Below are 288,358 nucleotides of genomic sequence, written 5' to 3'. Positions count from 1 at the left end.
TGGCTGTACATAGCAACCGCCTTTCAAAGAGTACAGCACGGAAGAGGAAGGAAAAAATGCATTCTTTTCCTTTACGGTGACTTTGCAGTGAAGAAACCTACAAACACTACACAAGCCAGATGATCAAGGTCAGCACCGAGTGGCGAGTCACCTTGAGAGACGTTCTGATGCGAGGAGAAGGGCGCTTTCCTCAGCGGTCTTCCTCCCCCAAACCATAACCTGAGTCTAATCCTGAGAAAAGCATCAAACTAATGCCAACAGAGTGGCATTCCACAGAACACCTGACCAGTAATCCTCAAAACTGCCAAGGTCAGGGCTTCCCCTACTGGCTCAGTAGTAAAGAATCCGCCTGCCAATGCAGGAGACATAGGTCTGATCCCTGATCCGGGAAGATCCCACATGCCACGGAGCAACTAAGCCTGAGCTCCAGAGCCTGCGACCATACCTGCTGAGCCCACGCGCTGCAGCTACTGAAGCCCACACACCCTAAAGCCCGGGCTCCACAATAAGAGAAGCCACTGCAATGAGAAGTCCGAGCCCTGCAGTGAGAGAGAAGCCCCCACTCGCTTCAACTGGAGAAAAGGTCACGTAGCAACGAAGACCCAGCACAGCCAAAAATAACTAAATAAATAAAAATTATGGAAAAAAACAAAAACGGTCGAGATCATAAACAAAGTCTGAAAAAACTGTCACGACTACAAGAAGCCTATAGAGACATGACAACTAAATGTAATGTGGAACCTTAGATGGGATCCTGGAACAGAAAAAGGGCATTAGGGAAAAACTGAGAAAATACAAAGTATGGACTTCAGTTATTATTAATGCATCAATTGTGGTTGTTCAGTCACTCGGTCATGTCCAACTCTTTGCTGCCCCATGGCCTGCAGCACACCAGGCTCCCCTGTCCTTCAGAATCTCCTGGAGTTTACTCAAACTCATGTCCATTGAATAGGTGATGCCATCCAACCATCTCATCCTCTGTTGTCCCCTTCTCCTCCTGCCTTCAATCTTTCCCAGCATCAGGGTCTTTTCCAGTGAGTCAGCTCCTTGCATTAGGTGGTCAAAGTATTAGAGCTTCAGCCTCAGCATCAGTACCTCCAATAAATATTCAGGATTGATTTCCTTTAGGATGGACTGGTTTGATCTCCTTGCAGTCCAAGGGACTCTCAAGAGTCTTCTCTAGCACCACAGTTCAAAAGCATCAATTCTTTGGAGGTCAGCCTTCTTTATGGTCCAACTCTCATATCCATACATGACTACTGGAAAAACCATAGCTTTGACTAGATGGACCTTCATCAGCAAAGTGATGCCTCTGCCTTTTAATATGCTGTTTAGGTTTCTCATAGCTTTTCTTCCAAGGAGCAAGCGTCTTTTAATTTCATGGCTGCAGTCTCTGTCTGCAGTGATTTTGGAGCCCAAGAAAATAAAGTCTGTCACTGTTTCCCCATCTATTTGCCATGAAGTGATGGGACCCAATGCCATGATTTTTTAATGCATCAGTAGGGGTTGATTAATTATGACAAATGTGCCATTTAATAACAGGAAAAACTAGGTATGGGGTATGAAGAAACTGTCTGTACTACGTTTGCAATAATCCCATAGATCTTAAATGTTCTAAGATAACGTTGTTTTTTTTTAAAAATGGGTAACTTGAACAATCAATAACCTCAGATACACAGATGACACCATCCTTATGGCAGAAAGCAAAGAAGAACTAAAGAGCTTCTTGATGAAAGTGAAAGAGGAGAGTGAAAAAGTTGGCTTAAAACTCAACATTCACAAAACTAAGATCAAGGCGTCCGGTCCCATCATTTCATGGCAAATAGATGGGGAAATAATGGAAACAGTGAGAAACTTTATTTTTTCGAGCTCCAAAATCACTGCAGATGGTGACTGTAGCCATGAAATTAAAAGACGCTTGCTCCTTGGAAGAAAAGCTATGACCAACCTAGATAGCATATTAAAAAGCAGAGACATTCCTTTGCCAACAAAGGTCCATCTAGTCAAAGCTATGGTTTTTCCAGTAGTCATGTATGGATGTGAGAGTTGGACTATAAAGAAAGCTGAGCACCAAAGAATTGATGCTTTTGAATTGCGGTGTTGGCAAAGACTCCTGAGAGTCCCTTGGACTGCAAGGAGATCAAACCAGTCAATCCTAAAGGAGATCAGTCCTGAATATTCATTGGAAGGACTCGTGTTGAAGCTGAAACTCCAATACTTTGGCCACCTGATTCGAAGAACCGACTCACTGGAAAAGACCTTGATGCTGGGAAAGATTGAAGGCAGGAGAAGGGGACGACAGAGGGTGAGATGGTTGGATGGAATCACTGATTCAATGGACATGAGTTTCAGTAGGCTCTGGGAGTTGGTGATGGACAGGGAAGCCTGGCGTGCTGCAGTGCATGGGGTTGCAGGAAGTCAAACACGACTGAGCAATGGAACTGAACTGAACTTAAAAAAGGGCTGCCTTACCAAAACTCCCTACTTACACTTCATACCTAAGGCAGCTATCTCATCAGGGCAAAGGGAGTTTTGGCTTGGAACATCCATGGAGTGGGCAAGGGTATACAGGGAGGTGATGCCACCTAAGGATCCTGATCTCCAAAAGACTGTGAACCAAGTACCGACTGAGTCAGGCATTGAAACACCACTATTGATCTTAAGGTAAAGTCCCTTGAGGAACCCTCAAACCACATGCAGATTTGAGGCCACTGCCCACATTGCCCTGGGGATGTAGATTTAACCTACATCTCAGACACAACTGTGACAATGAGAATCTTAATAGTTAGGATACCTTAGTTAAGCTGTAACTAAGGAACTCTCAACGTGACTGGCTTACACAATAGGAATTTTTGAAACTTCGTTTATTTATTTATTTTTGGCTGTGCTGGGTCTTCAATGGCCAGCGGGGCTACTTTCCCGTTGCGGCGCTCGAGCTGCTCACTGTGGCAGCTTCCCCTGCTGCGGAGGACAGGCTCTGGGTGCACCCAGAGGTTCCAGCAGCTGCAGCACATGGTCTCAGCAGCTGCAACTCCTGGGCTCTAGAAGACAGGCTCAGTAGTTGTGGTTGCACGGGCTTAGTTTTTCTGAAGCATGTGGGATGTTCCCGGGTCATGAACTGAACCCATGTCTCCTGCATTGGCAGGCAGACTGTCTACCACTGAGGCACCAGGGCAGCAGGGAAGCCCCAGGAATGTTTCTTTATTTCACATAACAAGTGCCAATATACTATTGTAATACTTCACTCTGCCAACTTCAGTGCCTCAGCCATTCCTTAGCTAACTTTTCTGGCACTCTGGTTACCCTAATTTCAGGCATCACGTGGTGAAGCAACAACATCTGGCAAAAGAGACTGACCGCCTCTTCAAATGTGACTCTTTGAAGAGTACTGCTCAGGTACTTTGTAGAATGTCCCTGAATGTGAGTTTGTCTGATGCTTTCTTATGATTAGACTGGAGATTTTTGATTTGGGGGAAGAATATCACTGAAGTGCAAGTATGACTCTTTTAAGGAGCAAGGAAGCTTCCCCTAGCAACTCACTAGCCAGCCCCTTCCTAAACTAAGCACCGGGAATAATGAAATTACCGTAATCAGTTCAGACCAATCAGGACACAACCCTGAGTCATCAGGAAGGATATATACCAAACCAAGGGTGTACAAATGACTACTGAAGGGGTCAGCACCAGTGTGTGCTTTAGGTAAAAACCCTGAAAGGCAGAACCTTTACTTTAAAGAGACTACACTAACATGAATAAACATTAAAACAAGTCTAGTTTAAAAAGGAAGATACTTTTAATTGTCAATTTACTTGTTTCTCCAACATTATCACCATCCAGAAGGATTTTAGATCATTTACACACGATAAATCTATCTTCTCAGCTCCTGAGGGAGTAGCAGGAATAAAGGAAACACCTCTAAAAGACAAATTTCATCTATAGCTCATCTAGATACCTAGGGCAACATTTCCCAAACTAGTGTGCTTTGCTACATTCTTCTGTACCATGGTAACAAGTTGGCCATGAAAATAGTAATCGGTGATCAAATTAACTGATAGAGACTAAGTTAAACAAAATTAAACAGGCTTCTTTACTAACACATCTCTCAGAGCCTTTATATGCTAGCAGGATTATAAATTTGAAGAGGAGAATATACTACTTACACTGTTTAACATTTTCCTCCAAAAAGAAGGTTTTGCTTTTTTGTCCTGACCATCTATGAACAATTTCTAGGAGAGTATTCTGTTTAACACCACCTTGAGAAATACTGCTGTAAGGGGAAAACAAAGACTCAAGAATATAGTTTATTATTATTAGACAGTTGGGGGGGGGCGGAAATCAGCAAAAAATAAGTATACTGAAGAAGGCAGGAAGCAAATCCACAGAATTCAATGATAAAGAAACAAGAAAGGAGATAGTTCCCAAAATGTTAGAGACAATCAATTATTGAGAAATTGAACAGAATAAGAATAAAAATGCTTTTTGATTTGACCAGGAAGACTGCCATTTGTGACCTTGAAGAAAATAGGTCACATTGCATAGGTCATAAGTTAATAATATAGCACTTACCTCAAGTGCTTCAGAAAAGAGGAGGAAAGAAGGATGGTATACAGAATGAAAAAAATTAGGATGGGGATGAAAAAAGAAATGCATGAAACATTTATAGACCACCAACAACTAGAGTTTATCAGTGAAAGTAAAAACAAAGACATTGGTTGATTGGGAGAATGGAGTATATGGAAGAATACAAAAAATTTTAGAACAGCGAACACCTATACGCGGTTGAAGGTAAAAATGAAAACCTACTGAAAGAAACTGATAATCACAGTCCAGTAGATGGAAGAAATGGAATCCAGAGTATAAATCACTAGAAAAGATTTATCTTTCTTTCCAGATTGTAGAGAATTTGAATAGTAATACCTAACCATTCAAGTCTGAAGATCTCCTTTAATACTCCAAAATTTCATGGATATCTGTTTATTCCACCCCAGAGAACTTTTCAGTCTACAGAGTTCAGTATGTAGTATAAGTTTGCTGATCTGTTGCTCCTCTCAGAAGCTATGTTATGGTGAAAGTGTAGGCTACTGAAAAGCACTTACCTCAAGTGCTTCTGTGGGCCTCAATCTTCATGAAATAAGAAACAAAGTAGAGGCTGGTGACAGTAAGGAAATTGGGAGCTCAGGAGATTTTAATTTATAATGATTAACTATAAATAATTGGCATACAAAATAAAAACTCATAATGAGAACTCAGACACACACAAAAACACTGTGATGATTACCAAAAGAGGGTCCAGAAAGAAAGGTATCTATTATACTTATCCCACCCAGAAATTTTCACAGGTCTGGTATATCAACAAAAATTGCATAGGTCATAAGTTAATAATATAGTTCCCAATATGCTGGTGAGAACAAAGACTACTCAGCATTGGTCTAGTTACAGTCTAGCTTTAAACTTTCACAATTAAAACTTAGTGTGGCTTTCCAACACTAACCTTAAAAGTTAAGCATACAAAATTGTATTTTTATTTCCTTTCAAGATCAATTAGGACAATGACATGAGATTCTGTTGCTTAGAATGTTATTTTTAGAGTCTATCTTTTGGGTTAATTTCACTAACAATTCAAACTGAGTACATAATTTTGTATTATCTATGTCCAAGTCACAAGTGTGGCTCATACATATATGGCTCCACAGCCCACTTATAAAAATATTTTTATCACAAAAAAAGGCAGTAATTCTTATTCTTTAACTGCTTAATACATAGCCCTGTAGAGATTTACAAGAAGTTAGACTGCTTAAAAAATATATGGTGATCGCCATAAGTAGAAGGGTTAGAGGAAGCCACATTCTTTAAATAAAGAAATTAATAATGATCAGTGCGCATAGAATAAAGGATAGGGCAACAATACTCACACCAAATCCGGCAGTCTCTAACCCTGTGTATCTGTAGACGTAAGGCGGCCGGCCACATAGACGGGCCAGATCATCACGACTGCCAGCTCATCAGCCCGGCTTGGGGAAAAGGCGGCATCCACGGAGAGGCCACCCTTGAGAACCAAACACTTACAGTTTCGTCTGGAAGGGACCGCAAAATGTGGCCGTGGCGAACCAGTTAAAGTCTGACAGAAACATGGTTGTGAGCGGCAAGGGGAGCCTCCAAGGCAGCGACTCTGGAAGGCAGAGGCGGCCACGGCCGCGCGAACACCCCCGCCACGGAGCTGAAGGAAACTATGGGGGCTGGCGGAGGCGGCTTCGTGCTTACCTTGTCATCTTCGCATCTCTTCCCCAGGCCCTCCCGGGCCTGCAGCCGGCTGCTAAGGCGGCCGTAATCGGCCTCCTTCTGGTCAATCTGTTTCTTGTGCGAGTCCACCAAGAGCAGGAGGTCCGAATTGCGCTTCTCCAGGCGCCCGCGGGCCACCTCGGTGCGCTGGACCTGGCCCTGCAGCTCCGCCACCTCCTCCTGCAGCAGGACGTGGCGTGAGGAGATGCTCCAGTAATTGAAGGCGAGCACCGCGATCACCACCAGCAGGACCGCCAGAACCAGGGAGGGCAGGCGGCCGGCCCGCCGGTTCGCCCCGAAGCCCACCATGGGGCCGAAGCAGGCCGCGCCCCGAGCCTCGGAGCCGACACCTGCGGGCAGACGCTCAGGCCGCGGCTGAGGAGTTGCCCGGGGGACGCGGCCCCAGGGCCGGCCGACGCGGGAAGCCGGCGGACGCGCCCGCCCGCGAGCCGGAGAAGGGGGCGGGGCCGCCAGCCGCAGGCCCCTCCCCGCCCCCCCCTTCAAAGCCGGCCGAGGCGCGTTCCCTAGGCTTTCCTTCAGACCCTGCACCAGCGGGGCGGAACCCGGAGAACCCGGCGCCCGCACCGCAGGCCGGACACCTCAGGGTTAGGAGGCGGGGAAATAAGCCGGAAAGGGGTGGGCTTAATTCTGGCCCCGCCCATCGGCTGGTCCGGGTCGCCAAGGGAGCCATTTCCTAGTTTCCGTCGACGCCTCCTCTTCTCGCGAGAAACTGGACATCTCTCGCTGCTCGCTCTGTTGTCTCGCGAGGGTTCTCTCTGGGTGGACGTGTGTGGTCATTTTGGCTGTCTGGACGAGCTCTTGTACCTGAACCGGAATCACTTCGGCTTTTACCTGGTCAGTACCCTTGACCCACGGTCTAGGCCCTCTGAGGTTTCGGTTTTTAGGACGTCTGAGGCTGCGACCGCTATGTAGGGAAAACTTAGGTGAGCTGCGGGCAGAAGGGGAGACAAGAAGGATCTTGTACTTCCTTCAGTAGATTTTCTCGCTTGTGCCGTCGTTGTGAAGAGAAAACAAGCACCAAAAGAAAACGACCGTGAAATAGCAGTGTCCCAGATATTACGCAGATAAGCAAGAACTAGAGCTAAGCTTCATAACTGAAAGGGGTGGTGCCAGCCTGGTTTCCAAGGTTACTGCTTTCACACTGAGGGAAAGAGCTTCAGAAAGGGTGAGCTTTTAGAAACTGTTCCTAAACTCTCTGCTACATTTGCCTCGAGCTAGGCTTCCAAGTAGAAAGTCCACAAGCTGCCCGCAATGAATAATAACACAGTCTGTTACTGATGGCAAGCACATTCTACGAGAGAAATAATAGCTCTTTTACAAATTGCTTCTGCATGCTTTGTTGTTGTTTAGTCGCCAATTCGTGTCCCATTCTTTGGGACCCCATGGACTGTAGCCCTCCAGGTTCTTCTGTCCATGGAATTTTCCAGGCAAGAATATTAGGAGTGGGTTGCCATCTCCTGCAGGGAACCTTCCTGACCCAGGGATTGAACCAGTGTCCCCTGCTTTGGCAGACAGGTGGTGTACCATTTGAGTCACAAGGGAAACCGTTTTCCTTGTTATCCTCTCAGCAGCACAGTTTTAGGGATGAGGAATCGAAAACACAGAGATGGCCCAGAAACTTTCTCAAAGTCCCGTATCTTGAGCCAGAATTAGGCTTGAATTCGGGTCATTGGTGTCTAACATCATTGCTCTTTGCGTTATAATAGGCTTCCAGGCTAACTGTTGCTATATGTTCAGCTTTAATTAAAGTGATGCAGAAAAATCCCCTACTTCTTTTTGTTTTTTCTGCATATTTACTTTGCCCTTGCATGAAAGTTTTAAAAGTTATTGACTCTATCCTGTTTAAGGAGAATGTGGTGCTGATTTATTTTTTTCAGACCTCAGGTTCAAGATCATACATGCACATAAAACCCTCCAAATGCAAAAACTTTGGTATTTTCATTGAGGTCAGAGTGATACGATTCTGAGGCAGGAAGACTTGTCATAGAATAATTATTCTGTGCTTCTTACCCATTTAAAAAATAAAGTTACCTGCCTAATAGTCCTAGAGTAGCCTGGAAATATTATCGAAACCTTTAAGAGTGATGATTTCTCTCCCACAGATACAAAAAATAAAAACACCAAAATTATTAATATTTACTTCACATCAAGCTTGAGTCATTTGCCCTGGTTTCGTAAGATCCAAGAAAGGACAACCTCGAAGGACAACCAGACTTTGGCAAAAAAAAAAAAGCAAGACAAAAATGGGAAATCCTTGATTATAATGGATTCACCTATCCTTTCCTCGATTTCATATTGGCCTTGCTTTGCTTAGCCTACCAATTGAAAATTAATCTGTAAAGTGATGTTAGCTGCTTAACATGTTACTCTTTCTTTATAGAAACTTTTCATTTTTATATGAGATTCTGGCATGTAAAAGTATGTTATTACTGTCACATTCACATACATTTTTTCATCAGGTGCTTAACTCTTTGCTAGATATGGAAGTAACTTGCCCAGAGTCATACATCTAGTAAGTGGCAGGGCAGAAGCTGGAAAACCAATCCTCTTTCCACCCTTCCCCCATGGAAAAAAACTTTTTTTTAATCTGCTTTGATGGTTACCTCTTCAAGCTCTTCTCCCTATTTAGTTCAGTTCAGTTCAGTTCAGTTGCTCAGTCGTGGCTGACTCTCTGCGACCCCATGAATCGCAGCACGCCAGGCCTCCCTGTCCATCACTAACTCCCGGAGTTTACTCAAACTCATGTCCATCGAGTTAGTAATGCCATCCAGCCATCTCATCCTCTGTTGTCCCCTTCTCCTCCTGCCCCCAATCCCTCCCAGCATCAGGGTCTTTTCCAATGAGTCAACTCTTCGCATGAGGTGGCCAAAGTATTGAAGTTTCAGCTTCAGCATCAGTCCTTCCAATGAACACCCAGGACTGATCTGCTTTAGGATGGACTGGTTGGATCTCCTTGCAGTCCAAGGGACTCTCAAGAGTCTTCTCCAACACCACAGTTCAAAAGCATCAATTTTTCATGCTCAGCTTTCTTCACAGTCCAACTCTCACATCCATACATGACCACTGGAAAAACCATAGCCTTGACTAGACGGACCTTTGTTGGCAAAGTAATGTCTCTGCTTTTTAATATGCTATCTAGTTTGGTCATAACTTTTCTTCCAAGTAGTAAGCGTCTTTTAATTTCATGGCTGCAATCACCATCTGCAGTGATTTTGGAGCCCAAAAATAAAGTCAGACACTGTTTCCACTGTCTCCCCATCTATTTCCATGAAGTGATGGGAACAGATGCCATGATCTTAGTTTTCTGAATGTTGAGCTTTAAGCCAACTTTTTCACTCTCCTCTTTCACTTTCATCAAGAGGCTTTTTAGTTCCTCTTCACTTTCTGCCAGAAGGGTGGTGTCATCTGCATATCTGAGGTTTTTGATATTTCTCCCGGCAATCTTGATTCTAGCTGTGCGTCATCCAGCCCAGCATTTCTCATGATGTACTCTGCATATAAGTTAAATAAGCACAGTGACAATATACAGCCTTGACATACTCCTTTTCCTATTTGGAACCAGTCTGTTGTTCCCTGTCCAGTTCTAACTATTGCTTCCTGACCTGCATATAGGTTTCTCAAAGAGGCAGATCAGGTGGTCTGGTATCCCCATCTCTTTCAGAATTTTCCACAATTTATTGTGATCCACACAGTCAAAGGCTTTGGCATAGTCAATAAAGCAGAAATAGATGTTTTTCTGGAACTCTCTTGCTTTTTCGATGATCCAGTGGATGTTGGCAATTTGATCTCTGCTTCTTCTGCCTTTTCTAAAACCAGCTTGAACATCTGGAAGTTCACGGTTCATGTATTGCTGAAGCCTGGCTTGGAGAATTTTGAGCATTACTGTACTAGCGTGTGAGATGAGTGCAATTGTGCAGTAGTTTGAACATTTTTTGACATTGCCTTTCTCAGGGATGGGAATGAAAACCGACCTTTTCCAGTCCTGTGGCTACTGCTGAGTTTTCCAAATTTGTTGGCATATTGAGTGCAGCACTTTCACAGCATCATCTTTTAGGATTTGAAATAGCTCAACTGGAATTCCATCACCTCCACTAGCTTTGTTTGTAGTGATGCTTTCTAAGGCCCACTTGACTTCACATTCCAGGATGTCTGGCTTTGGGTGAGTGGTCACACTGTTGTGATTATCTGGGTAAAGAGCCCAAACCAGATGTCATCAAGACAGTGTATAAGTGCTGTATTGAGGGGTTTCCAGGTGGCTCCATGATAGAAATCCCTGTGCAATGCAGGAGATGTAGGTTGAATCCCTGGGCCAGGCAGATGCCCTGAAGAAGAAAATGGCAACCCAGTCCAATATTCTTGCCTGGAGAATTCCATGGACAGAGGAGTCTGGCAGGCTACAGTCCATGGGGGTTACAAAAGAATACATCTGACAAAGTGGCTTTGTTACGGGAACCGCTTGGCTCCCAGAAGGAAGGAAGGCTATTTCATGTTCTCTCTTTTCCCTTGTCTCACGGTCAAGCCATTCAGCTTCAAAAGTAGGAGCTTCCCTAAAACTAGAGCTCTCGAGTCAGGAGTCATTACATTTCTCCAAATAAGCTCATAAAGTTAGTCCTGTAAAGGCTTCTGTGTACTTTTTGGATCCTCTAGATAATCTCGACCACAACTGGGACTGTTTGAAATTCTGCCGAGACTGAGGCAGCCCCTCCTAGAAGGGTGCCCTGATTTTCAGCCTGTTCAGATGGGAGACCCAGATACAGGGGCAAAGTAAAAGGACAGGAGGCAGCTGAAGTTTTTACACCCAAGTCTGCACCCTTAGGACACAAGTCTGGCATTTCTCACAGAGCACCACATAGGGCACTTCTGCCCATTTCTCTTGTTTTCTACAGAACTGGTCTAGTTGTAAAACAGTATCATAATTAAGACCTTTGAACCGGCCAGTGTCCCCCATCTTCCAAAGGATACTGTGGCCATTCAGTATCACAGAAGAAGATCAGGCATGTGTTTTTCAATTCTGGGGATCAAACTTGGCCCCGTTTTTTTTTAAATACATTTTAAAGGAGTGGTTCTAGAACTGTTAGCTCCCATCTGTAAGAGAGAACAAAGCGGCACCCACAGGCATGGCTTCTGTCCACTGTAGGCGTCCCGCCCTGCTCTAGATGGGGGTGTAGACAGACTCCACCGAAGCCTTCCTTGCCTGGCTGGACTTGGTCTGCCCCTTACGGACGCAGGTGCTGTACTCCTCCCTCCCAGTTCTGCCACCAAGGCGAGGTGGAGATGCACCGGGGTAGACCTGATGGCATCCCAGATTAATTTCTAGTTCCTTACCACAAAGACCTTTGTTTGATTCATCCTTTTCTCTGATGCCACCCGGGGTGAAGCAGCGTAGCTTTCCGGTCCCAAGCCGGGACTTCTAGGGGAGGCATCCGTCTTACGTATGTCTGTGCACATTGCCCAGTGCAGTCCTGACCGCAGGAGAGGTGGTGAGTCGTAAAGGGATGAGCAGCAGCCACGATGTCCCTTCTGAGCGTCACTACGCCAGTATAAGCGATAGCAAAAGAGATGGTGAGGGGCTGGCATGAGGAAAAAAGTGATTTTGTCCTCGAGTTACTAGGGCCATTCCTTCCAGTTCACTCCCACAGATTCCACAGAAGGAATATCTAAGGAGTTGGGACAAAAGCCACTGGAGAGCTTCCTCTGGTCCACTAAGAGCTACCGTTACCAAAGGAAGAAGCCCGCTGTACTTCCTAAGCGTTAACCTGAGAGATTCTCTTGGAGCTAGAGCTCCATCTAGCTTCTGACTCCCAGCAAGGCTCGGCACTTCCTGACTACCAGTTCAAGTTTGGGATCTAAGTAACAGTACACAGTAACAGCACAGATCACAAGTCCCTTGAAAGTCTGTGATCCGACAGATTAGGTTAGCAGTTCTGAGTCTTTTAGTAAAGGAAAAGAGAAGAAAAAGTGTAAGGAAGCAGAAACAAACTTTTATAAATAGGGTCCTCATAATGTTTATCTCATACGGTCATTGTGTGAATTAAATGAGTTAATACAGCAGTGCTTAGAACAGGCACTTAGCAAACATTCAATAAATGTAGCTACTACTGTGCTCACTTTGGCAACACACATACTAAAATTGGAACAATGCAGAGATTAGCCTGGCCCGTGCAAGGATGGCATGCAAACTCGTGAAGCACTCCATAATGTTTGTAGAGACGTGGATGGACCTGGAGACAGAATGAAGTAGGAGAAACACAAGCACTGTATATTAACGCGCATGTGAGGGGTCTAGGAAAATGGTGCAGATGAGCTTGTTTGCAAAGCAGAAGTAGAGACACAGATGTAGAGAACAAATGTATGGCTATCACAAGGGAAAGGCGGGGTGGGAGCAGTCAGGAGGTTGGGGTTGACGTACACTGTTGGCAGTGGGTGTAAGACAGATAACTCGTGAGAACATACGGTAGAGCGCAGTGGACTCTCCTGGCTGCTCTGTGGTGACTCGAATGCAGGGAAGTCAAAAGAGGGGACATGTGTGTGTGTGCAGCTGATTAACTTGCTGTACAGTGGGAACTAACACCATCTTGTAAAGCAGCTATAACCCAATAGAAATTAATAAAAATGATGTCGCTGCTACTGTTGCCATTACTGCAGCAGTGGTTTTCAGTTTGTGGTGGGGGCAGGAATGAATCTGTCTGTTCCCCAACCTTTGTCTACATATTGAATAAATAATTTCTGCATAATCTCACCACTTTTTTTAAAAAAGTCTGAGGTGCTATGGTTATGAATAAAATAAAAACTTATTTAAAATTACTAGTGGTTTATAACCTTTTCCATTATATATATTTTTAATCAGTGAACACTAAACATACAATTACTATCACATGAGTATAAACTATCTGTACAGTTTCTGACATCATAAAAGACGTTCTTAGAGTCAGAATATTGGTAAACTCAAATCTAAAGGGCTGTAGTTTTAGTAAGACTGCACCCAGCATCTATCAGCCTCTCCAGCCTTATTTTTTCCCTGTATCCTATTCCCTAGCTCCAACGATATCCTGTTTTTCAGGCTATATCATCTCTCTGACCCTTTGTTTGAGTATTTCATATTGGAACGTTTCCCCAACTTATTTTCTTCTTTCATTACCATTTATTGATGAATTTCTCCATTATTAATAATAGTAATACAAATCTCTCAGATACCCATATGATCACAATTATATCATTACTATAATTGTTGATCGAGAAAATATTCACTTGAAAATTTTATTATGAAGTGAGTAATCTGTTGATTCACAACATTGCATTAGTTTGAGGTATACAGCAATGTGATTCAGTTATATTTTTCAGATTATATTGTTACAGATTATTATAAGATATTGAATGTAATTCCCTGTGTTACACAGTAAATCCTTGTTGCTTATCTCTTTGATGTATAGAAGTTTGTATCTATTAATCCCATGCTTCTAATTTGTTTCTCCTTCCCTGTCCCTTTGTTAACCATAAATTTGCTTTCTGTGTCTATGAGTCTGTCTGTTTTGTGTGTAGATTCATTTGTATTACTTTTTAGATTCCATGTGTAAATGGCATCACATAGCATTTGTCTCTGTCTGACTGACTTCACTATAATGTTCCCTAGGTCCATCCGTGTTGCTGCAAATGGCAGTATTTCATGTTTATGCTGAGTAATATTCCATTGTGTATATGCACATATATACATACCACGGGCTTCCCAGGTGGTGCTAATAGTAAAGAACTCGCTTGCCAGTGCAGGAGACAGAAGAGACACGGGTTTAATCCCCAGATTTGGAAGATCCCCTGGAGGAGGGCATGGCAACCCATTCCATATTCTCGCCTGGAGAATGCCATGGACAGAGGAGCCTGGCAGGCTCCAGTCCATGGGGTTGCAAAGAATCGGACATGATTTACCTGGTGTCTGGAACAGTGACCAGGGTGGACAATGTCCGCTTGTCTGGCTTGCTTCGGCCCAGCAGCGGCAGAGGGCCACTGTTGGCCTGGCATGTGTGCTAAGTCCCGTCTGACTCTCTGTGACCCCATGGACTGTAGCCCTCTAGGCTCCTCTGTCCATGGGATTCTCCAGGCAAGAATACTGGAGTGGGTTGCCACGCTGTCCTCTGGGGAATCTTCCCGACCCAAGGATCTAACCCCATGTCTCTTGTATCTTCTGCAGCAGCAGGTGGGTTCTTTACCACTAGCGCCACCTGGGAGGCCCAGCAGAACTTGTCAAAGCCCGGAGCAAGGGGCCTGGGTAGAAGCACCGCACTGGCTGGCTGGGTCCTTGGGTTTGCTGAGAAAAGGGAAGAATGCAGTCTGTTCCTTCTTGTAGAGCCTTTATAATTCAACATTTAATTGAAGGATAACACACACAGAAAAATGCACCTACGTGTACAGCTTAATGAACTTTCATGAGATGAAGAAGCCCGTGGAACCAGCGTCCTGGTCAAGACACAGAGTGTTACCAGCATCCCAGAACCTCCCCCGCCATGCCCCTTGCAGTCATCCACCTCCACACCCCCCATGAGAGTAACTACTACCCTGACTTCTAAAACCACAGGTTACATCTGCCTGTTCTTCATACGTGTTGATCCTGTGAATCACACAGTATGTGTCTTTTAAGGCTATGTTTCTTTCTTCACCAGTAGTGGGTTCATCCTCGCTGGTGTGTGGTACACTCCTTGTTCAGTCGCTCAGTCGTGTCTGACTCTTTGTGACCCCATGGACCGCAGCAGACCAGGCTTCCCTGTCCTTCACTATCTCCCGGAGTTTACTCAAACTCACGTCCATCGAGTCGGTGATGCCCTCCAACCTTCTCATCCTCTGTCGTCCCCTTCTCTTGTTGCCTTCAATCATTCCCAGCATCAGGGTCTTTTCAAATGAGTCAGCTCTTCGCATCAGATGGCCAGAGTGTTGGAGCTTCAACTTCAGCATCAGTCCTTCCAGTGAATATTCAGAGTTGATTTCCTTTAGATACACTCATTACCACACTGCTTTTATCCCAAACTATTGTTGACAGATGTCAGAATTCTTTGCGGCATAGGGTTTTTACAAATGGTGCCGTGGAGAACACTTTAGTGTGTGTGTTTCGGGCACACACATCCTGATGCTGTTTGGCACATACCTCCAATTGTAGAAAATAACTTGCTCAGCTTTAGTAGATACTGCTAAGCAGCTTCCAAAGTGGTTGTGATACTGACCAGGGTTCTTGGCCTTCCCCAGTCAACAGAAATTGATGAGGCCAGGCCAAGACATTCAGGCGACGCTTTATTGGGGTTTCTGTGGTTGCAGGAGGGAGCGAAGACAAGTAACAGGTCCCGTTGCTCACTCCCTGAGGCCGGGTGAGCTGGTGCCTCGCATGGGGTGAGGGTGTGGGTGTGTCCAGTGTTTTGCCCACCTCTTTATGATGTTTAGTGCAGGGGGCATGTGAAGTGCCCTTCTTTTGCTCCCGACACACAATTTTTGCTCCCAGCTCTTTAGAAGTAGCAGTTGGGTTTTTGGTCTTTTTTCGATGTTTTGCCCAGAATTTACCCCAGCTGTGCATGCACGCAGTTGTTTTTAGTCCCACGTAGTTTATTTGCTTGTTGTTTGAGGAGACGTTTGTCTGGGCACAAGCACTCCAGCACTCCAGCGCAGGGCCCCAGGCCCCTGCCTGTCTAGGTTTTACCAACCGACATTCCCGCCAGGGGCATGTGAGTTCCTGGTTGCTCCATATCCTCTTCAACACTTGGTGTTGCCTGCCTTTTTCATTCCAGCCTTTCCATTGGCATCAAATGGTGACGTTAATTTGCATTGCCCTGATGAGTAATGCAAATGAGTGCCTTTTTGTATGTTTTATTGCCCATTTGGGTATCCTTTCTGGGAAAGAGATGGTTCACATTTTTTGTCTGGGCAGGTTCTTAACTGAGCAGGCTCATAGAAGCCTTGACTCCCTCCAAAGAGACAGTCTACCACGTGCATGCCACATTCTCCTCTGGGGACAACCAGCCCCTCTCTGGAATGGGAGGTCCTTTGGTTCTGGAGGCTAACAAGCCGGGTTTGAATCCCAGTTCTGCCTCTGACCGGTGCAATGACTCTGGGCTTGGTCTTGCCATGGATTAGATGGCAGTAATCATATCTACCTCACAGAGAACTCCATGAGTCCTGCAAATTACCCAACACACGGGGGTTCAGAAAGTAGGGGTTGGAGTTACATTGATTCAGCAAATCTTTTGAGGACATTTAAAATTATTGTATAGGGATTTCCCTGGGGGTCCAGTGGTTCCAGTGAAGGGGGTGCAGGTTCAATCCCCACTCAAGGAACTAAGATCCCACATGCCACATGGCATGGCCAATAAAATAAAATAAGATTATGGTACAGAAGAAGCTTCCCTGGTGGCTCAGATGGTAAAGAACCCACCTGCAATGCAGGAGACCTGGGTTGGGAAGATCCCCTGGAGACGAGAATGGCTATCCACTCCAGTATTCTTGCCTGGAGAATTCCATGGACAGAGGAGCCTGGCGGGCTACGGCCCATAGGGTCGCACAGAGTCGGACACAACTGAGCGACTAACACATTTTCAAGGTACAGAAGAAATATTTAATGATATTAAAAGAAGTTTGGGATGTATCATTAAAGGAACATTACTAGTAAGAAAATAGTAGTCTCAGCATATTCTCCTTTTTAAAGACAGTAAGAGAAAGAACTAGAAGGAAACACATCTTCATATTCATCATGGTTATCTCCACTGACAAGATTGTGGGTGATTTTAATTTTCTTTTTTATGCTTTCCTTAATATGCTAAAAATTATGCAATAAACAGGTATCAATCTGTAACTTGAGGAAAAACAAACAAGAAAAGTTATGTTTCCCAAAAAAGGCTATTTCCTTTAAAAAGAAGATCATCCCAAAGTAAAACAGAGTTGTACTCTTGGAGAAATAATCTTGGTGACAAATCTCCTGAATGCCAGACTTGCTCTATCAACATGTGGACATTTCTTTTTGCAGTAGAAAGAATTCATCAGTTAATATTTTCTGAATGCTTATTATATGCCAGACTCTCTGTGCTAAGAAATTTATGTGTGGAATCATCTGTACTTTATACAAGAAGCGAGTGAGGCTCAGAGAGAGGGAGGGACTTTCCCAGGGTCACACAGCTGGTGTGTGGAGGGGTCAAGCTTCAGACAGGTGACTCCTGAGTCCCTCTCAGGTCACCGCTGGGCTGTGGGCACGCTCCCCGCCCCGCCGCCCCCACGGGTCCACCACCACCTCGGGCACCTTCTTTCTCGGGGATGGAGTCATGAAGCAGATGCAGTCCTCTGCAGGGAGAGTTTGGGACTGGCTCCCACTCTGATTGCCTGGAACTCATTACTTCAAAGCCTGCAGTGCCTGCCAATGCTACAGACTTTCCAAAGGAGGACAAGGACACCCCCTGCTGCCGAAAGCCCAAGGAAGCTGGCTGCATGGCTCAAGCAAGCCCAGCCGTTCCAAAAATAATCTAGAGTGAGTGGAAGGGAATTCAGCCAGCCCGGAGGCCTCCCAGCCCCTCGCCACTCCCCTCTTACCTCTGAAGCCTGTTTCCAGAGCAGACTGGATGGCTACCATAAATCACGAGGTAAATAAATGTGCACAAAGCTGCTCTGTTCCCTTTTTAATTAAGAGCGTTTCTGAAGGCTTGGTGTTTTGGTTTTGTTCACCTCGACTGCGAGTCATGGAGTCCCTGCGTCATGCCTGTCAGTAACAGGACGTAGAACAGAGGTCTCCGAGGTGCCCTTTTGGAGGGGGCTGGGGTGAGGCAGGGGTACTCTATGGTCTGCCCTCTCCAGCTCCATCTAAGGTCATGACAGCCTTTTCTTTGCAGAGAGGAATGAAATAAGTCCTCTGGGTCCTTTTACCCAAAGAGCACAGACAGAGGAACAGATGAGAGCCCACTGCTCCCCGGAAGGGGCAGAGTCAGCATCAGGACCACCGCCCAACCCGCCCAGGGCTGCTCCTGGCGCTGCTCTGGGATGACTGCTGTTTGCAGCATGTTTCCCCCCGACACTATCCCCTCATGTCTCAGTTTCTAAAGAGAAATTCCGGACACTTCAAGAGCTTTGCTCGTGCCCTTGCCCTGGCCCGGAATGTCCTCCCTGCCTCTCTCTGGAAGGCCTTTCCGGTCCTCAGAACGGGTTCAGGGTCTCCTGCCCCCACGAAGCATCACCAGGCTCATGCTGCCTGGTGCCGGGCTGCCTTCCACCGAAGCGTTCTGTGAGCCTCTGGTCTCGGTCTGCAGGTGCAGTTGGCTGGATGTTCTACTTGCCTCTGAATCCTGCTTTTCTCTCCCAGGGAGACCCCCGAGTGCCTAGAGGGCACGATCACACTTTAGAACTCTTCCACCGGCCTGAAGTGCTTACCACAGCCCGAGCACACAGCACAGACCAAGAGTACTCATGAGAAAGGGGAGAGATGAGTCAGTGCCACGTGCAATCACAGAGGAATCAACAGACTGGATTTTCTGTCTACATATGACTTCCGTTATTTAGATCTGGGTCCTAGAAAGTAGAGACTTCATGTTTTCTTCTCTATATCCCCTTCTCACCACTGCTGTCGACACAGTGTCTTACACAGATTTTTGGTGAATGAATACATACTGTAAATTTAAACATAGATAGTCTCAAAGCTCCAGAAAATTATGCTCCAAAAGTAATTCTATAAATTGACTTCTTATACTCTGGAAAGAGGTGTCAATGTGTCAGCAAAATTTAGGGCTAGATAGCCACACTGTGTTGGCCTCCAAGGCACAGCCCATGTCTTCCTCATAGAATTATACCGTATGCCTAGCATAGCGTCTGGCACAAAAGTGAGAGTTGATAGGTGTTTGTTGAACGACTGACTGCAGAACGGATGAAAATAGAATTCAAGAGCAGTGTCCATAGTGAAGGTTCTGTATAAGCTTGATTTCCCACAGTTCTTTTTATCTACAGAGTAGAACCCAATGGAATTCCAAATCACCAATGTGTTGTTTTCAACTCTAACCTCCCAGATAGAAGATCATGTACACCCCATTGCCATTTTCATGAATTCAAGATTTTATAAAATCTCTAACAAACAAAACATAAAAAATACTGCCTTGGAAGGTGTTGCTGCTGTTCAGTCACATGGTCGTATCCAACTCTTTGTGACCCCCTGGACCACAGCACGCCAGGCCTCCCTGTTCATCACCAACTCCCGGAGTTTACGCAAACTCACGTCCATCAAGTCAGTGATGCCATCAAACCATCTCATCCTCTGGCGTCCCCTTCTCCTCCCGCCCTCAATCTTTCCCAGCATCAGGGTCTTTTCAGAGTTGGCTCTTTGCATCAGGTGGCCAAAATATTGGAGCTTCAGCTTCAGCACCAGTCCTTCCAAAGAATATTCAGGGTTGATTTCCTTTAGAATTGATTGGTTTGATCTCCTTGCAGTCCAAGGGACTCTCAGGAGTCTCCAGCCAGTTCAAAAGCATCAGTTCTTCTCAGCGCTCAGCCTTCTTTATGGTCCGCCTCTCGCATCCACTACTGAAAAACCCTAGCTTTGACTAGATGGACCTCTGTCAGCAACGTGATGCAGAGACGTATTTAAGCTTACAGTGGGCGCTTTAACAGCTGCAGGAACAACAGGCTGTGAGGGCACAGAGGAGACAAGAGTCGGGCCTGTGGGCTGAGTCAGGGTGTGGGGAGGCTCAGGCGAGGTTGGTCTCCACACCCTGGTTGAAGACACAGGGGCTTAACACAGCTGCTTAGGCAGGTTAAGCCTGTGTCTGCCTGCTGGACTGAGAGAGCCCGCCTGGGCCTGGCAGGCCTGGGCGGCCTGGCCTCTTAGCCAAACAGCCAATGCACCAGCTAAGGCCCTCATGTCTGTGGTTCCCTGAGGTCCCTGAGTTGGGGGTGGGGGGTTAGCACCTCAGCCAGTCAGCAAAGTGACCTCTACAAGAGAGAGCCATTTGGAATCATGTGGGAACAATGGCCAGACACCTGTGATAACTGACCTCAGTTCACATCTGGAGGGTGAATGGAGTTTACCCAAACCCAAGGGAATGAGACACCCCACAAGTGTCTGTTAGCCTTCACCCCATCATTGCTCTATAGGCGGCAGGTGCAAGCTCAATATTGTTTTGCAAATAAATTGTAGCCAGGAGACCCAAATCTGAGGGTCCCTGCCTTTCCTTTATTTATTTATGGTTTTAATATAGATTTCAGTGGATCTGGGTAAATCCTATAATAACGTTACTTTCCTAGCCTGGATACAGATGAGTGCAGTTAGAAATCCTGCCCTGTACAATGCATGCTGGGAGCGTGCCGAGCACTTGAATGCCACGGGCCAAGCACGCTGGGAGGGAGAGAAGGCCAAGAACCACACCCTGCAGGTTCATTCCTTCAGAGGCAGGGGCCAAACAGAGTGTGCAGTACATGCCTATCGACTGCTGTCAAAGAGATGCCCTCAATATACCATCCAGGGACCATCCAGTCATGGAATCAATGATGGCAGCTACACTTGCACAGAGGAGACCACTGTGGGCCAGGCTCTGTGCCAGGCCACTTACCCTCATTGGTTTATGACCACTGGTGCTGCTTCACAGAGAAGACAATCCCATTATAAACAAGGAAACGGGGGCTCTGAGCGATCAAAGAAGTTATCTAAAGTCCCATAAATAGGAAGCGGCAGTGCACAAATTCAAAAGCAAGTCTAAGTTCATGCCTACCTGATCGATATCTGCTTATCTACATCTACGCATCACGGGTCCATCCCACCTCCTATCCATCCATTCATCTACCTGTCCATCACCTATCCCGTGGTGTTAATAGGAGTCACATCCTCAGAGTCTCAGAAACAGCAATGACCTTCTCCCTCTTCCCCACAAAGTGACTCTGGGGTCAGAGTTCAAACATGTTTCTTTGTGGACTGATCCCTGAACTCAGGCTTCTCAGGACCTCCGGTTAACTCACTGCTGAGTGGTCTAGGTGCTCTGTTGCCTAGCAAGGTCTTACTCTAGAAGTGAGGTAGGATGGGCCCCAACCAGTTAGCCACCCTCCTGTGACTTTCTGTGAGAGCTCTCTTTTCCCTTTAAAGAATAACAAACCATCAAATCCACAAATATCATTCCCCAGCATGGAATATATGGAGGCGGGGGGTGGACAATCAGTTCCTAGCAGAATCTGACATACTCAAAGCCCCAACACAAATATGTCTCATCCATGCCTGTCACAGATGACTGAAATTCTACTGTTAGAAAGTCGTTCCTCTGCTTTACCCAAGCAATCCAATTCTGCAAATATAAACTTCAGATATGTTTAAAAAGTGGAGGGCATAGTAACGGCATGTAGCAGCACTATTTATAATATAAACAATTTAAAAACAACTTAAGAGAGGATGATTAAATACACGGAAGACTGGTTAAACAGAGGAATAGCTAAACTGTGTTAAATCCATACCATCCATCCATACCATCCATAGGTAACATGTAACAATTAAAAGAATGAGCCTATTCTATACACAATGAAACAATCTCCCAAAGGTGTAAAATGAACAAGGCAAGATGAAGAATTCCATGTTGAATAACACCCATACAATTGGTCAGTTCAAATGCGAGGAGACCAGCTCTGGAAGGATGGAGACGTTTGGTATCAGCGGTGACTGCAGAGAGGGAAATCGGGTGCATGGGGGCCTGAACACGAACAGTGGCTGTCACACTGCTTTTTGTGAATGCCGCCCATGAGGTGGTCCTGATGGAATAAGGGCTCTGCAACCTTGACTAGCACAACACGTATTATGTAATAGAAAATGAAATTTAAATTTAAACATATGTTAGGAAGGTAGGAATGAGGTCATTATGATAAAATAAGTTGTTCCTTGTACTTCTGAGGATTTGAGTCATTTTTTTTTTTTTTCATTCATTCAGGAAATACTGATTTAGTCCCAACCATGTGGGGTATGCTGAGTACACAGAGGTGAGTAGAAGAGATCTTACTCCTATGTGGGAGGCATGTATGCCTGGGAGTGTACATATCATCAGCTAACACTAGCTGAGTGCCTGCTGGGAGCCCAGGGTCCAAGCAACAGGCATTGTGGCCCAGAGCACAGTTTCGGGGCTGACCGACCGTCTGGATGCTAAGCCTACCTCTACACTTAAAAGGGCATCGATAACCCTCTGTGCCTATTTTCTCATCTGTAAACAGGGACTAATAACAGTTTGTTCCTCATTGAGTTGTGGTGAGGATGAAATTAGCTGACACTTGTGAGGTTCTTAGAACAATTCCTGGCTGGGCTCACCGTGCCAGCGTCCTGTGTGTTTATTACTCCCCGCCCAGCCCAGCATGCTACAGATACAGCGGGAATGAGACAGCCCCAGCCCACACGCAGAGGGTTTACCATCCCTGGAGGTAGACATTGAACACTTAGTTACCATTGTGTCTGTCTCCCAGGGAGAGACAGAAAAATAAATAGGTAACTATCACCCCACGTGCTGAGCACTCCTGGGCCATAGGACTGCAGGTGGAGGAGGAAAAACGCTGAGCCTAAAGGCAGAGTCGGAGAAGCAGAAGCTGGGAAGGGTGCTCCAGGCCAGGGCACAGCTGAGCAAAGGCAGGCAGGCCCGCGGAGGGAAAGGAGTGTGTGATGCAAGGGAGGGGGAGCTGGGAGCAGGGAGGGCAGGCAGAGGCCGGCTCAGGAAGGATCCAGGTTCACCCCCAGAGCAACGGGAACCCACAGAGGCTTTCAGCAACCCGGTAAGACTCGCCCTTTATGAAGCCAGCACTGTCTGCAGGCAGCAGATGGCCCGCACGGCGGGCAAAGTTGGAAGCAGGCGACGAGAGAGGCCGCCAGGTCAGAGAGAGGAGCATCTAGAAAGTCTCCCTCCCAGAAGAGAAGCTTGCAGGGGAGAGGCTGCTTAACCCGTCGTGTGCCTGCCGGCCAGCCCGCGCTCCACAGAGGTTACTCCTGTGAAGAGGAGGCGAGGGATCGCCCACAAAAGGGAGAGGCTCTGTGTCCCTTCAGTTCTGCCAGGACGGGCCTCTGGGTCTCCTTCTCTCCCTGCTGTATCTCCAGCACTGAGAGCAGGGCCTGGCACATAGACGCACCCAGCACGGGCTCGCTGTCGGGAGGCCAGCAGAGCGCACAGGACGTTCGAGGGCCACCAAGATGACGCAGCCAGGGAGGCAGGAGACGAGCCACGCAGCTCAGCAGCCAGACACGCAGGACTTCAAGGAGCGATCTGTGGCCACGGAGTTCAAGGAGCGTAAAACCTTAAGAATCCAGCTTCCAATGCAGGGGACGCCGGTTTGATCCCTGGTCAGGGAACTAAGATCCCACAAGCTGCGGGGCAAATAAGCCCAAACGCTGCAGTTACTGAGCCTGCGCTCTAGAGCCCGTGCACCCCAGCTGGAGGAGGCTGTCGCTGAAACTAGAGGCCTGCTTGCCATAACAGAGTCCCCGCACAGCCAGAAAGAAAACAGGGAGGATACAGTCCAGTAAGCATCCATCAGATTTTGTAACCACTACCATGACGATGCTGTCACAGCTCTGTCAGCCTAGAAGCTCAGGGAGCATCACATACATACGTACACAGATTATATTTAGGACCCGACCTTGAGGGGCACATACAGCGTAGAAGACACAGCTCATTTCCTTGATGTTCACAGGCTAGTGAGGAAGATCTTGTTATTCACAGCAAAGGCAGTTCACAGTATTACAAAACTCCATTTCTGGTTTCGGTAGCTCTCCCCTGGATCACTTCCCTAGAGTCCTATAACTTGATAATGAAAGCATGGAATAAATAGGTTTACAGACCTTGTCTTCACTCATTAATTCTTGAGGTGGGAGTTCCTCAGTGTTTGCCAAGAGAGTTGCTTAAATACAACTGCAAATTTGCAAAATAGATGTTGTCATAAGGAAGAAGGCATCCTAGCTGTATAAATATTTCATAAAAATTTTTCATTACAATAGAGACAAAAGATTGGGGAAATGCTGGCAGTTATGATTAGTATTGTCTAATAGGTCAGATACGAGTACAACAAGTATCAACACTTTGAACCAAAGTCTGCGGTGGTCCCTTTTACTTCTTCCTCCTAAACGATTCAGTGCCAAAGGCATCAGGTGGAGCAGAGAGGTGGGCGTTCACGGTGGGGAGGGAAGGCAGGAGGCCAAGGAGACCCACAAGGAGACCCACAGCCCCAGGGACAAGGAGGACTCATTCAGGGAGGGTGGCCCGGCCTGTGGTGTCACCAGCTGACCAGGGTAAGGGGCGGGTTCCTCAGAGGGCTGAGGAATGGTAGCCTGGCGTGTGGTATCAGAGGGTAAGGAGTGTCTCTGCATATATGTGTGTACACAGGCTAATGTATATTCCTTAGCTTTGCCTGGGAGCAGCAACATCTCAGTAGGAATGAGCACATCTACTGTCCAGATCTTGGATTCTAAATACCGTTTTCCATTAAAATGTGGGACTTCCCTTGTGGCTCAGTAGCTAAGAATCTGCCTCCCAATCCTGGGGACACAGGTTTGATCCCCCGTCTGGGAAGATTCCACATGCTATGGAGCAACTAAGCCCCTGCACACCACTGCTGAAACCCATGCATGGTGCAGCCAGCAAGTCACAGTTACTGAAGCCCATGTGCCTGCAGCCTGTGCTCTCCAACCAGAGAAGCCACTGCAGAGAAGCCGGTGCACTGCAGCCAGAGAGGACCCCTGCTCTCCGCAACTAGAGAAAGGCCACACGCCACAATGAAGACACGACACGGCCAAAAATAAATAAACATAGCAATGTGCACAGGTCAGAATGGGACCTTTGGAAGGAGGTCACCATTATCCTCATTACCTCCACCATGGTTTCAGTTCAGTTGCTCAGTCGTGTCCAACTCTTTGCGACCCCATGGACTACAGCACGCCAGGCCTCCCTGTCCATCACCAGCTCCTGGAGTCTACTCAAACTCATGTCCATCGAGTCAGTGACACCATCCAACCATCTCATCCTCTGTTGTCCCCTTCTCCTCCCACCTTCAATCTTTCCCAGCATCAGGGTCTTTTCAAATCAGTCAGCTCTTCGCATGAGGTGGCCAAAGTATTGAAGTTTCAGCTTCAGCATCAGTCCTTCCAATGAACACTCATGTCTGATTTCCTTTAGGATGGACTGGTTAGATCTCCTTGCAGTTCAAGGGACTCTCAAGAGTCTTCTCCAACACCACAGTTCAAAAGCATCAATTCTTCTGCACTCAGCTTTCTTTATAGTCCAACTCTCACATCCATACGTGACTACTAGAAAAACCATAGCTTTGACTATACAGACCTTTGCTGGCGAAGTGATATCTCTGCTTTTTAATATGCTGTCTAGATTTATCGTAGCTTTTCTTCCAAGAAGCAAGCATCTTTTAATTTCATGACTTCAGTCACCATTGGCAGTGATTCTGCAGCCCTAGAATATAAAATCTACTATTGTTTCCACTTTTTCCCCATGGTCAATTTCTATTGCCTGAGGAAGGCCAAGAACTCTAGTTGGTAACATAGACATGGGGGTATGGGGGAATGGGGATTTAGTGCTTAATGGGGATGGATTTTAAGACAGGGATGAAGAAAAAGATCTGGAAGAGGATGGTGGGGATGGTTGTACAATGTGTGTGTGTGTGTGTGTGTGTGTGTACTCAATGTCACTGAACTGCACACTTAAAACTGGTTAAGATGGTGTGTTTCGTGTTATGCATGTATTTTCCCACAATAAAAATTTTTAATTAAAAAAGGAAACCAATTGTTAAGTTACATTCACTTTAAATGTTTAGTTTCAAACTGTTGGTGGGAAAAGTGACAGCAGCATTTATGCGTGTCTTGAATTAAATATCAAATAGTCTCTAACTCAGGCTTCCTGTTCCAACACCATAGAAAGAATCTTATCTTGGAAAGGAAGGTTTCTGTGTTTGTTTCACATGGCCAAACATTAACTTTATGACTCTGTGAAAATTTGGGAAAACTCTTTCTGCCAAACCTGACTGTGAATGTCCATTCTTAGAGAGTCTTAGAAGATTGGAGAGCCTTGTTCTTCAAAGCAAATCTGCTGGTAGTTACTAAGCCAAATAAAGCAATCCAGTGGCAGAACTCCAAGGTGTGACGGTGCTGTGGGCAGGAAAGGCAAGCCCGTCTGTTTCAGAGTTTGCTTGGCCTGAAAAACTAGAGCACGCATGTTTGCTTATTGAGTTCAGAGCTTCTGCAGTGCTCGGTCACACCAAATTCCTGTAGCCACGAAATAGGACACAGGGGACCCACAGGCAGTTTACACACATGATACTACAAACAGCGAGTATGGAGTCACATGGTTTCACGGAGGAGCCCTAGGGATAACCCAGGAAGGTACTTTAATGTCTGGCTGCACTCCACCACACAGCTCCACCAATGGCATGACTACAAGCCTACTTCAAGGTCACCAGTCGCTAGCTTTAGGAGCAGAGGGCTCCATGCATGTCCCCTGCTTGGGAAAGGACTGGCTGAGTGATAATGACCTGACACTGCCCGCACCCATGGAAGATATGCTGAGCTAAACAGCCAAGCTCTTCGATTCACTGGGGCTCAGCCTCTTCATGTCAAGCCCCAGATATGCCAGGACAGACACTGCTTTAGAGCCTTCCAATGCTATGATTTTCTCCTTGTTTTGTTTGGCCACCCCGCACGGCATGTGGGATCTTAGTTCCCTGACCAGGGATCGAACCTGTGCTCCCAGCTTTGCGAGCAGAGTCTCAATCGCAGGACCACCAGGAAGTCCCCCAGTGCTTTGATTTTCATAATCTGTAACTACCTAGGCAGTAATTCGTGAGTTGATAGTGGTATGACTATCAGGTTTTTTTTTAATTCCTTTGTTAAGAGTATGTGTGTGTTTCTTTAATTGAGAGTAAAATTAACTTGAATTGGTCATTACATAGAATGACTCGTCTCAGAAGTATACTTTAGTCCAGAATTATACTCATGCTGCCCTGAAGGAGGTATGCCATCTGACAGTGTAAATGCAAGGAGACAAACATATAACAGAGCCCTACTGCAAAAGTAAACACGATGGGACAAATATAACGTATGTCCTTTAAACTTAATCCTTTTTTTCTTAAACTTAATCCTCTTATGCCAGGTCTAATATAAGACAGTTTGGTTTAAAGGACATGTGTACATATGGGTTATATTTCAGAAGATGAGTAATTGATCTAAATCCAAACAAAAACAAGCTGGGTTCCAACAGGATCATTTACACACATCTGTAGATGCATGAGCAATGGGCTCCCCCACGGCTCAGTGGTGAAGAAGGCCTGCAGTGCAGGAGCCACAGGGGCCTGGGGTTAGATCCTTGGGTCGGGAGGATCCCCTGGAGAAGGGGATGGCAACCTTCTCCAATATGCTCGCCTGCAGAATCCCACGGACAGAGGAACCTGGTGGGCTACAGTCGCAAAGAGTTGGACACGACAGAAGCACATTGGCAAGTACTTCACAGACAGCTATGCCGAGGTGGTTAGATGGATGCTATGGGATGGCTCAACCAGTTGTTTCAAAGGGCGTTTCAGCGCATCCAGGAACAGCTGAGACTCGGCCTGTGTCTGTACTGCCTGAGGGCGGGTTCACAGGCTGAAAGCACGACCTGCGACACTCCCACCCCGCTCTGCTTTCTGGTTGAGATCCTCTGAGATTTCCTTTTCTGAGTATTCGTGGCCACCAAATGTCTGGGATTCGATCCCAGTTGTAAAAGCTCTCTATTACCATTGCATGAAACCAGGCACTATTCCCCGTCCCATCAGTGGGCACAGGAGCCTTGGCAGTGTTAGTTTAGAGGTCACTATTGGCCCAGAGTATGGTTTAGAAGCCATGATTGGCTCCAGGAGTTGGTGATGGACAGGGAAGCCTGGTGTGCTGAGTCCATGGGGTCACAAAGAGTCCCACACGACTGAGGGACTGGACTGAACTGACTGATTGGACCAGAGTGCTTCCCAGGTGGCAGAGTTGGTAAAGAACCTGCCTGTCAATGCAGGACGCATGGGTTCAATCCCTGTGTTGGGAAGATCTCCTGGAGCAGGAAATGGCAACCCACTCCAGTATTCTCGCCCAGAGAATCCCATCAACAGAGGAGCCTAGTGGGCTACAATCCATGGGTTCGCGAAGAGTCGGACACAACTGAGCGACTGAGCACTCACAGCTGGCCCAGATGAAAGCCAGAGCTCCATTAGCAGTCTCTGGGTCGACGCGGAGGGAGGCCCCTGGGCGCCCTTGGAGGGAAGTGCGCAGTCGGAGCCCAGACAATCACGGGGAGAATGCTGCAAGCCTCCGGGGGCCACCCTAAGGCAGCGTCTGCCCTCGGCCACAAGGGTGGCGGCTGGAGCCTTCGGTGGTGTTTCCATGGGAACGCTGTGGGGTGTGCTCGTCTATTTCTATGGAATCTGTCACCATGGCACCTACTCGATCTGAAAAACACGGGCTAAAAACAGAACATACAAGAAAGCGGGGAGTCACCTCCCTGCAGTCCCCTTCTCCCGCAGTTGCTGTGGTACCTTAAGATTGCTCAGTGGACTTTTCGCTTCCCGGTTTCCATGCTGGAGATGGCCTTTAAAAGATAAAAGGCTTGCCTGTCGGCATCTGCGTCGTCTTGGGGGTAATGTGTCCCGAGGCTCCAAGAAGTTTGCTCTCTGCTCGCTGCAGACGTGAAATCCCTGAGGAGGAGGTAGCCCACCCAGGAAGTCCTCTGGGGCTTGTTCAGGTCTTGGGGGATGGGGAGGGGGGGTAGGTGCCGCCAGTTCACACGGGTGAGCCAGGAAAGGACTGTGTTCACTCCCACAACAAGGGTCAGGCACTCTCCTGACAGCCTCTTTGGGGAGCGACCCACAAGGCCACAGAGCTCCGCGGAAGGTCTTCCCTAATTCAAGGTCACCCCTTGTCTAAGTCGCTTCAGTCATGTCCAGCTCTTTATGACCCCATGGACTGTAGCCCGCCAGGCTCCTCTGTCCATTGGATTCTCCAGGCGAGAACACCGGAGTGGGTTGCGGGGCCCTCCTCCAGGGGATCTCCCCCGCCCAGGAATCGAACCCATGTCTATTATGTCTATGGCCGGCCAGTTCTTCACCACTAGCGCCACCTGAGAAGCCCCTTCACAGCCGAGCGTTCATTCCAGGCTCTGGATTCAGACAGAACCTGAGTTCAGATTCCAACTCAGTCACCTGCCAGCCACGTGAGATCCGTGGTCACCCTCCCAGAGGTCAGTGTCCTCGTCCGTAGAGTGGGGTGAGAAGGCCCGGGGACAAGCGGCTCGCTCTGCCCTTGGCTCTCAGGCTCGCCCTGGCTTGACCCACCGAGGAACTGCTGACTGCAGAGCCGCGGGAGGGCGGGGTGTACCGAGGAGGACCGCGCCGGCCTCGGGACAGGGATGCTCAGCCCCGCCCCCGTTTCCCGCCCTCGGTCCTGGGGTCGCCAGCGGAGCCCGGTTCACGAGCCGCCGTCTCCAGACTCCCGCGGTGTCCGCGGGCACAGCCCGTGTAGCCGAGAACGGGCTCCTGCTCCGAAGCAGGCGTCCCCGCGCGGAAGGTCGTCACCCTGCGGACTGCTGACCCAGGACAGCGGACTTCTCCGGGGCGGGAGGAAATTCCAGCGAGGTGCCCTCCAGGCTCCACCAACGCCGCAGCCGCGGAGAGACGCAGGCCCGGCCTCCGCTCCCCTCCCGCCCCCGCCCGCCAGTGGCGCGCAGTGACTCTCTACCCGGAGTCACACGGGGGCCTCTTCTTGTCTAATCTCCGCGACGAACGTTTTCAGGAGTCAGTAGTGGCTAATGAGAAAAGGGTCAGCCTTTATCGTAGAAGGAAGGGCCCACTCCCTGGGCTCGCTGGCGTGCGCCGCAGTTAGGCCCCGGCTCACGGAGGCCGGGCCCCTCAGGCTGGCACCGCACCCCGCAGACCCCCGGGGCCGCTTCCCCCGCAAAGGCTCCAGTCCTCGCAGCTCCCCCTGAGAACACTGTTCTCCCCCGACAGGTCTGGGGCCTCGCTCTCATCCACAGCTTCCTCCACCCAAAAGCAGTTTCCCAGAACCATGGCGCCTCCCTGCCAAATTCCACATGTCAGGAGCACCCAAGAGCTCCCCTGGGGAGTCTTGTGCTTCCAAGGAACCGGTCCCTCCTCCAAGGCCCTGGGGAGGGAACATGTGACCTAAGCTAAGCCAGCCTCATAATCCCATGTCTCGAGTTCATGTGACCCAGCTTGGTCCAATCAGAATGGCTCCTGGGGCGCTTGCTGAGGAAGAGAAGCGGGGTAAGGTATGGACGCGGCGTGTGGACCGCGCCTCCGGTCCCCCGACTGTCACAAGCAAAGCCGGCCTGAGGGTACAGCCTATGTGCTTAGCGCTCAGTCGTGTCAGACTCTGCCACCCCGCGGACTGTAGCCCGCCAGGCTCTTCTGTCCATGCGATTCTCCAGGCAAGAGGACAGGAGTGGGCAGCCATGCCCTCCTCCAGGGGATCTTCCCAACCCAGGGATCAAAACCAGGTCCCTTTACTCTGAGCCACTAGGGAAGCCCACAGATACAACCTACAGATGAACAATTTCTATTTGTCAGCCATACCTGAATAAAGAGGGAAACGTAAAATGGATCAAGTATTCACTTGCACATTTTAAATAAGTGTGGGGGAGCCAGCCTGTAGGTGAAACTGGCGCAGTAACCAAGGAGAAGCTCTGCGGCCACCACCACGGTCGCAAGCACCCAGGCGTCCCGCCTGGCCCTGCCTCTGAGTGTCTTAGTTTTCCGAGTCAATCCATTTCATTTGTGTTTAAACCAATTTCAGTTGGATTTTCTATAACATGAGGAGTAAAAAAAAAATTCCTGGAACATTACTTTCTCCCTGTTAGTTTCAGACCCTTCGCCTCATTCAGAGCTCAGTTCCAAAGTTAGGTCTTGAAGGAAGTTCACCTAATTCTATTTCATCCTTTCTCTCCAGCCCCTGTGCACTGTTTATGAAGTATTGACCATATATATGCTCCTAACTATAAGATCCTTTGAGATTGGTAGCGTCTCCACTTTTCCAAAGAGGACACTGAGGTCCAAAAAGGTGTGAAATCATTTTCTCTGAGGCAACACATTCAATAATGGATAATAAGAGCAGGACCAGAAATGGTATCAACTCTGTATGGTCTATAAACTATTAATAAGTTCTGGTTTCTTTTTCTAAACAGTCAATTCTTCAACACCCCAGTTGGATTACAAAGTTCTTAAGTCCAAAACTATTTTCCCTTCCATTGTAGCCACTTGCAATGTGTTTGTTACCAGATGGTCAGGGAGCCTCCCGCAGCCTGGAACACACTTGGCTCAGGGGCCTGACAATACCCGGAGGTCTGCTGAGTACTTTAAGAAGCACCGGGCACTGAGCTAAGGGCTTGACATATGTAATCTCATTTTTAAAAAGTGGTTCATTGTATTTACGTTATTCTTGGACCCACGGGCAAGTGGCCTTTGGCCAAGGCCTGTGAGTGGAACCTGTTTGGATTGGAATAGAGTCTCCATTCCGAGGGACACACACAGAGGCCGAGGCAGAAAGGCCAAGGACTCTGGCGTCGACTTCTGGTTCTACTTCTTGTGATCTGAGTGGTGTTAGGCAAGTTACTTTGAGTTTTGGGCTTCTGTTTTCTCACTTGTCAAATGAAGATATAACCCCCACGCCTTTCTGGGTTGTTGGAATGTTAAACCACGTCAAACACCCAGCACAATAGTTGGCACAGTTTTGCTTTTTCCCCTGTTACGGTTCTTCTCGCTGAGCACTAACAGCCATGTGCCCCATCCCACCCCCACCCCAGCTCTTTGGATGGCGCCAACCCCACCCAGGAGCCAAAGAGATAAAGAAATTCAAGAGAACACTGGCCTCCGGGGTGTGGGGGGGAAGTTTCCATCCCATTCTTTGCCAAACATAGATTTGCTGCTAGAAAGCCAGGGCACGCCCAGGAATGGCTATAGCCCAGGCTGCTTCGTTTCATTGCGAATTCATTGTGGTTAGATTATTATGAAGGCTTTTTCCTTTTGTCTCTGCCTAGTGAGCCACGAACAGTTCCAGTTCTGCCTTATTAAAGAAAGGAAAGGGGGTTTGCTGGGAGGCTCCGTGCACATTTCAGTGAAGACGTGCGATCGTTCTTCGGAGCAGCCAAGCTCCCCTTCGATGTGGAGTGTCATCACACAACCAGTGTCTACTCGCTCAGGGCTGCTTGTCTGCCAAGGTAGCTGTTACACCTCTCTAGGTAAACTCGATGGAGCAGTGCCTCTCTGGGGCTTAGCTGAGGGCCAGGAAGAGATTCCTTTACATTTTATCCCCTCTTCTCATCTCCTCTTTTACCCAAAGAATATGGGTAGGCCAGCATTTTTTATTCACCCAAGAATGCCTCTTCTCATGTTGAATAGTTAGTTCCTTCCACTGGAAGCAGTGCAGTTCCTATTTATGGGAAGCAGTGCTCTCAGAGTGCAGATGTTTGCGACACCTGTGTCGGTACCCTGGCGTGCACGCAAAGGTCTGGCTCCATAGCTTTCCTCTTAATGAGGCTCAGTGTGAAAGCCTGAGAAACTTTGCTGTTGTTCAGTCACTAGGTCGTGTCTGATTCTTTGTGACTGCATGGACTACAGCACGCCAGGCCTCCCTGTCCTTCACCAACACCCAGAGTTTGACCAAACTCATGTCCATCGAATCGGTGATGCCATCCAACCATCTCATCCTCTGTTGCTCCCTTCTCCTCCCGCCTTCAATCTTTCCCAGCATCAGGGTCTTTTCTAATGAGTCGGTTCCCTGCATCAGGTGGCCAAAGTATTGGAGCTTTAGTGTCAATCAACTCTTCCAAAGAATATTCAGGGTTGCTTTCCTTTAGGATTGACTGGCTTAAGCTCCTTGCTTCCCAAGGGACTCTCAAGAGTCTTCCCCAGCACCCCAGTTTAAAAACAATTCTTCAGCACTCAGCCTTCTTTATAGTCCAACTCTCACATCTATACGTGACCACTGAGAACCTTAGGTAGCAATTAAGAACATGGGTTTTAGACTCAGGTATATGGACTAACTCTGAGCTCCAACTCTACCGCCTACTAACTGTGCTCCTCGGGCAGAGTGTTCAGCCTCTCTGGGTCTCAGTATCATCACCTGTACAAAGGGAGTGTGAAACAGTCAAATGACTTGGAGCTCATGTGGTTGTTTTAAGGGTGAAATGAAATAACACACATTTAGCAATAATTGGCATATCGGATAGGAAACATTCACTACATGATAACTCTTCAAAAAGCCTTAGGACCCTGCGAAAAATGACAAACTTACATCACAGCCAGTGTTAGGGTCCCTGCTTGTATTTCCTATTGGTGCGGGTTTTGAAAAGTCTACAGATCAGCAACCAGACCTGACGGTATTATGAGCCGTGTGATTGCTGCCAGGACTCTCCTCTGAACCTTGACAGCGGGACCGCCAGGAGAGGGCAGCAAAAGAGAGCCAGAGACGAACTCTGCAGCTCTTAGAATGACGATGCTTACAAGTCAGGGGCATTTACTTGGCATGTCCAGGCCGGTACTAATTTCAAAAGGTACTAAGTCTGGTAGATGCAGTCTGGCAATATTGATCACATGCTGAGTGAGTGTATATTAGTCCTGCGGGTGGTGGCTGTCTATCTGACTCCTGGTTTTCATAGATGATTTACTTTAGGCAATCACACAAGCATGGCTCTATTGTAGAAAACAACAAAACTTAATTGCAATGGAGATATTAGGTGATAGTATAAACCAAGGGTTGGCAAATTTTTTGGTATAACCTGTGAGTTAAGAATGATTTTTGTATTTTTCAGTTCAGTTCAGTCGCTCGGTCATGTCCAACTCTTTGCAACCCCATGCACTGCAGCACACCAGGCCTCCCTGTCCATCACCAGCTCCCGGACCTTGCTCAAACTCATGTCCTTTGAGTCGGTGATGCCATGCAACCATCTCATCTTCTGTCACCCCCTTCTCCTCTTGCCTTAAATCTTTCTCAACATCTCCCAATGTTTATATTTTCAAAGGTTGTTAAAAAGAAAGAGGGGGGAGGGGAAATAATAACAAAATGATAGTTAATTTTATGGGTCAACTTGGGCAGTCACAGGGTACCCAGGTATTGGGTTAAACATTATCTCTGGGTGTGCCTGTGAGGGCATTTCCAGATGAGATTAGTGTTTGAACTGACAGACTGAGTGAAGCAGACTGGCTTCCCCAGTGTGAAAGAGCATCACCCAATCCACTGAAGGCCTGAAAAGAGGGAAAAGGCAGAGGAAGGCAGACTCTGCTCCCTGCCCAACTGTCTGCACTGGGACTGTGGTCTTCTCTTGACCTCTGACGAGCACTTACACCATCAGTGTTCCTGGTTCTCAAGCCTTCAGACTTGGGCTGGAACCACACCACGGCTTTCCTGGGCCTCCAGCTAACTGATAGCAGACTGGTGATGCTCAGCCTCCATAATCCCACGAGTCAATTCCACGTGTCTATACGTGTGTATATCCCCTAGAGAAGGAAATGGCAACCCACTCCAGTGTTCTTGCCTGGAGTATTCCATGGACAGAGAAGCCCAGCGGGCTACAGTCCATGGGGTCGCAAGACTCAGACACTACTGAGCAACTAAACCACCACATACACATGTATAGATATCCTATTGGTTTTGTTTCTCTGCAGAACCATGACTAATACAGAAATGTATATGTTGCCCAAAACCTACAATATTTACTATCATCCTGTACATAAAAGTTTGTTGAGCCCTCATCAAGCCTACTCAGCACATGGTCTGAATATAATTCAAAATCATGGTCCATCAAAATGCAAATCCTCATATATTGCTGATGTGTTAACAAAAGTCACCAGTCTACTATTCTTACTTAGGAAACACAGTTTATCTGGGTCAGAGAAACCCTCAGGACCAGAACAAAACCAGGACAAAACAGGATAGGAGAGTGACAGGCTGATCCAACTTATGAATATAGATGCCAAAACCCCAAACAGAATATCAGCAAACTAAATCCAGCAGGGTACCAAAATAGTTAATACGTCACGACCAAGGTAGGGTTATGCCAGAAGCGTAAGTTTGGTCTAGTATTAGAAAAGGTTAATAGAATTCATCACATTACCAGACTGAAGACAAAACACTTGCCACCTCAATAAAATTAGAAAAAAGAAATAGTATTTATCATCCATTAAACATGCTTAGAACTCAGTTACTTTGAACTAGAACTTGACAAAGAACATTTAGCAAGAAAAGACAAGAAGGACAAAACACTTACATCGTACTTAATGGTGTAATAGTGAAAGCACTCCCTTTAAGAACTGAGACAAGGCCCAAGAGGTCCCATTAACACCACATTATACCAGCCTGTGTAGCAAAACAAGAAGAAGAGAGCAAGTGGAAATTGTAAGGATTGGACTGGAAGGGAAAAAACTTGCTGGTCTTGTGATTATCAGCATGGAAAACCCAACATTATTTGGAAATAAATTATTAAAATTAGAGAGTTCAAGAAGTTTTCTAGGTATTAATACAAAATCACCATGGAAAGTAAATTGTATTTCTATTTACCAGTAACTGCTAAAAACGTAATTTTAAAAGATAACCCCTGTAATAGCACGCTGTGTGCTGTGCTCAGTCGCCCACTCATGTCTGACTCTATGCAACCCCAGGGACTAGCCCGCCAGGCTCCGCTGTCCACGGGATTCTCCAGGCAGGAATACTGGAGTGTGTTGCCACGCACTTCTCCAGGGGATCTTCCTGACGAACTTATGTCTCCTGAATCCCAGGCGGATTCTTCCTGACCCAGGAATTGAACCCAGCTCTCCCACATTGCAGACGGATTCTTTACCATCTGAGCTACCAGGGAAGCCCAAGAATACTGGAGTGGGTAGCCCATCCCGTCTCCAGGGGAACTTTCTGACCCAGGAATCAAACCAGGGTCCCCTGCACTGCAGACGGATTCTTTACCAGCTGAGCCACCAGGGAAGCCCATAATAGCATGAATAAATATCAGATATCCAGGAGTAATCCAACAAAACATGTGAAAGTCTTTTCCAGGGAAAAACTTTACTGCAAGTTTTTATAAAAAGACAAACAAATGTTCATGAAAGGAAGATTTGATCCTGAATACATTATCTCTCGCCAAACTGATGTACATATTCTAGGCAATTCCAATCAGAATCCTAACAAGATTTTTTAAAAAGAAACTCAACAAGCTGATTATTTGGAAGAGCAAAGATCCAAGAAACGCCAAGTCACATTTAAAGAAGAACAACAGACAAGTGTGTGTGTGTGTGTGTGTGTGTGTGTGTGTGTGTGCGCGCGCGCATTTCCTTTCCCAGATATCAAAACATATTCTACTACCATAGTAACTAAGATTGGGCAAACTCCCAAAACCCAACAACAACAACAACCAAAAAGTCCAATTAAAAAATGGGCAAATGACTTGAATAGACACTTCCCCAAAGAAGATACACAAATGGTAGTGAGTACATGAAAAGATACTCAATATCACTGATCATTACAGCAATGCAAATAAAACCACAGTGAGACAACACTTCATACCTAATAGGATGGCTATTATTTTTTAAAAAAGAAAAAGAAAACACCAGAAAATAATAAGCATTGACAAAGACATGGAGAAACTGGAACCCATGTTCCTTGCTGGTGGGAATGTAAAATGGTGTAACTTCTGTGAAAAGAGTATAATAGTTTCTCAAAAAATTAGACATTGAACTACTGACTATGTTCCCCAAGAAAATGAAAAGCAGAAACTTAAACAGATATTTGTGGACCTATGTTTACAGCAACTTTACTCACAATAGCCAAAAGGTGGAAGCAAACCAAACGTCTATCAATTGATGATGTTGTTGTTCAGTCACTAAGTGGTGTCTGACTCTTTGCAACCCCTTGGACTGTAGCACCCCAGGCTTCCCTGTCCTTCACTATCTCCCACAGCTCACTCATACTCATGTCCATTGAGTCGGTGATGCCATCCAACCATCTCATCCTCTGTCACCCTCTGCTCCTCCTGCCTTCAATCTTTCCTAGCATCAGGGTCTTTTTCTATGAGTTGGCTCTTCGCATCAGGAGGCCAAAGTATTGGAGCTTCAGCTTCAGCATCAGTCCTTCCAAAGACTATTCAGGGTTGATTTATTTTAGGATTGACTGACTTGATCTTGCTGACCAAGGGACTCCCAGGAGTCTTCTCCAGCACCACAATTCAAAAGCATCAATTCTTCAGAGATCAGCCTTCTTTATGATTCAACTCTCACATCCATACATGACTACTGGAAAAACCATAGCTTTAACTATATGGACCTTAGCTGGCAAAGTGATATCTCTACTTTTTAATATGCTGTCTAGGTTTGTCATAGCTTTTCTTCCAAGGAGTAATTTTGTGACTGCAGTTACCATCCACAATGATTTTGAACCCAAAAAAATAACATCTGCCGCTGTTTCCACTTTTTTTCCATCTATTTGCCATAAGGTGACGGGACTGGATGCCATGATCTTAGTTTTTTGAATACTGAGTTTTAAGCCAGCCTTTTCACTCTCCTCTTTCACCTTCATCAAGAGGCTGTTTAGTTGCTCTTCACTTCCTGAGTAAGAAATATGTGGTGCACACATGATGCTTCCCCAAGGGCTCAGCAGGTGAAGAATCTGCCTGCAGTGTAAGACGCAGGAGACATGAGTTTGATCCCCGGGTCGGGAAGATCCCTTGGCAGAGGAAAATGGCAATCCACTCCAATATCCTCGCCTGGAAAATCCCATGGATAGAGGAGTCTGGTGGACTCCAGTCCAAAGGATAACAAAGAGTTGGAGACAACTGAGTGACTACTCATGCATATAATGTAACATTATTGAGCTTTAAAAAGAAATTCTCATAGGTGCTGCAATATAAGTGAACCTTGAAGACATTATGCCAAGTGCAATAAGCCAGACACAAAAGGAGAAATACGATGTAATGATACCACTTATATGAAGTACCTGGAATAGTCAAATCTGTAAAGGCAGAAGTAGAATGGTGCGCGGAGTTCCCTGATGGTCGGGTGGCTAAGAATCTGTGCTCCCAGTGAAGACGGCCCAGGTTGAACCCCTGGGTCAGGGAACTAGATACCACATGCTGCAACTACAGATTCTGCATGCCGCAACTAAAAAGAAACCTGTGTGCTGCAATGGAGATGAAAGACCCCGCATGTCACAACTAAGACCCGACATAGCTAAATAAATAATAAATACTTAAAAATTTTATTTAAAGTAGAATAGTGGTTTGTAGGGTCTAGAGGGAGGGAAGAATGAGGTGTTATTATTTAAAAGGACAGGGTTTCACTTGGAATGCTGAAAAAGTTCTGAAGATGGATGGTGGCGATGGTTATGCAACAATGTGAATGTACTTAATGCCACTGAAGTGTACTCTTAAACATAGTTAAGATGGTAAATTTTATGTTATGTATATTTGACCACAATAAAAAAGATTGAGTGATGGTAGAGCAGGAATAAACAAACTTATCAGTAAGGTAGTACAGACTGTGTGTGTGTACGCTCAGTCATGTCTGACTCTTTTGTAACCACAGGGACTGTAGCCCGCCAGGCTCTTCTGTCCATGGAGAGTCTCCAGGCAAGAATACTGGAGCGAGTTGCCATTTCCTTCTCCATGGGATCTTCCTAACGAACCTAGGCCTCCCGTGTCTCCTGGACTCTTCACCGATGGGCCGTGGGGGAAGCCCTCTGACAGCACGCTCAGGCCTGGTCTGCACACTGGTCTCCCTCTCGGAACTCCTTGTCACGGGCCCACGGTCAGCACAGAGATGGAGAGCAAGCATTTAGAAACTTTCATAGCAATCTTACAAAGTGAGTTCATGCCTATTGAATGTAGTAATAAATAACTGAGGCCTTTATTTTATGCATATTTTTAATTTTATCTTTTAGTAATTAATTTTTATTATATCTACAAAAGTACTGATCTGCAATGGATTAAAGGAAACAGGAGTTCAGTTCAGCAGGGGGAAACACTTGTATTAGAGCTTGCTATCTGACAGAAGATGCTGCAGGTAAGTGAGGGGAGAAATAAAAATGGAAGTCAATCATCCTACAACAGTCACAGGAATCAAATCCAGGTAGACTAAATGCTTAAACACGAAAAATTCAATATAAATTAAATATAAAGGACAAAATGAGAAAATTTTTAGAACACATAAAAAAGAATTATTTTTATGACCTCAAGTTGGGAAAATTTTCTTTAACAAGGTACATTTGACAAGAAAATTAAAAACTTCCATTGAAAAGTCGCCATAAATGCAGAGACAATCCCAAATTGCAAGTAAACATCTGAGTATCTGAAAACCACGTTGTGGGACTTCCCTGGTACAGAGGGAAAGAATCCCACAGCCAGTGCCAGGGACATGGGTCTGATCGCTGGTGTGGGAAGATCACTCCTGCTGAGGAGCAAGGAAGCCCATGGGCCACACCTACTGAGCCCGTGAGATGCAGCTTCTGAAGCCCGCACGCCTGGAGCCCATTCTCCACGATGAGAGAAGCTCCCGCAGTGAGAAGCCTGCTCACCGCAGCTAGAGAAAGGCTGGGTGCACCAACGAAGGCCCAGCACAGATAAAAACAAATCAATTTTTGAAAAAGCAGATGATCCTTATTTTAAAAAAAACTAATACAGGGTTGTAATTCAGACTATATAAGTAGTTCTTATATATCAACAGAAAAATACCAATAGCTCATTAGAAAATAGAGGGAAAGACCTAAACAGGCATTTCACAGTAGAGGTAAAAAAAAAACAGGTCCGTAAACATGAGAAGATTCTTCAACAGTTATCAAATAAATGCAAATTATAACTGTAATGAGATGCAGGCCATACCTATTGGAATGACAAAAATTAAAGCTGACAAGAACGAGATCAACCAAAACACTATCATCAATTGCTAGTGGAAATGTAGATGGTTATAATGACTTTGGGAAGATAATTAGCAATATCCAGTAGAGCTGGAGTAGAGCAGAGGATGTGAGCACGTTTGAACATAGATTCCACTCAGGTATGTACTCTGAAGAGCAGAATAAATGCATGCAACATGGGCTAATAATATACTGGATGGTTACATAGCAGTGAAGAGTGAACTGCAGCTACTTGCATCAACAGAACTGAACCTCAAAAGTATAATGTTGAATAAAAGAAGCCACAGAAGAATATATATTATATTCTTAAACATAGCATTAAAAATAGGTATCTGTATTCTGCCGAATCAAACGCTACACTGCTTAGAGATTTAATTGTGTTTGTGTGTGTGCATGTGAGTGTGTGTGTGTTTGCAGAAAAACTCTAAAGAAAAGCCTGGGATGATGAACACAGAACTCTGTAGCTTCCCTCTGACAGAGGACAGGTGACCGGGGAGGAGCGTTCAGAGGTTTCTAAGAAACCGACAGGGTTCTACGTCTTACCTTCCGTGGTGAGGATGCAGGTGTTCCTTTTTCTATTCTTAAGCTGACCATACAGTTTATGTGATTTATTTCACTATTTTTAAAAAATCAAAAGAAAGGATAAAAACTTCTCCGTGCTGGCTAAGAATGGGTCAAAATGAGAACAAGGGTTGAATCCCCCGAGGCTGAAGGCAAAGGCGAAGCAGGGTGCGAGGTCCTAACAGGAAAGTGCAAATCAAGAGCCTGTGCAGAGACCTCCCCCTCAACACTGATTTTTGTCTCCCCAGAACTTTCTGCCTTTCAGAAACTACCTTTCCCCCATCTTGGAGGGGCTGTCATTCCTGTGACATCACCAGTCACATCAACTGTGGGCCTCAGGCACACACAATTAACTGGGACTCAGGCCAGCTAATTAGAGTATTTCTACTTGTCTGGCCTCAGCAGCTAATTACAGGGATTAGCAGAGGTCGCAAGCCAGCCCCAATCAGAGCCATTCCTGCCCTTCTGTTGGAACAACCAAGAAAGAAGTGGTTCTACTACACGTGAATGGACGCATGGTCAGCCTAGGCCCCTGTGAAAATCAGCTTGAAAATAGAGCTCTGCAGAGAGCAAAGCAGAAAGGAGGACAGCGCTCAGTTGCTCAGTAGCGTCCGACTCTGTGACCCCTTGGTCTGTAGCCCACCAGGCTCCTCAGTCCGTGAGATTCTCCAGACAAGAACACTGGACTGGGTTGCCGTTCCCTTCTCCAGGGGATCTTCCAGTCCCAGGAATCAAACCGGGGTCTCCTGCCTTGCAGGCAGATTCTTCACCATCTGAGATACCAGGGAAGCCCATAAGGGGGACTAGAGAATCACAGCAGGGCAAAGAGAGGGGAGGAAGAGAGAGACAAAGGCCTCACTGAGAGTCTGGATCTCCGCTGTTCCTGATTCCCATTAAGTAGACAGTTGCAGATCCAAGCACAATCAAATGGGTCCTAAGTAGCATAGAATTTTGTACCAGGAGCAGGATTTTGGAAATTGGCTGTATTGAAGTGGAGGGCAGGGCAGTGTGAAGCCTCCCCCTGACCAGGACGTCAGCTGCATCTGTAAAGTGGAGCAAAATCGACAAACTCTCTCCAGGTGAATCTGGTGAGGTTGGAAGTTTAGAGGGCCTGTTTTCTTCCTTTTCTTAAAGTCAGGTTACAGGAGTGTGTTGGCCATTTCTTCAGCCTTCAGTGAGGTTCTGTAAGAAAAGATACGCTGAGCCTCAGCTGGGCCTTTCTGAAAGTGGGGAAAGGGAAACCAAGGCCTCTTTCTGCTTGGGGCCAGTAATTCAACTGAGCTGAGGGTCAGAAAATAATTTCTTTTAGGATTGCAACAGTCAGGTTCCTGCCCTAGGCTGAGGCTGGTGCAAGCACAGGCTGGAGAAGGAAAACGCAGAGGGGGATGGGAGAGGAGCCCTGGGGGGCTTCTCCCTCCAGCAGCCCTGCGGGCACTCTCTGCCCATGGGAAGCGCCTTGGGCCCCAGCGGCCCAGCCTGAGGGCATGGGGCCTCCCCAGCCCAGCCCAGTGTGTCCAGGGCAGAGGCCGAGCGGACGAAGTTGGAAGGAAAGCTGGGAGGGGGCAGGGCACAGAGATGGCTGTCAGGAGACGGACGTGGTGAGGTCAGGGTCCCGATTCCAGAGGGCGGCCCGTCTGGGTTCTGGCTCTGGGTGGCAGCTCATGAAATCATTAGGACACTAACTTCCCAGCGATTATCTAAGAGCTTAGAGAGTCATACTGCCAGAGACATCTCAGTCTTGCAAACTGCGGCACAGGATTGCTCAACTGCCGGGGCCAGACCCAGACTTCTGGACTGACGTCCTCAGACAGTGAGTGGCCTGCTAGAGTCTACAGTTTCCAGAAAGGACATTCTCTCTGATGCACCAAGGAGGGCCATGGACGCGGGGGAGTCTCCCGGCGACGGAGCCCCAGGCGGCCCTGGGGGACGGAGGAGCTCATCCTTCCGGAGATACGCTGTGGCTCCCTGCCGGTTCTCTTCTGCAGGGCGTCAGGGGACTGACTGCAGGGTGCCGGGTCCCCTTCTCCCCTTTACTAAAAGCAGGTGGTTTTTATTCCAGGTATCTTACTTTCCTCTGCTATTAAATGCCGGGGATGTTTAAAATGATCCTTTAGCTGTCAGTTAACAGACTGTGAAGAGCAGCACTCAGACCTGATCCAGAAGATTGCTGGCTAGGCTCCACGACCGGCACGGGGTGGGGTGCATTTCTGAAATTGCTTGCATGGGAAGAGGGTGTGGATGGATGCTGGCAAGTCAAGGAGCGGAGCCGAGTGGACATCTGTTACTCCTTCTGCCCTGTAACGGGCTGGATTATGCCTCTGCGTGTGTGTGCCTACTCGCTCAGGCACGCCCGACTCTGTGAGGCCCCGTGACTCTATGAGTCCTCTGTGAGGACTGTGGCCTGCCAGGCTCCTCTGTCCATGGAATCCTCCAGGCAAGAATGCCAGAGTGGATTGCACGCCCTCCTCCAGGGAATTATGCCTCTACTCCTCTCCAAAGATTGTTCAAGTCCTAACAACCAGTACTTGCAAATGTGATCCTATTTGGAAAAAGGATCTTTACAGATGTAATTAAGCAAAGGATCTCAAGATGAGATCATTATGGATTAATCCACTGGGTCCTGAATCCAATGACAGGTGTCCTTATAAGAGGAGACAAAAGAGACAGAACAGGAGAATCACAGAAGGGATGGTCATGTGGAGATGGAGGCAGGGACTGGAGTGATGCAGCTGGAAGCCAAGGATGGCCTGGAGCCGAAGGGGAGGGCCCCCCAGGCGGCTCAGTGGTAAAGAACCCTCCGCCAGGGCAGGAGATGCCAGTCTGCCCCTGGGTCGGGAGGTCCCCTGGAGGACGGAAGGGCAACCCACTCCAGGATTCTTTCCTGGAGAATCCCGTGGACAGAGGAGCCTGGGGGGCTACAGTCCAGGGGTCACAAGAGAGTCAGACACGACCTAGGGAGTAAAGAACAGCAAAGGAGCTGGAAGAGGAGGGGAGGAATTACGCCCTGAAGCTTCAGGAGGACTGTGGCCCTGCTGGTGCCTTGATTTGGAGCTTCTGCCCTTCAGGACTGTGAGAGGGTACATTTCTGTTGTTTTTAGCCACCCCGTCTTGTGGTGAATTGTCACAGCAGCTGGAACAGACTAACACGAGCCCAGACACGTTTGAGACTGTCCCTGGCTTGGTGGGGCTGTCAATCACCATCTCAGACCTAGGTGACCAACCAAAACACCCCAACGCCATGATCAAAGTGTTTGGTTTGAGGACGGTCACTGCAATGGACTGAATGTTTCTGTGTCCCCCAAATTCATATATTGAAATCCTAACCCTAATATGTTGCTCTGAGAAGGCAGGGCCTCAGGGAGGTGATTCGGGCATGAGAGTGGAGGCCTCATGAATCAGTCAGCGCTCTGATAAGACCCTAGAGAACTCTCCTTCCCCTTCCATCATGTGAGGACATAGCGATAAGACAGCCATTTACAAACTGAGACTCATCAGACACCAAATCTGCCAGCGCCTTGATCTTGGACTTCCCCGTCTCCAGAACTGTGAGAAGTAAATGTTTACTGTTTAAGCCACCTCGTCTGTGCTATTTTTGTTTTAGTGGATCCAACAGACTAAGACAGTCCCAGGAGAGAGCTGGCTCGTAAAAGAGCCAACAGAGAAGGAAGCAGACGTAGGGATATAAGGGAGAGACGGGCCTTGAGGATGTCTGCTTCGGACCTACAAAGAGCCATGTTTAAATACAGATCCAAATAAATAAATAAATACAGATCTCCCTCCAGACTTCTGAGTTAGTACATTCATCTCTTTTTTGCAGAAGTCAGTCTGAGTTGGAGTTGTCACTTGCAAACCTCCCGGGTCCCGACACGCACACTCTGTCAGGTATCGGGTCCCAACAGAGGTTCTGAGCCACGGAGGAGACCAGGCTCGGAGCAGAAGCGGGAGAGGTCCTGGTGGTGACAGGGTAAGGCTTCTCCGGGTCTGGCTCTCGGGGTCTGGGCCACTGGACCTGCCTCGGCCCACAGAGTTGGACAGACAGCCAGTCGCCTCACTGGACACACTCAGCGGATGACCAGAGACCACAGAGAGGCTCGGCATTGCAGAGAGTGTATTTGGAAGCAAGCACATTTCAAGTACAGTAAGTAACATTGCATTGTATTCGTAACAAACAAGGCCATCTTCTGCAAAACATGAAGCTTTGCTTCTGCTCGACCACAGCATCAGTGAGTTACAACCAGCTCTTCTGGGACACGGCAGGTTCCCTGGCCAACCTCCCTCGCCTTCCGGCAGCACTGTGTCCAGCCTCAGGTGCTCCCGGCTGAGGAAAGCAGGGCTGTTGGCAGAAACTCGAATTCACCTCAAATCAATACGCAGCTACCCGCACGGGGACCCCAGTCCCTACCCTGGGCCTTGAGTCCCGCTGTATGTGAACCCAGAGCCAAATGCAATCACACGCGAGTGCGGGACCCCGGAGTCAAGAGGAAGCAGCTGGGAGGAGGGCCCGTGGCGCGTCCCTCTGCTTGACCCCCGGAGTGTGTCAGTCAGGGGTACCGTCGTGTCCTGCATCAGCTGGGTGTGCGGTTTCTGAACGTCTGATTATTAAAGCCAAACGATGCTTCTATTTACAAATCAGACACACCCGGAAGAGTTGTTACAAGGCACCTTCACTTAATGCATTGGGCTTTGCGAGTAAGAGTTAAAAGTTTCTGACAAAATGGTGGGTTGGGACTTCCCCGATGGTCCAGCAGTTGGGAAGCTGCTGCCAGTGCAGGGGTGTGGGTTTGCTCCCTGAATGGGGAAGTGAGAGTGCCATGCCTCGGGGTAACCAGTCACAGTGGCTGAGTCCAGGGGCCTCACCGAGAAAGAAGCCTGCTCGCCGCCACAGAAGATCCGGAGAGCCACAGCTACGACGGGATGCAGCCATAAATGAATTCATTAATTAACAGCAACAACAGAAAAGATGGGTTTCTTTGGCCATTTATAGAGCACCTTCTGTGTGCTGGCAACACCCTTAAGCCTCAGAACCGCTAGTGTGGAGAGAGGTGCGTGACACTGTGAAGACAGGACCAGGCAGCTATGGTCTGCAGGTGCCTACGACCAGAGATTTGGCAGCTGGAGATTAGCCCCAGGCGAGAGGGAGCAGGGGCACCGCAGCCACTCTCGGTCCCAGCGTTTAGGGAGCGCTGAGGAGCAGGGGGAGGCTCTGAGCAGACGGCCCTGGCAGGATGACCCAGGGGGCCCTGCTCAGAGCCTCCCCCCAAACTCTTGGATGAAGCTCACACTCCTTCAGTTCATCACAGCACCCTTCCCAATCCACGTCTTGTCTACCTTCCCAGCTCCTCTCCACGTTCACTCCCCATGTGCCAGCCACTTGGGGTGCTGCAGTCCCGCCTCGGACACACCTCTGCTCCCAAAAAAGAGGGCGTCAGAGCAGGGAGGAAAAGCGCCGTCCGGACCTGGAGTACGGCTGTCTCTAGTGACTTCAGTCTGGGCACCGATCCTGAGAAGAGAAGGCAGATTGCAATGGGTGATGGAGGGCTGACTAGCCAGCCAGGCAGCACAGATAGATGATTCTTTCAAGAAGGTTGGCCACGACTGGAGAGAGAAAGGGAGACTGAAGAGGGTGGTTAGAAATCTGGCATCAAGAACGGGGTATTTTTCAGGTTGGAGGGACTGAACACGTACTGATGAGAAGTCTGGGTGGAGAAGAGGCTGAGGATGGGAGAGAAACGACTGGAGGCTCCAGGGCACAAGGGGAAGCAGCCGTGGGCCAGGGTACGGCCTTCACTTGGCACCAGGGGAGGAGAGGAAGAGCAGGAGATGCACTGGTGGTTGAGCAGGAGGACTTTGAGAGAGTTTCTTGGGACCTTAATTCTGTTCAGTTTTATCAATGGACAAGATGGGTTCTCCGTCAATGGCAATGACAGAGAAAGGGAAGTTCAGAAGGGTTGGGGGCTGCCCTGGTGACTCAGTGGTGAAGAATCTGCCTACCAGTGCAGCAGACTCGGGATCGACCCCTGGGTTGGGAGGCGCCCGCGTGCTCGCGGCAGCCGAGTCCATCCATGGGTCATGACTACTGAGCCTGTGACCTGGGGCCCGGGAGCCATGACTACCAGGCCACGTGCTGTGGCCACTGAAGCCTGAGCGCCCCAGAGCCTGTGCTCCACAATCAGAGAAGCCGCCTCAATGAAAAGCCCTCACACCACAGCTGGAGAGTACTCCCCCTTGCCGAAACTAGAGAAAAGCCTGAGTAGCAACAAAGACCCAGAACAACCAAAAAATGAATAAATAAATAAATGTAAAAGATTATTTTTAAAAAGAAGAAGCATTGATGGGGGGCTTCCCTGGTGGTCCAGGGGCTAAGGATCAAAGCTGCCGGTGCAGGGGGCCTGGGTTTGATCCCTGGCCAGGGAACTAGAGCCCACGTGCTGCAGCTCAGCCACCACACTGCAATGACCCAAGAGCCCAAGGATCCCGAGCACTGTGGCTAAGACCTGCCTGGCACCAGCCAAATAAATACACAATAAACAAATCCTAAAAAGGAGCAGGGTTAATGAAAGAGGAACAGTCAGGAGGAGATGCCAGTGGCAACGGACAGGGAAGGACCTAGGGATATCTAGAAGGGTTTCCTTGAGCCCCAGGGAGGCGACGGCCCAGAAAGTCATGATTGAGCAATTCCACAGGCAGCAGTCAGCACCCCGTGAAGGAGCACGGCAGAAACGTCCTAGGAGTGGGGTTCGGCTGGGTGGAGGGGCAAGGGGACGAGTGGTTAGAGAGTGATGCAGGCTAGAGACAGCGGATAACCACCATAGTCAAACAAGCTGACCCCTGAAGTAACAACAGTCATCGGTTCAGGTGTTTAGCAGGGGGGTCAAGGTCTCTTCCGTGTAAACCAGATGCTCTTCAACAAGAAAGGGCCTGGCGGCAAACAGAGTAATGATGGAAAAGCAGGATTTTTAGACTCAGACAGATGTGGGTCTTTACTATTTCCCTCTCTGAGTTCAACTTTTTTGTCTATGAAGTATAAATCCTTTATATTAATCCTTTGCAGAGCTTGCTAACCCTAAACACAATGTTTAGTGAAAGTCGCTCAGCTGTGTCCATCTGTTTGTGACCCCATGGACTATACAGTCCATGGAATTCTCCAGGCCAGAATACTGGAGTGGGTAGCTTTTCCCTTCTCCAGGGGATCTTCCCAACCCAGGGATCGAACCCAGGTCTCCCGCATCGCGGGTGGATTCTTTACCAGCTGAGCCACAGGGGAAGCCCTGAATAGTTCTGTTAGGTTGTAAACTCCAGTAGCTGCCTTACTGTTTACTGTTCCAACTTCTGCTTCTCGTAGGTGCCTGGCACACAGTAGGCCCTTAACAGATACAAATTTCCTTCTTCATCCCTTAGGCAAAAGTCATCATAGCACCTTCTCTGGCCCTGGAGTAAGCTCCCCTGAGACAACCGGCCTTTGCTTCCTTGACCTGTCCAATCTCAATTACTTGCAGTAATGAGAATGGAATGTTGACTCACACTTCCTTTTATCAAGCCGAGTTGCTCCTTAACTTGGACTTCAGGGACGCATACATCACGACGGTTGAACTCTCAGACCACAGAGGTTCAGGACTTGTACCCCAAATAATATGGAGCTTTTCCCAAAGGAGCAGAGGGTGATCATTTTGTGCTGATAGTGACACTTATGGGGGCTTCCCTGACAGTTTAGCAGGTAAAGAATCTGCCTGCAATACAGGAGCCTCAGGAGACGCAGGTTCGATCCCTGGGCCTGGAAGATCCCCTGGAGAAGGGGATACAACCCACTCCAGTATTCTTGCCTGGAGAACCCCATGGACAGAGGAGCCTTGTGGGCTACAGTTCATGGGGTCACAAAGAGTCGGCCATGATTGAGCACATACACACACACAATACTTACTGAAAGCTTACTGTGTGCCAGGCATTGTTCTAAATACTTTACATGTATTACCACATTTAATCCACACAACACTCCCTGGATAAGGGTTATTATCATCGTACAGAAAAGAAAGCACAGGTAGATTGAGCACTTTGTCCAAAGACTCATGGCTATTGAGTGGCCAAAACAGCAGTCAGACACGTACTCGATGGAGATCAGAGCCTAACGGCTATGCTTGTCATGAGTCCACACAAAGGACTCAGCTTAGGGTTCCAGAGAACTGTGCCCAGGTTTCTTCAAAATCACCGCAGGACCAAGGGAAGTCATTTAGCTTCTTGGCTAGTTGTTTCTCCAAGGGAGCGCAGGAAGTAGACCCCAGTTACCTGACTTCACGCAGCTGCTGGAAGAATAAAATGAATTCACGTGGGTTCAAGAAACGCTGTGCAAGCTATAAACTGTGGCATGAAGGAAATATCGCCTTAAGGCAGGCTGGGAAATCCTTAAAACCAAAATAAGAAAATGCACTGAAAAAAATTTTTTAATGCAAATACCATCTAGCAATTTGGCAGATTGCCTGGAAAGGCTGCAAAATCTGTTCAGGAGAAAGGTACGTTTGGTTTTGTTCAGCTGTCATCCTCAGATGAAAGAGGAGATTAACTGAAATTAAGAGAAAGCTGGCATACCTGTGTGCCTGGCATGTGCGTGCATGAACACACACATGTACACACACTCACAGGCTCTCAATAGAAGAGAACCACCATTATCAAGAGCAGGAGCAGCAGCGATCTGCAGTGTCTATGGGGAGCGGGCACAGAAGCTGGGGCGTGGGGTGGGGAAGGCAGAAGCTGGCAGTGTGAGCGGGGACCGCGGTGAGCCAGCAGCTCCGGCTCCAGCGGCCCTGTTGCCGCGGAGCCGGCGTCTCAGGACTCTCAGGGTCACGTGTGACATTCTTCCATTTTCTAAAGATGCTCGGATTTACAAATAAAACACGCCACGGGCCTGCAGCTGATGTCCTGGGATCAAGCCCTGCAGCTAGAGGTCACATCTGACAGCTTGAGATGTTTCACTCTGTACAAGCCTCAGTCTGGCCTTCAGCCAACACCTCCCCACCCCCGGGGGCCCCTGCCTCTTCCTTCTGCCCCTATTCACCCCACACTCAGGGAAGCCTGCCTTCCCTCTGCTCTCTGCTCTCGGAGCGCACCTTCCCTTCCTTTTCACTTGTACCCAGTTATCCTGAAAATAGCTTCCCTCCTCTGCCTGCCAATCAATGCCAACGTTCTTCTTTCTGCCAACATTATCTCAACCTCCTACCTGCCCCCAACACGTGACCGTTCTTGCCGGCCAAGTAAGGTGGGCTACAGCAGGATCTCGATTGTCCAGAGAAGGGGGGTACAGGTGATGCTACAGGGGGACAGTCAACAGTCACAGGCTCTGTCTTTGGGGTTTGGTACGAAGCCCAGCACAGGGTCACCTGCGCCATGTGGTCCTGGCCCCCGAGGAGACCCCGCCAAGGGGCACGGCTGGGATAAGGCTCTGGCTCCAGCCGAGCAGAGGGGACAGCCTGGCTCCCGCCTGGCTGTTTGCTTTCCCAAAGGTCCCCGCCCGCGTCCCGCAGGTGCCCAGGAAACCAGCCTGCTGACTGCCGTCTGCTGTGCCCCCGGCCAGCAGTGACCTCTGCAGGCTTCCGTTTCTGACTGTGGGTCCTCCCGGCCCTGACCTGGCCGGGGGGAAGACAGGGGGAGCCAGGCTCACCCCCAGGTCCGTCAGGCATCAGGAGCAGCCCGCTGGGAGTGGCGGAGCCCAGCTTTTCAGAGAACAGATTGGGGTCTCCCCAGGGGACTTTCAGGGAACTCTCTGCCCTGCTAATTGGCTTTGCCTGGGGCAGGCCCTGCAGACTCGGCTCCCAGTGGCGGGCGGTGGGCGTGTGGACGTCGCCTGGGGCAGCGGGGCTGTCCTGTGTCCCGCGCCCTCCTGACCTCTTGTTTGCTTGGCGCAGTCGGACGAGGGCTCCCAACAGTTCCTCTCTTTGTTTCCTCCAACTTGCAAACTGTATGCTTCCCTCAGAAAAGGCACAAAGGCCCCCTTTCTTCAGCTTGCCCATGCCACCGGGCTGCTCTGCAGGGCTGGGGTCGGAAGCCCAGTCCAGCCCCAGCACAGACCACCGATGAGCAGCCTCTGCTCGGGGCTGGGCGCCCCCAGTGGCCCCCCAGGCCGGCAGCCAGCCCCGGTTCTTAAAGTCTCAGAACCTGCAGTTGCTGGGTGGGTGCTGCAGGCTTGGGTCCAGTTCCCCCGCAGGAGTTAGCCTGCCCTCCCTGGAAACAGGGAGACACAATGCAGGAGCTCCAAGGAGCTTTGAAAAATTCTGATGCCCCAGAAATCCTTATTTCTTTAAATGAAATATAATTGATATACCATATTGTGTTAGTTTTAGGTATACTGCAGAATGATTCAGTTATTTTTTTTTCAGATGATTTTCCATTACAGTTACTACAAGATACTGACTATAGTTCCCTGCGCTATACCGTAAACCCGTATCGCTCACCTATTTTATGTACGGGAGTCTGTATCTGTTAATCCCATACTCCTAATTCACTGTCTCCTCCTTTCCCCTTTGGTAACCAGAATTTTGTTTTCTGTGTCTGTGAGTCTGTTTCTGTTTTGTATATAGATTCATTTGTATTATTTTTTTGGACTCCACATACAAGTGATATCGTAGTATTTGTCTTCCTCACTTACTTCATGGTCTTATTTACTTCACTGTCTGACTTACTTCACTTAGTATGATAATCTATAGGTCCATCCACATTGCTGAAAAACGGTAATATTTCAGTCCTTTTATGGCTGAGTGACATTCGATTGTATATATGTGCCCTATCTTCTTAAACAAATTGTCTGTTGATGGCCCCAGAAATTCTGATGTAATTGATCTGGGAGTGCAAGATGGGCACCAAGGATTTTCAAAACCACCAGGTCTAACGTGCGGCCGGCTTGGAGAATCACCATCCATGCTTTCCAGACGTCAGTGAGCTCAAGAATCACCAGGGACCCTGTGAAAATGCAGGCTCTGATCCAGAGTCTGGATCGGGGCTGAGGGTCCGAATTTCTATCAAGCTCCCAGGAGATGCGATTGCTTCTGGTCCATGAACCTCATGGAATAGCCTGGACCACATGGAATATCCTGGAATAGCCTGGACAGAATATCCTGGACCACACGGAATAGCCTGGACCTTGAGGAATAGCCTGGACCACGGGGAATAGCCTGGACCGGGGGGAATAGCCTGGACCGTGGGGAATATCCTGGACCACAGGGAATAGCCTGGACCGTGGGGAATATCCTGGACCGCGGGGAATAGCCTGGACCACAGGGAATAGCCTGGACTGCGGGGAATATCCTGGACCGCGGGGAATAGCCTGGACCGTGGGGAATAGCCTGGACCGCGGGGAATAGCCTGGACCACGGGGAATAGCCTGGACCGTGGGGAATATCCTGGACCACGGGGAATAGCCTGGACCACGGGGAATAGCCTGGACCACGGGGAATAGCCTGGACTGCGGGGAATAGCCTGGACCGCGGGGAATAGCCTGGACCGCGGGGAATAGCCTGGACCACGGGGAATAGCCTGGACCGTGGGGAATAGCCTGGACCGCGGGGAATAGCCTGGACCGCGGGGAATATCCTGGACCGCGGGGAATAGCCTAGGCTGCGGTTGGGTCTGCATGCTGCCACCCCCACTTGGAGGCCTTGGTGAGTTTCTCTCCAGGCCTCCGTTTCGCTGTCACTCATCTTGGTCAGCTGCTGTGAGGACTGAGAGAGTAGGCCTGAAGCACAGAACCGCACCGTGCACTCAGAAAGTGTGCTGCAGACGTCGGCTCCTGCGGTTTTCCACTAGAGGCCTTCTGCAAGGGAAGGACTGGATCTCCTTCTTCCGATCTGCCCCTCTCCTACTTCAAAGCCATCAGGACTTCTCTTTTGCCCCAGGATGAAGCCCAAACACCACACAAGGCCCCTCCCCAAGTGGCCCTGGCCCACACCCGTGGCTTCACTTCCCCTGCCTTTCAGGAGTCTCAGCGCCCCGGCCTCCAGCCACAGGTCACACAGCCAAGCCCACTGCAGCGCTTCTCTTCCAGATGCAGGCCTGGCCCCTCTGCCGCCCTCTCCTAGGCACAGGTATGAGGCCCTCCACAGACCGTCCCAGCTCCCGAGTACAGGTGGGGGCCCCCCTGTGTCCCCCAGACACCATGCTTTTCCTCACCAAACCCTCACCCTTAGGTGCTGTCAGTAGCAAAAAGTTTTAAAATATCATTTTTTTTTTCAAGTGGACCATTTTCAAAGACTTTTTTGAATTTGTTACAATGCCGTTTCTGTTTTATGTTTTGTTTTTTTGGCCATGAGGCGTGTGGGTACTTAGTTCCTGGATCAGGAATCAAACCCACATCTCCTGCATTGGAAGTTGAAGTCTTAACCACTGGACCACCAGAGAAGTCCCAGTGGTGATTTAAATACTTGTCTCTCGCCTCTAGTGGTTGAAAGTTCAGGGAGGGCTGAGCTCACTGCTGCGTTCAATAATATTGGAATGAGAAGGAATGAGTGAATGAAGAGTTTAAAGGAAAGGTCTCTTTTACTGTAGAGTCAGAAACCCTGTGTCGTGCAGCCCCATCCATCCAGGGTGTGATCTCCGACCAGCTCTGCAAAGCTGATCTTTGCATACATAACCAAGCTATCCACGCTCCCCCCAATCCAGCCCCAACTTACCTACCTCAGCCCTGGTCCAGGTTGCCCTGTTTGATATCCTAGTTCTAGAGAATGCAATAAAGGAAATCAAAGGTGTTGTTCAATCAGCCGTAGGTCACAGTGGAGATCCCGTCTATGATGTTAAAGGTTATCAGACAAAAGCCAATGGAAACAACCTGTGTCCAACAATAGACGAATGGGGAAGAACAAGTGGCATCAACATACAACAGAATTCTACTCCGACACAAAAAGAAATGAAATTCTGACACGGGCCACAGTGTGGACGAAGCTTGAATGCATCGTGCTACATGAAATAAGCCAATCACAAAAGGACTTGCTCTTGTCTAATTCTGCTTATATGAGACACCTAGAATTGGCAAATTCTTAGAGACAGTAGAATAGTAGATACCTGGGGCTGGGGCAGAGAAGAACAGGGAGATACTGTCCAGTGGATACAGAGCTTGTATTCAGGATGATGAGAACATCTGGGGAGACATCCCTGATGGTCCAGTGGTTAAGGCTTTGCTTTTGAAGCAGAGGGTGCAGGTTTGATCCCTGGCTGGGAAGCCAAGATCCCACATGCCTCATGGTGAAAAATCAAAAAATAAAACAAGCAGTATTGAAACAAATTCAACACAGACTTTAAAAATGATCCACAACAACAAAAAAGAAAACATTCTGGGGACTTTCTTGGTGGTCCAATGGCTAAGACTCTGCACTTCCAATGCAGGACACCTGGGTTCAATTCCCGGTCAGGAAACCAGATTCCACATGCTACAACTAAGACCCTGCACAGACAAATAAAATCAACACTTAACAAAAATAAAAATGTTCTGGAAAGGATAGTGGTGAAGAAGTGACAAAGTTCCATAATAGTTTTTTCAGTAGTTGTGTTTGGATGTGAGAGTTGGACTAAAAAGAAAGCTGAGTGCCAAAGAATTGATGCTTTTCAACTGTGGTGTTGGAGAAGACTCTTGAGAGTCTCTTGGACTGCAAGGAGATCCAACCAGTCCATCCTAAAGATCAGTCCTGGGTGTTCATTGGAAGGACTGATGCTGAAGCTGAAACTCCAATACTTTGGTCACCTGATGCGAAGAACTGACTCCTTGGAAAAGACCCTGATGCTGGGAAAGATTGAGGGCAGGAGGAGAAGGGGACGATGGAGGATGAGATGGTTAGACAGCATCACTGACTCAATGGACATGAGTCTGGACAAATTCTGGGAGATAGGGAAGGACAGGGAAGCCTGGCGTGCTGAAGTTCATAGGGTCACAAAGAGTCAGACACAACTTAGTGACTGAACAACAACAAAAGCGGTGAAGGTTGAACAACATTATGAATAAGGTTATTACCAATGCATTTTACACTGAAGAACTGCTAACAAGGTAAATTTTAGATTATGTCTTTTTTACCATAGGCACACACAAACCACTGGAGACGTTATCTGTGGCAACAGCCTAGCCTGCACCCCAAAGGGGATGGTGTTCACAGAGAAGCAGAGACTCAGGGCCAGAAACACGTCCTGGCCTTTCCATTTTCCTGGTGGCTTCAGGCTGCCATACAGAGCCCCGGAAGGTTAAACTGTGTGGACGACCAGAGGGGCGAGGAATGCCAGATATCTGCAGCTCGCTTTTCAGTGGGTGAGATCCAGGCAAAACTGCTAAAGGAGAGAAATATTACAGTATTCAGAGCATGCTTTGGAAAAGAAGCAATTGCTTGTGTCAAAAGAATTTAGAAGTATAATCAGCTATTGTTTGCAACTGCTTAGCTAAAAGAGGCCCTCTCAAAAAAAAAAAAAAAAAATTTAAACCTAGGTGACTATTGTATGCCAGGTAATTGTAGCTATTTAAAAGTTAATGGCAAAAAAAAAAAAAAAAAAGTTAAGAAAAGGGAAGGCAACTGAAGGGATTCAGTGGGGGATCAAAATTGGAATTTAAGATGCTTTTCCAAAAGAGACACTTCAACCTGAATGAGATGTGAAGCTTCCAGAAACGGTTGCCTTTGAGAGAGGCAAGGCTGAGGGATTAGGCCTCTGGTTGGAAGCAAGATTTCTGCAAATCATTGAAGAGAGATCAAAGCCATTTTCTTCTTTAGTTCCATCAAGCTGGAGTCTCCAGGCCCTGCCTGGAAGGAGAAATTAGCAGCCAGCATCCTCAGCACCAAGGGCTTCCCTGGTGGCTCAGCTGGTAAAGAATCTGCCCGCACTGCAAGAGACCTGGGTTCGATCCCTGGGTTGGGAAGATCCCCTGGAGAAGAGATAGGGTACCCACTTCAGTATTCTGGCCTGGAGAATCACAAAGAGCAGAATACTACCAAGCAACTTTCACTTTCACTTTCATCCTCAGCATCATTTTGCTTGTTTTCACACCAACACAAGAAAGTTTAAGTCAGGGCAGGAAAAATGCAGGGGTTTGTGTGCTGGGTCCATAAAGGTAGCTGGGAAGGACCTGGATTCTGGTTTCCTGTTCAGACGGGGTGTCCATCCAGGCCTCCGCCTTTCCAGGGGTCACACACCTTCCCCGTTCGGCAAAGTGCGCTTGCACCGCTGACCTTCTCCAGTCTGCTCCCGTCTCTCCAAGGGAAGTGAGGGAGGCAGATTATTGAGCATTACAACCTGACCCGACACGGAGGGGAGAAGCGTCCACAGCGCGGCAGCCGCATGAAGGCAGCCAGGCCTTAGAGCCCCCGAGGGTCCCGGGGGGCACCGAGCTACAGCTTTCATCTTTCCCCCATCTTCAGACCTCAAATCAAGCTTCGTTTGCTCCAGATGTCACCCTGAGCCCCCCAGACCAAGCCAGCACCCCTGTTATAAATTCTCAAAGCTGCCAAGCTTTTCCTTCAAAGCACACATTATTTTAGTGAATTCTAAATCCACAAAATTATTTGATCGACTAACTCTTCCACCAGACATTAGGCTGCATGAGAGCAGTAAATGTGCCCATTTTGCTTACCCATGTCCCCATACCTAACAAAGCGACTGGCACATCTCATAGCAGATGCTCAGGAAATACTTGTTGAATGAATGAATCGAGGGAACCAGAGGTGATGGGAAGGGACTTCTGAAATATTTCCTTGAGGTCCTGAGAATTAAACTTGCTCAGTGTTTACTCCATGTTATCCCACAGTTATGTTAATAATAGATACCATTTCCAACCATACCAGTAATTATAGTAACCATTTACTGAGTTCCTGCTGTATGCCATGTACACGGTTTATGTAATTCAGGGGTTTGTCTCATGTGATGCAGACAGCTGTGCCTGAAGTGAACACTATTATTATTCCCATACCAAGGAGGAGAAAACGGAAGCTCTGAGGGGTTGGCCAAGTGTCTTGCCTGTGGCCATACAGACAGCAAGTGCTAGAGCAGGGATTTGACTGTTGCTGGGTCCTTTATGTATAAAACTGCATTTCAGCCTCATGGAAACTCCCGGGGGGAACTGAGGCTCAGAGAGGTTAAAAAACCCGCATGAATTTTCACAGCCAGGAAGTCACGGTCAGGCTCCAAATCAGGCTCTGATTCCAAAAGACTGCTCTCTTCAAGGCTCAATGACAATTTGATTTTTGGAAAGTGATTAAATGAAGTTCAGGTGACTGAGCCAGCAGGGTGAATCAAAATGAGAAATCCGATTCCACCGAACAGAAGCTAGGACTTCCTGCTGAAAGGGCGGGCGCCCCACTCCAGCTCGGCGTCCGCCGCACATTCCCGCCTGCCTCTGTCTCAGGAAATTACCTCTCCTCGGAGTTCCCCGTCCTGCAGCCGCCACCTCCGACTGAGATGTGTGTGCAGGACCGAAGCCTGGGGCGGGGGAGGGTTTCCTGTGGCCTCCCTGTCCCGGGTCTCCCCGCCTTCCCGGGGCCCGCGCCGCTGGAAGCTCCTGGAAGGCTCGGGAAGCACCCTTGCCCCCGTCTCGGGAGCAGAGCGGCTCTTGAGGCCTCGCTGCCGCAGAGCCGCGGAAATCACGGCGCTGTGGGAACCGGCCGGCCGGGCCTCCGCCGGCTCCGCTGAGCTACAGCGCGAGGGGCCAGTGGCTTTCCGAGCGTTCAGAAGCACATTTCTCAGCCGCAAGTAATGCCATTGTCACGGGAGCGCTTCCTGTTTTGCACAAATCACCCGTATTAAAACCAGAAAGAGGCAAGAGGCTGGCACCCATGGTGCCTGCTGTTGTTTGGGAAACGCTGGCCCCGGGGGTGGTCTCAGGCCGGCAGAGGCCATGAAGGGCCCCGGGCCCCCCTTCTCCCCGCTGCCCTCCACCCCGAGCCTCACTGCACACCCCCGGCGGGTCCTGGGGCTCCGCTCTTTCCCCGCGCTCTGCACAGCGTCCAGCCCACAGTCCCCGGGTGGTAGTTCGGTCACATCACCTGTTTGCTCCAGACGCTTCAGTGGCCGCTCCACAGACCACGGAGGACATTCTGAAGCCCTGGCCCGCAGCCAGAGCCCTCCTCAGTGACCGTGACCCCATTTACACAGACTCCGCTTCTGGGGCTGAAACCAGGGTGGAACTAACGCAAGGTGTAAAAGGGCACCAGATGACTCAGGAACTAAGTACTGATTTTTTCAAAAATAAAAAAATGATGCAAAAAATCCACGATGAGCAAAATACGAAAACTTCACATGAAGATGCAAATGTTAAAATTTCACCTGCACTTTCCCGCTCACCTCACTGCCGGCTCCTGGTTTCCCTCCTCCTGGTCTCCCTCCGCTCCGCTCCTCCAGCTCCTCTCAGTCTGCTTGGCTTTTTCACAGCAGGTGGTTCAGATGATAAAGAGTCTGCCTGCAATGCGGGAGACCTGGGTTTGATCCCTGGGTCAGGAAGATCCCCTGAAGGAGGAAATGGCAACCCACTCCAGTATTCTTGCCTGGAGAATCCCATGGACAGAGGAACCTGGCGGCTACAGTCCATGGGGTCACCAAGAGCCGGACGTGACTTAGCACACCTGCCGGGCCAACAGTGGCCCTCTGCTGCTGCTGGGCCCAAGCAAGCTGGACAAGTGGACATTGCCCACCCTGGCCGCTATTCCAGGCACCAGTAACACGTTCACTTTGATCACCATCTGATGTTCCATTCAGTTTATTTCTCTCCAGTTATTGCACCAGAATCTAAGCTTCCTAAGAGCAGGGCCTGATATTTGTTTGTTCATGGCTGAGTTCCAGAGCCTGGTATGTGGCACAGACCAAACTCACATTGGTACAATTGAATCACTTCAGTCTAACTCTCATGTACATCCTCACTACATAAAGCAGGTAAATGAAGTTTTTATTTAGGATGAAACAATGATATACATTCAAATTTATATAATTACTGAGAAAGGCAGTCAGAGGAAATATTTAGTTTGCTTGAACATAAAAATTTGAAAACTGGTATTATGGATACTTGTGGGCATCAGATAGCACCTTGCAGTATCTTTATTTCACTTTATATTTGCATTTTCTGTGATTATACAAACTCAGGAGAATCTAGATTCATTAAGATGAGCAGTAGCTATCTGTAACTATTTAAAAAAGACACCCAACCACTAAATGGGTGAATTATATGTCCAATAAGCTGTTAAACAAACCGAAACAAAATAGTTCTTCTTGCAAGTCTTATTTAGATAAATGGAGCTTTGTTAAAAGAAATAGAAGGAGACGCTTCATCACAACCTGGACAAAAAATCTATCAACCTGAATGAAAGCTTTACATATTGATATTATCATTAAAAAATTTTAATTATAATTTAAAATACACTTCAAAATAGAAATTTGAATATTGAAACATTACACTGTACACTCAAAACTAACATAATATTATATGTCAGTTATATCTAAATTAAAAAAAAAAGAATCCTGTCTTGCACCATAAATTCCCAGTCTTAGTACGGTGCCTGGCACACAATTCATCCTCAGGCCGTGTTTTTTTTGTTTGTTTTGCTTTAATTTGACTGACTGAACACTGGTCTCAATTTGATTTGGTAAGTCTTCAGTATCCGTTTTTAAGCTCTCTGATAAAAAGTTTTAAAAAATGCAATTTTTATGACTTAGAGTCATAAGTAAAAATAATAATAGCTAACATGAATTAAACTCTCTGTTGTGCATGTATTTGGATTTCCTCATTCAGCTATTACAACTCTGAGCAGGAAAGTGATATTTTTATCAGCCCCATTTGACTGAAGAAGAAACTGAGGCTGCCAAGGAACAGAAAAGAATTGTTACTGTGTGTGCTGAGAGCTGGCACTCCCGTTAGACAGACTCCAGAGTCAGCTTGGCCGTGATCTGAGCCGCTGGGTGAAGAAAGGCCAGGACTGAGTCAGGTGGCACACGACGGGGCGTGAGTGGCCCACAGCACAGGTGCAGAGCAAGCGAGAGAGGAGTCGGGGAGCCCAGAGGACCCGTGTGCCCCGCCGGTGAGACACTCTCACACGGGGCATCACGGGAGCGCCTGGTGACTCTGACAAGAGGCTCAAGCAGGTTTCTCAGCTGCGGCACCACTGGCAACGCGGCTACACAATTCTGTGTCGCAGGCGGCTGTCCCGGGCCCTGCAGGACGTTCTGTAGCAGCCATGGCCTCCGCGCGCTAGACTCCCCCCGCCCCAGGTAGTGACAACCAAAAATGTTTCCAGACATTGACACGTGTCTCCTGGGGGAACAAGGGCTCCTGGCTGAGAACGCCTGCTTTGAGGCTGGTGGGGGCAGAAGGCATTGCAGTAAGTAGAGGAGAGAATGGGAGGGGGTGGGGGCTGCAGGTGGTGGGCAGGGCCAGGGAGACGCTTGCTGCTTTAAAACTCTATCTACACATGTATGGGATATAGCTGTGTCTATATCAACGTATGCATTCGTGAACGCTAAGTCACTTCAGTCATGTCCGACTCTGTGTGACCCTATGGACCATAGACCGCCAGGTTCCTCTGTCCATGGGATTCTTAAGGCAAGAATACTAGAGTGGGCTGCCATGCCCTCCTCCAGGGATCTTCCCAACCCAGAGATCGAACTCGCATCTCTTAAGTCTCCTGCATGGGCAGGTGGATTCCTTACCACTAGTGCCACCTGGGAAGTCCCATATTAATGGATGTATAAATATACACTCATACACACACACACACATATATACATATATAAGAAAGTTTGAACTCGCCATGTGTGTATGTATGTATATATATTTCTGTATATACATATGCATATATATATATATATATATATAGGCTGATGGCATGGATCCAGGAGAGTAAAAATTCTTGTGGATGAAGGAGAGACACAGAGAGAAATAGTAGATGTGATTTTCTGGGACAAGCATAAAAGGAATAGGATCCACATCACAAGTTGCAGGGTTTGCCTTGGAGAGGAGCAGAGGTGCTCCAGCGCTCAGAGCAGACGGGGCCTGCTGCCCAAGCAGCGTAGGAAGGTGTGTGCATTTGGGGGGGCAGGAGGAGGGGCCCCATCCGCTGGGGCGGACAGAGGATGAGGGGAAGCAGCTACAGGAAGGCGGGGAGCGTGCTGGGCGCAGTGTGAGCCTGTCTGCAGTCTGAGGCCAGTAATCGGAGATGAAGCCAGGCTGCGTGGTGTCAGGATTTTCTGCAGAAGTCGTCCGTGGGGGACAGCACAGAGCGGGCGAGCACGGGAGTGGGGTGGTTCTCCCTCCACCGCAGGGAAGGCTGCGGGTGTCTGTGCACCTTCAGACCAGAGCGCGGGCACGCAGCGGCTTCTCTGCCCAGCCACAGATAAGTGGTTTATTTTGACTTGAATGCGTCAATGAGCCAACTTTACGATTCACGTGGCATTTGGAACCTCCCTAAGATGTTAGGATGTTACTGCCTTGCCAGAGGGTGGGTGGTTTTCAACATCCTGGTGGAAATGTCGTATCATTGTGACATGTGATATGAACATCAGAAATATTGACTTTCAGGGGATCCCAGGGTGACAGCTGACCAAGCTACTGCCAAGAGGCAGCCTAACCTCTAACGAGGTTCTCAAATGTGCGTGTGCGTTGGAATCTCTGCGAGGGCTTTAAATTAGATGGCTGGGGACTTCCCTGGTGGTCCAGAGGTTAAGACTCCACGTTCCCTGTGCAGGGGACCCAGGTTCAATCCCTGGTCAGGGAACCAGATCCCACATGCTGCAATCGAAGATCCTGTGTCCCACAACTAAGACTGGGGTAGCCAAATAAACAGTTAAATAGATATTAAAAAACCCACAGGTTCCTGGGCCCACCTCCAGAGTTCCTGATTCCGTAGGCCCAGGGAGCATGCATTTCTGAGCTTCCAGCGCATGTGGATGCTGCTGGTGCTAGCACCACACTTTGTACCCACTGGACTTCCCTGTGGCTCAGCGGCCAGGAAGCCACCTGCCAAGGCAGGAGATGCGGGCTCAACCCCTGTGTTGTAAAGATTCCCCTGGAGAAGGAAATGGCAGTCCACTCCAGTGTTCTTGCCTGGAGAATCCCAAGGAGCCTACAGTCCCGAGGGTTGCAAAGAGTCAGACACAACTGAGCACGCACACACACATACTAGTGGAAGAAGACAGGCATTGGTGTTAAATCTTTGCATTTGAATCCTGGCCGCATCCAGCTATGGAAGCCTGGGCAGGTTACGTCACTGCTCACTTATCAAATGGGAACCGTGCTACATACACTGAGAGCTTGTTTTGAAAACCAGAGAGAAGTCATGTCAAGGCCAAGGCTCCAAGTCGGCCCTTGGGAAAGGCAAGCGGCAGCTTTTTTTAAAATCAGCATTCTGACACACCTCCACAACACATCAGACACCCAAGACAAGCAGAGATGGCCTCAGGAGTCGTGAGAAGGTGACTGAATCTGTAATCTCTCCACCCTCTCTTCCTCCTCTTCTGAACATCCAGGCACCAAAATAACCCCAAACACCCACCAATGCACTCCCAGGCATGACATTTCCAAGTGGAGGAGATAACTGATCACTTTCACATTCTGTAATATTTTAAGTACATTATCTTTAAAATCTAGGTCAGGTGGGAAATGAACTCAGGCTGATAGAATGCGAGAGCTGAAAAGAGACCTCTAGGCCGTCTCCTTTCCAGGTGAAGGTGAGGAACCGAGCCCCTTCAAGAGGAGTGCGACTCTGCGGGTGCGGACGGGAGCCGGTGGCCTGGGCTCGTCTCCGCGGCCTGAGCCGGCCACCCCACCCCACCGCCCAAACGCCGTGCTTTCATGAACAAAACTGCAAGTCCCTCGGGGTGGGGGTGGGGGGTGACCCAGACCTTCTGTGTCTGGATGATGCTCGTCCTACGGCAGTGGTTACACCAGCCACGGGGGACAGATCAGAATCTCTAAGGAAGAAGGGAGAGTCTTACTCTTGTCAGGGAAGGATGTGTGTTAAAGTAAATTTGGAAACGCTGACGCCACACCCCGCCACCTCCCTTCTCAGTTCATTTTTTTCTCTTCTGTAGGTCAGAAGGTAGATCAGTTCCTTTGCCTTAATTCCATGCTTGGGGCTGTGTTGATCTTTGTTGCTGTGCGGGCTCTCTAGATGTGGTTCTCTGTGGCATGTGAGCTGTTAGTTCCCCAACCAGGGATCGAACCCATGTCCCCTGCATCGGAAGGTGGGTTCTTAGCCACTGGACCGCTAGGGAAGCCCCCGACTCCCCATTTGCTTTCATTCTCCTCTCACATTACACCCCACGTGCAGAAGGCACTTGTGTTGGGCCCACGACAGAGCAGACGGCTTTTACTTTTATTAAACTTATAAAGATGAATAAGCCAAAAACCTGTTTGCATTAAATCTTGTCTTATTCCATTTTCTCTGATCCCAAACAGCCAGTCTTTTCAGAAACCTGTTATTTGCCAAGCATTCCTGAATGGCTGCTGTGGTTACGGAGACGGCTCTGTGCCGGCCGTCAGCGGGCTCGTGCCGAGGACACCTGGCACCCGGGGCCGCCGCAGGCTGGGAGCGTCCCTGCCCTGTAGAATGTCCACGCTGCCTTCTGAATAATTACGTCTTTTCAGCAAGAGGACAGGCAGAGTCAGGGTAAGACAGGCTGGAGTTGGCTCTTTCAAGCTTACAGGAACTGATTGATCAGTTTTCAGGGGTCTTGTGTGCCAGTGGTTAAACACAGCCGTTATTAAAATTAAATTATATATATCTACCACTATTTCTGTATCCCCCCTGGAGAAGGAAATGGCAACCCACTCCAGTATTCTTGCCTGGAAAATCCCATGGACTGAGGATCCTGGTAGGCTACAGTCCATGGGGTCTCAAAGAGTCAGACACGACTGAGCGACTTCAGTTTTCAGTTTCATTTCTGCATCCATTCATCTGTCGGTGGACATCTAGGTTGCTTCCGTGTCCTAGCTATTGTAAGGACTGCTGCAGTGAACACTGGGAGGGGATCCAGGAGGGAGGGGACGTGTATACCTGTGGCTGATTTGTGTTGGTGTGCAGCAGAGGCTGACACACCACGGTAGACAGTTGTCCTGCAGTAATTGCATTTTGTTCTATACGCCTCAATATTGTACAGTTATAATCTTTAAAAGATAAACTACAGAAACTTAAAATTAAACAAATTATATCAAAGACAAAGGTGATACACAGTCAAAATTCATCACTTCCTAATCGTTTTATGATGAAAACATCTACAGGTGTAAGGCTTTTTTTTTTTAGGTTAGCACATGAAACCAGAAATTGTGTGAGTTAACCTTGGAGAGTGTTTCATGAGTAGCATGCTCTCTGCCAGTCCAGAAATGTGTCCGAATTTTGGAGGATGAGCTCAATAAAGCAGTCACTTGACCTTCCCTTCCCAGTGGGCCAGCTGGTTTCCCGGAAGGAGCAAGGAGGGAGTCTGCCGGGTAAGCAGAGCTGTCCTCAGACCCGTCCCCAGGCTGAAGCTGTAAGCCGTGATCCTGGTGGCTGAAGAATTCAGACATGAGCCAGAGGGAGTGCCCACCCCGGCAGAGCCCTCAGGGTGGAGACCCAGAGCAGACAAGGACCTCAGGGGAGCTGTGATGAGTCTCCAGGCACTTCTGAGAAAGCCCAGAGCCCTGATGAAGCACAGCCTGTGCCGCTGACTGGCGGTCCCAGGAGGAATGGAGCGAGGGCTCAATCTTCAGTTTCCAACAATGTGCTGTCCACTGCTTCAGCGGGCTCCTTGTGCAGTTTAACTAGAAAGCATGATGAAGACCTCACTATCTCAAAATGTGCTCACCACCCGCCTACCATCAACCTGTAATGGATTATATTCACAGGTGCGTAGAAAGAACACAGGCCTCCCAGGCAGCACTAGTGGTGAAGAACCCACCTACTTCCCCGGTGGCTCAGACGGGAAAGCGTCTGCCTGCAGTGCGGGAGACCCAGGCTCGACCCCTGGGTCGGGAAGATCCTCTGGAGAAGGAAATGGCAACCCACTCCAGTACTCTTGCCTGGAAAATCCCATGGACGGAGGAGCGTAGTAGGCTACAGTCCACTGGGTCGCAAAGAGTTGGACGTGACTGAGCAACTGAGCGAGCGAGTGAACCAATACAGGAGACGTAAGAGATGTAGGTTCAATCCCTGGATCAGGAAGATCCCCTGGAGGAGAGTGTGGCAACCCACTCCAGTGTTCTTCCCTGGAGAATCCCATGGACAGAGGAGCCTGGCGGGCTACAGTCCATGGGGTCGCAAAGAGTTGGACATGACTGAAGCAGCGTAGCACGCACCAGCTTATCAAGCATCTGAAATCCCTGTCATTTCTCTGAGTTAAGACATTATCTCCGGTGGTACCGGTGAGACTCTTGTGGGGACGGCCTGAGTGGAGAGGAAGGACAGCCGTGCCTGTGGATACAGTGGCTCAGGTCAGGGTGTCAGGCCAGCAAGATGTTAGTTTGGGAGGCAGAGCTGGATCCTGCATCTGTGGGCCACTGGGACATGAGGTTTGGGTTGCAGAGGCAGTGACAGTTATAGGTTGTGAAGATAAGAGGGTGTGGGACTTGCTTGGTGGTCAAGTGGCTAAGACTCTGCGCTCCCAACTGCAGGGCCCAGGTTCAATCCCTGGTCAGGGAACTGGATCCTGCAGGACAGACTGAAGAACTAGTGCAGCCGAATAGAAAATGAATAGGTGAATATTAAGAGAAAAAGAGAAGGGGATGTGCCTGGGGGAAACGTGGGCCCAAATGAGAAGCTGGGGAGGGCAGAGTGAATCAGTGGGCGGGGGAGGGGGGTCCCACTGATGAGATCCAGAAAGGAAATGGCCCAGCATGTGAGGAAATATCGGGGCGCATTTGCTCCCCTCCCCACCGGCCCCGTCCCTTCAGCCCTCATTTTCTCCCATCTCCACACCTGCCCTCCCCACTCTACGAATAATTGCCAGGCTTTGTTCTTTGCCTTTGTTCTCCAGCTGTTGCCATATTTCTGAACTGAATAAAGCCTCCTTTTGAAATCCACGAAAGAAACTGATTGAACCGTGTGTATTTTTGATGAGAGGCTTGATTTCATTAGGAACCAAAAAGATACTCCCTGGAGAAAGAGAGTGTGGAGCGCGTCTAACAGTCCATTTCCTTCATGTGGAGAGAGGAGCCACGAGCCTTGCCTTGTCCTGGGGAGGGGAGGTTAGGTGTGCTCTGGTGAGCTCAGCCCCGGGACCTGAGAAGCAGCCCCACCTCCTCCTCTCCCCGCCCCCTGCAGGGACCAGCATTTCCCACCAGGGTTTCTTGGAGGCTCCTCGGGCATGGATTGCTTAGGAAGGCAGGACCACCAAGGAATGACATCTGCTGTGGCTGCCGAGAAGAGTGAGAACATGTACTGCGTGCTTTCAGGGCCAAGGCCACCCGGACAGGACTGGGGGGGTCTCGTGGGGCCATCGGGGAGGAGAGGGGGAGGGGGAAGGGGGGAGGGGGGAGGGGAGGGGGAGGGGGGAGGGAGGCGGGGAAGGTGGCTTGAGTTTTGTGCGAGGAGAGGTGACCAGAGACGGAGGCTCAGAGTGAGTGGGTTTCATTCACTACAACTTGTGGGGGACGCTTTTACATCATTAAACATCCTTTATATCATGCCCTGATGACAGCCCAGTCTCGTGAGATCACGGCTTGAGCTCTCACTACCAGCCTGAAGAAATTCCAAAGCACTGTCAACTGTGTCTGTAAGCTTCCAAATGGCTCTTTCCAAATGGTAGCCCACATCTTTGGGATCCTGGTCATGGGCTGTTGTTGCTATTTTTTTTGATTGTAGTAAAGGGGGCTCAGCAGTAAAGAATCCACCTGCCCCAGGAGAAGTGGGTTCGATCCCTGGGTCGGGAAGATCCCCTGGAGAAGGAAATGGCAACCCACTCCAGGATTCAGGCCTGGGAAATTCCATGGACAGAGGAGCCTGGCTACAGTCCCTAGGGTCGCAAAAGAGTCAGTGACTAAACAACAACAACAAAATATTCATTACACAAACTTTACCATTCTTAACGTTTATAATTTCAGTGGCATTAAGTATATGCAGTGTTGTACAACCTGTCTACTTCCAGAACTCGTCATCACTCCAGATGAAAACTTTGTAGTTATTAAGGAGCACTCCACATACACACTGCTAAATATAAAAAAGTAAACAACAAGGACCTAATGTATAGTGTAGGGAACTCTGCTCAACGTCTTGTAATAATCTATCCTGGAAAGAACCTGAGAAAGAATAGATATGTGTGTATAACCAAATCACTTTGCTCTACACTTGAAACTAACACAGCGTTGTAAATCAGCTACACGTCACTAGCAACAGCAAAAGCACTTCCATTCCCCTCCTCATAGCACCTGGCCAACACTAATCTGCTTTCTGTCTCTACCGATGAGCCTCTTCTGGCTACTTCACAGAAATGGAAACACACACTGCGGCCTTGCGTGTCTGGCTTCTTTCACGCGGCATCCTACGGCAAGGTCGCTCCTGTTGTAGCATGTCCTTCATTCCTTTTTGTGGCTGAGTAATAGTCCATTGTACAGAGAGAGCACATTTTGTTTACGGGCAGTTGCTGCTTTAAATTTCATCTACCCAAATGCAAAGCTTGGCCTCTTTCTGCATTTCCAAACAACCCCACTCACAGTCTCCTCGTGGGACTAATGCCGGTTCACAGTGTTCTGCAAGGGTTAAGTCATGCACAGTACATAAAGTGACCAAAGGCACCCAGGAATTAGGGCTCAATAACATGTTATTAATATGATCATCATGACCGTGTGAATTCCTCTAACTTCTTTTCTGTTGTATCCATCCATTTGTTTTACAAAATACCTTAAATGCAATCAGGGCTTCACAGCATCACAGCGAAGATGCCTGGGTTAGGTACTTGCAAGGACTGCGTAGAATGCATGCCCTAGTGGTGCCCAACCTGAGTGCCATGAAGCCAGGGGGTCTCTGCTGTAGAGTTTCAGCCAGGAGTTCCTGAGCTGTACCTGCTGCAAGCATTCTCCAGCACTCAGTGACCACTCACTCTCCCGAACATGTAGGCCTGGCTGTTTCTCAAATGTGTGTAGTTGTTGGAATGAACAAAAGGTTCAGTTCAGTTCAGTTCAGTCACTCAGTTGTGTTTGATTCTTTGCGACCACATGGACTGCAGCACGCCAGGCCTCCCTGTCCATCACCGACTCCCAGAGTTTACTCAAACTCATGTCCATTGAGTTGGTGATGCCATCCAACCACCTCATCCTCTGTCATCCCCTTCCCCTCCTGCCTTCAATCTTTCCCAGCATCAGAGTCTTTTCAAATGAGTCAGTTCTTTGCATCAGGTGGCCAAAATATTGGAGTTTTGGCTTCAGCATCAGTCTTTCCAATGAATATTCAGGACTGATTTCCTTTAGGATGGGCTGGTTGGATCTCGTTGCAGTCCAGGGGATTCTCAAGAGTCTTCTTCAACACCACAGCTCAAAGGCATCAATTCTTTGGCGCTCAGCTTTCTTTATAGTCCAACTCTCATATCCATACATGACCACTGGAAAAACCATAGCCTTGACTAGACAGACATTTGTTGGGAAAGTAATGTCTCTGCTTTTTAATATGCTGTCTAGGTTGGTCATAACTTTTCTTCCAAGGAGCAAGCGTCTTTTAATTTCATGTCTGCAATAACCATCTCCAGTGATTTTGGAGCCCCCCAAAATAAAGTCAGCCACTGTTTCCATTGTTTCCCCATCTATTTTCCATGAAGTGATGGGACTGGATGCCTTGATCTTAGTTTTCTGAATGTTGAGTTTTAAGCCAGCTTTTTCACTCTCCTCTTTCACTTTCATCAAGAGGCTGAACAAAAGGTAAGTCATGCAAAAGCCTTTTCTCATCCTGTGTTCTGACCTAGCAATATTTAGCACACCACTCACTTCATGTGGTAGTGTTCGTAGTGGAGAAGATTAGAAACCGCTAACAGACAGCAAAACTAAAAAAGAAGCCAAACTGTTTCATCTCAGTATGGAAATCGAAGCATTAGAAGAGTTTATTGAACACGTGCAGTGAGTTTGGTACTATCCTAAGCACCACGACGAGGGAGTAGGGATGTGAATTCACAGAAGGCGGTTTCTGTAGCTGAGAAATTACTGGATCCGGAGAGATTAGACCCATGGGCCAGTGTAATCGTAGAGTGTGTCCACACCAGGACTTCCCTAGTGGTCCAGTGGTTGAGCCTGCTTCGCAATGTAGGGGACATTGGTTCGATCCCTGGTGCTGGAAGATTCTACACGCAATGGAGCAACTAAGCATGTGTGCCAGAACTCCTGAGCCTGGCTGCTGCAGCAAGAGGAGCTGCCGCAGTGAGAAGACCCCGAACTGCACCTGGAGTAGCTCCCACTGGCCACAGCTAGAGAAAGTCCTCGGGCAGCAGCAAGACCCCACTGCAGCCAAAGTTAGCTAAATAATTAAATAAAATTATTTTTAAAAATGTGTCCACATGAAAGTGATCATTAAATTAGTCATATGGATAATAAATGAAATCAATGGACAGAAGTCCTCAGGAAAGCTTCAAGGAAGAGTCTATCTTGAAGGATAGCAAGTTAGAAAAGGGCAGGGAACTTGAGGCGGGGGACTCCAGGCAGGTAGAGGCAGGAATGAATGAGGGCCGCAGGATGATGGCTATCAACTTGCTTGGAGGCCAGAGTGTAGGTCTCCCGCATTGCAGGCGGATTCCTTTCCAGCTGAGCCACAAGGGAAGCCCTTACTTCGGGAGACACGGTAGTCGGTCAGAGGACAGAGCACTGGCGTTGCAAGGGTGCCTGAGGGGGCCAAAGCCACTCGAGCTTCAGCGCAGAAGAGGGCTGAATGAAAGCTGTGTCCAAGGAAACAGCCTGGCTCAGGCCAGAGAGCCTGGAGTCCGGGGACCCGAGGGCATTTATTCCATACTGCAGCCGCTGCAGGGACCCCACCAAGGACGAAACAGAGGTCTAAACTGAGAGTGGTCTCTCACGACAGAAGCTGGGTGTCTTTATCTGCTGCCCTGGACATGCAAATCTGAATTGTCCAGGCAGGCTGTGGACCTTTGCCAAGTTGACAGAACTTTTTTTCACGATTTCCAGGTTCAGGAAAAGGCCTCTGCCCTCTGGAAATGGACAAGTGGACTGGAAATTTACCAAGCCGGTTTAACAGATGTCTTCCCACGCTCAGTACTCCTTAAAGCAAAAGCCCAACATTCAGAAAACTAAGATCATGGCATCTGGCCCCATCACTTCACGGCAAATAGATGGGGAAACAGTGGGTGACTTTATTTTTCTGGGCTTCAGAATCACTGTGGATGGTGATTGCAGCCATAAGATTAAAAGACGCTTGCTCCTTGGAAGGAAAGTTATCACCAACCTAGACAGCATATTAAAAAGCAGAGACATTACTTTGCCAACAAAGGTCCATCTAGTCAAGGCTATGGTTTTTCCAGTGGTCATGTATGGATGTGAGAATTGGACTATAAGGAAAGCTGAGTGCCAAAGAATTGATGCTTTTGAACTGTGGTGTTGGAGAAGACTCTTGAGAGTCCCTTGGACTGCAAGAAGATCCAACCAGTCCATCCTAAAGGAAATCAGCCCTGGGTGTTCATTGGAAGGACTGATGTTGAGGCGGAAACTCCAATACTTTGGCCACCTGATGTGAAGAGTTGACTCATTTGAAAAGACCCTGATGCTGGGAGGGATTGGGGGCAGGAGGGGAAGGGGACGACAGAGGATGAGATGGTTGGATGGCATCACCGACTCGATGGACATGGGTTTGGGTAAACTCTGGGAGTTGGGGATGGACAGGGAGGCCTGGTGTGCTGTGCTTCATGGGGTTGCAAAGAGTTGGACATGAGTAAGCGACTGAACTGAACTTTGTGTCATAAAGTCCACATTGGCCCCACCTTCCTCCCAGGCTTGTTGAGGGCAAAGGGTAGAAGACCAAGATGCTGGGTTGCTTAGCGAAGCCAAAGTCATTGTGGAATTACACCAGAGGATGGAGCCACCAGCGCTCGCCTGGACCAGTCCCTGCCAGCTCGCCCTCCGTGACCCGGGAGGATGGGTGCACAGCCCCAGCGCGTACACTTCCTGGGATTCTGTGAGAGCAGCCTGGCTCCGGCAGGAGGGCACGGGCACCTCTCCCAGGATCTCCCTCATGCCTGCTGTCCCCGAGGGCTGGCCTGGGCGATTCCCCAGCGACAGCAGACGTGGTCTCGGGGCTGAGTCACGCGCCCCACCACCCGCGGACTCTGCAATCAACAGCCCTGCCAGCGGCTCCCTGTCTCCTGATTAGGACAGACCTCCCCGAGCCCAGTCAGAGCCACCGCCCGACCTTCAGGACCTCCTCGTCACCCTCGGGACAGACAAGCAGTCAGAGCTGATGGTCCAAGGAACCTGGGAGGCAAGGTTTCGGAAAGTCAAGGCAGGCGGTGGCTCAGGAGACAGGCAGCATCTGAGCGGAGGGCCGAGGCTTGGGGAGGATGGCGCGGTCCCCCGCCGGCTCCCGCCCCTCGGCATCTGCAGCCACGGGAACCGGGGTCCAGAGAGAGGGAGAGGTCTTTCCCGGGACCCACGGCTCGGAAGAAACCAGTCTAGTTCCCGATGTGCGAGGTTCCCTACCCCAAGTGAGTTCAGAAGGCGCTGGACTTAGAGCTTCCCTCTCCACGCAGCGAGTGCGGCCGCAGCGGGGAGGGAGGAAGAGCCCCTGGGGGCCCCGTCTCCACGGCCCCCTGCACCCCCACGGGGACTTCCGGCATCACTGATCAGTGGGCATGAGCAGGCGAGCAGAGTCCCCGGGTTACGCCTGTCGCCCCGCGATGGGGTGTCATTCACCCGGGAGCGGGGGCGGCCCTGGAGAGGAGGGGTTCGGAGGGCGGGGGTCCCAGAGTGCACCTGGCCTTGGATGAGGAGCCCCCGCCTGGGTGTGCGCCCGCATGCGCGTGTCTGTATTCACAGGGCTGGGCTCTGGGGCCTGAGGTCCGCTGTGACCACGGCATCCCTGCTGGGGGTGACCCTGCAGAGCGGGCCTGTCGGCCTCCCCCACCCCGCGGCCCTCTCCTGCGCGCTGGAGGCGCGGCCTGCCTCGGAGGGGCCCTGCCCCAGGCCCCCGCGTGCCCCGAGGCGCTGCCTGCGGTCACAGCGGGGACACAAGCCCCTGGGGCTCCAGCCCGGCTGGTTTTCTCTGCGAGCAGCAGGGTCACCGCGGCTCCTAGGGACCCGCAAGGGTGCTGGGGTTGTGGGCTTGTTGTGGAAGGAGACGCCCCCAAAAGGGAAGAAATGCACCCCAAAAGCAGTGGGCTGGGGCTCAGAAGGAGACCAGACTGTCATTTTATGAAGTGCCTGCCCACCCCACGGGGTTGCCAAGAGTCGGACACGACTGAGCGACTGAACTGAACCGAACCCCACCCAAGTCAGTCGGAACACAACCCTCAGATTGTGTTCCTGCACTTTCCCCAGATCTTTCACTCTGAATTCCTCGTGGGCAGGGTCCCTCTTTTCCGTTTTGCTGGAGCCCTGGCGCTAGGAGCAGCACTCGGCACACAGGCACAACTCCCAGTTGTTACTAGCAGCTCCCCACGGGCCTGGCCTCCCAGGCCCCTCATTTGCCCAGCTCCTCCTCATCCTTGGAAGCCACTCGGCGGCCCCTTCTCCCCAGGTCGCCCCCTCGGACCACTGGGCTGGGTCAGAGCTGTCGGGAGGCATGGCCCTCAATGTCCCGCTGTGACTGACGGTACATGTCTCCCCACACTGGGCAGGGGGCATCTGCAGGCCAGCGCAGATCAATAAACACTTTCTGAATGGACGAAGATGATTTTGTAAGCAATGTTCTAGGCACAGATCAGATGAATGAGACACTGACCAAGTCCCTTGAACTTCTTTGGGGCTTAACCTTCTTGACCCGTGACAGGGAATCAGGTAACAAGACCGACTTGCATTAACACTGTCGAAAATTGCTAGAGCCCCTCAGCGCCTCTGACTTTCAAAGGTGGGTCCCAGAAATGGCAGCCGCCTCTTGGTACAGCCCTGCGCTGGACCCTGGGACCAATCCTGCCCTGGTCATGGGGAATTGAAGGAAGCCTAGGTTTTTGACTTGTTTAAAAAATGTTTACTGAGGAGGATTTCCCTGGTGATCCAGTGGTTAAAAAACCACTTTGCAACGCAGGGGACATGGGCTCAATCCCTGGTTGGGGAACGAAGCTCTCACAGGCCACGGAGAACTAAGCCCGAGAGCTGCAGCTTCTGAACCTGCACTGCACATCTGGGGGGTCCCCACGGCCCCGGGAGCGGTCCCCACGCACCCTGCAGACCCCGCGCGGCAGCTAACTCCCAGCGCCGACAAGTAGATGCTTAACAACGTTTACTGAGTTTTATGAACTGAGTGTTTGTGCCCTACCTCACCTCCGGATTCATAAGTTGGAGACAGTGCTGTGGGGAAATAATCAAGAGGGTGGGCCCCTGGTCTGATGGGATTAGTGTCCTCACGAGAAGAGAGCGTTCCCTCTCTCCAGCACGTGGGACACAGCAGAAAGCGGCCACTACAAGCCGGGAGGAGAGCCCTCATCCAAACCCAGACCTGCTGGCACCCTGATCTCAGACTTCCAGCTTCAGGATGGCGAGAAAACAGACGCCTGGGTTTTTTGGCCGTACCGCATGGCAGCTGGCTCTCAGTTCCCCAACCAAGGACTGAGCCAGTGGCCCCTGCGCTGGAAGGAAGCATGGGCTGAGCCACCCCCTGGACTGCCAGGGGGACCCCAGAAGAGAAATGCCTATTGTTTAAGCCATCTAGAGCGGTGCTCTGCTACGACAGCCTGGGCTGACTGAGATTCTGAGTGCCTTGCCCTCATGGGCCCCACAGTCTGATGGGAATCTGAACCATTACAAAGTAATGACCCATCAGAGCTGTGGACACGCTCTATGGGGCTTCAGGGATAGGCAGTTCGCTCTGTGGGGAAGAGGAGAAAGGTGGGCAGGTGTCACAGGAGCGGCCTTTGACCTGGCCCGCGGAGAGGACGGGGAGGTCAAGAAGGCACGTCGGTGTGGGGAGACACAGAGGAGTGAGACCTTGTGACCTGCCCAGGAGAAAGGTCAACTCATACCTCTCTCAACTTTTAAAAACCACGCCCTCACCTCCCCAACAGACACAGAATCTCAGGCCCTCCCTACATAATACTTGATAGAAAAAATGAAATATTTTGAGTACAGAACAGAGCAAAGCTGGTTGGAAAGCATTGCTTGGCTTTCAATCTGAGCTTCCCCACTCTCACCCCCAATTCCAAGGTAACTCCAGCAATGCCCTTCTCTTCCACCGCACTGGAAATCGGCCCGTGGATTTGCAGGGAGGGGGATGAAGGCGGGTTTAAACGGGGGAGCAGCAGGGCGCGGTGCGGGAGGAGCCCTTGGCGGCAGGTAGGACAGACTGGAGCAGACAGCAGCCGGGGTCCTGCAGCTGTCTCAGGAGCTGAACGCTGGGGCTGCGGTGAGGGACGAAGGGCGGGCGCTGGGCTCGGCCCTGAGGGGTGAGGAGCGCGGGGGTCGGTGGGCTCACCCAGCACGTGTCATCAGCTCACTGTGCGCCCGCAGACCGCGCTGAGCCGCGGGGACACACACAGACAGCAGAGGGGCGCTCCCGGCCTCCGTGGAGTGTGCGCTCCAGGGGGGAGACGGGCCGCAAACAAGCAAGTGTATGAACACGATCACGTTAGACAGGGGCTCACGCGAGGGAGACCACAGAGAGGGTGAGGAGATGCAGAGTGAGGCGGCGGGGTGGGGTGGAGGAAGCCGCGGGGGTCGTGGAAGTGATTTAAGGAGTGACAGCTGAGCTGCACCCTGAATGGGAGCCAGTCAGGGGAGACCTGGAGACAGGTAGGAACACATATTCCTCACACATTCAAACGGAACACACGCACAGACAAACATGGCTGGCATCCCCATTCTTAAGACGACATAAAAGCAAGGAGGCATTTCCGCTCCTCGGGACGGAACGTCCAGGAACGTGTGGTATGTAACGTCCAGGGACGTGTGGTATGTAACGTCCAGGAACGTGTGGTATGTAGTACCGCTCCTTCCACGCTTGCTTGCGCACAGTAGGGTATCTGGGTGGGGCCTGGACGCTCACTGTTCCCCGGTCTTTCACACTTTGCTCTGTACGTGTGAGGCAGACCACAAGCCTGCGTGTGGTGAAGGTGTGAATGTGCTCAGAGTGGCCCACAAAGAAGGCTCTCTCCCCTGTTCTGCTCCTAACATGGAGGTTTGGTCGAAAGCGGGGATGGGCGTGTAAGGCCTGCAGCTCTTTTCCAATAAGCACAACCCGTCCTTCTAACCGACCCACTGAAGGCCTGTGCTGGGGACAAAGACACCTCTACTGAACACGGACTTCCCTGAGTTCCCCCAAGTATGTTAGAAATAAAAAACATAGGCGAAGAACACTAGGAGAAGACATTCCAAAATAGTAGCGGAGGCTACCCTTGGATGGCTGGATACAAGGTTATTTCCCCCCATTTCTTTATCACTTCTCTGTACTCCCCAGTGTTCTTCACAGAACATGCTTTACTTTGAAGACCAAACACCAAAACCCCCAAATGTCGAAAACCCCAGAACTTCAGCGTGGCCCAGTTCTTGCTTATTTGGGGCTGTCACACCCTCCAGGGTGTAGGCGACCTCCTTTCCTAACAACTGCTACACAAATCCTAGCTGTCGAGGTCAGTCTAGTGTTTTCAAAAAGAGGCGTCTGTTTGTGGCAGAAAGGCAGACTGACCAGTTCAGGGAATGAATGGATGAAAAGGATTGTCAGAGAAAAGGACTCAGAGGAAGAGACCCACGGGGCTGGCCGGGGAGGGCTGGGTGGGAGGTGGGAGACAGGGCAAGCTGTTTCATTCTCCCTACTGCGGCCTCGCCATAAAAAATTAGGTTCTAAAACACTTGTTTTCATGTTCAGGATAAAAGCAGACAACCAAGTCCCTTGAAAGTAAATGTAGGTCAACGTTATTAAATTCAGTTTTCAAGGGGAACTGAATTTAATTGCTCATTAGCATATCCTTCAAAGTAGCTTTTATTGACATTGATATTACCTTTAAAATTAATTAAAACAAAATAGCTTACTGTTTCAAGGCTTGCCAATGTTTACTGTAACCAGAAAGACACTAGAAACAGGCTCCGTTTGGCAGGATGTTATGAAAAAGAAATTTATTTTACTCTGCCATCCATGATTTCCCAGCTCCTGGGGGGGTTGCCCTGGTCCCTCACCTAGCACGTGACTTCCTCCCTGCCTGCAGCCTTGGCTCCGGGCATTTGCAAAAGCCTCAGGCTGCCTTGTTGTCTCTCTTTGTTTTTGCCTCAATGTTGCCTTTCCCTGGAATGCCTCCTCCATCCCTTGCCTCCTCATCTTTCAGTGTTAACCCAAGTGTCAGACCTCCTACCCCTCCCAGTAGGTTTGAACAATTGCCTGGTTTCGCCTCCATCAGGTTCTAAACCTAAAAAGGCTGACTGCTGAAGAATTGATGCTTTCAAACTGTGTGCTGGAGAAGACTCTTGAGACTGCCTTGGACAGCAAGGAGATCAAACCAATCCATATTAAAGGAAATCAACCTTGGAAGGACTGATGCTGAAGCTCCAGTACTTTGGCACCGGAAGAACTGACTCATTGGAAAAGACTCTGATGCTGGGAAATACTGAAGGCAGGGAGAGAAGGGGACGACAGAGGATGAAATGGTTGGGTGGCATCATCGACTCAATGGACGTGACTTTGGGTGGACTCTGGGAGTTGGGGATGGACAGGGAGGCCTGGCGTGCTGCAGTCCATGGGTCGCAAAGAGTCGGACACGACCCAGCGACCAAGCACAGCACAGCAGTCACGTTTATTTTCTTCCGACTGGATTACCAGTATTCCTTGGACATTTTCTGGTTTCTCCTGAAAGGTCTTATGAAAAGTAGAACAAGCAGGAATCAAGAAGATCTGGGTTCAAATGTGGATTCCTTCACTTTACGGTTGTATGCTTTTGGGCAACTGATTTAATCTCTCTGCCTCTATTTCCCCAGCTGGCTGTAAACTGGCTTTCAAGTCTCAACGTGCTATGGGCAGAGACGGAGTCCCCAGTTTCCCTAGGGTTCGTCGCACCTTCTCAAACAGGGCCCTTGCTGTTGCTGCTGTTCAGTCGCTCAGTCGTGTCCGACTCTTTGCGACCCCATGGACTGCAGCATGCTAGGCTCCCCTGTCCATCACTATCTCCCAGAGCTTACTCAAACTCACGTCCATAGAGTTGGTGATGCCATCCAACCATGTCATCCTCTGTCGTCCCCTTCTCCTCCCGCCCTCAATCTTTCCCAGCATCAGGGTCTTTTCCAGTGAGTTGGCTCTTTGCATCAGGGGACCAACGTATTTCCTATCAAAACGTCCCTCAGCGGCTTCTGGGGTCATGCTGGGCACCCCCATCGTCTAGCCAGGCACCATGGCCTCTTGCTGATGCCCTGGGTCTGGATCCCACCTGTGGCCAGAGCGGTTTGGTCAGTCGTCTGGATGACTTGGGAGGGAAGTCGCCTTGCCCCGTCCACAGTTCACCATTAGAGGAGTGCCAAAGCCGTCCGCTTCTGGCCCCAAACGGGAAAGTGTTTCTGGTAAAACGAATCCTCTCGCGTCAGCCTCCACCCTGTAGGGTTCAAGGAGGACATCACTGGGGGCTGAGCCAGAAAACGCCTCAAGGCTCCAGCCAGACCAATGTCAGAACTGCTCAGCTTCTCAGATGACCTTGATGTTCTTGTCAGGGAAATCTCTTTGTGCCTGGCTGGGCTGCTGCTTCTCCTGGGATCTGCACTCCCAAAGGCTCTTTAGCTGGCCCTGAAAACAGTCCTCTGATGAGACGATACAGCCCATTAACTTTGATTTGGGTGAGACCGTCCCCCCTCCCCCGGCCCCATGACAAGTCCCAGGGTCAAGAATAAAACCAATGACTCAACTCAACTTTCTTTTGCACTGAAGAACATGTTCAGCTCATAGAACTCGGCTTCCACTGACACACAGAGCTGAGTTCCTCCTGGATTTCCTTCCACGTTGACCTGGTTCTTCTCACTCGAGACGGCAATCACGAACGGGGGCAATATCCCCACATGTAGCCTTCTCAGAAAATATACACCAGTGGCTTCTGGGATTTTCCCAAGTGCAGGTGTGTGAGGGTCAGGCAGTGTCTGTGGCATCCACTTCCCCTCGAAGGCGGCAGCCGTGTCGGCCGCTGTGAATAGCGCAGGGCTCGCCTGCCCACAGGTTGCGGCTGTTTGCCAGCCCCGCACAGCTGGGCCGCGGGACTCAAAGTCATGCTCCCGTCTGGTTTCACCTGGCTTGTCCTGGGAGAAGGGGGTACACCCTTAGTCCAGTTTAGTACTACCACATCTTGCTGTTACCATTCCCCGGCGTGAATCACTATGCAAATACAGTCATAATAGCTGCACAATCCCACATCATAAAAATACGATTTATTTAACTAGTCTATTGTTAAGCAAATACGTCATTTTCAAAGGATTTGCTCTTATAAAAATTGCATCTATCATATTTGCACGGGAATCTCTGAACCATTCAATATGAAATGTACACAGGAATCAGGAAACAGTGACAAAGGTGACCCTGCCTGGGTAGGAGGCCATAATCCTCAACCGAAGGAAGCTGAGAGGTTCCTGCGCTTCTGACAGCTGAGTTGGATTAGAACTTGGTGTGACCTCGATGCCACAGCCCTCCATCAGTTTCCCAAAACATTGTATGGCCTAAAGGGAATTTTTCTGACCAGCATCTAAATGGAGTGCCTGAAAACTAAGGAGGAGCCATGTCTTCTGGAATTGATTCCTCAGGTCATCCTGGGAGGATGACGGAGTCAGGATAGAGGAGTCATCACATACCCAGGCTCACTTCCTTTCTTAATATTCCTTGATATTTTAGGTGTCTTGTTATTTAAATATGTTTAATGAAACAAAATAAACTTCAATCCATTGCATCAGACGGAATGACATCAACCCCAAAATGACTGGCAGGCAATTTCATCACAGAGTAACCTTGGGATATTTCTAAGGCTTATTTCTGGTCCCCACCTTGTACCATTCAAATGCATCCTTAATTTCTCCAGAGGAGATAGTTTATTTGCAATCACAATGTCACCCCCTTGCACATTACTTCACTTGGTTCTTGGAACAATACTATGAAGTACAAACAACTATTTTTATTATTTCAGTTTTACAGAGGCAGAAGCTCAGGCTCAAGGATGTTAAATGGTTTCTGGGCCACGTCCCAGGCTCCAGGGAGGCCTCTGGCTAAGTCTGCCCCTTGTCACTAGTCCTTGGGGTCTGGGATCTCAGCCTCCCTCCCCGCCCTCACCAATGCCCATGTTGAGTGCTCAGGAATCTTCTTCCTGTGCCGTGGGCTCTGTCATCCAAAAGGAGGAAGATTCCTTTGAGCAAAATGACTGGAGAGAAGAAAAGGAGAGAAACTAGCTGGCTTGGGACCAAAGAGAGGCCGTGGGGCTGTGAGCGTTAAGAGGAGTGGAAACTGCGCCTGGGCCAGCCTCCCGGAGCCCCCGGAGCTCAGAGAAGGCCCACCGCCCGGCGTGGTCTGAAGCAGGCCTCTGTGACTGCTGGGGTCCTGTGCTGGGTTTTGCTTTCTGCTCCTTCCACGACGTTGTTTCATGTTTTCTCTCCAAGGGCAATGTCAGCCACTGCAGTTGGTCTACAGTCACAGCTGAGTTATTTGCCGACATTTTACCTCATTACCCAATAATACATATTACTCAATAATCTGAATTTTGATGTTTCTTGGAAAATTGGAAGGTGAAGCTGAGGCTGGCGAGCATGCTTGTGTGGCAGCAACTGGCCGCGGCTGAGGAGTGACCGTCACCTTGAACGAGGTGTGGGTCCTCCCTCCGGTCCCCCCCACCCCAACTTTATCTCTCTAGCTTATGTTAAGCATTTGTGTTGGGAACCTTTGAAGAAACGAATATGATCCTCAGATACCATAAGCACTTAAAAGCGAACAAATCTATCATGTCTGTTGAAAAACAGGCCCAGGTTTCTCATCCTCTTTCTTCCCTTTAAATATTTATCTAGCTGCACAGGACCTTGGTTGCGGCCTGTGGGATCTAGTTCCCTGACCAGGGATGGAACCTGGTCCCCCACGTGGGGAGCTTGGAGTCTTAGCCACTGGACCACCAGGGAAGCTCCTCTCTTCCCTCCCGATCAGACCCTAACCACGCAGTTGCTAGGATGCTGTCGTGAGGGCAGGGACCTCAGCTTTGGGATTCAAGAGAGGGTTTGAGTCCAGGCTCTGCATTCATTGGCTCTGTGACACCAGGGAAGAAAAAGTCAGGGTCTAGATGTATGCAACAAACCACAGAACCACAGGAGGCTCGGCCCGCCGTCTGGAGTGCACACAGGGGGCGCGGGTAGGGAGGCTGAATCTCAGAGAAGCTCGGAGGCGACCCCACAGCGCCAGAGGGTGTGAGAACAGGGCGGTTAACTGAGCCTGCATGTGGAACACCAGGTCTTGCCCATCTCACCCCATCCCTCAGGCGAGGTCTCTAGCACCCAGGAAAGGAGTCAGACTCCACTCTCAAAAAACAAGGACCTCCCTGGTGGTTCAGTGGTTGGGAATCTGCCTGCTCACGCAGGAGACACAGGTTCGATCCCCGGTCCGGGAAGATCCCGCAGGCCTGAGGGCAACAAACTGCAGCACAGCCACCGAGTCTACGCTCCGGAGCCAGTGCTCAGCCCGCGCTCGCGGCAACTGGAGAAGGTCCACACACAGCAACAGAGACCAGCGCTGCCGTAAGTCAGTACGTGACAGACATTAACAGAAAGAGTGTCTACAGAGTGGGGAGTCAGCACAACCTAGCACTCAGGACTCCCGGGCACTGAGCCTTCCCTCCAGTCAGCCAGCCCGAACACACAGAACTCCTGGTCATGTTCCTGGGCTTCATTTCTAATTTTAATTAAAGATGGACAATGAAGAGTCTCTGGGCATTTCAAGAGAAGACTTACAATAAAAGAGAGAGACTAAAGTAAACAGGGGAAAAAACCCCAGGCCTGGAGGAAATAGTTATTTTGAGGAAGAGAACCCAAAGTAAAAGCAAACTAAATGAAAATGGTCCAATTAATATATTCAGAAAGACTCAAGAAGCGATTTTGTCCATAAAAGAAGAATAGGATGCTCTGACAAAGGACACAAGATAAGCTCTTCTAAGTTAAAAACAAGACAGAGTTATAAAAGGATCAACAAAAAATTTGGAAGATAAAAAAATTACAGCACTCTGTCTGAAAGTAGAACCAAAAAGCAAAGAAATTTTTAAAAAGTAGAAAATAAGGTGTAGAAAATAGAGAGGTTCTAGCATCCAATTAATAGTAGACATAGAAAGAGAGAGCAAAGAGTACAAAGGAAGAGGACAGTATCAGAGAAATGCCATGAGAGTTTTGCAGCATTGAAGGTCACACAGCTCCAGACCTTGCGTCCATTGAGGGGTAAATGCAGAGTTTGAAAAAAAGACCCACCCAGTCACATAATCTGATTTTAAATACCAAAGATAAAGAGAGCAATTAAAAAAACTTGCAATTTTAAAAAAAGGTCATTGATAGAGGAGTGAAAATAATAATGGAAATAAACTAGACTTCTCATCAGCGGCACTGACGGTTAGAAGGTGAGAGCGTGGGGGATCCCTGCTGGTCCAGGGGTGTGACTCCACGCTTCCACATCGAGGGTCTGGGTTCAGTCCCTGGTTGGGGAACTAGGGTTCCATAAGCCACACAGCTGAGGGCAAAAAGGAAAAAGAGGCAAGAGTGTGATGCCTTCAGTAACTTGGAAGAAAATGATTTTCAACCTACAGTGTTGTCCTCAGCCAAACTGGCATCCAAGTGTGAGTGTAGAATAACGATCTTTTGGGACAAACAGGGCCCAGAAAATTGACCCCTCGTACACCATTTCTTAGGAAGTTACAGGAAAATGTGCTGCAGGAAAAGAAAGGTATCATCTAAGAAAAGGGGGAATGTGGATCTTGGAAAGCCTGGAAAACCATGGAGGCAACCATGGAGGAAAATCCCATCCCATCAGCCATGCTGTCTGCTGCAGGAGGAGATCCGGCCTCAGAGGGGAGGGCTTAAAAGCTCAACAGGATACCTGCTTGGATGAAATCACTGGGGGAAAATGAGCCATGGTAAAGACAAATGTAACGAGATAAAAGAGAGGCAAATAGAAAAATCAAGGGAAAAAACTGCATCTTAAAAGCAAGAGCGAGCTTCATAAACATTTTGCTTCTTCAGAGAACAATATGTACTGAGTCACAATGTAAATGCTATTAAGTGATTTTAATTTTTTAGGATCAGTTTGTGGGAGAGTTAGTTATAATTAAGAGTAGAACGTATGTGTTCTTATCCTTAAAATTGCAAATGGTAGAAAGTTGGGAGGCAAATGTAGAAGCAAAGTGTAGAGATGCTGCAACCGTCTTCTTGGAAAGTGAGTAGTCAGGAGACTGTTAACAGTCTTGTTAACTGTTAACCCTTGTTAATGGACCGGGAAGTGAAGTGAAGTGACGTGAGGTCGCTCAGTCGTGTCCGACTCTTTGAGACCCCATGAACTGTAGCCTACCAGGCTCTTCAGTCCATGGGATTTTCCAGGAAAGAGTTGTCTTCTCTAGGGAATCTTCCCGACCCAGGGATCGAACCCAGGTCTCCCGCATTGTAGGCAGACGCTTTATCATCTGAGCCACCAGGCGTGCCCCACTGGTATTTCCTGTCCCCAGTGGAACAGGAAATAAAGGCCTAACACTAACACAGGTAACCTATAAAAAAACAAAGGAGTCACACAACTGTATAAAGAGAAGGGGGATCCTGCTGAAAATTACCTAAATCTCTATTTATCGTAAGGAAAAAAATAATATATGAAACCAATCATAGTGACACAAGCATATCATTTACAGATATAGAGATAACTCCAGAAGAAATATCTAAAAGAGCTAAGATGGTTGTTTCCAAGGGATGGAACTGGGAGAAAGAGATTGGGTGGGGCAAGGTATTTTCTTGTTCTTGTCTACCCGGCCTCCCTCCACGTTGCTTTCCCACTCACCATGCTGCGTGTTCCCAACCCCTCCCTCTCACCTCCAGCTTCCTGACTCAGACTTGTCTATTTATCCACGTAAAACCAAATTTTTGTTTGTTGTTTTACAAGTCAACTGGTGCAAAAGGCCTAATCTGATCCAATGCCGCCACAAACAGCTAATCCCAAACTGGAGTCTTCCAGCCATCACACCAAACGGTCCATTTTTCACAGCTCACGTGGGGCTTCCAGAGATCTTCTGAGCTCGGCAGAAGGAAAGGAAGGCCGTGCAACAGAGTGAGGATGGCATGGGGACGGGTGGGGCTGAGGATGGGGACTCCGACTCTGGACGTCTGGCATGGAGGAAAACGTGCACTACCTTTATTTGCTTTGCTTTCCTTTTTTAATAGGAAGTATAGCTGCTTTGGGTTCCCCAGGTGGCTCAGTGGTAAGGAATCCCTCTGCCAGTGCAGGACATGCAGGTTCGATCCCTGCATTGGGAAGATCCCCTGGAGGAGGAAACGGCAACCCGCTCCAGTATTCTTGTGTGGAAAATTCCATGGACAGGGGAGCCTGGCGGGCTGCAGTCCATGTGGTCACAAAGAGTCAGATTGGACTGAGCATGCACACATACACACGCACAGTGGCTTTACAATGTCGTGCTGTTTCGGCTGTACAGTGAACTGAACCAGCTGTTAAGTATATACACGTGTATCCCCTTCCTCTTGGACCTCCCTTCCACCCCCCACCCCCAATTCCACCCATCCAGGTCACCGCTGAGTGCCAGGCTGAGAGCCCTGTAGGCTCCCATGAGCGATGTTTTACATAAGGCAGTGCACACTAGTTTCTTTATTACTGTGTAACAGATGAACACAAAGCAGCAGCAGTTATTCTCTCATGGTTCTGCAGGTCAGCACTTGCCAGGTCACATGGCTTAGGGTCTCACAAGGCTGAAATCAAGGTGCAGGCCAAGCTGGGCTTCTGCTCGGGGGCTCCAGCAAAACACCTCCTTCGGAGTTCATTCACGCCATGGGCAGAGCTCAGGTCCTTGCAGTCCTAGGGCTGAGGGCCTGCTTTTCTTGGTCGTGGTTGGCAAGGGCCGCTATCAGCTCTGGGAGGCAGGCTCAAGGCAGGGCCTTTTCGGTGCCCGTCTCCATCCTGAAGCCAGCATCGGGGTATCTATTGGCACTGACGCCTTCCCATGCTTTGAATCTTGTCTCTTCTGCTACCAGCCAGAGAACACTCCCAGCACTTCCGTGCTCACACGACTAGGTTAGGCCCACCCTGCCCCCTCTCCCAAGTTAAAGTCAACTGATTAGTAACCGTAACTGCATCTGTGAAACCCTTTCTTGCCACGTGACATACCATAACCACAGGAGTCACACCTGAGGACAGGGGGCAATTTCACCTCACTACTCAGAGAGTGGCTACTACTTCTATATGTCATGTGTTCTCTGATAAAAATAACACAAAAGTACAAAGAGGAAGTTTTTAAAAAAAAACATGCCCCAAATCTCACTTCCTAGAAACAGCCATCAACATTTGGAATAAATTATCTCAACGGGTCAGTGTGCTCAGAAATGGAGGAGAAAGAACAACAGACAACAGCAGGATTTTATTCTGCAAATTACTTTTAAGTAAAATGATGAAAGTTAATTTTCTAGAAAAAGAAACTGAAATAAAATTGAAAGAATTGCTGAACTTCAGCTAAATTGTGGTACAGTTTCTGTACCACAAACATTCTTGAAGTATCCCCTTGAAAGATAAGAAACACTAATATAAAAATCACCAAGAAGTTGGAATCATGTTTGCTTAAAAGTCTGCAGTTCATGCATTCCATTTTTTAGAGTGACTATTTCCTTGCCATTACAGATGAGTGAACTTACATACTTATAAGTTCTCCTACTGCCTTTTGTCCCCAAATCCACATTTTTGTTAGATATATAGTTATTTTTACACTGTAAGAGTTTGGAAAATTTACATTTTTCTCTTAACCTTCAACCCCATAGCTGTTGAAACAACTCCACATTTAAAACCATTCAAAACTCATCTTGAGCAGTTTTTCTCTATCCTCAGTTCTTGATTTGTTTTGATTCATTTTTCAGTTAACTGGGTTTAAGTATAAAGAACTTTCAAGAATGTGCAAACCCTGAGTTTTACATGTGCAAGAATGACTGCCAATAGCCTTTATACTTAAAGGACGACTTGGCAGAACATAAAATTCATGAGTCACATCTTTACGCTCTTGACTTTTGCAGACTTGCTTTGTTGTCATTTAATAGGTGTTGCTTTTGATTTTTTATCTGATATGTGCAATCACTGATCACTTGGTGACACAATGTGAGCTGTCTACATGCTGATTCAATTCTTCCTTCCAGTTAGGTTTCTTCTATTGCTCCATTTATTCTGAGTGCTTCTCCAGGCAAGCCAATTAGTCATAGATTGGGTCTCCATTGTTTATTTTCTGTAACTATCAAGTTTCTGAATAATGTAAAACATTTCTCTGTCCTTTTTCATATTGTTCTACTGTGCTTTTACTTGTTCATTTTATTTTTGGTTGATTCTAAAGTAGCTCTCCACTCTTTTCTGTCTTAAGTTCTGACACTTGGTTTTATCCTCTTTTGTTGCTATATAATTTCTTATTTGTACCTCAGAACCTCCTCTTTGGGACTTCTAAAAAATTCTATAGTTTCTCCAATGAGATGGAGAATTACTTGCTAAAGAATAGCATGGGACGGTAAAGAATCTGCCTGCAATGTGGGAGACGCAGGTTTGATCCCTGTGTTGGGAAGATTCCCAGAGAAGGAAATGGTTACCCATTCCAGTATTCTTGCCTGGGAAATTGTGTGGATGGAGTAGCCTGGTGGGCTACAGTCCATGGGGTCACAAAGAGTTGGACATGACCGAGTGACTGGTTTAGTCTCTAAGTCGTGTCCGACTCTTGCAATCCCATGGACTGTAGACTGTCAGGCTCCTCTGTCCATGGGATTCTCCAGGCAAGAATACTGGAGTGGGTTGCCATTTCCTTCTCCAGGGGATCTTCCCGACCCAGGAATCGAACCCGGGTCTCCTGCATTGCAGGCAGATGATTTACCAACTGAGCTATGAGGGAAGCCTAACCGAGTGACTAACACTTCTCAATAGCATGGGAAGAGGTGGAAGAAGGCCACAGAGCCACTTGGTAGCTTTACTTTGGTGTGATTCCAAGTCTGTTCATTTCCTGTCCATGAAGAATGTCTCTTTGGTTCTCAGGTTTGGGTGCTGTAGAGGTTCCCCTCAGCAGGGCCCTCCCCGTCTAGACTCTTGGCAACGATCTAGCAAGTTCCTCTCCATCGCCTTCACCTTCTGGCCTCCAGGAGATTTCTTTGGCTTGAGGGCCAGGTCACATATAATAGAAATAAGCAAATGTCACCCTGGTTTCTCCTTAATGTTGACCTTCTAGGCTATCATCCTGTTTTTGTTTCTATAAGAACACTACCTGTTTATTCTGGGGCCCATGGATCTTGTTGAAAGAAAAGAAAGAAAGTGAAGTTGCTCAGTTGTGTCTGACTCTTTGCGACCCCATGGACTATAGCCTACCAGGTTCCTCCGTCCATTGGATCTTGTTACTCAAATCTAAATTTCAGTCATTTGGGTACCACTTCTCAATTTTTGCCTCATCTGCATATCACCTCTGTTACAATAAACGTTCTTCTTTGAACCAATTCCCAATTCTTACTTATTTAAAATGGAAACATATCATTATCATGAATGAAAAGCCAGTATCACTGGCTGTAAATAGGAAGTAACTATTGTAAGGCAATGAAAACACAACAAAGACAGTAAGTTCTAGCTAGATACACTTGTCTGAGGTCTGTATTTTTCAGTTAGGAAGAGAGACTAATATAAATGAGAAATAAGTTAAAGGCCATTGGGCACCAAACCAAGACTGTCTTCTTGATGTAATCACAAATGAAACCTAGCTCTAAATGAATCACTTTTCATTACGCTATTTGATATAATTAAATGACTCTCATGTATCACCTAAACTTACCTCCTGTTACCCCAGAAGATCCCCCTCGCCTTCAGGAAATCCCACTCCAATTCAAAGATCAATGATTTGGTCCCTTGGGAGTATGACACCAACATCTAAGAAAATGTGTTTCCGGCTCAAGGCTGGAGGCAGGGTACGTTGGTGCTCCACACTTCACCAATTTCAGTGCAGAATTTTACAGTGTTTGGCAGGCACACTTCACGGTTTGTGGTTTGAGGTTTTGAGAGTTTCCTCGTTTCATTAAAAGTGGGGCTTTTTCTGTGTTTTTGCTTTGCTTTGCTGTTCGTTGCTTCCGGATTTTGGGGGGGTGGGTGAGCAGGAAGGGAGTGAAATGTCTTGGCTAACTTTAACTGGATCTGTTTGTGACCTGCATGTCTCTACGGCCTCTCCCAGCAGTGCACAGGTTGGCACAGGTCCACACAGTCAGATCTCAGACCCGATCCTCAGATTCAGTCAAGGGCTCCATAGTGGCCTCATTTGGAGGGTTCCTAAGCTTTGTAGGTTCAGTATGGGACACCCGGAAGTAGAACGAGAAACTGTCTAAACGCCTTCCCCCATCACAGGATTTCCTTCCTAGCTGTGAACTCCAGGTGTGTGTGGCTTCCCAACCTCCTTGCTGAGAACAGCGGCAACACATCCATTCCAGCGGTGGGCTGCTGACTTCTGAGAGTGTGCACGTCACACCACCTGACTCTGTCCGCCTCTGCACCTACAGAGAGCCCCTTAAATGTTCTGAGTCCACATCACACAGGGAGGTTCTGACGGAGCCAAAACAGAATCAGGATGATGACAACGTCATTTTTTGTTTTTGTAAAGAGGTTCTTCCCAGGTGGTGCAGTGGCCCATGCAGGAGGTCCAAGAGATGTGGGTTTGATCCCTGGGTTGGGAAGATTCCCTGGAGAAGGAAATTGCAACCCACTCTAGTGTTCTTGCCTGGAAACGTCCATGGACAGAGGAGCCTGGCGGGCTACAGCCCATGGGGTCACAAAGGGTGTGAGGTGGTGAGATTGGAGATTCCCAGGTCTTACAAAGTCAAAGATGACGAGCTTGCAGCTTATTCTGTGTGAACAACGGGCTCACTAGGTCTTGAGGGCTGACACAAGCCAGGCCCTTCACTGCCACTGCGCTTCAGTCCTCCCCAGAGCCCTGTCTAAGGGTAAGAGGGCCACACGGCAGGATGCCATGGACACAGGCCCACGAGACAATGGGCTGAGCGGGGAGACCCATTCCAGCACCGAGTACCAGCAAGCCTGGTAGAAGGCCATTCCTAGGGGGAACAATCCTATTTTCAAGCTTATTCCTCTATCACTCTTCTCAGCCTTGGCAGAAACTTGACTTTCTCCTGGATACCCTGTCCTTCCCCGCCCTGTCATGGACAGACCTGCTTTCCCTATTTGTCCATCTCTCAGGGCAGGAGGGAGAGCTACATCCAGCTACATCCACTCTCTCATACCTCTTCAACATGCTTCCTCCTCTGACTCCAACCATCCGCTCACGTATGTGTGCATGCTTAGTCACTCAGTTGTGTTCAACTCTTTGCGACCCTATGGATTGTAGCCCACCAGGCTCCTCTGTCTATGGGATATTTCCAGGCAAGAATACTGGAGTGGGCTGCCATTTCCTCCTCTAGGGCATCTTCCCGACCCAGGGACTGAACCCAAGTCTCCTGTGTCTCCTGCTCTGGCAGGTGGAGGATTCCTTCCCACTGAGCCACCTGTGAAGCCTCTCTCATCACTGCCTCATCAGTTAAACCCTGCCCACCCACTTTATTTGGCATTTTCAACCACTGATTTTTAATTTTCCCTCCTACGCTATCTAGCATCATCACTACCTCTGAAAACTTGCCATTGTTTCCAAACTTCAACTTGTTCTTACTTACCATCCTCTACGTTAGAGTTGCACATTGCAAAATTGGTTCTACGTTATAATCACTTGGGAGCTTATAAAAAACTAATAGTAAAGTCCAGGCTCTGCTTCAGACCAACGAATTCATACTTTTCAGGGATGGAAATACATATATATGTTTTAAGTATCCCAGCTGACTCCAGTGTGCAGCCAAGGTTGGCAAGTGCTGTCTCACTCATCTCTGCTCCGGCTCCTGGACTCCACGCCATGCTCCCAGGTGAGCAGTTCAGGGCTGGCTTCACTGCCCTCTCACCAGCTTGTGAGTGACCCCAGGGTCACTCTTCTCAACCAGGTCATTGCCCAGCTGCTCATCTCCAAATCCTGCCTGAGCCCCTGGGCTAGTCAGCAATCACCCAAGCGGTCCCACAGTATCTGTTTTCTACAGAGACTGTTCCAAACTGTTTCCACGACCCTTAAATCCCTAATCCATCTCATCCCATCTCCCCTACCCCTCAGCACAGCACTGGACTGTCTGAATTGTCTGTCTGAAATTGTTGCTACATGTGTGCACATTTGTATAGTTTTTAGCTGTTTACAGGTGGGATCAGCTCATAGAGCCTCTTCCTGCTTTACTGCGATTATATCCACAATTAGCTAGCCTTTTTATACCTACTTTTTATTTTTAAAAATTTATTTATTTTTAATTGAAAGATAACTGCTTTATAGAATTTTGCTGTTTTCTGCCAAACATCAACACGAATCAGCCACAGTGTTCCTACTCTTTGGAGGCGGGTTTCCTGCTTTCTCTCATTCACTCACTTAGCAAACATTCACAGAAATCCTCTGTTGGGCCTCAGCCAATGTGAGACGCCAGGGACGCTGAGATGAGAGCACCGAGGCGCCCTCAAGTCCACAAGCTGGTCCAGGCCTGCCTCTAGCCCTGCTTCCCTCTGCCTGCCACAGTGAAGGACGTGACACCGCCTCCCATCAAAGGAGAACCTCAGAGAGCTCAGGCTCCAAACCCCGTCCACTTCCAGAGAGTTTTTCTTTATTGGTTCTCCAGCCTCTCCTCCATGACCATCCTACCACCATCCAAACATGTTCCAGTACTTTTCATCTTACAATACAACTGAATAGAAAATTAACTATAGAATATCATAGTCATAACTGCTGTAAGCAACGTCTATCAAAAGATGCTAAAATCAGTGGGCAGAGGTTTAAAGAGAAATTGGATATTTGCATAGTCTAAAAGTATCTCACTCACCCTCCCAATATTTATTAATTACAATGGGAAAAGAATAACTTTAGAGAAATCTTGCAAACATCACCCTTAACCAAGTGTTCAAGGGTGAAATCCCAAGTAATAAGAATATAAAGTTCTTGTACCCCTGATTGGTCTTCCTTGGTGTTTCAGATGGTAAAGAATCTGGCAGCAATGCAGGAAACTCAAGTTTGATCCCTGGGTACCCCTGATATGATGAATTGACACAGCATGTCCACCTCTGTGGTATTCTTGCCAAAAATGTGCAACCTCAATTCAACTATAAACAAAATATCAGATAAACCCAAATGGAAGGACATACTACAAAAATATGTAACCAGTACTTTTCAAAAGAGTCACGGTCATGAAAGGCAAGAAAAGACTAGAGAGTCCCTTGGACACCAAGGAGATCCAACCAGTCCGTCCTAAAGGAAATCAGTCCTGAATGTTCATTGGAAGGACTGATGCTGAAGCTGAAACTCCAATACTTTGGCCACCTGATGGGAAGAACTGACTCATTTGAAAAGACCCTGATGCTGGGAAAGATTGAAGGCGGGAGGAGAAGGGGACGACAGAGAATGAGATGGTTGGATGACTCAATGGACATGAGTCTGAGTAAGCTCCGTGCGTTGGTGATGGACAGGGAGGCCTGGCGTGCTGCAGTCCATGGGGTCGCTAAAAGAGTCGGACACGACCGAGCGACTGAACTGAACTGAACAGATTGGAGAAGACTGAAGAGCCAGGACCACTAAATGTAATGGGTTGGATTCTGGCACACTGAAATTTAAATATCACATAATCTTCCTATGTCATGGCAGTCCCTTCTTATTTTAATTCTTTTTCAATCATTAAAAAATATGGAAACCATTTTTATGAAAAAAGTGAAATCTGTAGAGTCTATAGTGTATTTAACAATATGGTACCAATGTTAATTTCTCAGTTTTGATGACTGAATTATAGTACGTAATGTATTAACCTCAGGGAAAGCTAGGTGGAGGGTATGTGGAAACTGTCATATATATATATATATATATATATATATATATATATATACACATATTTTTTTTTTTTTTGCAAAGAAATGAAAGTGAAAGTCACTCCATGGAATTCTCCAGGCCAGAATACTGGAGTGCTGTTCCCTTTTCCAGGGGATCTTCCAAACCCAGGGATCAAACCCAGGTCTCCTGCACTGCAGGCCCCCAAGAATAATTGGAGTGGGTTGCCAATCCCTTCTCCAGTGGATCTTCCCAACAAGTGACTTGCAATTTAAAAATTATTTAAAAATAAAAAGTTTAAAAAAACGAATAAACTCCCTGGATACCCCCAGGTAGGGTCTTCCTTCTTTATTTCCCTTCAGAAGCAAATTCCTTGAAAAACATGTTCATGCATAGTTTCCACTCCTTCGCCTCCCATTTGCTTTACCAAAACTGCTTAGGAAATTGTCACCAGTGGTACTCAAGCCGGCAAATTTATGAAATCTTTCCCAGATTTCATCTTGTGTGATCGCTCAGGGCATGGAACCCACCTGACCACTCCTTCCTTCTTGAAACACCTTGGCTTCCAAGACAGAAAACTTTCTGGGTTTTCCTTCTGCACTTCTGACTCATGCTTTTCAATGTCAGTGTTGACATTCCTAGACTTCAGTCCTGGGCTCCTCTTCTCTTCCCTTCACAGTCTCTCCCTACTTAATCTTATTGACGCCTCTGGCCTCAAATACCATCTACAGGCCAGTGATTCCTAAATTTCTACCTCTACCCTAGACCTCTCTGCGGAGATCCAGACTCATACAGCCACATAACAACGTACTACAGGCACTGAATGTCTCAAAATTAAACTTTTTAAAATTAGAATTCTTTATTTTTTAAATTGTGGTAAAATACACCTAACATAAAATTAACCATGAAGGTGTACAGTTCAGTTGCATTAAATACATTCACATTGTTGTGTAACCATCCCCACCACCCATCTCCAGAACTCTTTTCATCTTACAAAACTGAAGCTCTGTACCCATTCAACAATAACTTCCTATTCCTCTCACCCCAGCCTGGTAACCACTAGTCTACTTTCTGTCTCAGTACCTCAGATAAGTGGAATCATACAGTATTTGTTCTTTTGTGACTGGCTTATTTCACACAGCACAGTGTCTTCAGGGTTCATACATGTCGTAGCGTCTATCAGTATTTCCCTTTTCTTTACTAATTTTTATTTTCAGGATGGTTGCTTTCAAAATTAAACTCAATATTTTCTCTGATATGTGCCCTTCCTTTAATTCACCCCCTCATTACACAGTACCACCTTCCTCTCCCATCCATGCAGCTGTACCTGCTAGAAACTTTGATGTCATTTCAGACAACCTTTCTATCTTCGTCCATGAAATCAATCTGTCATGAAGTCTAAGATATGTATCTGTACACCTTCCCTTTCTTTTCCCTACCTACAGCACCTGCTATCATCTTTTACCCCAACTACTGTGATAACTTCCTAACTGGTCTCCCTGTATCCCCCCTGCTCCCTCCAGCCCATTCTCCAAATACTAACTGCACAATACCTTGTAGAAATACTTCCCCAACTCTATCATTCCCCCTTTTGACTTCACATAGGAAAAACTCCCAAATTATCAATAGGCTTGCCACAAACTTTACCATCAAGTCTCTTTCTACCTGCCTCACCTCATCTCTTGCTTACTGTGTTAAGTAAGCCCCATTTGCTTTCTCTCAAGCTCTAGAGTACAACTGGCTCTTTGTCAGTCTCAGGACTTTGCCTTTGCATCTTCCTAGAATTCTCTCCCTGCAGCAATTCCCTTGTGAAATTGTCAGGGTAGGCTGGCTTCTGCTTTGGTAGCAAACAACCCCAACATCTCAATAGGTGATGCCTAAAAAGATTTCCTTATTGCTCACAGCTCAGTCTGATGGAGGTCAGGATGGCTCTTCTTCAAGTGGAGACTCAGGGGCTCTGCTGCTGCTGCTGCTAAGTCGCTTCAGTCGTGTCCGACTCTATGTAACCCCATAGACGGCAGCCCACCAGGCTCCCCCATCCCTGGGATTCTCCAGACAAGAACACTGGAGTGGGTTGCCATTTCCTTCTTCAATGCATGAAAGTGAAAAGTGAAAGTGAAGTCGCTCAGTTGTGTCCAACTCCTAGCGTTCCCATGGACTGCAGCCTACCGGGCTCCTCCGTCCATGGGATTTTCCAGGCAAGGGTACTGGAGTGGGTTGCCACTGCCTTTTCTCCAGGGGTTCAGGGCTGGTCTAAATTGTGGAATGCCCACAATTTAGTAGCTGAGGAGAATGGATGTCTATATATGGGGCCAACACTGGAATGGCACACATCATATCTGCCCACATCCCATTGGCCAGATCATAGTCACATGACCCTAGCCTAACTGCAAAGGGAAAAAATATACTTTCCCTGTCTGTCCAGGAAGAGGAAACGAGGTTGCTGAGCATCAGGCCAGTTTCTGCCACATCCTGGTTAAAATCTACTCATCTTTAAAGAATCAGTTTAAAAGATACTTCCTTATACAGGCCTCCAAGCTCCTCTAACCTAAATAGGTCCCCCCCCTAATATACTCTATTGTAGCACTCTATAATTATCTTTTATAGCATGAGAGAGTTGGAAAGTTTACATTCCTTTATGTGATTATTTAATACTCCTTTCAATTTTGAGACTATATGCTCTATAAGAGCAAAGATTGCATCTGTTTGGCTCCCCCTGTGTCTCTAGCATTCATCACAGAACTTGGTTCATAACTGGCATGAAAGTTGCTGAGTGAACAAATGAACAATAGCACACAGTCATTTCCTGGCTCCAAACAGCATACTACTTGTGGAAGCGAAAGACAAGTAAGTAGACAGTCCTGGTTTAGTGGGAGGAATGCTCCATGTAGGTAAGCCCAGGAACTGAGGCTCTCCCAAACGAGCTGTGGAGGCGTCTTGGTTTCTTTTCGATGGCACTCTAAGCCAGGAGTCTGCAAACTATGCCCTGCAGGTCAAATCTGATTTCCTATCTGTTTTTTTTTTTAATGGCCCAAGAGCCAAGAACTGTTTTTATATTTTTAGATGTTTGAAAAGAATTAAAAGAATACATAATCATGTGAAAATTATGTTAATTACAGTGTCCATAAAGTTTTATTGGAACACAGTCACATCCATTAGTGTGCTTGTTTATGGCTGCTTTCACACTGAAATCGCAGAGGTGAATAGCTGTGAAAGAGACTGTGGCCTGCAAAGGCTAAAAATAACTATTTACTATTTGACTCTTTATAGAAAAAGTTTGCTGACCTCCTAATCTAATTCCTTCTTGGTTTAAAAGTTCACTTCTATGTGAATCATATCTAAGTGTCCATCTTTAATTCCCTCCTTTGCCCATTCTCACACCCACGGCCAGAAATCCCTGTAAGTTCTAACCTTGCGACAGTATTCTTACTGTGCCACATTTCTCCTCCTCCCTCAGGCCATCTTCTTACTATGACCATAGCTAACGTCCAAGAGAAGAGCTTTGACATCAGAAATACTCTTTGAGGCTCCTCATCCTGTCCTAAACAAAATCTGCACTGCTTAGTATTGTAGTCAAGATTCTCCATTATCTTTCCAAGGCTTATCTTTTCAGCTATGTTCCTAACATCATATCTTCACTCAGCATTAGCAATCATAACCCACCCTTGTCTTCTCTACTTCCAAGCCTAGCTCACAGTTACTATCTCTGTACGAAATACCTGCACCTGGTACTTCTATTTCATCCATCCTTTACATCGGTTATCTAAAGTGCCTCAGTGACCTAAAAGCCCCTCAGCTCCTCTCTGAGAAGAATTATTGGCATCTGTGCAATTCTCTAGGTTTGTACAACTGTTTTATTTAAAAGCCTGCTTCAGAGTTTCCTGTGTATACACACAGATTGTTTCTCATGTTCTACTGAAAGCTGCTAAGGGGCAGGACTTGTATTCTATTTCATTAATTTCTGTAGTCTTTTGGTGCCTGAAAAGAAAAAGTGTAAGTCGCTCAGTCCTAATGGGGACTCTGTGCAACCCCACGGCTGTGGCCCGCCAGGCTCCTCTGTCCATGACACTCCCCAGGCAAGAATACTGGAGTGGGTTGCCATGCCCTTCTCCAGGGGGATCTTCCTGATCCAGGGAATGAACCCAGGTCTCCTGCATTGCAGACAAATTCTTTACCATCTGAACCAGCACAAAATGAAAATGTTTATCCACTGCAAAAGTCCTCAAGGAAAGCTGGGATTGTGAATTTCTGAAATGTCTAAGAACTACCTGTACTCAAGCAGGAACTCCACTTAACTATGTTCAGAACTCACTAGGACGAGCAATATCTTTTAGAGACACACCGTCGTCCAGCGGGCATACACCTGGGAATGCTCGGGGCCTTCAGGTTCGAAAACCTGCAAACACGTGCGTGAGAGGCGCTTTCTTCCAGGCTCCTCCTCTGTCCGTGGTGATTGGCGGACCAAACCGTCCAATCAACCTTCCCCGCCTCTTTCAGCAACAGCCAATCACAGGCCCCGGGAGCCTCCCGACTACTAGACTGTTTACTAACAGATCGGAGCTGGGGAATAAGGGGCGTGGCCGTCCTGGGAATGTCGGGGACGGGAAGGTTCTGACCGCGCGTGCGCAGCGGCGGGGGTGGGCGGAGCAAAAGCCGGCCTCACCAATCGGATCGCTCGTGCTCCTCCCTCGCCTGCCGCCCGCCGAGCAACAACAGTTCGAGCAGCGGGGCGGGGCGCTTCGCCCCGCGTCAGAAAGCGCTGCCCAACTGGGCCTGGCGCTGGCGGCGGCGCGCGCCCCGCGCCCAATCGGCGACGGCGACTCGCAAGGCCGCCGACCCTGCTGGCTGTGGGCGGGGCGGCTCCGGGGGAGGCGGGGAGCGGGGCGGAGTGGCTGCGCGGTACTAGCGGCGCCCGCCGAGGAAGGCGGCGGGAGCGGGAAAGCGGCTCGCCCCGGCGTCCGGGCTGCCGAGCGGCCGCGCCCCGGCTCCAGTGGCCGCGGCGGAGCTGAGGGGCCGGGCGCCCTGGAGCAGCCCGCGGGCTCGGGCGAGCGGAAGATGGAGGAGAAGGGTGGCAGCGGCGGGGACGCCGGCGGAGAGCAGCTCCGCGTCGTCAAGCACGAGCTGCGGACGGGTGAGCGGCCCGCCCCCTGCCGGCCGGGCTCGGCGCGGGGCCCGGCGCTGGGGTGCGCGGGGCGGGGGTCCCGGGCGCGGGGAGCCCGGCGGGCGGGGGTCCCGGGGGTCCCCGGCGGCTGGCCTGAAGTTTTCCGGGAGTGAGCGGCGGGCCGGGCTGGGGCCGCCGCACTGACAGACCCAGGTGTGTTCGCGCCCCGTCCCGCCCGGGGACGCACCTGCCCCTCACCCTTCTGTGAGGCGCGCGTTCCTCGCTGTGGGGGGAGCGACGCTTAGCTCGGAGCCCTGCTTCCCCGCTCTCGCATCCCTGGAGGGGCCCCGAGGTGCCGGCGTCCTGGGCACGGGGAAGGGGCGGCTGTCCCCCGGCCGTGTGGAGTCCAGCCGCGGAGCTGCAGGCGCTGAGGGCTTTACGTGCTATCACGGTGAACTGCTGTACTTGGCCTTGAATCTCTTTCAGAGGTCTTTTGAGGAGGCTCAGTAAATTCAAAGCTCCGGGTAAAAGCGACTAACTAGCCCCCTTACGGCGCTCACGCGCTGATTTTGGGGTCTTTCCAGTCGACTCAGGCTTTATACTTGTTACTTTATTCCTTGTGGGTCCGGGTGGTTCTTTATGGGAAATGCTTCTTCCGACTCACCAATATAGATTGGGTTTATATTTGTGGAGTCCTGTCCCCTGTTAGAGATCCTTTATCATTTCTGAACAGATAATACATTTTAACAAGTTGTTCATTATTTACTATTAAATATTTCTGTGAATGTTTGTTAAGAATTTCGATGCAGCTTCTTTGGCATCTTGGGATATTCTTTTATTGTGTAGGGACAAAGCTTATGTAGCAGGTTTCAGGTGTATGCCTAGCACACCTTGTTATAATTTTGAACAGATTGCAAAGTTATATCTGTCACTTGTTCTTTAAGTTTTTGTTATTGCTGGTTAGCATTCCATTGAGCTCCAGTGTGGTGACTTAAGAGGGATGTCAAATACATGCTTACTTATTTCTACATTAACATTAGCTTAAAACAGTTTTTTTTGGGGGGGTCATTATGAGTTTGTTATGTATCTTGAACCAGTTACTCCATAATTTTTTGGAGTTCCTAATGTAACTTGTGTGGGCTTGTTTGGTTTGTTTTTCTTCTCTCAGTTTAATAGACAACTGATGTTTTCAAAGGGCTATTCAATAATTTATTCCATAAACATTTCTTTTGTATTAGTGTCTGATTTGTGCCAGGCTCGGTGTCAGGTGCTTTCTGGTGTGGAGATTTTGAATTTCTTTTTCTTTTCTTATGTAACGATTCACTGATTCACACATGTAGACTCGTGCCGTCCTGCAAAAGCTGCTTGAAGTCCTGTGTCCTCAGCCACTGACTGTGGTGCAATAAGCAGCTTTTTGCTGAATGACCAAGGAGCAACCTACTTGATTAGTAGTCAACCAACTGCTCAGTTTCTGGGTTTTGCAAACAGTGCTAGTTTTGTAGAAAACAATGAGTACTGCTTTATTTTCCCTTCTCTACTAACTGTGTGAATCATCAGCTTCAAGTTTGCATTTTTAGAATTTTTTTTTGATGGATGGTGAGATTATACTGAATTCATTAGTACTGTTAACTGTCAAAGGAATGGAACAGTCACTTTGATTTATTGCTCAACATTGAAACAACTGACCGGATACACTGGTCAAAAACCCTTAAAATACAACTTGAGAGATTCAGTCATCTTCAGCCAGCTGGGCCCCTGTCAGCATATGCTGCTGTGAAAGGTGTCGCAGTAACTTGATCTGAGGTGGTCCCTTGCTTCTCAAGATGTGGACAAGCATAGAGTCTTTTTTTTTTTTTTAAGCATAGAGTCTTAACAGGTCAGCAGTTAGTGATTCCTCAATTGTGCTCAACACTGTACTGTCTTCTGTAGGATGAACAAAAAGGCAATACAAGTTACATGGAAAGACATGGAAAGTGTTCCAGTGGTGTAGACCGAGTAGCATAGCATATACCTGGATGTGCAGTTGGAAGGGAAAATCTGTGCACTCAGTCGTGCCGACTCTTTGGGACCCCATGGACTGTAGCCCACCAGGCTCCTCTGTCCATGGGTTTTTCCACGCAAGAATACTGAGAGTAGGTTGCCATTTCCTCCTCCAGGGGATCTTCCTGACCCAGGGATCAAACTCAAGTCTCCAGGGACTCCTGCATTGCAGGCAGATTCTAGACTTTGTTCTAAATCTGAGCTCTGCCAGTTGCTGGCTGTGTAGACTTGGGCAGGTCACTTCACTCTTTTAGACTCACTTCTCTCACCTACAGAGTATGAAAATTGAAGGAGACTCTGTTGGAAAAGTGCTAAGCAGTTTGCTTGGCGCATAATAGGCTCTCAGGAGCAGTTGGTTCCTGTCGGTCCAGAGGTCAGCCAATAGCAGCGTCTTCTCTTAGAGAGTGCAGGTCACCCCCGAGTCAGAGTCCTGTTTGGAGCTTGCCCCGTGCTGTGCTGCTCGGCTGGCATCTCTTTCTGGGCGTGTCTTGCCTGTGTAAACCCCCGCGACCCCCACTGCTTAGCAGTCTGTGTGTGTCTCTTCAGCAACATTTAACACACAGCTGTAACAATTTGTCTGTGCTGGACTGTGAGGTGCTACCACGTCCTTTATCCATTTTCAGCCCCTGGCATGTAGTAAGTACTCAAATGTTGGGTGAATTCACTGAATGCATGAAAATCCAGGACAAAATCTAAGTTTATTGTAGTCCCAGTGTCTTGTAGATGTCAGGTGGTTGATTAATGGATGCCAGTGACCATGAAAGCTAAAAATGAAGAGAAAGGGATTGATTAGATGAGTTAAATGCACATTTCTTGACACTGTTTTCTAGGCTAAATGGTACTAATGACACACAAAAAATGAGAAAATATCTTGCCCTCTGCTGGTCGGGGAGGAGGAAGTGTAAACCGGTCATTAGGATATATTGCCATGCTACAATAAGAGAAGGTTGTACATAGTATAAAGAGAGCAAAGAAGAAGTTTAGGGCTTTTGGGTTTAAATAATCAAATCTAACTGCCGAACAACAGCAGCAAAATATAGGAATTATTATTGGAAGGATATTGGGTTATCTCATTTATTCCATATTTCATTACCTCTATGTACTGAGTTTCACATTATATACTGGGGTTACAGGACACGTGTGGTCTTCCCCCTGAAATGACAGGGTTGCGTCAGACATCACTGGAAGCGGGGACTGATGTTGTCTCTGTTGTCTCCATCTAGAATCTTTGCTTGTCTCTATATAATGGCCTCCTTCAGTGCCGTTCACCTATTTCCACATGGAAAGGAACACAGCTGTTGACAGACCCTAAGTTTTAGGTCTTACAGCTCTAGGTACTGGAGAGACACTGCCTTTTTTTTTTATCAGCTTCAGGTATACAAATCTTAGGGAAGGACTTTATTAGCCTGGCTTTGGTCAGCTGCCTACTTTTGGATTGTTCAGCTAAGGCGAGGGAATGGCGTCCTGTTCTGCTAGCTTGACAGCTACTCGGGTGAACATATGGATGGGGGTGAGACTAAACTCTTACAAGAGGAAGGATGGGGGTACACATTTCCTTAGATGTCCATCACTGGGAGAGAGAGCCTAACGCTGAGGACAGAGTCGGGAAAGGGGCATTAGTTATCTGTTGCTGTGCAGTAAATGATCCCAAACTTAGTGACTTAAAGCACCATGACTCCCGTGGCTCAGGAGTTCAGGAGTTGCTTAGCCTGGTGGTGTTGACTCAGGGTCTCTCTTGATGTTGTAGTCAAGGTTTTGGCCAGGACCGCGTTCACCTGAAGACTTGTCTGGGGCAGGAGATGCCCTTTCAAGCCAGCTCACCTGTGTGTTGTGGGCAGGACGCTTCAGGTCCGTGCTCTGTGGCCCTCTCGGCGCGGCTGCCTGAGTGTCCTGCCGACGTGCCAGCCGGCTCCCCTGGGGCAGGGGATCGAAGGGAAAGAGCAGCGTGGAAGCTTCAGGGTCTTTTTTGTTGTTGTTTTTGTTAAACAGCTTTTTTTGAGATACAATTTACATACTATGAAGTCCATTTGTTTTTAGTGTACAATTCAATCTTTTAAAGTATATTTATAGTTATACAACCATCACCACAATCTAATTTTAGAACTTTCCATCACTCTAAAAAGAAACTTCTTACCCATTTTTATCGGTCACTCCACATTCTCACCACCCATTCCCCAGTCCTGGGCATCTGCTAATTCTGCTTTTTTGTCTGTGTATTTGCCTAGGGACATTTTATATTATGGAACTTCATAAAGTGGGATCTCTTTTAAAAAAATGTGTGTCTGCTTATATTTGGCTGTGTTGGATCTTCGTGGCTGCTCTGTCTTTCCTCTGGTTGCGGAGAGCATGGGCTTCTCTTGCAGTGCCTTCTCTTGTTGCAGAGCTCTGCTTCTGGGGCAGGCAGGAGCGCGGGCTCTAAAGCACAGGCTCAGGAGTTGTGGCGAATGGGCTTGTTGCCTCGTGGCATATGGGATCTTCCTGGACCAGGGATTGAGCCATGTCCTCTGCGTTGGCAGGTGGAGTCTTAACCACTGGACCACCAGGGAAGCCCAGTGTGTGATCTTTTATGACTGGTTTCTTTCACTAAACGTGATGCTTTCAAGATTCATCAGTTTCTAGCATGTGTCAGCACTTCATTTTTTAAATTGACAGGTGATATTCCATTGTATGGATATACTGTGTTTTGTTTGTCCATCCATCACTTGATTGACATTTGTGTTGTTCCGACCTGTTGGCCCCATTGTGAATAATGCTGCTATGTACATTTACGAACAAATTTTTGTGTGGGACCTGTGTTTTCATTTTTCTTGGGTAGATATTAGGAGTAAACTTACTGGATCATGTGGTAAGTCTGTGTTAAACTTTTAAGTTTTTCAATGTGGCTGCATTGCTCTCTTGCCCCACTAGCAATGTACAAAGGTTCCAGTTTCTCCACATCCTCGCCATCGCTTGTTTGTCTGTTTGCTTACAGCCATTCTCGTGAGTATGAAGTAGTATCTCCCTGTAGTTTTGATTTGTGTTTCCTAATGACTAATGATTTTGGGCATTGTTTCATATGCTTATGAGTGTTTTGTATATGTTTGGAGAGATGTCTGTCCAGATCCTTTGCCCATTTTTAAATTGGTTAATTTATTATTGAGATACGAATTCTTTATGTTTTGTAGATATAGATCCCTTATTAGTATAGTTTGAAATATTTTCTCCCAGTTTATAGGAGAAAATTATCTTTTTTTTTTTGGTGATAACCTTAGAAGTAGTACAGTCTCTTAATTTTGGTGAAATCCAACTTTTTTACTTTGTTTCTTATGCTTTTGGTGTTGTATCTAAGAAATCATTGACTAATTCAAGGTTACAGAGGGTTATATGATTTTAGTTATTACATTTAGATTTTTGATCTATTTCTTGAAAGGCTGTTCTTTTCCATTTTATTTTCTCGGCACTGTTGTCAAAAATTAATCAACTGTCGATGTATGGATTTCTTTTTAGACTCTCCATTCAGTTCCGATGATTTTTTGTGTCTGTTCTTATGCCATTACCACGCTGTCTTGACTGCTGTAACTTTTTGCTAAGTTTTGAAATCGAAAATGGTCAGTTTTCCAACCTTGTTCTTTTTCAGAATTATTTCAGCTATTTTGGGTCCCTTGAGTTTCCATATGAATTTTAGAATTAGCTTGTCAGTTTCCATAAAGAAGCCAACAGTAATTCTGGTAGGGATTGCCTGGAATCTGTAGATCAATTTTGGGAGTATTGCCACCTTAGCATGTTAAATCTTGTGATCCATGAACATGAAATGTTTTTCCATTCATTTAGATCTTCTTTCATTTTTTTTTAAACAACATTTTGTAGTTTTCAGAGTGTATATTTACACTTCTTTTGTTAAATTTATTCCCGCATACTTTATTCTTTTTGGTGCTACTGTAAAAATTATTTTCTTAGTTTAATTTTTGGATTGTTCACTGAAAACATACAGAGATACACCTTACTTTTATTCATCTTGTATTCTGCAACCTTGGTAAACTAGTATATTAGCTTTAGTCTTTCACCATTAAGTATGAAGTTAGCTGTGGGATTTTCATAGATACTTTTTGTCAGATTGAGGAAATTCTCTTCTTTTCCTAGTTTGGGTGTGTTTTTCCTCTTTCCCAAGGTAATTTGAAAAAAAAATTTTTTTTAATGAATTTTTATTGGAGTATAGTTGCTTTGCAGCGTTGTGTGTTTGGGTATTTTTAATCATGAAAAGGCATCCTTTTTTGCATTCATGGAGATAATCATGTGTTTTTATTTTGTTTTATTGATAAGATGTATTATATTAATTTTGGGGTGTTAAGCCAACCTTGTATTCCTGGGATAAATCTCACTTGGGTAATGTGTATAATTCTTTTTATATACCACACTGGATTCAGTTTGCTAGTGTTTTGTAGAGGATTTTTGTGTCTATATTCACAAGAGGTATTTGTCTGTGTATGCGTGCGTGAGAGAGAGCGAGCGAGCGCGCGATATCTCTTTCTGGTTTCCCCAGAATGTGTCTGATCGATTTCTGCCACCAGTTAAAGATTTTTACCTATTTGGTTGCTGTCATTCATACTTAGAGCCTTCTAAGTAAAGGCTAAGAGAGGTCGAGGAAAGGTGTTCTGTGGAATTTCTGTGGAAATCTTGGTCTAGACAAAAGTCAGGAGTGGTGATTTACTTTAAAAGATAGTTCTGTTTTGCCAGAGGACTTATGATTGAATCCCATTGAAAAATAATTCTCTGATGCTCTTTAAATATGATTCCATTTATAATGATTTAATTTATACTTAGCTTTTTAGGAACATAGTGATTATCTACAACAAGATACTTTAAAAAATTTGACAGTCTTGGTTATCTGTGAGAACAGTGCGGCTCCTCTTTCTGAGTTATCTGTGTGTAGATATGTATTGTGTTTGTGTGTCCGTATGTTTTTTATAGTACTTTTCCCTTCGTTTTTTTTTTTTTAGTTTCCTCACCTTAAGAAGGGTAGGCATAACTTGTGCTCTATCTTTAGCTTTATAGGGATACAATGGGAAGGTCAAAAGTGTAAATAGGATATTGATAGTACCCTAACTTAATTCCCTGGAGCCTAGACCTTAAAAGAAAATCTGTTCTTAAGTTTCTATCACGAGTTTTAGAGATTAAGAAAATGATCTATTTGGGCAAAGGAAGTGGAATCTCAGCCCTTAAGTCTGGGGGGATTCCAGTGTATTTTGTATTTGCGGTCCATAGTCAGGGAAAACCTTCTTAGGTGGCAAGTCAGCTGTTGTATAAGACCTACCATTAACCTCTATACTGCAGAACAAGAAAGAATCTTGAAACCTCAGATTCCTGGAGACACAGGTGATCTGGTGGGCAGGATTGAATTCCTCCCCTGAAAAAGAAGCTGATGTTTGGCCAAAATTCCTCTGGGGGAGATCTGGCATAGTAACATCATGTGTTTACTGAAGCTTCACAATTAAACATGCATTTGAGAGATGGCAATCCCAAAATGGAGTGGGAGGGAGGGGTTGTCACGGCTTTCTTCTTTGATCTCCTGGAATGATTTTCAGACCTTGGTGCACCTCAAAGGTAGGAGCACTCCTACATTGCTCTTGTTTTTCAGGGAAGATGAATTGAGTCTAAAATAGAACCTTGCCCTCATTATGTTTGTCTGTTGCAGCGCCCCTCTGGGTTCAGCTCTAGCTGTTCTTCCGAAAATCAAGGAAGTTCTCTGGACGTTATGCTTCCTAAAGTTGTGAGTGAGCTGGCTGTCTCACTATTTTTTTTTTCTAAATACTCAGTAGGCATCCTGCCCTGTGGCAGCAGGAGAATAGGGAGGTAAAGTTTCCAGATTTCAGCCCAGGACTCGGTATTGCAATTTTTAGATTTCACACTCAGGTTTTGGTGTAGGTGTGCCTCTTTTTATATAATTAGTGTGTTCCTGACAAAAAAATTGTGGAAATAATATTTTTATTTTTATATATCAAATTCTTTGGAAGATAGGTGAACTTAGTACTTAAAATAATTCTGATTAACTCTTGAAATTAAAGAAGAAACTTTTGAGTTTTCCATTTGTGGCTTTACTGTTCCATGTAAATTTGGTCTTAGGATGTTATTTTTCTGACACCATCACTACGATGTGTAAATTTCCAGTAGCTGCAAGCAAGTAAAATTGATGGAGTCTTGTGTGGTAGACTGAATTAATACACCTCCTCCCCCTAAGATGTCCATGTCTAACCTGTGAATATGTTCCTCACATGACAGAGACCTTGCCGACTTAAGGATGGGGAATTATCACATGGGCGCAGTGTAATCATAGGTCCTTGTGAGAGGGAAGTAGGTGGATCTGAGAGAAGGTGTTACGAGAGTGGAAACAGACGGGGAGAAGGAGGTGCAACAGTGGCAGCAGAAATTGGAGCGAAGCCGCTGCTGGAGAGAGGCCGCGAGCTGGGGAACGCAGCGGGCCCTCGACTGTAGAGGACAGACAGGCCCCCGGCGAGTCCGCCGGGGTGCAGCTCTCTGTCACTTGACTGCTTTGTGGAACCCAGCTTGAGACTTCTGAGCTCTAGAACTGTAATAAGACACATTTATGTTGTTCATAAGCCATGAAGTTTATGTAATCTTTTACATCAGCAATAGGAAACCAACACATCTTGCTTAAGACCGGATGAACCAAGAGAGAATTTTGCCCCAGGCTTGGGTAACTGAACAGGATGACAGTGTGAAGCAGTCAGTCATTTAAACAACCATTCAGTAGAAACTGGTAACAAATGTCTACTTCTTAGAAGAAATAGGATGGTGTCCCCTCTAGGGAATCCCCAAGAAGACATTCCTTTCTGATCTTAGTACTGGGCCTGGCTGAGCTGCTGTGACCAGCACTTCTGGTTCTCATAGGAACGCTGTGAAGTGGACCCCCGGGGCAGGCCTCTATGATCAGTTGGTGGCTAGAAAGCTTCACATCTCAGGGCCATACCACATACAACTGTGACCTGGCGTGCATCTTGAGGCCTCTTCCTGGCGTCATCTGCCCTCAATCTTCCTTCCTTACGCTTTAGTTAATTTCAATAATTTGTTCTAAGTCTTTTCTGGACCAAAGCAGGAATTAGGTAAATATCTAATTAAATAAATGCATGTATATACAAACCATGAGAAATATGGACAGTGTGGAAAGACGTTTGACTTTCTCTCCAGTATTTTGTTTCTTAAATCTTTGTCATGTGGTGTTAATGCTATTTTTATCTTTCTCCTAAGAAGGAAAAATTAGGTCTCTGATTAATTAATGGCATTTTAGAGTTTTTAAAAAGTATGTAGTGAGAAATCAGTAAAATTGAGGCATACTTTAAAAAGCAAATTTTATTGGCAAAATGATGGAGGTCATACACAGGGCTCTCTTTTCTACATTAGTGGAATATACCATCAGTAATGGGAAAATTCAGGCCACTGAAGCAGTTTGTCCTCTAACCACATCAATACTGGATTGGAATGACATGTTTTTCCTACAGAAAAAACTATTTAAAACCTGTAATAAGAAAATGTTGTACTTCATATTTAAATGAATGATGTTGCACTGAAAGGATGTGAACACTGAATCTTAGCAGTTGATTTGCATTAACCCTTTCCCCGTGAATGTGCCCCTGTTTTTCCTTGATATCAGTGTCCTTCGTTTGTAAGGAAACATCATAATCAGGGCTAGAGTAGGACAGATCTAATGGGTACACACAAACACATAACTTTGATGTAATTTTGTCATGTACAAATTGGGCAAAACAGCCACAGTTTTATTCATCCATTAAGGACTTGTTGATTCCTGTGTGTCTGGCACCATAACAGATGCTGGATTTTTGCAGGGAACAAATTAGACACGGCTCCTCCCCTCGTTGAGCCACATCTAAGAGAAAGACCTTCCCTTTATAACCATACAGTTGACCATAGGATTGCAGTTGTGATAAGTCATGAAGTCATGCAGATGCTGTGAGAGAGCCTGAGGGTGGCTGGCCTCCAAGGAGAGGGGAGCGTCTGTGTGGCGGGAGTGTCCGGCCAGCCCTGCTGTCGTGGGGTGCCACGCAGGGGGCGGGCGGTGAGGCGTTCCTGCCAAAGGAAGTGGCAGATGGTCCTGGAGCGGGAGGGCTCGCAGTCCAGGTGCCGGACGGAAGGCCTTTGTGGCCCGATCTTGTGTCCAAGCAAGAGAGCCGCAGGAAATGGGCTGAGAAGGTAGCCGGGCCCATGGGTGGGCTGTGTGGGTTGTGATAAGGCATTCAGACATCACCCTGAGTGCAGGGTGAAGCTGCTGGAGGATTTTTTAGAGATTAGTTTTGCACTGTTTAAAAAATGGCTTCCTCGTGTGAGGTGCATGGTAGGAAAGAGTGTCTGAGGGGAGACTGGTTTGGAGGCTCTTGCAGAAGTTCAGATGCAAATATAAGTTGGGATTGGGTAACAGTTAGAAATTAAGAATTGTGAATATATTTGAGATATATTTAGTGGAATATATCAGCGGAACTTGGTGTGGTAGCGATATGAGATTTTGGGGCTGGAACAAACATATGTTTGAAGGTACCGTTTGTTCAGATGGTGTGTTAATTTTCAGTTGCTGCATGACAAATCACCACAAACTTAGTGGCTTGTAATAGCACTCGTTGATTAGCTTACAGTTTGGTAGGTTAGAATTCTCCACGGCATGGCTAACGTCAAGTTGGTAGGCAGGTGGGACTTCCCGGTGGTGCAGTGGTTAAAGCTCCGCCTTCTCATGCAGGGGGCGCAGCTCCAGTCCCTGGTTCAGGGGCTGAGATCCTGCATGCCTCGCTGCCAAAAATACCAAAACAGAACAGAAGCAACAGTGTAACGAGTTCAGTAAAGACTTCAGAAATGGTCCACATCAGAAATCATAAAAGAAAAAGATGGTAGCCAGCCAGCATTCTTGTCTGGAGGCTGTGGGAAGAAATCCACTTTGAAGCTGGTTGCCGTGGTCAGCAGACTTTCCTCCCGAGGTCTTCAGTCTGCCGTCGCAGTGTCCTCAGCGGCGTCAGTGGGGCCTCTGTCAGCTGCAGGGGCCGTCTGCACCTGCTCACCCGGCCCCCCACCTTCAGGCCTCAGAGCTGGTGATGTGCTTCCTGGCTTCGGCGCTCTGACGTCCAGATCTTCTGTCATCTCTAGGCTTCGTGGAATTAGGTCAGACCTACTTGAACAGTCTTCCCATTGTGAGATCAATGATTTGGGACCTTAATTATGTGAGGAACAAAACCCCTGTGTCCCTAGAGTGGCGTCTCCTCATGCTCAGTCACTCAAGGGGAGGGACCGCACAAAGGGCCCCAGAGGCTGCGTTAGACAGAGGCCACGTTAGATGGAGGTTAGAATTCTTCCTTAGAGCTCACAGAAGGTGAACCAGGGGTGATGCCCGTGGGGTGGGCAGAAAGGGTAGAACCAGAGGTGTACAGATGAAAGTCTGAGCTGCCTCTGACATACTCTAACAGACACATGTGGTGATAGCAGCCGTGGGTAATGAAAGCTTGCAGTGTGCTGCTGAACTGGTGCTTTTATCAACTCATTTAGTTCACGCAGTAACCTTATGAAGTCAGTACCATTTCTATTATTCCAGTTTTACAGATGGGGAAACTGAGTCTTAGGTCACCGACTTGCTCAGGATTACCCAGGAAGTAAATAGAAGAATTAGTTTTGAAACCTGAGTGGTCTGGCCCCCCAGGCTCACCTAAACTGTCATGCTTTCATTCATCAGTGGGATGTGGGCCTGGAGCTCAGCGAAGGTGTCTGGGCAGCAGGTGAAAATTCTAGCGTCATTGGCATGTAGATGGCTTTGGAAGCCCAGTTGTGGATGAGATCATCTCAGGAAAGCTTGTAGAATGGAGAGAAGACGGGAACTCAGAACTGAGCCTCGAAGAACTCTAGACTTTAGACGACAGGTAAGAAAGGAGTAGCTAAGGAGTGCAAAGGAGGACCAGCCCGGAGCGGGTGGGGGTGGGAGAGACCTCAGAGAGCTGTGGTACTGGGGAAGGCAAGGAGACAAAGTGCTTCAAGGGGCGTGTTGGAGCTGGCTGAGCAGCTGATGACCTTATCAGGAGCAGTTTTAGTGGAGATTTGAGGGGGAGGCCAGATTGCAATGGGCTGAGGAGTGGATGCAAGTGAATACTTCCAAAAAAAGTTTTTTTTTTTTTTTTTACATGTACAACACTGCTTTATTTATTGATTTAATTTGTATTTGGCAGTGCTGGTCGGGCTTTCCCCAGTTGTGGCCCCTAGAGCACGGGCTCAGCTGTGAGGCACAGGCTTCATTTCTCCGCCGCACGTGGGCTCTGCCCGGGCCAGGATCGCACCTGTGTTCCTTGCATTGGCAGGCGGGTTCTTATCCACTGTGCCGCCAGGGGATTAAAGAGAGAGACTTATCCACAGAGACTTAGCCAGAGGGGAACGTGGGGTTCCACAGGGCAGGAGCAGCCATTTTTTATTTTAAGAGGAGTGATGCTAGAACACGTTTAGTGTGAATCCATTATGGGGACAGAGGGGGAGAAAGAGAGAGAACTATTGAAAATACACAGAAAGAGAGGGTAACTGAAGGCGTGATAAGAGAAGGCCCATCGCTTCTTTTTTTCTGGAAAAAATTTTTCTTTCTTTGGCGGTGCTGGGTCTCAGTCGCAGCACATGGGGCCTTTCGTTTCCCTATGTGGGCTCTAGTTCCCTGACCGGGGATCGACCCTGGGCTCCCTGCACTGGAAGCACAGAGTCTTAGCCACTGAACTGCCAGGAAGCCCCGTTGCTGCTTCTGTTATGATGAGTAGTGGGAATGGATACAGATTCTTTTATAGATTTGGTGGCAGGAAGATATAGAAGTTTCCACTCCATACTTTTTTTTTTTTTCCCTTTTATGAATTGTGAAGAAAGGCAGTTCTTTATTCAAGAAGAGAAAAATAGTTTTATAGTTTTAAAAACTGTTTTTCTGGTCTTTAAAAATTCTCATATATGAAAAAACATACAAAAAAGTAGACAGAGTTCACATGCTCTAAGACGAAAGTTTATAGGAGAATGTTGTAGAAGGACATACAGAAAGAGGTTTTTGGATACAGCCACTGCAGTGCTTCTGTACTTTCCACAGAGGTCATTCCCTGAACGTGTTTTCTGGATCATGCCAAAATTCTTCGTAGGCATAATGTTCTTTTTCTTCTTTTTGAAGTGTTATATTTAGTTCCGTTCTTCTAAGTTAAATTTATTTGGTACATGTATTGGGGGGAAAAGGCTGTTTGTTACTGCTTTATAAGCATTTGTTTTCTTATTGACTCAGTTTTCACATTGGCTCCATCATGTAATTCCAGAATCAGTTGGATAAGTAAACACTGCTGTTTTAGACACTGGAAGCACAGTGAGTCTTAAGGGTAAGTGACCCCGGCAATAAGAGAAAAGTGGGCAGCATTGTTTTAAAGTACACAGATATTAAATATAACTTTGTTCTGCTTCCAGCAGAATGTTGTCCAGAGAGATGGTTTGAGGCCCAACCACAAACCTAAACAGCTTCAGAACAGCTCACCACCTGGCAGCTGAAAGGAACCTGGTGTGCTGGCCGTTCGGCTTAGTCGCCAGCTCTCACGTCGTCCCCAGAATCAGACTACTTGACTGCAGACGCGGGGTCAAGGTGTTTAGGTTTCAGAGTTATGTACATGTCAGACACCCCCAGAATTAGAGTTTATCTGGTAAACTGTTGTATAAATAATTTATTTCCCCTTGACAAAAAGAAAAAAAAAAGAACTGAAATAGCAGAGAACGAGTTTTTTCTCACTGCATACAATTGTCACCTTTTGACTGAAGCTAAATTAGTCCAAGAAGCTTATGTTTTTGCAGCGTTGAGTAAGAGAAGGCAAGGTTTTACAAGAAAAGTTATTTTACAACTTTGTTGGTCTGGTTGCAGTAAAATAGTTGCTAAATCTGTACTTCTCAGTTGGTAGATCAAGAACAGATCCAGGCGTATTAAATAAGGATGACTGAGTCCTGTGGAGCTCTCACACCTCTGTTTGAGATCTTCCACTTCCTCTGAGAACTTGCCCCATTTTCCCCTCTTTCCCTGGTCCGCAGGCTCCTCTTCCCACAAACATAGTTGAACCGTCTCATTGGGGGAAAAAATTCCTCTGTGGCCCTCTAGTTTTTGCTATCTTTCCCTTTCCCACCAGATGTTGAAAGAGCAGTTTATACCAGCTGTTGCTGTGGCTTTATCTCCTGTTCAGTCTTTGATGCCCCCAGAAGCGTGCTCTCTGCAGTTACTCATGTCCCCCCGGTTTCCTAATCTGGGGAAAGCCTCCGTTTAATCCTCCTTGGCCCTGTTAGGGCTGTCGGCGCGCGAGCGTGGGCTCTGTGTGGCCTTGCTCTCCCCGGTCCCGCCCGTCCCTGACCGCCTCACTGCCCTCTCCCCCTGGCCTCCACGCCTCTGCTTGTCCCTTAAATATTGGTAATCTGCTGTCAGCCCTCTTTCCTCTAACTCTGCACAGTCTTTCTGGGAAATCAAGTATCACAGCTTAAACTACCATTCAAGTCTCTCCTGCTTGGATCTCTTTCTGGGGTTCCTTACCAGTTACTCCCAACTGCCCGCCGAGCAGGAGACAGCTGGGCAGCCCTCGGGGCCCACTCATGCTCAGCTCGAAGGCTGCGTCGTCCTCCAGCTGTCCATGGTTTATTAGGGACGTTTCCCACCTGCCCGGACCCCACCTAGAAGCATCCTGGTCGTCCTCTGCTGGGGGCCTCCCTCCCACCAGTTCCTTCCCTCAGTGTGTCAGCTCCATCTCTAAAAGAGCGCCTTCCTTTCTGGCTCACTGTTGCCACTGCTGGGATCTTAGTTCAGTGTCTGACCGCATGACGGTGGCTGTCGTTTACCGAGCTTTCTGTGTTGGGTCCTTTGCTGAGCGTCTTGCTTGTCTCACTTGGTTCTCACACCCTGTGTGTGGTTGGGATCGTGTCTGACCTCTGGGCCTCTCGCTCCCATTGTCTGCCCCTCGCTGGAGTCCGGTGTGGCGCTGACAGTTCTTGTGGGCCTCAACGCCCTTCAAGTTGGTGGCGTCTAATTTCAGGCACGGGTGCTGTGCATTTTCACTTTCTGACCCAGGCTTCTGACTCCTGCCTCATGTTTCAGCAGCCTGGTGGGAGCTGGCTCAGTGAGCTTGCAGACCCCAGAGGTGAGAGGCAGAGCGGCCCTCGCCAGAGTGGGCGGAGCCAATCTCATAGGCGGCTCTGCAAGGTCGGGAGTCCAGCGTGTCTCTGGGACTCAGACTTCTCTGCTTCTTCCCGTCTCCTGTCCATTTTCCCTTTCCAGCTGCCTGCCCTGCTGTGCTCAGGCTCAGCTCCACATGCAGACGCAGCAGTCTTTGCTTCTCAAAGCTGGGTGAGATCAGCCCCCGGTATGAGTTCCTTACTCTTTCTTTATGGTTCAGGTTCAGCCTCTCTTGCACACCCTCGGTAGGTGTTCAGAATCCAAGTCAAGGCCCCCGTGAGTAGAGAGACTCAAACGGGACCCCGAGTGCAGGAGCCTGAGAGTGTCGCGGCCCTGGAGCCCCCGAGTCCTTGGGACAGGCGGGAGGAGAGCAGCCTGCGCGGCCGGAGCTCGCGCGGTGGTCCCTCTCAGACTGGTTCCCGTCCTCCTCAGACTGTCCCTGGAACAGAAGCTAGACACACTCGCAGTGTGGTCTCATCAGGGAGAGGACTCTCAGGCAGGTAGCCCGGGACCTGGCTAGTGTGCGGCCGCGGGGGCAGGGCCAGGGGCCCTGGGGGCTGGGCCGGGGGCCCCGGGGGGCCGTGAGGGGTTGGAGCGGCTGTGGCAGAGCAGTAAGGCTAGAGGGGAGAATTCACTGCCGTGGGCGCTCCGGTCACAACTCAGGACTTATCCTGGCAGCCTCTTCCTAACATACTGCTGGGATGGTTCTAGAAGTTTGGACGTGACTGTGACCTACAAGAAGGAGGTAAATAAGCAGGAACTGCCTTGGCAGTGTGAGATCAGAAGTCTCAGGGAAGAGAGTGTTGGAGTGGATTTATTCTATGAGGCTGGAGAACACACTTTTTGACTTTTGGATCCTTAGAAGGGTCCAAACAAAGCGTCTCATTCTCTCAGGTAATTCAGAATGCCCAGGTGAAAGGAGACTGCCTGAGCGTGATAGGAGTGGCCTCCTCGGACCGGTTTCCTTGTATCCATGGAAATGGGGGGCTCCGGAAGAACACGGGCCATGCGGAGTCACAGTCAGTTCACAGGGCGAGGTGGGTGTAATTACCACTGGGGGCCAGAGTGGGCATTCAGGGTGCCCTGGCTCACCCAGCCCTGGGTGCTGGCGTACAGGTGATGGGGCGGAGTGATGGACCGCCCGCCAGGACGTTATTGGCCTTGTATGATTTAGACCGTCGTCTCTGAGGGAGCTTTCACCTTCGGTTGCCTTGCCCTGTTGGACAGTGGCTGCTGCAGACACCTCTTTAGTTTTGTTCACTGGGTGGGAAGCAGCAAGAACCATCCCAGTAAAGCCCTCGAGTTCAGACTAAACTCTCCCCTGCCACCGTTAGGTAGTAGCTGTGTTAGCTCCTTCTCGAAGACTCCATGACCCATTTATTTATTCTCCAGCTTCACTGGGATATAATTGACGCACAACACGGTGTAAGTTTCAGGTGCACAGTGACGACTCCATCTGTGTGTCTTCATTCAGTGACCGATTTAACGCAACAGGAGGCATCTGAGCGTCCCTCTGTCAGCGGCCCCTGAAGCATCACTGCATACCGTCTTCCAGCTCTTCTGTTCCGGCCTTGACTGCCTTCACTGGACAGGGTCTGCCTCAGCGCGCTCCCTTTTCCTCTAGTATGCATCGCTTCCTTTGGGCTCCAGGCCTTCTCCAGGGTCCACCCTGTGGGAGATACAAGTAGGAGGGCCCCAAGGCTGGTTCAGCCGGAAGTTAGTGCTCCCCGAGGGCGGCCCTGACCGAAGAGGGCAGGACCCCGCGGAGAAAGGCTTCTCCCGGCTTTGCACGCACGGGACTCAGAGCTTTCCGGTCTTCCAGGTCTTGGCGCCATGGAGCTTAGTCTCCTGGCGGTGGTGAGCGTGGTTGAGAGACCCCCGTCTACAGCGTGCCGGGAGCGCGCCCGGCCCTGTGAGAGACCCCTGTCTACAGCGTGCCGGGAGCGCGCCCGGCCCTGTGGCGGACCCCCCCCCCCCCCCCTCCGTACAGCGTGCCGGGAGCGCGCCCGGCCCTGTGAGAGACCCCCGTCTACAGCGTGCCGGGAGCGCGCCCGGCCCTGTGAGAGACCCCCGTCTACAGCGTGCCGGGAGCGCGCCCGGCCCTGTGAGAGACCCCCGTCTACAGGGTGCCGGGAGCGCGCCCGGCCCTGTGAGAGACCCCCGTCTACAGCGTGCCGGGCGCGCGCCCGGCCCTGTGAGAGACCCCCGTCTACAGCGTGCCGGGCGCGCGCCCGGCCCTGTGAGAGACCCCCGTCTACAGCGTGCCGGGAGCGCTCCCCCCTCTGCAGTGAGTCCCTCTTTTCCCTGTGCCTCAATCTGGGGGCGCTCCCCTCACGGTCTGTTATGGAAAGTGTTTCGTTTTTGCTTCTCTGAGTTCAGTCACCTCTTGTTGCCTTTGGTCCTTTTTTGGTTGTTTGCTCATTTCTGTTCTTTTTGTATTTCTGCTTTAGTACTTTTTTTTTTTTTAATCCTCATATCTCAAATACTTGTGTGAAGATTTTAAATTCAGTTCGGAGTGTTGTGTTACTGTTTTCTTTAGCTTTGTGGCTTTTCTTTTGGAGGGGGACGGGTTCGTCAGTGGCAATGCTTTTATTAGCAGTTTCTGATTTTTTTTAAACAGTAGTGTTCAGTGTCCAAGACTTGCTTTTTGCGATTTTGCATATCTGTTCATCCCTTCTTAGAGGATTCCATAGTGCCCTCCTCTGTGCTTGTTGGGAGGTGCTGGGGGCGGGGAGGGTGCGTCCTGTTCTCTGGTGGGACCTTCGCCTTCCCTCCCCTCGCCTGTTTCCCTAGACTGCCCGTGTCCGAGGGGCCTCCCCTTCTCCAGCTGGTTTGCCCTCAGGAGCTGTGCGCGCCTGATTTCTGTCGGATCCACTGGCTCTCAAGCCTCTTTCCGAGCCGGCCCTTTAAAGTGCCAAGTCCTGACCTTATCCGTGGACCTTTTCTGGGGATGATTTTGCTTTGTCTACCCCCTGCTCTTTTCCAGTGGCTCTCAAGTGTCCCTCCCTATCTCTAAACCTGCAGACTTTCTGTGGGGTTGATGGGAACTCTGTTGGATTTCGCCTGTTTTTCGGTCACAGGTCATTGGAAGCCTGTAGAATTCTGTCTCCTGGTACTGCTCCAGGCGTGGGTCATGTGTGGTTTCACTTCGTCTTTGTTGATTTTATGGTGTTGTGTATTTGTTTGTTTATTTTTTATTGTGGACCTGTTTTTAAAGTCCTTATTGAATTTGTTTTGTGTTTTGGGGTTCTGACTGCCAGACCTGCAGGCTCCTAGCTCCACAGCCGAGGATCAAACCCACACTGCTTGCACTGGAAGGCCACATCTTAGCCGCTGCACCGCGAGGGAGCGCCCTGTTTTGTCTTTTTTGTTTGTTTATCTTTGGGGGTGAATGAGAAAATTTGAAATCTGGTGCCTTCATTGTCCCCTTAACCCAGAAGTTTTTCTGTTCTTTACAGACTCAGCTCAGGCTTTACCACCTCTCCTGTTTGAAGTTTCCCATCTTCCATGTTCTGTATTTGCTACTTCCTTGTGTGCCTAGCCTTTTACCTCTCTAATTGCATGCGTTTTATTGCATTGTAATTATATACTTGTCTCCCCTCCACCATCAGATTGTGACCTTCTCTTCACAGCAAACCTTGTATTTCTTTTTTGTGATACATAGTGGCACCCACTAATTGGATTAATTTACTTAAAACAGAATAGAAGCACACTCAGTGGATGAAAGTCAGCTCTATCCACTGTGAATAATGTGAATATTTTTGGATCATAGTGAACTTCACTTTTAAAAGAAGATAAGTAAAAAAATATGAATAATGATCAGGTTTATATTATAATCAGTTCAGTCGCCCAGTCGTGTCCGACTCTTTGTGACCCCATGGACTACAGAATGCCAGGCCTCCCTGTCCATCACCAACTTCCAGAGCTTGCTCAAACTCATGTCCATGGAGTCAGTGATACCATCCTACCTTCTCATCCTCTGTCGTCATAATACTAATGTTTAAGATAATAAGATTACCACTTTTTCCCACAGAGCTTAGAATGTTAATTGATTGACTTTTGAAAATAGAAATATCTTTAATAAATACTTTTTCTAATATTGCTAAGTAGTTAAAAGTCTGGAATCTGAAATGATTGATGGTTTCTTTTTTTAAAAAAGAATCTGTCTGTGACAAGATCCTGCAAAATTACTGGGTTTTAAAATTTTTAAATTTTTTTTAAATTATGAAACTATGATAATACATTACAGGAGACTTGGAAAATACAGAACAAGATTCCATATAGTTCAACTATATATTACAATTATTTCTTTAAGTATATAAATTAAGATTTTTAGTTGGAGTTTCAATATCAAACTCTCAAAAATTAGTTGAATGAATATACAAAGAAGTAGAAGAATATAGTTGACCCAGAATTACAGTTTTTAATGGATCATTTTAATGTTCAAGTGACTTTCTACCTTTTTGCTATACAAGATGTGTTTAGGTGCCATGTGGCTGAAATTCCACATACCAGTGGAGAAGACAAAATTGGATTCTTAAGGGCACAGTGCTGAGTTACCTGATTGAGTTTGGAAATAGGAGTGTCAAAATTCATCTTCTGCTCAGTTTTTGCTGGTTTTTAGCACCATGTAAAGATCTTGCTTTTGCTTTTTTTTAAAAAAAATTATTTATTTTTAATTGAGGGATAATTTCTCTGTGCTTTTTTTGAATTGGTTTTGAAATAAAGAATTTGACAATCTGGGTGTACATCCTTAAGAAAACTAGGTATGTGAAAATGAAGACTGTTTACCTAATATTTAGTAAGTATTCTGTTGATACAAATTTGTTCTTTTTTCCTGCCCAACTGTAAACATTTTTATAACGAGGGCTATTTCTTCTGAGACCAAGAGACCCACTTAACCCATTTGTTCTGCATTTGGTATTATGGGCCATGATTATTAGATACAAAAATCAAGTAAGATTTTGAAGATTAAAAAAGAGATCTGTAGGACTGCATTGTAGGAATCCCAAACAACCCCTATCTCATTCAGAATTCTGTATAGAGAGGTATTGTTGTAAACAGGCATTAGTCAACATAGTACTGCGTTAGTTCACTCATGTACAGGTCAGAAGGGAAATTTGCCTCTGTAAATGAGTTTGTTCAGAAAATGGATTTGTTTTTTATATTCTGAAGCGAAAAAGGAAAAAAGACAAAGGGAACATAATGGATAGTCATCTGATATTTGTGTGCTATAAGGAATAGTATCCTTTTCAGTGTTATAATCGCAAGATCATTTACTTTAGTTTTTCTAATTGTGTGATAATTTTTGAATTGTGTAGTCTGTGTTTTGACTATGTATTTGCTCTTTTCAAAAGAAATGCTATGCAAGCTACATGGCACTAGAACTGTGGAGTAATTTCTTTGGCAACATTTTGGTTTCAGGTGGACATCACAAGAAGACATTTGACCCTACTGTTCTTAGCAATGTTCCCTGTAAGCCATTCAAAAGATTGTGAGCAGAGATACGGAGAACAAACCAGTGGTTCCCAGTGGAAAGAGGGACGGGGAGGGACAGGAGATGGGTATGGGCTTAAGAGGTACAAACTGCTGTGTATAAAATAAATAAACTGCAAGGATGTATTGTACAGCACAGGGAAAATATTGATAGTATTTTGTAGTAACTGTACATGGAGTATAATCTAGAAAATTTTTGAATGACTGTGTTGTGCACTCAAAATTAAATCAATTATGCCTTAATTAAAACATGTAAATAAATATCCATCTCATTAAAAAATCTTTTTAAAGACTTGTGAGCAGACCACCGTGATCCTGAGGGCGGCCCTGAGACTCCCTCTGCTTGGCTCAGCTGTGACCCTGCCCGCGGGGGTGTGAGCTCAGGCGGGCGCTCACCCGCGCGTCCTGCGAACCGCCGGCGGCCTGCGTGGCGGCGCTGCTGTTCTGTGTGCCGCAGATTCAGGGGAGACCAAGACTAGAGGCTCTGCGCTAGTTCACACGTCTTGCCAGTGGCAAAACTGGGGGTGAACCTAGATATTTGCACTCCAGAAACTGCCCTGCCTAAATCTTTGTTTCTTTATGACTGATTTTTCACCCTGCCTGAGAAGAATGTGCCTTGATGTAGTCGTTTCTTTATTTCCCATTGGGGGAGTGTAAGGACAAGAGCAATGACCGTGAGGGTGGCAGCCGAGGAAGAGAAGTGAACGCTTTGTTGTTTTCAGGAATTGTCAGATTCTTTAGTTGCAAAAGAGGCCAGTTTTAAAAGCATGGGTCTTTTTCTGGTGTGTGTGGAGAGCAGACACCCATGAACCTACCCGCTAGTGCTATCTGATCTTATTATTTTGTGATATTGCATTTATATCTGTTTTTCTTTTTTTAAAATGTATGTATTATTTGTTTATTTACCTGCTTAGCTGTGCCAGGTCTTAGTTGAGGCATGAGGGATCTTCTTCCTTGTGGCGTGAAGGGTCTTCAGTGGTAGCATGCGGGGCTTTAGCTGAGCCGTGCACACTCTGAGATGCGGCGTGTCGACTCTCCTTCCTCCACCGGGATCGCACCCAGGCTTCCTGCACTGGGAATGTGGGGTCTTGGCCTCTCGACCACTAGGAAGTCCCCATGTCTGTTTTTGAAGAAGTTGTTGCTAATTCAGTTGAAACCTTACGTAACCATTATCCTGAATGTAGTTTTTGTTGTCCCAGTTGTGTTTTTGCACTTTCACGACATAAGCATACAAATCCATTACAGCACGTAATGATGTTCTGCATGTTTTTCTCTTCACGTGTGTGCGCGCAGTCTGCATCGTGTCCAGCTCTTTGTGATCCCATGGGCTACAGCCCACCAGGCCCCTCTGTCTGTGGGGTTTTCCCAGCAAGAATACTGGAGTGGGTTGCCATTTCCTCTTCCAGGGATCTCTTTACATAAATACGATATCACGTAATATACACATCCTTACGAAACATATGCAGGCCTGTTAGACGTGTATCCTTCATTGCTACATTAAAAGTGAGAGTTGTTTGCATGGCCATTTATAACTTTTCTCAATTTATTTTCATTATTCTATGATGTTCCATTGTATGATTATATCATAATTTCTTTATTCATTGTCCTGTTAATGGATATTCAAGGTTTTAATTTTTTCTGTCATGCACTGCTGTTGTCTGTGGCATTGTTTATGTATCCACTTACATATGTGCAAGAATTTCTCTATAGTGTATACCTAGGGATAGAATCACTGCTCTGTGGGTATGCACAGCTTTGATTTTATTCAGTGTTGCCAAACTGCTTTCCAGATTGATTGTACTGGCTCATATTCCCACCAGCAGGACGCGAGAGTTCATTTTATTTTTCGCCTCTTGGTTTTACATTTTTAAATGGATTTGATGGGGGTAAAGTAGTCTCTTTTTTCAGTGTCATTTCCCTGAATACTGATAGACTTAATAGAATTCTTGAAAAATATAAATAATAATGAGGCAAAACAAAAAAAATATAAGATTTGTTGACCATTTGGTTTCCCTCTTTTGTGAAACTGCCCTGTCATTTGCCCACTTACTTAAATTTTTTTTAAAAAATTGGATTGCTTTTCTTTGTTTGAAAGGAGCCCTTAATGCTGTGCTTCCTGTGACTACATGCCCTGCGTCCCTAACTTCTTAGACAGTGTTTTGGATATAGTTTAACCCTTTCAGAAATGACTGTGAACAGCATTACTGTGCTGTTTAGATAGCAGTGCGGAAGGTGTGTGAGACTGTTGGTGATCTGGTCCTCAGGGCCTAGACTGCTGTCCCTTTTAGAATTATTGTTTACTTCTGTAAGTACTTTCTTTTTCTTCCCTCGCTTTTCTTCTCTTGTTTCCCTTCTTGATGCTTCCAATGCATTTCGTTGCTTCTCTGCTGTCTGGTTTTAGATAAAATCATCTGGGTGAGGCTCTGAGAATTGTGTTGTCTTTTGGGAAGTGAATGTGCTGTGATGAGCTCCTTTCCTCATATCTGGGGAGGTCCCTGAGGTTAGTCCCAGTTGTGTGTGGGCTTGGATTTGGACTCCGGGTGATTGCATTTGCTCAACAGTGACCTCTGGGTTAGTGTGAGCATGGCTCCATCCTAGCAGAAATGATAAGCTTTTGAGACTGGCATGTATTACTGTAAATCCACATGAAAATTATCTTTTAAAATTCTAGATTACAACTTTCCAGAGTCAAATTTTTTTTCCTCTTTTGGGTTTCTCAGTGTTGCTAGAACAGTATTGAAATCTTTCAGATGTTTATGTGTTTGGTCGGGCCTCCACTGTGCTTAACATTGCTTGTTAAGTTTTTAATGTTCCCACTGGCTAATCTGAGACATTTTTTTATTCCCTTGTTGCTTTGGCATTAAAATTCTATGAGGACAGAGATTCTGTCTGTTCTTCACAATTGTATCTGATCACCTAGAATAGTCTGGAACTTGGTAGATACTTGGATATTTGAGGGAATGCACAGTGGAGTGAATTCCACTATCCTTATTTTTTTAGTAACAAGCCCAGTTAGTTGACTTAAAAAGATTAATAAGATTATTTTATATTTGTTTCAGTTACTTTCTTTTTGTCTCAAATAACCTGCCTGTTTTTCTGTCTTTTTTTTTGTACTGTGTTTAAGGATGAATCTAATCCAGAGTGTACCCTGTGTGGTTAAAAAAAATTATTTAAACTATGGAATAGACTAAAAAATTAATAAGTGTATGTAAAGTATCAGGAATAATGCTACAACAATCATCTGAGAATCTCTGTTTGTCTTTCTATCACAGATATTGGGTTGGCCAGAAAGTCTGTTTGGGTTTTCATAAGATGTTGCAGAAAAACCTGAAGGAACATTTTGGCCAACTCAATACAGTATCTTCCCCAAGGTCACAAATCTGGTAGTTTATGTGGTTGAGATTAGAAAATAGGTCTTTTTAGCTCAGGGGCACTTGCTTTACTTGAAAATTCTCTGTACTTTCCCTTCATATTTGCTTGTACTGTTTCTATTTTTTTAAATTGAAGTATAATTGATTTCCCTGGTGGCTCAGAGGTTAAAGCATCTGCCTGCAATGCAGGAGACCTGGGTTCGATCCCTGGGTCGGGAAGATCCCCTGGAGAAGGAAATGGCAACCCACTCCAGTATTCTTGCCTGAAGAATCCCATGGATGGAGGAGCCTGGTGGGCTACAGTCCACAGGGTCGCAAAGAGTGGGACACGACTGAGCGACTTCACTCACTCATAGTTGATTCACACCATCGTGTTAGATTCAGCTGTACAGCATAGTGATTCAGTCATCTTTACAGTTTATATTCCTTCATAGGTGACTGCGAGATACTAGGTTAGAATTCCCTATGCTCTAAGGTATATCCTTATTGCTTATCTGTTTTATACACAGTAGTTTGTATCTGTTAGTGTTGGTATTGTTTATTCACTAAGTCATGTCTGGACTCTGAGACCTCACAGACTGTAGCTCACCAGGTTCCTCTGACCACGGGATTTCCCAGGCATGGATGCTGGAGGGGTTACCATGTCCTTCCCCAGGCATCTTCCTGACCCAGGGGTCAAGTCTGGGTCTCCCTCATTGGCAGGCGGATTTTTTGCTGCTGAGCCACCAGGGAAGCCCGTATCAGTTAATCCCATACCCTTAATTTGTCCCTCCTTCCTTCCCTCTCTCCTTCAGTGATGACGAGTTTGTTTTCCTCATCTGTAGAGTCTGTTTCTGTTTTGTGTGGTAGTTCTCTAATGTGGAAGAGACATTTTTGTTAAAAATCGCTCAGTTCTGCAGGGCGCATGACAGACAGCAGAAGCCTTCCCGCGTGTTTCGGCTAGATGTAATCTCTCCTTCCTCTGACATCCCCACATTTTGATGGCAGTATGTTTTACTGGGTGTTGTGGTTCTTCATTGGCAAAGTTTACTCTGTTAGATAATGAGCTTTGGGAGAGCTGTTTTCTTCATCTTGGTTTCCTAGTGCCTATCATAATTAGCATGAGAAGACTGGTTCCCAAGTCCTCTTTTTTTTTTTTCATTTATTTTTATTAGTTGGACGCTAATTACTTTATAATATTGTAGTGGTTTTTGCCACACATTGACATGAAGTCCTTTTACAATAACTGGTAAGAGAAAACTCAGCGTCGGTGGTTTAAGTAAGTAAGATTAAAAAGAAGACACCTATGTAACAAGGACTCTGGGGCCAGGCAGCCCGCACCCCTGCGGATCCAGCCTCCTGCTTTCTGCTCTGTTGGGCTCAGTGTGTGACTTCTGTCCTCAATGCTGACAGCTGATGTTGACCATCCAGACTCAGACAGGAATGTGGGGCAAGAGGAAAATACTTTCTGTCTGCAAGGTGTTTGCTTCCTGTGTAGGATTTGAAATCCTCCTCAGGAGACATTTTTGTATGTTTTTGGCTTTGACTATACAGTGTCCAGTGGCCATACTTTGCAAGGGCGGCTGTGAAGCTGAATATGTATTCTCAGCCTCTCAAGACAAGGAAAATGATGATTGAGAATGGTGGTGAGTGGACCTGTATATAGTATCTGTCATAAAGCGGACTTGAATACTCTTTATTTAATTTAAAAAATTTTATCAAGTGGTTTCTCTGGTGGCTCAGTGGTAAAGAATCTGCCTGACAATGCAAACATTTTATCAAAAATAATCCATGTATGTACTTAGGTAACACTATAAAGTAAGATCCGCAGCCCCTGACCCTTGTCCGCCATTCCATCTTTGATTTCTGCTTTCTTCTATTATAACATGGTCCACCAATTGAAAAATGACACTGTACAGTTCTTCAGTCAGCAATTTTAGACCTCCTTTATTTGTTCATCTGTTTAACAGGCTTCCCTGGTGGCTCAGGTGGTAAAGAATCTGCCTGCAAGGCAGGAGACCCGCATTCTATTCCTGGGTCAGGAAGATCCCCTGGAGAAGGAAATGACAACCCACTCCAGTATTCTTACCTAAATAATCCCATGGATAGAGGAGCCTGGTGGGCTGCAGTCCATGGGTTAGCAAAGAGTTGGACCCGACTGAGGGACCAACACTTTCACTTTCACTTAATGAAGTTACAGTTCTGGTTGAATTCATATTCAGTCTTTAATTGCTATGTAAATATTCATAGCTGAGCCAAGTATTTGTTTTTTGTTTTTGTTTCTTTCTTTGTGTAAATGTTTTCCCAGCGTTCAATTACCCGTCTTTCCATTCACTTACTGTTGTTTGAGTCTGTGGGTGCCCCCACTGTTTCAGCAGCTCTGTGGATTCCTTTCCGTGTGATTTTCTGTAGATGAGACAACCCCTTTTCCTGGAGACTTTGCTTCTGAGCCCTCTGTCCTCTTCCACGTGGACTAGTTACTCTCAGCTACTGTGTGCTTCTTGTTGTGGGACTTCATTTTCATTTCACTGTCATCTCGAGAATGATGTGCTTAATCCTTTCTTTTTCTAGATCTTGTGGCTTTTCCTTAAAGATTTTTTTGATCTTCAAATGTCTTGATTATGTTCTTACATGTGTGATAACATTACTTGTTTACCTTACTGTTTGGGAGCATATTTTTATCTTGGAAGACTAGGATGTAGGAACATTTTTACTATCTTGAATTTGTAAATCAGTAGATGATTTCTCTCCAGTGACTTTAGCAGTAGTTGGTGTGCATCGTGCCCTTACTGTCTGTGTTGTTTAGTTGCTAAGTTGTGTCTGACTGTTTTGAGACTCCATGGACTGTAGCCAGCCAGGCTCCTCTGTCCATGGAATTCTCCAGGCAGGAATACTGGAGTGGGCTGCCACTTCCTTCTCCAGGGGATCTTTCTGACCCAGGAGAAGGAACCTGCGTCTCCTGCGTTGCAGGTGGATTCTTTACCCCTGAGCCACCAGGGAAGCCCTGTGTGGCGTCCGTCTACGTGGTACACATTCACTGTCTTGTTTAATCTGTACAATATCTTGTTTGGACCAAACACTGCGTTTCCTAAGGATTTTGAATTTTTTAACTCTTTTTATCCCCAGAGCAGATCCTGTAAGGCCGGTACTATTACAGATGTAGCTACAGGGGTACAGGGAGAGAAGTTAGGCAGCTTGTCTGAGAATGCACAGCTGAAGATGGTGCCTGAATTCTAATCTACACAGTGAAATTCTAGGCCACCGCTGTTCTAGATAGCTCTATGCAGTGCCTACGTGTAATTAGAACTGGTTAGATATTTGTAGAATAAACATTTTAAAGTACACTCTTGGTTTTCATTTTTTTAATTAAAATGTATTTTTAAAGATATACTTTCTTGGTTAGCTGTTGACTACTTCTTTTCTTTGTGAAATTTTAATATTTTTAATTTTCCCATTATTTTCGGAGTCAATTTCAATATAATAAATGAGGACAGCATCATAAAGTGGAAACCTACTTTTTAAAAGCTAGTATGTTTTCATCCACATTTTAATGGTTATAGAAAATGGAAGGCAATAATAAAGCAAATAATGGGAAAGCAGAATTGAATTTTTTATGTCATTTCCCATGAGGAACATATGGATGTTCCATTTTTTATTCTTGTAATATTCCTTTAAAAGGTCCTCTTATAGGCATACAACAAAGAACAAGTAAGTCTTTTCTATGGTTAATCTTTTACTATGGATGTCCTTGAATTTTTTAAAAATGATTATGCTTACCAGTGTACTATTGTCCAGATACTATAGCTATTTTAGAACTTGCCTTTTTATCTTCCAGGCGTATAAGCCAAGTTAGAGAACTATGATAAGTACAAATTAAATAAATATCCTACTTTGTATTTACCACCCCATCAGCTGTGCTGATGTGTTTGTGCTAAGTAAGAAGGTAAATTAACATCTAAATATATATTTGGACTTCCCTGAGGGCTCAGGCTTGTGAAGAATCCACCTGCAGTGCGGGAGACCTGATTTATAGAAACATCTGAGTAAATAAACATAAGCCGAAGTGTGCACATATTTGTTGTTCCTTTTATTAAAATCCAGGCTTTCTTGGTGGCTCAGACGGTAATCTGCCTGCAGTGTGCGAGACCATATTCGATCCCTGGGTTGGGAAGACCCTTGGAAAAAGGAAAGGCTACCCACCCCAGTATTTTTGCCTGAAGAATTCCATGGACAGAGGAACCTGATGGGCTACAGTCCATGGGGTCGCAAAGAGTCAAACATGATTGAGTGACTAACACTTTCACTCACTAAAATCTGGGCAGATTCTGTTCATAAGGGTATTATGGACACAGTCATCTTCCATAATTTAAAGTTGGCAATAACTTGCTTTGGCCACAGCTGAATTTGTTTGATGAGAGCTCTAATTAAGGCATTTTAGTTGCTGTCATTTAGCCAACTAAAATATTGCATATATTTGACAGGTCTTATTTGGATTTACCACATGTCATTTGAATTTGATTAGAATGTGATTTCTTTGATTTTAATGTTGAGTCAATCTAGTTTTCACATGCTAAGAAGTACATTTGCTTATTGCAGTTAGCAGAAATATTTAGGAGTATTTCAGGTTTAAGATGAAGCTTCTGTTATACAGATTTCTGGCTCTCCCCTGGCACAAGGTAGGTCCATTTGTGCTTGGGTAGAATCATTTGACTAGTTTTGGCCAACAAAATTGATCAGCGGTTATGTGTAAGGCTTCCAGGGCTTGTGCATTTAACTGCCAGTGTGACGCCCTTCAAACACTTTATTCCCACTGTTTCCTCAGCTCTTGGTACTTTAGATAGTGGTTTCTCTGTGATCCTGGGTACCACAGTAAACAAGACTTGGAACAGAACCCTAGGCAACCCACGATGGCCATGTAGGATAAGGGAGAAATGGTTGTTTTAAGCCACTAGGGTAATATGTGGCTGTAATATAATTTAGATGATTGAGTGATAAAATTTACTTTAGGGAAAGTCTTATATGAAAGTTTGAAAGTTTAATTGATCAGTTGTGTCTGACTCTTTGTGACCCCATGGATTGTAGACTACCTGGCTCCTCCGTCCACGGGATTTTCCAGGCAAGAGTACTGGAGTGGGTTGCCATTTCCTTCTCCAGATGATCTTCCCGACCCAGGGATTGAACCCGGGTCTCCCACATTGTAGGCAGACACTTTACTGTCTGAGCCACTGGGAAGTCCCAGTCTCATATGAGACCTCAGAAATTTTTAAGACTGTGAAGCAGCAAATAATCCATCACTTTTTAAGATAAAAAGGGTAGTGGCATTTAACTTTCCATTGTGGGTCAGGTGGAGATGGGGTTGAAGGGTTTTAAACTTAATGTAACATCCTCTGAGAGACTTGCAGACCAAGCTGGAAACTTTGTTTGCCTTGAGGATTTTTTGTTGTTGTTGTTGTTGTTTTGAAACCCCAGAAATGATACTTTAACAGTGAACAAGAATAGATATTCTCTGTCTGGTAATGACAGTTGCCTGATTCCAAATCTCCATATATCCCCCACCCCCACCCCTGCCAACCCCCATATCAGTAAGAAGCTCAAATAAAACCACCTGTGACTGCACCTCTAGCTCTGCTGGGAGATGGAGAAGCCATCATCTTCAGGGTTCGTCACAGTCGGGTGGGAAAACAGCAGTGAGTCCCGGTGGAGCTCCTGTTGCCTCGGTCCCGTGGGGCATGGAGTGGGGAAGGTTGTCTTGAGAGACTCTTGAAAGAGAAAGACAGAGGCACAGAAAACAGACAAAACACAGGCAAAAGGTAACCCTCAGAAAGAGAAGTTGTCAACAGCATGTGCAGAAATGCTGCTTCCCACGCTGTGACTTGGTAGGCCCTGGCTCTGGCTTAGGAAAAGGGCTTGAAAGGGAGCAGGATCAGAAGGGCAGTGTTAAGAAGCTTTGCTTCTAGAGGAGAATAAATATGGAAAGGTTAGTCACCTTGGGAATGTGGCCAGTGAAGAGAAAAAAGAAACGGAGAAAATTACAGATCTTGCAGAAGCAAAAGTTGCCCACAGTCCCTCCCCATCATCCATGAAACAGTGATCCTCACTAAACTGATTGAGAAAACCTGTACCTCAAATACATAGGAATAGAAAAAAGAAATATAAAGCTTCTGTGAAAATAAAACAAAATGCAAATTAAATGTTCCAGGTGGTGCAGTCTCCCCTAATCCACATTATGCAGAAGAAAAGCGGGAATGAGTACTCCCAACTGAGGAAATATCTTTAGAAAAGCACCAGTGGTTAACATTCCTGCTTCCACTGCAGGGAGCCAGCTTCAGCCCCCAGCTGGGGGAACTAAGATCCCACATGCCGCATAGCACAGCCAAAAAAAAAAAAAAAAGCCTTGGTAATGTTGAAAAAATACCTTGAATCAAATATTCAAAAATTAAGAAAGAAATGGACCAGAAAACAGAAGGAAGTGCAGTGAGAGTTGACTGAACTCAGGGGGAAAATGAAGAAAAAGACAGAGTCATGTCAGAAATGAAGACTAAGTAACCAAGTCCCAAGGGAGAATAGATCAAAATGAAAATTTAATAAGTGTTAAAGAAAAGCAAGGAAGCAGTTTTTTTAAAGTTAGATACAGAAAGAAAAAGAGGCCTGAGAAAAAGTAGTTGAAGTGAAAGACAAAGTTGTAACATGTACAAGTGGCGTTCTTAAAACTAAACCATCTAAGAAATATGATTCCAAAAATAAAAGAAGACTTGAGTCTACACATTGAAATGACCACTGGGTACTTGGAAAAACTGATCAGCTCTGAGACATGTCCTAGTAATACTATTACACTAAAGATACATGCTCAGAGCTTCATTCCAAAAGGTGAACTAAATCGTACAATGGTAGGAATATTAGCTGATGTCAGACTTCTCAAAAGTGGCATCAAGGCAACACTGGAGCAACTTTTTTTACTTTTAAAGGAGCTTAAGGAAAGGAGATGTGAATCAAGAGTTATATTCAGCTTTAAGATTAAAACTATAGAAAAGTTTTGAGTATTCAAGAACTCAGAAAAATACCTTACATAGGGAGTCTTCCTGAGGAATATGCTGGACAGTGAGTTTCATCTGAAGAGGTGGAAAAAGCTCTAAATAATGAGCACTTAATATTTAGTTATGGAGCTGAGACTGAATCAAAGATGGGAGCCACAGATAGAATGGTTTGTAAGCCTTAAAACATATTGTTTATGTAACTACTTGTAATTTATATTGCATAAGTAGGCTTAGACCATAAGTATGTATACATGTTTGTTCCCAATTTAAGATTCAATTTCAATTTTACTTGAGGTCACAGTAAAAATACAGTTCTTTGAGCTGTAGCAGAACTCAGAACCCCTCACACCACGGAAACGTTCGCCAATGAGCTGTAGCACACGGAAGCGGAGCTCAGAAGCCCTCACACCACGGACATGTTTGCCAACCCCAGCCTTTACTTCCAGCCGTAAAAGGTGGTAGGAGAGTGGTATGGGACCTGATTCCTCAAATTTCTTAGCCTCTCTTCTGCTTCAGCTGCCGCCAAGTATCCTGTAGGTGCTGACATCCTGGTGTTTGTTGGAGGACACAGGGAGGTGAGTTCACGGGTGTTTGAGGACGAGTGGCTTATTGATGGCATGTCAATCATCTGGGGGCATGGGCATTATTGGCGTGCTTCACATCCCATCCATTCAACAATAGCATTTGGGTTTCATCATTCAGAGTTAGATCGCTACTCTTGTACTTCCTGTAAATTACTGTATGCTTTTTGGTTCATTTGTGGTGACTTAAACTAGGTTTTGAACTGTGGTGTTGGAGAAGACTCATGCGAGTCCCTTGGACTGCAAGGAGATCCAACCAGTCCATCCTAAAGGAGATCAGTCCTGAATATTCATTGGAAGGACTGATGCTGAAGCTGAAGCTTCAATACTTTGGCCACCTGATGTGAAGAACAGACTCATTGGAAAAGACCCTGATGATGGGAAAGATTGAAGGCAGGAGGAGAAGGGGACGACAGAGGATAAGATGGTTGGATGGCATCACTGACTCAATGGACATGAGTTTGAGTAAACTCTGGGAGTTGGTGATGGACAGGGGGGCCTGGCGTGCTGTGGTTCACGGGGTCACAAAGAGTCGGACGCGACTAAGCGACTGAACTGACCGAAACTAGTAAATAAGAAATAAGCTCAAATAATTTCACATACAAATAATTCTTTTAGTCAGAGATGGTAAGGAAATGGTCATACACCAGTTGAATGAGGAATCCCTGACAATATTTTGAAACACACATGTCATAAGTGTGTAAAACATAAGTCTTTGTACAGTATAAGTTCTTATACAATGTATGTATTTGCATAGCATATTTAAATATGTGTGTGTATATCTATATATATAAAATGATATAAGCATTTATTTCCTAGTTCTGTTCATGAAAGAGCCTAGAAGGCAAGATATTCCAGTAGCAATGAGCACAACTGACACCCAGATCTTGGTTTCTAATACCATTTCCCATTAAAAGGAATCAAGGCTACTTAAGAGAAAGCAAGGAAGCACTTCAAAAGGAAGGAAAGAAAATGAAGGAGTTGTGTCTGAAGGGTAGAGAGCTAGCTTGAAGCTGTTTCCACTGACCAAATATGGGTCAACAGGGCAAGAATGAATTTTAAGTCATTAAAAAAATAGTAATCCATGAAGACTCTGGTGACAGATAGGAAGAAGAGAGGATTCTTCTGAGTCTGGTCCTGACTGATAAGTGTGGAAGGAGTGGAAGGGTGAAAAATTATTATTTTGTAATGATGGTAGTAAAGATTAGCAAGACTCATCAGTGGATGCTAAATTTAGGTGTGAGTTTGATGAGGAATAGGGTATCTTAAGCTGAAGCTCCAATACTTTGGCCACCTGATGCAAAGAGCTGACTCCTTGGAAAAGACCCTGATGCTGGGAAAGATCGAAGGCGGGAGGAGAAGGGGACGAGGGGATGAGGTGGTTGGATGGCATCACTGACTCAATGGACATGAGTTTGAGCAAGCTCCGGGAGTTGGTGATGGACAGGGAGGCTTGGTGTGCTGCAAAGAGGGGTTGCAAAGAGCAGACACGACTGAGCGACTGAAATGAACTGAACTGAGGGTACCTTAATGGCCCCAACTGGTACCTGTGTGATGGAGAAACAGGAGAGCTCCTTGACTAAGTGAACGAAGATGATGTCGCCAGTGAGAAATAGGCTGCCCTCATGTGCTTCTGGTCGTGACACCTGAGAAGCACAGGTGATTTGAATAGTGTTCTAGTTGTCACACAGAACCTGAATCATCAGGAAATGTCAGTCAGACAGAAGGTTCTATTTAGACAAACACCTCTGTTCTTCAAAAAATGTCAGTTATAAAAGACAAAGGTTGAGGACATCTTCAAGATTAAATGAGATTAAAGAGATAAATACAATATGTGATTATATACTGGACTTTGTATGCAGGAAAAAAATGCTATTAAATGATGTGTTAGTCAGGGTTCTCCAAAAAAGTGAGCCAGTAGAATATGTATACACAGAGAAAGAGATTTATTATAAGGAATTGGCTCATCTGATGTGGAGGCAAATCTAAAGTCTACAGGGTAGGCCAGGAGGCCTAAAATCCAGAAGAGGCACTGTTCTGATCGGAGAATTCTCTCTTCCTTTCCGGAGGCTGGTCTTTTTGTTCTATTTGGGCTTTCAGTTGATTGAAAAGACCCATCCACATTATGGAGGGCAGTCTGGTTTACTCAAAGCCCATAGATTTAAATGTTAATCAAAAACATCATAATAGAGACACCCAGAATAATGTCTGAGTGGCCAAATATCTGGACATCAGTATGCATCTCTTTAAACCATACTTAATCCCCAAATAAAAACAATAGCAAGGTGACACTTGCAGCTACTGTTTTACAACTATCCTGTGTAAAATGAAAAACACAATAAACCTTTCCTCAGAAGAGGATTCAAAGTCCTTGAGTGATGTTTATTCTACTCCTTGACATCCTGTAACTTAAATACTGTGAAATAAATGTAATACATCATGTTACATAAGGGGTTAAGAGAGGGAAGAGAATAAAGATACTTGTTTTATACGCACACACTTCCCCACAAACATATTATTAGTAGGGTAACAAAACAAGGAAGAAACAACACATTACTAATCACAGAACAAAACAAGACTGACCACTACAGTCTTCATGTCTACAGCTGGTCACATGGTCTCATCAGCACTGCCTTCAGTAGCGCCCCAGAATGGAGCCAGTGTTTTTGCGACCGTCCGTGTGGCACAGAACCATCTGTGACCCAGGCCTGAGTCTTGTCTCTTCTGTCTGCTGCCCTCAGGGGCTCCCCTGGGCCAGCGCTGCAGGCTGAGAGGGCGGTGGAGCAGGAGTGGGCCCACCGGCGCGCGAGCCGCCTCTTCACAGCGCGTAGTTGTGCCTTCAGCACCTGCTCAGCCCCGGGCTCCCGCTGGTCACTTCCTTTTGATGATGGAGTGCCGCTGTGCACTCCTAACTTTATGGAGAGCAAACTGCTTTACCCAGAGTTCACCGATTTAAATAGTAACCTTATCCCACAGCGCCATCCAGAAAGACATAGTGTTTGACTTAATATCTGGGCACTCTGTGGTCCAGGCAGGTTGACATGTAAAATTAGCCATCACAAAGGACATCAGACAGTTGACACATCAGAAAAGGGCATGCATGCTCAGTCACTTCGTCATGTCTGACTCTTTTACGACCCCATGGACTGCAGCCCGTCAGGCTCCCCTGTTCGTGGAATTCTCCAGGCAAGAATACTGGAATGAGGAGCGATTTCCTCCTCATTCCTTCCCAACCCAGGGATCGAACCCACGTCTCCGGCATTGGTAGGTGTTCTTTACCCCTAAGTCATCTGGGAAGCCCAAAGGGACCGTAGATGATTTTATCAATACCAAACTTTCTGAATTTGATAACTGTATTGAGATTACTTAAGAGAGTTTTTAGGAAAATCACTCTGAACTACTAGGGTTTTCCTGGTGGCTCAGACAGTAAAGAATCTGCCTATAGTGTGGGAGACCTGGGTTTTGTTCTTGGGTTTGGAAGATCCCTTGGAGGAGGGCATGGCGACCCGCTCCACTACTCTTGCCTGGAGAGTGCCGTGGACAGAGGGCCACATCCCATGGGGGCCACAAAGAGTCGGACACGAGTGAGTGACTAACACTTCTACTTTTCACTCTGAACTACTCAAGTGTAGGGTGCATGATGTGTGCAAACTACTCTGAAGCAGATCATAAAAATAAGTAATTGTGTCTGTGAATATGAATGTATGAGTAAAACAGAAGACAAATGTGGCAGAACGTTAAAAATTAGTGATTATGAATATGGGAATTGTCTGTTCTTGCAGCTTTGGATTTTGAAACAACTTTAAAATAAAAGAAAAATTTAAATGATAGGGTACATTATTAAGAGGCACAAACAGCCTGTACCTTTTTCATGGCAACATAATTCTGCTCATACCCTTGTCATAATTGCTCAACTTGGCATCAGGAAAATGGGTTACACACTTCATCTTTGATTCAGAAAGAGGGGACATAGGGGCGCACCTGCTATCGAGATCCCTCTGGGACCTTTCTTCCAAACCACAGACGAGGGGTCGGAGTGTGGCTGCGTTGAAGAAAACACAGTGAACGCTGAAGTGGAGGGCGGATGGGCCAAGGCAGGATGACTTTGGTTTCTTTGATCTCCAGCGTTCGTGGCATTAAATTAGATAGTTCATCATGAATTAAAATTAACATTTTTAGTAGGTGGGATTGAGCTTGAAAAATGAGTTGGCCGCAGCCTGTGAAAGTTCACAGCTGTAAGCACTGATTCCTGCAGTCTGATGCCTGATCCAAGGCTGCCGCATTTTAAGTGCTAATGGAAACCAGACTGGCACGCTTAGCAGCATGTAGTCTGGAAAATAGAAGAAGGAAAGGGTGTTGATAAAGTCCTTTCTCACAATAGAATTAAATGCAGAGGTGACTGTAGACTTCGCCAAAGATGGAGAAGCTCTATACAGTTAGCAGAAACAAGACTGGGAAATGACTGTGACTCAGATCATGAACTCCTTATTGCCAAATTCAGACTTAAATTGAAGAAAGTAGGGAAAACCACTAGACCATTCAGGTATGAACTAAATCAAATCCCTTACGATTATACAGTGGAAGTGAGAATAGATTGAGGGGATTAGATCTGATAGACAGAGTGCCTGATGAACTATTGACAGAGGTTCATGACATTGTACCAGAGGCAGTGATCAAGACCATCCCCAAGAAAAAAAAAATGCAAAAAGGGAAAATGGCTGTCTGAGCAGGCCTTACAAATAGCTGTGAAAAGAAGAGAAACTAAAGGCAAAGGAGAAAAGGAAAGAATGCAGAGTTCCAGAGAATAGCAGGGAGAGATAAGAAAGCCTTCCTTAGTGATCAGTGCAAAGAAATAGAGGAAAACAACAGAATGGGAAAGACTAGAGATCTCTTCAAGAAAATTAGAGATACCAAGGGAATATTTCATGCAAGAGGGGCACAATAAAGGACAGAAATGGTATGGACCTAACAGAAGCAGAAGATATTAAGAAGAGGTGGCAAGAATACACAGAAAAACTATACAAAAAAGATCTTCATGACCCAGATAATCACGATCATGTGATCACTCATCTAGAGCCAGACATCCTGGAATGTGAAGTCAAGTGGGCCTTAGGAAGCATCACTACAAACAAAGCTAGTGGAGATGATGGAATTCCAGTTGAGCTATTTCAAATCCTAAAAGATGATGCTGTGAAAGTGCTGCACTCAGTATGCCAACAAATTTGGAAAACTCAGCAATGTCCACAGGACTGGAAAAGGTCTGTTTTCGTTCCAATCCCAAAGAAAGGCAATGTCAAAGAATGTTCAAACTACTGCACAATTGCACTCATTCACACGCTAGCAAAGTAATGCTCAAAATTCTCCAAGCCAGGCTTCAACAATACATAAACCGTGAACTTCCAGATGTTCAAGCTGGATTTAGAAAAGGCAGAGGGACCAGAGATCAAATTGCCAACATCCATTGGATCATAGGATAAGCAAGAGAATTCCAGAAAAACATCTATTTCTGCTTTATTGACTGCGCCAAAGCCTTTGACTGTGTGGATCACAACAAGCTGTGGAAAATTCTTAAAGTGATGGGAACACCAGACCACCTGACCTGCCTCCTGAGAAACCTGTATGCAGGTCAGGAAGCAACAGTTAGAACTGGACATGGGACAACAGACTGGTTCCAAATTGGGAAAGGAGTATGTTAAGGCTGTATATTGTTACCCTACTTATTTAACTTATATGCAGAGTACATCATGAGAAACGCTGGACTGGGTGAAGCACAAGCTGGAATCAAGATTGCTGGGAGAAATATCAATAACCTCAGATATGCAGATGACACCACCCTTATGACAGAGAGTGAAGAGGAACTACAGAGCCTCTTGATGAAAGTGAAAGAAGAGAGTGAAAAAGTTGGCTTAAAGCTGAACATTCAGAAAACTAAGATCATGGCATCCGGTCCCATCACTTCATGGGAAATAGATGGGGAAACAGTGGCAGACTATTTTTTGGGGGTTCCAAAATCACTGCAGATGGTGACTGTAGCCATGAAATTAAAAGACACTTAGTCCTTGGAAGTAAAGTTATGACCAACCTAGGCAGTGTATTAAAAAGCAGAGATGTTACTTTGTCAACAAAGATCTGTCTAGTGAAGGCTATGGTTTTTCCAGTGGTCATGTATGGATGTGAGTTGGCCTATAAAGAAAGCTGAGTGCTGAAGAATTGATGCTTTTGAACTGTGGTGTTGGAGCAGACTCTTGAGAGTCCCTTGGACAGCAAGGAGATCTAGCCAGTCCATGCCAAAGGAAATCAGTCCTGAGTGTTCATTGGAAGGACTGATGATGAAGCTGAAACTCCAGTACTTTGGCCACCTGATGTGGAAAGCTGACTCGTTTGAAAAGACCCTGATGATGCTGGGAAAGATTGAAGGTGGGAGGAGAAGGGGACGACAGAGGATGAGATGGTTGGATGGCCTCACCAACTCAATGGGCATGAGTTTGAGTAAACTCTGGGAGTTGGTGATGGACAGGGAGGCCTGGCGTGCTGCAGTCCAGTGCAGACACGACTGAGCGACTGAACTGAACTGACCTCTTTGCAGATTCCCAGACAGGCCACGTTCTCCATGTTCTGGATAAGCTGTGTGCTGTCCATCAGTGCCTGGCCTTCGCAGACATTGCACTGGGGGAGATGCTCCCTCATGCTCCTCTGCTCCTCTCCCTGGCTCTTATTCCTCTGCTGTTGCTGGCACCCTGGGCTGCTCCACCTGCCCGAGTGCCCGCACTGGACCCTGTGCTCCTTGACTTCAGAGCGTGTCTGCTCACCAGGGCTTTGTACTGTATTGGCCTCAAGTAAGCATTCGGAATGTTTCTTCAGTGAGCAGACTGTAGATCCCCTGGGGGAGGGCATGGCGACCCACTCCAGTGTTCTTGCCTGGAGAATCCCGCGGACAGAGGAGCCTAGCGTGGGGTCACAAAGTGCCGGACACAACTGAAGCGAGTTAGGACGCACACACACACAATCCACTCACAATGTGTGACCCTGCCTAAAAGCCTATGAAATGAGCAAGGGGAAGAGGAATGTCTTATGGCAGCAGTGGGCCCCAGCATCCCTGGTATGGCAGTAAGTGCCCTGAGGTCGCCTTCTGGTCGGGCTCTCCAGGGCTGTGAGTCCGGGTGTCAGCCGGGACTGAGGGGTTCAGAGTGGAGGAACCGCTTGATAAGAAACAAGGGACCAGATTTGTTGGTTTGTTCCTAATGAGGAGGGCGCGAGAAAAGGAGAAAAGTCAGACACCTGATGTGAGACCAGGGGTGGGTGAGAGAACCACCTCCCAGGGGTGGAGGGTGGGGAGGGGTAAGGGATGTTCCCGCTTCCAGTGTCCTTTCCGTTGTTGCTGTGCCTGCTGCCCTCTGCCTTCCCCGAAGTCTTCGCTCAAGTCTTTTGTGCTCAGGAAGGCTTTTTGCGTGTGTTTGGGTTTTGCTTTTGTCTTTCATTCCCTGGTGGCTCAGACGGTAAAGCGTCTGCCTGCAATGTGGGAGACCCGGGTTCAGTCCCTGGGCTGGGAAGATCTTCTGGAGGTGGAAATGGCAACCCACTCCCGTATTCTTGCCTGGAGAATCCCATGGATGGAGGAGCCTGGTAGACTACAGTTCATGGGGTCGCACAGAATCGGACATGACTGAGCGACTTCACTTTCACTTTTGTCTTTCATAAAACGCAGAGAACGACCCAAGCCTCGCTTGGTTGCTTGCAGTACAGAACCACGATGACCTTCAGGCCTAGGAGGGAGCTGAGGGTGTCTGTTGAGCACCTCATGGAGCCCTGGGCTGGGGGCATCTGACTTGCACAGGCTGAGGGTCTGCAGGACTCAAGCCCGTCAGTCTAAATTCTCGGGAGCTGGCAGGCCCCTGCTGGTGACGGGGATACGGCCATATCAGCAAAAGAGCAGAAATGAACACAAAATGTGGGTCGCTAGTATCAGGATGGTGGGATTACAGTCGTCCCGTCCCTGAGGCTTTCTCTGTCACAGGTCATATAAAAGAAAAGTTTTAAAAAGAGGAAGGTGCCCACAATGCCGTGATGTGATCTTGCTCACACCGGCACTTGGAAATTAGAGATTAATGTTAATGTCTTTACCACTGAAGGTGCTGGAAAGGGGAAGGTGAAACTAATTATTGAGGAATAGGGAATTTGGGCCAGGTTCGAAACTTTTTTCTTTACCAAAAATGGGAACTTTTTCATTAACTTGTTAGTTTTTGTTTCCCTCTTTTTTTTTTTAAATTGATGAGTTAATGTCTCATGAAAAAAAAAAATCAGTTAAGTATCTGAAAATTGGCAAAGTTTTGTGTTGACCATGTTTAAGTTGTAGAAGTTGAAGTATTCTGCAGATCATAGATTTATAATAAATTATAGCTTCATTGTTTGTTTCATTGGCAATAGACTAGAATTTTCTCTGCTTCCTTTTGCATTGACAACTAAATCTCAACTAAATGTTGCTTTTTATAATTGTTCTCCTTTTCTTTTGAAATGAAAAAGTCAGAAAACCATTGACAGGGGCGTGGTATACAACTGCTGTGTCTTGCATGTATGGCTGTTAGCTAAGTGTTCCTTGTTGGCAGCAGATAGGATTCAGTGTTGGATCATTATACTGTTTGTGTGTTCTCCTCATTCTTCGATTTCATGCATCTAGTTGTAGTTTTAATCACAGCAGACTGATGTAATAAACCCTGATGGCGTTTTACCATCTTACATTGGGCAATACAAATCAACAAGTGCATGAAGTATCGTGTGTCCTTAATTAGCGCATTTTTCTTTTTGGGTAAAGGTATCAACTGAAAAGTGGTTTGCTTGGGGGAGCATGGAATTAGGAAAAAAGGGGAATGGTTGTACGTTCTAATAGCTAAAGACAGAAAAGCTCAAGAGCACAGTGCAGCCGTCTCCAGGATGGGGTGTTCCTTCCTTGGGAGCCTGGTGTTCGAAGCTGTTGGTTAGGTTGTTCACAGGAAAGTGCTAGAAACCACGGCCCAGCTGGGCACCGTTTCCTAGTTCTCCTTTTGTCCGGTCTGTCTTTGTTCTTAAATATTTAATATTCTTTAACCATTTTAGTCCTTTTGCTTGTTGTGTGCTGTGTTCAGTCATGCCCAACTGTTTTGCCGCTCTATGGACTGCAGCTCGCCAGTCTCTGCCTGTGCGATTTTCCCAGCAAGAATACTGGAGTGGGTTGCCGTTTCCTCCTTCAGGGGGTCTTCCTGACCTGCCTCTCTCACATCTCCTGCATTGCAGGTGGCTTCTTTCCCTCTGAGCCAATGGAGGAGCCTTCAAATCCTTCTACCCTGCTCACAGTTATTTTTCATAGACCTCACTTCATTGTCTGTTGTACACTTTAGCCGAGCTGATTTCTGAGGCATCTGACTCTTGTGTCAGGGCCCAGCTTCTCTGGCAGAAGCTGTTTGTATCCATTAGGAAGGCTGCACATGATCTTTTCTCCTGACCATGAAGCCTTAACATGTCCTTGTCTTCACTCTGTCCCGTAGTCCTTCTCTCTGACCCTTTCTGACCAGCATCCCATTGTTTATCACTTTCTGAGGGATCCGCTCCCTAAAACACCCCCCAGCCTTTCCCGTATTCCCTTTGTCCGTGGGTGTTCTCATTCATCTGCCTTCCAAGCTGGAAAAGTTTCATAGGATTCTTTCCCATTTCCTTAACTCCTTCCCTTTATAGCTCCATTTCGTGAATAAAACTATCTGTATCCATTACTTTTCAGGATATTATTTTGTTTTTCCATCTCCACCTTTGTACCTTGACCTCCCTGTGTGGATTGGAGGCTCGATTTATTTATTTTACTCATACAACTTTCATTTATTCATACAGCAGCAACTCAGGATCACCCACAGGGAAGAGATTCGTTGGGCTGGGTATTTGGGATGGGGGAGGTGCTGGGAAGTGTGGAACTTTCTGGAATTCACAGGGAAGACCGCTGTGCCTGCCGCTCTGTGTGTGCACCAACCCGGAACCTCTCTGACCCCCAGGCCCTATTGTTTAGGGGTTTTCATGGATGTTTCTTTACAGGCTTGATGGATTGAATAATGGCCGCTGGGGATTAACTCACTGTCCAGCCCCTCTTTCTTCCCCTGGGGTGGGAAGGCGGGCAGAGGGTGGGGCGGAGAGTCCCTGGTGTCCGCCACCAGCCCCATCCTGCAGCTGTCAGGGGTCCTCAGCAACAAGCCCCTCGGTAACTTACAGGAGACTCTTATCACTCTCAGGAGATTCTTAAGCTTTTAGGACTAAGACCAAATATATATATTTATCATTGTATCACAGCGTGACTTCACTGATGGTCAGTTTTCAATTGACATTTGTCTTTCCTTGGATTCTATACATTGTTCGATTTCTAGTCCTTTCTCTGGCCCTTTTTCTCCTTGCGTCCTAACTCTTGGTCATCATCAAGATTTGCCCTCTTTTTGTGATCTCCTGAAGAGTTTTCCTCTTAAAACTTTAACCCTTGTCCCCTTTTAAAAACTCTGGGCATTGTAGGGGAGGAAAGAAAAAAACTCTTTTCTTCACTCTTCTGAATTCTCAATTTGGATTCCTGTAGCAGAAGACAGTTAACAACAGAGAAGTATATAAATTGATTTCATGTAAGTTTTATGTTACTTGGCGACCTTCATGAGGAAATAAAGACTTAGAGAAAGGGTTAAACCTGAGGTTTTTAATATTAGGTTTAATGAAAAACGGAGCCTCATGGGAAAAGGGTGTGGGTAGTGAACTGGGGGAAGCTTAGCGGGTCCTGTTTGTTCCGATTCGTCTCTGTGTCCCTGGCTTGAGAGGTAAGGGTACTCCTTTCCTCTGGGTGTGGGGGGAGGGTGCCCTTGCACAGGAGGGTCTGGGGGTGACTTCAGGAGAAGGTCAGAGAGTCCTTGCCTGCGCTGTTTCTCAGATTCCTCCAGCCTAAAATATCCACTCTACCGAGGTCCTGTGCTTCGGGGTAGTGTGTCCTGAACCCCATCCACGTGCTGTCTGTGTCTGCAGTTTCTTGTCTAGAACTGCCCACACGAGAGCCCTTGGGATGGCATGCCATAACTTCAAAACCGACGTGGAAACCCCGGACTTCCCCTTCCAACTTCCCTTCAACTTCCCCTTTCAGCGAGGTTCTGTCAGTAACTGCCACTCACCACGGTTTCTTGGGGGAAATGGAGCAGAAGTTCAGGTAGTTTGTCTCTGAAAGTGGGGAGCCCTGTCCTGTCTGCTTTTGTAGTCTCAGCTCCCAAGTCAGGTGTTCGGCAGATGCTCCTTGAAGTGAGCATCTCAGCGATTCTTCACACACACACACTATTTTACTTACTTGTTGTTGACTGTGCTGGGCCTTCCTTGCTGCGGGCTTTTCTCTAGTTGGGGTGCGTGAGTGTCTCGTTGCCATGGTCTGTCTGGTTGTGGACCACAAGCACCCGGGCCCAGGGCCTTGAGGAGCAGTGGCTCCCGGGGTCAGTTGCTCTGCGGCAGGGGGATCCTCCTGGACCCCCGGAATTGAACCCATGCCTCCTGCGCTGGCGGGTGGATTTTTTACCACTGCACCACCAGAGAAGCCTTGTGTCAGTGACTCTTAGGGTCGTTATTCCCTCTTCCTTTTAGTTTCTGTCGTTACTTGGACTCGATCCTCATGAGCACACATCCAGTTTGTTGCAGTAACCTCCCAGCTTCTCGTTCCCGTCTTCCCTCACTCTGTCCCCATGACCAGCACGCTGCTGCTGGAGTAGCCTTCCTGAAGCCTTACTGTGGTCTTGTCAAGAGCTTCTGTTACTTATGGATTCAATATTTTTGATTCAGTTAAAACTAGTCTGGCATTCTAGGTTTGGAATCAGCTCATTTCTTGTATCTGTTTTATGTCATGTTTTTACTGTTTTCCCACATGTTTATTATAGCTAATATTCTCTGGTAGGAAAATATGTATTCCTACTTATGCTTTTGTTCCAACCCTTCTTCTGGTCCAGAAACTCCCAGCCATTCTCTCGTCTTGGCTAGTTTAAATCCTGTACTTGTTGGCTGCAGACCTAGCCCTTGGTTCAAGTGTGAGGAGGCACCTGGTAAGTGTTTCTTAAATGAGTGAATGAGGACCAGTGTTCTCAATAAGGCTGTCTGGTAGCTTCACATGATGCTGATATTCCCTTTAATATCCACAGACTCCATAGTCTTTTCTATTAAATTCCATTTTCACAGCTTATTGCAAATTTAATAAGTTACTAATTCACTGAATAAAATCTAGTATATGAGTGCCTCAGTCCTATACCAAGAAACCTACTTGAAATGGCTTCAGAAGCATTATTCTCTTTATTTCTACTTTAATTGTAAAGGTGCTTTTAAATTAAGCCTTTCGCTTTAGCATAAGTGAATCATTGGATCTAATAAAATGATTTCAGCACATGCTCTGTGCAATTACATGTGTGCAGCTTAGCAGAAACTATGGCAACAGAATAAAAAAATGTGTTGTTACTGATTCTTTTCCTCCGTGAGAGTGGGATGTTCCAAGTTAAATATCTCACAACCTAAAAAAAAGAATTATAGATTATGTGCTTTACAAATTACATTTGATAATAGAATTGCCTGGAAAGTTAAGAAGCATTTATCAATCGTTTGTTTGTGGCTAAAATCCTAGAAAAACATGCCAAAGATTAACGATAATTATCTTTGAGTGGTGGGACTGTGGGAGATTTTCAGGGTCTCTTTAGGCCTATTTATACTGTTTGTCTACTCAAAGTTTGAATGTGGGTTATTTTATAGTAAAAAGCAAACAAAAATGCTAATTTGAATTTGGGAGAAAAGACAATGGTCTTTTTAGTGTAAATGTATTGTTTTAAAGTTAGGTCAGTCGTGTTTTCCCACAGCGCACGTCTGCGTGAATACTGTAGGAGGGGCTGGAGGAGCCCCCTTCAGTGTAGAGAGTCACGTATTTTATAGCCGTGGGATAATATCAGATCTTTCCTTTGAGAAGTGTTCATCAAGCTTTTCTAAAGAGAGTTTTTGAATTAACTGAAATTTATTAGAGTTGCGGCAAACATATTTTTGAAAAATCCATTGACTTCTTGTAAAGGGTTTAGTTAAATTTAATCTTAAAAATTATTTCCTAACCAATAAGAATTCATTATAGGAGGATACATTATAGGATAATAACACTAATCAAGAAGGGAAGGATTTTCTCTTTATAAGTTTATTTGGTTTATCTTCACTCTGTCATGCAGGACGTTTCATTGTGGTGCCGATTCCTTAGTTGTGGCAGGAGGCATGTGGGATCTTAGTTCCCCCACCAGGGACTGAACCTGTGTCCCCTGCATTGTGAGGCAGATTCTTAACCCCTGGGCCACCAGGGAAGTCCCTGGAAGGGAAGGATTTTCAGTGGGAGAGTCCCTAATATTTTAGTAAGAAAAAAATTAGTTAAAATTGCTTTGTGAAACATTGAAATTATTCACACCTGTCCTTTCTAAATGATTAATATTGTACTAATGTAAAAAATCTTCAAATTCTTTTGATGAGAGGAGACTACCTAAAGAGATAGGCCTAAAGTAGACCTTGAAAAGTTCACAAATGTTTATTGTTTTAGTTGACGTTTGCTAATATTTAATAACTCATATGATGTGGGCATCAAAATGGACTGCAAGGAGATCAAACCAGTCAATCCTAAAGGAAACCAGTCCTGAATATTCACTGGAAGGACTAATGCTGAAGCTGAAACTCCAATACATTGGCCACCTGATGTGAAGAACTGACTCATTGGAAAAAACCCTGATGTTGGCAAAGATTGAAGGGCAGGAGGAGACGGGGACAACAGAGGATGAGATGGTTGGATGGCATCACTGACTCAATGGACATGAGTTTGAGTAAGCTCCAGGAGTTGGTGATAGACAGGGAAGCCTGGCGTGCTGCAGTCTGTGGGGTCGCAAAGAGTCGGACACGACTGAGCGACTGAGCTGAGCTGAATAAGCAATGATATGATCATACTCTGTGTCAACTAAGTAGCTCTAGACTACTTTATTAAAGTTTGTTGATATTGTTTGTTATGTATTTGTGAAGAGTTTCTATAGGCAATGTTTCTGTGGGAAGTTAATTCTTTTATATAGAATTTAGGAGCTGAGGATGAGATTTTGGTGCAATTAGCTATTATAGCTGGAAATCCAGAAATACCCAAAGTCTGCTCAGTCATATTATTCTTATCCCTCAGGAGTCAGGAGGAAACTGTCTGCAAGAAAGAGTAGCTGGTGGGACTCAGTACCACATTGTCTGTAAAAGCTGAGCAAGCTTCCAACAGGCCAGTACTGAACTCTCCTTAAAAGCGGCATTGGTGCATGTAGCTTACCTCCGTGAGAGCTCCTGCTTCCCTCCCAGACCCGCCTAATCATAATCTCGGGACCAGCATGTTGAGCTGTGTGAGTCCGAAGGTTTAGAGAGGAGAACACACAATGAGTGAACACCAGGTCCCAAGAGAACCTCCACCCCCACTTAGTAACCATTATATAGTGAAAGGAGGCATGCAAGAGAATGGTCTTCTCAAGAGATCAGGCCAGGCCAGAAGCTTGAGGCAAAAAAGGAAAAAAGAACAGGCCTTGGATGGAGACTGTTCTGAACACAGAGACTCCGATTACTACTGAGTGTCCCCAGTCAGAGTTTTGAACTCTTGAATAATGAGTGACTTCTGTTTATCTTCGAGAAGGACTAGACAGAGAGTCGCGCAGAAACATGCCTGACGCAGGTGAAGGAGCTCCTGCAGCCACGATGAGAACCATCTCCTTCCGCACATGAGGACGGCAACGGGCAGTTCTGCCTCTCTCGGGTACAGATCTGTTTCTGGTAGTCTGGCCCCAGACATCCAGGTGGCTACAGTTCACATGACATATCATTCTGGACTTTACCGAGGCAGGTAGATGACTCAGAAATACAAGTTCCTTTAAGTGGCTGGTGTTCGTTGTGCCTCTAGGATAAAGTGAAATGTGTAAATAGTTTAAGTCTTGTTCTAATGAATGTCAGTAGCATTGCTGGGGAGGCTGGGCTCTTGCTCTTAGGTTAACAATTTAATTAAGAGAAATATAGTTTATTTTTACTTTCATGCTCAAAGACTTCTAACTACAATGAAAAATAATAACAGAAATGAGAACCGTTTAGGCTGTTAGGCTCACATGCTTGATTATATGTTTGTTATTGCTTGGATTCCATATAACATCATATTTTTGTTTGCTTTTATGTGTTTTGTCATTAACACAATGAAAAAAATCTTTTTAATTAACAGTATTCCCCACTGTGTAAATATGATAGAGCCTCCTGTAGATTTACTTCCATATGTGTGCTTACTTACCATGTCTAACAGATATGATGTAAAAGAAAGAATCATATAGATATTAAGTTCATGATCCCTGAGATGGGCCTATATTGTATCATCTTTAAGATTTTATTTGCTCTTTGAAGTTAATTTTCACAGGTAGTAGTTGAAGTGAAAAGCAGAAACTGCTAGTTTATTTGGATGTTGACTTAGGAAGAGCATTACTTCTTGTAATGTCAGAATAAGACCACCTACTAGAGAATTACCTTGCAGAAAGTAACTATGAAAACTGGACTTAATAGAAAAAGCAGTGTTTAAGGCACTTGAGAGTGGACAGAAACAGGCTCTTAGGGAGAGGACACAGTTGAAGGAGGTGGGGAAGGTAGCATTGTCTTTTCACTACTTTTAGCTTCAGGGTGAGTATAGGTCGTATTCTTTGGACTCTGATGAAAAAATAATAGTCTCTCTGGTCAGAGAAACTAGGAAACTAAAGTCAGAGAACCTTGGCCACTGAAGATAGTAGAGGAATCCCTGAGAGAGAGGAGCCTCAGAGTAGGGAGAGTCCTCAAATTTTGTGTACGGAAATTTGTGCATTTACTTCTGAACCATGCATGAATACAACAGTCTCAGAACAGCTTGACTTAAAAAATGAATCTGAAGTGGCCTAGAGCTGCCTTCTAAGAAACTGATTTGTAATTCAAGTCAGGCCAGGCAAAACCAGGATATTTGCCGGCTAAAACAAAAGAAACTCTTGCTGGAGAAAAATAACAATCTTAGAGTTTTCACAAGTTAGCATTTAAGGGTTAATGTTGAGAGTACAATAAAAAATTATCCTACATAGGAGGGATCAAGAAAATGGAACATATCCCAAGAGGAAATAAAAACAACTGAATCCCAGCCTGATATGCATGAGATACTGGCAGTAGCAGACAAGAATTTTAAAGCAGCTCTTAAAATATCCTCAATGAAATAAAGCAACATGTTCTCAGTGAATGAAAAAATAAAAAATCTTATCCGATAAATAGAAACAATGAGAAAGAACCACATGGAATTTCTAGAAATGATAAATACAATGTTTGAAATGTAAAAATCTAATGGATGAATTTAACAGTTGAATAGAGATGTTGGAAGGAAATGTAAGTGGACTTGAAGATAGAACAATGGGAATTAATGTGAAGAACAGAGAAAACATTAGAAAAACATGAATAGAGTCTCAGGAACTTCTTGCTGCTGCTAAGTCGCTTCATTCGTGTCCAACTCTGTGCAACCCCATAGACGGCAGCCCACCAGGCTCCCCCATCCCTGGGATTCTCCAGGCAAGAACACTGGGGTGGGTTGCCATTTTCTTCTCCAGTGCATGAAAGTAAAAAGTGAAAGTGTAGTCGCTCAGTCATGTCCGACTCTTAGCGACCCCATGAACTGTAGCCCACCAGGCTCCTCCGTCCATGGGATTTTCCAGGCAAGAGTACTGGAGTGGGGTGCCATTGCCTTCTCCACAGAGACCTCTTAGTATCAATCAATCAAACATACGTGCAACTGCAATCTTAAGAAAGTGAGGAGAGTGGGAATGGGATAGAACAAACATTTGAAAAATTAAGGCAAAAACTTCTCAAATTGGATGAAAAACAGAAACTCACAGATATAAGATACTCGGTAAATGCCAGGCCAAATGAACCCAAAGAAGGTCATATCATGTCTGGAAGCAACCTAAATGTCCATCAACAGAAGAGTGGATAAAGAAGATTTCGTGCATATCTATAATGGAGTATTACTCGGTCAAAAAAAGAATGAAATAATGCCATTTGCAGCAACATGATGGACCTAGAGATTTTTTCAGGCAGAGAAGTACAAATATTATATGATATCACTTGTATGTGGAATCTAAGAAAATGGTACAAATAAACTTATTTATAAAACAGAAACAGAGTTATAGGTGTAGAAAAAATTCTTATGGTTACTAGGGGCAAGAGAGGGGGAGGGGTAAACTGGGAGCTTGGGATTGACATACGCAGACTGCTGTATATAAAATAGAAGACTAAAGAGGACCTGGTGTATAGCACAGGGAGATCAACTCAGTCCTCCATAATGACCGTCATGGGGAAGGAATCTTAGAAAAGAGTTCAGCTCACTTCAGTTGCTCAGTTGTGTCCGACTCTTTGTGACCCTGTGGACTGCAGCGCACCAGGCCTCCCTGTCCATCACCAACTCCTGGAGCTTGCTCAGTCTCATGTCCATCGCGTCGGTGATGCCATCCAACCATCTCATCCTCTGTCTCCTACCACCTTCAATCTTTCCCAGCATCAGGGTCTTTTCCAGTGAGTCAGTTCTTTTCATCAGGTGGCCAAAGTATTGGAGTTTCAGCTTCAGCATCAGTCCTTCCAGTAAATATTCAGGACCAATTTCCTTTAGGATGGACTGATTTGATCTTCTTGCAATCCAAGGGACTCTCATGAGTCTTCTCCAACACCACAGTTCAAAAGCATCATTTCTTCGGCTCTCAGCTTTCTTTACAGTCCAGCTCTTACATCCATACATGACTACTGGAAAAACCAAAGCTTTGACTAGATGGACCTTTGTTGGTAATGTAATGTCTCTGCTTTTTAATATGCTGTCTAGGTTGGTCTTAGCTTTTCTTCCAAGGAGCAGGCGTCTTTTAATTTCATGGCTGCAGTCACCATCTGCAGTGATTTTGGAGCCCCCCAAAATAAAGTCTCTCAGTGTTTCCATTGTTTCCCCATCTATTTGCCATGAAGTGATGGGACCAGATGCCATGATCTTAGTTTTTATGTTACGTTTTAAGCCAACTTTTTCACTGGCCTCTTTCACTTTCATGAAGAGGCTCTTTAGTTCTTCTTTGCTTTCTGTCATAAGGGTGGTGTCATCTGTGTATCTGAGGTTATTGATATTTCTCCTGGCAATCTTGATTCCAGCTTTTGCTTCATCCAGCCTGGCATTTTGCATGATGTACTCTGCATATAAGTTAAATAAGCAGGGTGACAGTATGCAGCCTTGACATACTCCTTTCCCAATTTGGAACCAGTCTGTTGTTCCATGTCCAGGTCTAACTGTTGCTTCTTGACCTGCATACAGATTTCTCAGGAGGTAGAAAAGAGTGAATATATGTATTTGTGTATCTGACTCACTTTCAGGTATAGCAGAAAGTAGCACAACATTGCAAATCAACTGTACTCCAATAAAAATTAAAATAACAAAAAAAGGACACATCATGGCAAAACTGTTGAAAGCCAAAGATAAAAAGCAATGTCGAAAGCAGTAAGAGAAAAATCACATGTTTCAGACAGAGAAGCAATATCCACGTAATGACTAACTTTTACTTTATAAACCAAAAGAGCAGAAGGACATGTTTAAAGTGCTGGAAGCAAAGGGAAAAAAAGCCTGCAGTGCAGTATTCTCTATCAAAGGAACATATCCTTCAAGAATGAAGATGATTCTGGTGGTGATGATGGCACAACCTTTTGAAGACACTAACAACCACTGAATTATATCCTTTAAAAGGATGGATTTATGGTATGTTAATTATGTCTCAATAAAAATTTAAATCAAGGTAAAAGAATGTCTCATTCAGATAAAACAAACTCAGAGAATTCATCACTGGCCCTACAAGAAATGTCAAAGGATGTTCTTCAAGGCTGAAGAAAAGTGGTACCAGATAGAATTTTGAATCCTTGAAAAACAAAGGTCATCAGAAACTATAAGTAGCTGGAGAACTGTAGAAGTCTCTCTCGTTATTATTTCTTTTTTTTTTTTTAATTCTAAGTTATTTTATTTTATTTATTTTTTTTTGTCTTTTTTTTTTTTTTTAATTAGTTGGAGGCTAATTACTTCACAACATTTCAGTGGGTTTTGTCATACATTGGTATGAATCAGCCATAGAGTTACACGTATTCCAAGCAAAACTCGTAACAGTGTGAAGTTTATAACATACATGGAAAATATTATAAATCCCATATAATGTGTAGTGGCAATACCAGGAAGGATGTTGAAAAGTTTTTGTGTTTCATGTGAAATGGCACTTTTTTTCAATTGTCAGAGAAGTGTGAATAGTTAGAGATATATATTGTACTCCTTAGAGCAATAACTACACAAATAATGCAGAGAAGTAAAGCTAAAATTTGATTGAAGATTGAAATGAAATTCTAAAAAACATTCAGATAATTTTTTCAAAAGTCAGGAAAATAGAAAAATGGAACCATACAACAGGAGTGACAAGTTAAAAATTAATAATAAAATGATAGACCCAAACTCAACCATATCAGTAATTATATTAGACTGTTAATAGATTAAACTATTAACCTAGTAGTTTAGATGAAAATAAGTGTTATAGATTGAACACTCTAGTTAAAATCCTAGCAGGCTTTTTGGGGTAGAAATTGAAAACCTAATTCTAAAATTTATAAGAAAACACAGGACAATCTTGAAAATTGTCTAGATTGGAGGATTTATATTGCCTGATTCAAGTCTTACGATAAGCGAGGCAGTGAGCTACTAGCATAAGACGGCACATAGAGCGTTGGAACAGAATAGAGGGTCGTGAATTAAATCCACATTTACATGGCAAATTGATTTTTGACAACCAACATAAATTGACAGTAAAAAAAGAAAAAAAAAGTTTTTTTTGTTGTTGTTTTTAAATGGTACCAGAACAACTAGATATCTATATGAGAAAAAATGAATCTTGAACTTTACCTCACACTATACAAGAAAGTTAACTCAAATTGGATCATAGACTTAAATATAAGAGCTAAAACTATTAAATTTCCAGAAGAACATTTTAAAGAACATCTTTGTGACACTGAGTAGGCAGAGATGTTTTAGAATCCAGAAAGCATAGACTATAAAAGAAAAAATTTACGACTTCATCAAAATTCTTAAAATTCACTCTTAAAAAGACACAGTTACACAGATAAAAAACCAAACTATAGAATGGAGAATACCTTTGCAAAACATGTGTCTGTCAAAGTACTTTTACATAAAATATGTAAAGAACTCTTACAACTCAACAGTTAGACAAATAGTGCTACAAAAAATGGGCAAAAGATTTGGACAGTTCACAAACACAAAAAATACAAATGACCAGTATATCCATGGAAAGATATCCAACATGTCATGAAGAAAATGCAAATTAAAAGCATGTTGAGAATGTGGAAAATTTGAAAAAAAAAATCAATGTTAATAGCAACAACAAAAACCCTCCTGAAACTAATAAGCAATTACAGTTTTATTACAGTTTTAGGACACAGGATTCATATACAAAAGTCATCTGCTTCCTACCAGCAATAAACACGTCGGATTTGAAATTTAAAACAATACCATTAAAATTTGCACACACACCCCCCAAAATGAAATAGTTAGGTATAAATCTAAGAAAATATGTAGGAGATCCATGTTAGGAGAACTGCAAAACTCTGTTGAAGGATACCAAAGGAGAACTAAATAAATGGAGAGATAGTCTATGTTCATGGATAGTAAGACTCAATTTGTTGAGATATCAGTTCTTCCCAACTTGGTCTGCAGATATGGTCTATAGATTCAGTGCAGCTGCTATCAAAATCCAAGTATACATTATTTTGTGTAGATCAACAGACTGATTCTAAAGTTTCCGTGGTTAGGTAAGAGACCCAGAATAGCCAACACAATGTCAAAGGAGGACAGTTAAGAGACTGACACACACACTACTTTAAGACTTACCATCACACTTGCAGTAACCAAGACAGTGTGTTATTGAGGATGGAATAGGCAGATATAGCAATGGAACAGGCTGGAGAGCCCAGAAATGGACCTATATAAATATAGTCAGGTGATCTTTGACAGTGGAATAAAGATAATACAGTGAAGCAGTAATAGTCTGCAACAAATGATGCTGAAACAACTGGACATCCACATGTAAAAACTGAATCTAGTGAGATACCTTACATCCTTCACAAAAATTAAAGTGCTTTATGGACCTCAATGTAAAACATAAAACTTTTTAGTCCTAGAAGATAACAGAGAGACAGCCTAGATGACCTTGGGTGTGGTGATGACTTTTAAGGTACAACACCAAAGGCATGATCTGTGAAAGAAAGAATTGATAAGCTGGACTTTATTAAAATTGTTAAAATTCAAAAATTCTGCTCTGCAAAAAGTGTCAAGAGATTGAGAAGACAAGTCACATACTGGAAGAAAATATATAGAAAAGATATCTGATAAGTGACTTATCTAAAAAATACAGAAACCTCTCACAACTCAACAATAAGAAAATAAACAACATGATTTTTAAAAATGGGCCAGTAACCTTGACAGACATCTCACTGATGAAAATACACCCATGGCAAATAAGCATATGAAAAGTTATTCTACATCATGTGTCATCAAGGAAATGCCAATTAAAACAACAGTGAGATAATCATTGCACAACTATTAGAATGACCAAACCTCAGAACACCAAGAAAACCAAATGTTAGTGAAGATGTAAAGCAACAAGAACTCTCATTTGCTGTTGGTGTACATGCAGAGTTGATACAGCAACTTTGGAAGACGGTTTGGTAATTCCTTTTAATACGAAATGTACTTCTTCCACATGGGGCATGTCGTCTCCTGCCAAGGGTGGTGTTTCTTGGGTGACCGTGGCATTGCTGACGGAGCTGCTTGTTCTTATCTAGTTTCACGTTGGCTCATTTTAACAGACGGAAGTACCTACAGTGTCGTAGGGTATGTGTCACCTGTGTTAGCCTCATGGTCTGAAGTGTTTAGCTGTAAAATAGATTTTTTAATAAACCAAGTCTTTTGTCACTAAAGTGTTCTGAAGTGTATACCTTGGTGTTCAAAAAAAACACTTGTTAAAGCAGCTTTTCATCTTCTGCGATGTACTCTTTAAACCTTTCCTCCCCTGTAGTTACTGACTGCATGTGCCAGGGCTCTAAAGATGAAGTGTGTTAAACTGAACCAACCTGATGGGCATCACTGTCCACACGTCAAAGTGAAAGTGTTAGTCACTCAGTCGTGTCTGACTCTTTGTGACCCCATGGGGTGTAGTCTGCCAGGCTTCTCTGTCCACGGGATTCTCTAGGCAAGAATATTGGTGGGGGGGGGGGTTTGCTGTTCTCTTCTCCAGGGGATCTTCCTGACCCAGGGATCGAATCCAGGTCTCCTGCATTGCAGGCAGATTCTTTACCATCTGAACGACCAGGGTTGTGTGTACATAGGGCTTGTCTTTCAAAGAAAAGTGTTTAGAGTAGCAGAATGATAAGCCTGTCCAGACATGTTGTAAAGCCCTTGAAAAAGTAACTCAGAGCAAGTATTGTGAATGGAAGTCCCATTCTGCTTAAAAAGTCAAATTCAGATGAATTTTAAAAAAAGGAAAACTTGAAGGTACACTTACAGCATGACCCAGCAGTTGGACTCTTTGATATTTACCCAAAGGAGTTGAAGTCTGATGTCTACACAGAAACCTGCACAGAGGAATTTTAGGACAGTAACTACTGTGAATGATACCACATACTACAGTGGTGGATACATTTGTCCAAAGCCATAGAATGAACATACACCAAGAGTGAACCCTAATGTAAGCTGTGGACGTTGGGTAAGAAACCCTGTCACAGTTACATCTGCTTGGGCCCCAGCGGAGGCTAAGACAGGACGGCGTGAAGCGTTCTGACGAGCTTGCTCTCTGGTCACTTACAGTGGATCCTTGACCTGGCTGAGCTGCATGGGGCCACGGGGACTCTTCTCTCAAGCAGGTACTACCTCTGAGCTTGTTGACTGGAATCTGACCATTCTTAATTAAGGAAAGGCCAGGAAAGATAAATTCCCAGAGAAACTTAAGGTGGATAAAGCGTGTTATTATAAGCCTAGTGCTAAATGCTTTTCAAGGCCAGCATTGTTGGGTTTCTCTAGGCCCTGGGGCTTGAAGTGTGAGGGAGGGAATACCCTCTCCCCTTCCACCTCAGCTCACCAGGCACACAGAGTAAATAAACTCGGCAGCAACTGAGGCCGGGAGAGGAGGTTCTCCAGAGAGCACACCCTGAGGAAAGCAGGGCTGACCGCCTCCTTGTGGGGGCCTTTACCACAGTGACCGCTGCTCCCCAGGCGCAGAGGCGTCCGTGCAGCCGTCCATCCTGAGCGCTGTCAGTTCCTTGTCCCCAGGATTGCAGGTTGGGGCAGCCTTGAGCCCTCTCTGCAGGTTTCATCTGTGTCAGAAACCAAACAACAGAGAGAGTAGATTAGAATGAAAACAGGCCTTCACGGATCATCTGAACCATCTCTGTGAAAGATCAGGCTTTCCTGGATGGTATGCTTTGTAGAACCAAGTGTCATTAATCGATGGCCTCTTCTAATTTCCTATGAGAAAAATTCTGTGGTTAGTTAAAAAAAGGCTGAAGTGACTGTGTACCAAAGGGTAGTTCCTTATCTCCCTTAGTCCAGCTGCAAATATAGATATGGGAGAAATAGTATATGTTTTGCAGGAAAGGGGACCCCTTCCAGGGCCCAAAACTGGGCTTTTGTCTAACACTCGGAAATGAATTGTCTGAGGAGACACATGTGCTGACCATGCAACAGATTTTATTGGGAAGGGGCGCCTGGGTGGAGAGCAGCAGGGTGAGGGGACCCAAGAGGACCGCTCTGCCACGTGGCTCGCAGGTTTTTTGGTGATGGATTTGTTTCCGGGTAGCCTTTAGCCAATCACTGACTCAGAGTCCTTCCTGGTGGTGCATGCCTTGTTCAGCCAAGATGGAGGCCAGCGAGAAGGATTCTGGGAGGTGGTCAGACATGTGGTGTCTCTTTTGACCTTTCCCGCACTCTTCCGGTTGGTGGTGGCTTTTCAGTTCCTTGTTCCTTACCAGGATGCAGATGATTACTTTGGTGCCTGGCAGGGTGGGTGATTTCAGTCGGTGTGCTCCCCCTAACATTTGGACAGTGCTTTTGGAAAGCTGGGCCGTTACACGTCTCCTTGCAAATAAAAGATGACGCCTAATAGAATCAGGAGTAATAACTTTTAACATGTGACTCTTTAATAATGTCTTAAACTTGAGAAGTTTTTGAATAAAATAACAGAACTTAACATTCAATTACAGCACTAAATAGCAGAACTTTTAATGTTCATTTAGAGCCAAGTCATTATTTCAGAAGTGATGGTTTCCTGTGAGCTTGCTTTTTCTGTAGTCTGCGTGACAGACTACAGGAGGGTATGCTATTGTGTTGATTTTAAGATACTACCTGTATTTTGGGTGTTCATTTCACATGTATGCTGAAGCCCGTGTGAACTTGAGGCACGGGCCATGTACACTGATTTGCTCTCACTATGAACGTATGTGTTAATAGTCAAACTCTTAGGAACTGAAATGGGATGGTGGTTTCTGCAAGTTTGGAAGAGAGGGAGAAGAGTCATTGTTAAATTTGTTTTGCACAGTGAAAAAATTCTAGAGCTCTGTTGTGAACCATGTACCTAGAGTTAACACTATAGTACTGTGTTGTATGCTTAAAAATGGTTAAGATGGTAAATTTTGTTCTGTGGTTAATTGTGACCACAATTTAAAATGTTTTCTTTAAGTTAATGTATTTAGTTAAATTTTGGAAAGATGCTGACATTGTTTTTCCCTCTGAAACTTTTAATTCCAGTTAAAAGTTCTTAGTCTAATTTTTTAAAGAATTATAGTCCCCAAAGTGAAAGTGAAAGTTGTTCAGTCGTGTCCAACTCTTTGCGACCCCATGGACTGCATAGTCCATGAATTCTCCAGGCCAGAATACTGGCGTGGGTAGCCTTTCCCTTCTTCAGGGGACTGAACCTTCAACCCAGGGACAGAACCCAGGTCTCCCATGTTGCAGGTGGATTCTTTATCAGCTGAGCCACCAGGCAAGTCCAGCAGTCCCAAGGCATAAATTTATTTGCAAACAGTAATCGTCTTAGTTGAACACAGCTATGTGTGAATTATGCTCACATAATCATCACAAGGCACTAGGTTTTCATCTGCCATTTTATTATGAACATTTCCAAGTATAATGCAGAGAATCTGAAAGCATTCTATGCTGAAACCCTGTTACTCACCAGGTTCTGCAGTTCACACTTTGTTGTACCCTCTTTATCACGTGTGTGTGCGCTCAGTCACGTCTGATTCTTTGCGGCCCCATGGACTGTATCCCACCAGGCTCCTCGGTCCATGGGATTCCCCAGGCAAGAATGCTGGAGTGGGAATCAAACCTGCATCTCCTGCATTGCAGGTGAATTCTTTGCCACTGAGCCACTGGGAAGCTCTTCTTTATCACATATCTTATCATACCTGTATTCTCCCATCAATCCATCTTTTAAAAAATACATTTCAGTGTAAATTGCAGGCCCCAATATGTTTTGAGGGCAGGCATTTTTTATTATCCCCATTTTACACTAGAGGGATCTGAAACAGAAAAGTAATTTTTTTTTTTATTTTTATTTTTTTTATTAGTTGGAGGCTAATTACTTCACAACATTTCAGTGGGTTTTGTCATACATTGATATGAATCAGCCGTAGAGTTACACGTATTCCCCATCCCGATCCCCCCTCCCGCCTCCCTCTCCACCCGATTCCTCTGGGTCTTCCCAGTGCACCAGGCCCGAGCACTTGTCTCATGCATCCCACCTGGGCTGGTGATCTGTTTCACCATAGATAATATATATGCTGTTCTTTCGAAACATCCCAGCCTCACCTTCTCCCACAGAGTTCAAAAGTCTGTTCTGTACTTCTGTGTCTCTTTTTCTGTTTTGCATATAGGGTTGTCGTTACCATCTTTCTAAATTCCATATATATGTGTTAGTATGCTGTAATGTTCTTTATCTTTCTGGCTTACTTCACTCTGTATAATGGGCTCCAGTTTCACCCATCTCATTAGAACTGGTTCAAATGAATTCTTTTTAACGGCTGAGTAATATTCCATGGTGTATATGTACCACAGCTTCCTTATCCATTCATCTGCTGATGGGCATCTAGGTTGCTTCCATGTCCTGGCTATTATAAACAGTGCTGCGATGAACATTGGGGTGCACGTGTCTCTTTCAGATCTGGTTTCCTCAGTGTGTATGCCCACGAGTGGGATTGCTGGGTCATATGGCAGTTCTATTTCCAGTTTTTTAAGAAATCTCCACACTGTACCATTACACGCCAGTCAGGATGGCTGCTATCCAAAAGTCTACAAGCAATAAATGCTGGAGAGGGTGTGGAGAAAAGGGAACCTCTTACACTGTTGGTGGGAATGCAAACTAGTACAGCCACTATGGAAAACAGAAAAGTTAAGTAATTTAAGATTACAGAGCTTTTAAGCAGTAAAACTAGGATTTGAACTAAGTCTTTTTAAATCATGTCTTTCTAATCTGCTGGTTCACACAGTATGGATAGGTATTACCATAAAAAGTAACTTGTGGTCCAGTAAATTTGACAGATGTAAGTATCTCAGTTTTGAAGATCCACATGCATATTTTCATGGTGTAGTATCTGTGAGGTTCGGCATTAAGGAAACTTGTGAAACTTTAAGCTAACTCTTTCCAGATTCATTCAGCCTGAGCACTCCTCCCCACCTTCCTCCAACATCACACTTCTCAACATCTCGTAGAGTGGGACCAGAATTCAGTGGGGTACACTGGAAAATACTCATAATATTATAAGATATCCTCATTTTGTTTATTCCAGAATGTGTTTTTGAAGAGTTTATGTTTTTAGGCATAGTTCTAGAATTTTAGACTGGTAGAGCTCTCAGAATTCACTGAGATCAGCGCTTTCACGTCAGGGACGAGGGCGCTAGGACTCAGCGTGGTCAGGTGCCAGTGCTGGCTGGTCGTGGGCTTGATGGCAGAAGTGGGTGGGGCGTACAGCCTGGGGCCTGGGCGTGGCGCTTATAGTTGGTAAATGTTTGTTGAATAAATGAATACATCTTCTGAATCTGTCCAGTTTTCTTCCTGCATGTCTATCTACATATTAGAATTTGTGTTCATTTTCAGTTTATTTGGTCAGTAGAGAGTCCTATAGCACTTTATTTTTATGGTTGACCTTCAATACAAATGATATATAGTAACAAAATTCTAAAAAAACATTGTAATATGTGAGATACAGAAAATTACGTGAAGCATAGCTGCACTGTTTAATAAATAGTGATCAAGCGAAGCCTTATTTAACGTTCCAGGAAATAAAGCCCTGCGGTACATCAGAAGCCCCGTGGACTGTCTCCTGTTACTCATCCCCTTAATTGTTTATTTTTTCTCTTTCTTTTTTTAGCTAATTTAACCGGACATGCAGAGAAGGTGGGGATTGAAAATTTTGAGCTCTTAAAGGTCTTAGGAACTGGAGGTAAGTCTCAAGTTAATTCTTTTTTTTTAAGAGGAAAAATAAAGCACTTGATATCCCTATGACAAAGGATTGAAATCCCCAACACAGAAATCATTAAAATTTTAAAACAATAAGGAATCCATTAGGAGAACTGTCAGAGAATGTGAGCAGAGCTTTCATAGAAGAAATACATGGTATCAATGATCTTATTTGCAAAACAGAAATAGAGACTGAGATGTAGAGAACAAATGTATGGACGCCACGGCGGGGAAGAGGGCGTGGTGAGATGCGTGGACAGGTGTGTCCCACTGGCGCTGAGTGTGAAACAGGTGACTCCTGAGGACCTGCTGTGTAGCGGGGGGCGCCTGCTCGGTGCTCCGCGGTGACCTAAAGGGGAAGGACTCCAGGAAGAGGGGACATGTGTATACGTGTGCCTGAGTCACTTTATAGTAGAAACTAAAGTGAAAAAGAGAAGAGATACAAAAGGCAAATTTAAAAGAATTGGTAAGGATAAAAAACAAATCTCTCTTACGCTGCTGTTGGGAGTGTACATGAATTCAGTTTTTATACAAGACATAATATTTCATAAAGCCACTAACATTTATGGAGAGTTTGTTACTGGCCAAGTGCTCTGTGGGATGTGGTTTATACTGATTGATTTACTCAGTCCACACTCAACTTTATTGATAGCCCATGCTCATCACTTTTAAAAATGAAAAACTCAAAGCTCTTCAGAAACCTAGCAATATGAATTTGCTTAAATGACCATGTACCTGTATGTTCTATTATCTGTACAATAGGATTGAAGTGATCTGTATTTACTAAAGTTTTTGAAAGCTCTCCATAATATAGTAAAGTTGAAAAAAGACTATAGAAGAGAATGTATAATATACCATTTCCATAATATAAAAATTGTGTGGCTAAATATCTACATGTAAATATATAGAAAAATTTCTGATCTGTGCATTAAAATGATAAGAGTGTGGCTGTCCCTGGGTGGGAGATGTTTCTTGGTTTTCTGATTTCTACTTCTTTCTGCCTTCAGGATTTTTACTATCACTATCCTTGCTTATCTGAAGTTAGGGCCTCACGGGCATATGACTTGTGCAGGTGCAGAGATCCCAACACTAGAAGAGCCTCATGTTTGATTTCATGCTCTACTTTCACCCTTCTGAAATTCTAAATAGTTTGTGAACAAGATGCCCCACATTTTCATTTTGCACTGAACCTGCTAATTACATGGCTAGTCTTGTCAGCATGTAAATTTATCTAATCAGAATCCCAGAAGGAGCAAATAGAGTGGGGAGAGGTAAATATCCAAAGAGAAAATAGCTGAGCATTTTCTAGGATTGATTAAATATATGAATTTGTAAATTTAGGAAACGGAAAATCTCAGACAAGTATTACCATAAAGGAATTCTTACATAGATCCCTGAGAGAAACTGATGAACACCAGGGACAGAGAAACACCCTAAAAACTGCCAGGGAGAGAAGACTGACTTTTGGAGAAACAACGAATAGATGGACAAATGGCTCTTCAGCAGCAACCACATGAACACCGTCGCCGTGTGGAAGAATGTCCAAACAATCCCCAGAGAAACAACTGTCAATTTAGAATTGGATTCCCAGCAAAGCTATTTTGCAGAAGTAAGGGCAAAATAGACATTTTCAGACTTAAGAAAGCTGAGCGTGTTTTCCACCAATGCATCCTCACTAAAAGATACAATTTTAGGGAGAAGGAAAGTGATCTCAGGAGAGATTCTGAGATGCAAAAACTGTTGGTGAATAAAGACCTAAACAATGTTGACTGTTTAAAACCATAGTCAAAATGTCTTAATTTGTGGGGTTAACAACCAGAAAACCAAAACATTGGACAAAAATGGCACATAATTTGGGAAGTGATAGGAATTTAGTGGTCTGAGGTAGTGTTTCTCCAATTTTTACATGCACATGAATCTTGAAATGTGTAAAACACCAAATTGATTGAAAAAAGAATAGAAAGCCTGAATAGTCCTTTAATCCTTAAAGAAACTGGTCAGTGAGTAAAAATCTTCCTGCTGGGAAAATGTTTGGTACAGTCTTTATTTGTTTATTCACTTCTGTGTGACTGCTCCAGGTCTTAGCTGCTCTCTCCAGGTGCAGCGGGGGGGGGGGGAGTGCTCCTCTCCAGGTGCAGCAGGAGGGCTCCTCTCTGGCTGCAGGCTGTTGGCCTTCTGTTGCCGAGCGCAGGCTCTGGTGCTGAGACTCAGTGGTGGGGTGCACAGGCCAGGTTGCCCCATGGCACGTGGGAATCCTCCCAGACCAGGAGTGGACCCCTGTTCCCCACACCGCTGGCAGATCCTTAACCACTGGACTATCAGGGGAGTCACATGGTAGTTTCTAAAGTGAGTTCTGCCAAACCTTCAAGGCATAGATAATGCTGACCTTTCACAAATTCAGAGAACAGAAACAATGGAATTATTTCTTCCAACTCATTGTATAAGGCTAGCATTACCTTGATTCCAAAAACACACAGAGTATGAAGAAAAATTATAGGCCAGATTTCAAAACCAACTTTGGATGGATTTTCTTTCAACATATTTAGCACTTTGTCTCATTATTTACCTCAGTTTTTTGGAGCAACTTGGCCGTAGACAGGTCTTTAAGATAATTCAGCAAAGGTGAGAGAAGAGTTTAGTGTAACGCTTCACTGTGTTTCCACCTGATGCTTCTGCCTGTTACTGGGCTGTGTTAGCCATGGCTTCTGCCTTTCCTTTTTGTCAGCTGGCCGTACCCTGCTCTTGGGAGAAGATGGAATCACTGCTAAGTGTCATTGTAGGTATTTCTGTATTTAAAATCACAGTTTTGATGACTAAATGGAGTAGGTGGAAACTTTTATTATGATTATGATAAAATCTCAATTTTTATTCAGAAATTTTACCACTGAGCTTTCAGTTTCATTGCCTTTTAAAGATAATTTTTCCCCAGAACTACTTAGGATAATAGAAAAGCCTCATCAGATGCTTTTAATGTGTCCTGTCAGGCTTTCTTTCGAAGTGGAACTGAGAACTCTTCTGATGATTTAATTTTTATGTACTTTGAACCAGAAAAAATTCTATTCATCCAGTATCTTCAAGACTTCGTGGAATATTGGAAAATGAAAGATTTACTTTTTGACCTCATATTTAAATACATTTGATATTTATGAAAAAAAAAAAACAAACTTTTACTCAAGAGTATTGATTTCTGTTTTCAGCTATCTTATTTCTTTTGATCTATTGCTAATCTGCTGATCAGTTTCCTAAGCTGGAAACTTGCAAATAATACTTGACCCTTCTCTATTTTGACTTTTTTATTTATTTCTCACAAAAATCCTGTAATTTTTCTTTCAACATGACCCTTGGATTTACCTTTTGTGTTCTCAGTGCCCTAACTTGTATTACCTCATTCATGGATTGTTGAGAAGGTTTTTTTTTTACACTGGACTTTCTGCAAGTTCTCTCTCCCATTTTATGCATTTTATACATATCTTGTTATAAATAATATGCACCCTCATTAAAATTCATCATTATTGTGCTATTCTTCTGTTTCAGAACTTTTAGTGCCTTTTCTTCTAGTTAATTATTCATGTCCAAATTCTTTTCTTGCTTTCAGGCTTAGCTGTTTCCTCCTGTCTTTCTCTCCAGTTACCCTGATATTCCGCCGACTTACAAGTCTGGCTGGTCCTTTGCTCCCCTGCAGTTCCATGTCTTTCCCATCCCCTGAGGCCCCGCCTTATCGCCCTCCCCAGCTTCATACTTTTCCTCTTTCCCGCCTGTCCAGATCCTGCGCAGGTGCTTCCTTCTCTGAACTGTGGCCCTGGAAGTCCTCGGTAGGGAGCACGGCCCCGAGCTGCTCTTTTTCTTCTGGATTGTGGACTCTTAAGGTCATCGTCGTATGTGTTTCCAGCCCTGTTGCTGCTCCCTCCCTGTGGTCTGTTCACTGTGTGGAGTTTAGCAATAGTCTAATAACTGGCAGTTCAGTTCACTTGTGTTTGTCTCTAGTGTTGTTCTGGAAGTATCTTTGTTTCTCTTTTAGAATTACATTGTCTCATGATGAAATTTTGGACTGTGGGAGTAGTGATTCTGGTTTTCCTTTTTACCTTTTCTGCTGCCTTCCTTTTGACCATTTTGCTCCATCCAAGTACAGAAGAAAGCCTTTAAATGGACTCACTGTGCATTGTTAGTCAGTCTGGTGTTTAATGAAGTGGAGCATGTATTCTTTTTGAATTTTCTTTATTCATCATGGTTGATCTGTATTTCAGAGATTTTTTGTCATTATGGCAAAAAAAAAGGATAAATTTTGTCATGTAACTATAAAGGGTGCATTTGAGTTGATTTCTAATTGTGGTGCATTCATAGCTGTGAGGTACTTGGCCATCAGTGATGACTTGGAAGACTCAGGTTTGAATCTTGAGCTAACCGTTGCCTACTTGTGTTCCTTGGGTAAATCACATGAACTCTGTGAGCCCAAGTCCCTATTGGCCAAAGTTAATGGTACCTATCCCACGATGCTGTTACAACATCAGTGAAATAATCAGTATGAATTGCCAATTGCTAGATAACTGCCAGTTATGATTATTTATTCAACAGGGGATTCTACTGTAAAGCTGTACCCTAAATTAGAAAAACAATTATTTAGGACTTCTTCTCAAGGACAGATTACCAGTTCTTTCTTGTAGTCACTTTGTTAGCATGTCTGGGAATAATTCCAACTAAAGTTATATTTCTAATACTAAAAATCTAACAAATATCTCATAAATGTTATTGGCAGCTGAATCTTATTACCATTTCTGAAGAGCTGATTTGTGTATTGTGTGTACATGCGCTTAGGTGCTTGGTCGTGTCCGACTCTTAGAGCCCATGGACTATAGCTCGCCAGGCTCCTCTGCTCATAGAATTTTCCAGCAAAAATACTGAAGTGGAGTGCCGTTTCCCACTCCAGGGGATCTTCTCAACCCAGGGATTGGACCCACGTTTCTTGTGTTTCCTCAAAAATAACATGCCAAATGAAGATTGTGTTTCTTTGTTTTCTTTAACTTTTCAAACATTCTAGGTTATGAACAACCTTCTATACGTTAGGTTAACAGTCTTACGCTAAAAGATGCACCTGTGTTCAGTTGCTCAGTCATGTCCGACTCCTTGCGACCCCATCAGCTGTAGCCAACCAGGCTTCTCTGTCTAAGGAATTTTCCAGGCAAGAATACTGGAGTGGTTGCCAATTCATACTCCAGGGGATCTTCCAGACCCAGGGATCGAACCTGAGTCTCTTTTGTCTCCTGGATTGGCAGGCAGATTCTTTGCCACTGTACTACCTGGGAAGCCCCAAAATATGCATAAAATATGCATAAAATGAGTAATAAAACATCTAGATTGCCTGACACATAGTAAATGCTATATAAACTATATATGTATCTGAAAGGGACAGAAGCCTAGATTCTAAAAGAGCTAGTATAGTGCGTTATCAATGTCTCAGATTACCCTGATACATAAGTGATTGTCATCTCTTAACAAATACGTTATTGTGAAACCCAAAATATGTCCAGCAATAAATAGGGACACGTAACCATCAAAGATCTTCAAGTTTCAGGCTGTGCCTTCCTAGTCTTTCTCTGACTACAGCCGGGAGTCTTTTTTCCTAAGTGTAAGTTTGATCATGTCACTTTTATATTCAAAACCTTGCACTTCATTCCCTTTGCTCTTGGGGTTCATTCATTCACATGCATTTGTTAAGAGACAGGTACTGTTTTGGGTACCGGGAAAAGAGTAGTGAGCATTTTTTAAATTGGAGTGTAATTGCTTTATAATGTTGTCAGTTTCTGCTGTATAACAGTGAATCAGCTATATGTATACATATATCCCCTCCCTCTTAAGCCTCCCTAGTGAGCATTTTTTAAAAAAGATATATTACATACAGACTTGCAGGTTGAATAATGTGATCTTCATTTAATGTTTGTTTCTGGGTTTGTAAGATCTTCAAATGAGTGCTGATTGAGTGTAGAGATTCAAAATGCCTTACCTCCAGTAATACCTAATGAGCAGCCACCACTTCTGTCTTCCTCAGTCCCTGGTGCCCTGGTAAGAAGGTTGCTTTTTTCTTTGCTGGAGGGGAGGGGAGGGTGGTCATGTGATCAGCAGGTCTTGGGAACCGTCTAGTGGAGAGACGACTGGGTTGCTTACCGCAGCCTTCAGTGCGTCCTCAGGATGTTCACGCTGATAGTTCTTTGCTCTTTGGTGTCAAACTGTGGGCTTCCCAGGCGGCTCAGCGGCAAAGGATCTGCTTCCCAGTGCAGACGTGGCGATCCCTGGGTGGGGAAGATCCCCTGGAGAAGGAAATGACAGCCCAGTCCAGTGCTCTTGCCTTGGAGATCCCATGGACAGAGGAGCCTGGCAGGCTACAGTCCTTGGTGTTGCAAAAGAGTCAGAGACGACTAAGCAACTAAAACAACAAACAAAACTCAGACTCTCTGAAGGTCATCCCTGACAGGAGAGCCTTGTTAAATATATAGGTACTTACATTCTTTTACTGCAGACTTTTCAGAAACACATCTCATTTATTAAATCAGACTACATTTCTTTTTCTTCTGGGTAATTTGCCACTAGATGGTGCTAGGAATTGCACCAGATAGCTTGAAGACACAGCTACTTTTTGGCCACATGATGCAAGGGAAAAATACTTGATTGAGTCATGTACAGACTGTTTCAAAAATGATGACTTAGTCATCGTTTGTCGTTTAATTCCCTTTAGGTATTTGCAAAGTATTCCTATCAAATGGTGTTTTTAAAAGCCTGTATTCGTTAAATTGTCAAAATTGTTGTTTAAAAAAGTTAACAGTTTTGCATCTGTGTGTGCCCACTGTTCCTTATGTTTCAGTGTAAGCCTGCAGTGCTTAAGGAAATCTTAGAGGTTAAATATTTGTGATGTTTTATTCTAAAATCAAAAGATGATTCCACTTAAGGATCTTGGTTGACATTATCTGCCTAGTGTAAATACAGTTTGACTCATTACTGATGCTGTCCTGGGTCACGTTTGCTAGAATGGAGTGCACTTGGCTTCCTGCAGGAGTGCTCAGAGAAGAGTGAGGGGCGGTAGGGGCCGAGGAGGAGCCTCAGCAGCGTGTGGCCGAGGCTCGGGTCTGGGTTCAGCCTGAACCTGGGAAGTCTTGGAGCAAGGGAGAGGGGGCAAGTGTTTTAAACCCAAACAGCTCATTTGTTGAGATTTCCTGTATTTTCCTTTTAGTGGGTCCTTTGGTAATCACATTCCATGGGTAATCAATTCTAGTCTAGGTCTTGTAGTGGAGCATGCCTTCCTTTGCAGCTTTTTCTCCTTTCCTGATGGATCTTTGGTTTTCAAGTTGTCTGGGACCAGGGATAAGAAATGCCACGTGGTTTCCATGAGCCATCTGAAGGAGATGGGCGGAAGGTGGGCACACCACATGCACACACGCACTTATCAGCGGGGTTAATGCCTGTGGTGCCGAGGGCTTCCTCTGAAATTGAAAAGTGCTGATCTAGCAGATATCATGCACTCAGTCTTTAATTATTCAAGCTAATCCAGTATGCATAAGTGGAATCCATAGATAGTCATTCCTGAAACTATTTTTTATTGTCAACTTTCTCACACATTAAGTCTTTTTTTAAAGAAGCTAACACCATCCATGAGAAAATGCATTGGTTTTGTGGTCTCGATTTCAGCTGAGCAGCTGTTTTTGACCATTTAAAGTAATTGAGCCACATTTGACCCTGGTTAGTTTAAAAAATTAATTGGATCGTGTGTAGAATGCTGATGCTTTTGTTGTCTTCCAGGTCGTCGGTGTTATTTATCTTCTAGGAGGATATACAGCTTTATACCCAAAACAAATAGTCTATCTCAGTCTCTTGCATAAAAAATTACTGCCTATGATTTCATGTGCTTTTACCATGTCTCATGTTTGCCTATAGTGTCTGTTCTGGTATGCAGGCATGTTTTGGGTTTATAGCTTTTTGTATGTTAGAAGAAGAATCTATTTTAATCAGTCTATTAGTCTTAGACATTTTGTTTTTATTTTAAAAATCCTGGCAACAGTGACTAACATTAAAAATGATTGAATTTAAAAATGATTGAATTAAATGGCTCAAATTCTCTGTTTCTATTTTAAAATTATGTTGAAATACTAAGTTTTATAATTGCAATATTAAGTTTTATATAGTTAGTTATGTATCTTTTAATATTTGGAATTTAGTGTGCAAATAGGATATCTGTTCTACAAAGAAATTTAGAAATCAGTGCTTCTGTTTGATAAATATGTAAAATCAAGTGCATTTTATTTTAAATGTGTCTTAAAATGTACCAGTTTTCAAATAGAGATTTAGGGGCATTTTCAAAGATAGAATAAAAAAATAAGGAACTTAAAAAAAAAAGATGAAAAAAAAGATGAAAATAGAGCAAAAGTCAGATATGGGAAAGTGAAATAGATGATGTAGAAATCTGGGCTGAGATAGTCATTGTAATTGTGTCTTAAATTTAACCCTGAGGTTACTAAGAGATAGGGAAAATTCTTTGGCCTACATAATTTGTTCTTTTTTTTTTTTTTTAAAGGAAAAGCATATAAGTTCATCTAGAACTGTAGCTTTCAAACGCTTTGGACTGTTATGCATAGGACAAAACAGGTACATTTTTGAATGGCAGTTCAGTATGTGTGTTTGTGTATGTTTATAGACACAGAGACAGTATACACAGACACACATCCTTTTCCCACTAACATTTGTGTAGTGTTTGTTATCTGCCAGGCCTTCCTTTGAATCCTTATGTTAATTTCCTTAATCCCCAGACCACATGAGGTAAGAACTGTTACAGTCCCTAATGACGAAATTGAGGCACAGTTGTGTTCCGTATTTTGCCTGGGGATACACAGTTTGAACTTCCTGGTGGCTCAGACGGTAAAGAATCTGCCGGCAGTGCAGGAGACCTGAGTTCACTCCCTGGATTGGGAAGATCCCCTGGAGAAGGGCATGACTACCCACTCCAGTATTCTTTCCTGGAAAATTCCATGGACAGAGGAGCCTGGCAGGCTATAGACCATGGGGTTGTAAAGAGTCGGATGTGACTTAGCGAATAAACTCTCCCTTTCTTTCGCACAGTTATTGAACAGAATATCTAGGAACCAGAGCTGGGCAGTCTGGCATCAGAGTCTTAGGTCCTTAACCATGTTCTGCACGGCCCTGCTTCTCCTCTCTCATGTGCTTAGACTTGTTTACATTCACGTATACCTGCACATGAACACCTAACACAGTAACCTCAGACATGCAGATGACGCCACCCTTATGGCAGAAAGCGAAGAACTAAATACCTCTTGATGAAAGTGAAAGAGGAGAGTGAAAAAGTTGGCTTAAAACTCATCATTCAGAAAACTTAGATCATAGCATCTGGTCCCATCATTTCATGGCAAATAGATGGGGAAACAATAGAAACACTGAGAGACTTTATTTTCTTGGGGCTCCAAAATCACTGCAGATGGTGACCTCCGCCTTAAAATTAAGACGCTTGCTCCTTGGAAGAAAAGCTATGACCAACCTAGACAGCATATTAAAAAGCAGAGACATTACTTTACTGACAAAGGTCCATCTAGTCAAAGCTTTGGTTTTTCCACTAGTCATGTATGGATGTGAGAGTTGGACTATAAAGAAAGCTGAGCACCGAAGAATTGATGCTTTTGAACTGTGGTGTTGGAGAAGACTCTTGAGAGTCCCTGGACTGCAAGGAGATCAAACTGGTCAATCCTAGAGGAAATCAGTCCTGAATATTTATTGGAGGGACTGATGCGGAGACTGAAGCTCTAATACTTTGGCCACCTGATTTGAAAAACTGACTCATTGGAAAAGACCCTGATGCTGGGAAAGACTGAAGGCAGGAGGAGAAGGGGATGACAGAAGATGAGATGGTTGTATGCCATCACCAACTCAATGGACCTGAGTTTGAGTAAACTCCAGGAATTGGTGATGGACAGGGAGGCCTGGTGTGCTGCAGTCCATGGGGTTGCAAAGAGTCGGACATGACTGAGCAACTGAACTGAACTGATACCTCCACATGTTCATGAAACACTTTTTAGTATATTCAGTTCTTTTTTTAGTACTTTAGTTTCAAAATGCCATTGAACACAATAAATTGGTATCATTATCCACTAACAGGTCATAGCCCACAGTTGAAAACAACTGGTCTAGAGAGACTGGAGTGGGGAGGGCAGGTGGATTGATTGTCAGTGTCTGGGACATGTCACATGTGGAAAGGTAGAAATCTTTTCTTAAGTTAAATCGTATATGAGGAAGGGATGTGGCCAGGCATTGTAATCAGTTCTTGTGTAGTTGAGGCAGGTTACCAAGCAGTGGCCAGAGAGAGACGACACCATGTTAAGATCCTTCTTTTTCCACAGTGGTGGCAGCTGAGTTTCCTGAGCTAGCTTCCCTAGGGAGTGTTGTCAGGAGTCATGTGGAATTCCCACAGTAAAAGGATTGGGGATTTCCCTGCTGGCTCAGACGGTAAAGAAAGTGAAGTAAAAGTTGCTCAGTTGTGTCCGGCTCTTTGCGACCCCATGGACAGTAGTCCATAGCATTCTCCAAGCCAGAACACTGGAGTGGGTAGCCTTTCCCTTCTCCAGGGGGTCTTCCCCACCTAGGGATTGAACCCAGGTCCCCCACATCACAGGCAGATTCTTTACCAGCTGAGCCACAGATGGTAAAGAATCTGCCTGCAATTGAGGAGACCCACGTTCTATCCTTGAGTCGGGAAGACCCCCGCGAGGAGGGCACAGCAGCCCACTCCAATGTGCTTGCCTGGAGAATTCCATGGAGGAGCCTGGCAGGCTGCAGTCTGCAGGGTTGTGGAGAGTCAGATTTGACTGAGTGACCAACACTGCTTTCTTTCCTGAAAGTGATTTCTGCATGAAAGCCTGCTGTCCCCTCTCAAGGGGAAAGGGTTGACGCGCTCTTGCCTTGCAGGGGATTGGCATTCGTTTCTCTTCCTAAAGCCTTCCTTCACCTCTCGGTCAGGATTGCCAGCAGAGAGGGTCTCTGGCTGTGTGCCGCAGAAGCTTTGCTCTGTCTGTCCTCTGTGTTCGTTTCTCTTCCTAACGCCTTCCTTCACCTCTCGGTCAGGATTGCCAGCAGAGAGGGTCTCTGGCTGTGTGCTGCAGAAGCTTTGCTCTGTCTGTCCTCTATGTTTCTTTCTCACACATTCAGCACTGAGTTTCTCCAGTGTACCAGCTCCAGAAGCTGCTAATGATACAACGTGAGTAAAACCAGACATAGCCCATGGATCTGTGGAATTTGCAGTCCAGTGAAAGCTACACAGTGAGGCAATCACACGAATAAATGAAAACCCATGCTTCTGACCATTTCTGTGACAGAGTGAGGAGAGTGTAAAATGCGAGGGGCTGTGCCAGTCTGGGCAGTCAGGAGAGGCTGTTATGTCTGAAGGAGTGCGTCAGTGGTGGTGAGAAGTGGAAAGAGGCAGAGAGGGGGCGGGTGGTTTAGGCTACATTAAGGATTCTCGTTGTCTTAGGAGTCGTGGGAAATCAAGTGTTTTGAGCCAGAAGGGTTATTTCCTTTATCAACAGTTTAGATGGCAGCACCAAAGGTATGCTTACTAGTTGAGGATGAATGCAGACTTAGGGGAGGAGTTAGTGTGGTTGATGGTGAAGTCACCGTTAAACAAGGTTCCAGTGTTCTGGAAGCAGGGGAGAGGGGTGAACTCCAGGAACACTGACTGTGATGGTTGAGTTAGTGGAATCTCTGCGATTACATCATTGGTACTTGTGGTTAATCAGAAAAAGCTGGTTCAAGTGGAAAATCATTTTAAAAGGATATATAAATATGTACTTTGAACATACTACTTTTCACTTAAAACATATAAATACATATTCATTTTGCGTGCAGGCACAAGAATCTTTGAAAGTAAGTTCTTAAACAATGGTTTTCATAAACCACACTCGTAATGCATCATCTAAAATCAAGTTTCCAGTTCTTTAAAGTAAAGTGAGAACCAGATACATTTGAAGTAATCTGGGTACACAATTTTTCCCTTAGCCTTTTATAGTTGTTTCACCCATGCCTACTTTTTTGAGGTTTTTTTTCCCCCAAGTGTCTTGCTTTTATGTAGTTCTTTCAAAGCTTTTAACCTCATTTTTTCTTTTCTTTCTCTTTTCTTTTTCTTTCATTTCCATGGCTTATGTAATACATAGTTAAATTATGTAAGAACAGCATACGCCGCAGGCACACGCCAGTGAGGCAGTGAGTGTCAGTGGCTCGTGGGAAGCAAAGCAGCCCCGGAGATGGCGGCGCTCGGAGAGCTGGTCATGGGCAGCGGGCTGCAGGGCTGTCTTACGGGTGGAGAGGCGCGTGCCACCAGTGTTGGGAGCTGGTTAAGTGGGAGTCACCAGGAGCACTTCTGCCATGTATTTTTTTAAAGCAGTAGTTCCAGTACAGAAGTTACAAGATTGGAATAAACCCAAAGTGTGGCATCACTGGTAAGCCAGAGTGTACAATGTATAGGGTTTTAAGCAGCGTTAATACAAGTTTGAGCGGCAGAGAACAGTGACCTCACAGAGTGTAAGCATTCAGATCCCGGTGGGAACAGTGTGTTCTGGGTGAGCACGCGGCTGAAGGACGTAATCCAGAGGCCGTCTAGTTCCTAACCGTTTTCTCCAGAACAACTCATGTAAACATAGACAGATTCTCCTTGCGTTCAGTCATACGGCATTGTAAACTGCATCCACAGACGAACCATAAAAATGCTTTTTTTTTTTTTAACAAATTGATCACATTTTAATGCCAATACTTCCTGAAAAATTTTAATGAATTCAGATTTTACAAATAAAGTGAAGAGATCTGTTTAATTGTGCTCTAGATAAATTTCAGCAAGAAAGCTGCTTTTGTTTAGCTTGAAAAAGTAGTTGAATTTGTGCAGCGGCTTTTGATGTGACAGCATGCATGCCATCTTGTTTTAGAACCATCAGCCTGCTTTAACTGCTATTTGTCGTGACTCATGCTAAAAGCCTGATTCAGAGTGATCACTGTGGCCGATGGCATCAGAGTCACACCTGTGGAAAAGCAGACTGAAACTGGTCTGAGGAACTAGGCGATTCCCCTTGACGCTGCACGTAGTTCATCTTACGTGGTTTCCTTTATCATGAAGCCATTGACACCGCTGTCAACAAGGTCTGCAGCATTGTACTGTCTGTGTCTGGTGGGGTAGGATGCTGAATCCAGATTCCAGTTTGAGCAGAAATGACCTTCATAATGTATCTGTAGTTTGCCCCCAACCTACGGAATTCCTCCTCCAGCTTGGAGAAAGCTCATGTGGTTGTCTTGATCCAGTCTTCTGGAAACAACTACTATAACCTGTTGGTATGGGAGCACACTGCAATGTCTGTCGAGCCTTGAAATGAAAGATACGCCTCATTCACATGGTCATAGGTATCTGTCAAGCAAAGACAGGAATTAATCCTTGTCATTGGTTTTTTTTTTTTTTTTTGACCATGCAGCTTGAGACTGAACCCAGTCTCAAGACTCAGACTCAGTCTCAGACTGAACCCAGGGCCTCGGCAGTGAAATCTCAAAGTCCTAACCCTTAGACCACCAGGGAGTTCTCATTCCTAGTTGTTGTTTGTTTCTTGAATGTAGTTAGTTAGTTAGTGTTAGTCGCTCAGTCGTGAGCCTCCTTGTGACCCATGGACTGTGGCCCACCAGGCTCCTCTGCCCATGGGATTCTCCAGGCAAGAATGCTGGAGTGGGTAGCCATTACCTTCTCCAGGGGATCTTCCTAACCCAGGGGTCGAACCCAGCTCTCCCACGTTGCAGGCAGATTTTTTACCAACTGAGCCACCAGGGAAGGCCTTTTAGAGTTTGCTTTCCCTCAATCTAACAAGTAGAACTTCTCTGTCGTCTCATCAAGCGCTGCTAGACTTGATCTCTGGAAAACCAGTGAACTCCATGTCTTCTTGTGCTGACATTTGTTGACAGAGTATCTTGGGAAGGCCCTTTCTGTGGAGAAACTGATAAGATCAGAGCACCGCACAGGCTTCTGTGAAGATTGCTGGCAGTGCATCTGAAGCCATTCCGTGTTGATGCAGAGATTAGAGTTATGCTGAAGCCTGAAGCTTTGTCTCTTGACCCAAGCTGCAGATCCCGGCTGTGTTGCCAAGCATCTGTCTTAGTGGCTCCATCTGAGCAGGAAGCACTGTTGTTCACCTGTTTTGGCCAGAAGGGTTTTTGCCGTTGGCTGGTTGCTTTTTACAGGTTTCCAGAAGATGCTTTCAAAATAGGCTTTACCAGCATTAGCACCCAGCGAGCGAAGGCCGGGAGTTGGCTTCACCACAGGGCAGTCGCTCATCTCACCGAAGACTAAAAGGAGGTGACGTTACCACCAAGTTCAGTTGCAGTGGCCCCTCTTAAAACCCTGGGAGACACGCAGGCGGTCCTGGCCTGGATGGCACTCCTGTGGGAGGACTCCTCCCCTGCCTTCCTGGCTCGGTCAGGGCAGCGGGCTTCTGCAGGGTCCCTCCAGCAGTGAACATTCTCTTCCTCCTTTGCAGCGTGATCAGCAGCCTGCTCAAAAATAAGGTCTTGTTTGCCTGAAATATTTGTTGTTTGAAACATTGTAAGGCTCTTCTTGAATTTTATTGTTGTGAGCATCTATTGGCACATACCGTGTGATAGAAGTACCATAGCTTTAGTCAATCATGGCAATTATAAAAGTGAAAACTGAAGACTTGTGAGCATCAGCATACTTTTTTCCCCTGACAGTTTCCTGATAGATTAAAAATAATGCTAATGGCAGGATATGTCTTTAACTCACTGGAAAACTTCTGGATATCATCACATGGCAAGCAGGATGACTGTCTGTTGTTTGACCATGCCGTGTATAACGTGGCCTTAAGGATGATTTTCTATTATTTGCCCACCTACATTAGCATCCGATGCTATCTCACTTTTATTTGAAGTGGAATATGACATTGTTTAAAGGAGCAGAAAAAAAATCAGAGAAAAATTATTTGCAAATTCACAGTGCACCTCAAGGGAACCTCCTAGTGGTACAAAATCTTAACACCATTTACTTTCAGATTGGCTTAGCGAACAGGGACATTTTGCTTAGATGAGATGGTGTGACTGTATTTTTAAATATTTAAAAGATTATTTTAGAGAAGATGAGTAATACTCTGTTTTGTAAGCCCAGAAGGTATAAGAACTAACTGATGAATATTGTAGAAAGGTCTGTTTCCACTCAAGGTAAGGCACGTTTTTGAATATTTAGATCCCCTCATCCACAAAATGGGCTACTTTACAAAACTTCCCCCGCTTGGAAGTATTAGTACTGTGTCTTTGCCACCATGCGAACAGCTGACCTGTACTGTGACTTCTCTCTAACGCCTGGTTCCTCCTTTCTTTGGCTGTGAGGTCATTCAGTTCAGGAGGGGCTGCGGTGCTGCTCGGAGTGGGGTCTCAGGAGCTGGGGCAGGGGGGCGGCTGTGACCTCGAGCCAGGGCCCAGTTCTCCATGCTCCGTTTCCTCACCTGTAGAGTGGGGGTCACCCCCTCACCCCGTCGTGGGGGTGCTGCAGGGGTCCCAGAGTTTGTCTCTGAAGTGCAGATCCTCTAAAGTGGGGGTCACCTCCTCACCCCGTCGTGGGGGTGCTGCAGGGGTCCCAGAGTTTGTCTCTGAAGTGCAGATCCTCTAAAGTGGGGGTCACCCCCTCACCCCGTCGTGGGGGTGCTGCAGGGGTCCCAGAGTTTGTCTCTGAAGTGCAGATCCTCTAAAGTGGGGGTCACCCCCTCACCCCGTCGTGGGGGTGCTGCAGGGGTCCCAGAGTTTGTCTCTGAAGTGCAAGTCCTCAGCAGGTAGGTGCTCACCCCCTGCGGTCTGTCTGCCGTGCTGGCAGCACCTGGTCTGCAGGACACGCGTGAGCGCTGGGAGGGAGTTCATGGCCATCTTCCCGTGATGTTGTAGAAAGATTTTCTTTGTTGGAGAAGACAGACAGGTAGCAATTTCTAAGGACCATAACAGTCTGGAGAGAGGAATCTCAGAACAGAAATTTAGGGCAGGTGCCTTGTGTGTGTAGGGGAACAAAAACCTTGTACTTGTAGAGGACTTGACTTTCTTCCGGATTTCTGTAGAACCTTATTCCATGGAAGGTACAGTAAGAACTCTTCATTAGAATATTTTCCACCTTCATTTCACTGCTGCTGAATAGACTGTTGGGTTCTAACAATCCTTTGACATTTTTTTTTGGTTCACTTCTGCCTTACTAAACTCTCAATCTGTAATCATTTTATTTTCAATACAAGACACAACCTGTTTGTTAACTTTTTCTACAGTCCAGAGTATGTTCAGTATGTTTATGGTAGAGGTTTTATTAAAATCCACACCATCCCATTTCTAGTACTCATGAAGAATGTATGTTTTTAAAAACAAATGGTTAATTGGGTTAGGGTGAGGTTAATTGTGTAGTCCTTGGAGTCACACTGCTTTCATCTGAATCAGTTCTGCCACTTTTTACCCACATATTCTGGCCACTTCCTTTCGGTAATTCCATTTTGCACTTCCATCTGCAGAATGGGATTACTACAAGTGCCAACCTCACTGGCTGTTTGAGAAGCGAGCGAGTCACTGTGTGGAATGTGTTTAGCACAGAGCCTGCACGCCTAGTGCTTAGTGAGTTTCCCTTCCTTCTCAGGAATGTGCCACCATTCTCTGTCCACTGTATATCATGAGTCTGCACTCATTTACTTCCTCGAGTCCTGAACCGAATAACGTCCACAGCGTAGGAGCCCATCCCTTTGCTGTTGCTGTTCAGTTGCTCAGTCATGTCCGACTCTTTTCGACCCCATGGACAGCAGCACGCCAGGCCTCCCTGTCCATCACCAACTCCCAGAGCTTGCTCAAACTCATGTCCATTGAGTCAGTGATGCCATCCAACCATCTCGTCCTCTGCTGTCCCCTTCTTCTCCTGCTTTCTGTCTTTCCCAGCATCAGGGTCTTTTTCAATGAATTGGCTCTAAGCATCAGGTGGCCAAAGCATTGGAGCCTCAACTTCACCATCACTCCTTCCAATGAATATTTAGGCCCTTCCCTTAAAACTGCCTTATTTGTGAGTAGGTTAGAACAGGATTATATGCTAAACACTGTTGAAGTGTGGGCAGAGTCTGAGGAAGCATGGGTCTGGATCAGACCTCAGACCAGCTCCAGAATGGTCTTGATGAAAGCACGTCAGAAGTGGGACTGGTCTCAACCATCCCAGGAGGTGTTTGCATTTTGAGAAGGGGAGAGGCTTTATGCCTTGTAGGGGTGAACTGGGGACCTACTCCTTCCCCTTATCAGTTTTTTGTCTGCCTTCCCCCTCCTCCTTCCCCCTGCCTCTTCCTGGCCTTCCCTGCTTCTCTAGGTAAATAAGCGCAGGTGTCTGCTCTGGGCACAGTGTCCAGTGTGGCCCCAGTGCCTCCACATAGAGCGGAGTGGCCCTGTCCACAGGATTCTCCCAGCTGAGCCCATAGTTAGGAACATGTGACAGGGTTCACCTACTGCCTTGTGAACTGCTGTCCCGAGCTGTGAAGGGGGTTCTGTTGGTATTGCTTGCTATTCAGAGTCTTTTACAGGCTTCCCTGGTGGCTCAGACGGTAAAGAATCTGCCTGCAATGCAGGAGAAGAGGGACCCAGGTTCAATCCCTGGGTCAGGAATCTGAAGATCTCTTTTGTTTGTACAAGGTCAGCTTATGTCGCTTTAGAATTTTTAAAATAAGTATTAGAGGAGTACTTGAGATACTTGATTCATATGTATGTATGAGATTTTTTTTTTTTTAGATTCTCGTTAAGAACTATTTTTATTTATTTACAGCAGTAGCAAAACCTAGAGGTTTTATGTGATGTCTAAAACGTCCTGGTTGTTCAGAATTGGACTGTGGTTAATTGACCGTAATAACAGTAGTTTCCTATAGCTAAACATACTGAGGCGGGAATAACAGTAAAAGGGTGAAAGCCTCCCTTCGTCAGCAGTGGTGAGATACCTGCATCTGAGGGTGAGACCTAGAGAGATGTCTGGCATAAACGTGAAGAAATATATGAAAGAACTGTTGGAAACAGTGCTAGGGTGCTTTTTCGTTCAGAGAGAGTTTTTGTGCACTGTTAACCTTCGTCTGCATCAGTTACCGCTCTGCCTGGGCAGCCTTGTAATCACTCTTCTGATGTTTTTCTTTTCATTTTCAGCTTACGGAAAGGTGTTTCTCGTGCGTAAAGTGAGTGGCCACGATGCTGGAAAGCTGTACGCCATGAAGGTCCTGAAGAAGGCCGCCATCGTCCAGAAGGCCAAGAGCACGGAGCACGCGCGGGCGGAGCGGCAGGTCCTGGAGCAGGTGCGGCAGTCGCCCTTCCTGGTGACGCTGCACTACGCCTTCCAGACGGAGGCCAAGCTCCACCTCATCCTAGGTGAGTGCGCTTCCCGGCCGCCGCTGGCTCGGCACGCACACTCTGGGCCTTGAGCTGTGACCTCCCTAGAGGGCGGCACACTTCAGACTTAGAAGAAGTGGAGTCTTGGGACTTCCTGGTGGTCCAGCGGTTAAGACTTTGCCTTCCAAACAGGGGGTGAGGGTGTGACCCCTAGTCAGGGAACTAAGACCTCACATGCCTCACAGCCAAAAAACAAGAACGTGAGCAACAGAGGCGATATATTGACACGTTCAACAAAAACTTTAAGAATGGTCCACATCAAAACCAAAAAATCTTCAAAAAAACAAAAGAAGACGTGCAATCTTTTAACCTCCATTCTTCTCTCCGTGGTGGCGCTTCCTTGAGCACTGGAGTTGCTCTGGATCTGGGACCTCCTGGCCTGAAGGGGTTTGTGCGCTCCGCCCTCACACTCCTCTTTAGTCTTGAGCATGGGAGTTGTTAGGGAGCTGCTTCCCTGGGTGGCAGATTCCATTCAAATGTCGGAGCTGGATGGGAAAGTAGGCCGCAGTTCTCAGGAACATACAGGTTTGGGCCAACAAGGGTATATTTATGGAAATCAGTAATTAGGGAAAAGAAAAGATTTTTCTCAGAGATGGTTTGCTTTTCTAGTGAAGAGCCTGGTTTTAAGGGAGGTCCCCAAGAGTCAGTCAGTTGGACAGACTTCCAACGATTCTGCTCACTCCCGTTCCCACCCACAGACACTGTCTGAATCCTTTCCTTCATGGACTGCAGCCCACCAGGCTCCTCTGTCCATAGAACTTTCCAGGCAAGAATATTGGAGTGGGTTGCCATTCCCTTCTCCAGGGGATCTTCCTGACCAGCGACCAAACCCTGGTCTCCTGCGTTGCAGGCAGATTCTTTACCACCTGAGCCGCCAGGGAAGCCCTATCAAATAGAGTTGGACTGCTGTGAGTATGTGGACTTCAGAAATGTCCCCTGTGCAGATTTGAAATCTGGCCAGATTTCTTTTCAGAAAAGTTGTATGGTTCTCTCTTCCTGCTGGAAGTAAATGGCAGTACTTCTAGTGTGACTCTCCTCCATCATAGAATGTATCTTCTACTACAGTTTTAGTCCCATCCTTGTGAGGACTTGCACTTATGTATTATAGTGCCCTGGTATTGATCTCTTGTGAGGATTAGATGAGGTGGACTTGCACACACGGTGCCCTGTAAGCATTAGCTGGTTCTCTCGTTCCTTCGGTGTGCTGGCCCTCTGCTCCGTGTTGTCCTAGTTATCACTAACTCCCACGCAGCTCTGCCAGAGGCCTCTCATCAGAGGTGGTGAGGTTCTGGAAGCTTCATTTCCTGCAGTCACATATCTTGTATAAGCTTGAGAATAAAGATCAGAACTCAGATCTGAATCGTTGGAAGTCTGTCCAACAGTGCCCCTTGTTTTCTCCGATTATTAGTGGTACAAACAGACTTTTTAATATATATTTGGCAACTTTATCAAATGCTCTCATTTTGAAAGTTATACTTTTATTAATGCTGCCTAAAATTGCATTCACTTTTTGAGGCCCAGTTTGCGGTGCTTAGCATCCTCTAACCATCCCAGATCTTCCATACAGATAGGCCACAGTCTCCCTGTCTGGTCAGGGTCCTGACTCAAATGACCATCTGCCTGGTGTCTCAGGCCTTCCTTCTCCTCCTGTGTGTATCTGTTCAGCTTTGCTGTTTACTGATTTCTAAATACAGTTCCTTCTGTGCTTTTCTCCAGTAGCGTGTAGTGGACAGGGCATTGTAATACAATGGTTTCAACATTTTTAGCAGTGGAACCCTTCCCTCAAATGCAAACACAAACCTTCAATTGGAAAACAGATAGAAATGAGGAGCAGTGCTTGAATCTGAGTTTCAGGGCACCAAACCCTACAGTTTGTTTCTGGTCCTCCCCCAATCACAATTGCCATGGAACCTCAGGGAGTCTAGAAAGACTCGCTATAAATGATTGTCTTGTTCAGCAAACCAGATTTTATAATAAACCGGCTCATGACAGTTAAATCTGACGCCTGAGCTTGTAGACCAGCGCGAGCCTGGAGCGGGAGTGCCGGACTCCTGGGCTTTGGGCCCGCTGCTCCCCCTGTCCCTTTCCTCTGTCCCTGACCGTACTATGCTCCTTCTGTCCAAGTTGTTTATTGTAAATAGTGCAGTTTTTATACATAGTACTTTTAACCTCAAAGTAGATGAGTGGGATATTTGCACTTTGATTAAAAACAGTCCTTGATGACATTGCTCTTTCTGTTGTTGCTTCTTTGTTACTTTTGCTCTGTGTCAGTGGCCCACAAATAAATAGATACACCCCGAGAGGAGAAAGCCCGTCTCTTCTGGCAGCTCAAGAGTAGAACGTAGACTGGACGGTGGACTTGCCCCCTCTTAGGTGAGGCAGGCAGTGCGTTAGGAAGCCTGCCCTCTGCCTCCTCTCCTGGCAGATGCCTTTACTCTCGTCCTCTTTGTGCATATGCTTGTAGTTGCTATTTGACTTGAAAGACAACACTTTTCAGAAATCTTGAACGGGACCTTTTTAAACTTTTTTTTTTTCGGTTTGTTTTTCTGGTTCTGTTACTTGTTTGGAGTGCTTGGAACGCATGCTAGGTCAGTCCTCCAAATACTGTCGCATTCGGCCAGGGCCGTCATGACAAAATGTAAGACTGGGTGGCTCACTAAGCAGAGATTTCTTCTTTCTCAGTTCGGGTGCCTGGACGTCCAGCACCAGGGCGCCAGTGGGAGTGGTTTGCTGTGCGGGCCGTGAGGAAGGGTCTGGCCCAGCCTCAGCCCAGCTCACCGAGGCCCCCTTACCGCCTCTGCACATGGCTGACCCTCTGCAGTCACACCTCTAGTGTTGCTTTTTGTGTTCAAATTTTCTCTTCCTCTAAGGACACGAATCAGATTGGATTAGCGCTTACCCTAATGGGTTCATTTCAATAACTTAGTTACCTCCTTAAAGGCCCTGACTACCAATACAGTCACATTCTGAGGTACTGGGGCTAAGACTTCAATATGCGAATTTGGGGGAGACAGTTTCAGCCCGTAACTGTCTTTAAAGGTGTATTGATTAACTTTATCTAGCTTTTGTGTACTGTTAGAGATTAATAGCAAGATTTCACATGTCAAGCAAGCTTTTCAGGGATCCAGCTGGCTGACCTTTGTTCTGATGAATAAACAAACATTGTAGACCATTTAAAAAACTTCACTGTTACTACAGAAGCAGATATATGCACGTAGAAACTGTAGCAAAACAAAAACAAGAAAACATTTTTAGGACCCAGAGTTTACTTCATTATACATACCTCTCTCTGTTATTACCTTAGTATATTCTTCTAGATCTTTTTGTCTGTGTGTCTGCATGCATGTATATTTTATTAAGATGAAGTTGTCCTGGAAAATCCCATGGATGGAGGAGCCTGGTGGGCTGCAGTCCATGGGGTCGCTAAGAGTCGGACACGACAGAGTGACTTTACTTTCACTTTCCACTTTCCTGCATTGGAGAAGGAAATGGCAACCCACTCCAGTGTTCTTGCCTGGAGAATCCCAGGGACGGGGGAGCCTGGTGGGCTGCCGTCTATGGGGTCGCACAGAGTTAGACACGACTGAAGTGACTTAGCAGCAGCAGCAGCAGTCCTGTACAAAGGATTGATAACCAGCTTTTTTTTTTATGGATATATTAATGATGTCTATCTTTCCTGGTTAATAAATTTTCATTTCACTTAATATCCAGTAATACTCATTGTTTATTGCCGCGTAACTCTAAAATTTTGTTGCTTAAACAATAACGTGTTCTCTCGTGATGCTGTGGGTTGGCTGGACTTGCTCATGTGGTAGAGAGTGGAGGGCTGGCTGGGCTTGAGGGCTGAGCTGGTGCCATTCCCGTTGGTGCTGCTGAGACCCTCTCTTCCTCTCCACGTGGCTCTCACCCGCCAACGTGGTAGATCAGCTTCTTCCCATCGTGGCCGCCTCGGGGCAGCTCGTGCAGACAGCCAGGAGGGCGGAGGGAGGACTCCGAGGCGCTCTGAGGCTGGGCCCCGGAGCTCACACAGCCTCACTTCCAGCACAGAACCAGCCCGGGTCTAATGAGTGGGGAAGCAGACTCGACTTCTTGTCGTGTCTTTTTTTAAATAATATTTTCTTACACACATATATATAATTGACATACAGCATTATATATTATAATTGGCATACAATATTACTGTAAATTAACTTCAGGTGCACAACATAATGATTTGATATTTGTATGTGTTGCAGAACAGTCACTGCAGTAAGTCTGGTTAACGCCCATTACCACCCATAGTTATAGAATTATTTGTTGTTGTTGTGATGAGAACTTTGAAGGTTTACTCTTTTAGGAACTTTCAAGTATGCAATCCAGTGTTATTAACTACAGCCACTGGTGCTGCACTTTACACTCCCATAACTGATTTACTTTAGGACGGAGCTTTGCGCCTGTGGCCGCCCTCACCCGTTTCACCCATGTTCCAAGCGCCCACCGCTGGTAGCTGTCAGTCTGCTCTTTCTTTGTTTCTTCATTTTAGATTCCGCATATAAGTGAGATCATGTGGTATTTGTCTTTCTGTTTGCCTTATTTCACTTAGTGTAATGCCCTCAAGATTCATCCATGATGTTGCAAATGGCAAGATTTCATCTTTATGGGCATATGATATTCCGTTTTACATATGTGTAGAAATACACACAGACATGCACACACACACAGACCGCATTCTCTCTGCTCGGTCATTCAGTCATTAATGGGCACTTAGGGTGTGTCTGTATCTCCCGTTACAAATAACGCTGCAGTGAGCATGAGGGTGCACATGTCTTTTCAAGTTAGTGCTTCTGTTTTCTTCAGATGAACACTCAGAAGCGGGGTTGCAGGATCATATGGTGGCTCTCTCTTTAATTTTGTGAAGAACCTCCATACTGTTTTGCATTGTGGCTGCACCAATTTACATTTCCACCAACTGTGCTCAAGGGTTCCCTTCTCTCCACATCCTCAATAGACTTCGCTTCTTAATGTGGTGACTACAAAGAATTTGTGGCCATCTACCACACAAGTTTGTGTTCACATTTCACTCCTTGTCCCGTAAATTCCTTTGCAGCTGGTGTGTTCAAACCAGGAGCACTCACTCGGTTACGTGCTTGAAGTCTCTTAATCTGGAACGCTCCCTTTTTCATATCCTTGGTTTATTGATCTGAAAACATACAGTGTCTTTAGCTTATTCCTCTGCTGAATTCCAGTATGTGGGAAATCGGAGCTCAAGTCTTGATAAATGGCCATTAGATATTTTTGCGGAACATACCATATCACAGTGGAGAAACCTATGATCTGGTTGTTAGTGATGCTAAGACTAAGTTACAGAAGTGATAATCTGATCTGTTTATAATAGAGTTATGTTTTTTCCCTTAGAAGTGAAAATAATCTGTGATATTTTGATACTTTACGGTTTTAACATTTCAGTTCAGTTCAGTCGTGTCCGACTCTTTGTGATCCCATGAATCGCAGCACACTAGGCCTCCCTGTCCATCACCAACTCCCGGAGTTTACTCAAACTCATGCCCATTGAGTCGGTGATGCCATCCAACCATCTCATCCTCTGTCATCCCCTTCTCCTCCTGCCCCCAATCCCTCCCAGCATCAGGGTCTTTTCCAGTGAGTCAGCTCTACGCATGAGGTGGCCAAAGTATTGGAGTTTCAGCTTCAGCATCAGTCCTTCCAATGAACACCCAGGACTGATCTTTAGGACGGACTGGTGGGATCTCCTTGCGGTCCAAGGGACTCTCAAGAGTCTTCTCCAACACCACAGTTCAAAAGCATCAATTTTTCAGCACTCAGCTTTCTTCACAGTCCAACTCTCACATCCATACATGACCACTGGAAAAACCATAGCCTTGACTAGATGGACCTTTGTTGGCAAAGTAATGTCTCTTCTTTTTAGTATGCTATCTAGGTTGGTCATAACTTTCCTTCCAAGGAGTAAGTGTCTTTTAATTTCATGGCTGCAATCACCATCATTGCTTAAATCAACTGTTTCATCATGAGTTACAGAATTGTTTGCTGTTGTGGTGGTGAGAATGTTAAAGGCATACTCTCTCAGGAACTTTCAAATATGCAATCCAGTGTTATTAAGTATAGTCACCCTGCTGTACATTATATCCCCATTACTGATTTATTTTATGATTGGAGTTTTGAACATTTTGACTAAAGGGTGATTTTTCTAGATCTGTCATTTCTTCCACATCTGTTAGTTGGAATTCTTCTGAACAAGTGTGGCTGTCTCAACCACTGTAATTTTTTGTTTACCCTGAGATCCTGAGGTACAGTTTCTAATGGAAAGGCTAGATGCAGTCCCTTTAATTGCCAGTATTCGAAGAAAAAAGTTAAAGAATTCAAGTGGTACTGTGTTTTAAGATCCCTGATAATCAGTTGTCTTCAGTCATAACCAGAGGTAGCCTGCTGTATGTATTTTTCTGACCTTTCTTGTTTTCACTTAACAATGTATCCTGCAGTTTATTCTTTATTAATTTGTAAAGATCTTCCCCATTCTTTTTTTTATCCCTGCATAGTATTCCGTTCCATTACATAGCACATCTAACTAGTTCTCTAGGATTGGATCCTTGGGTTGTTTCCAGTTTTATCTTTTGATGATCCAGAGTACACAACTTGTACATGTCATTTCCCACTCAGATAGGAAAAAAACTGTAGCCTTAATTCATGGGAAAAGGTTGCTTGATCTATTTTTTTGCCGTCTGTAATTTCATGTATACCTTTCCACAGGGGTTGTGCCGTTTACACTCCCACTAGAATTGTGTTAGAGTGCCTATTTCTCTGTCAGGGAATGTTTAACGGGAGGATTCCTACGTGCTGTCTCTCATGAGTCCTTTGTCCCTCTTCAAGCGGAACAGCACGCTGCTCCCAGGGACTGAGGTCATTGTGTGAGGCAAGCATGAGTCTCCTTTAGTAAACATTCTCCTTAGGACAAAACAGCTTAGTCTCCTTCCCCTTTCTTGAGATAGGGATTGTCTCCTGACCTTGTGACTAACTTTAGCCCATGTTTCCTTGGTAACGTTTGCTGTACATTTGGTTTTCTGATCTCTATCATTCCCGAAAGAAGTTTCTTGTACTGCAGCCTATATATACTCATAGAAAAATCATTAAAGCACCTTTGCTCCATCAGAGCTTGGGTCCCCGGGTCTTTTTTGTCTCTCTCTCTCTCTCTCTCCTTTTCTGGCTGACTCTCTGGAGTGTGGAGACCCGTCGTGCTCACTTTTCTGCCCGGGCTTCTAAGACCCCCTCGAGAGGGCGCCTGGTGCCTTCGTGAGCGATGCAAGTCCTGTGTCAAGGACTTTATTGGTCCTCTGCGTAAACCAAGGGACATCGGCCTCTTTCTCTCTTTCACTTTCTTATCGTCGACTCCGTACCTCCAGATTCCGGTCCATTAAGGGACCCCAGCATTTCTCCACAAAGCATATTCTCAAACTTCTGGATGTTTGTCTGTCTTGTAGATAGGTGGTGTCTCAGTGTAGAGTTGATCTGAATTTTTTTAGTGAGGTTGAATGTTTTCATATGTTTAAATGGTTGTTTGTCTTTTCCTGCAGATTGTCTGTCTGTGCCCTTGGCCCGTTTGCTCTCATCTCGGTTTTCTAGGAGCTTTTAGATTAATCGTTTGTAATATTCATAGTAAATCCTCCCCTATTTTCCACTTTTCTTTTGACGTTATGATGTTTTACCATGTAAACTTAATTAAATTTATATGGAGTAGAATTTGTTTAAAAACATCTTTATGGATTATGGAGTTTAAGTCATAGTTAGGAAGATCTCACACTCCTGAGGTTATAAGGGATTTACCAGTATTCCTTCCAGTGCTTGTATGCTTTTATTTTTTGCGTGGCGAACATCCCAACACCATATACTAAAAAGCCCAGGTGTCTACTGACTTGAGGTGCTGCCTTTTACTTATCTTAAATTCTCGTACATATTCATGTCTTTCCTGACTGACTGTCCTGTTTTGTTGAATCATATGCCATTACCATACTGTTTTAGTTCATCAAAGTTTTACAATAAGTTTTAACACTCAGAAAGGCTAGACCCCCTTCGTCTTTCATTTCTGTTATTCTTCAGAGTTTCTGGGGTGTTCCATCATGTTTGTTTACTTTTGATGTGAACTTTAGAATCAAATTGTCTAGTTTTGGAGGGGGTTTTTAATTGCAGTTGTCTTAAATTTTAAAAAAGTAGTTTCGGGAGAATTGGTATTTGTATGATACTGGCCATTCCTGTTCAGGAACATGGTATGTCTTCTCATGTGTTGAAGTCTCCATCTGACGCCTTCAGGGGTGTTCTGTTGTTTTCCTCCTCCCCGCATGTCCCGTCCGTCAGTCAGTCGTCTGTTGCTCTTGTCAGTAGTGGCTTCCTTCCCACTAAATCTTCTAGCTGTTGATTTCGTACGTTCATTACTCTCTTGGTTTTTCACTGTATTTGTGCTTGTGCCTGTGCTGTTTCTCAGCCTGCCTGCAGCCTGCTGTTTGGTGTGTATGGGCTTTCCCAGGCTTGAAGTTTTACTGAGGGAGTAGGTCGTGGAGATTTGCAGTCGTTCTTTCTGTTCTTTAAGATGTTTGGGGAGCAGACGTGGAAATTCAGGTCCAGGTTGCCATCATGCTTCTACTGGGATTCATGGCTCACTGGAGATTACCAGGCTTGTTCCTTTGGGATAAAATTTGTCTGCTTGGCACAGGCTTCTCCAAATGGTAAGACTGTTGAATGTTAGTATTATCTTGGCAGATGCGTCTCTGACACTTGCCAGATGTGGTGCGTAGCATTTCTCTCAGAACTGCGCTGTGCGATGGTGCCCACAGCGCGTCTTTCACTTGTAATTGCCTTCCCTCCATTCCTATTGCATGTGCTGTCCTCTAAATCAGGGGTCAGCGGCCGTGGGCTCCGTTTGGTCTCTGGACTGTAATTTGTTGACCCCTGCAGTAAACTCATCTGTTATAAATCACATCTATGTTTTTGTCTTTAAATTCTACATCATTAATATCAGTGAGGCTTTTTTAAAATTTATATCTAATGGCATCATATAGATTTGATGGATTTTTTTCATTATATTTTTTTAGCCTCTCCAAGTCTTATAACATGGAGCCCATTCCTCTTTTTATAACTTTTTCTTTATCTCTTTCTGCCTGCTTACAGCAAGAAATATAAACATATTTTCATCTGTTCTCTTTCTCTCTCTTAAAACTCATATTCATTTCAGCTGTCAGTGGGAGGGGTTTCTATGTAGAAAATAACCTGGGAAAACAATTTTTCTTTGTCGGTTAGTTATAATTTTGTCAAAACACCAGCTGATCTGTGACTGTGTAAATTGTCAGATTAATCAGTAGAATTCACAAGACACTAAAGAAGGAAATCACGAAGGTCCTTATAAAGGTGATGCCAAGGAGCACTCTCAGTAATGAACCCCCTCTATCCCACCCCACGACCTTCCAGACAGTTCCGTCGTCGTGAGTCACCCTTTCAACAAGAGCTCAAAGGGATTTAAGACATTAAAGTTTCACTTTCGAGTATTAATTTCATCTCAAAATTGCAGGGGTGAGGATACTTGCTGAGACAGTGACAGAATGGTTCATGATCCATTGCCATCTACAACGTAAGCAAGACAGACAGTAACTGAAGGAGCTTCCTCACTAGATATGACTAACCCACAGCAGTGATAAATAGCTATGCCTTAGTCAGAACTTTATAATGATTTTGATGCCTTGGAATGCATTTGCAAGAGGTACCATTAGAATGTTGAGCTAAAACCAGAAGAAAAAGTGAGATGACTCCGGCATGACATTAAAAAAAATTGCCTTCAGGTGTGTGTGATACGCGGCGTGACGCCTGCTCCTGAGATTCAGAAGGAGTGAAAGGAGCAATCAGGCACCGTTCGGGGCGAGGAGGCGCAGGGGGAGTACGGACTGGACGCGCGGTGAGGAGGAGGAGACTCTGTAGGAAGAAAGAATAAGATGGAGGGCAGGGCCTGGCTGGGGAGGAGGAGGTCCTGAATGATGGGGATGCGGAATAATGGCAGGTAGCTCTTTGGAAGTTGCTCCCATAAGAAATATGAACCAGAGAAGTTCTAAAGAGAATTTGAGATACAAGGGCTAGATGACTGGAGATGGGTCATAGCGTTACTAGATTTAAGTAGGTGTTTGGAGGGTGAAAGTGAAGCAGAGACTCTTTCTTTGGATGCAGGGGACCCGGGATTTAGCCCTTCTTTCTGTTGGTTTCCCGGCCGCTTCCTGTCCTGCCAGCAGATTTCCGTGTGATCGTGTGAACAAGGTGGAGCCTTGGAAAGCGGGCCGGGTCCTTCCACGGTTACCCTGCATCCTCAGTGGGAAGTGGCCCCCTCAGGTCACGTCTGCAGTTTTCAGTGACGCTCCGCGGCTCCGTGGTCTCCAGTGGACTCCGGTTTCGCCGTCTGTTACAGAAGCATCTGCAGCTCTGGCAGGAGGGTCTGGGGGTTAAGAGCCAGCCTGCCCGTGCAGGGGACGTGGGTGCATCCTGGTCCAGGAAGATTCCGCACACCGCGGCCACATGAGCCCTGTCCTGTATCCACTGACCCCACGTGCCACGACCACTGAGGCCTGAGTCTGGGGCCCATGGCCGCAGCGGGAGGAGCCACCATTCAGCACAGCTGAGACCCAGAGCAGCCAAAAATAAATACATTAAAAAAATGAACCACGACCAGTAGGGAGGTTCAACATGAAGTCAAGTTAGATACGCAGAGGTCTTAAGTAGCTGAAACTAGCCTCAGCTAACAGTAGATGTTTCTTCTTGACAAAGTGAATTTTTCCATGTTCTTAATGCCCTAATACAGCGATGTTAATAGTGTGATTAGAAAAAGTTGTTGCAAATACTTAGAGGTGACTTTGAACACCTGATTTTTTTTTGTTTTGAAATGTAAATAATATGTACTTTAAAATCAATAATTTTGATTGAAAACAAATGTTATTTGTCCTAATGTTAGTTCCATAAGATATATTTGCCTTAGTCCCTTGGGCTGGAAGGAGATCCAACCAGTCCATCCTAAAGGAAATCAGTCCTGAATATTCATTGGAAGGACTGATGCTGAAGCTGAAGCTCTAGTACTTTGGCCTCTGATGCAAAGAACTGACTCATTTGAAAAGACCCTGATGCTGGAAAGATTGAAGGTAGAAGGAGAAGGGGACGACAGAGGATGAGATGGTTCAGTGGTATCACTGACTCGATGGACATGAGTTTGAGCAAGCTCTGGGAGTTGGTAAAAAACAGGGAAGCCTGGTATGCTGCAGTCCATGGGGTCTCAAACAGTTGTGACTGAGAGACTGAACTGAACTGATATTTGACATGTTATGTTAGTTTAAGGTACCCAATTTGGTATATGTTTATAGGGCTTCCCAGGTGGGGCTAGTGGTACAGAACCCGCTTGCCAATGCAGAAGACATCAGAGACGTGGGTTTAATACCTGGGTCGGGAAGATCCCCTGGAGGAGAGCATAGCAACCCACTCCAGTATTCTTGCCTGGAGAATCCCAGGGACAGAGGAGCCTGGCGGGCCCCAGTCCAAAGGGTCACGTAGAGTCAGATACAACTCAGCAACCATGCACGCATGCACACCAGGCGGGTCATGCAGGGTCTTTAGATACCAGGCCCACATGGGCTTGGGTTTAAATTTCAGCTTCACCTATTAATAACTGTGAGATCTTGAGCAAGTCACTTGGTTACAAGCATGGTCTACAAATTACTGATGTATCTAATTGGCCTTTTCCGCATAACAGACTACCCCAAATTAAATGGCTTTCATGTAGTCATTGTGGGGACTCACTCTGGGCTGGACCACTGAGGCGTTTACTGTGCTAGTCTCTCACTTTGCTCTTCTTGCAATATCCTTTCTCGTGGTTTGCAAACTGAAAAATGCCCGTGTACTTTAGTGATGTGAGGTTGTTTAAACTCTAGACTGTGTGTATGGGGGTAGGAGTTGCACTGCTCCGTTCAGAAGTGAGTGCAGGCTCTGGTAGGCAGTAACAGCCATCCCAAGACGCCGAGATTTCTTCATAACTTGTGAGCATGCTGGGTTACATGACAGACAAATTAAGAGAAGTGAGGTTGCAGATGGAATTAAAGTTATGAGGCTGCTGACCTTAGAATAGGGAGATTATCCTGGATCATCTGGGTGGGCCCAGTGTAAGCACAGGGCCCATAGGAGTGGAGAGGAAGGGAGGGGAGGAGGCAGGTGGAGATGTGCCTGCAGGAGGGTGACTGCGACGGTGACGCGGGTGAGTCCTGGTTCAGCCGCCTCGCTGGCTGGGCGATGGAGGGAAGGGGCCGTGAGTCAGGGCATGCGGGCTGCCTCTTCAGTGCTGGAAAAGGCAAGGAGGCAGACTTTCCCCTGAACTCCCAGAGTGAATGCAGCTCTGCGGGCACCTTGATTTTAGTCCAGTGATACCCACACCAGACTTCTAATCTACAACATAAAATAATAAATGTGTCTTATTTTAGGCCACCAAGACTAGTAATTTGTTATAGCTGCAGTGGAAAGAGAACAGAGAGTAAGCAGGGAGTGAATCAGACATGTGGCCCGTGTCTGACTCTTTAAAGTTCTTTAAAGAACTTTTGCCAGGAGAGGAAGAAGAAAGAGAACATGGGATATGCGGGATTTAGGGAGGATGGTCGTGTTTTAAAGTGGGTGAGATTTTGTGACTTTGAACTTTCACATTATTTGTGTGATTTCTGTGTTACTTCTGTGCTTCTTAGAAACACACTCCAGCTACTGTCACATAGAAATCCTTAAAGGCAATTTATTTGCATTTGAATCAAAGCAAGCTATCTCTGCAATTTTAAAACTTGAGTATTTCACTAAAATATCAGTTATTTAAGAAAACTTCTCTTTTGCTTAATACTGACTAAAACTAATTAGACCCTGTGGTACTTTGTAGAGATACATGTTAAACATTTATAAGCTTTGAAATTATGCTTACATTGAGAGAACCGACAAATTTCAGGAGACCATATATTTGAATTTTATTTTTAAATTATTATAATTAGATATGTCATTGTTTTTCAGCTCTATAAATTGTAACATATCTGTAAATAATAACAGTAGTTAATAGTCTTTTTAAAAAAAATGCTCACTGTATGTTTGGCCCAAGTTTAACTCTAAATAGCTCATTTAATCCCCATGATAGTCCTATGTGTGATGGAATTATTTGTATTCATATTTTATAGATACAGAGTATGAGCTATTCTACATATAAAGATCGTCACTTAGCAACTACAAATGAATTGAAATATAATCATTTTCATATAGGAAGTTCCTTTTAGTTTAATCAAGGAACCAGTAGTCTGTACAAGCATCATATAAGGTATTCCATTGTATGGGCTGTAAATAAATATCAGTGTAATTTTAAGTTGGTAGATGTTTTATAAAAGTCACCTTGATGAAGTGTGCCTCACTGCTCCAGAGAACATATCATACTTATTCACTGGTTTATTTATAATTATTGTCACGAAGACATGCTGTTGATGGTCCCCTTCTCTTCTTCTGTTGAGAACAGAATGTATTTTGAGACTTATTCTGAACATTTCTAGGAGGGAGAGATCAGAATTGGAGAGAGAGAGTCATCAGGAAAGGTATTTCCCATATGATTATTGTTGTTTAGTTGCTAAGTCATGTCTCTTTTGGGACCCCCTGGACTGTAAGACCGCCAGGCTCCTCTGTCCATGGGCTTCCCCAGGCAAGAATGCTGGAGTGGGCTGCCATCTCCTTCTCCAGGGGGCCTCCCCGACCAGGGACGGAGCCTGAGTCTCTGGTGTCTCCTGCGTTGGCAGGTGGATTCTTTGCCCCTGAGCCACCAGGGAAACCCTATAATGTTGTTACCGGTTCCCTTTTCCTTTTCCACTTCTTTTCTACTGTCCACTGGTCCATCTAAATTGCAGTTTTTAGCTATTACAATATGTAACTCTTTCTTTCTACTTTTCCTGTTAATAAACTCAAGGTGAAAAATCTACCCTCATTCTCCTGTGTGGGTCCAGCAGCCTGTTAGCAGAGAATTGCATGTTTATTCAGTTCATGCAACCAGTGTTAATGAGTGCTTGATATTTGCTGGTGTCCAACCCTGTGCCTGGCAGCTGGAAAATTGCCCTGGGACTTTGACCTGTCTCATTGGTACTAGGCTGCAACTTTGGTTTCTGTCAGGATACATTGAAATTAGCTTCTAGAATGAAAGGTAAGACATGTCATTAGAGAAGTATCAATCTGTTGGGGACCGTGCTCTCTATAAAGCTTAAGCTTGTATGAGTCTAGTATTTTAGAGGCTTTGGGTTTTGTTTTTTTTTTTAAATATCTTTAGGATTTTAGAATTCTTCTTCCCCTACTTCAGCCTCATTCTTTCCCTTATCTTCCTCTGCTAACCCCTCCGTTGTGCTGTGTGAATAATCCCGTGTGCACAAGCTCCCAGCATCGTAACTAAGTGCGCCTTGTTTATCTGAAGTCAAACCTCCTGTCCTTGGAGGACGGTGCTTCTCCAGCAGACCCTTTCACCGAAGACCAGCCACTTCCCCGTTCTCGTCCTTAGCACTCAGCAGAGTGATGATAGTCAGACTCCTGGTCGCGTGCTCGCCTTTTCCAGCGATGTATCATCAGGGTTAGCTTTCCTTTCCTCCAGTCTCCTTCCATCTTCTCCGCAGTTTCAGTGACCGTGTTGATAACCAGTTGCACACCATGCCAAAGCTCTTTTTAACAAACATACTTGTTTCTGGCTGTGCTTGACGCACACTTTCTCCAGTTGCAGCAATCGGGGGCTACTCTCGAGTTGCGGCTCGTGGGCTTAGTTGCCCCACGGCATGTGGGATCTTTCTTGACCAGGGATTGAACCATGTCCCTCGCGTTGCAAGGCGGATTCTTAAGCACCGGAAGCCTAACCACACGTTGGGCCGTATTACTCAAACCAGTCACACTTCTAAGACCTCGTAGTCCGGTGTCTTCCTTGACCGTCATCTTCCATTCCTCTTTTCTCACACTCCCTGAGTCTGTTCTCCAGTTCTCCTTGACTCTGCCTTCCCTGGAGTCTTTCCTGCCCGTTCCCTGGCGCCGCCTGTGGGTGGTGGGTGCGTCCTTACTGGCCTGAGGTCTGCCTGGTCTGACACAGGAGCATCACGTGCTGTGTGAACCTTCCTCCTCGCCTGACGTGGAAGTTGCTTTTATTACTCTGCAAATTTTTTCCCAGTACCAGCTTTCTAAGCTTTCCTCATGTGTCTCCAAAATGTGTCAGCAGGACCTGGCTGAACTTCATGCTGGAGTCTCAACAGACTCTCCCGGGGCCAGCCAGGGCTGCGCGCCTCTCCTGTGCGTTTCCTCGCCTCTCCCGCTCCCCAGCCCTGCAGCCCCTGCTGTCCCCGCGTCCGACGTGCCCCCGTCTGACCGACGCCGACAGGGATCGGGGCTGCCTGCTGTAGACGCTGGAGTCTTCTTCCCTCTGCTTTCTTCTGCGCCTTTAGGACTTCTGTATCTTGGAGTGTACCTGTCAAATTGGTAGGAATTAAAAATAACGGTAATATTAAGAGTTGGTGAGGGACTTCCCTGGTGGTCCAGTGGTTAAGATGCTACGCTTCCAAATGCAGGGGACGTGGGCTCGATCCTGTTCAGGGAACTGAGATCCCGCATGCCACGCAGCCAAAAGTCATCATAATAATAGTGTTTAAATTAAAAAAAAAAAAAAGATCAGTTTTAACAAAAAGAATTGACGAGAACTTTGTTTTCTAAGGCATCCATTCAATGTTGGTGGGGAATATAAATAACCTTTCTGAGGAAAGTACCTATAACATTTGGCAGCTATTACTAAAATTAATAGGTGTGTATATTTTGACTTAGGGTCAGAGACTAATGTGCTCTGATATCTAAGGTATATGTGATCAGAAGCCAGATCCTGGGCTGAGGAAGAGTAGTTACAAAGAGCATTAGTGGGGCAAGTGACAAATTTTGAATAGAGAGTATAGATTAGATAATAGTGTTTTTATCATTAAGTTTCTGATATTGATAATTGTCCTGTGGCTATATGAAGGAGCGTTCTTTTTTTTTTTTTTTAGTATTTGCACATTGAAGGATTTAGGAGCTTGATGTCTCCAACTTATTCTCAGTTGGTTCAGGGACATGATATGCATGTATAAAAACACTCAGAGAATACTAAAGCAAATAAGCAAAATGTAAACAATTGATGAATTTGCATAATGGATATATAGGAATTCCTTTTGCTGTTCTTGCAAGTATTTTTTGTACGTTTGGAATCGTATCAAAATATTTAAAATATAAAACCCACAGGGAAGGCATTATGGTCTAGGAAAAGCTTTATAAATCAGACCCAGATATAATGGACAATCTTTACCAGGCTTCCTTGACCAAGAGTATAATTCGAAGTTTCATGCCACTCTTCTTTATGATGTAAGCCTGTGAAACAAGATTAGAGAATAATTTTTCCAAAACAGCGTTATCCAAGTTTATACCTTTGTTTGCTGCAAAGTTTGCTCTTTGTCTCAGATCATTATAGTGTAATGAGAAAGACATAGATTACATTTATTGTCCTGTGTGTATTACTTCTCACAATTGAACATATGATGAGATGTGGACTGCAGACAGTGGCAGGTTTTACCCTCTGGCAAGAACCTAGAGTGTAGCTCTTTGTTGCCAAATTCAGATCCATCTGCTTTAACTGGCAAATGAGTTGAGATGGTAACTGCAGGCAAGGAAGGCCAAGTACTTTTTTGGAGAAAACAGGCCTGGGTCCAGTCCTGCAAGATAGAAATTGACTTTCTTAAGTTCTGTGTCAGAAGTATGTCAGTGACAATCTTAGCTTGGCACATTCTCAAAAAAGGGTGAAACCCTTGTTTACTGTAGCCATTGAAAAGCAGTCTTTCTACAGACCCCTTGGAATGTCTCCTTTTGAGTACTGTGACATTCTCATGAGCCCTCCAAAATTTAACCATGAAAACCATGTAAAATGGAGAAATTTTATGACCAAATATATAGAATTATGGACCCCGAGCCTTTTAGGTATCTGAAGGACAGAATAGGTGATTTAAGACCGTTTTTCTACAATGATTAGCAATACCAGTTGCCCGATGGAGCTCTCCCAAACAAAGGACAGTGAAACCCTAACCCTTTTCGGGCGGCTCTGCGTGGCATTTAAAACGGTTCCTGTGTTTAGACACAGAGAATAGACCCGGGGAGAGGGAGGGGAGGGCGAGACGCATGCAGAGAGTGACAGGGAGACTCACACGGCCGTGTGTGAGATAGACAGGCAGCGGGAATGTGCCGCACGGCTCGGGGAGCTCACTCGGGCTCTGCGCCTCCCTAGAGGGGTGGGCGGGGAGGGGGATGGGAGGGGGTTCGAGCGGGAGGGGACACATGTGCACCCATGGCGGAGTCATGTTGAGGGTTGACAGAAAACAGCAAAATTCTGTGAAGCAATTATCCTTCAATTAAAAAATAAATAAATTTTTAAAAAATCCTGTTTTTAGAGTCAGACTGCCCATGTTCATAATGCTTATTCTTTCACTTAAAAGATTATGCAACTCTGGGTAATTTTTTAAACCTCTCTGAGTTTCACTGTTTTCTAGAGATTAACTTACTTTCTCTGGGGATTATATTAGTATTTCAATAGCACCAGCTTCATAGCATTGTTTTTGAGTATCAGATTTGTTATCGTACCTAAATAGAACAGGCACATTGAAAGTGCCCAGTATCTCTGGTTGTTACTATGTTGTTGTCTAGTCTTAAAAGCAGTGAGCTGTGTTAAGATACAGATTTTAAAGGAAGGCAGCCAAAGCCCTGTTTTACATCACTTTAGTTCTTATCTGCCAGGAGCCCTTTCCCACTTACCGTGACGAACCGGGGTTACTAAGATGCTGCTTCTACACAAACAGCAGTGGCCAGCAGTGTAGATCCAGCCAGCACCACTTAGGCCATTTTCATGGTCTGTCCACAGAGGCAAAAAGCCTCAGGAATATCAGTAAAAACTGAACATTCTTGTGCTATTTGTTCCCATAAAGAGAATAAAAACTGTCAGCATTTGCTTAACAAAAAACCAACCGTCATGCTTGCAGTTCGTTGTGGAAGAAATTGGCAGACACTTGAGAATCTAATTTCTAGAATTCTAATGAATGCATAATTTTGAAAGCAAAGTTATTCAAGGTAGATAAGTTGGCATGGACCAAGGCCCACCAGGCAGAGTAGATCTTAAATAATTCTGGTAGTAGACAGTTTCCACTCAGGTGCTTTATTCCATCTAAGCTTTTCAGTAAGTTGTTTTTTTTGTTTTTTTTTTTTAATGGAGGAATGTAATTTATGCTCAGTTGGCAAGGGGTGGGAGTGGAGGAGAGGAATGGAGGGGGCTCCTTGAGTTATAAAGCTAAGAATCTTCCTCTCAGATGTCAGTAACAATCTGGTTTTCATGATATCTCTGACCATATCCCGACCACTGCTAACTCTCCCAGAATCTGCCTGCATTCCTGATTCCACTGTTCTAAGAGAATAAAAACTTTGTAATTCAACTTAATAATAATCCTTGTAGTCTTTTCTAAAGTTTGTTTGATATGTTGTCTCACTGCCTGGCTAAGTTGTTTTGAGTCTCAAGGGCAAGCGTCAGCATTCCCCTCTCCAGAGTTGCTGCTCTCTGGATAAACGCAGAGGCGTAAAGACACCAGAGTGCGGTCCCAGCACACCCTCAGAAGTCAGAGGTCTTGTTGACAATGAAAACCCATGCTCCATTTCACTTCTGTAAGCTCTGAACCTCATCAGTCCAGTTCCAAGTACAGTGAGCTCCAGGACAGCTAATGCCAGGCAGGGCTACAAGTCAGGGGTAAGCGACCTGAATGCTCAGAAGCAGTGGTGCTGGGCGTCTGCACTGTAATGATGACGTGTTTGTTGCTGGCGAGCTGGAGGACACTCCTCTCAGATGTGGCCCTTGTGCCGGCAGTCCACATTTTGGTTTGTTTATAAACAAACTTGACTGGCGTGTTTCCATTCAGATTTATAATGGTGTCTTAAGAGTGATGTTCTGAGAACAAACGGTTTTGGCTTGTAACTCCTTGTGGAATCTGATACAATCTGCGGCCCCTCCCTTCTCAGGAGAATGCACATATGCTTACATATACTTGAAAATGTTGTGCATAATTTCAAGGAATTTACACGGAGCCTTCTCTTAATGACCTGAAATTTACATTTCTCTTCGGCAACCCACTCCAGTATTCTTGCCTGGAGAATACCATTGGACAGAGGAACCTGGCAGGCTACATACACTCCATGGGGTTGCAAGAGTCGGACACGACGGAGCGACTGAGCCACCACCTTCCTGAGAGGATTGCAGAAGGGCTGTCTTGTCCATTTTAACAACCTGAAAACATGTGATTCAGGATGGTGATGATGATAAGCCCCATTTGTTGAGCTTTCGCTGTTGGTTAGACGCCCGCGTGTCCCCATTTCCAGAGGTGAACGCCGCATCATCCCTGTCGTGTCTGTCCTTGCCGCAGGCTTGCGCACGCAGCTGACAGGCCGCCCCTCCTTTCACCTGCTCAGGGCGGGCTGGACCCTGACCCCAGTGCTGGCCGCCTTCTCCCAGGCTCCGTCATCTCTCCTTGTTTATTGCAGGTGACCTCCCTGCTTCCACTCCTACTGTTCTCAACAAAGAGCCAGAGTCACTGATCTGTCAAAACGGAAACCTTGTCACACACTGTTGTACTCAGAATCTTCCCAAGGCTTCTTACATCATTCAGAGTAAAAGATGAAACCCTTAAATTGACCAGAACCTCTGTGCTGTCCAGTTCCAAAGGAAGGCCATAGGAAAAAGTAAAGAGAACTGAAAAATGATAAATAGGAAAGCTAAAATGGGAGACTGTAGATATGTACTTACTCTCTTTTCTTTCAGCCTCTTTGAGAAGCATAAAACTATGTAAGGTAATAATTATAATGTATTGTTGAGTTTGTAACACATATAGTTGTCCTATATATAACAATAATGTCTCAAACAGGAGGAAGAGAGAGCAGACCTATGTGGGAGTAATGTTTGTATATATAACTGGAATTAAGTCGGTATGAATCTCACACTGTTTGTGATAATATATGGTAAGCCATAGAGTAACCACTAAGAAAGTAACTTTTAAAAATGTTTACTTAATGAAAAAGAAGTAAGGAGGAATAAAGGAGCAAAGATATACAATATATAGAAAACAAAAAAGTAAAATAGCATACATGAGAAGAACAATACAAAAAAGATGTTCATGACCCAGATAACCATGATGGTGTGATCACTCACCTAGAGGCAGACATCCTGGAGTGTGAAGTCAAGTGGGCCTTAGGAAGCATCACTATGAACAGGAAGCATCACTGTGAACAAAGCTTAATGGAGGTGATGGAATTCCAGCTGAGCTATTTCAAATCCTGAAAGACGATGCTGTGAAAGTGCTGCACTCAACATGCCAGCAGATTTGGAAAACTCAGCAGTGGCCACAGGACTGGAAAAGGTCAGTTTTCATTCCAATCCCAAAGAAAGGCAATGTCAAAGAATGCTCAAACTACCACACAGTTGCACTCATTTCACAGGCTAGCAAAGTAATGCTCAAAATTCTCCAAGCCAGGCTTCAACAGTACGTGAACCGTGAACTTCCAAATGTTCAAGCTGGATTTACAAAAGGCAGAGGAACCAGAGATCAAATTGCCAACATCCTCTGGATCACTGAAAAGGCAAGAGAGTTCCAGAAAAACATTTATTTCTGCTTCATTGACTACGCTAACGCCTTTGACTCTGTGGATCACAACAAACTGTGGAAAATTCTGAAAGAGATGGAAATACCAGACCACCTTACCTGCCTCCTGAGAAACCTGTATGCAGGTCAAGAAGCAACAGTTAGAATTGGATATGGAATAACAGACTGGTTCCAAATTGGGAAAGGAGTACGTCAAGGCTGTATATTGTCACCCTGCTTTTTTAAATTACATGCAGAGTACATCATGCGAAATGCTGGGCTGGATGAAGTAGAAGCTGAAATCATGATTTCCAGGAGAAATATTAATAACCTCAGATATGTAGATAACACCACCCTTATGGCAGAAAGCAAAGAGGAACTAAGCCTCTTGATGAAGGTGAAAGAGTGAAAAAGCTGGACTTAAAACTCAGCATTCAAAAAACTAAGATCATGGCATCTGGTCCCATCATTTCATGGCAAATAGATGGGGAAACAATGGCAATGGTGAGATACTTTATTTTCTTGGGCTTCAAAATCACTGCAGATGGTGACGGCAGCCATGAAATTAAAAGAAGCTTGATCCCTGGAAGAAAAGCTATGACAAACCTAGATAGCATGTTAAAAAGCAGATACATTACTTTGCCAACAAAGGTCTATATAGTCAAAGCTATGGTTCTTCCAGTGAAAGTGAAGTCAAAGTTGCTCAGTCATGTCCGACTCTTTGTGACCCCATGGACTATACAGTCCTTAGACTTCTCCAGGCCAGAGTACTGGAGTGGGTAGCCATTCCCTTCTCCAGGGGATCTTCCCAACCCAGGGATTGAACCCAGGTCTCCCGAATTGTGGTCAGATTCTTTACCTATTGAGCCATGAGCTGAGCCACAAGGGAAGCCCCTTGGACTACAAGGAGATCAAACCAGTTAGTCCTAAAGTTAATCAATCCTGAATATTCATTGGAAGAATTGATGATGAAGCTGAAGCCCCAGTACTTTGGCCTCTTGATGCAAAGAGCCAACTCATTAGAAAAGACCCTGATGGTGGGCAAGATTGAAGGCAGGAGGAGAAGGGGACGGCCGAGGATGAGATGGTTGGATGGCATCACCGACTTGATGGACATGAGTTTGAGCTGGTGATGGACAGGGAAGCCTGGCATGCTGCAGTCCATGGGGTCGCAAAGAGTCAGACCAACCGAGCGAGTGAACAATAACAACAGATCCAATTGTATCAGTAATAACATTAAATGTGAATGGATTAATAGGTACAGTAAAAAGACAAGAGGTTGTCAGATGAGGGGAAAGACTCAACTATACACTGTCTGTAGTAGATACACAGTAGATCCAGAGGCATGTTGTTGTTCAGTGGCTCAGTCGCGTCCAACTCTTTGAGACTCCATGGACTGCAGCGCGCCTGGCTTCCCTGTCCTTCACCATCTCCTGGAGTTTATTCAAACTCTGGTCCATTGAGTCGGTGATGCCATCTAACCATCTCATCCTCTGTCGTCCCCTTCTCCTCCTGCCTTCAGTCTCCCCCATAGCTCCACATGTGGCACTTCTGATTCAGAGGTATAAATAGGTTAAAAGGAAAAAAGGATGGGAAGAGATAAATCATGCAAACAGCAACCACAAGAAAGCAGGAGTGGCTATGCTAATAACAGACAAAATATACTTAACAAAAAAGTGTTAGTAAAAATAAAAAAGGGCCACTTCACAGTGGTAGAAGGTCCTATGTTTATGAATTGAAAGCCTTTATATTATTAAGATGGCAGTGCTCCCCAAATTGATCTGTAGATTTAACAAACCTCTCTCAAAATGCCAGTTTATTTTCTTATGAAAATTGACAAAGTCATTCTAAAATTTACATGGAAAAATCAAGGAGCCTTAGAATAGCTAAAACAGTTTTGAAAAGGAAGAATTAAATTGCAAGACTAACACTTTTAAAACTTGCTACAAAGCTACAATAATCAAGAAAGTGTGGCACTGGAATAAAGATAGAGATAATAGAATTGAATTGAGAGTCTAGAAATAAATCCTCACATCAATTTTTTGACAAGGATGCCAGTGAGGAAAGAATGGTCTTTTAAGCTAATGGTGCTGGGACAGCTGGATAACCATATGCAAACGTATTTCATACGTTTGCGGTAAGCCATGGAAAGATACTAAATAATGTTTTTATTCAGGAAAATGCAAATTAAAAGCATAGTGACACACCATGACACACCAAACAGACCTACCATAACTCACAGCATATACAAAACATAACTCAAAATGGGTCAAAGGTGAAAAGAACTAAACCTGTAATTCTCTTAGAGGAAAACATAGGGGTAAATTTTTTGGCATTGGTTTTGGCAGTGATTTCTTAAATGTGACATCAAAAGCAAAAGCAGCTAAAGGAAAAACAGGTAAATTGGGATTTCTGGGAGGGAGTGTGTAAAAATATTTTAAATTTGAATCTATAGTGATGGTTGCACAAGTCTTCACATGTGAAAAACCATTGAATCTTACACTTCAAATTGGTGGATTTCACAGTATATGAATTATACTTCAGTCAAAATAGAAAAAACCAAAAGGGGCAAGTAAAAAACCTGTAATAGATGCTTCACAAAAGAAGATATAGAAATGTCCAGTAAGCCATGGAGAGGTACTAAATAATGTTGTCATTCAGGAAAATGCAAATTAAAACCATAATGACACACCACTACCCCCCAAACAGACCTACCAGAAGTATAAAGACTGAGGGCGCCAGATGCTTATGTTACGGAGACTCCCGCTAACCGCACAGCCCTGCCGTAGATGAGGGCGTCTGTCCCGCAGCGAGAGTCTAGACATCGTAGCTCCTGCTGCTGTGGCTAGCCTCACATCCCTCACAGCGCCTGTAGATGAGGGCGTCTGTCCCGCAGCGAGAGTCCAGATGTCACCACTCCTGCTGTTACAGCCCTTTGGCTGCCTCTCTGTCTGCCTTCCCAGTGGTGAAGCCTGGACCACCGGATAGAGTTGGTGGGTCACAAAAGTGTGCAGCCCTGTACCTACAAATAAGCATATTTTATGAATGTCAGGTCTGCTCCTTGGGCTATTGGCCTGTTCTGCAAGTAGGAAAGCTACTTAATGTTGCTTTAGGTTTGTCGTCTTAGATCTGTAGTTAATTTTTCTTAGTCTCCCCAGTAAAGGAAAGTTGAACACTTTTTGTGTGCTCTGAGCAACAGTAATCTGTAGTAGTTCTGATTCCCATTTTATAAAGAACTGGCACCGAGGCAGACTTATTTGCTCGGGTCAGGACACAGAGGAGCCATTGTCTGTCGTGTTAGTCACTCGGCTTGTGTCTGACTCTGCGACCTAGTTCAAGTCTCTTGATTATAAAGCCTAAGTTCTTTGGATTATATCAAGTTGCCTCAAAGACAGGAGTACATTGGATTCTTTTTTTTTTTACAACCCACTTGCCTTTGAGTTTCAGAGTGATGTTTTCAGACTCCAGTATAAAGGATTTGTGTTCAGTTAATAAAGCACTCAGCGTGTGTTGAGTGCATACTGCATGCAAGCACTTGTTGGATTTTTAAGATGAATACATTGATCATGACTTTAAAAGGCTCAGAATTTGGCAGAGAAAGAAAGTATGCAGATATTTTCAGTGCAGCAAGATAATTGAGGTGGTGTAAGTCTTAATGAGTACAGTGGGTAGCATAGGAGTAACTAATCAACTCTGCTTGAGTGGTGATTGAAGAAGTAATTGAATGGGACATTCACAGATGTGTAGGAGTTTGTCATTTGGTCAGCTGACCTATGAATGCCTATTTCTGGGCCATGACAAACTGTGGAAACCATATGTGCACAAACATCAGTATTAGGTTTAAATAAGTAACTACTTAAAGGTAGAAAATATTCACTGTTAGTTTGCAGGAAAGCTGTGTTCCTTTACACCTTTTTAATAAATAGTTTTGTGTTAGGTTATAATCAAGTACAGAAGTCCAGAAGTATCTGGCAAAATACAGAAGTCTTAGAAGGGCGGTGCTTTTTGCTCTCTTGTGCTTTGTAAAATACATTGCAAAGCAACTAGCTTTTAGAACTCTTTCATTCTGTGGAATCTGCTGTTTGGAATTTAAAGTTAAATGGGCAAGGTAAAAATTTGTGTTTGTGAAGATTTTCCTTTGGTCTTTTGTCAAATTGAGGTAAACTTGACAGATGAGCACCCCTGGGCTGTGTGCTTTCTCAGCCATGTCTCTTCGGCGTCTGTAATCCACGCCTTCGGCTGTTCTAGGGGAGCCTGTTTCTCACACACAAGTGGTATCTCAGGGAGTAACCGTTAGTTTCTGATCAAACTATTAGCAGTTTATATCAGTGTCTTCTTAGAGCCGATTATGAACTCTGTTGTGACTTATTATTATTCAGCTCCTTATTTATTTTTCACTGTAGCTTTTTTGTCTCTTATTTCATTATTCCTCATGGGATAAAAAGGGCAAGTTGAAAGGGAAATGGGCATTGTTTCATTTCAGGCATTTTGATTAGCTGTGTTCTCCTGCTTTTGCTTTTGCTTTTGAGTTACATGGTGCAATAAGAAGGTTCAGTTCAGTTCAGTTCAGTCACTCAGTCGTGTCCGACCCTCTGTGACCCCGTGAACCGCAGCATGCCAGGCCTCCCTGTCCATCACCAACTCCCGGAGCCTACCCAAACTCATGTCCATCGAGTCTGTGATGCCATCCAGCCATCTCATCCTCTGTCATCTCCTTCTCCTCCTGCCCCCAATCCCTCCCAGCATCAGGGTCTTTTCCAGTGAGTCAGCTCTACGCATGAGGTGTCCAAAGTATTGGGGCTTCAGCTTCAGCATCAGTCCTTCCAATGAACACCCAGGACTGATTTCCTTTAGGATGGACTGGTTGGATCTCCTTGCAGTCCAAGGGACTACTCCAACACCACAGTTCAAAAGCATCAATTCTTAAGAAGGTTACCTGCTACTTAATACACACTTTTGGAAGGACTCTCCATAGTCAGTTCTGAAAAATAGGGAATCTGCTTAAAAAAAAGTGAGTGGCCGTTACTACAAAGCAGCTGGGGTTTCTGTTTGCCTTGTTTCACTCTCTCTGCTCGTTGTATTTCAGTTACTGTAGTGGTTGGTGATTTGGTACTCGACAGCAAGTTAGGAATTGTATGATGATGGCATAGGTTTCTGATATGCTGCATCTGGGAAAATTATTTAAATATATGCAGATTTCACATAATAGTTTTAAAAGCAATATTCTATGCTAATTCATTTGATTGCATTTTAGGGTAGTCATTAACTTATAAAACTGTATTTATATGAATTTAGTAATATTTTCTACATGAAACTATATACTAAGAATTCTGCCAAAATAATATATTAAAATTAGTGCCTTATGGTTAATCCAAAGTGGTTAGAAGGATTTATTTCCTTTAGTTTATGAATATAAGTCAAAGACAGAAAAAATATATTTCGTTTTTAGATTATATAAATGGTGGAGAGCTTTTTACTCATCTTTCTCAGAGAGAGCGTTTCACAGAGCACGAGGTGCAGATCTATGTCGGAGAGATCGTGCTTGCCCTCGAACACCTGCACAAGGTAAGACCCTTCACTTTCGGGGTTTGTCTTTTGAGAAATCTGTTCCCTGAGGTGATGATGGAATGAAGAGAGCGAGTGTGTTGACAGGTCACTGTGTTAGTGGGGATGGTGGAGGCACACTTTACAGACAGCAAGCAAATATTCAGCTTCATCCTTCCCTCTTTAAAAGTCCTTCTTTCCTTTTGTAGTTCCCAGGATGCAGATTAAGAAAGTAGAACCTGAGCACTTTTTTTTTGGTTTTGTTCATGAAAAATCCTAATGCTTATTACACAGGATCATTAGAATTAAAAAAAAAAATTATTCTTAAAGTAACCTTTAAGATGAAACCACAAGTCATAATATGTACTTCCTTAATTGTGACTTACTCCACTGCAGACTCTGCCTGTATTTCTTCAGGGTATGTTTCCCTGTTAGCTTGAGATAATTGAAAGAAGCACTTCCCTACAGACCCAGCCATCCCACTGCCGACTCTGGCTCTCTTTTCCATTTGTTTTGCCCCAGGTCCTCTCTTGCTCCCCCTGCCCCATCCGCTCCCACCGATCCGCTCCGTGAGCTCAGTTACTAAACACTTTAAGTGGTATTCATGTATGTATGTGATGCTGTTTGAATTCTGTAAAATCAGCTTCAACTTTTAAAAACCATTATTTCAGATACTGCTAATCTTGATCTGAGATATTTTGACTAAAAACTTTTTTTTACTAAGGACACATTATTGTAGAAGCAAACAGTCATTATGTGGATTAGGTTTGTGTGTTGCCTAAGAAATAGAAAATACTAGAGTATTTTTTTTATCATAACTGTGTGAGACCACAAGGAGCATGACCTGAATCACTACATTTGGGTGATATGAGTACATCATAAAGTCACTGTTTTTCTTTGTTAAATGTTCATGTTCTAAACTAGATTACACATAGAGATGAAAGAGCTGATTATGCAGCACAAAAAAGGGTGGAGAGAAATGAGGGGAAAAGATGAAATTTTTAAGGGGCAGGGAGATTGGAATTGCAGATGGAAGCCATGGATGGGAAAGGCTGTGAGGAAAGATGAGAAGATGCAGGAAGGACAGGATGAAGAAATGGGTGGATCTAGGCCAGACAGAAACATACCCAGGCAGGGAGGGGGAGACAGGGTTCGGAACAGGAGGCCTAAGGGGGGTGAAGGAAAGTGTTATGAAGGGAGAGAAGTGAAAGTGGCTCTGGGGCACCGGGCTGCAGGGCCATAAACAAGGGGAGCCTCAGGTGGGAGCTTAAGTGCTTAACTGAAGTGTGGGAAGAGGCATCTGTGTTCCTTCTGATAGAATCCATGGTGTGGAGGTGAGCTTTATGCCTTAGTTATTTTTGTGGGATATGTATACACACACACATGTTTTATATATATATATATATGCATATATTTATTTATATATATATATATATAAATGACATGCATCAGATTGGGCCTAGGAATAGGCTGAAAAGCTTTGTTTTATGCTTAGAGGAATCCGATGTAATTTTTATAACATAAAAATGATGGTGGAAATCACCATAAATCTAAGTATAAACACAAAATGCAAAGCTCCAACAGATAAGCTAGTAAATTCAGTTTTTAATTTGTATGAAAACTGTTAACTCTGTTTATTAAAGGGAAAATCGATGAACTTTCATTATTATTAAAACAGGGTAATCAGAACAGAGAGGTGGAGAATATGATGATACCAGATATAAATGTAATTGATATGGAAAGTATACACAGATTAGATTTTCATTCAGTTTCTCTTAATCTTACCTTGTAAAAAGAGAAATACAAAGAAATATAGCACAAAGCCAGGAATGTTAATCTTGCTATGTCTACTAACACTGAATTTCTCAGGAGAGACAAAAACGGGGCGTTTACTTGGAACTGATGTGGTAAAGCAGGTGGTAAATGACTTATTCCTAAAGTCTTTTCCAAAGATTGTTTGAAAAAAAAAGTCGTACTGGTTGTTAGGTGCTTGTAGGCTTCCAGTCAGACATCTCTTCAGCAGATAGTGCATTCACAATAAATAGTCATGTTTTACAATATGGGGGGAAAAGGGTTCTTGAAAGAAAATGCCTAGTGTTTTTCCTTGTATAATCTTTTATTTTAATTTTAAGAAAGTGTCAAGAATCTTCTTTTTCATATACTTAGTGTTGATGAAAGCACACAGTCTTAAGTTTGCTCATGCTCGGTATAAAAAGTTTAAAAACATTTAATCCAGGTTGACATATCATGAAACGTGGAATTCATATTTGTCAGGTCCTGCTTGTATAACTTGAGTAGATTTATTTATGTCATATAGCTAACACGTTTCACTATAAAACTTACATACAAAACAAAATGGAGGGATAGGTAGAAAAGTACAGTGTAATTATAGGTGCTCTATGGGAAAAAGGGAAGGCCAGTGCAGGAACTGGTTAGCCAGGAAGGCCTTCTGAAGCTGTTGAGAAATGATGGATGTGAATTGGCTAAGAAAGCCCCTGAAGATCCTCTGGAAGGAGGATGAAATCCATCACAAAAAGTAACCCAGGAAGGAGCAGTCGTCAAAGTAGACCCCAGAGAAGCTCGTCTGACGGAAATGTTCCCTCATTGCGGGGAACGTGGTTCCAGAGGCCCGAGGAGCCCAGCAGATAAGCCCTGAGACTGAGGACTCAGATCTGGTCTGCCTGTGACAAGAGTCGTCACAGCACCCTGAGCAGGGGAATGCCGGTTTTGGTTTTGTTTTCAAGATTCATTATAAAGACTTTCCTAATTTATTTTTTGAAAATTGTTATTTTAAAATGCATCTCTGTTTGTTTTTACAGTTGGGGATTATATACCGCGACATTAAGCTTGAGAATATTCTGCTTGATTCTAACGGCCACGTGATGCTGACAGATTTTGGTCTGAGTAAGGAGTTTGTGGCTGACGAAGTGAGTATTATATTTTAATTTGAAGTTAGTAAAGCAGAATGTAAACAGTGATGAAAATTAGCTATAGAAGGAGCATTTAATGGGATAGTACAAACAAATTATGGACTTTTGTACAAGGTTGCGCAGAGGAACATTTTGATATTGTCAGGCGAGTGTATGCTCCTCGGTTCTGTCTCGTCACACCGAGGATTTGGAGTGACGGACATTAAAGCCCCCTCGGCGGGTCACAGCTCTCAGGTCTTGGACAGACCGTGTTATAGCTCTCAGGTCTCGAACGGACCGTGTTATAGCTCTTGGACAAATCAGTGTTACAGCTCAATGTTACAGCTCTATTTTATTTAGAAGATAGCAGGCCAATCCATCTTGGAGGCGTGAGGGCACATCGATCCAAAGACGCGAAGAGAAGAGCGCCCCGAGGGAGAGAGAGGGAGAGCACGCTTGGCTCCTCCTTTTGTGTGTTTTCCTCCCCCTGGGCCTGCCCTGTGCAAATTGGGCTCAGCCAGGAGCGCTGTTCTACCTGAAGTCCTCACTCCTTCCTCTGTTCTGTTTTCACAGGCTTTTCCCTTCCTTTTAGCCGCCGCCATTTTGGACTCCTTTTCCCTATTCTGACTACCTAACAGTATGAATGACTGTAAGGTTTTTACTGAAATTACCATGGACGCTTCCTGTTAGAATTACGGTAACCCTGTCATGGGTGTATCAGAATTATAAAACCAAATTACACATTTAACTTTCTCTATAAAATATGACTGAAATTTTTAAATAGCCCTTTGGGCCCTTTAGGAGAATCATAGCTTAGATAACAGCCAATGAATAATTACAAAACGAGGACTTTCCTGGTGGTCCAGTTGTTAAGACTCCCTGCTTCCAATGCAGGGGATGCAGTTTGATCCCTGTTTTGGGAACTGAGACCCCCATGCCCGCAGTGTGGCCAGAACAAAAGAATTACAAAACAAAGCACACAGTTTTTATTGCACCTACAGAGTAGGGCGTGTCATTCTGGCCCTTTAAGCTCATTTGACAAAAACAGCAAGAATCTACTTACTAGACCTGACTTTTTAATAAACTTGCTGGGGTTTTTTGCTTATACAAATTAAAATGTAATAACTGATGTACAGATTTTAAATATGGAGGACTCTGCATTTTCAGTATTGATTAAAACTTGTTTAACCTAAACAGATTTATTTAATAACATTTAAAATTATACATTTTTAGTTGTAATTAAATACTATTTACGTAGCAGTTATAACTTAAAAGTATGTTTTATACTACTGGTTTTTCAAGAGAACTAAGTAAATTTGAATGCCAGTTCTTTTCTGTCCAAGAAATTTTGTTATAATATACACCACTATAGTAAAATTTTTGTAGTGAAGGACTTTGTTGTTGTGAAACACATTCTTGGATTCTAGATTAGGTGTATCCATTTCTGATCGTTTACTTTTTAGAATATTTCCAAAACAGTCTTAGGTGAATTAGATAAGTACGAAAAGTATGAAAACAAAGGATCCTAGTTGTTTTTTTAAATCATATCTATCTCGTTCAGTCATTTTTTTCTTGATCTCTGCTATGCTAGATATTGGATAATACAGTGACAGATTAAGGGAAATGGTCTCCACCTTCATGAGCCTGAGGACATAACAATATATTAGTTATCTTTTATAGGAAAATCATAGTTATAAAGCAGATGAACTTTTGAGGAATTTACTTCCAAGTTTGGTTTTTCAAACTTTTCTTCTTTGTTTAAAATTTTAGTAGCAACTTAAAAAATGTGACGGATGAAATATGTTCATGGTTGTTTCCTCACTAAACCCTGCTACAAGTAAAAATAAAGGAGTGAATAGGCATGCACGCAGAAGGGAGAGAGGATCTCTGCAACTGGAGAACCTGATGATCAGCGGTGCTTTCAGAGAAAGGTCCAACTCAAAAGGGGGAAATCTTGGAAAAAAAGAAAAACAAACCAAGAACCTGAATTAAGTTCTGTTAGGAGGCCAGAAGGGGGAGTTTTAAACAAAGACCAAGAGGAAGGAGGAGATGCTTCTGTTTTCTTAGCAAGCACTCAGCCAGTGAGAGACTCGTGACCCAGCCAGTGAAAAGCTGTGGACATTGGGTTCGCTGTAGCCCTCAAAACTGCCTATTCTCCCAATGAACACGGTCTGTTCTACACTCTCCCTGAGGATTTTCTTGTGGCTCACGATAGGTATGGATCCCAAATTGCAATTCTTTGTTGATTTCCAATAAACCCTGCTTTGTAGAAGAAGAAAAAAAGGTGGGAGGAGGCGGGAGGAAAACAGCAACCAGCTTCTGGGAAGTGGACAGCAGAAACACTAGTCGTCGTCAGTTTAGCACCCCTGAGGCAGCTGAGTCCTAAGCCCTCGACAAGCAGAAGCCCAAGAGCAGGCTGATCTGCACCTCTCACCCCAGAAAGGCTCAGGGATTAGTCCTCATCATAGGCGTGCAGGACACAAGAGGATCTATTGAAAGTCTGTGTAAGAAACAGATACCTCCCCTCCAAGGTCCCGTGTCTGCACTATTACACAAGGAAGCCTTGCCCTCCTGACCCCCGTGGAGAACTGTGAAGGCTAAACAGGCAGGCTGTGGACGCGGGACGAGGGCCACGGGGGAGGGCGAGGACACCGTCGACACCAGGAGGCGGCTGGAAGACGACGCTCACCGTGGGACTGCCGTGGCCTCCGCCGCCCCGCGCTGAGACCAGAGCGGGCAGCGCTCCTCTGAGAGCAGCGGTCTGCAGGTGCTGGGGCCCGGGTCCTGCCGTGGCGTGGTCCGGCCAGGCCTCCCGAGTGGCACTGAGGCTTGCCCGCAGCCTCGGCCACAGAGGCGTGTTCACGACGGCACCGCACTGTCTCCTTGTGTTCTGGTTTCGGTGCTTGTCTTGGTTTGCTGTGTCCTGTCATGTATTCAGAAACACCCTGAGAAGGGACCTGTTGACTCCAGTAGACCATCAGATGTCCTGGCATGTGAAGCTGGAGGACCCCCTCTCCCCCATAGAGAGATCTGGTGATCACCCTTTCCTCTCTCCGTGGAACCATTCGTATATTTACTCATTCACTCCATCAGTATTTGTTGAGAGCCTTCTGTCTGCTAGTCTTCAGGCTAGGTTCTGGTGATAAAACGATGAAAGAATCACTGAGTGAATCCTGTGTTTCTGGACATGTGCTTCTGTGTTTCTGGTCATTTGGCAGATGGCAGAAACAGACTTTGGCCCTTTTTGGTAGAAACCAAAGCAAAAGCAAATAAAAATCAAGCATGATCAGAGTTACTAGGCTTTAATATAAGTGAGTCAGAGCTGCTGAGTAACTAAATCAGCTGTGTCACTTTTTACAAGGGAGGCTGTGGTTTTTGCTGGACATGTCAACAGCTTCTCCTCAAGGAAATGAAGGGAATTCTTACCGGATGTCAGTGTTTGAACATTTGGTTGTTTAGGACCAAAAATGAAATAATGGGATTCAGTCTGCAGTGGAGAAGTAATTTATGGATTCTTGCTTATTCACCAAACACAGCCAGCTGCATTTTGTGCAGTTGTGTGTTATTGTCATGTTACTAACCCTTACAGTTGCATCTGTCTTTCCCCTCAGACGACCAGCTTACTCTTGGTCTTGCTGAAGAGGACGATACCACTCTGCTAGGCTTTAGATTTAATTCTCAGGGCTCAAGGAGGAACCTTCTTTTTCTGAGTCCCCTAAACCTCAGTCGAATGAGCCTACTAAAACTAGGCCTAACGTCCTGTGTTCTCCTGATTCCACCTGCGTCTGCTCAGCGGTTTCCCTGCCTGGACCTTCTACACCTCCACAACATTCCCATCCAGTGATTTCTCTTTGTTAGCTAGCCTTCCTTTTTGGTGTCATGTGTCAGCCTGACATGTCGAAGGATCACCTTTCTTGGAATGAGCTGCTTTTGTGCGTCCCTCTGCTCCCTCCCTGGTTTGCAGCGGCAGCTTCCCTTTGAAGGGTTTCCGCCTTGGCTGCCAGTTTACAGAGGGAGGTTGTGCATCTTTGTCTCTAGTGACCCTTCTCCTTTTCTACCTTCTTCTTCCACTCGGACGCGTCCTGTCACCATTTAAGCCTAGTCTCTCGTGTCTTACACTTTTTAAAAGGGAGAGGTGACTGGGTGGATGGACTGGGTGGCAAACAGCAAGCGGGCTCAGAAGCCCGTACCCCCTTTCGGCGCCTGCCTTGCGTTTTCCTTTCCAGGGTCTGTAAGAGGCCTGCCTGTCACTCACCCCTTAGGCGACTCCAGCTTGGCTCGCGCCCCCCACCGGCTGACTGAACCTGTCCGCGCCACGGCCAGCGCGACCTCCGTTTTGGGTATTGTCGAGTCCTCATCTCACTAGACTGCCTAGTGGTGTGGCGCTGGAGATGGCCTCAGCCTGGCCTCTGCGACTCCGTGCTCCCCGCCTTGCCTCCTCTCTCTCACGCTTCTGCAGGCTTTCTCTCTGATACCTGCAGGGCTCCTCACGTTCAGTCCTAGGTGTTCTGTCTTTATGCTGCGCTCGCTCCCTGTATGCTGGGGCTTCCTCAGAGCCCACGGCCAGCCTCGAGCTCCCTTCTGGGCCCCTCAGAGTCCACGGCCAGCCCCGACCCCTCTCCCGGGCCCCTCAGAGTCCACGGCCAGCCCCGACCCCTCTCCCGGGCCCCTCAGAGTCCACGGCCAGCCCCGACCCCTCTCCCGGGCCCCTAGAGTCCACGGCCAGCCCCGACCTCCTCTCCCCGGCCCCCTCAAGAAAGTCCACGGCCAGCCGACCCCTCTCCCGGGCCCCTCAGAGTCCACGGCCAGCCCCGACCCCTCTCCCGGGCCCCTCAGAGTCCACGGCCAGCCCCGACCCCTCTCCCGGGCCCCTCAGAGTCCACGGCCAGCCCCGACCCCTCTCCCGGGCCCCTCAGAGTCCACGGCCAGCCCTGAGCTCCCTTCTGGGCCCCTCAGAGTCCACGGCCAGCCCTGAGCTCTCTCCTGGGCTCCAGCCCTGGACCTGCCACCAGTGTGTCTCCGCTTGACTGTCTCCTGGATCGTGTAAGCTCAGCGTTTCTAAAACTGAATCACCATTCTCCCACCCAATCCCACTTCTCTTAGTTTATCACAGTCTCGTGTATTACAAAGTCTGCTTTCACTGGACCTGGGAAATGTATTTTTCTATTTAAGTTTCAAGAGTTTACTTTGTTTGTTTGACAAGTCTTTTTATTTTTTAATTTTATTTATTTTTGATTGGAAGATGATTGCTTTACAAAATTGTACTGGTTTTGCCATACATCAACACGAGGCTGCTGTGGGTATTCTCATGTCCCTCCCTCTGGAACCTCGCTCCCGCCTCCCACCCAGGAATGTACTCTTTAGACATGTTTGAAGTTTCTCCGTGGCGTGCTGCTTGCCTGTCTGTGTAGCTGTTTTCTGTTGGTTGCTGGCTGCACCGCGTGGCGTGGGGGATCTTAGCTCCCTGACCAGGGAGTGAGCCCGCGCCTCTGCAGTGGTCGCGCTGAGCCTCAAACGATGCACTGCCAGGGAATCCTTGTGTGTTTATTAATCTAATATTCAGCAAATATGTGGTGAGTGCCTGCCATGTGCCACGTATTGTGCTAGACTCCAGAAGGACAGTAGTGAGCATAACAAAGTCCCGCCCTCATGAGCCTAGATTTTGGAGGTGTTCATCACTATGTCATGTAGTTATTTCTAGATTGCAAGTGGCTAGCTAAATTGTATAGTGGATAAAATTGATTTGTTTTAGAAGCTGTAACAATATTTCATATGCTAACAGTTTACACGTTTGGTTCTTTTACTGACATGTTTTCTCAATAGAATTTGATAAATCCCTTGAAATTCTGAAAAGAAAAAAAAGATATTTCTAAATATCTGCATCATAATATATGCTTATCATAGGATTTTTTAAGGACGCAGTTCAGCACACATTTTCCGGTTCTTACAATGAGTCAGTTTGCTAGGGTGAATATATGGTTTTTAACATTGAAGATTTTAAAGGCATTTTTCTAAAAACGGCATCTGTTCTTACCTGTTTATAATAATGTCAAGGCAATACATTCATGTGTTACTAATTGCCCTATTCTTAAATATTTTATATGCATTCTATGTTTTCATAATTTAACATTGAGCATTTGAAAGATTCACAACAGATTATTAACATGAATCCTCAGGAAGATAAATAAAACTGGAAAAAAAATGATATTCAGACATTTAAAACAGAGGTAGCTAAGTTAATTATAACTCACTACCATGGTAGCTATTAAAAAGTTCTATAGATTTTTTTCTTTCCAGAAAATAGAAAAATGTAATCTTTGCCCAGTTCAGGCAATGTTATTCATTAATCAATTCTTTGAACAAGAAGAGGCGTCTTTGGTGTGGTGGAGCAAGCACGCACTGAGGTTGGAGGACCCTGCCTGGGCTCCGCTTGCTGGCTTGGTCATGTCGGTCGGTCGGTAGCCCCTCTCAGTCTTCGTTTCATCGGCTATAAGATAGTATTTGTCATATGTAATTTATACGGTTTTCATCTGGACACAGTGAGGTGATGCTTGTGAAAGTACTTTTTAAAGTATAAATCACGATATAAATACCAGTTTCCACTTAAAGAGGCACGTACCTATTCAGATTTCAGATTACTGTGAGCAAAATCACAACATACAAATGAGGATCGTACATTATTCTCCCTTAATTTCCTTATTTGTAGGAAAGTTCTAGATGAACTCTTTCTCTGAAAAACACCTAGTCAATTATGTCACTCGCGGAATTCTGCTGTTACAGCGTGCAGATCTCAGGATGCCCGGGTGAGGCTCAGGGCTCACGAGGAGCCGCTCTGCGTGAGGGCTCAGACAGGTAGCTCCCCGGGCAGCTTCAGCGTCCCCTCCTGACGGGTCTGTAGCGGCGTCCAGTCGTGACTCCTCCCCGTTGCATGTGCCCCCGAGGAGCCTGCTCAGTCCCCGTCAGCGAGTCCTGGCCGTCATTTGCCAGCCTCTGTGACCCTTGGATAATTTTGGTTATTTTAAGGTAAATACTGAGATGGATGTGCTGGGAAAATAGGAGCCTGGAAACCAGAGTGTTCTTGTGGCCCCCGTGTTTGCTGTACTCAAACAATAGTACACAGTGTTCAGATATGAAAATGTAAGCTTTAGCTCTGTGAGGGTTTTTACAGGTTTGTAAAGCAAACCTTTGTAAAGGTTTTTTCCATCAGATGTCAGAGCAGGTCCCCTGCCCTCCAACGGAAGAAGGGGGAGGGAGACAGAGACGGCTTTTTCCTCAGGCGTCTGCCTCACACGTCCCTTAATAACTTTTCTTATGGTGGAAATTTATTGGCTCAGGTAAGATTTATTCACAATACTGTTTCTCATCTTAAGGCAGGCTCAGTGCACAGCTTGAGTAGACAGGTTTTATGTAAAATTACATCACAGCGCTAGTGGGGACAACTTTTGAGTTGAGATTCTTTTCAGAGAAACTTCTATTATATGTTCCATTTGTTCAAACTGTGTTGAAACATGCTTCCCTGGTGACACAAATGGTACGGTCTGCCTGCAGTGCAGGAGACCTGGGTCCGATTCCTACTCTTTATTTACTTGAGAACTGTTTAGTCAAATTATTATCCTGTATTCAGTTCAGTTCAGTCACTCAGTCATATCCAACTCTTTGCAACCCCATGAACCATATTTATTATTTCTGCATTAGTATAGGATATATTAATCTATATATATAACATATATATATATATATATACATATAAATAAATTATTTTCATCTATTTTCTGAGTGTCAGGGACTTTCAAACCCCTAAGGGGAATTTAGCAAAAGACACCCTGGAATATTAACATTGCATAAATGTGATTAATAAATATTTGTATTTTCCAAATTTCATTTAAAATTTTTTATACTGTACAATATTTCAAATTAATAAAAATGCAGAGGATGATACAGCAGAATCTGTGTACCCACTACTCACATATGCAGTTATGGACATTTATATATATATATATATATTTATTTTTCCCACTCACTCAGCAAGAGTGATTGAAGATCTTCTGAGATCCAGGCACTGTTCCATCTAGGTGTTGGAATCCAGCAAATTAACAAAACAGGCAAAAATTTCTCCCTTAGGGAGGCAGATGACAACAAGTAAACAGTGAAATGTGCGTGGATACGTTAAATCGTGGTAAGTTTCAGGAAGACAAGTACAGCAGGAGAAATAGGAAGTAGCAGGGTGCGAGGAGCGTGGACTTTTAAATCAGGTGATCGGGAGAGGCCTCGCTGAGAAGGTGGCAGGTGAGTCCAGAGGGGAAGGAAGTGAGAACATGAGAACATGAGCTATATCAATATCGAGGAAAGAGATCTCCAGGTAGGGGGATCAGCCAGTGGTGAGAGCCTGGGTGGGTATACGCCTGGGTTGTTTGTGAACAGAAGGAGGTGTGCGTGGGTGTGTCGAGTGAGGGAGGAAAGAGTCGTGGGAAAGGAGGACATGGGCATGGTCATCTGGAGGATGAGACTGTGCAGGTCCTTCTGGGCACGGGGGCCTGTTGTAAGGACTGTAGCTCCTCCCAGTGAAGCATGTGTCATGGGGAGCTTTGAGTGGAAGATGACATGGCCTGAGTTCTCTAAGAAAGGTGATTCTGTTTGCCAAACTCGATAGTCCTGTGGTGGGACAAGTCCCTAGAAACATGGAGATCAGTTAAGAAGCTGTTGCATTAACCCCAGCAAGAGATGGCTTTGATTTAGACCATAGGGTAGCAGAGTAGGTTGTATGATGTAATCAGATTTTAGAATCTGGTCTTATATTAGTGCTGAGATTTCCTGATGGCCTGGAAGTAGGGGGTGTGAGAACAGGAGGAATCCAAGGTAGTGCCAGGGTTGTTGGCCAGAATCGCTGGAAGGGTGCAGTTGCCATCAACTGGTACACCGATGAGGACTGACTTCCCTGGTAGCTCAGCTGGTAAAGAGTCCACCTGCAATGCAGGAGACCTGGGTTCAATCCCTGGATTGGGAAGATCCCCTAGAGAAGGGAAAGGCTATCCACTCCAGTATCCTGGCCTGGAGAATCCCATGGATTGTATAGTCCATGGGGTCACAAAGAGTTGGACATAACTGAGCGACTTTCACTTTTAATATACCGATGGGGAGGTGTTGGGTGGGTGGAGTGCAGTTGAACCAGCTGAGTTTGAGATGTCTGTTAGACCTACAGAGATGTTTAATAGGCAGAAGGGCATATGATGGAGAAGGAAATGGCATCCCACTCCAGTATTGCCTGGAGAATCCCATGGACAGAGGAGCCTGGTGGACTACAGTCCCTGGGGTCGCAAGAGTTAGACACGACTTAGCGACTAAACCATCACTACCACCAGGGCATATGAATCTGGAATTTGGGAGAGAAGTCTCATCTAGAGATATGAATTTGGGATTTGGCAATATATAAGTAGTAGTTAAAATCATAAAAAGAATGAGAATATGTATAGTTTCAGTATAGATAGAAAAGACAAAAACAATAAAGGTTTAAACTCTGAGCTGTTGTGACGTTGAGAGAGTAAGAAGAGCAAGAGCAGTGAGCAGAGAAGATGGAGAAGAAGGTTTGAGGAGTTTGGGGAGAAAACAGGTATGCGTGTTGTCTCAGAAGCTGAGTGAACACGTTGAGAGAGTCAGAAGAGCAAGAGCAACGAGCAAAGGAGATGGAGAAGGAGGTTCGAGGAGTTTGGGAAGAAAGCAGGCATGTGTGTGGTCTCAGAAGCTGAGTGAAAGAGTGTTCTAGGGATGAAAATGACCGGCCAGATCAAATCCTGTTGTTAGATCAAGTGAGACAGAACTCAAGATCGAACACTGGCTCAGTTTAAACCTAAGGGGAGAGAGGCTGGGAGTAGACATATTGTCAGCCACAAATACAGGAAAAAAAAGTTTTTTAAAAACTACGTTTAGCAGCACAGGTGCAGGCAAAGAGTGGATGGTGGATTGAATTTAATCTTGTTTAGTACCCTTGCTTTGTATAATGTACTATACCTATAAACAGTATATACCATTAGCTTGTGTTTCTAAGGTGTACGTAAAAGTCATATCGTATTGTGAATTGTTTTTATTTGACTTGTTTTTGAAATTTATACAAGTTGATAAATAAGACTCTGTTTCATATATTTTAGCTGCTGTGTATGAATTATCTAGTTATTTACCCACTCTGCCTCTGAGACTCATTTAGGTTTCTGTGTGTTCTCTAGCACAGTGTTGCAGTGATTTTCTAATGTTCCTGGTTTGTTGGAGTTCTTTAACTATTCATTTTTTTTTTCCATTTATTTTTATTAGTTGGAGGCTAATTACATTACAATATTGTAGTGGTTTTTGCCATACATTGACATGAATCAGCCATGGATTTACATGTGTTCCCCATCCTGATCCCCCCTCCCACCTCCCTCTCCACCCGATCCCTCTGGGTCTTCCCAGTGCACCAGCCCTGAGTACTTGTCTCATGCATCCAACTTGGGCTGGTGATCTGTTTCACCGTTGATAATATTACCTGTTTCACCCTTGATAATATACCTGTGTCAATGCTGTTATCTCAAAACATCCCACCCTCGTCTTCTCCCACAGAGTCCAAGAGTCTGTTCTGTACATCTGTGTCTCTTTTTCTGTTTTGCATATAGGGTTATTGTTACCATCTTTCTAAATTCCATATATATGCATTAGTATCCTGTATTGGTCTTTATCTTTCTGGCTTACTTCACTCTGTATAATGGGCTCCAGTTTCATCCATCTCATTAGAACTGATTCAAATGAATTCTTTTTAATGGCTGAGTAATATTCCATGGTGTGTATGTACCACAGCTTCCTTATCCATTCGTCTACTGATGGGCATCTAGGTTGCTTCCATGTCCTGGCTATTATAAACAGTGCTGTGATGAACACTGGGGTGCACGTGTCTCTTTCAGATCTGGTTTCCTCTGTGTGTATGCCCAGAAGTGGGATTGCTGGGTCATATGACAGTTCTATTTCCAGTTTTTTAAGAAATCTCCACACTGTTCTCCATAATGGCTGTACTAGTTTGCATTCCCACCAGCAGTGTAAGAGGGTTCCCTCTTCTCCACACCCTCTCCAGCATAAAAATATGGAATGCTTCACGAATTTGCATGTCATCCTTGTGCAGGGGCCATGCTAATCTTCTCTGTATTATTCCAATTTTAGTATATGTGCTGCCGAAGCAAGCACTTCTTTAACTATTCTAACTGCCCATCCTTGATAATTATGTATTTTGTGAATTTCTTTCAAATTTTTTACTTGTCGTCAACTGTGGTTAATGATGTTTTTGCCATTATCATATTTGACATTTTAATATAATCAAATTTACCCATCTCTTAAGATTTACATGCTTTGAATCTTTAAAAAAATATTAAATTGTAGCAAAATACACATAACATAAAAATTACCATCTTACAGAAAGAGAAATATAAATATCATATACTGACACATATATATGGAATCTAAAAAGGTGGCACTGATGAATTTATTTTCAGGGCAGCAGTGGAGAAACAGACTTAGAGAACAGACCTATGGACATGGGAGGACGGGAGATGAATGGAGAGAGTGACATGGAAATGTACAGCACCGTGTGAAACAGACAGAATGTGGACGGGATGTACCACTCCGGGAGCTCAGACAGGCTCTGTGACGGGCTGCAGGCGGGGTGGGAGGGAGGCGGGAGGGGGTCCGGGAGGGAGGGGCATGGGTGTGCCTGTGGCTGATTCTTGTTGGTGTCTGGCAGAACCCCACAGAGTTCTGTAAAGCAATTATCCTTCAATTAAAAAATTTAAAAAAGATTGCCATCTTAACCACTTTGAAGTGTACAGGTCAGTGTGTTAACTGTTCACATTTTATGCAACAGATCCCTAGAACTTTTTCAGCTTGCAAAACTGAGTTCTGTACCTGTTGAGCAACTCCCGTTTTCCCCTCCTCCTAGCTCCCGACAGCCACCGTTTGTCTTTCTCTTTCCATGAGTTTGACTGTTTTAGACGCCTGATAAAAGTGGGACCACAGGGTATTTATCTTTTGGGACTAACTTACTTCAGTTAGGGTAATGTCCTTAGTGTTCATCCATGTTGTGGCGTGTGACAGAATTTCCTTCCTTGTTAAGACTGAAGAACATGTCATTCTGTGTATGTACCATATGTTTATCCTTTCATCCTCTGATGGACACAAGTCGCTTCCACTTACTGGCTGTTGTGAATAACTGCAGTGTACATGGTGTACAGATATCTCACTGAGATCATGCTTTCAGTTCTTCTGCATATATGCCCAGAAGTGCAGTTGCTGGATCTTGCAACAATTCTATTTTCAGTTTTTTGAGGAACCTGCATACTGTTTTCCGTTGTAGCTGCACCATTTTGCATTCCTATCCGCAGAGCACAAGGGTTCTCACCTATACTTGTTATTTCTGCTTTCTGATCCTGGCCCTCCTCATGAATATGAAGAGATATCTCATTGTAGATTTAATTTGCATTTCTGTAATGATTAGTGATGTTGAGCATCTTTACATATGCTCTTAGCCATTTGTATATCATCATTGAATGAATGTCCATTGAAGTCCTTTGCCTACTTTTTAATCAGATTTATTTACTTTGAGTTGTTGAGTTATAGGAGTTCTTTATATATTCTGGATAGTAACACCCTGTCAGATACATGATTTGCAAACTTTTTCTCCTATTCTGTAGGTTGTCTTTTTTGCTTTGCTTGTTTCCTTTGATGCAAGGAGGTTTTCTGTTTTACAAAACCCGTTTGTCTGTTTTTGCCTTTGCTGCTTGTGCTTTTGGTGTCAGATCCAGGAAACCACTGCCACATCCAGCATCATGAGGCCTTGCCTCTGTTTCCTTCTGGGAGCTTTATAATTTTAGGTTTTACATTTTGATCTTGAATTCATTTTGAGTTAGTTTTTGCATCTGGATTGAGGGAGGATCCAACTTCATTTTTCTGTGTTTATGAACACCCAGTTTGCCCAGCATCATTTGTTGAAGAGACTGTCCTTTTCCCATAGGCATCCTTGCAAAGATCATTTGACCATGTGCCTAAAGATTTATTTCTGGGCTCTCTCTTCTGTTCCATTGGTCTGTATGTTTGTCTTTATTTAAGTCAAAAATGTTTTGATTGCTGGAGTTTTGTAATGTGTTTTGAAATCAAGAAGTGTGAGACCTCCAACTTTGTTCCTTCTTTTTCAAGATTGTTTTGGCTATTAAGGGTCCTTCGAGATTCCATATGAATTTTAAGATTTTCTTTTCTGTTTCTTCAAAAATGTTATTGGGATTTTGATGGGTATTATGTTGACTCTATAATCTGGGTACTGTGGATATTTTAACAATATTGTCTTCCAGTCTGTCAGCATGAAGTGCCTTTCCATTTATTTGTGTCTTTTTACATTTCTTTCATAATATTTTGTAACTTTAATGATCCAAGTCATTTGACCCCTTGGTTAAGTTAGTTTCTAAGTATTTTATTATTTTAGATGCTCATTTTAATGAGATTTCCCCCCCTCCCCAATTTCCTTTTGGAAAATTTCATTATTAGTACATAGAAACATAACTGATTTTTGTATGTTGGTTTGGTACACTGTAACATTGCTGGCTTCTCTTATTCTAATGGGGTTTTTGTGTGTGCAGTCTTTAGGGTTTTTTCCATATAAGATCATATTATCCGGAAGCAGATACAGTTCTGCTTCTTCCTTTCCAGTTTAGGTGTCTTTTATTTCTTTTTCTTACTGACTGCTCTGGGTCAGACTTTCGGTGCTTTGTTGAATAGAAGTGCTGAGAGAAAGCAGCCTTGCCTTGTTTCTGATTCGAGGGGAAGGCGTTTGGGTTTGCACCGTTGAGCGTGATGTTTGCTGTGGGCTCTTCTTACGTGGCTTTGTTTTGTCGAGGTAGCTTCCTTCTATTCCTAGCTTGTTGTTAGTGGGGTTTTTTTGTTTGTTTGTGTTTAATCATGAAAGGTTATTGAATTTTGTCAAATACTTTTTCTGTATCAGTTGAGATGATCATGTGTATTTTGTCCTTCCTTCTGTTAATGTGGTGTCTTACATGGATTGATTTTTGAATCTTGAACCACTCTTGCATTCTAAGATCTTACTTGATAGTGGTGTATAATCCTTTTTACGTGCTGCTGAATTCAGTTTGCTGGCATTTTGTTGAGTTGATATCAGTTTCCATCAGAAATATTGGACTATAATTTTCTTTTATTTGATAGTATCTTTCTCTGGCTTCGGCATCAAGGTAATGCTTATCTCATAAAATTAGTTTGAAAGTGTTCTTTTCAGTTTTTTTAGGGAAAGTGTGAGGAGGAATACTCTTCTAAAGGTTTTGTAAGAATTGCCCAGTTAGGCCATCTGGTGGGTGGCTGGGCTTTTCTTTGTTGGGAGATTTTTTATTCAGTGTCCTTACTGATTATGGGTCTGTTCAGATTTTCTATTTCTTCATAATTCAGTCCTGATAGATTGTATGTTTCTAGGAATTTATCCATTCTAAATTATTCAATTTGTTGGTGTATGATTTAGTTTCTTATGAGGCCTTCTCTATAATTTCTGACTTTAGCTGAATCTTCTCTCATTTTTTCTTAATCTGAGTTTGTCAGTTTTGTTGATCTTTTCAGAAAACCAACTCTAAATAAGTTCTGTTAATTTTTTGTTGTTCTTCTGTTTCATTTATTTTGCTTCAATCGTTGTTACTATTTTTTCCTTCTGCTAACTTTTGGTTCAGTTTGTTCTTTTTCTAGTTCCTTTAGGTTTAAAATTAGGCTCTTGATTTCTTTAAATCTTTTAAAATGAAACCTATTCCTGTCTCAGTGCACTAAGATATTGTCTTTTGTTTTCTTTTAAAAATTAGCAAATTGAAATATATAATTTATTAGGTATTAATTTATATATATTTGTGAGGTGGGAATCTTATTTTTATCTCTTTTTAGATAGATAACCCAGTTGACTAAACTATTCATTTAATAGTCAGTTAATCCCTTTCCTACTGATTTGAAATGCAACTTTTTGTCATATGCCAAAATCCTGTGCATGCTTGTGAGTCTGTTTCTAGGCTGATTAAAATTCCATTTGTCTGCTTGCCTCTCCCTGAGTCAAAACCAAAAAACCTGAAGGACCATAGCTTTATGGTCCATCTTTAATCTGGGACGGTGAGATCTTTTTTCTCTTACGCTTATCCTGTGTTTCTCTGTTTCTTTTTCCTGACTTCCCTCCTCCCTCACCACGGTCTTCTCCATTCTTGGTCTTTTGTTCCTCCATGTGAATTAAACTTATAAATTAATTTGAAGAAAACTGTGATCTTTGGCTATCAGATCTTCCAATATGAATTTGCATAAATATTTGTCTTTTCCCATTTATTTCATTATTTTTCTTTCAATAATATTTTATGATTTTATAATAAGTTTCTACAGGTATTAGATTTTCTATTTTTTTAAATTAATTTAGTTTAATTGGAGGCTGATTACTTTACAATATTGTAGTGGTTTTTGACAAACATCAACATGAATCAGCCACAGGCGCACATGAATCAGCCACAGGCGCACATGTATTCCCCATCCAGAACCCCCCCCCCCGCCACCTCCCCCTGATCGGATCCCTCTGGGTCATCCCAGTGCACCAGCCTTGAGCACCCTGTCTCATGCATTGAACCTGGACCAGAGATCCACTTCACGTATGATAATATACACGTTCAACGCTACCCTCTCAAATCATCCCACCCTCGCCTTCTCCCACAGAGTCCAAAAGACTGTTCTTTACATCTGTATCTCTTTTGCTGTCTCGCATATAGGGTCATCGTTACCATCTTTCTAAATTCCATATGTATGTGTTAGTATACTGTATTGGTGTTTTACTTTCTGGCTTACTTCAGTCTGTATAATAGGCTCCAGTTTCATCCTCCTCATTAGAACTGATTCAAATGCATTCTTTTTTTTTTTTTTTTTTTTAGTTGGAGGCTAATTACTTCACAACATTTCAGTGGGTTTTGTCATACATTGATATGAATCAGCCATAGATTTACACATATTCCCCATCCTGATCCCCCCTCCCACCTCCCTTTCCACCCGATTCCTCTGGGTCTTCCCAGTGAACCAGGCCCGAGCACTTGTCTCATGCATCCCACCTGGGCTGGTGATCTGTTTCACCATAGATAGTATACATGCTGTTCTTTTGAAATATCCCACCCTCACCTTCTCCCACAGAGTTCAAAAGTCTGTTCTGTATTTCTGTGTCTCTTTTTCTGTTTTGCGTATAGGGTTATCGTTACCATCTTTCTAAATTCCATATATATGTGTTAGTACAAATGCATTCTTTTTAATAGCTGAGTAATATTCCATTGTGTATATGTACCACAGCTTTCTTATCCATTCGTCTGCCGATGATCATCTAGGTTGCTTCCATGTCCTGGATATTGTAAACAGTGCTGCGATGAACATTGGGGTACATGTGTCTCTTTCAGTTCTGGTTTCCTTGGTGTGTATGCCCAGCAGTGGGATTGCTGGGTCATATGGCAATTATATTTCCAGTTTTTTTAAGGAATCGCCACACTGTTCTCCATAGCGGCTGTGCTAGTTTGCGTTCCCACCAACAGTGGGAACCACCTTTTTCTCCACACCCTCTCCAGCATTTATTGCTTGTAGACTTTTGGATAGCAGCCATCCTGACTGGCATGTAATGGTACCTCATTGTGGTTTTGATTTGCATTTCTCTGATAATGAGTGATGTTGAGCATCTTTTCATGTGTTTGTTAGCCATCTGTATGTCTTCTTTGGAGAAATGTCTGTTTAGTTCTTTGGTCCATTTTTTGATTGGGTCATTTATTTTTCTGGAATTGAGCTACAGAAGTTGCTTGTATATTTTTGAGATTAATTCTTTGTCAGTTGCTTCATTTGCTGTTATTTTCTTCCATTCTGAAGGTGTCTTTTCTTTTGGTTTTATTTCCATTACTCTGGGAGGTGGGTCATAGAGGATCCTGCTGTGATATATGTCAGTGTTTTGCCTATATTTTCCTGTAGGAGTTTCATAGTTTCTGGTCTTAAGTTTAGATCTTTAATCCATTTTGAGTTTATTTTTGTGTATGGTGTTAGAAAGTGTTCTAGTTTCATTCTTTTACAGGTGGTTGAGCAGTTTTCCCAGCACCATTGTTAAAGAGATTGTCTTTTCTTCATTGTATGTTCTTGCCTCCTTTGTCGAAGATAAGGTGTCCATAGGTGTGTGGATTCATCTCTGGGCTTTCTGTTCTGTTCCATTGATCTATATTTCTGTCTTTGTGCCAGTACCATACTGTCTTGATGACTGTGGCTTTGTAGTAGAGACTGAAGTCAGGCAGGTTGATTCCTCCAGTTCCATTCTTCTTTCTCAAGATTGCTTTGGCTATTTGAGGTTTTTTGTATTTCCATACAAATTGTGAAATTATTTGTTCTAGTTCTCTGAAGAATTCATTGGTAGCTTGATAGGGATTGCATTGAATCTATAGATTGCTTTGGGTAGTATACTCATTTTCACTATATTGACTCTTCCAGTCTATGAACATGGTATATTTCTCCATCTATTTGTGTCATCTTTGATTTCCTTCATCAGTGTTTTATAGTTTTCTATATATAGGTCTTTTGTTTCTTTAGGTAGATATATTCCTAAGTATTTTCTTCTTTTCGTTGCAATGTAAATGGAATTGTTTCCTTAATTTCTCTTTCTGTTTTCTCATTGTTAGTGTATAAGAATGCAAGGAATTTCTGTGTGTTAATTTTATGTCCTGCAACTTTACTGTATTCATTGATTAGCTTTAGTAATTTTCTGGTGGAGTCTTTAGGGTTTTCTGTGCAGAGGATCATGTCATCTGCAAACAGTGAGAGTTTTACTTCTTCTTTTCCGATCTGGATTCATTTTCTTTCTTTTTCTTCTCCGATTGCTGTGGCTAAAACTTCCAAAACTATGTTGAATAGTAGTGGTGAGAGTGGGCACCCTTGTCTTGTTCCTGACTTTAAGGGAAATGCTTTCAATTTTTCACCATTGAGGATAATGTTTGCTGTGGGTTTATCATATATAACTTATTATGTTGACATATATTCCTTCTATTCCTGCTTTCTGGAGGAATCATAAACGGATGTTGAATTTTTGTCAAAGGCTTCTTTGCATCTATTGAGGTAACCATATGATTTTTATCTTTCAATTTGTTAATGTGGTGTATCACATTGATTGATTTGCGGATATTAAAGAATCCTTGCATCCCTGGGATAAAGCCCACTTGGTCATGATGTGTGATCTTTTTAATACGTTGTTGGATTCTGTTTGCTAGAACTTTGTTAAGGATTTTTGCATCTATGTTCATCAGTGATATTGGCCTGTAGTTTTCTTTTTTTGTGGCATCTTTGTCTGGTTTTGGAATTAGGGTGATGGTGGCCTCATAGAATGAGTTTGGCAGTTTACCTTCCTCTGCAATTTTCTGGAAGAATTTGAGTAGGATAGGTGTTAGCTCTTTAAATTTTGGGGAGAATTCATCTGTGACGCTGTCTGGTCCTGGGCTTTTGTTTGTTGGAAGATTTCTGATTACAGTTTCAATTTCTGTGCTTGTTATGGATCTGTTAATATTTTCTGTTTCTTCCTGGTTCAGTTTTGGAAAGTTATACTTTTCTAAGAATTTGTCCATTTTTCTTCCAAGTTGTCCATTTTATTGGCATATAGTTGCTGATAATAGTCTCTTATGATCCTTTGTATTTCTATGTTCTCTGTTGTGATTTCTCCATTTTCATTTTTAATTTTGTTGATTTGATTCTTGTCCCTTTTTTTCTTGATGAGTCTGGCTAACGGTTTGTCAATTTTATTTATCTTCTCAACGAACCAGCTTTTAGCTTTGTTGATTTTTGCTATGGTCTCCTTTGTTTCTTTTTCATTTATTTGTGCCCTAATTTTTATGATTTCTTTCCTTCTACTAACACTGGGGTTCTTCATTTTTTCCTTTTCTAGTTGCTTTAGGTGTAGAGTTAGGTGATTTATTTGACTTTTCTCGTTTCTTGAGGTAAGCTTGTATTGATATGAATCTTCCCCTTAGCACTGCTTTTACTGAATCCCATTGGTTTTGGGTTGTTATGTTTTCATTTTCATTCGTTTCTATGCAAATTTTGATTTCTTGTTTGATTTCTTCTGTGATTTGTTGGTTATTCAGAAGCATGCTGTTTAGCCTTCATATGTTTATATTTTTAATAGTTTTTTCCTGTAGTTGACATCTAATCTTACCGATCATAATCTTGTGACCAGAAAAGATGCTTGGAATTATTTCAGTTTTTTTGAGTTTACCAAGGCTAGATTTATGGCCCAGGATGTGATCTATCCTGGAGAAGGTTCCATGCACACTTGAGGAAAAGGTGAATTTCATTGTTTTAGGGTGAAATGTCTTATAGATATCAATTACATCTGACTGGTCCATTGTATCATTTAAAGTTTGTGTTTCCTTGCTAATTTTCTGCTTAGTTGATCTATCCATAGGTGTGAGTGGGGTATTAAAGTCTCCCACTATTACTGTGTTACTGTTAATTTCCCCTTTCATACTTCTTAGCATTTGTCTTACATATTGCGGTGCTCCTGTGTTGGGTGCATATATATTTATAATTGTAATATTTTCCTCTTGGATTGATCCTTTGATCATTATGTAGTGTCCATCTTTGTCTCTTCTCACAGCCTTTGTTTTAAAGTCTATTTTATCTGATAAGAGTATTGCTACTCCTGCTTTCTTTTGGTCTCCATTTGTGTGAAATATCTTTTTCCAGCCCTTCACTTTCAGTCTGTATGTGTCCCTTGTTTTGAGGTGGGTCTCTTGTAGACAGCATATATAGGGGTCTTTTTTTTTGTATCCATTCAGCCAGTTTTTGTCTGTTGGTTGGGGCATTCAACCCATTTACGTTTAAGGTAATTACTGATAAGTATGATCCTGTTGCCATTTACTTTGTTGTTTTGGGTTTGAGTTTATAAACCTTTTCTGTGTTTCTGGTCTAGAGAAGATCCTTTAGCATTTGTTGGAGAGCTGGTTTGGTGGTGCTGAATTCTCTCAGCTTTTGCTTGTCTGTAAAGCTTTTGATTTCTCCTTCCTATCTGAATGAGATCCTTGCTGGGTACAGTAATCTGGGCTGTAGGTTTTTCTCCTTCATCACTTTAAGTATGTCCTGCCATCCCCTTCTGGCCTGAAGAGTTTCTGTTAACAGATCAGCTGTTATCCTTATGGGAATTCCCTTGTGTGTTATTTGTTGTTTTTCCCTTGCTGTTTTTAATATTTGTTCTTTGTGTTTGATCTTCGTTAATTTGATTAATGTGTCTTGGGGTGTTTCACCTTGGGTTTATCCTGTTTGGGACTCTCTGGGTTTCTTGGACTTGGGTGGCTATTTCCTTCCCCATTTTAGGGAAGTAAAACGGAATTTTGAAGAACAGCTTTAGATGTATCTTGTAAGTTACAACAGATAGCATTTTTACTATTCATTGTGGTTTTTTTCCTTGGGCCATGAATTATTTAGAAATGGATTCTTAAGTTTTCATGTGTATAGGATTTTTGAGTTTTCTTTTTGTAAATGAGTTTTAGTTTTATTGCTTTCTGTTAGGACAAGAAAACATACATGGCTTTATTTCTGTGGTTTTTGAGATTTGTTTTGTGACCTATCATTTGGTTAATTTCTGTAAATTTACCTCATATACCTGTAAAGACTACGTAGTCATTCTCTTAAGTGTTAGATGTCAGATTTTACCTATTTCTATGAACATCATGCTTATTTTCCATAGCTTCACCAGTTATTTTCTGGCTTGATCAGTCACCTATAAAAGAGATAGGTTAAAGTGCCCAACATGATTGCAAATTTGTCCATTTCTTCTTGGAACTCTCACCATTTTCATTTTATGTAATTTAAGTCACTTCAAAAATTTTTGAGTAGAGTATATTAGTCTTGGACTAGTGTTATTTCCTAGTGAAATATTCCTTTTATTATTATGTAGTACATGCATGTGTGCTAAGTCACTTCAGTTGTGTCCGACTCTTTGTGACCCCATGGACTGTACCCCGCCAGGCTCCTCTGTCCATGGGATTCTCCAGGCAGGAATCCTGGAGTGGGTTGCCATTCCCTTCTCCAGGGAAGCTTCCTGACCCAGGCATCAAACCCACATCTCTTTTGTCTCCTGCATTGATAGGCATGTTCTTTACCCCTAGTGCCACCAGGGAAGCCCATTATTTTGTAGTGACTCTGCCTAATTTTAATAATTTTTTTAGCCTTGAAGTTAATTTTGCTGCTATCGATAAGGATACTCCAGCTTTCTATTGGTTAGTGCTGGTCCGGTATATCTTTTTCCATCTCTTTACTTTCAATATTTTGTCATTATGTTTCAAGTGTGTCTTTTTAAAATAATATGTAACTGAATTTTGGTTTTGATCCAGAGTTTCTGTCTGTTAAATGGTGACTTAAATCTGCATATTATGAGCGCTGATACAGTTTTACTTCTCTCTTCTTGCTGTGTATTTCTGTCATAACTTCTCTTTACTTTTCCCCCTTCTTTCCTGTCTTATATTTAAATGATTTAGATTTCTTTATTTCATTTTTCCTGTGGTCTAAGAGTTATATATATTTTATATCTATTCTTTGAGTGGTTATTACCCAGAAATTTTTAACTTACACAGGAGTGCCTTGGAGATATCTTGGGTTCATTCCAGACTACCACAACAAAGTCAACCACATGAACGTTTTGGTTTCCTAGTGCACATGAAGGTTGTGTCTACATTAAACTGCAGTCTAGTAAGGGTGCTATAAATACCATTATGTCTAAAAAAAGTACCTATCTTTACTTAAAAATACTTTATTGTTGAAAACGTCAACCACTGCCTACGCCTCCAGTGAATAGTAATCTCGTCGCTAGTAGGGGATGTTGCCTCGGTGTTGATGCTGCTCACTGATCGGCGTGGTGGTTGCTGGGGCTGGGCTCACTGAGTTCCTTAACAAGATAGCAGTGAAGTTGGTCGTATCAGTTGACCCTTCCTTTCACAGATGATTTCTTTGTAGTATGCAATACTGTTTAGTAGTGTTTTACCCAGAATAAAACTACTTTCAAAACTGAATACCTCTCAAATCCTGCTGCTGCTTTATAAACTGTTTATGTAGCATTCTAAATCCTTTATTGTTATTTCAACAATATTCACAGATCTTCACCAGGAGTAGCTTTCAAGAAACAACTTTCTTTGCTTGTCTGTAAGAAACAACTCACCATCTGTTAAAATACTATAAAATTGCAGCAGTTTAGTCACATCTTCTTCCCAAAAAAAGACTGTTTTGTCTATATTGAAAAGCTGTTGTTTTTGTAGACACCTTCATTAATTATCTTAGCTAGATCTTCTGGATAACCTGCTGCAACTTTTGCATAAGCACTTGCTGTTACAGCTTCTTTCCTTAAACCCCCTGAGCCAGACTTTGCTAGCCCCACTTTTCTCCTGCAGCTTCCTCGCCTCTCTCAGGGCGTCGTAGAATTGAGGAGAGCTAGGGCTTGGCTCTGGATTAGACTTTGGCTTGAGAGAGTGTTCTGTGTAACTGGTCTTGTCTCTCCCGACCTCTGAACCTTTCTCTGTATCATCAATAAGACTATCTCATTTTCTTATCATTTGTGTGTTCCCTGGAGCAGCAGTCTTAATTTCCTTCAAGAACTTCTCCTTTGCATTCACAACTTGGCTAACTATTTCATGCAAGAGGCCTATCTTTTGACCTTCTTGGCTTTTGACATGCCTTGCTCGCTGAGCTTAATTATTTCTAGCTTTTGATTTAAAGTGAGAGCCTCATGACTTTTCCTTTCACTTGAACCCTTAGAGGACACTGCACAATTACTAACTGGCCTAATTTCATTATTGTTCTGTCTCAGGGAATGAGGCGTCTGAGATAAAGGTGAGCAATAGGGGAACAGCCAGCTCGTGTCAGATGGATTAAGTTGCTGTTTTATATGGGCCCAGTTCTTGGCACCCCAAAACAATTACAATAGTAACATCAAAGATCGCTGATCACAGATTAGCATAAGAAACGTAATAATAATGAAAAAGTTGGAAGTATCGCAAGAATTACCAAACTGTGACGCAGAGACGAGAAGTGAGCCAGTTGCTGTTGGAAACACGAGGCCAGTGGCCTGGCTCGGCCCAGGGCAGCACAGATTTCAGTCTGTAAGGAGCCCAGTGCCTCTGAGGCACGGGAAAGCGGAGCGCTTGTGTGCCGACTTCACAGAGTCTGAAACGAGCCATGGTGTCTGTGATGGTCGCAGCACCGCAAGAGCACTGGGCCGCTGCAGCCTCAGTACCCACGCCACCTACCTGGCGTCACCAGTCTAGTCTCTCCTGTTACGTTTCCCTGTGCGGTTATCTCCCCAGGTTACAATTACTATTGTATAATTATTAGTTTCATTTTATAAATTCAGAACTTGTTGAGATTCTCTCACATTTTTACCCATTGTTTCTGCTCACTGTTGCTTTTTACGTTTTACTATTTTCTTGTGAGTTCAGTTTATTTCTGAAGCCCATCCTTAAAGGTCTTTCTAACAAGCATGACTAAATAATGAACTCTGTCTTTGTCTTAAAATGCCTTTATTTTGCCCTGCATATTGAGTGATAATTTAGCTGGATATAAACATACCTAAGAATAGACTAGGTTTTTGTTTTTGGTATCTTTTTATTGTAAAATAAAATACATACCAAAAAAACCAAAAGTATAGCTTAGTGAATTATTATTATTATAAGGCAAACCCTCTTATAACCACCACTCAAGAAATAGAAATTTGCCACCCATGTATATATTTTTATTTAGTCTGCTTGAGACTCTTGCAACATTCAGGATAATTTTCTCAAATATGTGTGTACTTTACAGATTCTCTTTCATTTTGTCTACTCTGTTTAATCTGTTTTTGTTCTTTTTTTCAATTATGCAGTTCTACTGTATTAGTTTTCCATATGTTTCTAGTTTTTTCTATGCTACTGTATTTTTTAATGAATATTTTCCTTTCCTTATGTCTTTCATCTTTTACAACATTACTGGTGTTTTCTAGATTATTATTCTAGTGGTTCAAGTAATCCTTCTGTTTTGTTTACACAATATAGTAATTCACTAATTTTGAGATGTTCCAGGGCTTTATTTGTGTGACTCCCGAGCCAGCTAAGTTGTGGGGATTCCTCTGGTTCTGTCGTGTGATCCAGAGCATCATCACACAGGACCAGATTTCCTCACTTTTCCATTCTTAGTTCAGTTCAGTTGCTCAGTCGTGTCCAACTCTTTGCGACCCCATGGACTGCAGCACACCAGGCCTCCCCATCCATCACCAACTCCCAGAGTTTACTCAAACTCATGTCCATTGAGTCGGTGATGCCATCCAGTCATCTCATCCTCTGTCATCCCCTTCTCCTCCCACCTTCAATCTTTCCCAGCATCAGGGTCTTTTCTAATGAGTCGGCTCTCCACATCAGGTGGCCAAAGTATTGGAGTTTCAGCTTCAGCATCAGTCCTTTCAATGAATATTTGGGACTGATTTCCTTTAGGATGGACTGGTTGGATCTCCTTGCAGTCCAAGGGACTCTCAAGAGTCTTCTCCAACACCTCAGTTCAAAAGCATCAATTCTTTGGCACTCAGCATTCTTTATGGTCCAACTCTCACATCCATACATGACTACTGGAAAACCATAGCTTTGACTAGATGGACCTTTATTGGCAAAGTAATGTCTCTGCTTTTTAATATGCTATCTGGGTTGGTCATAACTTTTCTTCCAAGGAGCAAGGGTCTTTTAATTTCATGGCTGCAATCACCATCTGCAGTGATTTTGGAGCCCAAATAAATAAAGTCTCCCTGTTTCCACTGTTTCCCCATCTATTTGCCATAGAGTGATGGGACCAGATGTCATTATCTTAGTTTTCTGAATACTGAGTTTTAAGCTAACTTTTTCACTCTCCTCTTTCACTTTCAAGAGGCTCTTTAGTTTTTCGCTTTCTGCCATAAGAGTGGTGTCATATGCATATCTGAGGTTATTGATATTTCTCCCGGCAATCTTGATTACAGCTTTGCTTCCTCCAGCCCAGTGTTTCTCATGATGTACTCTGCATATAAGTTAAGTAAGCAGGGTGACAATATACAGCCTTGACGTACTCCTTTTCCTATTTGGAACCAGTCTGTTGGTGCATGTCCAATTCTAATTGTTGCTTCCTGACCTGCATACAGGAGGCAGGTCAGGTGGTCTGGTATTCCCGTCTCTTTAAGAGTTTTCCACAGTTTGTTGTGATCCACACAGTCAAAGGCTTTGGCATAAGCAATTGAGCAGAAGTAGATGTTTTTTTGGAACTCTTCTTGCTTTTTCAATGATCCAACAGATGTTGGCAATTTGATCTCTGGTTCTTCTGTATTTCTAAATCCAGCTTGAAGATCTAGAAGTTCTCGGTTCACGTACTATTGAAACCTGGCTTGGAGAATTTTGAGCATTACTTTGCTAGCGTGTGAATGAGTGCAATTTTGCGGTAGTTTGAACATTGTTTGGGATTGCCTTTCTCTGGGATTGGAATGAAAACGAACCTTTTCCAGTCCTGTGGCCACTGCTGAGTTTTTCAAATTTGCTGGCATATTGAGTGCAGCACTTTCACAGCATCATCTTTTAGGATTTGAAATAGCTCAACTGGAATTCCATCACCTCCATTAGCTTTGTTCATAGTGATGCTTCCTAAGGCTCACTTGACTTCGCATTCCAGAATGTCTGGCTCTAGGTGAGTGATCACACCATTGTGGTTATCTGGATCATGAAGATCTTTTTTGTATAGTTCTTCTGTGTATTCTTGCTACCTCTTTTTAGTATCTTCTGCTTCTGTTAAGTCCATACTGTTTCTGTCCTTTATTGAGCCCATTTTTGCATGAAATGTTCCCTGGTATCTCTGATTGTCTTGAAGAGATCTCTAGTCTTCCCCATTCTATTGTTTCCCTCTATTTCTTTGCACTGGTCACAGAGGAAGGCTTTCTTGTCTTTCCTTGCTATTGTTTGGAACTCTGCATTCAAATGGATGTATCTTTGTTTTTCTCCTCTCTTCTTTTCACAGCTATTTGTAAGGCCTGCTCAGGCAACCACTTTGCCTTTTTGCATTTCTTTTTCTTGGGGATGGTCTTGATTCCTGCCTCCTGTACAGTGTCACGAACCTCCGTCCATAGTTCTTCAGGCAGTCTGTCACATCTAATCCCTTGAATCTATATCCCGTTCTAGGGGGAAAGAATCAATTTGGGCCCCAAATCTATAAGAAACACATGCCTCAGGATTTCAGCAGAAGAACACTTATTTGTTTGTTTTTAAACCTAAGGCTCAGATAGAAACAAACCTGTGCTTCTGGATGAATTTATTTTTTCTAGACTTTGCCTTCACTGAGGATTCAGCTTTCTTAGACTCCGAGGTTTACACAGGAGTGGTAATTCCAGTCCAGCTTGTCTGAGCTGAGGGCCTCCTCTTCTGTTCTGAAGTCCTGAAATTCAGGCTGCTGCTTGTGGAGGCCTGACACCGCTCCCCTGCCTCCCCGTGCTGCTGCTGCTGCCTCCGGCGCGGCCCTTGCTTCTCACCCTCTCCGTGGCTGGCACCGGGGCTTGCCCTGTCTGTCTTGTGAGCAGAGACTTGGACGGTTAGCAATGCCATGTTTCTTCTTAGAAGTGCAACATTTCTAGATACTCGTTGTGAAGAGATGTATTGAAATTCAGATGGAAAGAAACAGAGGATGGGGAATAAGATTTATTCTGGTAACTGTATATTTAACTCACAAGTTTATCTATTATAAGCAGATAAGATCAAGATGAAACATTGGCAAATAAAGACTAGGCAGGATTTCATCTAGTGTTTACTGAGAAATACCTGAGAACCTGGCAGTTGAGTTCCTATTGGATTCTTCCTTAGAAAGAAACCAGTCCTTTGCCAGTGTCATCTGACCCTTCTCTACAGCATAATGAAGCCTCCTTGATCAGCTGTTACTTGAACCCAACAACGGTTCGTGCTATGTGCCAGGGTGGTGCACACACTGCTTACTATTTGCACATCAGTTAAATTCTCCTTCACAATCTTAACCCTGCAGTAGCTTTCATAACTATTGTTGCTTATAAAATACTATGAACTTAAATGCTAGATAGGCTGATTGCCTGTCTCTGTGAGAAAAATGTTAATTTTTAAATAAACAAATAATAATCTTAATACAGTTTAGCTATACTATCCTAGCCTTTTTGTAAAATAGCTCACAACATATTACCTTGAAATCTTTTTTGCCCCTACCAGACATCTTCTCCTGTCATACTTCATCAGTTTAATTTCTGGGAATAGTTATTTGAAAGGCATGCAGCATACACTCTGGATAGTAAGCATCTTCCTAGGCAGATAAACACAAATTCTAAACTTAAAATTGGGGCTTTTTATTTTTTTACAATGAAAGATAAAGTCTTAGGAAATTGAGACTGACACATGAGAAGTTTGAACCTGGAGGGAGTAAGGCTTCCATTTGGAACAGAGAAAGAGAAAGCAGATACAGAATTGCAAGGGCTGAAACGGCGATGTTTCAAAGTAATGGAGAGACTTAAGAAATATTTTATCTTTGTTTACTGTTATTCCTCAGGGACTGGAAGTTCTCATCACTTAAGCTTAATTTTTCTCTGAGAATTTTTATAAAATAAGTAATTATCTCTTAATTATTTATTAGTGTAGACACTACCTACCTCCTCCCCCAACTTCAAAAATAGCTAAAGTGAATTTATTTATTTATTTTTTTTTAAAGTGAATTTAAAGAGAGCTCACAAATCTAATGAAGAAGGTAGAAGAAATACCTTTGGGTGTTTAGTGTGGTTCTGAGGTTCCTGTACGTCAGGACAGTGGGGAGCTGAGCTGCATTATTGCATAGTTCTCACTGCCAGGTAAAGAAGAAAAAAACAGACATGGGAAGTGGTGGCGACTATCAGATCTTTCCCACAGTGATCATAAGGTCCAGGTCTCACACTCATTTTATGTGAAACTGATGAATATCTAGAATTTTGTAGAAGAGTGCAGATTTTTATGACTTTCAAGTTGTAAAATGTAAACATTGTCACATACTTAAGATATACATAGTTCCAGAATGGTTTACAACATGATCGTTTTTGTTATCTAGTCACTAAGCTGTGTCCAGCTCTTGCGACCCCATGGACTGTAGCTCACAAGCTCCTCTGTCCATGGGATTTCCCAGGCAAGAATACTGGAATGGGTTGCCATTTCCTTGTCCAGGGGATCTGCCCAACCCAAGGATTGAACCCACATTGAACCCTGCATTGGCAGGCGGATTCTTTGCCAGGGAGCCACCAGAGAAACCATATGTGTATGAGTCACTTTGCCATACGCCTGAGACACTGCAAATCAGCTAACTTCAATTCAAAAAATAATTAATTAAACAATTTACTGGAATTTGCAAAACGAGAGATGAGATTAAATGATAAATGCTGTGACTTAGTAATTTTTACTTGTTTATTTTTGTCAGCTATATAATGATTTTTGCTTAATATTCCAGAAAGGGCTATTGCATAATAATATATTACCTATTTAATAATATATTATTGTATAAATATACATTTATATATATTATATGAATATCAACAACCTCATATCTATGAATGATACCACTCTAATGGCCAGAAGTGGAAAGGAACTAAAGAGCTTCTTGATGAGGGTGAAAGAGGAGCGTGAAAAGCCCAACTTAAAACTCAACATTCAAAAAACTAAGATCATAGCATCTGGTCCCATCACCTCATGGCAAACAGAAGGGGAGATAGTGGAAGTAGTGACAGATTTTTGCTTCTTGGGCTCCTACATCACTGCAGATAGTGATTGCAGTCATGAAATTAGAAGATGCTTGCTTCTTGGAAGGAAAGCTATGACAAATCTAGAAAGCATATTAAAAAGTAAAGACGTCACTTTGCTGACAAAGGTCCATATAGTTAAAGCTATGGTTTTCCCAGTAGTCATGTACAGATGTGAGAGTTGGACTATAAAGAAAGCTGAGCACCGAAGAATTGATAATTTTGAACTGTGGTGTTGGAGAAGACTCTTGAGAGTCCCTTGGACAGCAAGGAGATCCAATCAGTCCATCCTAAAGAAAATCAGTCCTGAATATTCATTGGAAGGACTGATTCTTAATGTTCAGCCAATAAAATTGGGAATTTCTGTCCCTTCTATAATGGAGCTTCCCAGATGGCTCAGTAGTAAACAGTCTGCCTGCAATGCAGGAGATGCAGTTTCAACCCCTGGGTCAGGAAAATCTCCAGGAGAAGTAAATGGCAACCCACTCGTATTCTTGTCTGGGAAATCCCATGGTTAGAGAAGCCTGATGGGCTACAATCCATGGGCTTGCAAAGAGTTGGACATGAGTAAGCAACTAAACAACAAGAGCCACTTCTATAACATTACTAGCATAGTGTTCTTTACATTTAAAATTGGTAAGTAAGAAGAATTATTGGTGGTAGAAAAATAGAGTGTAAATTGAAAAACTGTCTCTAAAATAGTTTTGTAATGTATTTTAATGACACCCAAGTGCAACCCAGGAAGCAACAGTTACAACTGGACGAGGAACAACAGACTGGTTCCAAATCAGAGAAGGAGTACACCAAGGCTGTATATTGTCACCCTGCTTATTTAACTTACATGCAGAGTGCATCATGAGAAACGCTGGGCTGGATGAAGCACAAGCTGGAATCAAAATTGCCGGGAGAAATATCAATAACCTCAGGTATGCAGATGACACCACCCTTATGGCAAAAAGTGAAGAACTAAAGAGCTTCTTGATGAAAGTGAAAGAGGAGAGTGCAAAAGTTGGCTTAAAACTCAACGTTCAGAAAACTAAGATCATGGCATCTGGTCCCATCACTTCATGGCAAATAGATGGGGAAACAGTGACAGACTTTATTTTCTGGGCTTCAAAATCACTGTAGATGGTGACTGCAGCTATGAAATTAAAAGACGCTTGCTCCTTGGCAGGAAAGTTTTGACCAACCTAGACAGCATTTTAAAAAGCAGAGACATTATTTTGCCAACAAAGGTCTGTCTAGTGAAAGCTATGGTTTTTCCAGTGGTCATGTATGGATGTGAGAGTTGGACCATAAAGAAAGCTGAGTGCCGAAGAATTGATGCTTTTGAACTGAGGTGTTGGAGAAGACTCTTGAGAGTCCCTTGGACTGCAAGGAGATCCAACCAGTCCATCCTAAAGGAAATCAGTCCTGAATATTCATTGGAAGGACTGATGCTGAATCTAAAACTCCCAATACTTTGGCCACCTGATGCGAAGAACTGACTCCCTGGAAAAGACCCTGATGCTGGGAAAGATTGAAGGTGGGAGGAGAAGGGGATGACAGAGGATGAGATGATTGGATGGCATCACCGACTCAATCGACATGAGTTTGAGTAAACTCTGGGAGTTGGTGATGGACAGGGAGGCCTGGCCTGCTGCAGTCCTTACCTGGGGTGGTAAAAGAGTCGGACATGACTGAGCGACTGAACTGAACTGAACTGAAGTGCCTTTAAAATTTCAGATGTAGCCATATGAATGTATATTATTAAAGAAGAATTATTTTTCCCCTACTTAATATTTCTGCATACGAATTCAGATATTTTTCTCCTTTATTACACTGAGATGATGCAGTTGGTCATTTTTTTTAATTACTTGATTTTTTAAAATTTATTTTCAAGTTGATATATTATAAATTAGCCCTTTTTAAAATACTGCAAAAGAGAAACAATTTGTCTTTAAGAGACAGTATTCTTTTAGGACATTTCTGCTCATCAACACTAAACTCACCATTGGCAGTGCCAGACTTAAACATGATGATAAGATCAGAAAACTTCTTTACACTCTTTTTCATCTTCGGGTTCCCTTTTTCCCTTCTTAGCATTTCATCTTCCTTTTGCCTTAAGGTTCCCAGTGTTTTTCTAGTCTTGCTGATCTGGAAATAAAGTCATTCACCCTAAAAGTTTTGGTGTTAGTGGTAAAGAATCGGCATTCCAATGTAGGAGATGTAAGATACGTGTGTTCAATCCCTGGGTCAGGAAGATCCCCTGGAGGAGGAAATGGCAACCCATTCCAGTATCCTTGACTGGAAAATCCCATGAACAGAGGGGCCTGGCGGGCTGTAGTCCATGGGGTCGCAAAGAGTCGGACACGACAGCATCTGAGCATATAGCTACGTCCATACTGTTCCCTTCTAGGGCTATTTGTCTTCTTACAAGAACAGTTGTAAAAACTCAGTGATTGGAATATATACACGTACAGAAAAGAAGAGTGAATGAATGGCTTCATGGGTGGATGGATTAATGAGTGATAGTAGGGTTTCAGGGTTGAAAAGGTTTACCCATTGACCCCATACTGTTGGGGTGGCCAAAACGTTTGTTTGGATTTTTCTGTAAAGAGTAACCCAAAAACCTGAATGAGGTTTCTGGCCAACGTAGTATATAGGTGTGTATACCCTGGTTTGTCCTGGTGAGAAGAGTCTGTCAGGTAGATTCTGCCACTACTTTGCTGCTGTGGCACGTTTGACATTGCCATGTAGTGTTAACTCTTTTTGTCAATTTTCATACTAGCTTAAAACTAAATCTCTTTTTGTTTGTTTGATTGTTTTAAGGCTGAAAGAGCATATTCCTTTTGTGGAACCATTGAATACATGGCACCGGATATTGTCAGAGGGGGAGACTCGGGACATGACAAGGTATGCTCTGTTTTTGACGCTTCCTGATGTGTCTCCATAAAATGTGTAATAAGAGCCCACTTAGCATACTTTACCAGACCCACCCCACAGCAGACATCTTCAGCTGACAAGATTAGGACTGACAATAGAAAGCTCTTACCAGACCCACGCCCACAATATAGTCTTAAGATAACAAGTACATAAGACCTTGACAAGGCTAGTGCTGGGGGCGCTCTCCCTTCTGATGTCTGTGTCAGAGGCTTTCTCTGTCCTTGTTATACTTCAGTAAAACTCTGCTACACACACACATACAAAAAGAATCCTACTTAGTAACTTAGGCTCTTCTGGTGGTGGTCCTTTTTTTTTTTCCCTTTCCTTTGCATACACAAGCATATTATGATATCTAGTATTTTGGAGGAAAAATATAATGGAAAGTTTAAGACATTCTAGATTTCCCCTTTTTTCCAAGTTTTGTTGAGGATAATTTTTTGTTTTAGAGAGTAAAACTCTTGTTACAGGAAACCACAAAATCGACTAATTCTTGAAATAATAATTTTTCTTTTATTTCCATTAAGTGTCTTGTCTTGAGCAAAGCATCGGTTGTAACCCTGCTTAAAACAAAAATCACTTTGGTTGCATGTGATCCGGCCTTTTAAGACACAGCTGAGCCTCAGTGCAGTGCGGAGGGGTCATGAGCACCCGGACAGTCCATGAAGCTCTGCATTCAGGATAGTCTAGGTTTGTTTTCCTAAGCCCTCCAAGAAAAAGCTCAGTCTTTTTTTTTTACCCTCCTCGCTTCCCTTTGTATGTGCAGAGTGAAAACTGTGGATGAGGCATTTTAAAACTAAGTAGTTTTAAAATCTAGGTCAGATATTTTTTCTTCCTGTAATGGCAACCCACTCCAGCATTTTGCCTGAAAAGTCTCATGGACAGAGGAGCCTGATGGGCTGCAGTCCAAAGGGTCACAAAGAGTTGGAGACGAATCAGCACAAAACACTGGATTAAAGGGTTCAGATTTGTTAGGTTTATTCAGTTCCTTCTTAACACTTTTACTTTATTAATAACATTCTTGAAATAAAGAACTCCGTTTTTTTTACTCACCTCCCCATCTTCCTCATCCCCTTTCAAAATCTCACATATACGGTGGGAATATCTTAAGGGTGGAGAATCAGTGTCACCTTGCTAATGACCAGTCCTGTATTTAAGAGCCCGTAGGGGTTCTTTAAGTTTGTGTGGTATTGGCTTTAGTCCATGGCTCAGAATCTGATGATAGATCTGTATCAGTTTACGAGTGTGGTTCATATCCAGTGTACTATGGATCCTGACTCAAATGACAGTAAAACTGCTTGTCTAAATAAGAGAACTGAATTACTGATTTGGTTTCTATGTTATTGTTACATATTTTCTTTAAAATAACTCTGGGTTCACCAACTTTACATCATCTCTCTGAAACCTTGGCCCTGGAATTTGAAGCAGAGAGTTTAAAATTTTAGCTTCAGTTAATTTCTCATTGGTGTCAGCTCATATATTCAGCAGTTATTGAACTTGATTTGCCTAATTGTCAAAGAACTAATTTTCAATATATCAAAATTCTTTAAATTTAGTAAATATAAATTGCTATATGTAAATTAAATATATAATTTGCTATGCTGTCAGTTAACTGGTTTTATAAATTGTTTTCTAAAGCAGACCACATCTTATATTATTTTCAGCCTTTCCATTCCTCCCACAAACTAAAGACTGTTAGATTTATGTGATGGGTCCCCTAAGAGGAATTGATTAAGGTGATTATGAAAAAGTAACTCCTTTTGATGGGTTATTTTTCATTTTCATTCTTTGACTTGAAGAAATTTCATATTTATTGGAACTGAATAATCAACAAATATGCTGATTAATACTTTTTTGCCCTATTATCATAAGTGTAAAGATTTTGCTAACTTAAAATTTTTAAATTTCACTTTTAAGAAAATTTTTGAGGGAGACAGAGAGGATAGATTGGGAGCTTGGGGTTAGCAGATGCAAACTGTCACATATAGACTGGATAACAACAAGGTCCTACTGCACAGCAGAGGAAACTGCATTCAATACCCTGTGACAGACGGTGATGGAAAAGAATCTTAAAAAGAATGTGTGTATATATATACACACACACATATATATAACGGAATCACTTTATATAGCTTTATTTTGTTCATTTTTCTTTTTTTATAAGATATAATTAGTTAATATTCTAGAAAATGAAATGTCTGTTGTTTTATAGGCAGTTGACTGGTGGAGTTTAGGTGTTCTAATGTATGAATTGCTAACTGGAGCATCTCCGTTCACTGTTGATGGCGAGAAGAACTCCCAAGCTGAGATATCTAGGTAAGACCTGACAAAATAAAATAAATGTGTTGTTTTCTCAAAGGACCTGATCAAATTTCTGCAATTTGGCTGATAGAAAAAATAATTTTTTAATGAAGCAGACAAAAATGGGGTAAGCAGTACATTTCCAATTATGTTTCCATAGGATTTAGCTTTATAACCTTTATATCTCTTTATACTTTACATGCCCAGTCAGATCTTACTTCTCATAGTGTTGTAACTTTGTGTGCTCCAAAGCATTTACCATGTTGTTTTAACCTAGCGTTTATTTGCTGGGTACTTTTACCCCAGTGTACACATCATGTAATTTCTTTGTGACTTCAACATAAAGAAACAGTAGTTATTTTTCAGATCATGGATATAAGCTCAGTAGAAACAAATACCATGAAATCACCCTCTTCTAGGTTATCATAGCCTTATTCTGCTCCTTTCCTTCAGAGCGGTTAGCACAAGTGCAGCGCTGCATTTTTGTTTGTATTATTTGACGAGTGTGTCTCTCCCACTGAATTGTGAGCTCTGAGAGCCGGGGCGAGTCTGGCTTTGGTCCTCACCATGGTGCGCTTGGAGGCCGGCACAGGGCTCACCATGCAGAATCCAGTAAACGTTTTCGGAATGAAATGAGTTAATGAACAAATAAACGAAGCATGATAAAGCTGTATAGTGATTACTCGTTATGTTTTTGTCCAGTTTTTACTTGAATTTTGTAACTTTGAGAGCAGATTTGACATTAAACATTGAGACTTACACCTATTGCCAAGATGGACTAACAGGGACTGGAGTTACTTCCCTTCCTGAAACAGTTTTTTAAATGGGCAAAAAGAGATGAAACAACAGTATTGAAGACTTTGAACATCCCAGCAGTGAAGCCCAGTGAACACTGACGGGAAGTAAAGGAGGTAAGCCCCTGTGACTGCCAGGCTTAGGCCTCAAGAGAGGATGCAGTTCAGGGTGGGAAGCGCCGTGGAGCTGAGACGGAAATGACGACTCAGCAAGGCGGAAGTGACGACTCAGCAAGGCGGAAGTGACGACTCAGCAAGGCCAACGAGGCTGGAGTCCGCAGAGCGGAGGGCTGGAGGGGGACGGCTGCAGAAGGAGCAGCCCGGAGCTCTGTGGAAGGAATCCTTCAAGGGTTAGTTAAGCGCTGATAAGTACATGTAGGAGGAAACTACTCAATTTACTTACTTAAGATGTTATTTCTCTCCAAATTGATCTAACAGATTCAACACAATTAGAATCCCAGCTGGCTTTTTTTTTCCAGTTGAAATTGACAACTTGGGTCTAAATGCATAGGACCTATAAGGGCCAAATCACCTTTGAAAAAGTAGACCACATTTGATTTGAAGACTTACAAGCTACAGCAACTAAGACACTGTGGTGTTTGTATCAAGTAGACAAATCACTGATGAAGTAGAATAGAGAGTCCAGAAATAGAACCACAGGAGTTTAGGTAACTGATTTTTTTTCTTTTACAAAGTTCAGTGTCAGTTTGGTGAAGAAAAGATAGGTTTTCAACAAATGATGCTGGAACCTTTGGCTGTTGTATGGGGGAAAAAATGAACTCCAATAAATACTTCTTGCTATAGAAAACTTTTAAATGAATCACAGGCCTAAAAATCCCCAAATTACAAAAATTTCTGAAGGAAAAATCTTTGTGGCCTGGGGTTAGGCAAAGGCACAAAATGTGCAATCTGTAAAAGCAAACATGGATAAATTAGATTTTATCAAAATTAAGACCTTCTGCTCTTCAAAAGAAACTTTCAAGAGGGTGGAAAGACAAACCACAGATTGTGATAAAATTACAAATTATGTCTATTGATAAAGAACTGGTATGCATATTATGTAAAGAGCTCTCAAAACTCAAGGGAAAAAAACCTTCAATTTTTTTTAAAAGGGCAAAAGATTTGAACAGTTCACCAAAGAAGATAATATGAGTGGCAGATGAGCACATACAAAAGTGACCAGCATCATTAGTCTTTAGGGAAATGCAAATCCAACCACAGTGAGATAGCTCTGTATGCTCCCTGGAATGACTAAAAATAACGTGACTGACCATTTTAGGGCTCTCCAGGGAAAGAGGACCAATGAGATATACATAGACATAAATAAAAGGAGATTTATCATAAGGAGTTAGCTCAGCTAACTCCGGTTATGTCAGCTGAGAGGCCCAGAACCTGCCTCTGAAAGCTGGAACTCTGTGGGAGCTGCAGCAAGTCTAGTCCAAGCCCGATGGCCTTAGAACGAGAGGAGCCAGTGGTGTGAATCGCAGAGGACCGGTGTCCCAGGTTGAGCAGGCAGGCTGGAAGGGGCCAGACCCTCTCTTCTCTGCTTTTCTTTCTGTTCAGGCGCCTATGGAATTGGCTGGTGCCACCACATTGGGAAGGGGATTCAAATACCAGTCTCATCAAGAAATACCTTCTCAGACACACCCAGAAATAATGTTTACTTTCCACCAGTGACCCAGTCAAGTGACACTTGAAGTTAACCATCACAAGCCCATCCCCATCACCTTGACCGCCACTTGCATCTCCTTAAACTATACTTGATCTCCAAATAAAGATAATAACAAGATTGTAAGTCCACCTAACATAATACGGCTCTACCGCCAACCTATTAACCCCTTCCCCAGAAGAGGTCGTAAAGTCCTTGAGTGGTATAGTGATGTGCGCTCTTCCCTTTGAAATCCCATAACTTAAATACTATAGTATAAATTTAAAATACTTAAATACCATGGTATGAAGTCAGTGCATCTTATCATATATATAAAGAATAAGGCAGGGAAAAAACAAACATCTATTTATACACACACATGTTCATAACAAAACAGGGAAGAAATACTCCTGTCAGTCAAGTCCTCATTTCTGTAACTGGTTATGTAGAAACGGAGTCTATGTCACCAGTCTGTAGAGTCTGTGTAACCTGGGGTCTTAGCTGGTATCTGTAACTGCCTTCTTCCAGCACCCACTTTGCCTTCAGCAGGTACCTCAGATTGTGGGGTGACCCCAGCCCTCATTCCCACAGAGTCTGGGCCATTAGTAGTCCTGCCTACATTGAGTTGTTGTTTTCAGGTGACCATCACAGGGCGTGGTGGTAGTAACAGACACCGTAATGCGTCTCCTGTATCCCAGGCATGCTCTTCCTTGCCTCCCTTGTGGAACAGTAGTCCAGCGTCCCATGGTAGTAAGGACCGTTCATCTCCGCCGCTATCACAGCTCCTGCTGCCTGTTGCTTCAGAGGCATGAGGAAGTGGCTCGGTGGCCGTCTTAATTTCCAGGTCAGTGGAGTCACTGTTAAATCTCTTGGAGGAAGCATTACTTCCCCTGGAACTAGGACCTTTATGCCAGCAGAACATAAAGTTACGGGAATAGAAAGCAAACATTTTGCTAGTGAATCACTACAAGTAAGAGTAAGTGGTCCCACTCCCATATCTACTGCTTGATTTCTGGACTCGTGAATCCTGGCTATGAGAGAAACAGCACCGTATGCTGGATGTAGATTCTGAGGGTTTTAGCCTTCTGGAGAAACTTGCCACCCTAGCTTGTGTGGTAACTGAATCTTCAAATGATCATTCCACCATGATTATCAAGCCAGCTGCCTCAGAAGGGTGGAGAACATGGTTAAGGCCAGTGAATCCCAAGAGCGTGGTCTCTTGCTGTACTTCTTTTGCTATGAAGCGAGTTCCTGGATCAGAAACTGCTGTGCAGATACCATGATGGTGCATAGGGAATTTTTTTAAGCCTGCGAATTGCAGTTTTGGCAGAAATATTGCTTGTAGGAAAAGCAGTCCACATCCATAGTGTCTACTCTAGTTACAGTGAAAATCTGTCCCCTCTACGATGACAACAATCCGGTGTAATCAACCTGCCCCAGAAGCTGGCTGATCACCCTGGGAGTTGGTGCCGCATAAGGTACTCTGTGTTGGTCTCCACACAGTGTCCTGAAGCCAGATGAGCCTTGGTGAGTGGAAATCCTGCCACTGAGTCTGTACCGCAGCTCCAGCCCTGCCTCCGTGGCTACCTTGCCCACGAGCCCACTGGCTGATGACAGGGTTTGCTGGAGAGAGGCTGACAGACCAGCCCTCCCATTTGACTGTTAAAACCCCGCTCTGCTCGGGTCATCCTGCAGTGAGCACTCACACAGGACACAAGAACCTTCACAGTTTTGCCCAGACAGGTCTGTCAACAAAGCTTTTCCCCAGATACCTTTGTCAAGTAGATTTCCTTGTCACCCACTTTCCACTCATACTCCTTCCAAGTCCCTGACCAGCCAAACCGTTGGCCACAACCCATTTATGAATATAAAATTACATGTCTGGCCTTTTGTCCTTCCAAGTGCAGTGAACGACTAGGCGCACTGCTCAGCGTTCTGCCCGCCAGGAGGGTTTGCGCTCACCTTTGCACATCGTGCAGAGCTGTTGTGAACCAAGCCTGAGTCTTCTGTCCCTCTTTCAGCCACGGTAGGGTCTCCCGGTGTGGCCATCCATAAATGCAGGCTGGTGGAGAGAAGGCAGCGTAGCAGGCGAGGGGACCATGAGCATTTAGGCCACTTCTTCACTTAGCATATGGTATCTTCAGCGCCTGCTCAGCCCAGTCTTGTGTTTGCTGTTTCCATTTGATGGTGGAGTATTGCTGTGCACTCCCAACTCCACAGTTTGATGGACCAGATAAATGGGCATCTTGGGTGGCGTGTAACTTGGGGGCCCAAAGTTAAATGTTCAGGCCAAGTAGCAGACCAAGAGCTCTTTCTCAAAAGGGGAATAGTTATCCTCAGAAGATGGCAGAGATTTGCTCCAAAATCCTGAGTGCTCTAGTTCACCACTCAGGGCTGCCAAAGGCTCCAAACACTTGGAAGTGTCTGCCACTTCCAGCGCCCCTGGGTCTGCTGAGTCAGAGGAGCCAAGTGAGAGAGCAGCTTCCCAGTGGCCTGGGCCCATCTTCTGTTCTGGACTCCACTCAACAGCAGCTTTTCAAGTCGCTTGGTAAATTGGCCGGAGTAACACACTCAGTGATGACTATGTCGCCTCCCACGTCCTAAGGCCCACTGGGCATCGTGCCTCCTATTTTGGTGGTGGGAGAGGCCAGCTGCAGCAACATACCCTTTACCTTGGGAGAGATGTCTCGAGGTACCCTGCACCACTGTACTGCTAGAAACCCACCAGGGTAGAGGCCCCTGGATTTCAGTCAGATCCGTCCCCACCCTGGGACACACGGGGTCTCACCAGTAAGTTGAGTCATCGCTACTTCTTGCTCACCAGGTCCAGTCAGCCTAAAGCCACCAAGGTAATGGGCCAGTGTGGTTGTCTGTGGAAGAAAGGCGATCAAGAGCTTTGTGAACTGAATTGTGCATAGGGTTGGAGAATGGATAACCCTGGAGGTAGGACAGTGAGGGTACATGGCTGGCTTTGCTGACTGAGAGACTCCTTATGGTGGGAGTGATGGACAGGGTGGAGAAAAACCAGAGCTTGTATTCATTTACTCAAGCATTGAAACCATGTCTGGTCCAGCAGCTGCACCTGGAGCCCCCGCCTGGTTAAATCTATAATGATCTGCTGTCTTCTGCTCCGGCCGGGCAGGCGAGCCCAAGGGCGCTGCGGTGGGAAACTGCGCTCCTGCCGCTTTCTCGTCCTCGCTGGTGGCGCGAGCCTCAGAGACGCCCCGAGATCCCGCACTGCTTTTTGACTCTCTGACTCACGGTTTCCCTGGCCGAGGCGGTTCCCATGGCCTCCGCTTGGCCCTTCCCGCCTGAGCCGCACTTACTCCTCAGGTCGGGGGGCTCCCGCCAGCTGCCGAGTGTCTGTCCCAACTACACGTCAGGTCCTGGGGCGGGAATCCCAGGGCGGGGTCAGGGACAGCTGCATCCCCAGTGGAGACGAACCTGCGCTAGAACCGGGCCTCCTCAAGCCCCTCTCTGGCCAATGGGTCTCCTGGAATTCGTGTCGATTCAGAACCAGAGGCCAGAGGCCCCCGAAGGTCCGACGTTCCCTTTTCCCTGGGTGTGGTGGTTACTCTGCTCAAAGGCTGGAGGTCGCTCTGGGGAGGGCTGGGAGGAAGATGCACAGTCAGCTCTCAGGGTCCTTCCTCACGGGGATCCCCCCCCCCATTCAAGAGGCTGTGCGGTGTAAACTGGCTCAAGTGTGGGAATTGACGGAGGGGCTGGACTGGGGGGCGGGCAGGAACGGTGACAGGGACACCGGAACCTCGGAGGTGATGGGGACAGCCCTGCTCTGGACGGTGCGCGTGGGTTCACAGCTGTGTGTGTGTGTGTGTGAGAGAGAGAGAGACAGCATTTATCAAATTGTCCACTTTATATGTTGTTTATTGTACCTCAATTTTACTTCAACAAAACTGCTAAATTTTTTAGAATGTGCCTTTTACAGGATAGATTAAGAAGTAAATGATTTCTCACTGTTCTGGCTTATTTAATATCAGAACTAAGTGATGAGAAATATTTCTTGTTAAAATCAAATTTAAATCGTGCCTATTATTAAAATTCTCAACATGACTTTGCTTATTTTAAATGTGCTTTTGGACAGTTTGAAAATGCCTCCGAAGTATAGGAAACCTGGACCGCAGCCTTGAGAATTTGGGTCCCGTGCAAGGTCATGCCTGTCGTGGTGACCAATGAAAGGGTGCGCCTAACCTGACAACATTCAATAGTGGCTGCTCTGACTGATTCCCTCTTTTTGATTCCACATACACAATCAGTCTTCTTTCACAGTTTTCCTTTCCACCACAGCTCTGCCTCTAGAGAGACAGTATGTTGCTGGTCTCGATAGCAGGAGTATTCTGAACCAGATTATGTTCAAATTTAAATTGTTTTTATTGCCGTTAGATCAGTTAATTGGCATTCTGATTTTAGCAAGAGAAAGGGTCTGAATCAGATTATCTAAAATCTTAAAACTAGAGTAGATTTCTCAAGAATTTAAATAGGATTCCTTCCCTTTAATCCATTAATTATTCACTGTCTTATTAATAATTTTATTTAAAGTTTGATGTTAACCTGTGATTCATGGGGGTTTGTTTTGTTTCATTACGATACATTTACAAACAGTGCAATAGCTGAATCATCTTACATTACTTTTTCCTCCCAAGATAATCACTCTGATTGTCTTTCCTGGTGTAAAATCTTTCATAAATAGTCTGTTCTTTACAAAATATGCACCATTCAGATAAATGTATCATTATCTTGTCCCGGGATGTCCTAATTAGCCAGTGCTTTTTCTGATTGTTGAATTCCTCCACTTCTTAACTATTGCACTCTTCCCCGAATGCTGCATACTTCCTTTAGTTTTTATTTGAGATGCTTCAAAATAATGTATTATCCACATTATCTATTTGCCTGTTGTTATCTACAGGTAGCCTGAAGTCAGGACAAATGTGTTTTTCTGGTTATCAGATTTCAAACTATAAGGATTTAGAATGAGAGGAGAACTTTCTCCTTGGTGTCAGAACCCCTTCACCGGTCGCCCAGATGGCCGTCTCTTCTCCGGCTCTTTGAGCCGTCAGTGAACAGATAGCACTGTTGTGTAGGATAGTTTCATGTTTGAACTTTAACAGGTAGAATTCCGCCCCCCTTAAAAAGAAGTCGAAATTAGCTTCCTCTAACCTCTGCACGTAAATCCTAGTCCTAGGCCCCGTCCACTAAAGAACAAAGTCATTCTGTTGTCTCTTCCAGGCCTGGCGTTGGGCACTGGACAGTAGTTTCATCAAGGGTAGGTCTTGTCGTTCTCTTAGCTGTTTATGTGAAATCACTTCTAGATTCTTCGTCCCTTGGTGCTGTTTTGAATAAACATTAAGTTTTCAGCATCCAGATCTGAATGAGTGCTCCTTAGCTTTTCTGTGAGTCGTTTCTTATTTTTATTTCACATATGTAGCGTGTGCTTTTCTTACGAGTATGTTTCCCACCAACTTTCACTGCCTCTGCATAGAGCTTCCTCTTTCAGGGTGTGAGTTGTTGCCCCATGGGTATCCCCTCAGCCACCAGTCTCTTGGCAGCTTTTCTGCCTCCCCTCCAAGAAGGAGCCTCTCACTTGCCTGGAGCTGCGTAAACCAGGCTAACGAGGCTTGCCTCTCACCTGGGTGTCAGGACGGAGAGGTTCTGCTGGCAGCTCTTCCGCCATCTCCGGCAGGGTTGATTCTATCTCACTTTCTCTGACTTGGACATTTACAAAATATATGCCACGAGATGTTTATGTGGTATTTTATTATCTGTCAGTAAAGTATGTTTTATTCATGTTTCATTGTGCTGTTATAAGCATATTGTTATATAAATTCATGTCTAAGAGTTATCAAAATCATAGTTTAAACAGACTCTAGCTGTGTTGTTTAGGTCAGGGGTTGGCAAACTATAGCCTGCAGGTCAAATCCATTCAGCTCCCTGCTTTTGTGTGACCTGTGAACTAAGAAAAAATGAAAAGGTGAACAATATTTTGTGACATGTGAAAATGATGTGAAGTCTGAGTTTGGTCTCCATCAATAAAGGTTTATTAGAACACGGCATGGGCGTCCATTTACGTGTCCTGTCTGGCTGCCTTTTTGCTGGAGCAGCACTGAGTAGTTGCCCCAGAAGCCATGCAGCTTCCGGAGCCTGAAGAATGTGCTGTCTGGCCTTGTTATTACTTATCTATTATCCATTGCTCAGTAACAAATGACCTCAAAACTTAGGGGCTTAAGACAGCAAACGTTTATAACCTCAGGGTTTCTGTGGATCAGGGATCTGGGCACAACTTAGCTGAGTCCTGCAGTCAGAGTGTTGGCTGGGCTCTCAGTATCTCAGGGCTCACCCGGGAAAGGGTCTGCTTCCAAGTGCTGGTGGTGGTTGCCGGATTCAGTTCCTCTGGGTTGTAGGACTGCGAGCCTCAGTTCCTTGTGGTGGGGGCCCCTGCAGCATGGCAGCGTTGTCAGCGAAGCATGCGGCCTGAGAAGGCAACAGAGAGAGTCTGCTGGGAGGGTGGGAAGGTGGAATGTTCTGTTACCTGATTATGAATGCAGCATCTTCTCATCGTTACTGTATATTTGTGGTTATAATAAAGTCACTAGGTCCAGCCCACAGAAGGCTGTGAATACATGGACAGTGATCGTTGGGGATCTTGGGAGTCTTCCCACCATGTGCCTTTTACAAAAAAGTTTGAGGATCCCTGGTTTAGATAAAAAATTTTTTGTCCTTCCAGTGAGTGTTGGAGCCTGGGCAAGGGTACCAGCCCAAGAATCTCATCTTGTTATTCTTTTTTTTTTTTTTTAATACTTGTTCATTTATTTATTTGGCTGCACTGAGTCTTGGTTGCTGCACGTGGGTCTTCGGTCTTTATCGTGGAATACGGGGTCTGTGGTTGCAGCCGGTGGGATCTTTTTTTCTTTTCAGCTGTGGCATGTGGACTCTTAGTTGCGGCATGTGCAGTCTAGTTCCCTGACCAGGGACAGAACCCGGGCCCCTGCATTGAGATCACCAGGGAAATCCTGCACATCATTATTCTTAATTATCCAGCAGACGTGGTCTCAGGAGATACAGGGTAGGTGGGTCAAGAAAGAACTTTGGAACAGGCAGAAGGAAGTGATGGTGTGGGACCGTCCCCCCGGGCAGCCAGCTCCGGGCTCAGTAAAGGTGTGCTCCTGGGGAGTAGCAGACTGAGGGCCCCCGATGCCAGCCTCTGTGCCCAGTCACCCGAGTCATGTCTTTGAATCCTTACAACCCTGAAAGTTAGATCTCAGCATGTGCTGTCCTACAAATGAGGAGCTGCAGGGAGGTGAACTGGGGCTGAGTGCGGAGTGACCAGAAGTGGCTTTGTGCTCTCTCCAGGGTAACACTTGGTTCCACGAGGCTGTGTTCTTTCCTGGTGAGGCAGATGCTTATTACAGGTAAAGGATTTGGAAGGGCTGGCCTGTAGACAGCAGCGGGATTGATTTCAGTCATCTCTAGAGTGTTCAGCGAGTGATTTTTAACTCCTGAGAGGAAAAGAGATAGAAGGACAAAGCTCTTGCCCTAAGAAAACTTGCATGTTATTGGGGAAGATAGGGAATAATTAGATGACAGTTCATGAGAGAGGGTGTTGACTGATGGACAAGTGGTAAGATGAGTGCTGTAGGAATCCAGGGGGTACAGGGCCTTGGGTTTGGGAGCGCCAGGGACGCCCTTCTGATAGAGCCACAGGATGGCCCGGAGCATGGACGAGGGGACAAGCCAGGGCCCGAAGGCTCCGCGGAGTCCTCGCCGGCCTGTGGACGGCTGTCTGTGAGCCCGTGGTTTTGTAAATGAAGTTCATTTTATTATTCCTAATTTAAAAGGAGTGTTGACTGCAGTTTAAAGCATGCATAAAGAGAAAACAGTGATAAGAATACCCAGAGATGAACACGGCTAAAATATTTCCTGTTCATCTTCTTCACCTGAATAATGTGCTCATACCAGAAGTATGACTCCCATTTTGCAGTTTTTGTGTAAGTTTATAAGCATTCTCTAACAACAGGCTCTTCATAAACATGATTTTGTACTGGCTATGTATCATACCATTGAGTAGATATTCCATCATATGCTTTACTGTCTGCTCATGTTGAACAAAAATTCAGAGTAAGTGAAGTGTAGCGGAAAGTCTTTCTAACTCAGGTAGGCACATAAGTGATTCTGTCATTTTGGGACCACTGGGGAACCAGAAAGAGAGAGTCAAGGATGAAGTGGGGAAGACTGTGAACTTACAGACAGCAAATAGAAATAATCAAGCCATCTTTTGCCTTCTGCAAAAAAGTGAAAAAGTTACCTGCAAGCATGGCTCAAGTGGTAAAGAATCAGGTTTGATCCTGGTTTGGGAAGATTCCCCTGGAAGAGGAAATGGCAACCCACTCCAGTATTCTTGCCTGGGAAATCCCATGGACAGAGGAGCCTGGTGGGCTACAGTCCACGGGGTCGCAAAGAGTCGGACATGACTATGCACATGCACATTGATTGAGACTGAGAAAGAAAGATCCTGGTTTAGTAAATGGAGAACAATTAGACATCTATTGATGCAGTAAACATTTGTGGAGGACTTGCTGTGGGCCAAAGCAGTGTTCTTGGCTCCACGAAATAAAGCAGTGAACAAGACTGCTTTTTTAAAAAAAGAAAAAAGACAGTGCATACTCCCATTGAACTTACATGTTATTGAGGAGAGATAACTAAGAGATAAACGTGATAATCTGTAAATTCCATGAGGAAGGTTAAAGAGTGTGGGGAAAGGAGCAGTCTTACGGATGTGGGTGATGGGGTGATGGGCTGAGCATAAGGTCACTGAAAACTTAACTGGGGGAGTTCTCTGTTGTCATGTCTTAGTGAACACACAAAACACATATGTAAGCTTCATGGTTTTACTGCTTCCACCATATTCTATTATGGGGAGTTTCAAATATTTGCTACGGTGGACACCCACACACTCACGGCCATGATTCTACCATGAATATTTTACCATCCTTGCTTATGACATATCTACCCACCTCTTCCTCCATCACAGGTTTGATTTTAATCTTGATGTCCTCACCCTTTACTCTGTTAATTCTTCAGCTAATTGGTTGCGGATTTCTTTTACCATAGGGGTTTTCAGAAACTTAAACATACAGGAATCAAAACAACTTTTATATTCATTTATATGTTATTATAGATTTTAATGTTACTTCGTTTGGTGTTTACATGCAATTCCTCACTCCGTTCGGAGTTTATCTGGGTCAGGGTACAAGGTGAGGTCCTTGTTCGTCTCCTTCCCAAAGAGCTGGTTCCCTGGGACATGTGTTAAATCATGCCGGCCTTTCCTATGTTGTTTGGTCGTTTTTAAAAAACAGTGTAAGAAAAAAAAAACTGTAACTTTTTGTATATGCCTGTTTTTCAAATGGTGTCTTCTGTTCACTCGATATAACTGTTAATTTATTTTACCACCATTTCACTTTCACAGTTTCATAATACATTTTAACATGTAGTTAGGCAAATTCTCGCACTATTTTTCAAAATTTTCTTAGCTGTGTTATCACTTATTCTTGCAAATAAATATTAATATTATCCAGATTCTAAAATATCTGATTGAAATTTTAATTCATAGGTATATTCTTTCTTCATTTGAAAACCAGGGATAGTAACCTTTTGACAGGATTGTCGCATGGATGAAATGGCAGTACACGACATGTGAAGCATTTTGAGGTGCTGTGCTGATTCAGAGCCAGTTCTGATTTTCCAGAGGGCTCTAAGATTCATTTAGAAGCAAGGGAAAACAGTCCTGGGTTATTAACCAGTTGAGACGCCCCAGGACCGCGTGCCCTCACCCGGGGCGCAGTTCCCGTCTCAGGGGTAACTTCACACCTGATGTAACCGCACACCGGATGCTTCACGTCCATCTTGACCCGAGCGTTCCAAGGAGACTGGGTCAGAGGAAGGTAAATCCGAGGTCATCCTCCCACAGGAGGGTTGAGCCTGCCGTCTCCTGCCCTCCCCGCACCCATTTCTGACCCTCTCCTGGACCTCACGGCGTCCCCGCCTTGCTGGGGAGCCTGTCCCACTGCGCTTCCAGCAGTGGTCCTCCCATGGTCTCCAGGGAGGCCGCCGCCTGTCCCGCTCCTCGTGGGGCGGGTCTGCTCCTGCTGATTCCGGACCTGCTGTCCTCACTCGGGAAAAGGGAGGGTTTGGAGTGATCGCTGTTTGTTCTGCCTGCTCCCTCATCAGCTCTGTCTCCAGCAGGGATTCCTGCAGATTTCTACTCCGTCTCCTCCTGATCTGATGCCCTTCTCACCCACATCTAGCCCTCTCCTCCCCTGCGTGGGGCCCCTCCCCGCCCGTCTCGCGTGTACACGGTACTGTTTGTGTGTCCAGACGGCGGCCCTGAAGTGTGCACGCGTCTCCTGCTCCTCCTTCCAGACTGGGCATCTCACTGGGGCCGTGCCTGTTTTCAGGGCTCACTCCCCTCTCACCAACCCTCTTTCCCTGTGAACCCAGCACGGTCAACAAGACTGACCATTCCTTCCCCCAGCGCCTGGTATGGAGCAGACTTCCCGTAAACGTGGGTGACTTTGGTACAAGAAGTACTGGTGCAGAGTCAGGACCCTCAGAAGGAGTCACCAAGGTGCTTCTGCTACACCTGGTTCACTCAGCAGCAGGGAATCTGGAGCCTCGTCCTTTCACACAAGAAACTTGTGGCTGCAGAAAGGAGAAGGGTGGAGAAACGGGCAGGCTAGGTTTGTCTTCCCTGAGGGACGGGGTGCCCACGCTGTATGTCCTTAGAGAGGACCCTCTCTCATGCTGCAGCCCTGACAGACGGGGGGCCATGGGAGAGCAGGAAAGAATCAGAAGGGAAAGGGGCTCGGTGGCAGCTTGCAGGCTCTCTTTGTTGCAGCCAGCGGGCTGGGTCGTTGCTCCGCAGCACGTGGGATCTTGCTTCCCCGACCAGAGATCAGACCTGCACCCCTGCGTTGGGAGAGGACCCTTAACCACTGGACCCCCAGGGAATCCCTCTGCTGCGTTCTGCTTGTTCTTTCAGCAGTGTTCTAGGTTCCCAGGATGGAGTGTTAGATGCAGAATGAGCTTTGAAATGAACAGTGCTGCTGGGATGCCTCGTCACCCGTGACCGTCTCCCCGTCACTCCCCAAGCTCACTGCTGCTTGCTGCAGGCCGTCTGTTTCTCGGGGGTTCCTTAGGGGAGGGAGGGGGCGGGGAGGAGCTCGCGTCTGCCTGGCGCTTGCTCCGTTCCGGGGCTGTGCCAGGCACCACGCACCAGGTCCGCACTCATGTCAGAGTGATGCCCGTTTTAGGCAGGTCCTGCTGTTGGGAAAGCAGTTGTGGAAGCTCTGGTAGGAGGACGCTGATGAACTGCTCCAAGGTCACGCAGCCAGTGCCTGAACCTGATCCAGAAGGGCTCTAGAATTCCTGCTCCTATCGCACTGTAACTGTCTCTTTTTGTTCCAAAACATTGTTACTCTTCAGATGCACAACAGGGATCTTTTTCCAACCCAAATAATTAAGAAACTGTTTATCTCCACATGTACTATGTTAAGCTTCCTAATTTCCAGCAACCACTTCCATTATATTTTCCTCATTTAACTGTTGCTCCAGCTCTTAAGAGGGACAGAGGTACATTAGGATTGGATTGGTTTCTTCCGTGACCTTAGAAGAATTTAAAATATTTCATCAAGAAACCTGACTATGTTAATTTTTTTACATGGCCGTACCGTCGGTAACAACAGAGCCCGCTCCTTCCTGGAGCGGCTCTCGCCTTCCAGGGCTCCCCGGTCTGTTCCGTTGTTGCCAGTAACGAGGAGGACGCTCCGGTCCATGAAGAACCCCCGGCTCTGATGCCCCTTTTCAGAGTCAAGCCTCGTCCGGCTGGCTTTGCTCCCTGTCTGGGGCTCCCGCCCTCTGCGTCCTGCTGGCACCTTCTGTTCGCTGACATGCGGGGCAGGGGAAGCGAGGCGGGGGTGGTTGGGGTTTCGCTTCTCCTCGCAAACCTGAGTGCTGATTTTCTCTTCTCTGAAATTTATTAAAGTTGCTTCCATTGTGAAAGCTTTCATCATAGAGTCTAGTCCATAGATAGGAGATCTAACCCAATTCAGATGGTAAAGAATCTGCCTACAGTGCAGGAGACCCAGATTCGGTCCCTGGGTTGGGAAGATCCCCTGGAGAACAGATTGGCTACCCACTCCAGTCTTCTTGCCTGAAGAACTCCATGGACAGAGGAGCCTGGTGGGCTGCAGTCCATGGGGTCACAAAGAGTTGGACACGACTGAGTGACTAACACTTCCCATTAGGATTGACATACTGGAAAATAATCCAGTCCTTTTTGTTTCTGCTTCTTTAAGTTTCAGAAATTTTATTTCATAGTATCTCAATTTAAATATTTTTATCTCCATTTTTCACATATAGTTAAATTTCAGAGTGTGTTGCACCATAATTGTTTCTGCAAAGAATATGGTCACTATAACTTCACCCTCTGGTTGTTTTATCTGCCTACAGGAGAATATTAAAGAGCGAGCCTCCGTATCCCCAGGAAATGAGTGCTGTAGCCAGAGACCTGATCCAGCGTCTCCTGATGAAAGATCCCAAGAAGAGACTGGGCTGCGGTCCACGCGACGCAGATGAAATCAAAGAACATCCCTTCTTTCAGGTGAAACACGCTGAGCAGATGGTTTTCTGTGCCCTGCTGTTTTCAGAGTACTTGGCGTTCTTGGTGAAATGAGTGAACATGGGTGTTTCAGCGTCGTTTTCTCTCTGCTTCCATGTGTGTTATCCCTTTTTAAAATGATAGAACCCTTTAAGAAGGATTAGAATTCTACTTGTAAGGACCTAAAAAGTCTTTTTCTCTTTAAATGAAGTGAGAATGGGGAGGATCCTAATAACAATTGGTTTTCTACATATTAATTGGTTAGAGTCTCTAAGTATTGGATTCCATGTGTGATTTGGAAGTTTAGGCATATAGACTGAGGAGACTTTTACTGGATTTTTTAGTCTCAGTTCATGAGCTGTTACTGCCACTGTGTTATGCTTTTTAGATAGTGATTTCATCTCCTCTTTCCCAGGAGAAATCTTAGACAATTCAAAATCGGCCTCCTTCTCAGTTGAATATCTATAATATGTGAAGAATTATTCATTAATTTTCATTGTACTTGAGATGATGCTTTTCTTATTCTGCAAAAGCCTAATGAGACCATTCATTCTACAGAGCACCAACATGTCTGCTCACCCTAATTTGCTCAGTGTAGTAAAAAAAAAAGACAACCATAGTTTTCAGTAACTGGGGAAAAATAGACTGGGTTGGCTAGTTATTTCCATCTAAATATTCAACCTGAAATATAATGACCTTGATTTCTAAAACTCTGAGCTTATGACTTTTAAATAATTTCATAGTATCAAGAAACATGACCTAAATGTTTATGTCCAGAGGGACCATCAGAGTTTTATTTTGCAAACTGAGCTTTTCACATTATCACAAAAATGAATGAAAATATCATACCAAAACAAAGAAAAAACTACTATAGAGTAAGCTTTCATGCTTAATAGAGAAAAACAAATAGTAATTGAGAATAAGAATTATCTCTTTGTTCTTAAATGCTCAAAAAAGGATACATTTCAGTCTTAGCTGTTTTAAAAAGTATTACTGTACTTCTTATAGAGGTTCGGTAGCATAGTGAGAAATACATTTAGAATAAAATTCTCAGTATGTACATTTCTTAGATTAAAAGGTTAACATTTGAACAAACTATTTCAGATATCTTGTTCAGGAGTTTGGCTCAAAAATTAACAACAAACTGGAAAATTCTTAGAGAGATGGAAATACCAGACCACTTTACCTGTCTCCTAAGAAATGTGTATGCAGGTCAAGAAGCACAGTTAGAACCAGACATAGAACAATAGACCAGTTCAAAATTGCGAAAGGAGTATGTCAAGACTGTATATTGTCACCCTGCTTATTTAACTTCTGTGCAGAGTACATCATGCAAAGTGCTGGGCTGGGTAAAGCTCAAGCTGGAATCGAGATTGCCGGGCGGAATATCAATAACCTCAGATATGCAGATGATACAACCTTATGGCAGAAAGCAAAGAGGAACTAAAGATGAAGGTGAAAGAGGAGAGTGAAAAAACTGGCTTAAAACTCAGCATTCAAAAAACTAAGATCATGGCATCCGGTCCCATCACTTCATGGCAAAAAATGGGGAAAAAATGGAAACAGTATTTTCTTGGGCTCCAAAATCACTGCAGACGGTGACTGCAGCCATGAAATTAAAAGATGCTTGCTCCTTGGAAGAAAAGCTATGACCAACCTAAACAGCATATTAAGAAGCAGAGATATCACTTTGCCAGCAAAGGTCTGTCTAGTCAAAGCTATAGTTTTTCCAGTGGTCATGTATGGATGTGAGAGTTGGACCATAAAGAAGGCTGAGTGCTGCAGAATTGGTGCCTCTGAACTGTGGTGTTGGAGAAGACTTTTGAGAGTCCCTTGGACAGCAAAGAGATCCAACCAGTCCATCCTAAAGGAAATAAACCCTGAATATTCATTGGAAGGACTGATACTGAAGCTCCTGTACTTTGGCCACCTGATGCGAAGAACTGACTCATTGGAAAAGACCCTGATGCTGGGAAAGATTGAAGGCAGGAGAAGGGGACGACAGAGGATGAGATGGTTGGATGGCATCACCGACTCGATGGACCTGAATTTGAGCAAACTCCAGGAGGTCGTGAAGGACAGGGAGGCCTGGTGAGCTGCTGTCCCTCGGGTCGCGAAGAGTCAGACACAACTGAGCCACTGAACGACGACTCAGGCAAAATGGCCCAAATCATGTTTTCCTGAAAATCTTTTTCTCCAGGGTTCCCTGTACTTACGAATATTGCAATAGAGCTTTCATATTCAAGCAATTTTCTGTAGCTTAGAATATTAATTTTAGGTTATTCAATTGCCTTGACTTTGTAAATGACAGGAACACTTCAGGAAAGACCAAAATTCTACTTGCAAAGGCCCAGATGGAGTGGAGGTGGAGAGGGTTGTAATAGCATTCAACTTTCTACATACTAAATGCTCTCCTGCTAACAACAGATGTCTTTAAACTACCCCTTTACTCGAGAAGTTCCTCTTAATACATGTACAGTAGCCAAGCACAGATCATAGCTCGTGATGGAAAACAGTACAGCTGCAGAGGAAGGAACACAAACAAGAAAGTCAAGAGACTGGCCCTGCCACTCGCGGACGTTTCAGTGAAAGGGTCGTCTGATTCCCAGGCTTCAGTCTCCATCTGGGTCAAATAAAGAGGATGAGCTGAAAGACCTTTAAAACCTGTTCCTGCTGAAAAGTCAGTTTCCATCTGGGTCAAATAAAGAGGATGAGCTGAATGATCTTTAAAACCTGTTCCTGCTGAAAAGTTTGAAGATCTGTAATTTAGTGATTGTACCTCCATCGCCTCCACAAGAGGGCACAATAAAAACATTTTATGTTGATTATACTTACTGAATGTCATCAACAAACTGCAAGTTTCATGCTCTACCGTCTCCGAAATCAGTATGCAGCTTACAATGGGCAGAATTTTGCTATTCTAATTGGTCATGCTTTTTCTTTCTTAATGGTACGTAAAGTAAGGGTGTATCTTACTATCAAGGATGACATCTTGGATTATAGGAGAAATATATTGATATTATATATTTTTAATATGGAATACATTGATACTATATGTGTGTGTGTGTATATATATATAAAACTGGGATTCAGTTCAATAAGTATTATCAGATTTTTTTAAGTGACAGAAGGAGAACAACCACAAAAAAGAACAGAGGGTTGAATTTGAATCATATAAGAGTGCAGTTTATCAGTTAGTGAAGTGCATGGGTGTGAAGGAGGCCTGGATTATCCCATGGGGGAGAGAATAGGCAGTGTTGAAACCCTTAAATACAGTTGAATGAGAAAAGAATGGTTACACAATTTCCTACGGTCACAGTATGGTTTAGACTTACAGACATGAATTAGAGTTTATTTTCTAATCTGTCTAGATGGCCAGGAGGAAAGCTAGTTAGCACTGCCTCTTGAAAATAGGGCTGTTCCTTTAGAGTTAATAGTCACATCCATTTTAAAGCCCTTTATTACAATCTAGGTTTGGCTTAAATGCCTTTCTCGGGGCACATGACAGAGTAATTCTTGATATCCCCAGGGTGAACTGGGGTGTCCTGGTGCCCCCTAGTGGCCAGGATGAGACCCCATGGCAGTGGGATGGACAGCGGTCCCACCTTTCAGTCCCGGCGTCGGCTGGAGCTGTGAACTGCGGTCAAAAAACAGCTGAGCTAGTCAGTGCCACATCTGAGTCAGTCAGCCTTGAGACATCCAAATGTTTTATAACGATAATATAATAATTTCCACAAACTTATCACACGTATGAAATGCCCCCCCCAAAACATGCTCCTGTTTGTAAAGAAGAAATTGTTTTTAATTGTTGGTTGGAAATATGTGCTTTTCTCTCTCTTGCTCCATGAAAATTACCTACCTTTGTTATTTTTCAAAAATGTATTTCAACTTTGTTGATTTCTACCTTGTACCAATTTTCTTTCTGTTTTAGAAAATAAACTGGGATGATTTAGCTGCCAAAAAAGTGCCCGCACCCTTCAAGCCAGTCATCCGAGATGAATTAGATGTGAGTAACTTTGCAGAAGAATTCACAGAAATGGACCCCACCTACTCTCCCGCAGCTCTGCCCCAGAGCTCCGAGAGGCTGTTCCAGGTAATTGCGAAGGGCACCCGTGCTTTCAAAGAAAAGATTAATTTTCTCATATGAAATCTTTTTGACATCTTGAAAAATAGGACTCTCTAATCTCTTTAAAATGATTACATACAGAGATATGACAAATCGTTAACTGAAGCTTGTAGTTTGTTAAATAGCAGACATTATTTATGTGTTTTATTTTTTGAGTTCTCTTTATATATTTAATTACTTCTGGCTGCACTGCACAGCACGTGTGATCTTAGTTTCTACACCCCCTGCACTGGACCCCTGAGGAAATCTCTATGTGTTTATTTTTTATGTGAATAACTGTTAGACCTAACACCTGAAGTTTTATTTCTGTTCAGGCTCTTTTGTAGAAAGTGCAGTACTTTACCTCTATTTAAACACAGTATTCTTAATATTGTATAAACAGTGTTGTCTGATTTTTTATCTTCTGTGAATAATCTGAACTATTTCCCAACTCTTAAAAAAGATTTAGAAAGGATTTTATACTTAGGAAAGTATCTTTTCTCAGACTTCAGATAAAATATTCCTACTATTAAATGACATTGTAGCTTCATTTCTTTGATTCCCAGAAGCATCCCAATATTACCTGTCTCTGGACACAGGCTTGCCCTTGGCTGGGCACAGTGCAGATGGGAGAAATGTTTCTTGAGTGTTCTCGCTTGAGCTAATTATCATCCATCATTGTACAGATGGTCCCCAGTTTACAGTGGTTCAGCTTAGGGTTTTTTGACTTTATGGTGGTACAAAAGTGATCCACGTTTGATACAAACTACACTTTGAAGTTTGCTGTTTCCTGGAATGAGGGTGCGAAGTAGGATCCATTCTCAGTAATGGGGGCTGCCGTGAGCCCCTGTTCCCAGGCAGCCCCGTGGTCCTGTGGTGACCAGCCCGTGCAGCCAGCATCCAGAGACACCGTGACTGTGAGCAGGCAGTGCAGTCAGCGTCCAGAGACACCGTGACTGTGAGCAGACCATGCAGCCAGCGTCCAGAGACACCGTGACTGTGAGCAGGCAGTGCAGTCAGCGTCCAGAGACACCGTGACTGTGAGCAGCCCATGAAGCCAGCGTCCAGAGACACCGTGACTGTGAGCAGGCAGTGCAGTCAGCGTCCAGAGACACCGTGACTGTGAGCAGGCAGTGCAGTCAGCGTCCAGAGACACCGTGACTGAGCAGGCAGTGCAGTCAGCGTCCAGAGACACCGTGACTGAGCAGGCAGTGCAGTCAGCGTCCAGAGACACCGTGACTGTGAGCAGACCATGCAGCCAGCGTCCAGAGACACCGTGACTGTGAGCAGGCAGTGCAGTCAGCGTCCAGAGACACCGTGACTGTGAGCAGCCCATGAAGCCAGCGTCCAGAGACACCGTGACTGTGAGCAGGCAGTGCAGTCAGCGTCCAGAGACACCGTGACTGTGAGCAGGCAGTGCAGTCAGCGTCCAGAGACACCGTGACTGTGAGCAGACCATGCAGCCAGCGTCCAGGGACACCGTGACTGTGAGCAGGCAGTGCAGCCAGCGTCCAGAGACACCGTGACTGTGAGCAGACCATGCAGCCAGCGTCCAGAGACACCGTGACTGTGAGGCAGACCAGCAGCCACAGCGTCCAGAGACACCGTGAATGGTGAGCTACAGTGCAGCCAGCTCCAGGACGTAAGACTGTGAGCAGGCAGTGCAGGTCATCGTCAGCATGTTGGTCGTGACTGTGAGCAGGCAGTGCAGTCAGCGTCCAGAGACACCGTGACTGTGAGCAGACCATGCAGCCAGCGTCCAGGGACACCGTGACTGTGAGCAGGCAGTGCAGCCAGCGTCCAGAGACACCGTGACTGTGAGCAGACCATGCAGCCAGCGTCCAGAGACACCGTGACTGTGAGCAGGCAGTGCAGCCAGTGTCCAGAGACACCGTGACTGTGAGCAGCCTGTGCAGCCAGCGTCCAGAGACACCGTGACTGTGAGCAGCCTGTGCAGTCAGCGTCCAGAGACACCGTGACTGAGCAGGCAGTGCAGTCAGCGTCCAGAGACACGGTGACTGTGAGCAGGCAGTGCAGTCAGCGTCCAGAGACACCGTGACTGAGCAGGCAGTGCAGTCAGCGTCCAGAGACACCGTGACTGTGAGCAGGCAGTGCAGTCAGCGTCAGAGACACCGTGACTGTGAGCACGGCAGCTGCCAGTCAGCGTCCAGAGACACCGCTGACTGAGCAGGCAGTGCAGTCAGCGTCCAGAGACACCGTGACTGAGCAGGCAGTGCAGTCAGCGTCCAGAGACACCGTGACTGTGAGCAGGCAGTGCAGTCAGCGTCCAGAGACACCGTGACTGTGAGCAGCCCATGCAGCCAGCGTCCAGAGACACCGTGACTGTGAGCAGGCAGTGCAGTCAGCGTCCAGAGACACCGTGACTGAGCAGGCAGTGCAGTCAGCGTCCAGAGACACCGTGACTGAGCAGGCAGTGCAGTCAGCGTCCAGAGACACCGTGACTGAGCAGGCAGTGCAGTCAGCGTCCAGAGACACCGTGACTGTGAGCAGGCAGTGCAGTCAGCGTCCAGAGACACCGTGACTGTGAGCAGCCCAGTGCAGCCAGCGTCCAGAGACACCGTGACTGTGAGCAGGCAGTGCAGTCAGCGTCCAGAGACACCGTGACTGTGAGCAGCCCATGAAGCCAGCGTCCAGAGACACCGTGACTGTGAGCAGGCAGTGCAGTCAGCGTCCAGAGACACCGTGACTGTGAGCAGGCAGTGCAGTCAGCGTCCAGAGACACCGTGACTGAGCAGGCAGTGCAGCCAGCGTCCAGAGACACCGTGACTGTGAGCAGGCAGTGCAGCCAGCGTCCAGAGACACCGTGACTGTGAGCAGGCAGTGCAGTCAGCGTCCAGAGACACCGTGACTGTGAGCAGCCTGTGCAGCCAGCGTCCAGAGACACCGTGACTGAGCAGGCAGTGCAGCCAGCGTCCAGAGACACCGTGACTGAGCAGGCAGTGCAGCCAGCGTCCAGAGACACCGTGACTGTGAGCAGCCTGTGCAGCCAGCGTCCAGAGACACCGTGACTGTGAGCAGCCCGTGCAGTTGCTCTGGACACACAGCGTTGCGTTTCACACTCAGCGCGGCCGTCAGTAACTGACATGAGACAGTCAACACTTCCTGTAAAGCAGACTTTGTGTTAGATGATTTTACCCAACTAGTTTATGTGAGTGTTCTGAGCACGGTTAAAGTAGGCCAGCCTAAGCTATGATGTTAGGCAGGTTAGGTGTGTCAATTGCATTTTCAACTTGTAATATTTTCAATTTATGGTGAATTTATCAGGACAGAACCCCAGTGTAAGTCATAGAAGAGCTGTACCATTTTTGGTTCGGCACATCATTCTGCTGTTTGATTTTATTGCTTTTCAATTTCAAATTGCTTCCCCGGTGGCTCAGCAGGTAAAGGATCCACCTGCAGTCCAGGAGATACAGGAGATCTGGGTTTGATCCCTGGGTCAGGAGGGTCCCCTGCAGAAGGAATGGCAACCCACTCCAGTATTCTTGCCTGGAGAATCCCATGGACAGAGGAGCCAATTGCTGACTTAGAAGCTAACTGGAATGAAACTTGCTATTTTGCTAGTTTGAAAACCAGTAGCATTTCAATCACATTTTAGTTCCTTAACTATACCTTTTTTGAGAAGTTAGTTGTGTTTATAAGCAAATTTTTATCAGCAGTGCAAAAGAAATGTAGCTGTAGGGAAGAAGTGTTTCTCTGCCTTTCATTCTGAATCGGCGAGTCGGTGAGTTCTACCAGAAGATGGCATTACCGCCTTCTGAGAAGCATCATCCTATTGATTTGAAATGACCTTGGGTTTTGGATTGCAAATAAAGTTAAAACTAGATTTGTCCTAACACAAATCTGAATATTTTTCATTCTTTTTTTTTTTTTTTGGCCATGCCGCGTGGCATGTGGGATCTTAGTTCCTCAGCCAGGGACAGAACCCACAGCCTCGGCAGTGAAAGCATCGAGTCAGAGGAGAGAAAATGGTTACTTACTTTGTTTACTTTTCTTTTTTCTTAAGGGCTATTCCTTTGTTGCCCCTTCCATCCTCTTCAAGCGTAATGCAGCTGTCATGGACCCCCTTCAGTTTCACATGGGAGTTGACCGCCCCGGAGAGACGCACGTTGCAAGGAGCGCGATGCTGAAGGTACAACCGCGCGGTGGTTAAGTGACCTGTTCGCGGTTTAAAGGCCCGCGCTAGTCGTGTTTCTCAAGTCCTGCAAATGTAGTAGACTTTCCATTTGACTCAAACCTAATTTTAAAAAGGGAATAAATGGAAATAGCGATATTTGCCCTAGAAAATTCCCAGCGTCCATTTGAAGGAGCGCCTTTTTTACAGCAGTAGAAAATGGTGCATTTACATAAGTGATAGAAATGTTAGAAGTGAGCTAATGATGAATTTTTAAAGATTATAAATGTGTTCCAGTCCTGCTTATGAACGTTCATAATGTTCTGTTACTCAGCAATTCTATCTGTCCCTGTGTGTGCCTGACATTTTCTTAAGTTAAATGGTGCTGGTTTCTTATCAGGAGTCTCCATTCTACCAACACTATGACCTAGATCTGAAGGACACACCACTGGGAGAAGGAAGTTTTTCAATCTGCCGAAAGTGCGTTCACAAAAAAAGTAACCAAGCATTCGCAGTCAAAATAATCAGCAAAAGGTACGCCCTTTTCTCATATATTCGTTCTAGTGGATGGGTTCTCTAAGATCTTTATTGAAAAGGAAAGTAACAGTATGTTGTAAGGTTTTTAACCAAGGTTTTAGCCATTCAGCTCATCAGTTGATCCATTATACTTCTAGCTCTGAGACAGTAATCCACTTTAGACATAAATCATAGTGTGATACGCTTTTGAGGTTATTACGAGAAGACTTTCTTGTGGCAGTGTTATTTAAACAGACTTGCTTAGTGAGTTCAGCAGCTGTTGCCATTCCTATTAGGTGTTCTATTTGAAATATTTTGTCTGAAATTATTAATATTTAGCAGTCCACAGGTAGCTTTGAGAACTAGTTGTTTTGGTAACTGACTGTTACCTCCATGATGGTTTATTCTTATTACCAAATTGTCGAGCACATAGGGCATCCATTTCTTCATATGATTAAGCACTTTCCTGACTCGGAAATAATCATTTTTCTCAAGAATAATGCTGTACTTGCTCTGGTGGGTGTATGACTCACTGCTTTATGAAAGCCTCCTTCTGATACTTTGACACTCACATTCTGAATATGCTGTAAGCGAAAACAAAATTAGGGCTGGGGCTGTACTTCCAACAGCCTGATGAAGAGGAGTGTAGACACTGACTGCTTCATCTTTCAGGATGGAAGCCAGCACTCAGAAAGAGGTAACAGCTCTGAGACTCTGCGAAGGACACCCCAATATTGTGAAATTACATGAAGTTTTTCATGATCAGGTATTCGGCTTTTTTTTTTACTGTACATACTAATTCATATGCAAGGTTCTACTTTTCAGCAGTGTTGTCGTTGCTTCTGGCGCAGAGTCAGGGATATGGGGCGTGACGCAGCCATTCCAGAGGTGAAAACCCGCAAACTCTCACGCACCCATCAGCGCCGCCCCCCGGCTTCTCTCGCTCTGTCGAGGTCGTGCAGGGCCTGGGCGGAGGGTGTGGGAGGGGCGTGGAAGCCCCGCCCCTGCGCTCACTGCGGTCCGGCCGCCGCGCCTCTCAGCTGTTCCCTTCGCCTTCAGCCTGACGCTGTGACTTTGAGAGTGGAACTCAGCCTGAAGCCTCATTGCTCTCCTTTTTGTTTAGTTGCTAAGTTGTGTCTGACTCTTTTGTGACCCCGTGGACCGTAGCCTCTCTGTCCATGGCATTCTCCAGGCGCGAACACTGGAGTGGGTTGCCATGCCCTTCTCCAGGGGATCTTCCTGACCCAGGGGTCGAACCCGGGTCTCCTGCATCGGCAGGCGATTCTTTACCGCTCAGCCACCAGGGAAGCCTCCTTAGTGCAAGGTAAAGAGCAAATAGGAAGCAGAAGAGCAAAGAGGCTCCCTTCCCTCTTCTCATTCCAGGGGCTCACACTCCCCCGCGCTGCCCCCTCGCCAGTCCCGCTTTCCGTCAGGACCCTCACTCAGCGCATGTCACTGTGGACACGGGAGGGATGCTCTTGGGCCAGGTCCATGCCTCGTCCTCTGCAGACATCTCTCCGCCAGTCATCTCTCCTCCCGACTGGGCGGGGAGGCACATTTGCACAGAAGACAACATGCGAGGCAGCAGAGCCGAACCCAGGCCTGGGTGTGGTTGGCCCCGGCTTTACCAGTGAAGAAACAGGTTCAGAAGGGCCATGAGTGTTTTCCCACAGTGGGGAAAAAAAAAGAATCATGAGACTTATCCAACCACAGTCACATAGCAAGTCAGTGAAAATCCCGCCGGAGAGCTGGTCTCCGGTTTGGGCTCCCTCCAACGTGCTGCCCTGACGTGCATGTGGTAGGGAAGCTGCGGCCCAGCTCTCTGCCGCACTGAACTCCCCGGAGCGCCGGGGGCTCGCAGGACCCGGCGGGGAGACCAGCGGCGGAGGAGGAGCGAGACTGCGATCGCTGCTGTTCCTTAGCGTGTACCTAACGTGGTCCAGGCATCGCAGCTCTCATTCTACATGCATCGTCTTACTCAGTCCTTACCATGACTCTGTGAAGTGGGAAAAGCAAAACTCACAGAAATGAAGTAATTGGGTCTCCCCATCTCTGAGTGGTCCTTCTGGGATCTGAACCTACACAGTCCAGCTTCAAAGCAGGCTTTTGATCACTGTGTCCTCCTGCCTTAGGGAAGGCAGATGCACTGTCTGGTTTTCATATCAGGTGAGTGAACACCCCAAAAATGACATTGTCCGCTTGCTCCTTGGTGCTTATATCAGAAAAGGAAGACCTCTGAATCAAGGATTGGGGGGACTGGTCTCCCTGCTCCTTCACAGCCTCTGCCTCTTCGGGGTCCCCAACCGCAGTGCAGGAGGTGAGTCCCTGTCCCCTGGGGCTGCTTAGGAGGAGACGGCATGGCTTCCTGTGGAAGACGATTTGCACATCCATCAAGAGCTTGGTGGATGACCTTAGGCACACAGCAACAACCACGGATGCCCCTCCGTGGTTGCACCTGTGCTCTGAGCTACTCCTCCCCCCACAAGACTTTGGATCCGTGACCTTCGGGCCACCATCAGATCTCGGCAATTACACCCCTAATATTGTATTTATGTGACAAATTAACTTTATCATCTGCTGCTGTTATGTTCAAGAGTTACTCGAATAGACACCATCTCATGGGGAACTCCCCTGGTGTACAGTGGTTGAGACCCCATCTTCCAGTGTGGGGGACGAGGCTCGGTCTCTGGCTGGGGCACTGAGATCCCACCTGCTCAGAGCAGCTGAGCCCGCGTGCTGCAGCGAGGGAGGCCCCCACACCCACACGGAGACCCTGTACGGCCAGAGCACCGTCTCATGACGGAATCCTGGATGCACCAGTAGAGATACGCTGTTGTTCTCATATACGGTTGTTGATTACTTGGGTTGTTTTTTCCCCCCATAATGGTGACACAGTTGCCTACATCATGCCACATCCAACACAGTCTGCTTTTCATCTCAAGATCCTTAATCACATCTGAGAAATCCCCTCATCATACAAGGTAGCACCCCTCAGTTCTGGGGGTTAGGATGTAGACATCTTCAAAGGGCTATTATTCAAGCTACCATATACACATTTTCCCCCATTATCTACATTTTTATTGGTAAGGGCACTAAAGTTCATGGAGGTAAAGTAACATCCACTGGGTCATAAGTAAGTTGCAGAAATGGCGTTCAGATGCAGGCTTGACTCTAAAGCCTATCTCTTAAATCACTCTAGGTGTTGCCTCTCATTTGTTGAAAGCTTGCTGGCATACACTTGTAGCAGACCTTTAGCTTTGACCTAATTTGGCTGATGTAGAAATTCAAGTTAGCATAGTCTCTAGTAGCCTGGGAGCAATTCTCTTTAAAAATAAAAAAAAGAAAAAAAGGGTTATTCACCTTCTAGAATATGCCCATTGTGTGCAGGATAATGTATTTATAGCCATCTTTTTTATGATGCAGTTTTTCTGGACTTTGCTAATTCAAAAGGAAGCATGCTTTGTTTTGTTTGTTGAGTGACATTGGTGTGATAAGGCATAGCATTTGAATCTGATTATTGATAACTTTTTTAAACCATTTGTGTTCATTGGAGAGCGGGTAAAATTCCTTTGCTTTTCAATAGCTCCTATGTTATTTTCTTTATGGAAATATATGCAAAATATAATAAGTATGTAACTTTTGATACTGTTTAATTAAGATAATGCCTTTGGGATCAAAAGCAATTTTGTCTTTAAAAAGCCCATAGTGAGTTATGGGTGTTTGCCGTGAGAATTAACAGGAACCCTGAAACTAATCTGTGGAGCTCTAAGAGAAGATTTAAAGTGACATCATCCAATAATGCCTTTTTTTAAAAGTAAATTTGCCATTAAATGTGTGTGTGAGGCCTCTCGTGGGCAGCGTGTTCCATCAGTAATCTTCTATATTATTTAAAGCAGCCAATTTCACATTATTATCAGTACGAGGTCACACTTTAAAAAGAAACATATGTAAACTCGATAGAGAGGGTTGGAATGCAATTCAGCTGAAAGAATTCGTGGAGGAAAGAAGACATAAGGATTTCACTGCAGTGCTTGAAATTTTCCATTACCGAAATAGAACTCTAAAAAAGACACATTATCCTTCAACTCTTTCCTCTAAAATGCAAGGATCACCGTTGATTATTTTAACAAGAGACTATTTAAATTTATCAGTTACAATTCATAGTCAGTAAATGTTTTGTGCGTTGATCAGCCTCTCCTCCTCTTCAATAAGGCCCTCCACATTGTTCTTTCTTTTCTAGCTTCACACATTTCTAGTGATGGAACTTCTGAACGGGGGAGAGCTGTTTGAACGCATTAAGAGAAAGAAGCATTTTAGTGAGACGGAAGCCAGCTACATCATGCGGAAGCTGGTTTCAGCTGTTAGCCACATGCATGACGTCGGAGTGGTACACAGAGATCTGAAACCCGAGGTATAAAATCATATAATGCAATCTAGCATCATTATTAAATATCCCCTAGACATGTGTGGGCTTTTTTTGCGGGGGGGGGGGGGTTATTTTCAGGGATTTTTTCTAAATAGATACTTGCAAATACCATGTTTCTTGGATTTTTTTCCTATTCTATTTCAGTCTAAAATAAATCTGTCTTTTCTTTTTTTTGCCAGCTGATCATCTCGAGGTTATATTTGTAAGTGTGAGAGCCTTTTATGGAAGAAATACTTTATGCAACAGTTGTGGACTAAAAATAGCAATGGAAATTTTTGTAGCAGAAAATAATATCCCTCCTATATGTATACCATTTTAGAGAGTTTTTTTTTAAATGGTTTCATTTTGAAAGCTTATCTTTCACTTTCATAATCAAATTGATGAGCTCATTAATAGGGACGTATATAATCCTGTTTTGGATATTTAAGCGTTGTCTTGGTGTAATTAGTTATGTGATCTTTACATGTGCTTTTCTTTGCTCACCTGCTGCAGAATTTATAGAACTGTGTAGCAGTGCGGAAGTAGCGGCTTTCCATATATTTTTTCTTTCAAAAGGTTAAGAAAGAAGGTTCTAACTCTAGAATAGTCCCTTTTTAGTATCAGAAATGTGAAAATTCCTCCCTTTTAGAAAATCATCAAAACAATAATGCAAGTTGAAAAACAAAACCCACTCCTTTATGAAAGGAAAACAGTGAATCATCCTTTACCATAGGCAAAATTATATATACTTACTCTCTAAAATAGAATTTCAGTTTTAATTGCTCTGAGACTGTAATGAATTTTCAAGTATATTTAAAATAATAATTTGGTGTTTATTTTTGTGTTAGACTATGAAACAATCTCTCTCAAAAAGCACCATTTACGCCTCTTGGTTAAGTACCTTAGGTAACTGGTAGGAAGAGGATGTTTTGGAAATGGAATTCTCTGTCTTTGGATATAACTGACTGATTCCTAAAGTATTTAAACTTCTGTGTACTTTCCATTATTGTTATTCCTATTACTCGTGATTAATCAAAAGCGAGTTGTGTTTTATGAGCTGGCAGCTCTGCTCGCTGCCCCTTTGCTTCCTGCATCCCAGTTCTCACTCTCCCACACAACGCCCACTGGAAATATGGCACTCCGTACATTGGAGATTAACTGTCTATTTTTAAATGTGAACACATACCACTTAAATGCTTTTTTTGATAGACAAGGAACAAGCATGTAATTTTTTTAATTGAAAAGATCTGTTCCATGACTGTCTAGAATTCATTTTCACATGTTTTATTCTTTGATAACTGGCCATCTGTCCCCTCATGAGCCTCAAACGACGCAACTGTCCTCTCCAACAGAACTTAAATTCGCCTTCCGATTTTACTGATTAAAAAAACACTCACATAGCTTTGTTCTTATCTGTTAAAAAGATTTTGTCTCAAGTAGGCATTTAAAAAGTAGCACTGTCTCATTATATAGGACATCCTGCTACTCTGATAGTCCTAAACCAACACGTGATTTGGAGACATGAAAATGTACCTTTGTACTAACATTGTCATAATAAAATGGCTTTCACTTTGACTTTTAAGTGGCTGATTATATTATTTTCAAGCCAAAAGTTTAATGCCTTTCACATTGATAGCATTTTAAGATCTGTTTATGTCTCTTTTGGTAGCTATTTATGTGGTATTCATATTCTACACAGGCAAGATAACTTCTAGGTGGTGAGAATCAAGTAAATTTAGAAGCTGGCTGACATTCTTAGTAGGCTGCTTTGTATGTTTCAAACTGATCCCCATATTCTTGAAAGATTGAGAAATTTTATCGAATTAGTTCCTGGCACAGCTTGAGACAAGGACTTAAGTGGTTTGAGTGGTGACTTCCTGCCACTCCTGACCATGTACGCCCAGCTCCACTTTGAGAAGTGGGAGAGGAGTGAAGAGGGGAATGCCACGTCTCCTCCGTTTCAAGATCTGTGAACAAGGGAGTCCTTAGCCAGTCTTGGTATAGGAGACTCTGAAGTCCTTGCCAGAGACTCGCGGGCTGTGGGGACAGGCCGGGCGCCTCACCCGCTGCTCTGTGCCGCAGCCCAGCACCTTCTGCTGCAGGAGAGCCGGGGGCCACCTGCTGGGCGCTCTCCAGGTTCTCCTGCCTGAACGCCAGTGTGACTGCAGCGGTGGCCAGGCCTTCCATTGAATTATATTCGCATTTAAGTTCCATCAAAAATTCAGGATTAAGCATTTAGTATGATAGAAAATTTAAGAAAACCTTTCAGCTAATTTTTTTTGTTTCTTTCCTCCCACTTCATTTTTAACTTTTGAAAGGGGGCCTAGAAGATTTTTCTTCTTTGTATCAATGAAGCCTTCTATGATATTTTTTTTTTTCACTTTGAATAATATTAAAAAGCAAATGATGTTGCAGAGCTGGGGCAATAATTTAATGCTCATACTAGATTTTGTTAGGATGGCTAAAGACAATATTATCAGATTCACTTACTGTGGGTACTAGCTTGATGTACTAATAAAAATGATGATTTGCATACCAGTATAGTTAGATTGTTTAAACAAGTGGTAAATACAAAAGTAATCAGGGACTTCTCTGGCAGTCCACTGACTCTGGCAGTCCAGTGGTTAAGAGGGAAACTCCCAGTGCAGGGAGCATGGGTTCGATCCCTGGTTGAGGAACTAAGATCTTGCATGCTGCATGGTGTAGATAAAAAAAACAAAACAGAAGTAATCAGTAAAACCTTAGTGATTGAGAAGGCTTGGAAAATACATTTTCTGAATAATAGAGGGATAATCTCCATAAGCATCAAAAAATGTTCAAGTATTAACTGTTTTGGAAAAAATATTTCTGAAATGCATGGCTCCACAATGTATTCTTTAATAGGTTTTACTAAATATTGTTAACTGTTTTGCTAGATATTATATAACTATTTTATTTGACTTCATTCAACAGACAAATATTTACCAAACCACCTGCTACATGACAAAGTCATGAGTAAGATAGACACAGTTGTTGGCCTCATGGAATTATGGTCTAATGTGGGTGAAGACATTGAGCTAATAATGCAGAGCTGATAAATGCCAGAAAAGAACAGTAAATGCTAGAAGGAAATACAATAGTTTTCAGCTTCAGTTTGGTGACATCTCTAAAGGAGGATTAGATGCCTGAGAGCCAGGTGGGAGGGAGGTTGGTGGAAGAAGTAGAAGACAGACCACAAGCAAAAGACGAAGAAGGGGCATGACGCCATTGGGAGTGTCCCTCGTGACCTTGTAAACTCGAGGTGGTCCAGAAAGCTAAGGCAGAGAACAGCGGATGCTGGGATCCCACTCCCAACCCACGGAGTCAGATCTCTGTGTCTGAGTCCAATGTAAATATTAATAGATAATGTTGCAAAATGCCTCTCCAAGGCCCCTGACACTTTAATGAGAAACTTCTTATCTTGCAGAATTTATTGTTTACTGATGAAAATGACAATTTGGAAATTAAAGTCATTGATTTTGGGTTTGCACGCTTGAAGCCACCTGATAATCAGCCTCTGAAGACGCCGTGTTTCACTCTTCACTACGCTGCCCCAGAGCTCTTGAATCACAACGGCTATGATGAGTCCTGTGACCTCTGGAGCTTGGGCGTCATTTTGGTGAGTTCGTATCGGCCACGCCATCAACCCTTTCGGTTGGTTCTCTGTGTCCCCTGCATCTCTCCTTTTGCTGTCTGTCTGTCTTTTTTTTTCCCCCACTGGGATATAATTGCTTTACAATGTCATGCTAGTTTCTGCTATACAATGAGGTGAATAAGTTACATGTGTACATACATCACCCTATCCTCTCACACCCCCATCCCACCCCTCTAGGTTTTTCTTAAATTCATTAAAAAAAATTGGCAAATTGATTTCTTTTCTGCACAAACAGTAAAAGGCCTGACTGAAGACTATTTCCCTTTCTTAAAATTTATATTGGAGAAAATGTAGGAATTTTTATTTTGGTTTATTTAGAATATTTAAGGCAACTGTGTTTTGTGTGAAGTACAGTTATATATATGTATTTTTAAAGAAGCAATAGTCTATTTTCATAAGCTATGCATATTAGATATAATATGGAACTAGCAAAGTGACTCATTAATGGAAAAATATTTAAAAGTATATTCTCTGAGATTTTCAGCCCAAAAAGCAGTTGAGGAATATCACTTAGGATAAATTAACAAATTAATAAATAAAATTTAAAATATTCATAATAACTTATAGTAATCATGGTAAGCATGCTTTTCACAAAACCTCCTTGGCAGCCATGATCAGAAACAACATGAGCTAGAAAAATCTCAGCATGTTTTTTTTTTTCCTCAAAATAGCTTTATTTTTTCTGCATACAATTTGTAGTGCTTAATCATAGGGAGAAGTTTTCAGACATAGAGAAAGATACAAGGAGCAAGGTGAAACCACACGTAACCTCATCATATAGAGATGATGTTGTATAAGCTCTTCCCCTCTGCCCAGCCCTCCCCCATATTGTGTATGCTGCATATCTTTCTACACGTTTTTCTGTATGTTTGTATATATATTTAGGCTTTTTTAACAAATGAGATTATGTGATATGTAGTTTGGGTCTCCAGAGTTTGACATTTCTTTACTAATGAGCAGTTAGCATTTTCTAGCCTCTCACTAATTATAAGCCACACAAATGAATATTTTTGATATATGTACTTGCATTGATCTATTTCCTTAGACTAGACTCCTAGGAGAAGGGTATATACATCCTTATTTTGACATATATGGCTGTATTTCCTTCTAGAAGGTTTCCAGATCATGTTCTCATCAGCTGTATGTGAATACATGGGATACTATCAATTTCAATCTAAATTACTTCCTGTGGTTATTATAAGTTGCATGCATTTTCTTTGATGAGTGTTTAGTGTGTGCATCTTTTCATGTATTTGAACATTTTAATTTTCTCTTTTATGAATTTGCTGTTGATGAGCTCTGCCTACTGTCCCATGGGGAGATTTTTCACATTGAAACTTAAAGCTCTATTAAGGATTTTAATCCTTTGTCAGACATTAATGTTGGAAATGTTTTCTCTGGTTTGTCATTTCTTTGAAAACTTTGTTCACAGTTATATGAGGTTTTAATTTTGTTTTTAGAGAGGTTTATATAGAGAAGATTTTTTAATTTCTATGTTTTAATGGAGAAATTAAAAAAATTTTATGTAAAAAATTTTAAAAATGAAAAAAACATATCTATTTAAACCCCTCTAAAAGCAAAATTCAAATATGTTGGGCTTCCCAGGTGGCACTAGTGGTAAAGAACCTGCCTGCCAGTGCAGAAGACACAAGAGACACGGGTTTGATCCCTGGGTGGGGAAGATCCCATGGGGAAGAGGGCATGGCAACCCTCTCCAGTGTTCCTCCCAGGAGGATCCCGTGGACAGAGGAGCCTAGCCGGCTACAATCCATAGGGTCACAGAGTTGGACACGACTGAAGAGACTTCACGCGAGATGCGTCAGCCTTTTCCTTTGTGGTATCTGGCTTTGATGTCAGATTGGCGCTCCCCCCGCAGCCCTCCTAATTTCCCTTTCTGTGCTCATCCCTCCATCTGGGTTTATTTGGATGTCAGTTTGTCTTCCCCCAGTGGCAGCCAGTTGTCCTTGCAAGATGGTTCTTTTATTTTTAAGCTATAGGTTTTTATTTCAGCAGTTTTAAGTCATCATTTATAATTTGCAAATTAAACTACATATTTATGAGTATGATTTAAACAGCTAACGTCTGTGGATTTGAGTTTTGTTCGACTTAAGCTGATTACAGTAGCACTCTCCTAAAAAAATTCATCTAAATAAAAAAGAGCCTTTCTTTTTTAGCAATAATACAAGACTACCCCCTTGTAAAAGAGCCTTTACTTAAATACAAGCCAAATGTAATTATCATGCTTTTTAAGGTTTTAAAAGACACTCTTAGACATGCAGACAGGTATTTTAGAGCCTCCAAATGCCTTATCTATGGAAATAACCTCATATAATGGCGTGGAGAGAAGCCAGGCTTCTCTCTAGATGTAATTGTCAACTCTTAAACAGGAGCAGGAAACATCAGATTAAACGATACCACCAGTTTATAATCACAATGTCCAGACTGCTGGAATTCTGCAGGATAAACAACCTGGTTACTCTAGCAAATAAGTTATAAGAAAAAGTAGACTGGGAACCTGTAGATTAAAAGACACTTAAGAAACGATGTTTGCATTTTACTTGAATTCATTTTACTTCAAACAAATTCTAATTTTAATTCTATTTGTTAAATTCAAACTGTCATACAAATGTGATTATATTATTATACAGTGTGTATAACACAATTGAGGGAATTTGATTATTGACTGGATATTGGATGATACAAAGGTATTACTGCTAATTGTTTTTCAGTGCAATCATAGGTTGTGGTTGTGGGATTTTAAAAATCCTTGCCTTTTAGAGATACAAAATGAAATACTGGGTTGGCCAAAAATTTCATTCAAGTTCTGTTACAGCCCATGGAAAACCCAAACAAAGTTTTTGGCCACTCCACTACTTACATAAGAAAAGCTAAGTTAGCGCCTGCATTAAACTGTCCATGGAAAAAAAAGAATACCTTGTAAACTTTTCCATATAAGTGAGTGCTTCTCTCCAGAGGATCTAGATTTGAGCTATCCCATAGTAGGCACAAAATTTATTTGGAGTTGTTTGCCTTAAAAGTCTGTGACCCTTTGCCATGTTGCATGTGATGAACACGAATATGGATACTTTAATATGAAGATAACTTACGTTATCGTCACTGGGTAAAGCAAATACTTGAGAAAGATGCATCATGTCACACATGTGGCTTTGGTTACAACTCAGTCTACCTCATGGATGAGCAGTTCATTGGAAGCATTCAGGACTCTGATTAAAATAGAGCTTACACGGTGTCTTAGTCTGCTCAGGGCCGCCGTAATGAAATAGTGCAGATGGGGCGACTTGAACAGCAGAGATTTATTTCACAGTTCTGGAGGCTGGAAGGTCCAGTTCCAGGGAGCCAGCAGGCTGGTATCTGGTGAGGGCTCTCCCCGCTGGTTGCAGACAGCCACCTGTTCATGGGGGCCTCACGTGGCCTCTCCTCGCGTGAGCTTGGAGAGAGAGGAGGCCAACTCCCTGGTCTCTGCAAGGACACCCTCGTGGATGAAGGTCCTGCGTCCCCATCACCTTCACCTCCGTAAAGGTCCTGTCCTCAATTCAGCCACGTTGGGGATAGTGTGACTTTTCAGCACATGAATTTTTAAGGCACACAATAATTCAAAGCTTAACAGACAGTGTTTAGAAAATGTAGCATAGGATTATATGCTATTCCATAGGTATATATAGCATACCCATGGGATGGAATATAATAACGGTTAAAACATATTTCTTCCAAGTGTTTTATTCGGGATTTCATATTTTTTCACTTTATTCAGGATTTCGTATTTTTCCACTTTCTTCTCAAAATTGTATTTTGAAAATTTCAGACCTAGAGAAAATTTGGGAGAACAACACAGTGAACATTTAGCATGTTACCACATTTACTTTTGCTTTCTCCCCAATTCCCTCTTGTGTGTTTATACATACACACACACACATATGTATCTTTATGTATATAGATAATTTCTTATCACAACCTTTGCCAACAGTTTGCAGACAGAGAATTATTCTTAACAGAAGTTGATTCCTGGATAATCAACTAAATTCTAAGATCTTGGAGTTGAGAGGAGCCTAAAGTTGTCTAATTCTAGCTCTTCCAAAGATGGTGAATTCATCTTTCCACCCAACAGCTTGTTGAATTATTTACACAGCAGAGCAAGAAAACTCTACTATAAAGGATACTTCTTTATGTTTAGTCATCCATGTATGTGTTAGGAAGTGGGGTAAGATTAAGAAGGGGAGCAGATTTTTTGAGAATCGTTTGGCAGTATCTGCTGAGCACACAGACCAAGTGACCCAGCAGTCTCCATCTCAGGGATGTAGCCAACAGAAATGCCTGTTTCTGTGGACCAGAAGAGATGTGCACAGAGATACAGAGCCGCAGGCTTCAGGGTGCCGCAGATTGGAAATAAGTCAAATGTTTATCAACAAGAGAAGCTATTTTAGTCTGGGTTCCCCTGGAAAGCAGAACCTGAAGTAAAAGCTTACGTTTTGTCATGTTTCTAAGGACCAGACCTGGAGGCTCAGCTGGTGAAGAACCCGCCAGCGATGTGGGAGACCTGGGTTTGATCCCTGGGTTGGGAAGATCCCCTGGAGAAGGGAAAGGCTACCCACTCCAGTATTCTGGCCTGGAGAATCCCATGGATAGTCCATGGGGTCACAAAGAGTCAGACACGACTGAGCGACTTTCACTTTCACTAAGGACCAGAATGCCAGGGAGGCAGGAGGGAGGCAGGGAAGAGGCGAACAGAGGGTGCACCGTGAGTTGCCACCTACTGTCACCAAGTGGAGCTGAGCAGGTGCACTCGCAGAACAGAGACCTCTTAATAGCAGACTGTAATGCTGCAGGGACAGGAAACGTGAATTCTGTGAGCCCTGCACCCACAGAACCTAGGTATGGGGGACCCAGCACCGACGGATCGCCGATGATTCAGCACGGTCCTCAAGGACAGAACTCCAGCCCCACCCTGAGCTGGCATCGTCACCGAGCGTTCCATGTGCTTGGCACTGCCCCAGAGAAAGAATGCCAGTCTGTCCGACAAGTAGGCCCAGTTTCCTGTCTTCTTTCATCAGCTGATCACTGGGATCCCTCCTCAGTGAGGTCGTGGGTGTGAGTTAGGGAAGAGGCCTTGGTGTACCAGAGAGGGGTGGCGTGCGTCCGTGCATTGCCTTGCAGCGCCTCTGGCCTCCGCAGGTCAACTCTGAGCGTGCCGTGTGCACGGCACAGCTTGCAGCACTGGCTTTATGAGTCAGGGCGTCTGCTCATCCCAGCTCACAGCTTTGTCCGAGCTTCAGGAAGCGTTTCAGCTGACTGCTCTCACTGGCTCCAGGCATCCTTGCCAGGGTGTTGAGTCTTGAGTCTCAGACGAGTGTTTCCGTGGCAATAATTTCTCCATCAGGTCTCTTGTCCCATCGGCCCACCCTAGTTCAGCATCTTCAGAATCCGTTCTCTTCTGTGTCCCCTGACCCCTCCTCGGCCGTTTTAGCCGGGGCCCGCAGTTCCTCTGGTATATGCACATTCCGCTGTTAATGTTGTCTTTTGAAATGATTAGATTATCCCTTTTTTATTCTTCTTGTCCTGAATATAGCTATAAAAATGGTTTTAAATCTTGATATCATAGTAAGCCATTTCTTTTTATCTACAAGTCTGAAATGTATTGGTTGTTTCAGTGATCAAAGTCATGTAATCTTTTAAACTTACTAATGCTAATTGTAATATTTGGGAAATTATGCTGATGAAGTTAGTAATGAAATGACCAGAGTGGCTTTGATGGTGATTTTGGCAGACATTCTGTTTTGCTCTTTTTTTCTTGATAGTATACAATGTTGTCAGGGCAAGTTCCATTTCAGTCTCATGATAAAAGTCTGACATGCACCAGTGCAGTGGAAATCATGAAGAAAATTAAAAAGGGAGATTTCTCCTTTGAAGGAGAAGCCTGGAAGAATGTATCCCAAGAGGCTAAAGATTTGATCCAAGGTAAGAATCTAATGAAAAAGTTTATATGATGTATAGCGATTGAAGTGGAACCATACCCGTGATACATATATTTGTTTGTGAATTATTGAAGAATCCCTGTGTGTTTAAGGATTCAGGCTACTCTGTTCAGCCTCAGCTTCGTATGAGGACACCCTCCGTCAGCAACCTCGTCCACATTCACAGCCGCAGTCTCCCACCTTCAAAGGGAACTGCTTCCTCTTTCCTCTCCTTTCCCCCAGGCACATGCGTCCTCCTCTCCCTCTTGTTTTCATGGCCAAGACCCTCGACCCCCACCACCTTCCTCGCAGCCAGGCCCTGGGCGCTGGGGTTCAGCATCGCTGCCAGCTGCCCCCCCGCCCCATTCTCAGGGCTCTCATCTGAGGTCTGGTCACAGCTGTCTCCTAACATCCACAACATGCTTTCAACTTACCTACTTGCTCTGGCTTTATGTGTCTGTCGTCCATCGGCTCAGGGACCTTCCTAATATCCAGATGCAGTCATACCTTTTTTCTGTTAAAAGTTCTTCAGAGAATGCCAGTGAGCTTTAGGTCAGACTCCCTAGTGGAGCCATCACGGCCTGGTTCTGCCTCCCTCTGTTTCCTGTCACCCTCACGCCAACAGCTGTTGTTCAGTCGCTCAGTTGTGTCCAACTCTTTGCGACCCCATGGACAGCAGCACGCCAGGCCTCCCTGTCCATCACCAACTCCCGGAGTTTACTCAAACTCATGTCCATTGAGTTGGTGATGCCATCCAACCATCTCATCCTCTGTCGTCCCCTTCTCCTCCTGCCCCCAATCCCTCCCAGCATCAGGGTCTTTTCCAGTGAGTCATTTCTTCGAATCAGGTGGCCAGAGTAGTGGAGCTTCAGCTTCAGCATCAGTCCTTCCAGTGAACACTCAGGGTTGACTTCCTTTAGGATGGACTGACACTGTGGAACACCTGAATTCTTCAGATGTGCTGAGTTTTCACGCTCTGTTCACCCTTACTCGTGCTCGTCCTAATCCTGGGGCTCACTTTGTCATCGACCCTGCTCATCCCTCAGGACTCATCTCCTGGAAGCCCCCAGGGTGCCCACCCCCCAGGGGTGAGCCCTTCCCCAGAGTCTGCTGCGCACGTGTCCTCGGATGGGATACGACCTCACACATAGCTCCTCCCGGAGCCTCCATCTGCACGTTCCCTAACCTGCGGAAGGTGTTTGTCTGTGCGTCAAGTAGACCTCAGCGCTCTGTTTGGAGGGGGTTTGCCTGGCCCCTGGTGGGAGTCCTTGTTTCACGTGGTTATTTCCCCGGATTGGAAAGCCCTGCTAGCCTGCAGCCTCCTGAAGACAGGCTGCTGTGGGCATCACTGTGAGCAGCCAGCGCTCACCAGGGATCTCAGTGTAGATGAGAATGGAGGTAACTGTCCTTGTAGGAGGTTGACGCTGTATAGAAACCACCATGTCTTGTGAACATAATTGAGATCTCTGAGGTTGATTTTAAACTATGTTTGAAATAACAGCTCATGAAATAAAAATATCTTATTTATTCCCACAGGACTCCTCACAGTCGATCCAAACAAAAGGCTTAAAATGCCTGACTTGAGATACAATGAATGGCTTCAAGACGGCAGTCAGCTGTCCTCAAATCCTCTGATGACTCCAGACATTCTGGGCTCTTCAGGAGCCGCGGTGCACACGTGTGTGAAAGCCACCTTCCACGTAAGGCTCCGGCTCTGCGCTCCCGGGGGCTCTGCTCTCCTGGGCGGTTGGAGAAGGGACTGATGTCCTTACTCTGTAACCTCAGAGGCACACTCTTGGGCGGACAGTTTTTAAAATGGGTTCTTTTAATTTTAGATATGCTTTTATAAATCCCTTCATGACATAAACACATTTCTGAACAGAAAGTGCATGGGGACCAGAGTCACCGCAAACCCACACAATATTTATTTGACATTTGAGATGAGGCAGTTGTCTGATATTTGAATAGTTGAAGTTTTTCAGTCACTAAGGAAAGCAATATGCATATTATTAGAACTTTTTCAAAAATGTTCTTTTGTTGAAGTTTAGTTGGTTTTACAATGTTGTATTAATTTCTGCCGTGCAGCAGACTTGGTTCAGTTACACATATGTATAAACACTGCTGTATATTCGTTTTTACCTTCTGTTCTATCATGGTTTATCACAGGATACTGAACATAGCTTCCTGTGCTGTACGTAGGCGCTTGCTGTTTATTGAATTCTATACATATAATGGTTTGCTTCTGAAACCAAACCTCCAGTCCATCCCTACCCAGCTGTCCTTCCCTCTTGGCAACCAGAAGTCTGTACTAGCACTTCTGTTCTCTCTCAAATAAGCCAAATCACTGTCTGTAGAAACCATAAATAAGCACTGGAAGTTAAGGCCCCTGTGAAAGTCCATCCCTTCAACAGTCATTTTGTGCATAATTTTATTGTTCTAGAAACTGAGGGATAAGAAGTTAATTAATTGGTATTAAGTAAATATTGTGTTCTTGAAAGGCTGAGACTACATAGCAATAAACGTAGATTCTGGCACACTCGTGTCAAACAGATGCAAGTACATTAAGATAATTGTCTAAGGAGCAGAGGAGTTAGAGAGAAATAACATTACTTCTGAGAGGATTATCTTGAGGAAGGAGACAGGATAGCATTTCCTCTTGGCTGCAGAAATGGATTAAAAAACTAATGAACTGGGATCTGGTGAGGCGTGAAGAGATTAACGGCAGGGTTTGCAGATGATCCAGATCTTCTCAGTGGCATGTGAGGCAAGGTTGTCACCTCAGCAATGCCTACGCCTGAATCTGAAAAAAGTAGAGACGGGCTGCTGTGAGGAGGAAGCCAGGCTGAGGTCTGTGGAGCTCATCTCTGCATATTATCGTGTCCAGGACTGCACTGACTGTACTGATGTGGGCGTGGAAGTCAGGGGCTCTGTGCTGGGACTTTGTGGTTGGAATCTTAAAGCTCAGGATGAGTCAGAGTAATGGGTGGAAGGGAGTGAGATTGCTGACATTCTCCAGGAATTTCTAGTCAGTCAGTGGTTCCTTTAATTGAGAGGTAGCACTCCCCTCTTCAAAAGATTGATTAGAATTGGGACTCCGGGACAGCCTCGCTGGTGGGTTTCGGGAGGGCCCTCAGAAACCCTCCCCATCGACTTTTGTACCCTCCTGGAGTTTTAGATGCAGCAGTTTAAGGTTTAGATAAAGTGGTTCCTAGGGCTTCCCTGCTGGCTCACCTCATACTCAGTAAGGAATCTGCTCACAATGCGGGAGACCTGGTTTGATCCCTGGGTGGGGAAGATCCCCTGGAGAAGGGAAAGGCTACCCACTCCAGTATTCTGGCCTGGAGAATCCCATGGGCTGTATAGTCCATGGGGTTGCAAAGAGCCGCACACAACTGAGCGCTTTGACTTTCACTTTCCTAGGACAAGCTGGAGCTGTGGTTGCCAACCACGCATTGTCTGTAAGTCATAACTGCGAGGAAGACTTCAGTCCTTTCACTTGCGTGGCGGTTCCTCCTTATTTTTTTCTTCCCTTGTTATTCAGTCTCTCAGTCGTGTCTACCTCTTTGCGACCATATGAACTGCACCACGCCAGGCCTCCCTGTCCTCCACTGTCTTCCAGAGTTTGCTCAAACTCATGTCCATTGTGGAGAAGGAAGTGGCAACCCACTCCAATGTTCTTGCCTGGGGAATCCCAGGGACCGGGGGAGCCTGGTGGGCTGCCGTCTGTGGGGTCACACAGAGTCGGACATGACTGATGCGACTTAGCAGCAGCACGTCCACTGAGTCAGTGATGCCATGCAACCATCTCATCCTCTGTCGTCCCCTTCTCCTCCCGCCTTCAGTCTTTCCCAGCATCAGGGTCTTTTCCAGGGAGTCGGCTCTTGGCATCAGGTGGCCAAAGCTTCAGCATCAGTCCCTCCAGTGGGTGTTCAGGGTTGATTTCCCTCAGGATGGACTGGTTTGATCTTGCTGTTCTTCCCTAGGCCTTCAACAAATACAAGAGAGAGGGGTTCTGCCTCCAGAACGTGGATAAGGCCCCTCTGGCCAAGAGGCGGAGGATGAAGAAGACCAGCACCAGCACAGAGACGCGCAGCAGCTCCAGCGAGAGCTCGCACTCCTCGTCCTCCCACTCGCAGGGCAAGAGCACGCCCACCAGGGCGCTGCAGCCCGGCCACCCCGCCGAGGGCGGCGCGCCCGAGAGCCTCTTCCAGTTCTCCGACTGAGCGCCTGGGCAGCGTCCCTGCAGCCCCGCGGCGCGCCCGGGGGCCAGGCCTGTGCTCTGAGAAGCACACCCCGTTGGGCCCGCTGGCATCCGCCCCGTAGGGAATTTTCCCAGGAAAACCCCGTTGGTTATCCTCGTCCAGAAGCACCGGCGGAGAACGGGACTGTGAGTGGAGCGCACGGCATGCGGTTAGTGACCGGGATGACGCCCGCAGGACTGTCCTGAGAGGGCAGAGACGTCTGTCCGTCTGAGTGGGGCCGGTGAGGTTTGAGCCGCTGACAGTAAGTCACAGGGTCCTCAGAGGTCCGCCAGCAAGAGTTCCTAGGACTGTGATGATACCTGTGCTTCGCCTTGTGGGCATTGTGGGTTTTTAAGAGATATGCATCCTTTGAACAGTGATTGATCAGAAAAAAAAAAAAAGGTCTAACTGTTTTCCAAAAGATTCTGTCATGAATTTTATGTGTGGTGTAAACTTTTTTCTTGAGAGAGGATTTTAACTTATTTTTATTTTATGGTTACCTATGACGATACCCTACTATTATTAATCTTTTTCTAAAAAGTAAAAAGAAAGGCATAAGGAGGTCCCATGCTTTGTATTGGGGACCTCGCTGAGATGCATGCTAAGCTACGTATGTTTTTAATTTTGCACTGCTCTTTCCTGGCAATTTGTTTTCATGGTTACTGCGAAATATTAAGGTACATGTCTCTGTTTTAAGTAATATTGCACTTTATAAAAAATATGAATAAAGCAAGCTGTTTTATAAAGTGCACTCTTTAAAGCATATGTACTGTATTTTTGCCTTTCCCCCCATTATCTACTTTAGGTTTGCCCTCCCGTCCCTTCTGCTCAGGGTGCAGTGTGGAAGGGGCTGTGGTGTGTGGCGGAAGCGTCAGCCGCCGCGGCGCCGCCGTGAGGAGACCTGAGTGGGAATCCTCCTGAACACTGTGCTCATTTGAACACTGTGCCGTCCGCAGCGAGGCGCTCCTCCTGTGGTCAGATTATGTACATAATACTTTAGAACCGTATCTATGACTTGTTTGGAAGTATTTCTGTTCAATTTTAAATCCAGAAAGCATATTTTATGCAGAGCACTTGTATTGCTCAAAAGTTCCGAGTTCATAACGGAAAACAAGTGCTGTGTGCTGAGGACATTTTACTGAATGATCGCTGCTTTTTAAAATGCGATTGATTCATTCCCTATGCAAAAGAAGAAGTGGTAGGATTTGTGTGTTGTATTTTTTTTTAAGCCATCACACGAAATGTCAGGACTGAGAAAAGTGATTTTTTGCTATGTTTACAGGAATCATGTTTAAAAAGGTAATGCCCAATATGTTTATTTTGTCAGTTTTGTTAACAATAACCTCTTGAGCATTAGTTTGGAATTGGGCATGATATTTATTTATTCCTTTCTTGAGATAATAGCAGCATTAATTTCAACCAGTTATGAATACTAAAAATAGTGCACTCTATGTAATAGTAGCATATTTATTACTGAACCAATGTATATATTAATAGCACAAGCAACAAAAATGGCAAATATTAAACTATTTTCAAAATGTATTATCCTGTCCACATTTTTGTTCACAATGATTATCGGACATAACTTTTATACTTTTCAGTGGCCCAAATGGCTGCACAATTCTCGAGTTAGTGAGAATTTTGTGCTTCTAGCTTTTGGTCCTTCTTAGTAATGGTGGGAAATCTGAGGTACATTATTACCGAACTCTGAGGCTAATTCACAGACTGTGATTCCATCAGGCAGAGTTAAAACAACCAAGAAAATGTCCATTTATATCTATAGTAAGGTCGACTATATCTAGAAATGTGTGAGTTAGCTCCAAACATTTTTAAAACTGTGCATTCTAGGAGAAAATACTAATAAAGTGTAAACTATTTGTTGCAAAGGGACAATGATCCAGAAAGATAGTTGGTATACCCTAATGATTGATGGCATAAGTGATACATTGTGAGTATTGGAAATTCATGAGTTTCATGTACATTTATTACCTTTGCCACTTCTGGAGGACTTGACAAAATGAAATGGTGAAACGGCGGGCAGAACACGAGGAAGGAAAGAGAAAGCTGGTTTATCAACTGCTGGGCTTCCTTCACAATGGCCTTGAGGGGAGCTCGGAGCGGGGCCCACGGGGAACGTCCACCCTCACGCTCTGTGTAAACCCACCTGTGGTGTCGCTGAGTGCCCTTTAAAATCCACGAAGCTTTCATGTAGCCACAAAAAACCTAAAAAATACTTCACATGAAAACGTTAAGCGAAAGGACTCGTCTTTGGTATTAGGAGAAGAATACAAGTAGGTTTAAGACGAACAGATATGAATTAAATTCTCTGTGTGATAGTTTTGGAGATAGAACCAAGTCACCCCTTCCCCTCCTCCTTCCTGGCCAGTGTGTGGTTTTCATGTCATTACACGTGCTGACTCATGTATTCTGTAACTGTCCATGCCTAACTGAGAGGTGGGAATAAGAAAAGGAAGCGGTAGAGGAAAGACATGTTGAAAAGCCAGTCTCTTCTAACTGTTGTGCCAGATCCTGTGCTGAATGAGTTAAATTAGCTGTTTTAAAATTCATTAATTCTTCCAACCCTTTATAAAATAATAAACCATTGAACCGCTGGAACAGAAAATCAAGTCTCCAGAGTTAATTTCAATATTCGGGTCTGTCTTGAAATTGCAGATTCACTTACCCATGAAAGACTGCCTTCTATTTCCTTTTTTGTATTACTACTGATTTCTTAAATAACTGTGATATGCTGAGAACTTAACTGTGTAGATGGCTTTGTATAAGCAGGTTATTTTAAAAAAAAAAAAAAACCTACTAGGGTAGCTGTGACTTTTTTTTAATAAGAGAATTCATTTTGTATCTCAGTTTTTTCAAGTATGTTCTCAAATACTTTATACAAGTATACAATTTATTGTCTACTTACTTACCTTACCCTCATTCCAAACACCTGTTACTGTCATATTTGATAAGAACAGGGCACCAAAATGGTGAAAATTTCCACATTACTGACCTCATATGTGTGTGAGACCTTATATTTGTGTGTTCTCCTAATGACCAGTAATAGGAACACAGTTTGGTGATTGTGTGATCACACTTTTAATATTAAGGTCTAAGTAAATAAGTTAAATTCAGATATGCTGCTTACACCACAGCAGTATAATTATAGATGAATTACTGTAATATAGTGAAATATCTCTAAATTGTTTGAGTTTTGGACCCTCAAGTATCTTACCCTAGAACATCCCAATTTCTGGCCTTTAATTTATTTACACCATGCAAGAGTCAACCTTTATTTGATACCTTTATCTGACATGAAAATGTTTGTAGCAGGCTTTAATGAAATTCAGAATTTAAATTCAAGTTATTGTCAAACTCAAAGAAAGTAAAAGTAGTCATAAAATAGCAGATACATCAAAGTTTTTAAGTATGATCTGTCCAAAGAAAATAGCTGCTTCGGCGACATAAAGGTTTTATTTGCTATCATGTTAAGTAACTCCAAATTGTGATATTTCTTAGAGAGAATGTTTTCCTAAAGGGTAGTTATTTAAATTTTTTTTATATGGGGGAAAAGTGTATTTTCAAGGAGGCAACATTTTCATCTTAAGAACACTTGCTTAGTCTCCTTTCTTGCCTTTGAGCTTTCAAGATGTTTCTTCTGAGCCCCTGTCTGTGTGTGCCAGCTCCCTGTTCTGTAATTAGGTAATTGATGCTTTCATTCCCCAAGGCATTTGTCCCCTTTTTAGTTCATGGATGTGTGAATTAAGCAGGTGTCTGTATTTTACATTTACCTCCTATTAGACCAAAGTTGAAGCGGTTCCCCAGTCTGTCTGTCTTGGCTTCTTCTATTAGTGCAAAGTAGGTACTGCTCACTGTCAGCCATTTCCTTTCCATTATTCCTTCTGAGCACGTGGTGAAAACCTTGCTATTTTGTATCTAGAAGGAGACTTGAATTAAAAGACAGGAATCTTGGTATTTATTCATCAGGCTTAATTTTCCTGGTGTATTTCTGCCAGAATGGGTAGAAGGACATTGTGTGATGTTGTCTGCTTATTAATAGAACAGTGCGTAGGCTGTCGTCAGGAGTTGAATACTTCAGGTCAGTCAGGTGGTATTTAATGCAGCAGTTTTTCCCGAGAACACAGGAAGCTGGGATAATTCCTAGCATTATGTGGCTTCCATTAGCCTTTAACGTTGCATGACATTGTTAATTTAGACAGTTTTATAAAATTTGTCTCTTCACTTAAAAAATTAAAATTCCATTTTCATTCTTGTTCCTTTCCCTACAAACAAGAACAGTTTTGATCTTTTAGGTTTTGAAGTCCTCCTGTGTAGAAAAAGAAGAATAAAATGAATAACCCTCCAAAATGTCGTGACTCAGAAAAGGAAATTTAAGTTGTATGCACAGAATGCTACAGGTTTATTTCCTGGCGTTTCTGCTTGTAGATACTTTGGAAAATCGTTGTTGCTCATGTTTTGTTTGTTTTAAAATTCAGTATGGTTGAGGAACTTGGCATTCTTAACTGCGGTTTTATTTTTAACTTTGTAAGAGGCTGATCGTGTAAATGCGCGCTGCTGGGTTGGAATGGATGTGTGATGATAATCCCCATTGAAGACCCACTGCCGTGGTAGACAGTTCATTATCCATGACAGTTTATTTTAGGTCCTATAGTGCTACCCTGTTAGCTCAGATTATAAATACTGTGAAAGTGAAAGTCGCTCAGTCGTATCCGACTCTTTGCGACCCCATGGATATACAGTCCTTGGAATTCTCCAGGCCAGGATACTGGAGTGGGTAGGTCTTCCCGTCTCCAAGGGATCTCCCCAACCCAGGGATTGAATCCGCATTGCAGGTGGCTTCTTTCCCAGCTGAGCCACAAGGGAAGCCCGAGAATACTGGAGTGGGTAGTCTATCCCTTCTCCAGTGGATCTTCCCGACCCAGGAATCGAACTGGGGTCTCCTGCATTACAGGCGGATTCTTTACCAGCTGAGATACAATGGAAGCCCCAAATATTGGTAAAAGGAAAGATTAAATGCGTAACAATTCTCATACTTCTGATGGATAAGAAGGGGATATAAAGGTGCTACGTCACATATGAAGTTAAGGGTTTAGTACTAAAATTTTGAAAAATACCCTTAAAAACTTTACTGCATGAACTTTAAAAAAGAAGAGGAAACCACATTTACTCATACATAAAAGAATTTTTTAAAGGCTGGCATTTTAATTTATAACTTGTACACTTCTGCCTAAAATGGTAATGCGTCCTTAGGTGTGGAACTGAACACTTGCTGAGAATATTCTCAGCTGCAGTAATCTATGTAACTATGTGGATTCTTCCACAACTTTACATAAAGATAAGAATTTTTCTCCCTAGAAAGTAGATGGAAGAAAAAGATGAAGAACACTTTTCTTCGTCAGTTCTGTGTGGACACCTTAGAGTGAAAGTATTACCAAGCCACAGCTCACAGGATGCCGCCCGCATCCGCTGCGGCCGGACTGTCTCCACGCCCTGCAGCGCTGGTGCTTCTCCCGCACTGTTCTGTTCTCCAGTTCCATGACTGTGGACGTGCATCAGTGTGCCCCTGCACTGGCGTTTATGTTCTCAGGCTCCAAAGTCACTGCAGCCATGAAATTAAAAGACCCTTGCTCCTTGGAAGAAAAGCTGTGACCAACCTAGACAGCATATTAAGGAGTAGAGACATTACTTTGACGACAAAGGTCCATCTAGTCAAAGCTGTGGTTTTTCCAGTGGTCATGTACGGATGTGAGAGTTGGACCATAAAGAAACATGAGCCCTGAAGAATTGATGCTTTTGAACTGTCGTGTTGGAGAAAACTCTTGAGAGTCCCTTGGACTGCACGGAGATCAAGCCAGTCCATCCTAAAGGAAATCAGTCCTGAATATTCATTAGAAGGACTGGTGCTAAAGCTGAAGCTCCGATACTTTGGCCACCTGATGTGAAGAACTGACTCATTGGAAAAGACCCTGATGCTGGGAAAGACTGAAGTCAGGAAGGTGAAGGGGACGACAGAGGATGAGATGTTTGGATGGCACCACCGACTGGATGGACATCAGTCTGAGCAAGCTCTGGGAGTTGGTGATGGACAGGGAGGCCTGGCGTGCTGCAGTCCCTGGGGTCGCAAAGAGTCGGACACGACTGAGCAACTGAACTGAACTGAACACTGGTGTTTCACTCACTATTTCTTAATATGTTTTGACTAACATTTATAGGTTATAATTAAGATCAAAGACATAAAGACTTGATTGGGGCAGAGAAGTAAATTTGGGGATGGAAATTGTAAAGGAGTAAGGGAATGATGATGCTACGTGAGGAAGTGAGCAGCCGCACAGCTCTGAGACACGGATGTTTGGTATGAACGTGGAGAGGACAGCAGTGCTCTCAACGTTTCAATGACCATATGGATAAAACCTTTTAATAATTTTGTCTACTGTGTGGATAAACTTATTTAACATGTTATATACAGGCTTTGTAAGGTGGCTGTTTTCCTTTAGGGGGCCCGTTGATAACGTTTTCCTCTGGTCCCCTACCTCCGTGCTTCCAGACTTTTTGTATTGCCTTTTGCTCAGACCCCTGACATTCTGTGGCCAAAAAGATTGGTCAAAACAGAGTGCTAACTCTACATAAGTAGTGATCATATTTTTAAAGTCTTTTAATGTAGTGTCATGGAATACCTTTTAATATCTTTATTAGCCATTTGGAAATTTTCTCCTGTTAAGTGCCTGTTCAAGTTACTTGTTCATATTTATTGGGTTGTCTGTCTTTTTCCTAGTGATTTGCTGGGGTTCTTCATATTTTAATGATAATGACATTTTGGTCTGATATATTATTATAAGTATCTTGTCTTTGGTTTGTTTTTCCACTTTCCAAATGGTGACCTTTGATGATCAGAAAACACTAATTTTTATGAGGTCCAATATACCAATCTTTTCTTTTATGGTTAATGATTTTTGTGTCCTCTTTAATAAAGCATTACACCAATCTTATGAAAATATTTTTAAATTTTTTAAAAAGCTTGTTTTATCACTCACATTAGGCGTACAGTTAACCTAGTGCTGGTATTTGTATGTGGTGTGAGGTAATAGCCAAAGTTCATTTATTTCTGTAAGAGTATTCACTTGACCCAGCCCTATATATTGAAAAGCTCGGTGCATTGCAGTTGGAATTTTTAAGTCTTCATAAATGATCACGTAAGAATTCTGATACCTTTGATCTTCTTCCAGATAGTCTTAGCTATTCTTGACCCTTTGAATTTTCATACACATTTTAGTAACAGCTTCTCAGTTTCCCTAAGGGACCTTGTAGATATACATTAGGGTTTAATTGGTACTGCATTAAAAATATAGATCAATTTCAGGAGAATTTATATCTTCTCAATTTCGAGTTTGACAATCCATAAACATGGCATATCCTTCTACTTACTTAGTCTTGAATTTGTCTCAGCAGTGTTTTAAGATTTACATGTAGAAGTTAGATTTATTTCTAGTTTTTTTTTAATTTCTAGATTTTGATGTTTGTATTTTATTATCTAATTCTTTTTTGTTAGCATATAGAAATAAAATTAATTTTTGTATTGTCTTTGCATTCAGCAGCCTTACTAAATTCACTGTATAATTCTGCAGATTTTTTTGTGTCTTTTCATGCATATATACCACCATATCTATTATTTACAGAAGGTATGTTGCATATATCCATGACGAGATACTAGGGTGGGTGGCCCTCCTCCAGGGGACCGTTCCCCGCCGGGGTCAGACCTGCGCCCCCTGCACGGGCAGGCGGGCTGCTCTCTGCTTGGCGTTGCTGCCTTTGTGAATTCTCAGTTTCTCCAGAGAAGGCAGGACAAATTGGAGCTCACCCCCGTGTGCTTTCCTTCTTTTAGGGACCACAGCGCCTCAGGGTCTGCCGGCACTGGTTTGCTCCTTGATGTCCGTAAGCAGATTTTATGTGTTTTATCAAGCTTTCATAGCTGTTTTCACTGGGAGAGTTAGTCCCAGTCACTAGCTACTCCACTGTGGCCAAAGCAGAGATCAAGTCGCTGTTGCCGCTTTCCCACAGTGGCTCCTGGCAGAGAGAACTCTGTCGTCACAGGCTCACATGTGTTCGTTTTTTCCTTCATGCACTAGACATTTTTTGAACTCCTCCTTCAGGCCAGGTACTATTTTAGAAACAGGTAATATTAGAGTAAATTAGATAAGATCTCTGCCTCTTGTTTTAAATAAAGGCTACTTAATGGCTTCTGTGTCCTGCTTGTACTAATTACAGACTTTGCTTACACGCAGGTGAGAGAAAGATAGACTAAGACCTTTTGGGTGACAGCACCTTCCTATTTTATACACATGTTTTTAGCCCTTTGAAAAGTCCTGCCGAGATTAATGCAGTTCACGGTGCACACGCAATACACCAGTGTTTGTTCCGCCTCTGCGAAGCTAAGACATCATGCTTAATTCTCTACCTGTGAGTTTTCACATCAGACAGACAAGATAAACATGTAAAAAACTCAATTTGAAACATAATTATATGACAGTTTGAGCTGAAGCTCCAGGAACTGACTTATGGAGAACAAATTTAACTTCAGACTGAGTCTTCCTGAGTGTCCCCGTGAGTCTGATAAAGAACAGCCTGTCGTGCCTCGCTTGTTTTCACAGGCCGCAGCGTGCTCGCTACATTCTCCGAGAGACTGAAGGACGGCGTGGTGTTCCCAGTCTTCCCGAACAGCTTAAATGTCGCTGGGCACACAGCACTGTTAGGAGGTAATGGTCACATAAAAGAGTTTACTTCTCTGTCCTTTGCTATTCTCTCCCACTTCAGAAATTTTATCTAATGGATTATTTTCTATCCCAAAGACACATTCCAGAGATGACCCTTTGTACCTCCAACTACAGTCCATTTTCATGTGATCAGAGGCAGTGGAAGAACTAGACCATCATCACACAGAGAAGCTCTAGAAACTAAAGTGCACTCGGGACAGACCAAGAATCTTCAGCACCTTGGCTGAGTGTCCTTGGAATTACAGCCCTTTTAGAATGGTCTAAGAACCACCAGCTAAAAGGAGCAGAAGCCCGAGTCCCTTTGCTGTTCATCTGAAACTACCACAACACTGTTAATCCGCTGTGTGTGCTAAGTCACTTCAGTCGTGTCCAACTGTTTCCGACCCCGTGGACTGTCGCCCACCAGACTCCTCTGTCCATGGGATTCTCCAGGCAAGAAGACTGCAGTGGGTGGCCATGCC

The 288,358-nt window shown here is 44.7% G+C and overlaps 2 protein-coding genes, 1 long non-coding RNA gene and 2 other non-coding genes across 8 annotated transcripts in view; 3 read left to right on the top strand and 2 right to left on the bottom strand.

The window, feature by feature from the left end:
• GOLM2 (golgi membrane protein 2) overlaps nucleotides 1-6,850 on the bottom strand; it is an 83,638-nt gene extending 76,788 nt beyond the window's left edge. The window contains exon 1 of one of the 2 annotated variants that reach the window (XM_043472785.1): nucleotides 6,261-6,850. In XM_043472785.1, the coding sequence (XP_043328720.1) occupies nucleotides 6,261-6,587 (327 nt within the window). In that variant the 5' untranslated portion in view covers nucleotides 6,588-6,850. The remainder of the gene's footprint in view (nucleotides 1-6,260) is intronic. The other variant, XM_043472786.1, reaches the window with a different exon arrangement.
• Nucleotides 6,851-6,864: 14 nt separating this feature from the next.
• On the top strand, nucleotides 6,865-25,207 carry LOC122443964. Its single transcript, XR_006270160.1, has 3 exons — nucleotides 6,865-7,133; nucleotides 22,202-22,250; nucleotides 24,794-25,207. It is a non-coding gene; the product is annotated as an uncharacterized LOC122443964 (long non-coding RNA).
• On the top strand, nucleotides 12,400-12,501 carry LOC122444429. The gene has a single exon (XR_006270266.1). It is a non-coding gene; the product is annotated as a U6 spliceosomal RNA (small nuclear RNA).
• A 70,498-nt stretch (nucleotides 25,208-95,705) lies between the features above and the next one.
• RPS6KA5 (ribosomal protein S6 kinase A5) lies at nucleotides 95,706-280,653 on the top strand. 3 transcript variants are annotated; one of them, XM_043472779.1, is made up of 17 exons: nucleotides 95,706-96,007; nucleotides 155,193-155,264; nucleotides 173,492-173,710; nucleotides 199,916-200,031; nucleotides 202,830-202,937; nucleotides 234,550-234,633; nucleotides 236,873-236,976; nucleotides 251,923-252,073; nucleotides 256,002-256,163; nucleotides 260,200-260,325; nucleotides 260,708-260,841; nucleotides 261,496-261,589; nucleotides 265,064-265,234; nucleotides 268,674-268,865; nucleotides 274,715-274,874; nucleotides 276,407-276,570; nucleotides 278,854-280,653. In XM_043472779.1, the coding sequence occupies exons 1-17, from the start codon at nucleotides 95,932-95,934 to the stop codon at nucleotides 279,091-279,093; spliced, it is 2,373 nt and encodes a 790-aa protein (XP_043328714.1). In that variant the 5' UTR covers nucleotides 95,706-95,931; the 3' UTR covers nucleotides 279,094-280,653. The 3 variants fall into 3 exon arrangements, with proteins under 3 accessions (XP_043328714.1, XP_043328715.1, XP_043328716.1); XM_043472780.1 differs by lacking the exons at nucleotides 95,706-96,007; nucleotides 155,193-155,264 and adding an exon at nucleotides 167,641-167,760; XM_043472781.1 differs by lacking the exons at nucleotides 95,706-96,007; nucleotides 155,193-155,264; nucleotides 173,492-173,710; nucleotides 199,916-200,031; nucleotides 202,830-202,937 and adding an exon at nucleotides 216,798-216,816.
• Nucleotides 214,015-214,121, bottom strand: LOC122444360. Its single transcript, XR_006270204.1, has one exon. It is a non-coding gene; the product is annotated as a U6 spliceosomal RNA (small nuclear RNA).
• Nucleotides 280,654-288,358: the final 7,705 nt, after the last annotated feature.

This window comes from Cervus canadensis, chromosome 6, assembly GCF_019320065.1.
Source record: "Cervus canadensis isolate Bull #8, Minnesota chromosome 6, ASM1932006v1, whole genome shotgun sequence".
Taxonomy (NCBI): Eukaryota; Metazoa; Chordata; class Mammalia; order Artiodactyla; family Cervidae; genus Cervus; species Cervus canadensis.
This window is presented reverse-complemented; position numbering and strand designations above follow the sequence as displayed.

Coding starts and splice junctions, on each gene's coding strand:
- RPS6KA5 (XM_043472779.1), top strand. CDS start 95,932: ATGGAGGAGAAGGGTGGCAGCGGCGGGGACGCCGGCGGAGAGCAGCTC. Junction 252,074..256,001: donor AAGAACATCCCTTCTTTCAG/GTGAAACACGCT, acceptor TTTCTGTTTTAG/AAAATAAACTGGGATGATTT. Junction 265,235..268,673: donor ACAGAGATCTGAAACCCGAG/GTATAAAATCAT, acceptor CTTATCTTGCAG/AATTTATTGTTTACTGATGA.